This window comes from Oncorhynchus nerka, linkage group LG7 (assembly GCF_034236695.1).
Source record: "Oncorhynchus nerka isolate Pitt River linkage group LG7, Oner_Uvic_2.0, whole genome shotgun sequence".
NCBI lineage: Eukaryota > Metazoa > Chordata > Actinopteri > Salmoniformes > Salmonidae > Oncorhynchus > Oncorhynchus nerka.
Genome location: NC_088402.1, coordinates 20,332,123 through 20,620,480, shown reverse-complemented (window position 1 = coordinate 20,620,480; position 288,358 = coordinate 20,332,123). Strand labels below are relative to the sequence as shown.

The 288,358-nt window shown below is 44.7% G+C and overlaps 5 protein-coding genes and 1 long non-coding RNA gene across 11 annotated transcripts in view; 4 read left to right on the top strand and 2 right to left on the bottom strand.

Annotated features, from left to right (window-relative positions):
* Window positions 1–28,645: 28,645 nt before the first annotated feature.
* LOC115131316 (collagen alpha-2(I) chain) lies at window positions 28,646–54,231 on the top strand. Its single transcript, XM_065020308.1, has 50 exons — window positions 28,646–28,836; window positions 30,125–30,126; window positions 31,670–31,681; window positions 32,073–32,108; window positions 32,651–32,734; window positions 33,569–33,625; window positions 34,497–34,541; window positions 34,767–34,820; window positions 35,000–35,053; window positions 35,242–35,295; window positions 35,430–35,483; window positions 36,122–36,175; window positions 36,576–36,620; window positions 37,018–37,116; window positions 37,399–37,452; window positions 37,848–37,946; window positions 38,147–38,191; window positions 38,574–38,672; window positions 38,802–38,855; window positions 38,964–39,071; window positions 39,197–39,250; window positions 39,378–39,476; window positions 39,617–39,670; window positions 39,896–39,994; window positions 40,260–40,313; window positions 41,570–41,623; window positions 41,729–41,836; window positions 42,860–42,904; window positions 43,154–43,252; window positions 43,532–43,639; window positions 43,926–43,979; window positions 44,094–44,147; window positions 45,072–45,125; window positions 46,738–46,791; window positions 47,137–47,244; window positions 47,590–47,643; window positions 47,753–47,806; window positions 48,278–48,439; window positions 48,762–48,869; window positions 49,154–49,261; window positions 49,397–49,450; window positions 49,811–49,918; window positions 50,305–50,358; window positions 50,748–50,855; window positions 51,090–51,143; window positions 51,240–51,347; window positions 51,492–51,738; window positions 52,099–52,283; window positions 52,580–52,822; window positions 53,103–54,231. The coding sequence occupies exons 1-50, from the start codon at window positions 28,767–28,769 to the stop codon at window positions 53,247–53,249; spliced, it is 4,071 nt and encodes a 1,356-aa protein (XP_064876380.1). The 5' UTR covers window positions 28,646–28,766; the 3' UTR covers window positions 53,250–54,231.
* Window positions 54,232–65,004: 10,773 nt separating this feature from the next.
* On the top strand, window positions 65,005–84,775 carry LOC115131314 (N-acetylneuraminate 9-O-acetyltransferase-like). 2 transcript variants are annotated; one of them, XM_029662921.2, is made up of 19 exons: window positions 65,005–65,216; window positions 66,483–66,579; window positions 66,762–66,882; window positions 68,436–68,480; window positions 68,685–68,747; window positions 69,871–69,915; window positions 70,023–70,146; window positions 70,387–70,601; window positions 71,934–72,100; window positions 77,662–77,917; window positions 78,101–78,190; window positions 78,439–78,558; window positions 79,265–79,421; window positions 79,611–79,690; window positions 79,940–80,041; window positions 80,616–80,756; window positions 81,328–81,405; window positions 83,676–83,768; window positions 83,896–84,775. In XM_029662921.2, the coding sequence occupies exons 1-19, from the start codon at window positions 65,084–65,086 to the stop codon at window positions 84,169–84,171; spliced, it is 2,403 nt and encodes an 800-aa protein (XP_029518781.2). In that variant the 5' UTR covers window positions 65,005–65,083; the 3' UTR covers window positions 84,172–84,775. The 2 variants fall into 2 exon arrangements, with proteins under 2 accessions (XP_029518781.2, XP_029518782.1); XM_029662922.2 differs by lacking the exons at window positions 65,005–65,216; window positions 66,483–66,579; window positions 66,762–66,882; window positions 68,436–68,480; window positions 68,685–68,747 and adding an exon at window positions 68,819–69,770.
* Window positions 84,776–88,957: 4,182 nt separating this feature from the next.
* On the bottom strand, window positions 88,958–119,347 carry LOC115131315 (epsilon-sarcoglycan-like). 3 transcript variants are annotated; one of them, XM_029662926.2, is made up of 11 exons: window positions 119,176–119,341; window positions 108,398–108,520; window positions 107,977–108,134; window positions 103,885–103,957; window positions 100,553–100,751; window positions 96,805–96,967; window positions 96,136–96,350; window positions 95,556–95,582; window positions 94,260–94,445; window positions 91,001–91,044; window positions 88,958–89,809 (listed from the first exon to the last, which is right to left on the bottom strand). In XM_029662926.2, exons 1-11 carry the CDS (start codon window positions 119,210–119,212, stop codon window positions 89,793–89,795), a joined length of 1,242 nt encoding a protein of 413 aa, XP_029518786.2. In that variant the 5' UTR covers window positions 119,213–119,341; the 3' UTR covers window positions 88,958–89,792. The 3 variants fall into 3 exon arrangements, with proteins under 3 accessions (XP_029518786.2, XP_029518785.2, XP_064876379.1); XM_065020307.1 differs by lacking the exon at window positions 88,958–89,809 and adding an exon at window positions 89,830–90,230 and having other exon boundaries at window positions 119,176–119,345; XM_029662925.2 differs by lacking the exons at window positions 88,958–89,809; window positions 95,556–95,582 and adding an exon at window positions 89,828–90,230 and having other exon boundaries at window positions 119,176–119,347.
* Window positions 117,295–235,543, top strand: LOC115131313 (protein phosphatase 1, regulatory subunit 9A). Of its 3 annotated transcripts, XM_065020305.1 has the most exons (20): window positions 117,295–117,630; window positions 124,293–125,854; window positions 186,253–186,385; window positions 190,712–190,832; window positions 195,597–195,701; window positions 200,744–200,879; window positions 208,842–209,015; window positions 210,924–210,977; window positions 212,043–212,272; window positions 214,718–214,814; window positions 215,147–215,261; window positions 219,173–219,261; window positions 221,104–221,248; window positions 221,620–221,740; window positions 223,550–223,598; window positions 224,085–224,129; window positions 226,072–226,191; window positions 226,724–226,747; window positions 227,054–227,236; window positions 227,515–235,543. In XM_065020305.1, exons 2-20 carry the CDS (start codon window positions 124,442–124,444, stop codon window positions 227,725–227,727), a joined length of 3,567 nt encoding a protein of 1,188 aa, XP_064876377.1. In that variant the 5' UTR covers window positions 117,295–117,630; window positions 124,293–124,441; the 3' UTR covers window positions 227,728–235,543. The 3 variants fall into 3 exon arrangements, with proteins under 3 accessions (XP_064876377.1, XP_064876378.1, XP_029518780.1); XM_065020306.1 differs by lacking the exons at window positions 117,295–117,630; window positions 224,085–224,129 and adding an exon at window positions 122,206–122,390; XM_029662920.2 differs by lacking the exons at window positions 117,295–117,630; window positions 226,724–226,747 and adding an exon at window positions 122,206–122,390.
* An 11,139-nt stretch (window positions 235,544–246,682) lies between these two features.
* Window positions 246,683–253,096, top strand: LOC135572427 (uncharacterized). The gene is made up of 2 exons (XR_010464288.1): window positions 246,683–250,962; window positions 251,269–253,096. It is a non-coding gene; the product is annotated as an uncharacterized LOC135572427 (long non-coding RNA).
* Window positions 253,097–270,996: 17,900 nt separating this feature from the next.
* Window positions 270,997–288,358, bottom strand: part of LOC115131312 (pyruvate dehydrogenase (acetyl-transferring) kinase isozyme 2, mitochondrial-like) — a 23,925-nt gene continuing 6,563 nt past the window's right edge. Inside the window, exons 4-12 of the mRNA XM_029662913.2 lie at window positions 284,640–284,711; window positions 284,193–284,377; window positions 281,837–281,926; window positions 281,163–281,240; window positions 279,603–279,679; window positions 279,402–279,500; window positions 278,983–279,096; window positions 276,784–276,897; window positions 270,997–276,099 (exon numbers count right to left, since the gene is read on the bottom strand). Coding sequence (XP_029518773.1) covers window positions 275,956–276,099; window positions 276,784–276,897; window positions 278,983–279,096; window positions 279,402–279,500; window positions 279,603–279,679; window positions 281,163–281,240; window positions 281,837–281,926; window positions 284,193–284,377; window positions 284,640–284,711 — 973 coding nt within the window. The 3' untranslated portion in view covers window positions 270,997–275,955. The remainder of the gene's footprint in view (window positions 276,100–276,783; window positions 276,898–278,982; window positions 279,097–279,401; window positions 279,501–279,602; window positions 279,680–281,162; window positions 281,241–281,836; window positions 281,927–284,192; window positions 284,378–284,639; window positions 284,712–288,358) is intronic.

Genomic DNA, 288,358 nt, shown 5'->3' with positions numbered 1-288,358 from the left:
ACCTAAGCTATTGAGTGTGCCGATAAGAATGCGGTAATTGACAGAGTCGAAAGCCTTGGCCAGGTCGATGAAGACGGCTGCACAGTAATGTCTTTTATCGATGGCGGTTATGATATCGTTTAGTGCCTTGAGCGTGGCTGAGGTTCACCCATGACCAGCTCAGAAACCAGATTGCATAGCGGAGAAGGTACGGTGTGATTTGAAATGGTGGTCGATATGTTTGTTAACTTGGTTTTCAAAGACTTTAGAAAGGCAGGGCAGGATAGATATATGTTTGTAACAGTTTGGGTCGAGAGTATCTCCCCCTTTGAAGAGGGGGATGACCGCGGCTGCATTCCAATCTTTAGGGATCTCAGACGATATGAAAGAGAGGTTGAACAGGCTCGTAATAGGGGTTGCAACAATTGTGGCGGATAATTTTGGAAAGAGAGGGTCCAGATTGTCTAGCCCAGTTTATTTGTAGGGATCCAGGTTTTGCAGCTCTTTCAGAACATTGGCTATCTGGATTTGGGTGAAGGAGAAGCAGGGGGGTCTTTTGCTTATCGCGGGGGCTATTCGATGCTAATGCAGTATGCCACAGGATGTTTTTGTGCTGGTCAAGGGCAGTCAAGTCTGGAGGGAACCAAGGGCTATATCTGTTCTTAGTTCAGAACAGAACAGAGCATGACAGAACTCTGCAGACTATCTCTGCAGTTGATCATCACAAGGGGAAGGCAGAATAGGTGGTGCAGTATTGTTCATACGCTCAACAAAATCTGTAGCAACTTCATGTAAGATAGTGTTTCTTTATAATGCGTTCAGTATTATCTTTGCTATGGGCAAGAAGGTAGTAAAAAATCTGATAAAGCAACATCAACAATAGAGGATATGTCAATAAAAAGCCCCTTGGTTATAACAAGGTCCAGATTAGTGCTGTGGTTATGGGTGGGCCTAGTAACATGTTGGATAAAGTCCATAGAGCTCAAAAGAGTCCACTTCAGTGACCTTGGAGTCAGTCTCTTTGTCAACATGAATATTAAAATCCAACACAATGATTTTTGAATAGTTCAGATAAATCAGTAAAGAAAGTGTGGCAGCGCTTTGGTGGCCTATACAGGGTTATGGCCAGCACTGGTGGCTGACATTTTAACAGTGTAGCATGACGCTCAAAAGACCCAAAGTCGCCAAATGAAATGTCCTTACAGCTGAGAGCATCCCGCTATGAACTCACATATTTGACTAAATGTATTTATCTAAACTATCCCATCAAGCAAGGACGACTGTCCTGTTGTGCCACAGATCCCAAGCAAGGACATTTAAATGGTAAAAGAGACCAAAAGTTGCTGTACTTTTTATTTGGGGATTATTTATTTGGGGATGCTGTAATTAGCTCACCATTTGTTTCCTCTCAAACCCAAGAGGGGAGGGACTACAGGCCCCATATCTGATTGGCCCAATCCCATGTTATTTAGAAGGAAAAGCAGCAGCTCTCCTTCTCTTCTTCTCTTCCCACACATGCTATAAATGGATGGTACCCAAGCATGCCACGTGTTTCTGCCTTGAAACAAAGCACCGTATACTCTTATTAAGTGCAACAGAGTTTAGTCTTCAATCTGCACCTCAACCTATACAGTGCAGAGGGGGTAACAGACTCCGCTGCCAGTGCCTCATTCAATCTTTTTCCTCCCTCTGCTAGCCTTGGCCCTGTAGGTTGTTTTTCTCTGGAAGCCAAACTCTAACATTTGGACTGGCTCTCCAAAAGCGAAAGATTCAGACACGTTGAGCAGTAGGGAAAGAAGAAAGACAAAGGAAACGAAGAGAAGAGGATAGATGGTTATGATATTCAACTAGCATCTTTGAAAAAGTTAAATGCTATATTTATAGGGTGAGAACGAGACCAAGGAAATCAATGAGAGTGAGGATAGAGAAAGAGAGAGGGGGGGAGAGAGAGAGAGAAAGAGAGCGAGGGAGGGAGGGAGGGAGGGAGGGAGAAAAGAAAAGAAAAGAAAAAATAAAGAGAAAGAAAGAGTGTGTATGAGGCAAATGATAGCAGTAACCCTACATGCACCCACAGCTTCAACCCTCAACACAAACCCTCCTCTTCCATCTGGCTTACAGGCTGGAAAAAATGACAGAGCAGCAGAGCAGACACTGGTGGTAACTCCTCACAGACTTCACTTCAGAGACTCTTCAGAGACTCTGATACTCATAGACTACATACAGCAATCCTTAAACAGCATTAACAGCATAGTAAAACACTGAAATTGAAAAAGCATTACTACATTTTTTTTAATGCCCCACACAGTTTTTCTTCCAGCCCTATAGGTCAGGCCTCTTTTACATATCTAAACTCATATACACCTCCTTATACAAATAAACTGTGCATTACATCTTGACTTTTAAAAGGCATTGTTGACGCTTGAACGTGTTTTTAAACACTACAGTACATCGTTTTCTTTCTAGGCCTGAAGATTTTGTTTGAATGCCTCTACACTTCCTCTCCAGTCGGAGACAGAGAACAGAGACGTGAAGGATAAATAAAGAATCACATCCTTGACTGTGAAACCAAAACGTTCAGACGAACCTGCAGGCGTAAAGACAAACTGAGACAGACAGATGGGAGCTGAACTTCCTCCTCTATTGAAACAGATGCAGATACAACCACACATGCCAAGCTTGTCTTTGGGAACAGCACATTTTCAATGGAAGAAGATTATTGTATCAAAGAAATGGGGTCACAATTACAAAGTGATCCAGTGACTTCGCAGTGTATGAAAGCTAATGACTGAGGAGGACAACGTTTGAGATTACATGTGGACAGATTTGATCTGAGTCAAATATATCTTTTCCATACTCGGCTTAGGTAGGAGCTTTAGCTATGTACCCTGTGGGTCAGTTTCCTGGACAGAGATTACTCCTGGAATCTCCATTGAATGTGGTTTTTAGTCGAGGACTAGGATTCATCTCTGTCCAGGAAACTGCCCCTGTATGTTTACCAATCATTTGGTTATCACTATCTTGACACCAACATACCTGTGCAAGGCATTTCTCATAAAAAATATCAAACAGGTACAGTAGCTAAAAAAAAGCTAACAACAACTTGCTAACAACAGTAGCAATGCTAACAACAATACACTATTAGAAAAAGGGTTCCAAAAGGGTTCTTCGACTGTCCCCATAGGAGAACCCTTTTTGGTTACAGGTAGAACCTTTTGGGGTTCCATGGTACTACACAAGTCTGCACTGGATCTGTCTAAGTGATAACTTTATCACAAGCTCAGAGATGTTTAAAATCAGAGTGTCGTCAACAAGTGCCCTCACAGGTTTTATATAGCTAGCAGGTGAGGGTTTGATTATAAACTGGCAGAAGATGTTGGAGCTTCTAGTTTCAGCCCATAACCCTGAAATGGAGGGTCAGATGCATTCCAATTAGATGTGTTACGGATACAGTTATCCTGTGTGTGTGTGTATCCTGTGTGTGTTTCTTTTCTCTCCTTCTCCCCTCACAGGTGAAAACCATCACTCCCCAATCAGTCAACAATCAATCATCAATCAGAAGACACACCTCCTCCTATTTCCTACCCTATCACAGTTCCTTCCCCATGGTTTAAAAACCCCATCATTTGTTTGCTCTGGAGCAATCTCTAGCTCAATCTCTAGCTCAATCTCTCTGTAAATGCCATGTCTGTAGGTCTCTGTGTTTCACTCTCGCTTTGTGTCTTAACCTCTCTTTTGTTTAAACACCTCCATAGCACTTTGTCATCACCTGTGAGTATTGTTTTTGGTTATGGTGTTTGCTTGTTGCGTGGGAAAAGGGGGAAACCAAGACAAGTCGCCCATGGGCATACACTACCCGTAGGTTAACTTTGTTAAATACACTAGTTAGAACTGGGCGGACCACCCACTGTATTTTTGGTTAGTTAGTTAGCTGTTGTTAAAGTAGGCTAGTCTAGCTTAGGGGTGTTTTTGAATACTTATTGTTTCTTTCCTTGGGTCCAGCTCAGCCCCTTTTCCTGCTCCCCCCATTACCGTGTGTTTATAAATAAACCTAGAGTTTGACGGTAGATTTCTGTTGTCGTGGTTATTTCGTGCACATTTTTACTTTGTCACAATAATAATTTGCATGAGTTATGTTACGGGTCTCATTACCATCCCCCCTAGACTGTCGGGCCAAAAGGGATTCATAACATAAGTGGGGCCTCGTCCGGGATCTGTCATAACTGACACCCATGCCGCTCATGTAGATTGTTGTAGTGGTATAGTTCAGTGTTGAGCGTCATAACTGAAGTAGCATTAGTGTTTGCTATTTTCTTTGGCACTTGTGAAGTAGTGTAAAATGACTACTTTTGATTTGAGATCCTTTTTGGATAACCCTTCGTGGGAGGTTTTTGACAAATGTCGTAGAGCTGATTTAATGACCTTGGCTGACCATTATTCAGTATCGATTCCGCAGAGTTTAGTTAAGGCGGAGGTTAAACGGCTAGTATTAAATGTATTGTTGGAAGAGCAGGTGCTTGTGTTACCGCTGCCTGAGTCTACTACCCCTGTAGCGGATGTTGCTGCTCCTGTAAGCCCATTGGTGTCTGATAATGAGGGAGAGGCTAAAACACCAGCCACATTGTCCCGTTTTGATCCACTCTCCCCACTGTCAAATGGTGATGCCAGGAGGGATGTCCGTTTAGCACAGTTCCAACTGGAGGTCGAAGAGAGAGCCCAAATTAGGCAAGAGACTCTCCAGTTGGAGATGTGTAAAATACAGGCAGAAAAAGAACGAGAACAACGGCATTTGGAGATGTGTAAAATTGATGCAGACAGAGAACAAAGGCAGTTGGAGTTCAAAATGCGCCAGATGGAACTGGAGGCAGAGACAGCGAGGCTAGCCTCCGGTCCTACTGTGCCTGTTTGTGAGCCGTCCTCACCTACTGTGTCCTCAAACACGTTTGACATTAGTAGGCAGATTGCCTTAGTACCTTTGTTCAGAGAGTCAGAGGTTGACTCCTATTTTTGTGTATTTGAGCGTATAGCCGTAGCATTGAAATGGCCTGAAGAGGTATGGTGCCTATTACTTCAGTGTAAATTAACTGGTAAAGCCCAAGAGGTTTTGTCAGCGCTACCTCTGGAGGACAGTTTGAATTATGAAGTGGTCAAAGCTACTGTTCTTCGTGCCTATGAGCTTGTGCCTGAGGCATACCGACAGAGATTTAGGTCTCATAGAAAGTCTTCTAGTAAGACTTATGTGGAATTTGCTAGAGACAAGGGAAATCTGTTTGATAAATGGCATGCTGCTAGTAAGGTAACTGATTTCAACTCTCTCCGGGAGTTAATCTTGTTGGAAGAGTTTAAAAATTGCTTGCCCGAACGCATTGTAGTTTACCTAAACGAACAGAAAGTATCCTCCCTGGCAGAAGCGTCTGTGTTGGCAGACGAGTTTGTGTTGACGCACAAGAGTGTGTTTTTGGCTCAAACTGAGAGTAGAGTCACTGAGTTTCCTACCTTTAGCCCTAGTCGGCCAGCAGTAGTATATCAAGCACGCCAGAAGAATGAGCGTCCCTGTTTCTATTGTCATAAAGTAGGACATATGATTACATTTACATTACATTTAAGTCATTTAGCAGACGCTCTTATCCAGAGCGACTTACAAATTGGTGCTTTCACCTTATGACATCCAGTGGAACAGCCACTTTACAATAGTGCATCTAGGTCTTTTAAGGGGGGGGGGGGGGTGAGAAGGATTACTTTATCCTATCCTAGGTATTCCTTAAAGAGGTGGGGTTTCAGGTGTCTCCGGAAGGTGGTGATTGACTCCGCTGTCCTGGCGTCGTGAGTTAGTTTGTTCCACCATTGGGGGGACAGGGCAGCGAACAGTTTTGACTGGGCTGAGCGGGAACTGTACTTCCTCAGTGGTAGGGAGGCGAGCAGGCCAGAGGTGGATGAACGCAGTGCCCTTGTTTGGGTGTAGGGCCTGATCAGAGCCTGGAGGTACTGAGGTGCCGTTCCCCTCACATCTCCGTAGGCAAGCACCATGGTCTTGTAGGCGATGCGAGCTTCAACTGGAAGCCAGTGGAGAGAGCGGAGGAGCGGGGTGACGTGAGAGAACTTGGGAAGGTTGAACACCAGACAGGCTGCGGCGTTCTGGATGAGTTGTAGGGGTTTAATGGCACAGGCAGGGAGCCCAGCCAACAGCGAGTTGCAGTAATCCAGACGGGAGATGACAAGTGCCTGGATTAGGACCTGCGCCGCTTCCTGTGTGAGGCAGGGTCGTACTCTGCGGATGTTGTAGAGCATGAACCTACAGGAACGGGCCACCGCCTTGATGTTAGTTGAGAACGACAGGGTGTTGTCCAGGATCACGCCAAGGTTCTTAGCGCTCTGGGAGGAGGACACGATGGAGTTGTCAACCGTGATGGCGAGATCATGGAACGGGCAGTCCTTCCCCGGGAGGAAGAGCAGCTCCGTCTTGCCGAGGTTCAGCTTGAGGTGGTGATCCGTCATCCACACTGATATGTCTGCCAGACATGCAGAGATGCGATTCGCCACCTGGTCATCAGAGGGGGGAAAGGAGAAGATTAATTGTGTGTCGTCTGCATAGCAATGATAGGAGAGACCATGTGAGGTTATGACAGAGCCAAGTGACTTGGTGTATAGCGAGAATAGGAGAGGGCCTAGAACAGAGCCCTGGGGGACACCAGTGGTGAGAGCGCGTGGTGAGGAGACAGATTCTCGCCACGCCACCTGGTAGGAGCGACCTGTCAGGTAAGACGCAATCCAAGCATGGGCCGCGCCGGAGATGCCCAACTCGGAGAGGGTGGAGAGGAGGATCTGATGGTTCACAGTATCGAAGGCAGCTGATAGGTCTAGAAGGATGAGAGCAGAGGAGAGAGAGTTAGCTTTAGCAGTGCGGAGTGCCTCCGTGATACAGAGAAGAGCAGTCTCAGTTGAATGACTAGTCTTGAAACCTGACTGATTTGGATCAAGAAGGTCATTCTGAGAGAGATAGCGGGAGAGCTGGCCAAGGACGGCACGTTCAAGAGTTTTGGAGAGAAAAGAAAGAAGGGATACTGGTCTGTAGTTGTTGACATTGGAGGGATCGAGTGTAGGTTTTTTCAGAAGGGGTGCAACTCTCGCTCTCTTGAAGACGGGAGGGACGTAGCCAGCGGTCAGGGATGAGTTGATGAGCGAGGTGAGGTAAGGGAGAAGGTCACCGGAGATGGTCTGGAGAAGAGAGGAGGGGATAGGGTCAAGCGGGCAGGTTGTTGGGCGGCCGGCCGTCACAAGACGCGAGATGTCATCTGGAGAGAGAGGGGAGAAAGAGGTCAGAGCACAGGGTAGGGCAGTGTGAGCAGAACCAGCGGTGTCGTTTGACTTAGCAAACGAGGATCGGATGTCGTCGACCTTCTTTTCAAAATGGTTGACGAAGTCATCTGCAGAGAGGGAGGAGGGGGGGGGAGGATTCAAGATGGAGGAGAAGGTGGCAAAGAGCTTCCTAGGGTTAGAGGCAGATGCTTGGAATTTAGAGTGGTAGAAAGTGGCTTTAGCAGCAGAGACAGAAGAGGAAAATGTAGAGAGGAGGGAGTGAAAGGATGCCAGGTCCGCAGGGAGGCGAGTTTTCCTCCATTTCCGCTCGGCTGCCCGGAGCCCTGTTCTGTGAGCTCGCAATGAGTCGTCGAGCCACGGAGCGGGAGGGGAGGACCGAGCCGGCCTGGAGGATAGGGGACATAGAGAGTCAAAGGATGCAGAAAGGGAGGAGAGGAGGGTTGAGGAGGCAGAATCAGGAGATAGGTTGGAGAAGGTTTGAGCAGAGGGAAGAGATGATAGGATGGAAGAGGAGAGAGTAGCGGGGGAGAGAGAGCGAAGGTTGGGACGGCGCGATACCATCCGAGTAGGGGCCGTGTGGGAAGTGTTGGATGAGAGCGAGAGGGAAAAGGATACAAGGTAGTGGTCGGAGACTTGGAGGGGAGTTGCAATGAGGTTAGTGGAAGAACAGCATCTAGTAAAGATGAGGTCGAGCGTATTGCCTGCCTTGTGAGTAGGGGGAAGGTGAGAGGGTGAGGTCAAAAGAGGAGAGGAGTGGAAAGAAGGAGGCAGAGAGGAATGAGTCAAAGGTAGACGTGGGGAGGTTAAAGTCGCCCAGAACTGTGAGAGGTGAGCCGTCCTCAGGAAAGGAGCTTATCAAGGCATCAAGCTCATTGATGAACTCTCCGAGGAACCTGGAGGGCGATAAATGATAAGGATGTTAAGCTTGAAAGGGCTGGTAACTGTGACAGCATGGAATTCAAAGGAGGCGATAGACAGATGGGTAAGGGGAGAAAGAGAGAATGACCACTTGGGAGAGATGAGGATCCCGGTGCCACCACCCCGCTGACCAGAAGCTCTCGGGTGTGCGAGAACACGTGGGCAGACGAAGAGAGAGCAGTAGGAGTAGCAGTGTTGTCTGTGGTGATCCATGTTTCCGTCAGTGCCAAGAAGTCGAGGGACTGGAGAGAGGCATAGGCTGAGATGAACTCTGCCTTGTTGGCCGCAGATCGGCAGTTCCAGAGGCTACCGGAGACCTGGAACTCCACGTGGGTCGTGCGCGCTGGGACCACCAGATTAGGGTGGCCGCGGCCACGCGGTGTGGAGCGTTTGTATGGTCTGTGCAGAGAGGAGAGAACAGGGATAGACAGACACATAGTTGACAGGCTAGAGAAGAGGCTACGCTAATGCAGAGGAGATTGGAATGACAAGTGGACTACACGTCTCGAATGTTCAGAAAGTTAAGCTTACGTAGCAAGAATCTAATTGACTAAAATGATTAAAATGATACAGTACTGCTGAGGTAGGCTAGCTGCGTTGTTGACACTACCCTAATCAAGTCGTTCCGTTGAGTGTGAAGTTTCTACAATGCTGCTATTCGGGGCTAGCTGGCTAGCTAGCAGTGTTGGTTACGTTACGTTGCGTTAGGAGAACGACAATAGCTGGCTAGCTAACCTAGAAAATCGCTCTAGACTACACAATTATCTTTGAAACAAAGATGGCTATGTAGCTAGCTATGTAGCTAGCTACGATCAAACAAATCACACCGTTGGGACTGTAATGAAATGAAATGAAAATGTGATACTACCTGTGGAGCGAAGCGGAATGCGACCGGAATGCGAAAGTTCTATTCAGTAGACGTTGGCTGGCTGTTGGCTAGCTAGGAGTGTCTCCTACGTTAAGGACGACAAAATAGCTGGCTAGCTAACCTCGGTAAATTAAGATAATCACTCTAAGACTACACACTCTAAACTACACAATTATCTTGGTTACGAAGACAGCAAAGACAACTATGTAGCTAGCTAATACTACACTAATCAAGTCGTTCAGTTGAGTGTGATAGTTACTACAGTGCTACGGTAGCCGGTGAACGTATGCTAGCTGGCTAGCTGCTAGGCAGATAGGAGGACGACGAAATACGATAATAACGCAATTATCACTCTAAGACTCCACGCTCTAAACTACACAATTATCTTGGATACGAAGACAGCAAAGACAACTATGTAGCTAGCTAACACTACACTAATCAAGTCGTTCAGTTGAGTGTGATAGTTACTACAGTGCTACGGTAGACGGTGAACGTGTTGGGCAGATAGGAGGACGACGAAATACGATAATTACGCAATTATCTTTGATACAACGACGGCTATGTAGCTAGCTAAGAAGAAATTGCTAAGATTAGACAATCAGACCGTTGTACTATAATGAAATGTAATGAAAAAGTTATACAACCTGCAGACCGAAGGAGACCGAAGCGCGGATGCGACCGGCTCGCATCCGCGCTTCGGTTAATGATTGCTTAATGATTGCTTCCTGCTTAAACGCAAACAAGGGATGCCTCTTCGTGCCAAGCCACCAACAGGTGTTGCTCTAATTCGTACGGTTAAGAGGTCGGCAACAAAACAGGTGCCTCAGGGTAACTGTAGTTTGAAAGTCTCAATCCCCGACCGCAGTTATGAACCATTCATTTTCGAGGGGTTTGTGTCCCTAACGAATGACGAAGCGTCTCAACGACCTGTTAAAATCCTTAGAGATACTGGTGCGGCGCAGTCATTTATATTGTCAGATGTGTTGTCCTTATCTGACGATACATACTGTGGTTCCAGTGTGTTAGTGCAGGGTATTGAAATGGGTTTTGTCCCAGTGACATTGCACTTTGTGAAAGTACACTCTGAGTTAATCAGTGGAATATTCAGAGTGGGGGGTACGCCCTATGTTGCCAGTGAAAGGTGTGACCTTTATAATGGGTAACGATATTGCCGGAGGAAAGGTAGTACCCGTATTGGAAGTAATGGATAAAAGTGACCACTCTCTCTCTAATGAGCTGGCACAGAGTTATCCACATGTGTTCCCCGCTTGTGCTGTCACTCGTGCTCAGGCACTACAAGAGGGTGACGTGATAGATTTGTCGAACACTGTTCTGTTCAAAGAGGTTGATCAAGAAGATGGATTGTGTGATACCTCCGAGAAGCTGATCACCTCTGACAAACAGCCCAGGAAAGAATCAAAGAACGTTGAACTTATTGCTGATGCAATACAGTTACCAGTCACTCGTGAGCAGCTGATTGCTAACCAAAAGGTTGACAACAAGCTTGCTAAATTTTTTTCTAGTGTTGTCTCATTGGAAGATGTGAAGAAGAAGAACGTGGCTTACTTCATTGATGGTAATCTCCTCATGCGTAAATGGAAATCCCATGTTGACGCGGATGGAGATTGGAATGCTGTTTACCAAATAGTGATTCCTACAGCCTTTCGACAAAATGTGTTATCCCTTGCTCATGATCACCAGTGGTCTGGTCATTTAGGAATCACAAAAACTTATGATCGGAACCTTCGACATTTCTTTTGGCCGGGTTTAAAACAAGATGTGGCTCAGTTCTGTCGGACATGCCACACATGTCATATAACAGGAAAACCAAATCAGGTTATTCCTCCCGCTCCTCTTTGTCCCATACCTGTCATAGGTGAACCATTCGAGCATGTGGTGGTTGATTGTGTCGGACCGTTACCGAAGACAAAATCGGGTAACCAGTTTTTGTTAACGATAATGTGTATGGCTACAAGATACCCCGAGGCCATTCCTCTGAGAAGGATTACAGCCCCGGTAGTGAGTAAAGCCTTAATAAAATTCTTCACGACATTCGGGTTACCTAGGGTGGTACAAAGCGATCAAGGAACCAATTTCCTATCCAAGCTCTTCAGGCAGGTGTTAAAATCCTTGACAATTACGCACCGTGTGTCAAGCGCCTATCACCCAGAGTCTCAGGGTGCACTTGAAAGATGGCATCAGACACTGAAGTCTATGCTACGTAAATATTGTTTGGAATCTGAGAAAGATTGGGATGAGGGAGTTCCTCTAGTTTTGTTTGCTGCTCGTGAAACTGTGCAGGAGTCCCTAGGTTTCAGCCCGGCTGAACTGGTGTTTGGTCACACAGTGAGAGGACCAATGAAAGTCCTTAAAGAACAGTTCTTGTCCCAAGAGTTGTGTACCAGAGATGAGAATGTGTTGGACTACGTTAGTCGCTTTCGTGAGCGCCTACACCAAGCTTGTGCTCTCGCAAAGGAAGCTCTGTCTTCCTCACAGAGGAGCATGAAAAGACACTATGATAAAGAGGCTGTTTCTCGTCCACTACAGCCAGGTGACCAAGTACTGGTGTTATTACCTGTTCCAGGATCTTCACTGTCAGCTCGTTTCTCGGGTCCTTATTTAATTGAAAAGAAAATAAGTGAAACTGACTATGTGCTTCAAACTCCTGATAGACAACGCCAATCTCGTGTGTGTCACATTAACATGTTGAAAGCTTACCACACCCGACCCATCACACAGTTAGAGAGTTCAAAAACAGAGGAAGGTACTGCTGTCTCCTCTGCTACTACTGCTATGATAGTGGACTGTCATATTGATGATGTTGATGGCTTGGAGTTGCGCAATACTCAGCAGCAATGTGTTAGATTGCCCAACTCAGAAATGCTGCTGTCTATCCAATCCGGTCTCGTTCATTTAACGGATGGACAGGCCAATGATATTGTGAGGCTACTACACAGTTTTCCATGTCTCTTTAATGACGTTCCTACTCGCACAAACGTGTTGGAACATGACATTAATGTTGGAAATGCTACACCTATCAAGCAACACCCATATCGTATCAACGCTTCCAAGAGGAAGATAATGAGGGATGAGGTGAAATATTTGTTGGAGAATGACCTGGCTAAACCAAGTTCAAGCCCTTGGAGTTCTCCTTGCATTCTGGTTCCTAAACCTGATGGTACGTCCAGGTTATGTACGGATTATCGAAACGTAAATTCTGTCACAATGCCAGATTCGTTCCCGTTACCCCGACTGGACGACTGTATCGACACTATTGGTGCTGCTAAGTATGTAACCAAATTAGACCTCTTAAAAGGTTACTGGCAGGTTCCGTTAACTTCACGTGCTTCTGAGATTTCTGCCTTTGTGACCCCAGACAACTTCCTACAGTACTCAGTCATGGCTTTTGGGATGCGAAATGCACCAGCCACTTTCCAACGACTGGTTAACTCCGTATTAGCTGGCGTTCCTAATTGTAGTGCATACCTTGATGACCTAGTGATTTATTCGTCTGAGTGGTCAGATCATGTTGACTCTCTAAGGGTAGTATGTGAACAGTTGGCAGCTGCTTCTCTAACCCTGAACTTGGCAAAGTGCGAGTTTGGGAAGGCTACTGTTACCTATCTCGGTAAAGAGGTTGGCCATGGACAGGTGCGCCCTGTTGGTGCCAAGGTCTTGGCTATAACTGCATTCCCTGCACCTACCACCAGACGAGAGCTACGCCGCTTTTTAGGGATGGTTGGCTACTACCGTAGCTTCTGTAAAAATTTCTCTGCGGTAGTTGCTCCATTGACCGATTTGCTTAGTCCAGCTAGATCATTTGTGTGGTCCCCTGATTGTAAGAGAGCTTTTGAATCAGCGAAAGCACTCTTATGTAGTACACCTGTACTTGCTGCTCCAGATTTTGAACAACCGTTCAAACTTGAGGTAGATGCTAGTGCCAGAGGTGCTGGTGCTGTTCTACTGCAGCAGGACAAGAGTGGAGTGGATCATCCCGTTTGTTATTTTTCACGTAAATTTAATAAATGTCAAACAAACTATGCGACAATAGAACAAGAAGCTCTTGCTTTGTTGTTGGCTCTGCAATACTTTGAAGTATATATTGGTTCCAGTGCCCTACCCGTGATTGTATATACTGACCATAACCCCTTAGTTTTTCTCCACCGAATGTACAACCAGAACCAGCGCCTTATGCGTTGGGCGCTGATTGTACAAAATTATAATTTGGAGATCCGCCACAAAAAGGGTTCTGATAATGTGTTGGCAGATGCTTTGTCTCGTGTGTAATGATTGTTGTATGTTTTGGCAAGGTTGACTTTGTTATTGTTGTGAGTATTCATTGTAATACTGTGGTCGCAATCCTTAGGGTTGCTTCTTTAAGGGTGGGAGTGTTACGGATACAGTTATCCTGTGTGTGTGTGTATCCTGTGTGTGTTTCTTTTCTCTCCTTCTCCCCTCACAGGTGAAAACCATCACTCCCCAATCAGTCAACAATCAATCATCAATCAGAAGACACACCTCCTCCTATTTCCTACCCTATCACAGTTCCTTCCCCATGGTTTAAAAACCCCATCATTTGTTTGCTCTGGAGCAATCTCTAGCTCAATCTCTAGCTCAATCTCTCTGTAAATGCCATGTCTGTAAATGCCATGTCTGTAGGTCTCTGTGTTTCACTCTCGCTTTGTGTCTTAACCTCTCTTTTGTTTAAACACCTCCATAGCACTTTGTCATCACCTGTGAGTATTGTTTTTGGTTATGGTGTTTGCTTGTTGCGTGGGAAAAGGGGGAAACTAAGACAAGTCGCCCATGGGCATACACTACCCGTAGGTGAACTTTGTTAAATACACTAGTTAGAACTGGGCGGACCACCCACTGTATTTTTGGTTAGTTAGTTAGCTGTTGTTAAAGTAGGCTAGTCTAGCTTAGGGGTGTTTTTGAATACTTATTGTTTCTTTCCTTGGGTCCAGCTCAGCCCCGTTTCCTGCTCCCCCCATTACCGTGTGTTTATAAATAAACCTAGAGTTTGACGGTAGATTTCTGTTGTCGTGGTTATTTCGTGCACACTTTTACTTTGTCACAATAATAATTTGCATGAGTTATGTTACGGGTCTCATTACCATCCCCCCTAGACTGTCGGGCCAAAAGGGATTCGTAACAAGATGGTTAACTTAACCCAACTACACTCCATATGTCATAGTAATATAACAACAATTTGTCATACAATCAGTACAGACCTGGGTTTCCCAAAACACCTGTGCCTGTTCCAGAGTGAGTGGTACTACCAGGGGTCTTTCATATGTCTCATTCTTGAGAGGCCATTTTCTTTCCCCCATCTACGTCTGTAAAACTACTCACACAGAGAGAGAGAGGCCTGGAGGAGTCGTTTTCTTTCCCCCCATCTACGTCTGTAAAACTACTCACACAGAGAGAGAGAGGCCTGGAGGAGTCATTTTCTTTCCCCCCATCTACGTCTGTAAAACTACTCACACAGAGAGAGAGAGGCCTGGAGGAGTCGTTTTCTTTCCCCCCATCTACGTCTGTAAAACTACTCATACAGAGAGAGAGAGGCCTGGAGGAGTCGTTTTCTTTCCCCCCATCTACGTCTGTAAAACTACTCACACAGAGAGAGAGGCCTGGAGGAGTCGTTTTCTTTCCCCCCATCTACGTCTGTAAAACTACTCACACAGAGAGAGAGGCCTGGAAGAGTCATTTTCTTCCTGGGACGTAGGTGGATACAGCAGGAGGCTGGATCCTCACCCCTCGGGGAGGGATACACACAGACTGCAACAGGAAACCTGGGATTCTTAACATTAATAATAGTTTGAAAATATACATATAAGATAGATTGTGTTCAAACAAATCTATGTCTGAATTCCTTTAATTGGATAAATTGGTGAATTTGTGGTGATGTTGGATATCACTCTCAGCACTTTCAGATGGAGCTGGTGGAAAAGAAGTAGAATTCTCTCAACTGTGGTCTTTCCAGTCTAAGCCACAAATTATACTTGACTTTTCTATAATGTTTCCTTTGGTAGAATAGGAGTGAAGGGTGATGTTCTCCGGTCCATTCCAATGAAATCAGATCGCAACAGACAATAGAGTTTCTTCTCTGAGTCCATTAATTATGCATGCAACGTTTGACATGCTGTTGGACTGTGGGACAATTGATTAAATGACATCTGAGTGAAAAGGAAGAATTTACTCTAGATGGGATTGGTTGCTCAACCAAGAGAAAGAGAGAGAGAAAAAGAAAGAGGGGGAAATAGAGAGAGAGAGAGAGAGAGAGGCAGGAAGAAAGCACAAGATGAGGGAGTTTATTTTAGGGTCTCCACGAACCCTTCAGTTGTGAACAGGAAGTTACAGAAGGGTGACGGAACATGAGCTGATGCAGGGGTTTCTTGTTGTTGTTTTTTCTCATCTCTGACCTCCCCTCCATAACTCCTGACGGTGACCCATCCTCTCCAGCTGTTTACAGAGAAGAGAAGAGACCCTCTGTGGGGGTGGGGAGCAGATTTGGTGTGTTTGCGTGTGCATGCTTGCGTGTGTGTGAGTGTGTGTTGAGGAGTGAGAAAAGATTAGACTTTGAAAGGGGATGATCCTGAGACACCCCTCTGCTTTCTATTTTTTTCATGAAGGTACATTTTCACCATATTCCAACATTGTATGAAGTAAATATGGGACAGCAGGTAGCCTAGTGGTTAGAGCGCTGGGCCAGTAACAGGAAGGTTGCTAGACCGATTCCCTGAGCTGACAAGGTAAACATTTGGTGTCCTGCCCCTGAGCAAGGCAATTAAGCCACTGTTCCCAGAGTGGTGAAGACGTGGATTTCAATTATGGCAACTGAAATGTGTCTTCTGCATTTAACCCAACCCCTCTGAATCAGAGGTGCCTGTGCAGAAGATACATTCAGTTGGACAACTGACTAGATACCCCCCTTTCCCTAAAGGCTGAGTCTTTCCCTAAAGGGTCAGCAGCACTGCAGTTATAGTTGAAGTTGAGGAAAGGATATTATTGTGGTATGTGTCGCTGAGACGGCAACAACATTTTCCATATTGTAAAAAATAGAGGGGAAAACACTTCAACTCCATGAAAAGTGAGCCAATGAACAGACACACATTCCAGACACATGAAAAGAGAGCGGAGAAACCAAGGCAACCACTTAAAGGGGGAGGAGTTATCAAAGAGAATGAATATGAGGAGGCAAAGAGCAGGTTCTCAGATTCCCATCAACATTAATATTAATGATGATGCCATCTTTCCCTCTCATGATGTTTTGCGTACAGACGAAGAAGGCGGAGCCTGATGGCAACCTCCCTTCTACCTTTTATAAAAGACAGCACAGTTGCTGTGACACAACCAATGAGAACAGGCCCTTATGACTCATCCTAACCCCCTTAACAACCTCACCAGCTATCACTACCGCCCACATAATATTGGATCACAAATGGATGTAATTTAGCAAGTTTATGGAGTTCAATACAGTATTAGTCACTCATTTACAACCATCTACTTTACTCTACTCTTCTATGTCTATTGGGCTTATCTTTTCAGCTCTAGATTATTTTTCATAAAAGCTGGTTAGGGATAGAGCGCATTGTCTCTTCTCTCTCCTGTGTCTTCCAGCCCAGTTCAGACTGCCTTTCAGTCAATGTGTTTCTTGCCCCCTATTGCCAGTGAGAGAGTCCGTGATCCAAATGGCACCCTATGTAGTGCTATGGGTCCTGGTCAAAAGTAATGCACTACATAGTGAATAGGGTGCCATTTGAGACGCTTTCAGAGAGACGCTCCAGACAGCTGGACTCACTTAAATCTGTTCCTCATGTGTGCCGTAATATGGAAAAAATGTCAGCGTTCGACTTCTCTCACACGGCCTTGGCTTGACTTAACCCTTTCATGGTACTGCAGACACACACCTATTCCATACCGAGGCCTATGTACAGTAAGCATATCCTACTGTAACCTACATTCATTTGACCATCCATTATAAATTGACTCATGAACAGACTCCTAATATTCTCCGAATTGCCAGTATTCCTCCAATAATTATTTAATATCTTCCAGATGAAATAACTATATTCCATATCCAAATGTGATTTCCTCTCTGCCAGCTGGCTATATCATGCGTGTAGTAATTAATGGGAGACAACAACTGGTAGAATTGTTTGAGATTATTTTTAGTGTAGCCTATATGAAGGTAAAAGTAGCAATTTGTTTCAGGCAGCAACGTTTTACATCAACTTTTCTATGAACTTAAACTGTATCATTGACATGAACTTAAACTGCAACTTAAATGGTAAGCCAACAAGATCTCACGGTTTAACCAATTTGACATAGGATCCAGACGTTTTTTACATGGAAAACATAGATTACCCACCCTAGTCACACCCTGACCTAACCAAATAGAGAAATAAAATGATCTCTAAGGTCAGGGTGTGACAGTACCCCCCCCCCCCCCCCCAAAAGGTGCGGACTCCGGCCGCAAACCTGAACCTATGGGGGAGGGTCCGGGTGGGCATCTATCCTCGGTGGCGGCTCCGGTGCGGGACGCAGACCCCGCTCCGCTCGTGGCTCCGCCAACTTCGTGGTGCCTCTGGTGCAGGGATCGTCGCTGGAAGCTCCGGACCGTGAATCATCGCCGGAGGAATCGAACCGTGGATCGTCGCCGGGGACTCCGGACCGTAGATTGTCGCCGGGGACTCCGGACCGTAGATCGTCGCAGATGGATCCAGACTGAGAACCATCGCTGGAGGCTCCGGACTGGGAACTCTCACTGGAGGCTCCGGACAGGGCACCCTCACTGGAGGCTCTGTGCCATGGATCACCACTGTAGGCTCTGGGCCATGGATCATCACTAGAGGCTCCGGGCCATGGATCATCACTGGGCACCCTAACTGGAGGCTTTGTGCCATGGATCACCACTGTAGGCTCTGGGCCATGGATCATCACTAGAGGCTCCGGGCCATGGATCATCACTAGAGGCTCCGGGCCATGGATCACCACTGTAGGCTCCGCGCCATGGATCATCACTAGAGGCTCCGGGCCATGGATCATCATTAGAGGCTCCGCGCCATGGATCAGCACTGGACACCCTCACTGGAGGCTCTGTGCCATGGATCACCACTGTAGGCTCTGGGCCATAGATCATCACTAGAGGCTCCGGGCCATGGATCATCACTAGAGGCTCCGGGCCATGGATCATCATTAGAGGCCCCGGGCCGTGGATCATCACTGGAGGCTCCGGGCCATGGATCATCATTAGAGGCTCCGGACCGTGGATTAGCACTGGAGGCTCCGGGCCATGGATCATCACTGGAAGCTTCGTGCCATGGATCATCACTGTAGACTCCGGGCCATGGATCACCATTAGAGGCTCCGGGCCATGGATCATCATTAGAGGCTCCGCGCCATGGATCAGCACTGGACACCCTCACTGGAGGCTCTGTGCCATGGATCACCACTGTAGGCTCTGGGCCATAGATCATCACTAGAGGCTCCGGGCCATGGATCATCATTAGAGGCCCCGGGCCGTGGATCATCACTGGAGGCTCCGGGCCATGGATCATCATTAGAGGCTCCGCGCCATGGATCATCATTAGAGGCCCCGGGCCGTGGATCATCACTGGAGGCTCCGGGCCATGGATCATCATTAGAGGCTCCGGACCGTGGATTAGCACTGGAGGCTCCGGGCCATGGATCATCATTAGAGGCTCCGCGCCATGGATCAGCACTGGACACCCTCACTGGAGGCTCTGTGCCATGGATCACCACTGTAGGCTCTGGGCCATAGATCATCACTAGAGGCTCCGGGCCATGGATCATCATTAGAGGCCCAGGGCCGTGGATCATCACTGGACACCCTCACTAGAGGCTCTGTGCCATGGATCACCACTGTAGGCTCTGGGCCATAGATCATCACTAGAGGCTCCGGGCCATGGATCATCATTAGAGGCCCCGGGCCGTGGATCATCACTGGAGGCTCCGGGCCATGGATCATCATTAGAGGCTCCGCGCCATGGATCATCATTAGAGGCCCCGGGCCGTGGATCATCACTGGAGGCTCCGGGCCATGGATCATCATTAGAGGCTCCGGAGGAATCGAACCGTGGATCGTCGCCGGGGACTCCGGACCGTAGATTGTCGCCGGGGACTCCGGACCGTAGATCGTCGCAGATGGATCCAGACTGAGAACCATCGCTGGAGGCTCCGGACTGGGAACTCTCACTGGAGGCTCCGGACAGGGCACCCTCACTGGAGGCTCTGTGCCATGGATCACCACTGTAGGCTCTGGGCCATGGATCATCACTAGAGGCTCCGGGCCATGGATCATCACTGGGCACCCTAACTGGAGGCTTTGTGCCATGGATCACCACTGTAGGCTCTGGGCCATGGATCATCACTAGAGGCTCCGGGCCATGGATCATCACTAGAGGCTCCGGGCCATGGATCACCACTGTAGGCTCCGCGCCATGGATCATCACTAGAGGCTCCGGGCCATGGATCATCATTAGAGGCTCCGCGCCATGGATCAGCACTGGACACCCTCACTGGAGGCTCTGTGCCATGGATCACCACTGTAGGCTCTGGGCCATAGATCATCACTAGAGGCTCCGGGCCATGGATCATCACTAGAGGCTCCGGGCCATGGATCATCATTAGAGGCCCCGGGCCGTGGATCATCACTGGAGGCTCCGGGCCATGGATCATCATTAGAGGCTCCGGACCGTGGATTAGCACTGGAGGCTCCGGGCCATGGATCATCACTGGAAGCTTCGTGCCATGGATCATCACTGTAGACTCCGGGCCATGGATCACCATTAGAGGCTCCGGGCCATGGATCATCATTAGAGGCTCCGCGCCATGGATCAGCACTGGACACCCTCACTGGAGGCTCTGTGCCATGGATCACCACTGTAGGCTCTGGGCCATAGATCATCACTAGAGGCTCCGGGCCATGGATCATCATTAGAGGCCCCGGGCCGTGGATCATCACTGGAGGCTCCGGGCCATGGATCATCATTAGAGGCTCCGCGCCATGGATCATCATTAGAGGCCCCGGGCCGTGGATCATCACTGGAGGCTCCGGGCCATGGATCATCATTAGAGGCTCCGGACCGTGGATTAGCACTGGAGGCTCCGGGCCATGGATCATCATTAGAGGCCCCGGGCCGTGGATCATCACTGGACACCCTCACTAGAGGCTCTGTGCCATGGATCACCACTGTAGGCTCTGGGCCATAGATCATCACTAGAGGCTCCGGGCCATGGATCATCATTAGAGGCCCCGGGCCGTGGATCATCACTGGAGGCTCCGGGCCATGGATCATCATTAGAGGCTCCGCGCCATGGATCATCATTAGAGGCCCCGGGCCGTGGATCATCACTGGAGGCTCCGGGCCATGGATCATCATTAGAGGCTCCGGACCGTGGATTAGCACTGGAGGCTCCGGGCCATGGATCATCATTAGAGGCTCCGCGCCATGGATCAACACTGGACACCCTCACTGGAGGCTCTGTGCCATGGATCACCACTGTAGGCTCTGGGCCATAGATCATCACTAGAGGCTCCGGGCCATGGATCATCATTAGAGGCCCCGGGCCGTGGATCATCACTGGAGGCTCCGGGCCATGGATCATCATTAGAGGCTCCGCGCCATGGATCATCATTAGAGGCCCCGGGCCGTGGATCATCACTGGAGGCTCCGGGCCATGGATCATCATTAGAGGCCCCGGGCCGTGGATCATCACTGGAGGCTCCGGGCCATGGATCATCATTAGAGGCTCCGCGCCATGGATCATCATTAGAGGCCCCGGGCCGTGGATCATCACTGGAGGCTCCGGGCCATGGATCATCATTAGAGGCTCCGGACCGTGGATTAGCACTGGAGGCTCCGGGCCATGGATCATCATTAGAGGCTCCGCGCCATGGATCAGCACTGGACACCCTCACTGGAGGCTCTGTGCCATGGATCACCACTGTAGGCTCTGGGCCATAGATCATCACTAGAGGCTCCGGGCCATGGATCATCATTAGAGGCCCCGGGCCGTGGATCATCACTGGAGGCTCCGGGCCATGGATCATCATTAGAGGCTCCGCGCCATGGATCATCATTAGAGGCCCCAGGCCGTGGATCATCACTGGAGGCTCCGGGCCATGGATCATCATTAGAGGCTCCGGACCGTGGATTAGCACTGGAGGCTCCGGGCCATGGATCATCACTGGAAGCTTCGTGCCATGGATCATCACTGTAGGCTCCGGGCCATGGATCACCATTAGAGGCTCCGCGCCATGGATCATCATTAGAGGCTCCGGGCCGTGGATTAGCACTGGAGGCTCCGGGCCATGGATCATCACTGGAAGCTTCGTGCCATGGATCATCACTGTAGGCTCCGGGCCATGGATCACCATTAGAGGCTCCGGGCCATGGATCATCACTGGAGGCTACGTGCCATGGATCATCACTGGAGGCTTTGTGCGTGGAGCTGGCACAGGACGTACCAGGCTGGAGACACGCACTGGAGGCCGGGTACATGGAGCTGGCACAGGATATACTGGACCGTGGAGGCGCACTGGAGGTCTGGAGCATAGAGCTGGCAAAACACGTCCTGGACAAATGACCACCCTCGCACAGCAAGTGCGGGGAGCTAGCACAGGACGCACTGGGCTGTGAAGGCGCACTGGAGGCACAGTACGTATGGCCGGCGCAGAATATGCTGGGCCGTGAAGGTGCACTGGAGGTCTGGAGCGTAGAGTTGGCACAACGCGTCCTGGACAAAGGACCACCTTCGCACGGCAAGTGCGGGGAGCTGGCACAGAACGCACCGGGCTGTGGATGCGCACTGGAGACAGTGCGTATCACCGCAAAACATGGTGCCTGACCGGTCACACGCTCCCCACGGTGAGTACGGGGAGTTGGCTCTGGTTCAAACCCTGGCTCCACCAACCACCCCATGTCCCCCCCCCCATCCACAAAGCCCTAGCTAAACCAAAGCGTACTTGATGGTAATAGCGCTCAATGTTTCCCCTAGTGGCCGGTTTTGAAGGCATCTCCCAAAGTCCTCGAGACATAGAAGGTAGTCCAATTTCAAAGTGAATCTTGAGCAATCTGGCTGAGGCTATAAGTGAGACTGACATGCTAATTTATGTTTTTGTGTCACGCCCTGACCTTAGTTATCTTTGTTTTCTTTATTATTTTGGTTAGGTCAGGGTGTGACGAGGGTGGTATGTGTGATTTTGTCTTGTCTAGGGTTTTTGTACATCTATTGGGTTTTGGTATATCTAGGTAAATGTAGGTCTATGGTAGCCTGAATTGGTTCCCAATCAGAGGCAGCTGTTTATTGTTGTCTCTGATTGGGGATCCTATTTAGGTGCCATTTCCATTTATTTATTTTTTGTTATTGTCTATGTGTAATTGCATGTCAGCACTCGTGTTATAGCTTCACGTTCGTGGCGTTATTCTGTTAGTTTGTTTAGTGTTCTTCGTTTAATAAAGAAGAATGTATTCATATTACGCTGCGCCTTGGTCTCATCAATACGACGAACGTGACATTTTGACTTAGACATTCTCACATCCTGTAAGAATTTGGATTGATAAAATTGTAACATTCTATCTAGTGCGGGAACAATCCAAGCAAACTTTCCCCAACTACCCTTATATCCAAAGAGTATGTGAACTTCATGTCTGTGGATGCACAGCAAGACAATAGTAAGACTTTGAACCCTTGTAAAATCATTGACAGTCTTTGAACTTGAACTGAGACGCCCTTTTTGTATTTGTTCATGACCGCTAGACTTTTATAAATGTATCTCTTATTGGACAATCCCATTATGCGTTGCAGGTTTTCTCTCTGAAACCACAGACAGAGCTATCCACCAATTTGCCTGTTGCTCTGGACTCCAGTGACATTGTGTGGGGATATTTCTGTCACGTTTATTATGCCTTTGCTGACCAGACCATGAGTCATGTGGACTCAGAGGAAGATAACTATGTGTTAGGCAGAACCAAGGGTGGTTCCCAACTTTGATTTTCTTTCACGACACACACGTTCTCTCACTAAAATTCAACTCTCACAGACAGGGATAGGGATAGGGATAGTTAGCATTTTGTCGTTGGATCACCATTGGTTACCCTGGGTGGTATTTTGCCCAATCAAAAGTGAACGATTTTCTTTGACTGTGAGCTTCCGACAGCTGCAGGGATCTGAGAGCCCTTTTAACATTGGGGAGGAAAAACAACTGTGTTCTGAGCCTCCAACGGGACAATCAAGTGTTCCCAGTCCGCTCTCACCCATGTTTATGTATGTTGACTAATTTTTATACTCACAGGCCCTACCCCCACCTCATCCTACGGTAATAACTCCTCAATAACCCCAACCCCCCACCCACTTAGAAACAGCGCTCTGAAGCATTTTAGAGAAATATGTTCCACTGGAACAGCCTGCAGATGTGGTAGCCACAAGCAGCAGAGAGAGGGAGAGGGAGAAAGAGAGGGGAGAGAGGGGGAGGGAGAGAGAGAGAGAGAGAGAGAGAGAGAGAGAGAGAGAGAGGGGGGGAGAAAGAGAGGGGGAGGGAGAGGAGAGAGAGAGAGAGAGAGAGAGAGAGAGAGAGAGAGAGAGAGGGAGAGGGAGAGGGAGAAAGAGAGGGGGAGGGAGAGAGGAGAGAGAGAGAGAGAGAGAATTGGGGAGGTAGAAGAGGCCACTTATGGACTTAGAGTTGTATAATTTGAAGCGTATAAAGTAAATGAGCGCTCTTTAAAATGTGTGGCGTTTTTTTAAACTAGTTTTTAACCCTGGTTCCTTCCTTCCTGGTCTATGTTGGTAGAGCTGGGAACAGAATTCCAGTGGCCCCAGCATTCTGATATGCGCTCAGGCCTGTTGGTCTAAAGCGTTGAATTCTTTGACACACTGTTTGATGGTGCATGTGCCAGCAACCTCCTACAGTACAGTAGGTACGTTATCAGAGGACCTACCTTACTGAACGGATATCAAATGAATGAATATTGTACAGCTGATCATCTATTAATGACTTTTGGTCTATCTTGGGCAAAGGCAACAAATCATTTTTACAAAATGGTACAGTATAACTGATAATATAGTAGACTTAAGTACCTAAAGTTGCATCTTGTTGAAATGTCATGCATTCTACAGTGCATCCAAGTACTGCCAAAAAGGTGCTGCCAGAAGAAATAGAGGGTTCCATGATAAACCCTTTCCCCAGAGGGTTCTACATGGAACACAAAAGAGCTCCGCCTGGATCCAAAAAGGGTTCCATCTGGAACCAAAAAGGGTTCTCATATGGAACCTTTTGGAACTATTTTTTCTAAAAGTGTAGCCTGTCTTTAACACACCAGTTAAACTGTGTTTTTGTTACCTGTGGAAGGTAACAAGATACCCCACCCAGCCCCTCCCTTCCTATATGTCTGAGAGAGGAGCAGCTGAGCAGCGGAGAATGGTTCATGGGTTCATTAGGCATGCCTCCTTAGGGTGTGTCAATGAGTGTCAGCCCCAGTGCTTAGAGGAAGGAGTATACAGGGGATACCCCAGGCTAAATATTCACTCTAACAACACAGTCAGGTTCAGGAACTAAGAATCAGCTCTACTGGCAGTCTTAAATAGGCCCCCTGCAGGCATACATTGTGAGTATGTCTTATGTGTGTATGAAAACATATGAGTGTTTCTAAACACACTATTGTATCCATTGTCAAGCAGAATGTGCTTTAAAACAGATCATAGGTTGATGCCTTGTTTCCTTTTACTAATGAAAGTTTGAGGCTGCAGAAGAAATGTTCCTACCCAATTAACCAGGTTGTTTTCGTAGATGCATATCAACGAGTCCAATGTGTACCTTGAGTATAATATATTTTGTAGTCTTGGCATCCAAGCTACATCATCTAAAACTGATGAAAGTCATGTCTTATAAGATTTTCTCTAGCTTCTTTCTCGTGTCCCAGCTGGAAGGTGTACAAACACCACTGACTTGGAGGTATTCATCCATCCCATAATCCTCAGCGCCTGCTTCTGGATCTGTGGGAAATATGAGACACCGTGATAGGGGCCAGTGAGACGAGAATGCTAGCCAATCAGAACACAGAACATCTGGAATCTGACTACAGGCAGTTCTGGCAAGCCTGACACAGAGATAGAGGTTGGAGGCAACATTGGAAAAGAAAAAGAAACGTTTCAGCAAAACGGCCGACAGCAAGAATAATAGAATGAGGGAATTCTCTATGTTAACTTATAGTAGGAGAGAATGTGGAGTTTAGCCTGGAACTCTTTAGCTAATCAATCACATTAAAGTGATCAATTATGTGCTAATGAAAATCAGAGGGAGTTTTTCACCCATTCAAATGAAAGGGCAAAATCTATACTTTAAAATATATCATTTATACTGTGGACATTCAATTCCCATCTGTGACCAACATGTACCACACCCGGGAATTAAACCCAAGGTTTAGTTTTCATGGGTCAGAGAAATCTTCACATACTCCTCAAACACAGACTGGACATAGTTGAGTGATGACTGATTGTTGCATTAATGTTTGAAGGGAAACAGTTGGGAGTCCTGGGGAGATCTTCAACTGTGTGATAAACTCTCTGGCCCTTAGGATACCTCACATTCCACTGCTTTAGGCTGGACCAGACAGCCACTATCCACTATCCAATAGAGACCTGAATTCAAATTCTATTTCAAATCTCTAAAAAAAAAATCAGCGTTTGCTTTGGCTGCCTGGATGTGCCAGATGGGCGGGGTTGAATATTTTGGGACTATTCTATTGGTCCATTAAGCCAGGAAAGCCCAGATAAGGTATTTGAAATGATTTTAAATAGTATTTGAACACAAGTCTTATCCACTAGTCCTCTGAGAAAGACTTTTGCCTGAACAACTATCAAGACATGGTGACTCACTATTCGAATTTCACTATTGTTGAAAATGAATGTTAAGGTGCATTACCACCTATGGTGACTCATATACAGTACATTAGGTCTTGACTTAGTCCTTTATGAGCATCTCTTGATTCCACTACTGGATGTTGATTGTTGATGTTCAGACGGGTCAAACATTACACATAGATATCAACAGAACTCTTGTTCTAAGTACTACTCAAACGAGGAGTAATGTTTTTACACGTAGACCTGTAATTGTTGTCAACTGCGGTAGAGTCGTAACCACCATTGTTGTATGTGTCATAATGAAAAGATACTGGAGTCTTGCAGGCAGGGAGCATCTTTCATTTCATATTCATGGATGCAGGCTGGTCTCAAAGTAGTTCAAGATTTCCAGCGTCTCAGTCAGAGAACATGAGCCATGTTCAGCTGCAGTGCATTGGGCGTGCAGCCATCAACACATTTCATCCCAGCAGCACTCTCCCCTCCTCTCTCTGATCTCTCCTTTCACTCAGGGAGAGAGAGTTGAGTGTGGGTTGTCTGGCTATTCCAGTGATGACTAATTTTTTTCTGGCACTGCTCAGGGCGGAGAGGGGAGGCCAATGGAGGAGGCCCACGGAAAAAGAAGAGCAGCGCTTCGGGCATTTTGAGGCAGACTAGGCAACTTCACGAGCTAGATTAGGGCCCCAACACTCATACCCAGTTAATTTTCTCTGTTTTAAGACTGTTGGCATCATTACAGTGCATGGTCCACATCTTCCTATATTGTTAGCTCTGCCTGGGCTTACTAGGCATAGCACAGATATCAGAGGAGGTATTCCTAATTGAAAATAGGGCATCTTGTAAATTATATCTGCTTGGTTGAAAAAATAACTGTGTTCTTGTTTGACTTCTGGTTGAATAACGGTTTAACTGCATGAATCAATACATGAACACAATGAATAAACCAGCACATGAAAATACAAGTGGAATATTATCAGGTTGGATGTCATCAAGAGAGAGTCAGGATATGAGCCGACACTTGTAAAACATATAACTGCCAAACCGTTGGCAACTGTGGTTAGTTAGATCAAGTTAGAACATATGAGTATTTCTGATATGAGAATCTGTATAGATGTTACTGTAATCATTTTCCTCTCTGGTGAAGTTGAACACGACAGCCATACGAAGTATTCCCTCATTTCTCTAAGGGGACGTATGAAGTCGTATTGTAGGACTATGTGTCTTTGGAGTGTCTGTGATGTGTGATTCACTCTTCTTCTCCGAGAGAACAGTCTTTATAGCCTACTTTTGATTATTTCCAAACTACATTAAACTAAGTCTGTTTTACTTTACAGGGTATGCAGCTTCCATAAATGATATACATATATAGACTTTCACAACTTTGATGTGGAAAGGACATGTCGGTCTTTATAGTAACCACGTATTTACTATTCAATGTAAGATAATATCAACATCTTTAATGTGCTAAATCTTAAAGAGGCCAAGTGACTGTGAGAGGTACAGATAGCAATATTGAGGTAGTAATGTGACTACTGACATGTCTGGTCATGTGGCCATCTGAAATGAGATCCCTCTCACCTGCCCTTTGTATACTCCCATCTAAGCTGTCGACTACCTCCATTTCATTCCATAGCAATGCACAGGCTCTTCCTAAATACAGGGCTTAGTACCTTTTGAGAACCGGATCCACCAACACCTGTGTTATAATGTATTAATTCATTAACAGATGTGTTATAATTTATAGCAGCAAAACTCATATACTCTACTGTAATGAATGTTGCTTGGGGGGTGATCTGTCATTGAACATGGGATTTTATTCACTCAGATAGACATGTCAAATGTTTGGAAACTAAATGCTATTCATACATTTTCTTTTTGGATTAGATGAAATTGCTTTATTTTAGGTAGGAGTAATTTAGACCATTTAGGGAAGCTTTACCATGTTGTCAGGCAGGGAGAGGCCTGTGTGTGAAGTCAGTTAAATTATTGTGCAAACAGTAAATAGTGATTATAATAAACAAAACATAATTTAATTAAATAAAGTGAATTACAGACGGCTTTTGTGGAAAATAAGTCAAATATAAGCTAAATCCGCGGTAAAGTACAACTTGAAGTACAAACAGACCACTTCGACATGAAATGAGTTATAAAGAAAGAAACATCTCTTGCATCCTCTCCCTGTATGGCATTTGCTTCTTTAAATCCTATTGAAAGAGATGCAAGGCCCCGATGCCCATGCATTCCTGCGCGCACCCCACTGGACATATTACGCACCAGACCCGAACCGGGCAATGCACAAGGTGACAGTCGGATGCCCAACGCGCCCTCACTCAGCCGCGACGCACTGACTGAACTTCCCTTTCCCTCTCGACTACACGTCCAGTGAGATGAACCACCTTACAAGAAGTCTGAAAAAATGCAGGTCTTGCTCCTTTTAAAACGTCTACATTGTCCACGTCCTCAAGAATGGATCTAATTAAACCGTTGCACTCGTCATCATCGCCGAAGCATTGCCAACGTTTCTGAGGGAAGGCTGGAGATGAAGGACCACATGACTTATTGGGGCTGGGATGGGATGGGAGTCATAGGATTTCACTTCTCCTATTGGTCCGAGGGCTGACTCTTGACACGCAGACAAAGGAACCTCCTGCCATATAAATAGGACTGATTGGTCTTTATTATTCTAGCATCACGGCAGTAGGTTTCCAAGCTTGGAGTTATTCTAGTCACCACAACTGTATGCCTGCTTGAAGTAGTTAAAACAGGGCACAGCAGCACAAGGAGTCTGCATGTCTGCTTAGACATGCTCAGCTTTGTGGATAACCGGATTCTGTTGCTGCTTGCAGTAACTTCATTGCTAGCATCATGCCAATGTAAGTTTGATATCTGCTTTTTGTCTTTTACCGAGGATTTTTGGTCCCGTTTTAAGAGTTCGGGAGGACTCTTATGCTTGGGTTTTTATTTGGAACTTACTTGGAAATCAACCCGAGGACAGCTAAAAGTTCTTTTGAGGGCTTCCCTCTGGCTATCCCGTATAAAACCGATCGGATCCTGGTCATTTCGGTGGATTCTTCATTATTCTTCCGTGGATACAATTGTCAATTTGATTAGTCTCAGAGAGAGAGAGAGAGAAACGCCCTGATGAGAAAAAAAACAGCCTTGAAGGAAGTTGTTAATTTAGTGATTTTTTTTAATAGATTTTAGAACAGTGGAACTACCAACATTTAGACTACAAATGGAATTTATCTGTAAACTCCTAGTATTAAAAGTTTGGGGCGTTGTACATATTGTTTCAGGAGTCCAGGGAATGAACTTTTATTATAGGGAATTGAAAGGCCGCCCCCTAGTGGTCATATTGAATAGGATCCTTATTGGCATCAAGCCTCTTCGATTTATTTTCTATAGAAATACATACAGATCTTTACAAAAATATAGATTTTCGATCCCATAATTATTTATACATATTATTGAAGTGACTTAGTGCAATGTTATGGCTTATTTTCTGGGCATTGTGGAAGATAAGGTTTTGCATAGTTAGGGTTAGGGCTAGGGCTATTTAGTTTAAAAAAAAAGTTATTATCAGTATTATAAGAATATAATGCATTAGTTTCAAGCAATACATGACATTTGATTTATATTTACAAGTAATATAAATTGAAACAATATTTTCCATGATTATTTAATTTTTTGTGTCCAAAGGCGCCTCCTAGTGGTGAGGGCCTGACACCGTAGTATTTAAGAGGAGGTGCAATGCCACTCCATCATCAGCAGGGCAGGACCAAATGTAGAATAAATAACCAGTTGTTATGCCACATCAGATTGCGGACACCACTGAGGCTTAGTCATTTATACCAAATTGAACTCCTAAAAATTAAGGTATTGTAAAAAAAACAACTTCTCACTTGAGTTATAGTTGTGCATCCACACCTAAAAACACAATACTTTTTTCTGGTCTCTCCACCACAATGCCAAGTTGTTGTCCTTATGGGATGTGGCAGTACAGACCTGTGTTCACCTGACTGTTTTCTCGTTAGCTAGTGTTCGATTCACACTGAAATGAACAGTCAGTAGGATGTTGTGAACAATGCAGAAGATTCTAATGGTTTTTAGATACATTCCTGAGAGACAACTGCTGTTTAACTGTAGAAGCTAGTTTATTAGCAGTGTGTGTATTGAGCCAATGCTTACAGTACTATGGGCCCTAAAGAAAACTTCAGGCCTCCTGAAACCCAAATGTGTTGACTAACTGAATTAGCACATGTATGTGGCCAGCTTCGCTATCACTTTCACTTTTTGTTTATTTTGTCAGATAGGATTTTAGATGCATCTAATGTTAATCTTTATTCATACATTTTGATATAGGCTAATATCAGTTCCATTGCATTTCATTGATTAGATCCAGTTCTGTGTATATTATACAACCACAGAATTCATAACAGTAATTTGCTCTGAAGGAAAAGAAGAGGGCAACTTGAATTGAACAAATGGTTGGAACATAGAAAGTGGATAAAAATGTAGACTGCTACAAAAAAAACGATTGTACTTCAAATTTCAGTCATTTGTTTTTCTTAAAGTTATCATGTTCTAACTGAGTATCCCTTTTTCCCCTCTCCTCCTCTTCCTCCTCTCCTCCTCCTCCTCTTCCTCATTATTGCAACATCACAGCGGTTAGTACATGTGCATGATATTATCTATCAAGCAGCTTTTAGAAGATATTTTACCTTTTGCATCTTGTCTGTTCCAAATTCCAGCTGATATTCGGCGAAAAGATCCTTCTGTTGACAATTTGAGCGATCTCAACTATAGCGGACTGTTACAGTTTCATTTTAGACTACCCCTTTTTTATTCACTTTCTGCCAATGAATAGGTGAGGGTCCTATTGGTCAGGGCTAGTGTCAGTGAAAGTTAAAACCGCCCGTGCTGGTGCTGCTTTACCCATGGGACCACTGGGCACAAGATGTCCTTTAATAGGATCATGAAGAGGTTTGAAAGCTAAACATTGCAGATACATTCCAGGCCAGCACTTCTCTGAGACCTAGTGAATATGGATCTTGGGATCAGTTTATCCTTTTAAATCATAACAAAATACATTATGTGGACAGGGGGGACCTGATCCTAGATCAGCACTCCTACTATGATAACTTTATTTTAGACATTTTTTACAGTATGAAGGAAGTTTGGCCTGTTCAGAATTGCCTGGTATAGTTGAGATTGCTACAAATTGCTCACCTGGATATTGTATCTCAGAAGTTATATTGGCATTCTGATGTTTTAAAGGGGCAGTGGATCTATAAGGTGAATTGATTATGATAGATTAGGGTTGATTGATTGACTGATTGGCCTATCCACCTGCATAGCCTACTGTCATCCAACATCAATCTGGATTTGGCATTCAGCCAGTTAAACCAGCTCCATAGTGCTCTTTTAAACATCTCTCTGCAATTGTGAATAAGATAACATTAGATCTGTATGTGGTGTTATGTGTTTGATATTTGTTGTAGTTATCTGCACGAGCATGTGGCTTTATAATATACATGTATGCATGCAATAATGTTTTGACACTGGCAACTAATATGCTTTGTTGGCAAATAAGAGGGATGAAAAAAGCTATAGTAGATATAGCCTACACGTTGAATGACATAAGAAATGTGATGGAAAAGACTGAATAAATAAATCTTATATTTATTTATCTTATTTTCTATCCAGGGGGGACTCAAGGTGAGCAAACATGTTCTTATGTGTCATTTACTAGTATAGAAAAGTGTGGCATATCTGAACTTTGTGGCTCAGGGTCAAAGGTCAAAGATCAAATGTTGAGGCCTAGTCAGCATGCATTGTTGACTCATACAGTAAAGTTAATGTGTGGATATGCTTGTCCTTAAACCGTAAGGTCAAGTTTATGTACACATTACGTACACATACGTACACATTATGACACATATTGTGATACTACCTTCAAATGCTATAAATGTATCAACATTGATGCAATCATTCATTTGAGATTAGGGTCTATGACCTGCTCTGCTAGAGGCACTGATAAGCTTTTAAAACATATATTTCAGTCATCTGTCTTGTATGTTTGTCTGATTGAGATATTTTCCCACCATAGGGCCCAAGAGGAGCTAAGGGGCCTCGAGGTGACAGGGTAAGCAAATTAAACCCAGCTGTTTTGTGTGAACTTTAAAAATGCTTTGACATTTTCCTTGTTCAATAATTATTGTAATTTTCCATTGGTGTGTAGAGATTGTATGTTATGTGTCTGTAAGTCACTACACTTGTTTAGTTTCTGAGAGGGCTACCCCGTGTGGCCACACCCCTTGTTGTCATGACACAGAGATCTAGATCCTCGATGTTGACAACAATATTATTGGATGTATTTTTACCCAGCTATAATATGAACATATTAGCAATTACATATTATTTTATATGATTTTAAATAAATTATACATTATGTAAATCATAAAAATTGTGTAATAATTTAGCTTATGTAATATGTTTTCCCATTTCTCCATAGTGTAGGAGTATAGCACTTACAGTATGTCGCAGGACAGTGCAATCACACCAGAAAGCAAAACAGAAAACAAAACTGAAATAGAAAGTCATCAACAACAACAGAAATATGTATAGAATATAAAGTATTTTAGCTCAGACTTTCTTTAATAGTAAGTATTTCTTTCTGTCTGATAGGGTCCCCAAGGTCCTAATGGAAGAGATGGTAAAGATGGACTCCCCGGCGTTGCCGGCCCCCCTGGTCCCCCTGGACTTGGAGGAGTAAGTTCACATATATTATTATTTTTACCACAAATGTCCCTACTTTTCTCTAAATGACTGACAGTTCTGTTACTCTAAAAATGTCCCTACTGTTCTCTAAATGACTGACAGTTCTGTTACTCTGAAAATATCTGACAGATCTGTAACTGAAGATTACCCTCATTTTCTCACTACTACTTTTCTCTAAATGACTGACAGTTCTGTAACTCAAATGTCATCCATTTTTTCACTAGCTGTAATTTTTCCCTCAGAAGATGGCAGACATTTTTCACCCAACAACACCCATCTGCTCTGGTGTGTTTATCAGGCATGGCACTTGGTTCCTCTTTCAAATCAGCCATGTTAAGTGTTCAAAGTGTGCCTTACTCACTAGGGATGGGTTCAATTGGGTAGTCTTGACCCCATGACCTCATGCCCTGATGAACTCATACGCTGTTGACCTTTGACCCTGTGGCCTATGACCCTTTGACCCCACAATGACCCTGTGGCACAGTAAAACATAAACATAGCTGCCAGTGCTGTTGTTACATAGTTACTACCATGTTATTACACACGACATGGTGATTGTAGGTTCAGTGAGTTTATATTATGAGATTTTTTCGTTTTAGACCAAAAATAATTGTTCATTGTGGTTCATCATGCTTGACACTAAGGACTACTACTCATGTCTCAAGGCCCTCAACCGAACATCTGGGATTAACCAATGGAATTTATGACTACTATGCAATTATTATTTGTCACAATACATGTATATTATCATCATTACCTAGACATGGCTTTTATTCCTTGTTAATTTGTGTGCTAATGATTTGTGTTCCTTTTTTCTTTTGCCAGAACTTTGCTGCTCAGTTTGATGGAGGAAAGGGCAGTGACCCCGGACCTGGACCAATGGTGAGGCCCCAAATACAAGAGGGAGAGGGTGACCATGAATTAACCCCAAATTAAACCCTCACCCCTAACCCCTTGGCACTATCCTGTAGCCCCCACCTACAAGGCACCAGCCCCTGGCACTGTCCCTATTTAGCCCATAGGCATATTCCCTTGGCACTAGTCCTTGCCTAGCCCCTGGTCCCTAGGCACTTGTGTGGATCTGATAAGATGGATGTAAGCAAGTAATGTTGTGAAAATCCCACCTGGCCTATGAGAGGGCAAGGTAGATTTATAACCGTAAGGCTTCTACCTATTCCCAATCTTCTCAGTGCCTATGGGTCTATATTGGAATTCAGCCAGAAACAACATTGTGGAATAGATCATTGTAGATCATGCACTGTTATGCCACTGATCATAACCTCTTCATCGTCCTGCATGGAGCAGCTGCCAGAATATTACACCAAACTCTGGACATGATAGGTGCACTGCAGTTATTTCTTTATCTGTTGCTGTGACCCCTCTCATAGCTAAGTGTTTACCAATAGATACATAGATAGCTAAGTGTTTACCAATAGAATACTAATTGGGCAACCAATTACCCTTATATTCTCTTCGAATTGTATTCCCCTTCCTCCCAAATCTTTTAAGATTTCATTTCAGATAAGATCTCATACATTTCATTTCAGATAAGACCTTATACATTTCTCGATTTTTATAGGCATGCGTTCCCCGATTTTATGCAAACGTTTTTGGGTTGCCATATTTCCAATTGCATTCCCCCATACACATATTTATATGGAAATTGGATGTGCACTTTCATTGAAGAGTATTGAAATGATGTAGGTGCTTTTGTTTGATGTGATTTGAATGTGCTTTGTCTTTCTCTCCTCAGGGTTTAATGGGACCTAGAGGACCCAACGGACCTTCCGGATCCCCTGTAAGTAGTTCACTAATGTAATATGTCAAAGGACTCAATGTTGTCTTTCTCTCATATAAACTCAACACAAAGGCCAGAAGGTCTTCTTGACTAAGTGACCTGGTCAGACCACATGGTCAGGATGGAATGACTCCTGGTTCTGCTCCTTACACCTAACTGATATCATTGTTTTATTTCTGTCTCATTTGGACAAAATGGCTCACTGATGTGTCTTCCCATCAACAGGGACCCCAAGGATTCACAGGACATGCTGGAGAGCCTGGAGAGCCCGGACAGACTGTAAGATGAAACTCTAACCTAAACTGGCACACCTAATTTCATTAGTCAACTAATCATCAAGCCTTTTACTAATTGACACTACTGCACAGAAAGGCAATTTATAACTTAGAACCTAGAACTTAGAATGTGAAAGTGACCTTAACTCTGAACCCTGACCTGTGACCTCTCTCTCATCCAAGGGCTCCATTGGTGCTCGTGGACCCACTGGATCCGCTGGCAAACCTGGTGAGGATGTAAGTAAACAGTTAAAATCATCTGCATTATTTTGGTCTAACTTTTGAAATAATTAACTGTGGCACTACTTGCCTACTGGGGCGATAAGTGAATGTGGAAAATCTACAGACTACAAATGCTACAAATGCTTTCATGATAGTGGACCTACAGTATACACATCTAATGCAGCTTGTCTGTTCACTTGTAGGGTAACAACGGCAGACCTGGCAAGCCTGGTGACAGAGGTGGCCCCGGAACTCAGGTAAGGGCAATGTCCAGAGCTGACAGATTTGTTAACTAAATATACATTTGACACTAAATATGCATGAACCCACTAAGTGTTATCACTTAAAATATGCAGAGAAAGAGTTTCTAATCTCTTCTCTCCCTCTGTAGGGTGCTCGTGGATTCCCCGGAACTCCTGGACTTCCTGGAATGAAGGGACACAGAGTGAGTATTTACATAAATACATGCTAGGCCCTGCCACTCCTAATGTCTTCCCAACGCCTTCAGGTGAGTGCAATGCTCTGAAGGTTACAGATAGAGGTGACTTATATAGAGCTGATGTGATTCCCTATTCCACATGACAGAGAAGCGTGTCTATTCTACGTAATACATTTCTATCTGGATGTTCTGTAATATTGCACCTCACTGAATGTGACCCCGTCATGTTCTGAAAAGATGTATCCCACACATCTCCACCTGCTTCCTCTTGCACACATATCCCTCATTTCAAATGACACCCTATTCCCTATTTAGAGCACTACTTCTAACCTATGTGGCCCCAGTCAAGTGCACTATGAAGGGAATAGCTTGTGATATGAAGGTAAAACTGTGGTGATTATGGGAAGTTAGGAGGAGTTGTATCCCATGAAGCTGAGCGAAAATGCATCCCATATCAAATAGAATGCAAGAAGCAGAGATCTCATTATTTTGCATCAAACTCCCTCACCAGTTAATCAATATGCTCTGAATGATATGGGGGACAAAATATCATTTGTTATACATATTTTACAGTTTTAATTGATTTTAGACTATAATAGTTGTGTATTGTCTCAGGATGCTAACCTGTTCTCGTTGTGCTCCAGGGTTACAATGGTCTGGATGGACGCAAGGGAGAGTCTGGTACCGCTGGTGCTAAGGTAACGTTGCAGCCACACCTTCCTCCATCACTTTGTGGGCTAGTTTCCCAGACACAGATTAGGCCTAGTCCGGACCTAGGAAACGCTTTTTATTCCACATATAGGATTAATCTGGGTCCAGGAAACAGGCCCCGTAACACCTAAAAGTAAAGTGAGTTTCACATACAGTAGCACACGTTTAGTCTTGATCACTCTACGTTGATAGCAGTTACTCAAAGGTCAGTTCTTGTTTAACCACTAACATACATAGTACTACGTATTTTTTCTAAATCTCAGAGAATACATTTTTTTAGGACCCTCATGCTTACCAATCTATGTCCCAGAGTTCAAACTCATCGTAACTTTCTACCTCCTATGAGTGCCTGTCATCTGAATACGTGTTCTTCTGCTTCTCACATAGGGTGAGACAGGTGCCCATGGAGCTAACGGAACCCCCGGACCAGCTGTAAGTTCACACACGACCCTTGTCACCCTTGTCTTTTCCCTCGTATTGTTCCCTAGAGGGAAATGTCTGCATCAGCATGTTGTCAGGTGCCAGGCAAGGCAAATGTACATGTATCACTAATGAAACATGTCACCTGCAATGTACCTCACAATGATTCTTTACCATTTGTCACATTCAAAAGACATTCACATAGCTGATTGCAAAGGACACACACAGTGGAGATGAGGACATCAATTGTACAACCAGGAATACATATATACAACACATTCTCAGTACATACAGACACATTACAAAATCCCAGTGCACTTGTCCTTAACCATTCTCTCTCTCTCTCTCTCTCTCTCTCTCTCTCTCTCTCTCTCTCTCTCTCTCTCTCTCTCTCTTACCCTCCCCCCAGGGTTCTCGTGGTCTGAATGGTGAGAGAGGGCGTGCCGGCCCTGCTGGACCAGCTGGTGCCCGTGGTGCTGATGGAAGCACTGGACCCGCCGGCCCTGCTGTGAGTCCGGCTCCCCCTTTGACCCAATAACCTCTGACCCCTTAACCTAATGGATCACATACATGTGACCCCTCTGTTGTGTAATATAATGCCAGATAGAAGTCACTGTGCCTTTAGGCCCAAATCTGATCCCTCCCCTAATCATAACCTAAATCATTACAGGTGGAAATGCTAAAACTGAAGTTAAATCATCTGCTTCTAGGGGTAGCTTCATCTAACACCCTTTACTGTAACCCTTGACCTCTATTTAACTATGTCCTCTCTCTATTTCCTGTTTCACAGGGTCCTCTTGGAGCAGCTGGCCCCCCTGGTTTCCCTGGTGCCCCTGGCCCCAAGGTAAGTGTGATGTCATCATGGTCATCTCCAGAGCAGTTCTTCATTATCACAATCCTTAGTAATATCATCCTTGGAACATCACCTGTAGAATGTCATCTGTAGAATATCATAGACGTTATTAGTGTGGACACCAAGGAAGATTCACAGATTCACAGTTCTGGGAACTGTAAAGGCACATCTAAGAAGCTTTCTCCACACCCAAAACATCATAACTCTCTAATTGGTTATCACTATCCGGTAATCTGATTGGTTTACTGTAAAGGGGCCAATCACATTGACCAAACTACTGATTCCAAACATAGTATTCCCATGAGGATTTATATACCATAAAACATCTATACAACATCTATATAGCATCCTAAAACAGCCCACTGGATGGTGTGACTCCATTACAGGGAGAGATTGGAGGTGCTGGATCCAATGGCCCATCCGGACCTCAGGGAGGCAGAGGAGAGCCCGGTATCAATGGAGCTGTTGGCCCCGTCGGTCCCGTTGTAAGTATACACAGATACCAATAAACCACAACATTCTCACAGTGTGAAACATGTCGTATTGAAGGCTCTATCTTGTTTTCTGGTTCTCTTTTCCTGATGTACTGTATGTAGCGTCATTATTTTACATCATGGTTTCTTGTCGTCTTGGCACCTCCACACACTTGTCTGCAACACTCTCTTTCCTTCTCCTCTCCTTGTAGGGTAACCCTGGTAACAACGGTATCAACGGCGCCAAGGGAGCTGCTGTAAGTATTCTGGCCATAGTTGCATTGTGGGTAGACTAGATTGACAGTTCAATGGTAATTTAGGGCCAGACAAGGGTCAAGATGTAAAATCTTGTTCACTTGATCCTTGAACTTGTACAGAGATGAGTTATGAATGTAGCACAACAGCAAATATCACTCAAATAACATCAACAATGAATCACTTTAGCTTTGGAATTCATGATGTACAGAACTTATTTCAGTTGTTCCCACATTACATACATGTGATATTAGCCATAAGTAACTGTTATAGTGAAACCATTGGATGTTGGGTAATGTGATTAGGTAATGTTTATGCAGTAGGTCCTTCAGCTGTCTCCTTACTCATCATTTATTCCATTCTGTGTGTGTGTGTGTGTTCTAGGGTCTCCCCGGTGTTGCTGGAGCCCCTGGTTTCCCCGGCCCAAGAGGAGGTCCCGGCCCCCAGGGCCCCCAAGGATCCACTGGAGCTAGAGGCCTTGGTGTGAGTACCGCTGGACCTAAAAACCAATGCAACAACACTTCACTTTATTCACAGAACATTTACTTTATTCACACAATCGGTATGAATATTGAGTGATTTGATCATGTTTCTGTGTTTCTTTGAATGCAGGGTGACCCTGGACCCTCTGGACAAAAGGGAGATTCTGGTGCTAAGGGAGAGCCTGTGAGTATCCATACTACTGCTATTTAGCAGTATAGGTATGCTCTAGCATTATGTCAGTACATGGTGTGTGTTTGTGGCAGTCTCTAATGTCTCTGCTTTCTCCTTCAGGGTCACTCTGGTGTCCAGGGTGCCGCTGGTCCCGCTGGTGAGGAGGGCAAGAGAGGCTCAACTGGAGAGGCTGGTGCCACCGGGCCCGCTGGTCTGCGTGGAGCTAGAGTGAGTATATTATCCCAGACCCAGTTTACCAGACCCAGGCTAGGGAAATATTTTGTGGTGTGTTTGATATAAGTTGCAGATGAGTGGTTATGGTTGAATAATGTCTCTCTCTGTGTGTGTCGTAGGGAGGTGCTGGAACTCGTGGTCTGCCTGGTCTGGAGGGAAGAGGTGGTCCCATTGTAAGTTACCAAAAATATGATTTACCATGATGACAATTGTTCAAAGGCAGAAAAAAAACGGACTTTTACCTTTTAATTTAGTGACTGTTTTGTACTCATGGGTTGCTCTTCCTCCTCTCTCTGACAGGGTATGCCCGGAGCTCGTGGAGCCACCGGCCCTGGTGGTATCCGTGGAGCCCCTGGTGATGCCGGTCGTGCTGGCGAGTCTGGTCTGACTGGAGCCAGAGTAAGTGTCACACACACCTGTCAATCAAAATATTTGTATCAGATGTGTAATGGATTCTCTGATTGTCTAATCTCTGGACCAAATATAACATGTGTTCTCTAGCTGTGATGCTGAATGACTAAAGTTCTGTCTGTTTATAGGGCCTCCCTGGAAACTCTGGACAGGGTGGACCCCCAGGCAAAGAAGGCCCATCTGTAAGTGATCAAACACGTCATCTCCAATATTGATCCTTTCAAATGCTCTACATCATTTTTAAAAAAGTATACAATAAAACTGGTGCCATGGCAATGGATTGGTTTAAAGCACTTACATTGTGTTGGTGGTACGGTTACCCACCCCATCCACCACCAATGTTAACACCCACCTGGTGGTGGTGTGTCATATCTGATCCCTGTTGTTTTGTGTGTTTCCTCTTCCAGGGTGCTGCTGGTCTGGATGGCCGCACTGGTCCCCCTGGCCCAACTGGACCCAGAGGCCAGCCCGGTAACATCGGATTCCCCGGCCCCAAGGGACCTGGAGTAAGTAGAAACTGGAAGTAGAACCAGCAAGTAAAACCAGGAAGGAGATCTGCTAGAGGATGACTTGATAGCATGAGATTGGACCGTGAGAGAGACAGCTAGGGTCTTGTTGCACTTCGCTATGGACAGATTATGATCTAAAGAGTAAAAAAGAAGTGATATTGAAGGATAAAATAAGAGTTGTACTTATCTTGATGATGGTCTGTACATCAACATGATGTTCATCTGACATTTCCATGCTCTCTTCTTCCCTTTCACCCTCCAGGGTGAGGCTGGCAAGGGTGGTGATAAGGGACCTACTGGTGCAACTGGTCTGAGAGTAAGTACCCCCGCATCCGACAACATTCATTACATTATCAACTCTCTACTGGTCTGAGAGTAAATACCCCCGCATCCGACAACATTCATTACATTATCAACTCTCTACTGGTCTGAGAGTAAGTACCCCCGCATCAGACAACATTCATTACATTATCAACTCTCTACTGGTCTGAGAGTAAGTACCCCCGCATCAGACAACATTCATTACATTATCAACTCTCTACTGGTCTGAGAGTAAATACCCCCGCATCAGACAACATTCATTACATTATCAACTCTCTACTGGTCTGAGAGTAAATACCCCCGCATCAGACAACATTCATTACATTATCAACTCTCTACTGGTCTGAGAGTAAGTACCCCGCATCAGACAACATTCATTACATTATCAACTCTCTACTGGTCTGAGAGTAAATACCCCGCATCCGACAACATTCATTACATTATCAACTCTCTACTGGTCTGAGAGTAAGTACCCCCGCATCAGACAACATTCATTACATTATCAACTCTCTACTGGTCTGAGAGTAAGTACCCCCGCATCAGACAACATTCATTACATTATCAACTCTCTACTGGTCTGAGAGTAAATACCCCCGCATCAGACAACATTCATTACATTATCAACTCTCTACTGGTCTGAGAGTAAGTACCCCCGCATCCGACAACATTCATTACATTATCAACTCTCTACTGGTCTGAGAGTAAGTACCCCCGCATCAGACAACATTCATTACATTATCAACTCTCTACTGGTCTGAGAGTAAGTACCCCCGCATCCGACAACATTCATTACATTATCAACTCTCTACTGGTCTGAGAGTAAATACCCCCGCATCCGACAACATTCATTACATTATCAACTCTCTACTGGTCTGAGAGTAAATACCCCCGCATCAGACAACATTCATTACATTATCAACTCTCTACTGGTCTGAGAGTAAGTACCCCCGCATCCGACAACATTCATTACATGATCAACTCTCTACTGTAAAAGGGAATTAATTTACTATTATGGTAGATATCTCTCAAATGTGCGGTTGGTAACGCTGAGTATCCTAAATCTGTGACCTCGTAGGACTGACAGGACGCTAGCCAAACAGTCCAAACAAATGTATTACTTACTCTAGATTTATCGTCAGTCATTACAATAGAGTTGTGTTTCCTCAAATCATGAGTTCCAGGATAAACTCTGACCAAACTATCATGGATCATTGATCATTCACCTACCTCTCTCTCCCTGTCTCTGCTTAGGGCGGCCCCGGTGCTGATGGCAACAATGGAGCTCCCGGCCCAGCTGGAGTCGTTGTAAGTAGTCTGCACTATTTAATTTAAATACACACATGTAATAACTAGAATCTTATCTTACAGTGAACTGTATTTGATTGAACTTGATGCCATCCTCTTCTACAGGGTAACGCTGGTGAGAAGGGAGAGCAGGGGCCCTCTGGTGCACCAGGTTTCCAGGGTATACCCGGCTCTGCTGGACCTGCCGGTGAGGCAGGCAAAGCTGGCAACCAAGTGAGTAACCAAACCTAAAAACCTGTAACACAAACCCAGTGTACATCCACAAACCTTGACCTGTAACACAAACCCAGTATACATCCACAAAACTAGAACCTTGATCTGTAACACAAACCCATTATACATCCAGAAACCCAGTGTACATCCACAAACCTAGAACCTTGATCTGTAACACAAACCCAGTATACATCCACAAACCTAGAACCTTGATCTGTAACACAAACCATGTGTACATCCACAAACCTAGAACCTTGACCTGTAAACACAAACCCATTATACATCCAGAAACCCAGTGTACATCAACAAACCTAGAACCTTGACCTGTAACACAAACCCAGTGTACATCCACAAACCTAGAACCTTGAACTGTAACACAAACCCAGTGTACATCAACAAACCTAGAACCTTGACCTGTAACACAAACCCAGTGTACATCCACAAACCTAGAACCTTGACCTGTAACACAAACCATGTGTACATCCACAAACCTAGAACCTTGATCTGTAACACAAACCATGTGTACATCCACAAACCTAGAACCTTGACCTGTAACACAAACCCATTATACATCCACAAACCCAGTGTACATCAACAAACCTAGAACCTTGACCTGTAACACAAACCCAGTGTACATCCACAAACCTAGAACCTTGAACTGTAACACAAACCCAGTGTACATCCACAAACCTAGAACCTTGACCTGTAACACAAACCCAGTGTACATCCACAAACCTAGAACCTTGACCTGTAACACAAACCCAGTGTACATCCACAAACCTTGACCTGTAACACAAACCCAGTGTACATCCATAAAGCCATAACAAACCAACATCCACAAATGCATATATATATTTCCACAATCACTAACAGCAAAATATGTTTTTGTTTATAGAAATGTTACCTCTTACTGTTTATTTCAGTATATTTTATTTTAATAGTATTCTCACTATGTAATATTTTGCACTGACAAAGCATTGTTTTGTAATATTTTTAACTAACAAAGCATTCATCTCTCAACAGGGTATGCCCGGCGACCAGGGACTCCCAGGACCCGCTGGTGTCAAGGTATATCCACTCGTGAATCCCTCTCACAGAACATTAAGTATGATCTTCTAACAGCTGGTCAACCAAACACATGTTTCTGTTCACCCATTTACCTGTACTCTTAAGTAGGACGAAGGCCCTATATAGGCCTTAACTAGACCCTATTTTTACAATTCACATCCACACACTTGTAATGTGTACACACTGTGGTGTGCCCATGACAGAGCCCTGGAGCTGACTGTTGCCCTCTCTCTCTATGTCTGTACCTAGGGAGAGCGTGGAAACTCTGGTCCTGCTGGTTCTGCCGGATCTCAGGGAGCCATCGGTGCTCGTGGACCTGCTGGAACTCCTGGCCCCGATGGTGGCAAGGTGAGCACAGCTCTATGAAGGGCTTAGTAAACAAGGCCCAGAGTTTGTCCTGTTCACCTGGTCAGATCATGTGGTCTGGAAATCCTCCTGGCCCTACAGTCGGTATAAACTAAATATATGAACGATAGATCTGATAGTACTGGTGTATTCTGTATGAGAAATAGACCACTGTTCTTTTAAGCACTGTAGTCAGATGAAGCTCCTAACCACTCACGAGCTTGCTCCATGAGTTGGATAGCTTATAGGTGGAACCATTCTTCACCAATGTCTCTGTTTCAGGGAGAGCCTGGTTCTGTCGGCATTGTTGGTGCCGCCGGACACCAAGGACCCGGTGGTATGCCCGGTGAGCGCGGTGCTGGTGGTACTCCCGGACCCAAGGGTGAGAAGGTAAGTCCCCCCAGAACATGCCGCCTGCAAACATATAAAAGAGTTACATTTCACAAGAAAAACAGAAATCATGTGAAAAGTTGCATAAAAGCTATAATTGATGTCAATTATAATTTCTGATATGCTGATGTGAAATGCAATGCTTGATAAAGTTGTCCTACAGTACAAACACTGGGAGAATTTGAAATACTGATTTTATCTGATAGACCTAGACTAAAAACAACTGTATATAATGGCTATTTTAAAGGAGTGACTGTAACATGTCTTTTCCCCCTTTCCAATCTAGGGTGAGGGCGGACACAGAGGACTTGAGGGTAACATGGGAAGAGACGGCGCCCGTGTAAGTTCCTCTCTCATCTAATGTGGTCACTTTCACAATGAAAACAACATCCAATTCATTGTTATTCTGTCTCTATTGGGTTTTAGTCTGACTTTACCTTGTGTCTCTTTCTAGGGTGCCGCCGGACCAAGTGGACCCCCTGGACCTTCCGGTGCTAATGGTGAAAAGGTAAACAGCCTGAATATCGGCTCCTTTAACTTCAACACCTGAAAGGATATCTAAGGATGAAGGAAATACGTTGGTTCAGATGATGAGAAATATTGTGGGGCTCACTTAGGGAAGATTTGTCAACGATTGTGCATTTCCAAGACATCCAAGATGGAGTAGGCCTAATGTTCACTGACCTTCAGAGGTGCAATGATGTCCATGGCCATTTCAAGACTCTTTGGCTTGACCTTCAGAGGAGCAATGATGTCCATGGCCATTTCAAGACTCTTTGGCTTGACCTTCAGAGGAGCAATGATGTCAATGGCCATTTCACTCTTTGGCTCTCCACAAGTGATCAAGATATAGACTGGACCATATTGTCGAGTGTGGTCATTCTGAATATTTGGACAACAACAAATGCCTGTCTACTCCAAACCAAAGAGAAGGACTATGAGCACACCACCTGCCACAGCTTGTGAAGCTAGAATCTCAACCTCGCCATCTGCTGGGCAGTTTGCAGTTGCACACTGCTGAGGTCACAACAGCTGATGTCATCTCCAAAGGATGGAAACCAGGGTCATGTTCAGGAGGGTACACCATACCGCTCACCCATATTTTTTTTTTACATTTTGCATCGTAGCATTTCTAATTGGACAATCACCACCCTGTTTCAAAACGTTTTCGCTGGACATGAACCTGGCAGAAAGCACACTGCCTGGACACCTGCTCCATTATACATGATCATACTTCAAACTCATCTACCAGCATATGGCAGTTGATGATGGTAGTCATAGTAACAACTATTTTGCCATTTTTTGGAAACAATTAGTCAATACACTTAAATACTGGATATTCTGTGGAACTTGAAGGTCTAGGGTTGACTGATCAAAGTTATACAGACTGGATTGATTCAGCCCACACATTCTCATCTTTGCTCTCTTTCAGGGTGAGTCTGGCTCCTTCGGCCCTGCCGGACCTGCTGGTCTTCGTGGACCCAGTGTAAGTACCCACAAACACTTATATAACACATTATAACACATCTATAACACATTATAACACGTCTGCTCATCAACCCTCATCAAAGGAATTAAGGACTAACATGATCTAATATTCAGAATATCTACCCAATATAGACGCTATATCAGTCAACACTATCATGTTGTTAGGTTCTAAACAAACAGAGTAAAAACTCAAACAGACGACTAGAAAAATCTCATACCAAGCTCATTCAACCCACTGGGTGCTTCAGCAATAAACACAACATACAAGTCACACAAGCATATTTATGCCTTCTGACTAGGCGGAGTCACCTCCTAGTATGTCTAAGATAAACAATCTGTCTCTGTTGCTAGGCAGGAACTCAGCCTGTTCCTCTTACTGCTGTTGTCATAGCCGTGTGTGTGTGTGTGTGTGTGTGTGTGTGTGTGTGTGTGTGTGTGTGTGTGTGTGTGTGTGTGTGTGTGTGTGTGTGTGTGTGTGTGTGTGTGTGTGTGTGTGTGTGTGATAGGACTGTAGTTAGGTGGGCTTCGGGGAGGGCCCCTTTGGCCCCCCTCCCAGAGGTTTCTTCTCTCCAACTGTTGCCCTTATCTCGAGTTGAGTTCCACATCCTAGTTCTACAGGAACTGGCCTGCCTTTATCAGGAACTGAGACTAGACTTTTGCTCTTTACCTCCTTCTGTAGAAATATTAATTTTCAGCAATAAAATGTTTGAACAGACAGAAACTTTCTGTACTGCCCCTTGTCTGACACAGTCACTTTCTGTACTGCCCCTTGTCTGACACAGTAACTTTCTGTACTGCCCCTTGTCTGACACAGTAACTTTCTGTACTGCCCCTTGTCTCACACAGTAACTTTCTGTACTGCCCCTTGTCTCACACAGTAACTTTCTGTACTGCCCCTTGTCTCACACAGTAACTTTCTGTACTGCCCCTTGTCTGACACAGTAACTTTCTGTACTGCCCCTTGTCTGACACAGTAACTTTCTGTACTGCCCCTTGTCTGACACAGTAACTTTCTGTACTGCCCCTTGTCTCACACAGTAACTTTCTGTACTGCCCCTTGTCTGACACAGTAACTTTCTGTACTGCCCCTTGTCTCACACAGTAACTTTCTGTACTGCCCCTTGTCTCACACAGTAACTTTCTGTACTGCCCCTTGTCTGACACAGTAACTTTCTGTACTGCCCCTTGTCTCACACAGTAACTTTCTGTACTGCCCCTTGTCTCACACAGTAACTTTCTGTACTGCCCCTTGTCTGACACGGTAACTTTCTGTACTGCCCCTTGTCTGACACAGTAACTTTCTGTACTGCCCCTTGTCTCACACAGTAACTTTCTGTACACAGAGTTTCTATTCACCCTTCATTGACCCCAACATATACATTTATTATAGATGTAAAGTAATCAATAAATTCTAGTATGGCGACAGGAATAAGTATATTTCAAGATAGAATCCAACAATGTCATGTTATATCAGTGTCTTGTTGATGCTTGATTATCTGTCTGGATGGTTAGATGGATGGATGGTTGGATGGATGTGTAGATCTCTACTGTACATGGATGGGCTCCTCTGACCGTTTGCCTCTGTGTTCCGTGTTCCTGCTCTGATTTAGGGAGAGCGTGGAGAGGGTGGACCTGCTGGGCCTCCCGGCTTCGCCGGACCCCCTGTAAGTACTCATTCGGTTGATACCCTGAAACCACACACAAACACGTCACATACATGTATGCATCAAAATATAGTGATGTTCTTTAACATGGAGACATACACGCAAACTCACTCCTTCACTGACCGATGCATGGAAACACACACACGCAAACACACACACTAATTCACTGTCTGACAGACTAATACACACACATACACAAACTAACTCTCAGTGTCAGACTCATACACACGCATACACAAACTTGTGTGCACACACCTTTACACACATATACACACACTACCTTGTGTTTCTGCAGCCTTTGTTCTGTGGGCTCTGTTCTGACCCATGTCTGTGCATCCCATGCAGGGTTCTGATGGTCAGTCTGGCCCTAGAGGAGAGAAGGGACCCGCTGGTGGAAAGGGAGATGTCGGCCCTGCCGGCCCTGCTGGACCTTCTGGCCAATCTGGACCTTCTGTAAGTCACTTACTTAGTTGGCCCTCTTAATTCCAGTGTGCGACACACAGCCCATTCTTACCACCTACTTCAATGGGAATCCACTGAATCATTCACACAGACAATTATATGCAGTACATGGTCCTGTTTGGCTTAGGTGGTAAAGTATGGTGCTTGCACTGCCAGGGTTGTGGGTTTGATCCCGGGGCCACCAATATGTAAAATGTATGCAGGCATGACTAAGTCGCTTTGGATAAAAGCCTCTGCTAAGTCACAAATGTTATTATTACAAGATGTACATCCTCATTGGGAATGATATCCTCTACTTGTGAAGATGATGCAAACTGACTTCCTGTGCTTGTCTAGGGTGCTAGCGGACCCGCTGGTCCTCCTGGTGGTCGTGGTGATGCTGGACCTTCTGTAAGTACTGTCACTGATATCACACACAACGACACCCCATATCTCTGTGACCTTGGCTGCTTTCTAACCTTTCTAACCTTTGACCTTTGTGTATGGTCTTTCTCTTCAGGGTCTGACCGGTTTCCCTGGTGCTGCCGGTAGAGTTGGAGGCCCCGGTCCCGCTGTAAGTGCGGCAGTAGTGTTAACACACACACACGGAGGTGCCATTTTGTACAGATGTAGGATCTTAATTTGATCACCCTGTTGCAAGATAACTTTTACACATTTAAAACGTGTGGTGTGTTTGAGGTTTAAAAAGGCTTCTTAAGTTTGTAATTTAGACTTTGACATTCCCTTACAAAGAAATGATCAACCTCTACAAAAATGTGCATTCATAATAATCCACATTTCCTATTGCTGCAGGTTTATTTTCTTGCTATAGCAAATTGGCTAGAATTAAGAGCCTACATCTGTACTTAGAAGCAATATCATGCTGTCTAGACATCATGTAGTTATTCAAACCCCTTGTGTTCATATTTCACTCATGTCAGTCTCTTATCAGTGATAACATCCTGGCTGATTCTGAACAAACATACACAGATACTCCTCCCACTTTTTATTCTCAACAACCACCTGTCCTCTTCCCTACACACAGGGTATTTCTGGGCCCCCTGGCTCCGCCGGTCCCGCTGGCAAGGATGGCCCTCGTGGTCTCCGTGGTGATCCTGGCCCCGGTGGACCTCAGGGAGAGCAGGGAGTTGTTGGACCCGCTGGTATCGCTGGAGACAAGGGACCCAGTGGAGAGAGCGGTCCTCCCGTAAGTCATCATAACTCCCATTGAGGCCTCTCAGTAAGCTTCTCCTCAATAAAGGATTTATGCTGTGGCTTTCACTAGCCTGTTTCCAGAGCTGTTTGTGCTGTTTTGCCATAGGACCATAGGAGTTGGCAAAACAGCACAGAACCATTCTGGGACCAGGCTAGCTTTTCATTAGGTCTCAAAGCGTTTTACATTGTTTGGGCTGCATAACAAAACACCCCCATTCACCACTAATGGCGATGACGGGGGAAAGTGATTGTATTTCTTTCTCTGTTCTCTGCTTTTCTCCACTCTCACCTCCTGACCTCCTGTCCCTGTTCAGGGTGCTCCTGGTACCGCTGGACCCCAAGGTGTGCTCGGACCCTCTGGCTTCGTTGGTCTGCCTGGTTCCCGTGGTGACAAGGGTCTTCCTGGCGGTCCTGGTGCTGTGGTGAGAACATCACACCTTCTGTTTCAAAACATTATTCAAACTGCCCTAGCAGACAAATTCGGCCACAGAACAAACAAGAGGGCTCTATAAAAATAGCAATTTGTCATTTTATGGGAGTGATTATGATAAAATGGGGCAAATTACAGTTCTATTCCAGACAGGTGGAGCCCAGACAACCAGATTTGTTTGCGCTGCGATCCATTGAGTTATGGATACAGTACATAGTTACTTACTATGGTATGTGTTTGTACTGTGTTGACCCTGTGATAATCTGTGCCATTCAGGGTGAGCCTGGTAGACTTGGACCTGCTGGTGCCTCTGGACCCCGTGGTCCCTCTGGTAACATTGGCATGCCCGGTATGACTGGTACTCAGGGAGAAGCTGGACGTGAGGTAAGGTTTGATTGTTTGATGTGTTAAACAAGTACTCAGAGCTTGTATTCTAAATACATGGCCCAAATCCTACATTTTAGTTCACCCACAGTTCCCATGGCAACACAATTAACATGCTATTGTGTCACCCCACAGGGTAACTCTGGCAACGATGGACCTCCCGGTCGTCCCGGAGCTGCTGGCTTCAAGGTACACTCTCTGTCAGTTATGCTGTAGGGTGAAGTTGCCCCTAGACGCTAATCTGGGGTCCGTTTAGCATTTTCCCCTCTAATGGTTAAGGTTACGATTGGTAGAGGGGAAACTGATCCTAGATTGCTACCTTGGGAAAACTTCACCCCGGAGTGTAATTTATACCTCACAGTACTGAAGGCACTGGTCACCTGAGGTGAATTCAGGACTAAATCCATCTTGTAGTGGAGTGGAAATGTTCCCTTGGGCTTCCATTTTACAAACTTCATCTCAGGAACATGTTAAGTTCATATGAATACCAGTTAAAACTATAATGTCTTGAACTTTCAACTTTGAATCTTTAACTTTGCCCCCTTGCAGGGTGACCGTGGTGAGCCTGGTTCTCCTGGAGCCCTTGGAAGCTCTGGTCAACCTGGACCCAACGGACCCGCTGGCTCCGCTGGCAGACCTGGAAACCGTGGAGAGTCTGTAAGTGCCCCCCCCCCCCCCCCTACCCGAATTGGACCCCCTGAACAGGGTTGACGAAGGGCAAGTTTACCTGGTTTCTAGAAGGAGGACGGTGGAGTCCATGTTAGCAATGTCATGGTGTTACAGTATTTCCCATGAGAGGCTCCTTCTTCACATACCCATATAAGCCCTGTAACTATTACCCAGGTCATTACTGGAAATGAGAATGTGTTCTCAGTCAACTTACCTGGTAAAATTAGGGTTAAATAAATACTACAATAATTATAGAAAAAAAGCATTCACATGAAACAGAAACATCACTTCTACTCTACACAGAAGAATGGTTCCTGTGGTTCTATCTCTAGCATGCTGATGTGGATATATCTTCTCCCTCTCTGCCTCTATAGGGCCCCACTGGAAATGGTGGTCCCGTCGGTGCTGCTGGTGCCCGTGGTGCCCCCGTGAGTACCCTGTCTAACCTCATCTTGACTCGGACTGCTGAATTAGAACTCCACTAATCATTTCAACTATCTTAGTGCATCACCGTAGCCTAGTTGTGCCTATACTGTAGACTATACTGTAGCCATAGCCTAGTTGTGCCTATACTGTAAGACTATACTGTAGCCATAGCCTAGTTGTGCCTATACTGTAAGACTATACTATAGCCTAGTTGTGCCTATACTGTAAGACTATACTATAGCCTAGTTGTGCCTATACTTTAGACTATACTGTAGCCATAGCCTAGTTGTGCCTATACTGTAGACTATACTGTAGCCATAGCCTAGTTGTGCCTATACTAAATGTGAAATAACACACCTGTGTTATGGTTCTGTGTCTCTTTGTGTTGTAGGGCCCTGCTGGTCCCCGTGGAGAGAAGGGTGGCGCTGGAGAGAAGGGAGACAGAGGCATGAAGGGTCTGCGTGGACATGGTGGTCTCCAGGGAATGCCCGGACCTAATGTAAGTCATCGTGACTGCTGTGACCATCCATTCTCCATCCATCAAGATCAATTCAATATGATCTAATCTCATATCCTTAAATATCCCATCCCATATGCCCAAGTTTGTATTGGCTTCACCATTTCATTTATAGACGCCTTATAGCCACTTCACGTAAATATCTGAATCATTTGCAGTACGACAATGTTCTTATGCTGTAGCTACTCCTGAGCTAACCGTATCTCTCCCCTACAGGGACCATCTGGTGAGACTGGCTCTGCTGGTATCACTGGACCTGCTGGACCCAGAGTAAGTAACTATTACTATCCACATCAAACACTTCCTCCATTGTATCTTCTTCCAACTAGACAGATACATGTATTTGACACCTCTCCTTGTCTCTAGGGTCCCGCCGGACCCCATGGTCCCCCTGGTAAGGATGGTAGAGCTGGAGGTCATGGTGCTATCGGACCTGTTGGACACCGTGGTTCCCCTGGACATCTTGGACCTGCTGTGAGTATATCTAATACTCACATAACTGCCTCAGTCAGCCAGTCAGCCAAATGCCACAGAATTGGTGACAAAGGGGAATGATTGTTTACGGTGTGAAGGCAGACACTAGTTGTTAACATAGCAACTCTCTTCTCTCGCCCACAGGGTCCACCCGGCTCTCCTGGTCTTCCCGGACCCGCAGGTCCCGCTGGTGGTGGATATGACCAGTCTGGTGGATACGATGAGTACAGAGCCGACCAGCCCTCTCTCAGGGCCAAGGACTACGAGGTGGACGCCACCATCAAGTCCCTGAACTCCCAGATCGAGAACTTGCTCACCCCCGAGGGCTCCAAGAAGAACCCCGCCCGTACCTGCAGAGACATCCGACTCAGCCACCCCGAATGGAGCAGCGGTGAGTTGGTAGCACAAACATCGGTCTTTCTCTTCAATGATAGTTTGACTCGCCGAGTTGCCACAGAACCCTCACACTCTCTTTGTAAACTCTTAACCACTAAAATCTGTAATTCATTCTAGTCTCAACACAGACTAACTTTCCATATCTTTATCTATCACCATGCATGTCACTATCAATACTCTCCTTGAGCGATCAAACCCATACAATAGACAGTATCATGTTGAATAGTAATAATAACCTGAAACTCAAAACACAAACAACACCTAAACACAGCAAAACCCCAGTGAAGTATTACTACTAGAAATAATAACATTATCAATGATAATCAATGTCATTCTTTCTTGTACTCTCCTGCAGGTTTCTACTGGATCGACCCCAACCAGGGCTGCATCGCTGACGCCATCAAGGCCTACTGCGACTTCTCCACCGGACACACCTGCATCCACCCTCACCCCGAGAGCATCGCCCGCAAGAACTGGTACAGGAGCTCTGAGAACAAGAAGCACGTCTGGTTCGGCGAGACCATTAACGGTGGTACTGAGGTGAGCGGACTGAACCTGCACTGATTCTAATGACAAGAGCAGACAGTTTGAACATCTGAGAGGAAGATAAATTGATTTGATTGGTACACCAGTTTGATTCTAGGCATATTTTAGTAGTATTGTATAGACCCATGTTATTGGCTTACATTCATCTCCAGCACCATAAACCTGATTGCATTGGTTTCATTTGAAAGAGATCATTAGATCTCTGATTCTTCACCCAGGTTTTTCTCTAAATGCTTGATACTGCACCTTGACAGTGGTCCTGTCTTAACTCCTCCTATGTTGTTTCTCAGTTTGCTTACAACGACGAGACCCTGAGCCCTCAGAGCATGGCCACACAACTGGCCTTCATGCGTCTCCTGGCCAACCAGGCTACCCAGAACATCACATACCACTGCAAGAACAGCGTGGCGTACATGGACGGAGAGAACGGCAACCTGAAGAAGGCTGTGCTCCTGCAGGGTTCCAACGACGTGGAGCTGAGGGCCGAGGGCAACAGCCGCTTCACTTTCAACGTTCTGGAGGATGGCTGCACTGTAAGTCCCCTTTCTTTTACACTGTAATGTCTGGAACAATAGCTTTGTTCATTCTCTCTGTGTTCACTCCCACAAGTAGATACAGTGCATGGTAGAAGGGTGAACTCAGGCTCAGGGTAGTTTTCTGTAACTTCCTGGTTAGTGAAAGAGTTAGGAACCTGACTCTTTATTTAAAGTATCATAGGTTTCTACTGTAGGGTGTTATTGTACGTTTTCAAGATATGATATACTGAGTGCACTATTCTGATACATGGTTTCTCTTTTTGTCCTACCTCTGCAGAGACACACTGGCCAATGGAGCAAGACAGTCATTGAATACAGAACAAATAAACCATCTCGCCTGCCCATCCTCGACATTGCACCTTTGGACATTGGTGAAGCTGATCAAGAGTTTGGTTTGGACATTGGCCCAGTCTGTTTCAAATAAATAGACTCATGATAAATTAAAAAAAGGGAGAAAGAACGAAAAAAAGAATCTCTGCCCTTCTTTGTGTGTTTTTTTTTTATACTGAATGCTCATTTCCTCTGCACATCCACTTGCTTAAGCTGGGCTCTATCGGAGAGAACCAATGGACTGAACGGAGCGTTGTGCAATGCAGATTAATACAGCAGCCCAAAGAGACGCGGGAAAACACCATGTTGTGGAACATGTCAACATTTTGTAAAAAATCTAATAAGTGTAATAAAAACGCTGAAAGTATGCATCACTTTGTGGTCTTTGTATATCTTCCAAAGAGGAGGTTTAAAACCACAATTTTTTTTTTTTATAAAAAAAAAAAGGTTGAAGCTACCTCATGCCTGTGTTTTAGAAAATTCTATTGAGAAGCTGTCTGATCCACAACGTAGATGTTACGAACTCTACGGCTTCAAGCTCTGTCCTGTATCAAAGGTGCTGAATTACTTGAAGCAGAGATCTATGGTGCTAAACATGCAGCTGTGGAAAAGCAGGAAACCACTCATTCTCACTGTGTTACTTTGTATTGACTTTGATGAGTCTTGCACAGGTCCCCCTGATAAACCCCATTTTAAGCAGGTGGAATTTTCCTAAATCTGGTCTGATGTTTGTCTGGTTTTGACTTTGTTTCTGGTTTTTTAAATATTTTTTTTTTTTGTCTTGGAAGTTTTCTTTTCTTTTTTGTTCAGACATTTTACTCCTTCAATTCCCCCTATCAATGCAGTGTTCATGCTGACAGCACATTATTTTATCCATTTTTAATGGATTTTAGGCGGCCTCTCTCTCTCAAAACCACAAAGTTTATTGTACCTATTTTGTATATGTGAGATGTTTAAATAAAGTGTGAAAGTTCTGAAATAAAGCATGTCCAATGTTCCAAAACGACACCATTCAATGACTAAAGTGCTTTCATGTTTTACGATGATGATATTATTAAATGAGGTTGGAGTTGAAAGATTGTTTTGTGTTTTTGGTGATATATAGAACTTAACTCTTCCTTCCACATCATCTTCACGACCAAGAGGAGAATACAAAGACCCTGCCAGTATGCAAGTAGCTTCTTTAATCATCATTATGTATTTTCTATCAGTAAACCAAACACCTTTTTTCAATAGATTAAGAATCAAATAGCCCAACAAGTACATGAAAACATGTCTGTTTACAAATGTAGCGTTCACCACAGCTAACACAGGCCAACAGTATGCTACAACATCCACCATAGCTAACACAGGCCTACAGTAGGCTACAACATCCACCATAGCTAAAACAGGCCTACAGTAGGCTACAACATCCACCACAGCTAACACAGGCCTACAGTAGGCTACAACATCCACCATAGCTAAAACAGGCCTACAGTAGGCTACAACATCCACCATAGCTAACACAGGCCTACAGTAGGCTACAACATCCACCATAGCTAAAACAGGCCTACAGTAGGCTACAACATTCACCACAGCTAACACAGGCCTACAGTAGGCTACAACATCCACCATAGCTAACACAGGCCTATGGTAGGCTACAACATCCACCATAGCTAAAACAGGCCTATAGTAGGCTACAACATTCACCATAGCTAAAACAGGCCTACATTCGGCTACAACATCCACCATAGCTAAAACAGGCCTACAGTAGGCTACAACATCCACCATAGCTAACACAGGCCTACATTAGGCTACAACATCCAACATAGCTAACAAGGCCTACAGTAGGCTACAACATCCACCACAGCTAACACAGGCCTACAGTATGCTACAACATCCACCATAGCTAACACAGGCCTACAGTAGGCTACAACATCCACCATAGCTAACACAGGCCTACAGTAGGCTACAACATCCACCACAGCTAAAACAGGCCTACAGTAGGCTACAACATTCAGCACAGCTAACACAGGCCTACAGTAGGCTACAACATCCACCATAGCTAACACAGGCCTATGGTAGGCTACAACATCCACCATAGCTAAAACAGGCCTATAGTAGGCTACAACATTCACCATAGCAAAAACAGGCCTACATTCGGCTACAACATCCACCACAACTAACACAGGCCTACAGTAGGCTACAACATCCACCATAGCTAACACAGGCCTACAGTACTGTAGACCACAACATCCACCACTCTTAATACAGGCCTACAGTAGGCTACAACATCCATCACAACTAACATAGGCCTACAGTAGGCTACAGCATCCACCATAGCTAACACAGGCCTACAGTAGGCCACAACAAACACAGGCCTACATTAGGCCACAACATCCACCACAGCTAACACAGGTCTACAGTAGACTACAACATCCACCACAGCTAACAAAGGCCTACAGTAGGCTAAAACATCCACCACAGCTAACAAAGGCCTACAGTAGGCTAAAACATCCACCACATCTAACAAAGACCTGCAGTAGGTGAAAACATCCACCACAGCTAACGCAGGCCTAAAACATCCACCACATCTAACAAAGACCTGCAGTAGGTGAAAACATCCACCACAGCTAACGCAGGCCTAAAACATCCACCACAGCTAACACAGGCCTAAAACATCCACCACAGCTAACAGTAATATGGTTACAATGAACTCAACTATGGATTGCCATTGGATAATGATGATTATGTCATGGTTCCACCTGTCACCAGAGGGCGGCAGAGACCGTCCTAGAGACATTAACGACACTCAGGTGAATGCTGTTTTCTCATGATTTCCCTGTTAAAAGAGGTGTGTTTTCTGTAGTCCTTTGCAGAAGCTTGAATTGTTTACTGTGTGTGGTTGTTTCTTGAGTGAGTTTTTGAGATGTGGGGTTTGTTGTTTTTCAAGTGTACTGTGATTGTGTGGCTACCGTTTCTCATTAAAGTATTACATTTATCCTTAACCACTAATTTCCTCGTCTGGTCTCTTCTCTGTACCTGGGTCCAACCTCACCACATCACAGACAAATTAAAATGTATGTGCTTTGCTCACCTCACTAGAGTAGGGAATTGATCATGCTTGGTCATGTTAATCCTTGTAAGAACAATTTTCTATAAATTTGTCAAAAATGTGTGCTTATGCTGCACTGTCTGGCGTGAGCAGGGCAGTGAGTGAAATGAGTGTCTTTTGGAGTCTGTTCCGCCTATTGTTATTAATGTGACTATCTTGCATACACTCAGAAAAAAAGTGTTCTTTGGCTGTCCCCATAGCAGAGCACTTTTTGGATCCAGGTAGAATACTTTTTGGGTTCAGGTAGAACCATTTTGGGTTCTATGTTGAACCCTCTGTGGAAAGGGTTCTACATGGAACCCAAAAGGGCTATACCTGTGTTGTGTCTTTGGCTATGCCGGATTAAGTGATATGACATGTTATTCTATAAAATAATTTCTCTGTAATTAATATTACCTGATTAAGCTAATCATGTAAATGTAATTAACTAGAAAGTTGGGGCACCACGAAATAATGTTTATAGAGCTGTTATCTTCCGAATAAACTCTTAAAGACCTGGTAATCTTTTACATCAATAGCAGTCAATATTTAATCGTCGCCTTATTCAGTCTCATCTGAAAGTTGTAAATTCTTGGTTATCTTGACGAACCCTGGCTAACAAGTTGAATCAGCAATACAAAATTTGGTTTAATTATTTATTTACTAAATACCTAAATAATCACACAGAATTACATCTACACAGTATGGATCATACATTGATTACAAATTATGTCATAAAGGAAAACGTCCCTAGCGGACTGAACAGATATGACGGCTGGTTACACAAAGAAAGGGGGTTGAGTTTTGAATGAAAGAGCGGGAAGATTGAGTAACAAAGGGAGAAGCTATGCTATCGGGCCGTAAGGCAGCTACTCTATCGTAAACACAGAATCTTATGCATTCTAAATAACCGGCCATTTGGAAAAGGAAAATGCAATAAATATTTACTCTGAGCTGCGCTTCGATTGGTTGGTCGTAGATGGAAGGCCGGTTTTTCCTTTGAAGAATGTCTGGTGGTAGAACGGATACTTGGTAGTACCGTCGTCGTGTGGTGGGTCAGATACTCTGTCCATCCTCTCCTAGCCCACGTCTACAGATGCTGCTCTAACGCAACAGCTAGGAGGTATCACTTCTTTAGTGAATAAGAGTTCAAAGTTCATACCAAGTTGCCATACTTTAAGCTCATGCTATATTCTGGCTGGAATCATCGAAATTCATCCAATTTAAGGGACCTTCCCAACAATGCAGAGAGAAAGAAAATAGAGAAATAATAGAAAAGTAGTAACACGTAATAATAGATACACAATGAGTAACGATAAATTGGCTATATACACGGGGTACCATTACTGAGTTGATATGCAGGGGTACGAGCTGATTGAGGTAGATATGTACATATAACTTGGAATAAAGTGACAGATAGTAAACAGTATATGATGAGTCAAAGTTAGTGCAAAAAGGGTCAACGCAGTTAGTACAGGTAGCTATTTGGTGAACTATTTAACAAACTATTTTGCAGTGTTATGGCTTGGGGGTAGAAGCTGTTCAGGGTCCTGTTGGTTCCAGACTTGGTGTATCGGTACCGCTTGCCGTGGGGTAGCAGAGAGAATAGTCTATGACTTGGTATATTGATCCTGGATGGCAGGGAGATCGGCCCCAGACGTACTGGGCCATATGCATTACCCTCTGTAGCGCATTGCAGTTGGATACCAAAGCAGTTTCCATACCAAGCGGTGATACAGCTAGTCAAGATGCTCTAAATGGTGCATCTGTAGAACTTCTTGAGGATCTGAGGGCCCATGCAGAATCTTTTCAGACTCCTGAAGGGGAACAGGTGTTGTCGTGCCCTCTTCACGACTATGTTGGTGTGTTTGGACCATGATAGGTCCTTAGTGATGTGGACACCGATGAACTTGAAGCTCTCGACCCACTCCACTACAGCCTCGTCGATGTGAATGGGGGCGTGCTCAGCCCTCTGTTTCCTGTAGTCCACAATCAGCTCCTTTGTCTTGCTGACGTTGAGGGATAGGTGCACCCGAGTGGCGCAGCTGTCTAAGGCACTGCATCTCAGTGCACGAGGTCCCTGGTTTGAATCCAGGCTGTATCACATCCGGCCGTGATTGGGAGTCCCATAGGGGCGGCAGGTAGCCTAGTGGTTAGAGTGTTGGACTTGTAACCGAAAGGTTGCAAGATCAAATCTCCGAGCTGACAAGGTAAAAATATGTCGTTCTGCCCCTGAACAAGGCAGTTAACCCACTGTTCCTAGGCCATCATTGAAAATAAGAATTTGTTCTTAACTGACTTGCCTAGTTAAATAAAATAAAATAGGGCACTGCATAATTGGGCCGGAGTTGGCCGTCATTGTAAATAAGAATTTGTTCTTAACGGACTTGCCTAGTTAATAAAGGTTATATAAACAAATACATGTGGTTGTTGTCCTGGTGCCACACTGCCAGGTTTCTGATCTCCTCCCTATAGGCTGCCTCATTGTCATCTGTGATCAGGCCTACCACCGTCATGTCATCAGCAAACTTAATGATGGTGTTTTAGTCCTGCGTGGCCACTTAGTTGTTGGTGAACAGGGTCCTTAGATTAGTGATGAGCTTGGAGGGCACTATGGTGTTGAACAGCAATCTCACATAGGTGTTACTTTTATCCAGGTGGGAAATGGCAGTGTGGAGTGCAATAGAGATTGCGTCATCTGTGGATCTGTTTGGGCAGTATGCAAATTGGAGTAGGTCTAGGGTTTCTGGGATAATGGTGTTGATGTGAGCCATGACCAGCCTTTCAAAGCATTTCATGGCTACAGACGTGAGTGCTACGGGTCGGTAGTCATTTAGGCAGGTTATCTTAGTGTTCTTGGGCACAGGGCCGAAGGTGGTCTGCTTGAAACATGTTGGTATTAAAGACTCAGTGGCACTTAGATGGGACAGATTGAAAATGTCTGGGAAGACACTTGAAAGTTGGTGTGCGCATGCTCGGTGTACATGTCCTGGTAATCCGTCTGGCCCTGCGGCCTTGTGAATGTTGACCTGTTTAAAGGTCTTACTCACATCGGCTATGGAGAGCGTGATCACAGTGTTACTTGCCTCGAAGCAAGCATAGAAGTAATTTAGCTTGTCTGGTAGGCTCGTGTCACTAGGCAGCTTGCGACTGTGCTTCCCTTTGTAGTCTGTAACAGTTTGCAAGCCATGCCACATCTGACGAGTATCAGAGCTGGTGTAGTAAGATTCAATCTCAGACCTGTATTTACGCTTGACCTGTTTGATGGTTCGTCGGAGGGCATTGCCGGATTTCTTAGAAGTGTCCAGATTAGTGTCCTGCTCCTTGAAAGCGGCAGCTCTAGCCTTTAGCTCGGTGTAGATGTTGCCTGTAAGCCGGTGACTGAGGTGGTATACTCCTCAATGCCATTGGATGAATCCCGGAACATATTCCAGTCTGTGCTTGCAAAACAGTCCTATAGCTTAGCATCTGCTTCATCTGACCACTTTTTAGTTTTTGCTTGTAAACAGAAATCAGGAGGATAGAGTTATGGTCAGATTTTCCAAATGGTGGGCGAGGGAGAGCTTTGTACACGTCTCTGTGTGTGGAGTAAAGGGTGGTCTAGAGTTTTACTCCCTCTTGTTGCAAATGTGACATGCTGGTAGAAATTAGGTAACAAAGATTTAAGTTTGCCTGCGTTAAAGTCTCCGGCCACTAGGAGTGCCTCTTCTGGATGAGCATTTTGTTGAGTGCGATCTAAGTGCCAGTGTCGGTTTGTGGTGGTAAATAGACGGCTATGAAAAATATAGATGAAAACAATATTTTTTGTAGCCATCTATTTGCCACCATGATAAGGGAATTTTGTAAGGTAATGACTAAATAATTCCACCCTGAAACGTAATTATTAGATTATGTAACACGTATAAGAATAATTAGACTAATGTAATTATTAGACTATGTAAAATGTATTAAGAATAATTAGACTAAAGTCCAATAAGGTTTGGTCGAGACAAGTAAGGGAGAGAAATGTGTGTGTGTGACTAAGAAAACACAGAGGACAATTAAACTATACATGACTTGACCTGGTTGGAACTTTGAAAAACTTCCGACAGGAAAGAGACACTGTCAAGGTCCCTCTAATCTCGGGAGGGGGGGAACGGTATGGAACTGCCAGCTTGGTAGTGATATACGAGGAATGTGAACTGTGGGGAAAGATACATCCCACCTACTGTTTGTGTGTCTGTGTGTGTGTAATCCCCCTACTGTTTGTGTGTGTGTGTGTGTGTATGTGTGTGTGTGTGTGTGTGTGTGTGTGTGTGTGTGTGTGTGTGTGTGTGTGTGTGTGTGAAGCTGAGTCTTTGCCTAAATATTATTAAACCCAGGGTCTTACAAACCTCGGGGATTGGTCAAAGCTTAAATAATTGTTCAGTTATCATCATTGGGATTGAAAATTCTCGTGACACACCACAAACCGAAGCTGGCAGTAAGACCGCACTCAACGAGCTATATAAGCAATCAAGAATAAGCAATCAAGAAAATGCCACTGTATTAAACTAAGCATAGGTGATTTGATGATGTTGAAATGTGTAAATTGAAATGGTGCTGGAATAATGAAGGCATAATACTGCTTTCTCTTTGACTTGTGATATCTCTCCGTGGTTCTAAATCAATGGTTGTTTGGTAGTCTGAAAACGTTGGAAACATGAACTTGCTTGGCCATGCTGTAGGGACATGCCCCCCCCACACACACATTCTGAAATTGCATTTTTGTCCCTCCAAGTTTTGTCATTGGAATGTGATACAAAACGAGCCAACGTGTGCTTTAAGACCATGTGGACGTCTCCGAGCAGTCGGGTAGGCTGTTTGAAGTGTTTAAAAAACACTTTTAAAACATAAGTTGCGCCCCTGCATGTAACTGTTTATTATACTTTGTGGACTTCACTGGACAGATGTGGCTCTCCTGTTTTATGATGAAAAAAAGGTGTGGTTGAATGTATTTTGCCACTGTGTCTTCTTATTGTCTCGACCTTTGGCCCATATATTATTGTGGCAAGGCATAAGAACTAACAGGTTATAGAGCAAACAATGCAATTATCACAACACATAGGTTGCCATATGGCTTTTTCCCCCTGGTTTTGGATTCCCCAGTGATTTTTCTGATGATATAGGCTAAATCAAGTGTTATCAAGTGTTGATCAAATGTTATGCTGCTGTGGCAGTACTGTTGATATTTAAACTAGGTAGCTACCTACACACACTCTACCGGTGACCGCATCTCTCAAGCCATTCAGGTTTGGATACCAGGCGCATGCAATCTCTGTGCAGGGCAGACTGGGAAACAGGCGCAACCGGGCCGTGCAAGCTCTGTAGGCGCAACCAACAGACGGGCGCAACCAACGGATGGGGTGGTGAACTTGATGATGATGTCATGACAACTTGCGGGCTCTGAACAATGACCAAAATGTATAACAAAAATATATTGTGGAGGGGCGGGAGGGATTATACCTTCGCCCAAGATGGCCCTTTAAATACTGGAAGAGCAAATGGGCATGTTCTCAAATAGGTAGAGCCCGATCTGTGCACCACAGGAGGTTGGTGGCACCCGGGCTCGTCGTAATAGATGAAGAGACTGCTTATCTGCCACTGCTCTTCTCTTTCCATCACCAGGAAATTCCTATTACATTACACTACAACACCCACAACACCTGTGAACCTAGAACAACTTGTCAAAAGAGCCATGAAACAATACAGAGGACCCAGCAACACACAGAGGCAGAGCAGTTGAAAGGTCAAACTACATGTATATTCCAGGGTGATTAGTGTGCATTCGTTGGTTATGAACATGAATCAGCTGGGAAAAAAAGAGCTGTGAAGCACATACTCAGTCATACATACAGCACCATTAGTAGGCCTACAATAGAGGATGGAAGTGATTGTATATAATATTTTAACAAAACTGCAAGTGCTATGCTGTTGTGCTTATTTGTTGTAAAAAGTAAAATATGTGTGCACAAATGTAAAGCAAATCACCTAACCCTAATGTGGAGGAGTTAAGGGAAAAATCCACTCAAAAAATCTATTTAGGAATTGTTTTCATTAGTCCACTGTTGATACAGTCCCAAAATGTTTTATATGTCAGCAGTCAAGTTTTCAGGATATAGTATTTTCAAGAAGCAATGTGTCACTTACCACATCAACATGATGGTGTGTTCTTTTTATAAAAAATAAACACAATATCACTTACAGTTTTGTTAATATAATATATACAATCATTTATTTGGGAAAGGAGTAAAAAAATGGCCAATTCTTCACACATAGGTCACTAAACCTAATTAATTGAATGAAATGCAGCAGAGTGCTCAATTGGCCTGCAGGCCGTCTGATCCAGACAATAGCACTAGACCAAGTTGCCCCACAAGTTTGACGGGAGTATTGATTAGGCCTACCATCTCAGTGTATAACACAGGAGAAGCATTCAAGTTAAGTCACCCTCAAATGACTGTCCCTTTTTAGCAGCACTTGTTCTTCGGAAGGTAATCGGTAGACAGTTCTTATTAAATCGGTATCGCTTACATCACTGAGCAGTGCACTAGAATCATGATGACGTCATTGATCTTCAGGTCGTAGCTCTAGCAAGAGGCCCGTGTTTCTGACTTACAATTCCGAGTTGGATGACCGTTCAAAACGTATTTCCCTGCTGGAGCTCGTTTTTCCGGAATTCCCAGTTGTCTTGAACTCACTGAAGTCAAGTTTTTTGCAGTTCCGAGTTAACCGTAGTCTTGAGCGAGGCACAAATCATGCTTCATTGACAGCATGGCCCATGTTGAATGTTTATCATTTTAAACTTGGGAAAGACACACTTAATCCCAGATTTGGGACCACACAGCCACTCCACTGAATAGCAGTTTGGAGATTGCTTTGCAATGCTTGCAGTTAGCCACTCTCACTGGTTCTTTCCAAACCACTCATTGTTGAATTTGCGATTTCCAACTTGTGTAATGTTTATGTTCTGTTCATCGATTACAGCTCAGCATTTAACACCATAGTACCCTCCAAACTCGTCATTAAGCTCGAGACCCTGGGTCTCGACCCCGCCCTGTGCAACTGGGTCCTGGACTTCCTGACGGGCCGCCCCCTTCACTTCGCTGATCCTCAACACTGGGGCCCCACAAGGGTGCATGCTCAGCCCCCTCCTGTACTCTCACTCAACGTCAACAAAATGAAGGAGATGATCGTGGACTTCAGGAAACAGCAGAGGGTGCACCCCCCCTATCTACATCAACAGGACCGCAGTGGAGAAGGTGGAAAGCTTCAAGTTCCTTGGCGTACACATCACTGACAAACTGAAATGGACCACCCACACAGACAGTGTGGTGAAGAAGGCGCAACAGAGCCTCTTCAACCTCAGGAGGCTAAAGAAATGTGTCTTGTCACCTGAAACCCTCACAAATTTTTACAGATGCACAATCGGGCTGTATCACGGCAAGACAGTGGTGCGGTCTGCCCAACACATTACCGGGGGCAAACTACCTGCCCTCCAGGACACCTACAGCACCCGATGTCACAGGGAGACCAAAAAGATTATCAAGGACATCAACCACCCGAGCCACTGCCTGTTCACCCGCTATCATCCAGAAGGCAAGGTCAGTACAGGTGCATCAAAGCTGGGACAGAGAGACTGAAAAACAGCTTCTATCTCAAGGCCATCAGACTGTTAAACAGCCATCACTAGCACATTAGAGGCTGCTGCCAATAGGCATAGACTAGGAATCACTAGCCACTTTAAGGAAAGGAACACTAGTCACTTTAATAATGTTTACGTATCTGGCATTACTCCTCTCATATGTTTCTACTGTATTCTATACTATTCTACAGTATCTTAGTCACTTAATAATGTTTACATATCTTGCATTACTCATTTCATATGTATATACTGTATTCTATACTATTCTACAGTATCTTAGTCACTTAATGTTTACATATCTGGCATTACTCATGTCATGTGTATATACTGTTTTCTAGACTAATCTATGGTATCTCATTCACTTAATAATGCTTACATATCTTGCATTACTCATCTCATATGTATATACTGTTTTTCTATACTATTCTACTGTATCTTAGTCTGTTCTGCTCTGACATCGCTCGTCCATATTTAATTAATTCCTACTTAGATTTGTGTGTATTGGGTATATGTTGTGTAATTTGTTAGATATTACTGCACTGTCAAGGCTAGAAGCACAAGAATTTCACTACACCCCCAATTTGATTTGATCTTCATTGCAGCCAAGTGCTTTATGTGTCTTTCTGATCATTGTACCCTCAGTTGATATCAGTCTTTCAGATCATTGTACCCTCAGTTGATATCAAAAAGCCATGGCAATCCAGAAAGTCGATCACCACAATTTCTGTAGTTCCAGGAACGAAATGATTTTAAAATGTAACAAGGCAAGTCAGTTAAGAACAAATACTTATTTACGATGGCCTAACCCGGACGACGCTGGGACAATTGTGCGCCACCCTATCCCTCTTGCGCTGAGATGCAGTGCCTTAGACCGCTGCAGCACTCTGGAGCCCCTGATGACAACACAATGAATACAATTCAAACAACTGATACGATTTTGCAGGATACGTTTTCAGGATCCTTTAATTGCACTGTTGATTTATTTAAATCATGTTTGCATTGACGATGGAAGGTGAAAAGCAGATGCAGGTGTCTGGATCAACCGCAGGTTTAGTACAGCGTCGGAAATCGCGCACCGGCTATGCCCCATACAACAGTGCCAGACAGCGGATGCGTAAACGCGCGGGTGTACTCAGCCCCCGACCACCCCGCTGTATCCTATTTGTCTACTTGTTGTCATGGAGGAGCCAAGATGGCGGTCCTGGCCTATAGCCTAGGCAAACGGGAAATAAATCAGTATTTTTGCATTAAAAATGCTAAATTATTATCTCTCGCTGCCGTCATCCTACTCACCGTGTTTCACACAGTTTCTCGGTATTATGGAGGTAAGCGACTGGGTTAAATATGTTTGTTAGATAGCCAGGTAACGTTACGTTAGCTAACAGACACTTGACTCAACTGTGTTTGGGGAACTTGTAGCTAGCTAACGATAGCTTCCCTCATTGCTCGCTGTCAGGGCGTTTACTAACACCATCTTACTAGTTACAACAATATGGTATTTGCAAATTGAGAAAACATAATAATAAAACCGCAATGACTTCGCTACAGCCAAGCAATTGCAAGGAAGCATGAATACACTTGCAGGAGCCTGAATTAACTACCTAACGTTAGCTACATCGTTTTAGCACAGATAGAACAATGATATATAACATATTTGGTGCATAGCTGTGATGCATTTAACCAAGAGACAGTCAAGCACAACGTGTAAAGTATCCTAGTGGCATCGTCGCGAGTTAACCCATGTTTAATTACATCATTGTAGTAGCTAGCTAGTAACGTTAAGCTCTTACTGGCAAACTAGCCTACTGTATTAGCTGATTGCAACTAGCTTGTTAGTGAATATGTCTCTTATCTGTCATCAACCTAAGCAAACGTTAGTTAACTGGTCAGTTAACGTTAGCTAATGAGTTAACGTAAGTAACCTACTGCGCATGCGCATAACTAGCTAACGCTTGCTAGTTACTATAGAGCGTAATTTTTTATTTTTACGTGAAGCTCAAATTTGACATTACTGTTGATTTGATAGTAGGGATAATAAAGCCATAGCTGTCTGTGGCTAACTGTGTAATCTAATGTATGTCTTATGATTTTCAAGTATGCACATACAGCCACAGACGAGGCAGGAGCCTAGCTGGCCATTTATAAATGATTGTTTGTATCTGGCAGGCAAGCGCTCGCCTCCGGGATGATGGCTTGCATACAGTGATCTTTGTTTATGGAAGGCATAGGACACAGTGGGCTCTCTGTGTGTACACTGAGAACAGCTGCTGCTGTTGTCTGGCTGGTGTTGACATTGACTGCTCTTGACGCCTTCTCTTGTCACCCCACATCTTTTGCTCGTTTGCATTGATTAATTGCCAGATGGTTCTATTCAATTAGAACACAAGTGAACGTCATGAGATGTGTGTGCTTTAGTGGAAAATGTTGATGGCTTAATTTGTACTGCAGGCTGCAATGGTGTCTTGGCTGAACCTTGCATTGCGCACACTGCTGCATTTGTAGTGTTGAAAACCGTGTAGAGGCAGCAGGTTTCATTGTGTGTGTTTTTTTTGTTATGGCTTACTGGAATGTTCTCTCGGTCTTCCCCTCAGGCGGAGACACATGTGAGTGGTTGCTGTCCAGTGGTCGGTTCTTAGGAGAAAACGTATGGCAGCCCTATGGCTGTATGATGCACAAATATAAAAGCATGTGAGTCACACCAATGGGGGGAATGTATGTATGTGGTGTGTGTGTGTGTGTGTGTGTGTGTAAAATGTGTTACATACTTTTGAGAGCATTTTAACCAAGCCCAAAACTACACAATTATCAAATTGTTTGTCAGTTGTTGTTACTATGTGCGAGTGAGTCATTAGTTGTTGTTTTTTCCACAGTGAAGCAAAGACTTGCCTTGCTGAGAAAAGGGTGGCCTTCATTGGCGATTCCAGAATACGGCAGCTATTTTATTCATACATACAAATAATCGATCCTACACAAAAAGAGAATGGAAGAAAGGTAAGCTAAATCCCCCTGGCATAAAGCACACACAAACCTGAATCTCTGAGCTTATGGCTGAATCTTAACTTGAGATCTTTGCCCTTAAGTGACTCTCAAAGCTCCCATTGACATCAATGCAGAATTCTTCAAAAGTCAGTTAAGTCAGGATTCACCTCTTAAGTGTGTAACTAATTACTCCTGGAGATTATTCTGGATAAGAGCGTATGCTGAATATGCTCAAGTGTGTGTGTGTGTATATATATATACACACACACACACACACACACAGTGGGGCAAAAAAGTATTTAGTCAGCCACCAATTGTGCAAGTTCTCCCACTTAAAAAGATGAGGCCTGTAATTTTCATCATAGGTACACTTCAACTATGACAGACAAAATTAATTTTTTTCTCCAGAAAATCACATTGTAGGATTTTTAATGAATTTATTTGCAAATTATGGTGGAAAATAAGTATTTGGTCATTAACAAAAGTTTATCTCAATACTTTGTTATATACCCTTTGTTGGCAATGACAGAGGTCAAACGTTTTCTGTAAGTCTTCACAAGGTTTTCATACGCTGTTGCGTATGCGTATTCTTTCCTTTACGGATCAGTCGTCCTGGTCCCTTTGCAGAAAAACAGCCCCAAAGCATGATGTTTCCAACCCCCTGGCTTCACAGTAGGTTTGGTGTTCTTTGGATGCAACTCAGCATTCTTTGTCCTCCAACCACGACGAGTTGAGTTTTTACCAAAAAGTTATATTTTGGTTTCAACTGACCATATGACATTCTCCCAATCTTCTTCTGGATCATCCAAATGCTCTCTAGCAAACTTCAGACGGGCCTGGACATGTACTGGCTTAAGCAGGGGGACTGCAGGATTTGAGTCCCTGGCTGCGTAGTGTGTTACTGATGGTAGGCTTTGTTACTTTGGTCCCAGCTCTCTGCAGGTCATTCACTAGGTCAACCCGTGTGGTTCTGGAATTTTTGCTCACCGTTCTTGTGATCATTTTGACCCCACGGGGTGAGATCTTGCGTGGAGTCCCAGATCGAGGGAGATTATCAGTGGTCTTGTATGTCTTCCATTTCCTAATAATTGCTCCCACAGTTGATTTCTTCAAACCAAGCTGCTTACCTAATGCAGATTCAGTCTTCCCAGCCTGGTGCAGGTCTACAATTTTGTTTCTGGTGTCCTTTGACAGCTCTTTGGTCTTGGCCATAGTGGAGTTTGGAGTGTGACTGTTTGAGGTTGTGGACAGGTGTCTTTTATACTGATAACAAGTTCAAACAGGTGCCATTAATACAGGTAAAGAGTGGAGGACAGAGGAGCCTCTTAAAGATGAAGTGTACCTATGATGAAAATTACAGGCCTCTCATCTTTTTAATTGGGAGAACTTGCACAATTGGTGGCTGACTAAATAGTTTTTTCCCCCACTGTATATATATGATCTTTAGCCATGGTATTCCTAAAATAAGATGGGTAGTTGCTGCACTCAGTCAATGTTCTAATCTTGAGTAGAGAAATAGAGGGACAGTGGCTGTTTTATCCCCTGTTGTGATGTCTGTCCACCAGCACGAGAACATTCCCTTCGAAGATAGGAGCTCTTCAGTCAATGTGGTGAGCTATTTGTGTATCTCTCTCTCTCTTCACATCTCCTCTGTCTCAGTCAACAATAACAATGTCAAAGCCCAACAATTCCTTTTTTTAATTTGGCGATGTAGATTCACCTCCCAATTATTTTTTTTCTTCCTTCAAGGCAAACAGCATGTTTATTTTGGGGATTGTCCTGATAAGATCGATTGTTTCCTGTTTTGTTGTTAGGACTTCCTGTGGTATGCAGAGGTGAATAACTCTCTGAAGGAGCGCTTGATGTCATGGACAGAGGTAAAGGCAAGCACATGTACTGTACTGTGCCTTGCAAAAGTATTTTTTCCTATTTTGTTGCATTACAACCTGTAATTCAAATAGATTTTATTTAGATTTCATTTAATGGACATACACAAAATAGTAAATATTAGTGAAGTGAAATGAAAACATTTATTTGATGAAACATTTTATGGGGGGGGAAGTGGTGCGTGCATATGTATTCACCCCCTTTGCTATGAAGTCCCTAAATAAGATCTGGTGCAACCAATTACCTTCAGAGGTCACATAATTAGTTAAAGTCTACCTGTGTGCAATCTAAGTGTCACATGATCTCAGTATACAGTTTAAGTCAGAAGTTTACATACACCTTAGCCAAATACATTTAAACTCAGTTTTTCACAATTCCTGACATTTAATCCTAGTAAAAATTCCCTGTCTTAGGTTAGTTAGGATCAACACTTCATTTTAAGAATGTGAAATGTCAGAATAATAGAGAGAATGTTTTGTCACATTCACAGTGGGTCAGAAGTTTACATTCACTCAATTACTATTTGGTAGCATTGCCTTTAAATTGTTTAACTTGGGTCAAACATTTCGGGTAGCCTTCCACAAGCTTCCCAGAATAAGTTGGGTGAATTTTGGCCCATTCCTCCTGACAGAGCTGGTGTAACCAAGTCAGGTTTGTAGGCTTCCTTGCTCGCATACACTTTTTCAGTTCTGCCCTCACATTTTCTATAGGCTTGAGGTCAGGGCTTTGTGATGGCCACTCCAATACCTTGACTTTGTTGTCCTTAAGCCATTTGGAAGTATGCTTAGGGTCATTGTCCATTTGGAAGATCCATTTGCGACCAAGCTTTAACTTCTTGAGAAGGTAAGACTTGAAATACATCCACAGGTACACCTCTTGAGATGTTGCTTCAATATATCCACATAATTTTCCTACCTCATAATGCAATCTATTGTGCACCAGCCCCCCGGCAGCAAAGTACCCCCACAGGAACCCCTGGAAGAGCCCTCAGCATTAGGCTATTTCTGTTGCCCGTAAGCAGACGATACATAGCAACAGTTTACTGCGATTTTAAAGATCATTCCAAAATAGTAACATGGCATGATTTAATATGACTTCTTGACTGTGTTTCAGGATCCTTCTGTAAAACCAGATGTTGTCATCATCGGAGCTGCCACTGTTAGTGAAATATGCTCATTCTCAACTCTGTTTACCACATATTTATCACATTTCCTCCTGCATAGTTTAGATGGATTTCATCATAGAGATTTCAATCTTTCCCATAGTGGTCCATCAAGTTGCGTAGTGGCAGCAGTGAGGCGCTGCAGCAGTACAGGGCCAACCTCACAGCCATCTCCTTGCCTCTGGAACAACTGGCTGAGGATGGGGAGGTCTACTGGGTTTTACAGGGTTAGTGCTTTACTGTTCATCTACCAGTCAATCAAAAGGAGACATGTTGATGAGTGCTTTGAAAATGAGGAATTTATATTAATGAAGCATTTCTCTCTCTCCCCTCCGCTCCATCTTTCTTTATTTTCTCTCTTCTTCCATCTCTTTCCAATCTCACTGTCCTCCTCTCCCTCCATCGCTCTCTTTCAACCCCCCCCCTCTCTCATGCCCCCTCTCACTCCCTTTCTCTCTCTCCTCCAGACCCTGTCCATGAGGAAGTTCTGAGTGATAACAGGAAGATGATTACTAACGAACAGTTGGAGCTGTACAACGAGGCGGCGCTCGGCACTCTGAACAGCAACAAGAAGAACGCCAAGGCCAGAGTCAGGTTCTTGGGCGCCTCGCGCCAGGCTGCCATGGAAACCATTGCCCAATCAGCTGATGGCCTGCACCTGCCCGAGAACACCCGGAACGTGGTAGGCTTTTAGGTGGTCTGTCTGGCCTGGCACCTCTACCTGCATCTGTATGATCAAATAACAGCTGGTTTAAGACTAAAATAGAAACAAAAATGAAATATGTATGGTTTGAAACAGTTTAGTGCTGAAAAACCGTCCGGCTTTATGACTCTTAACCAGCAATGTGTCAAATTACACTGTCCATCCTGTATACCTTGACAGCTTCTATGTTCATCTGCATTTGCCTAGTTAGTAGATTGGTGTGCTCCCCTTTATAGAAACAGAGTCTTTGAGGACAGGGTTCAAAGTACAAACAGAAATCAAATCCAATTTTATTTGTCACCAGCGTCGAATTCAACCGGTGTAGACCTTACAGTGAAATGCCCTAACCAAGAGTGTAATTTTGAAGTAGAAAAAATAGGTATTAGATGAACAATAGATAAGTAAGGAAATAAAATATATATACAGTAATGAGGCTGTATACAGGCACCGGTTAGACGGGCTAATTGAGCTAGTATGTACATGTAGGTGTGGTTGAAGTGACTATGCATATATGGTTAACAGAGAGTAGCAGTAGCGTAAAAGAGGACAGTAAATTAATACTGCACAAAAAGTGGTTGTTTTCCATGTTATTTGATCAATGTAGTTTTTTTTATTTGGTGTGGTAGTTTTGTCTATGACCATAACTTTGCACACAATGCAGATAGTCCGGGTTGCCAATGTGCGGGTGCACCAGAGTTAGTCGGGCTAATTGAGGTAGTATGTACATGAAAGAATAGTTCAAGTGACTGCGTATATGATAAACAGAGAATAGCAGCAGTGTAAAAGAGGCGTTGGACACACAATGCAAATAGTCCGGGTAAAAGCTGTTGAAGCCTTTTGGTCCTAGACTTGGCACTCCGGTACCGCTTGCCATGTGGTAGTAGAGAGAACAGTCTATGACAGGGGTGGCTGGGGTCTTTGACACCTCCAGGTGAAGAGGTCCTGGATGGCAGGCAGCAGCTTAGCCCCAGTGATGTACTGGGCCGTACGTATAAGGTTACATACCTTAAGACTGCGGTAACCTGCGAGTCTGTTACAGCACGAGCCGCGCATGGCTCATTCTAACCTGCCCTGGGTATGAAGTTTCCCAAAGGTACAGGTCTAGGACCAGCTTCTCCTCCCCATAATCCTAACCGTTAGTGGGGAAAACGCAAAACTGACACAAGATCCATGTCTAAGGGCAACTTCACCCTATACCTGATAACCCTGTCACAGTAAACCTAACCTTTACCCTTAATCCGGAGCCAGGACAAGGCTTGCACTGTGCTGGAGTCTGGCGCTCTATAATAATGTCCCTCTACCCTCCACCAGGGTGCCATGATCCTGATGAACGCTGTGTGCAACAAGGTCCTGCGGCCCATCCACGGCTCCTGCTGCCAGGCCCTGCCGGCCCCCAGCCTCCTCCAGAAACTGACGGCCTGTGTCTTCCTGGGCTCAACACTGGTATTCCTGGTGCTTCATGCTCTGGGCCACAACAGGTACACGCTCCCTTGTGGGTCATGGGTTCTATTCCCGCTGGGGCCACATATACTGAAATATATACACCTTGACTATTTTGTGTTGTTCAGATCCAGGGCTCTAAATTAAAACATTTCACTGGTGCTCCCAACGTAAACAATGTTAGGAGCACCCCATGAAATGTAGTAGCACCAGAAAGTGTTTTTATTGATTGAGGTGCAGCTTACATTGAGCCTATATGAATTCTAGCTGCTTTTGAAGCACATATTGTGCCCTAGAAAATATGGAACACTGTAAACACATGAGTTTATTATAACTCAATTGTTGATACGAATCCCTGTCATTAAAATTAAAGTAATTTGTAGAATATTAGGTTTCTACATTGTGTAAAAGCACTATTTTCCGATTGAGATGCATTACATTCAAATTTGTTCACTGTCTCTTTAAAAAAAACGTCAGGTTTGTGATCGGGATGCACCGATATGACATTTTTGGCTTATACCGATATCCAATATTTGACTTGCCAAAAACAACAGATACAGATAGCGATATTTAAAAATGTATCAGCCTTTTAAGCATTCTAGTACAGCTAAATAGTTGAAACAAGGTGTCAAATGTTAATTTGTTCAGTTAGGAATAGATTGTTTAATAACTTGTAAATGAGAAAAATGACAAATCCATGAATGTATTTAATCGCACAACAGTTATTCATGACACAATTATTTTAGCTGCCCCGTATTACAAAGATGGTTAAGTTGTTGGTGGCTCTTCTTACTATCCAATATTTACTGTGTGGACAAACTTAAAAAATAAAATTAAATATTGGTGGAAACTAAAATGCAGTTAATCAATTGCTTGATAAAAGTACTGTCTCTAGGCTGTCATAGTACAACGGTTTGATTTGTCTAATCTTAGCAATTAGACTAGCTAGCTAGGCTAGCTACATAGCCGTCTTTGTATCATAGATAATTGCGTAATTATCGTATTTCGTCGTCCTAACGCAGTCTACACCACCCTGCAGCTAGCTAGCTAGCTAACGTCTACCGTTAGCTAGTCCACCGTCTACCGATTAGCAGCACAACTTACACTCAACTGAACGACTTGATTAGTGTAGTGTTAGCTAGCTACATAGTTGTCTTTGCTGTCTTCGTATCCAAGATAATTGTGTAGTTTAGAGTGTGTAGTTTTAGAGTGATTATCTTAATTTACCGAGGTTAGCTAGCCAGCTATTCGTCGTCCTTAACGTAACAGAACTTCCGCACTCAACAATCCGGTCGCATTTCGCTTCGCTCCACAGGTAGTATCACATTTTTCATTTCATTACAGTACAACGGCTTGATTTGTTTGATCGTAGCTAGCTACATAGCTAGCTACATAGCCGTCTTTGTATCAAAGATAATTGTGTTGTCTTGAGCGATTTCCTAGGTTAGCTAGCCAGCTATTGTCGTTCTTTTAACGCAACGTAACGTAAATCAACACTGCTAGCTAGCCAGCTAGCCCCGAATAGCAGCACAGTAGAAACCATTACACTCAACGGAACGACTTGATTAGTGTAGTGTCAACAACGCAGACACTGCCAGCTAGCCTACATAGTCAACAACGCAGCCTCTGCCAGCTAGCCTACTTCAGCAGTACTGTATCATTTTAATAATTTTAGTCAATAAGATTCTTGCTACGTAAGCTTAACTTTCTGAACACTCGAGACGTGTAGTCCACTTGTCATTCCAATCTCCTTTGCATTAGCGTAGCCTCTTGTGTAGCCTGTCAACTATGTGTCTGTCTATCCCTGTTCTCTCCTCTCTGCACAGACCATACAAACGCTCCACACCGCGTGGCCGCGGCCACCCTAATCTGGTGGTCCCAGCGCGCACGACCCACGTGGAGTTCCAGGTCTCCGGTAGCCTCTGGAACTGCCGATCTGCGGCCAACAAGGCAGAGTTCATCTCAGCCTATGCCTCCCTCCAGTCCCTCGACTTCTTGGCACTGACGGAAACATGGATCACCACAGACAACACTGCTAATCCTACTGCTCTCTTTCGTCTGCCCACGTGTTCTCGCACACCCCGAGAGCTTCTGGTCAGCGGGGTGGTGGCACCGGGATCCTCATCTCTCCCAAGTGGTCATTCTCTTTTCTCCCCTTACCCATCTGTCTATCGCCTCCTTTGAATTCCATGCTGTCACAGTTACCAGCCCTTTCAAGCTTAACATCCTTATCATTTATCGCCCTCCAGGTTCCCTCGGAGAGTTCATCAATGAGCTTGATGCCTTGATAAGCTCCTTTCCTGAGGACGGCTCACCTCTCACAGTTCTGGGCGACTTTAACCTCCCCACGTCTACCTTTGACTCATTCCTCTCTGCCTCCTTCTTTCCACTCCTCTCCTCTTTTGACCTCACCCTCTCACCTTCCCCCTACTCACAAGGCAGGAAATACGCTCGACCTCATCTTTACTAGATGCTGTTCTTCCACTAACCTCATTGCAACTCCCTCCAAGTCTCCGACCACTACCTTGTATCCTTCTCCCTCTCGCTCTCATCCAACACTTCCCACACTGCCCCTACTGGATGGTATCGCGCCGTCCCAACCTTCGCTCTCTCTCCCCCGCTACTCTCTCCTCTTCCATCCTATCATCTCTTCCCTCTGCTCAAACCTTCTCCAACCTATCTCCTGATTCTGCCTCCTCAACCCTCCTCTCCTCCCTTTCTGCATCCTTTGACTCTCTATGTCCCCTATCCTCCAGGCCGGCTCGGTCCTCCCCTCCCGCTCCGTGGCTCAACGACTCATTGCGAGCTCACAGAACAGGGCTCTTTCTACCACTCTAAATTCCAAGCATCTGCCTCTAACCCTAGGAAGCTCTTTGCAACCTTCTCCTCCCTCCTGAATCCTCCTCCCCCTCCCCCTCCTCCTCTCTGCAGATGACTTCGTCAACCATTTTGAAAAGAAGGTCGACGACATCCGATCCTCGTTTGCTAAGTCAAACGACACCGCTGGTTCTGCTCACACTGCCCTACCCTGTGCTCTGACCTCTTTCTCCCCCTCTCTCCAGATGAAATCTCGCGTCTTGTGACGGCCGGCCGCCCAACAACCTGCCCGCTTGACCCTATCCCCTCCTCTCTTCTCCAGACCATTTCCGGAGACCTTCTCCCTTACCTCACCTCGCTCATCAACTCATCCCTGACCGCTGGCTACGTCCCTTCCGTCTTCAAGAGAGCGAGAGTTGCACCCCTTCTGAAAAAACCTACACTCGATCCCTCCGATGTCAACAACTACAGACCAGTATCCCTTCTTTCTTTTCTCTCCAAAACTCTTGAACGTGCCGTCCTTGGCCAGCTCTCCCGCTATCTCTCTCAGAATGACCTTCTTGATCCAAATCAGTCAGGTTTCAAGACTAGTCATTCAACTGAGACTGCTCTTCTCTGTATCACGGAGGCGCTCCGCACTGCTAAAGCTAACTCTCTCTCCTCTGCTCTCATCCTTCTAGACCTATCGGCTGCCTTCGATACTGTGAACCATCAGATCCTCCTCTCCACCCTCTCCGAGTTGGGCATCTCCGGCGCGGCCCACGCTGGGATTGCGTCCTACCTGACAGGTCGCTCCTACCAGGTGGCGTGGCGAGAATCCGTCTCCACACCACGTGCTCTCACCACTGGTGTCCCCCAGGGCTCTGTTCTAGGCCCTCTCCTATTCTCGCTATACACCAAGTCACTTGGCTCTGTCATAACCTCACATGGTCTCTCCTATCATTGCTATGCAGACGACACACAATTAATCTTCTCCTTTCCCCCTTCTGATGATCAGGTGGCGAATCGCATCTCTGCATGTCTGGCAGACATATCAGTGTGGATGACTGATCACCACCTCAAGCTGAACCTCGGCAAGATGGAGCTGCTCTTCCTCCCGGGGAAGGACTGCCCGTTCCATGATCTCGCCATCACGGTTGACAACTCCATTGTGTCCTCCTCCCAGAGCGCTAAGAACCTTGGCGTGATCCTGGACAACACCCTGTCGTTCTCAACTAACATCAAGGCGGTGGCTCGTTCCTGTAGGTTCATGCTCTACAACATCCGCAGAGTATGACCCTGCCTCACACAGGAAGCGGCGCAGGTCCTAATCCAGGCACTCATCATCTCCCGTCTGGATTACTGCAACTCGCTGTTGGCTGGGCTCCCTGCCTGTGCCATTAAACCCCTACAACTCATCCAGAACGCCGCAGCCCGTCTGGTGTTCAACCTTCCCAAGTTCTCTCACGTCACCCCGCTCCTCCGCTCTCTCCACTGGCTTCCAGTTGAAGCTCGCATCCGCTACAAGACCATGGTGCTTGCCTACGGAGCTGTGAGGGGAACGGCACCTCAGTACCTCCAGGCTCTGATCAGGCCCTACACCCAAACAAGGGCACTGCGTTCATCCACCTCTGGCCTGCTCGCCTCCCTACCACTGAGGAAGTACAGTTCCCGCTCAGCCCAGTCAAAACTGTTCGCTGCTCTGGCCCCCCAATGGTGGAACAAACTCCCTCACGACGCCAGGACAGCGGAGTCAATCACCACCTTCCGGAGACACCTGAAACCCCACCTCTTTAAGGAATACCTAGGATAGGATAAAGTAATCCCTCTCACCCCCCCTTAAAAGATTTAGACGCACTACTGTTCCACTGGATGTCATAAGGTGAATGCACCAATTTGTAAGTCGCTCTGGATAAGAGCGTCTGCTAAATGACTTAAATGTAAATGTAAATGTCATAAACTGCTATAACTTTTCAAATGTGCTTCACTGACTTGACTAGCAAATGCGAAATTTACAACACATCTCATCTTTATTTAGGAAATTGTTATTTTTTACAAAAGAACAAAACTGCTTTGTTTTAAATTCAATAAAAATCTTGACCTATTATACCAGCCATGAATGAACAACAGAAAAGCCATTGGGCTTAGTCAATTTTTCCAGTGCCTTTAGATGGCTGGGTTACAATATGACTGCCCATTTACAATTTTAACATTTGGGGGAGGTTTTTCTTCGCAAAGAGGACCTGCTCAGCTTTGTCACGAGAGTCTGTTTCTTTTTTCGCCTACAATGTGTGAAGCTGCACTGAAAAAGCGCTCACTGTCCACACTAGTACAGGGAGAACCAAGATACTTGCGCACAGCTTTAGCTAGGGTGGGGAAACGGTGCTTGTTACTTCTCCAGTATCGAAGTGCATCTTCATTCCTGGGAATATTAGGTTCTGTCAGGTATCCTAGGATCTGCAAATAATGGGAAAGGGGGGGTTAGTACATTTAATACACCATATTGCATTATTCTTGCATTCCAAAGGATGATTAGGCATAGATCAACATTGGCAAATGTTGGCTGATGTAGTAACAGAAAATGAAAATACAACGCATCTCTCTCACAGAGACACACACACTGACCAAAAAGTTATTTTGTTGGCATTTACGTATGTCCCCATTACTAGTAAAACATAGTCAAAACCTATTTCTTTCACTTACTTGCTGCCGCGCCGTTTCGTTGTTAATTTGTTGAGTCGTTTCATTCTCACAAAGGATTTCATCATACATGTCATGCAGTGACGTTTAAACATATTAACAGGCACTGGAAGTCCCGGCCCACTCCCCCCGACGTGGAGAGTGGCGAGGAGAAGCCGGCCACGGCGGCGTCGCCTCTCAGCCACAAGGCTCCGTTCCAGGCCATGTGTAAGATGGGCCTCATCATGGCTTACTTCTACCTGTGTGACCGGGCCGACGTCTTCATGAAGGAGCAGAAGTTCTACACCCACTCCACCTTCTTCATCCCCCTCATCTATATGTTTGTCCTGGGAATCTTCTACAGCGAGAACAGCAAGGAGGTGAGACGGTTTGGGATGGAATGTTTAAGGGAGTTGGAAAAAGTGGTATGTTTAGGAGCTTAGGCCTACATGAATTCAGAGATGTTTCTGTTTTAAATATGTTGTCGTTGACTGCTAAACTCAATCGTCCATGTGTGACCTGATAGAAGGCTCTATCTCAGTGATGTTCTATTTCCCACTCAGACCAAGCTGCTGAACAGAGAGCAGACCGACGAGTGGAAGGGCTGGATGCAGCTGGTCATCCTCATCTACCACATATCTGGAGCCAGCGCTGTGAGTTTTACCATTACCTTTGATTTATATTGATGTGTTAACTGTCGCTATGAATATAAACTCATTGACCACATGTATAATTGCATTAGAAAGCATTTACAGCCTCCCAGGTGGCGCAGTGGTCTAGGGCACTGCATCGCAGCGCTAGCTGTGACCATGTAACCTATTTAATTATTTTTTTATTTTTTTACTGCGATGTGTGATCAAGTGAAGGGGGGTGTGTTTTAAAAGTCAATCTTCCTTCCCAGTTCATCCCGGTGTACATGCATGTTCGGGTCCTGGTGGCAGCATACCTCTTCCAGACAGGATATGGACACTTCTCCTTCTTCTGGCTCAAAGGGGACTTTGGACTCTACAGAGTGTGCCAGGTAACTAATAGGTTTTATTAGAGTTAATAAAATGTTACTGTGATACTGATTTGAACTGCTTAGACCTAAGGGACTAAATGTAACGTAAAATACACAACTGCTGACATGTCATTGTTTCTATGGCACCACATTTTTTTAATCAAAAAACAAAACATGGATAGTTAGCAACAACTGTATTGATCACATATGTAGAGGTATTGATAAGGAACCCCTTGATAAGAGGGATCGGTATGGTCTGGCCCAAGCTTACTTCACACAGGTTGTACTTTGGTTATGCTGCAGTATCAAGTTCCTTATCTCAAGTCACCCTCTGTGTGTCATTGTTAAAAGCAATGTCTGTTCCACCATGCCAAACTATTTCTATTTCATTTACATAAATATCATTATTTTTTAAGCACGTTCCATGTCTGTTCTTTTAGAATGCTTTGTTAAAAGTGAGAATGGCCATTTCCTGTTTCCTGTATCTGTATCTCCGGGGTGAAGATTCCCCTAGGTACAGAACAAGGATTAGCTTCCCTTCCCCCAATCCTAACCTTTACCATTAGTGGGGGAAATTATTGGACCAGGTCTCTTGGAAAAGAGATATTATCTCAATGAGGAAAAAACCTGTATAAATAAAGGTAAAATAAATAATAAAAAATAAATGCAAAACTTACCACAGATCAGCGTTTAGGTGCAACTTCACCGTATTCCTGTCTGTTTCCAGGTCCTATTCCGTCTCAACTTCCTGGTCATAGTTTTGTGTCTGGTGATGGATCGGCCGTACCAGTTCTACTACTTTGTGCCTCTGGTCACTTTCTGGTTCGTCATAATCTACGCCACCATGGCCATGTGGCCCCAGATACTGCAGAAGAAAGCCAATGGTCCGTATGGGTCAGCCATTGTACTGGACAAGTAGTGGTAGAAGTTAAGATAGTAAATAAACCAGTGTTTTAAAAGCTAAGAAATGCTTTGATTTTAAAAGTGATTAATTCAGAAGTGATTCATACTAGTGTTGAATTGTGAAGAACTTCTGTCCAGCAGTGAGTGTTTAGTCATTTGTCTTTTTACAGGTAGTGGGATGTGGCACATTGGAATTCTAGTGAAGCTGCTTGGGCTACTCCTGTTCATCTGCTTCTTTGCGTATTCACAGGTGTGTTCATCATCCGGTTTATTCACTCATTTAGAGCCTTTAACTCTCTTGATATTTTGAATGGAACTAAAAAGTTCTCAACTGGTATGGGTCAATGTTTAAGACCAATGGCTGTATTCATAAAGCGTCTCAGAGCAGGAATAGTTATCTAGGATCAGGGCCCCCATGTCCATGTAATCTTACCTTATTTTATCTAAAAGGCTAAACTGATCCTAAATCAGAGGATGTTTAACTGTCTATCTCTTCCAGGGGTTGTTTGAGAACATTTTCTCAGTCTGGCCCGTCTCCAAGCTCTTTGAGCTGAACGGAAGCATTCACGAGTGGTGGTTTAGGTGGAAGCTGGATCGATTTGTAAGTAGATATTTGAACATGTTTTTACACCCTTTATTAAGTGGCTCTCTCCTATCAGATTTTCTTGATAAGGTATCAAAATATCACAGTATCACATCTCTTTAGGAAGTTGCACCAATAACTTGTCAAATGTTTTTTTATTGTCACATACACCTGATAGGTGCAGTGAAATGTGTTTTGTAGGGTCAGCCATAGTAGTACATTTCAACTTGGTGTTGCTGGTATTAGAACCAGCAAACTTTCGGTTACTGGCCCAACACTCTAACCGCTAAGCTAACTGCCGCCCTAGAGGAATCTGTTGGTCGATGTTTAATGTTGGTGATCTAGATGGTTCTATTGGTTGGTCAGTGTGAGTAAGTGGTACTGTGTGGTTCAGTCGGTAGAGCAGGGTGCTTGTAACATCAAGAGTGTGGGTTTGATTCCCACTGGAGACACCCATACAAAAATGAATACACACACTACTAAGTTGTTTAGCATAAAATAATCTGTGAAATGGCATTTTTTATTGTTATTATTATATATATTTGTATCTGAATGTGTGTGTTTTGACTTTGTGTGTGTGTGTGTCGTTCAGGCCATTATCCACGGGATGCTGTTTGCCTTTGTCTACCTGTTGCTGCAGAAGTGCCAGGTCCTCTCTGAGGGGAAAGGAGAGTCTCTCTTCTCCACAACAATCTCCAACATCCTACTCCTCATCTCTGTGGTCTCATTCATGGTAAGAAGACCATTTTTGATGTATTTATTTAACCATTACTAATACTACACTCTAAAACCATATTCTAGTATTGACTTTATTAGTCCGTCAATCTCCAAACCATTGTGCTTGTCAGCAGTCCAGTTTTGAAGAGTAAAAAACTGTCATGATGATGTGTTTTTGTAGTATTCATTTTAATCAGTCAGGTGAGTGTATTGAGCACCTATTCTCATAAAGTTAACCTCATCATTTATTTTTTATTTGTGAACATTCACACTCTGAGGTCAATGCAAATCTCAGATGGAAGATGTCCCTTCTATCCCTTTCTGGTGCGCATTGTGCTCCTTGTTACTAACCTTAGCTTTTACCTCCTTGAACAACACTTTCCTAACCTATCCTTGAACAACACTTTCCTAACCTCTCCTTGAACAATACTTTCCTAACCTCTCCTTGTACATTGATCCTTGAACAACACTTTCCTAACCTCTCCTTGTACATTGTGATCCGTGAACAACACTTTCCTAACCTCTCCTTGTACATTGTGATCCGTGAACAACACTTTCCTAACCTCTCCTTGTTTCATCTGTTCCAGACCTACTCCATATGGGCCAGCAGCTGTAAAAACAAGACCGAGTGCAACGAGATGCATCCCTACATCTCAGGGCTCCAGGTAAATAGAGCATGAAGTCAGGCCTTGCTTACTGTTGGTCTCGCAGACAAAGCCATGCTCACAGTAGTTTTCCCATACACATATTTAAGTTTTGTTACTTGTCAGGCAGTTACCCCGAAGCTAAGGAGTTAGTGAACATCTTTAAACAGTTAATGCACACCTTCTACCTTTAAACAGTACGGAACGTACTGTAGTTGACACAGACATGGATTTCATTATTTTATAAATTCTTAGCCCTTCTCTGAAGACCCATTGTTCCCCACTGTGTTTGGGTTAGTAATCATTTGTAGAGGGGCTATATTTCCCCCCAGCATGCATTTATTCACTATTCTGAATGTCTAAAGAATCCAGATGTTGTTCTGAAATATGAACACAGAAATAATGAACATTTTCAACTCTTATGGTGGTGATTTGACAAAATTACAATCATGGTCTTGAATTGGACTTGCATTCTTCTGGTCTCGGTCTTGACTCGGGTCTCCCTCCCGGACTTGATTTGCTCTGGTATTGGGCTTGTTTCGGTCTCTCTTTAAGTGGTCTCGAACACAACACTGTGATATAAACTCAGCAAAAAAAGAAATGTCAGTTTATCAGGACCCTGTCTTTCAACGATAATTAGTAAAAATCTTAATAACTTCACAGATCTTCATTGTAAAGGGTTTAAACACTGTTTCCCATGAACCATAAACAATGAATGAACATGCACCTGTGGCACAATCGCTAAGACACCAACAGCTTACAGACGGTAAGCAAATAAGGTCACAGTAATGAAAACTTAGGACTCTAAAGAGGCCTTTCTACCGACTCTGAAAAACACCAAAAGAAAGATGCCCAGGGTCCCTGCTCATTTGTGTGAACGTGCCTTAGGCATGCTGCAAGGAGGTACGAGGACTGCAGATGTGGCCAGGGCAATAAAATAGATGGACACCTGATCATCCTCGCAGTGGCACACCACGTGTAACAACACCTGCACAGGATCGGTACATCCGAACATCACACCTGCAGGACAAGTACAGGATGGCAACAACAACTGCCGAGTTACACCAGGAACGCACAATCCCTCCATCAGTGCTCAGACTGTCCGTAATAGGCTGAGAGAGGCTGGACTGAGGACTTGTAGGCCTGTTGTAAAGGCAGATCCTCACCAGACATCACCGGCAATAACGTCGCCTATGGGCACAAACCCATCGTCGCTGGACCAGACAGGACTGGCAAAAAGTGCTCTTCACTGGCGAGTCGCGGTTTTGTCTCAGCAGGGGTGATGTTCAGATTTGCGTTTACTGTCGAAGGAATGAGCGTTACACCGAGGCCTGTACTCTGGAGCGGGATCGATTTCGAGGTGGAGGGTTCATGGTCTGAGGCGGTGTGTCACAGCATCATCAGACTGAGCTTGTTGTCATTGCAGGCAATCTCAACACTGTGCACTACAGGGAAGACATCCTCCTCCCTCATGTGGTACCCTTCCTGCAGGCTCATCCTGACATGACCCTCCAGCATGACAATGCCACCAGCCATACTGCTCGTTCTGTGCATGATTTCCTGCAAGACAGGAATGTCAGTGTTCGGCCATGGCTAGCGAAGAGCCCGGATCTCAATCCCATTGAGCACGTCTAGGATCTGTTCGATCGGAGGGTGAGGGCTTGGGCCATTCCCCCCCAGAAATGTCCGGGAACTTGCAGGTGCCTTGGTGGAAGAGTGGGGTAACATCTCACAGCAAGAAGAGGCTAATCTGGTGCAGTCCATGAGGAGGAGATGCACTACAGTACTTAATGCAGCTGGTGGCCACACCAGATACAGACTGTTACTTTTGATTTTGACCCCCCTTTGTTCAGGGACACATTATTCCATTTCTGTTAGTCACATGTCTGTGGAACTTGTTTGTTTTTTTGTCTCAGTTGTTGAATCTTATGTTCTTGCAAATATTTACACATGTTAAGTTTGCTGAAAATAAACTCAGTTGACAGTGAGAGGATTTTTTTTTTTTTGCTGAGTTTACGATACATAGCCCAAAATGACGATGGAATTAGTTGCCTTCTATAACAGGAGGGGTGTAGTTTACTGTAGCTCAGCCAAAGAATAATAAAGAACATGCTTTGCTGTTCCCAAATGAAACAGTGAGCCGACATTCTCTTGTTTCTATGTATTGGATCGTCTTTTTGGTCCAGCCCCTGTTAGCATTGGCATGTGCTTAACCCCCCACCCCCCCACCCTTAATACAGTTGGTCCATGCCATGCACTGACTGTCTGGAATGTCTTTCTCCTCCTCTCAGATCCTAGCCTTCATCCTAATCAGAAACATTCCCGGATACGCCCGCTCTCTATACAGCTCATTCTTCGCATGGTTCGGGAAGATCTCCCTAGAGGTAAGATGGATGCCACTTGCAGGGATGCTGCACTCACTGTTCATCAGCAGAATCTCTGTATGATACTTGTAAATTTCATTTATTGCATCGTACTCCCTCCCTTTCCCTCTCTCTTTCCGACCCCCAGCTGTTCATCTGCCAGTACCACATCTGGCTGGCGGCGGACACCAAGGGCATCCTGGTGCTGATCCCAGGCAACCCCTCGCTCAACATAATTCTCAGCACCTTCATCTTTGTGTGTGTGGCCCATGAGATCTCCCTGATCACCAACGACCTGGCCCAGGTGGTCATCCCCAAGGACGGGGCCGCCCTGCTCAAGAGGCTGCTGGCTGCCGGGGTCTTCACCCTGGGTCTACTTCTGATGTCCAAGAGCGCTGAAGGGAACCAGGGAGAAGGCCACTGAGATGAGGGGAGGGGGTACCACTGTGGGGGAGAGGTAGACCGATTTCTAGACTAATAAGAGTGACTGACTGGTTAGTCTTCCATGACCCCAGGGTCGTATTCATTTGCCACCAAACTGAAGAAAATTGACTGATAGATGTGTTCCATTGCAAACCTTTTAAAACCTTTTGCTACGGTTTGCATCAATGAATACGACAGAGTTGAACAGGCCAAGTCAAGGATATGGCACTGCTGTCTGTCTCTGACTGCTCTGCTCTGAGTACTGGGGTGAAAGTCATACACTGAAGAGGACGAGGTCCCAACTTGGGCCCACACATCACTGAACAGCACATTAATAAGGTACTGACTCCATACTATAGACGTTTACAATGGAAGAAGGGTGAGGTGGGGGTGGAGGATCGGGGGTAATGGTGGGTTTGATGATGTGTGGATTTTTTTAACGAATTGTTCCCCAGATGACTCCCTATGCAGTGTACTAGCTTTGACTGGGCTCTGGTCTAAAGTAGTGCACTATATAGAGAAGGGTGCCATTTGGGATGCAGGTAGAAACAAATAAAGTTTGCCTTGTGCTGAAAAGTGAGGTCAGCAGTCACCTAGCTCTGAAATCTGTTTTATGCACATTATTTAATTATTTAAATGAAGCTTCTATTTTATACAGGGTTATTTTTGTTGTTGCTTTTGTTTTTCCATTTGTTGTGTATGTGCCCATGACTGCTGTTTGTTTGTGAATGAAGTATTGCCTAGATATTTTCTGTTTATTTTGTCACCACCTCAGACCACAGCCAGGCCATGGAGAAGATGCAGTAATGAATTTTCATTGCAGAATCCTGTTGCATTCTGGGTCTGACACGAGCCTATCCTATCGGGGTGAACAACCACTGGTGTGTGTGTGTGCATCCGTTTGCGCAGGTTCAGTTTCACCAATTTCTACTAGTATGTTAAATGAGAAGTGTGGATGTTGTTTCTGTGTTAGTCATCTTAAAGCAGGCTTCTCAGAGCTACAATAGAACAGGCACTGCTTTGTAAATACATCTAACATACCGTGGCAGGACATCTGTCAAAGCATACTTACCACTATAACGAAGCCACTGCTAATGAGTGGAAGGATGATATGCACCTGACTTAATGCCTTCGTTCTACTCCCTACAGTTTTCTCTTCAGTTGCCACACGGCATCAGTGCCAAGTTTGCATTGAAATCTGATGCGTCGTGATCAAGGTTGGAACTTAAGGATTTTGGGCAGTGGCTTGCTGGGCTAGTAGACTGTAATTTCTACTATCCCGGTTGGTATTCTGTGCTATATTGTAAAACACCTAATTTCACTCGCCGCCGGGCTAGTTAAGCACATTTTCTACTAGCCCAGTCTGAAAAGTGCTAACATCGGGGCTAGCTTAATTTCCATCCTTGGTCATGATACTTCATGATGTATTTTAAAAAGGGGGGTTGAATGGGAATTATTGCTAAAAAATAAAAAGCGGTACTTCATGTTGAGCCTGTCATTTACCTACAGATGGACAATATACACCAACCGTTAAGCCTTCTTTCAGCCAACGAGTCAAACCCATGTTCTTTGTGTGTATTTTCAAATTCTGCCATGTAAGGTTTTTACAAGGGAAGGTTATTTAATTTTAAATGGCATAGTAAAACTAAGATTTTTGTATATCGGCTACTTCATCCATTTTGTACCTCACCTTGGCGGTAGCCTAAATACAACGGCCAAAATTGTATGGATTTAAGGAAACACTGAATCGCTTCATATCCAGTTGTTGAATCATTTAGATACCACTTTGATCCAGTGGTTATAGTGCCCATTATTTAACACCCTTCACAATGTGTAAATCACCTGCTTAAAGCTGGATGTTAAGGCAACTTAGCAGATATTGTAAGTGTACATTAAGAAGACTGCAAATTAGTTAGTTATTTTAGTTTAATCGCATATTAATTTTATCTGTATATTTTCTGTGCCGTGGAAAGGTTAACTGAATGGGGTGTACACTGTAGAATTATTACAGGTTGATGTCGCTTCTCAATTAAATTAATTCAATACCATAGATTGGTCTGACAGGTCTTGGCACTATTCAGAAGTCTGTATCCCAAATGGCACCCTATTCCGTATGTAATGCAAACCTCTTAAACCTGAGCCCATAGAGCTCTGATCAAAAGTAGTACACTTTGCAGGGAATAGGGTACCATTTGTTTGTTACGATTTGCTTGAAAGTCAAAACATTACATTTTGAAAATTGGATTGATCAAGGAGATTGACGAAATTGCACCGACTGTAAATGGACGGCAATTGTTCTGAATTTGGTTGTCAGGAAAATGGTTATCTTACAGTATGTTATTCACAATTTTAGATATTTCTGTTTAAATTAGTTTTGGTCAAATTAAAAGAAGCAACAACTATATATACCCAGAGAAGTTTTATGTAAATTATTTTGTGACGTCTTAAAAATGTGAAATGTACCCATTTTATTTATAAATGCCTTTATTCTGTTGTACATTGTCAATAATACATACCTTCATAAAAATATTGTCTGACTTCTTTGTCCCTTCCTTGTCAACACCGTGAGGTTAATCACTAGGCTTAATCTGTGTCCGGGAAGCCGGCCCCGAATGTTTCGTTTTTGGTCTTTATGTTAACACTACTAAAATTGCCCTCGGGTGGACACCAGCAAGAAAGTGGAAGCGAGGCAGACTAAAAACGCCATGGCAGCGGTGGCAGAGCTGGAAGAGATGGGTCTCTCTTAGAACGGGGCAGTGGTGGCAGAGCTGGAAGAGACGGGTCTCTCTTAGAACGGGACAGTGGTGGCTGAGCTGGAAGAGATGGGTCTCTCTTAGAGCGGGATAGTGGTGGCTGAGCTGGAAGAGACGGGTCTCTCTTAGAACGGGACAGTGGTGGCTGAGCTGGAAGAGATGGGTCTCTCTTAGAGCGGGACAGTGGTGGCTGAGCTGGAAGAGACGGGTCTCTCTTAGAACGGGACAGTGGTGGCTGAGCTGGAAGAGATGGGTCTCTCTTAGAGCGGGATAGTGGTGGCTGAGCTGGAAGAGACGGGTCTCTCTTAGAAAGGGATAGTGGTGGCTGAGCTGGAAGAGACGGGTCTCTCTTAGAACGGGATAGTGATGGCTGAGCTGGAAAAGACGGGTCTCTCATAGAACGGGACAGTGGTGGCTGAGCTGGAAAAGATGGGTCTCTCTTAGAATGGGATAGTGGTGGCTGAGCTGGAAGAGATGGGTCTCTCTTAGAATGGGACAGTGGTGGCTGAGCTGGAAGAGACGGGTCTCTCTTAGAACGGGATAGTGGTGGCTGAGCTGGAAAAGATGGGTCTCTCTTAGAACGGGATAGTGGTGGCTGAGCTGGAAAAGACGGGTCTCTCAGAGAACAGGACAGTGGTGGCTGAGCTGGAAGAGACGGGTCTCTCTTAGAACGGGACAGTGGTGGCTGAGCTGGAAGAGATGGGTCTCTCTTAGAACGGGACAGTGGTGGCTGAGCTGGATGAGACGGGTCTCTCTTAGAACGGGACAGTGGTGGCTGAGCTGGAAAAGACGGGTCTCTCTTAGAACGGGACAGTGGTGGCTGAGCTGGAAGAGATGGGTCTCTCTTAGAGCGGGATAGTGGTGGCTGAGCTGGAAGAGACGGGTCTCTCTTAGAACGGGACAGTGGTGGCTGAGCTGGAAGAGATGGGTCTCTCTTAGAGCGGGACAGTGGTGGCTGAGCTGGAAGAGACGGGTCTCTCTTAGAACGGGACAGTGGTGGCTGAGCTGGAAGAGATGGGTCTCTCTTAGAGCGGGATAGTGGTGGCTGAGCTGGAAGAGACGGGTCTCTCTTAGAAAGGGATAGTGGTGGCTGAGCTGGAAGAGACGGGTCTCTCTTAGCTGGAAGTGGTGGCTGAGCTGGAAAAGATGGGTCTCTCTTAGAATGGGATAGTGGTGGCTGAGCTGGAAAAGATGGGTCTCTCTTAGAATGGGACAGTGGTGGCTGAGCTGGAAGAGACGGGTCTCTCTTAGAACGGGATAGTGGTGGCTGAGCTGGAAAAGATGGGTCTCTCTTAGAACGGGATAGTGGTGGCTGAGCTGGAAAAGACAGTGGTGGCTGAGCTGGAAAAGATGGGTCTCTCTTAGAATGGGACAGTGGTGGCTGAGCTGGAAGAGATGGGTCTCTCTTAGAATGGGACAGTGGTGGCTGAGCTGGAAGAGACGGGTCTCTCTTAGAACGGGACAGTGGTGGCTGAGCTGGAAGGGAGTGGTGGCTGAGCTGGAAGAGACGGGTCTCTCTTAGAACGGGACAGTGGTGGCTGAGCTGGAAGAGACTGGTCTCTCTTAGAACGGGACAGTGGTGGCTGAGCTGGAAGAGATGGGTCTCTCTTAGAATGGGATAGTGGTGGCTGAGCTGGAAGAGATGGGCCTCTCTTAGAGCGGGATAGTGGTGGCTGAGCTGGGTCTCTCTTAGAACGGGACAGTGGTGGCTGAGCTGGAAAAGACGGGTCTCTCATAGAACGGGACAGTGGTGGCTGAGCTGGGTCTCTCTTAGAACGGGATAGTGGTGGCTGAGCTGGAAAAGACGGGTCTCTCATAGAACAGGACAGTGATGGCTGAGCTGGAAGACGGGTCTCTCATAGAACAGGACACAAGCTGTGGCGAAAGACAGGCTCCAGTGTCTTATGTCCGACCCGGGACTAAGAGTATTAAGGAAGTACCTAATTCATACAACAAGCTGGAGAACGATGAAGAGACAGTGGGTCCTCCTGGCCTGCCACAGGCCTGGTTCTACAATTGACACCAAACAGCAAATTTAAATAAAATGTATTTTTACTGTTATGTGATAGAAAATGAACAGTTACACATACATGGTCAGACATTAAACATAAAAGCATCTCTGTCTCTTCATCTAAAGAGTACAAGGCCAGTAAAAATACAGATATATCGTTAATGGCATATCATTTCTAGAACAAAATATAAATATTTTAATATTTATTATTAAGCTTGAATACACACATTCATAAACTCATCAACATGTATAGTTGACTACTGATAAATGCAACTGCTTGGCATTGTGGTGAAAGTGTGCATAAAAATATGTATCGTAAAGTAGGGTTAAGTGCCTTATTCACGGGCACATCAACAGATTTTTCACCTTGACAGCTCAGGTATTTGACCCAGCAACCTTTCGGTTACTGGTCCCAACTCTCTAACTGATAGACTACCTGCTGCCCCAAAGAGCATATAGTGCAAGATCTGAAGTGTAATTGTTTTTTCAGGCCCAATCAATTGGTCATCTTTTTAACCAATACTACGTGCACGTATCAGGAGTCTACTGTACTCTGCAACACTCACTCACATATATAAGTGCACACGGAAAGACAATAGCGTCGAGTATGAAAGCACTGCTTGGGCATGCAGATTGGCACAGATGTAGTATTTGTTCCAAATGGCATCCTATTCCCTACATAGTGCACTACTCTATGGGCCCTGGTCAGAAGTGTGCACTATATAGGAAATAGTGTGCTATTTGGGACTTAAACATAGAAACACTTGGCTAAAAAGGATAGAGACAGACACACAGCAGCTCCAGCACTGGGGTTTTTTCTCTCGTCACAAATTCACTGCTTCAGCCACTTTCCTCTCCTCAGGAATACCATTTACCTAGAATGGAGAATAAAATACATGAATCAATATATTGCATAATATAATGTATTGGTATATAAGAGAAATATAGACTGTTTACAGGTTCTGAGAGGGAATATTGTAACTGCATGGGAATATGGTCACTATATTGTAACTGTGGAAAGATGAGGGCACTCAACCTACTTGAGTCGAGGTGCAACCCAAAAATGTGATCATTGAATGAAGGCCAGAACGCATAATAGTTGTTTAAGTAAAATAATATGATTTGAATGCTGAGCGAGCGTAGCACCTTCTCCTTTTCAACTAGTCTACTACTGTTATATTAAGTGCAAAATAAAATATTCTCTCCTATAGTTGAGAGATTCCTTTAAACAAAACCATACCAGTATACTTGCCTCCAGTCTCCGAAATGTCGACATACAATAATTCTCTCTATCTCCTTTGTTAGCAGTAAAAAGAACAACAGAGCAGTGATTTACACAGAGTAGTGATTAAGACAGAGCAGTGGTTTAGACAGAGTAGCTAGTTAGAGATGTTAGACAGAGCAGTGATTTAGACAGAGCAGTGGTTTAGACAGAGCAGTTAGACAGAGCAGTGGTTTAGACAGAGCAGTGATTTTAAAAGAACAGATATTTAGACAGAACAGTGATTTAGATAGAGCAGTAAGACAGAGCAGTGATTTAGAAAGAACATATATTTAGACAGAGTAGTGGTTTAGACAGTGTAGCTAGTTAGACAGAGCAGTTAGACAGAGCAGTGATTTAGACAGAGTAGCTAGTTAGACAGAGCAGTTGTTTAGACAGAAGTGGTTTAGAAAGAGCAGTTATTTAGACAGCAGTGGTTTAGACAGAGTTGTTAGTTAGACAGAGCAATTATTTAGACAGAGCAGTTAGACAGAGCAGTTAAGAGGGCCCTCTTGTAGTTCATTGACATGCACACAAGCGGGAGCCATATTTTAGTTAGACACAGTAACTACAGAACAGTAGGTGGGTGGAAGAATGTATTTGATTGAGGTGAATAAAAAGGAAAAATCAGGAAAGAAAACTATTGCAGTCAACATTAACTATGTTATCAGAATTGAGCCTCCATGTTATTTAATCTAAAATGTGATTAGGTTAGATGATTGAGGATGACCATGATTACTGTATACATTTTCATTGGTCCATGAGATAATAGACCAATCGTACTAAAGCAGAACTCAATACTAACCTGATGGCTGTTGCTGTGGTATCTGAATCTGGTTCTGCAGGTTTCTGAAATTAGAGGTCAACAGATTATAAGGACATTTGCGCCAAGTCTAGGACCAAAAGGCTCCTTAACAGCTTCTACCCCCAAGCCATAAGACAGCTGAACAACTAGTCAAATGGCCACTGGACTATTTACATTGACCCCCCCTCAATTGTTTTTACTTTAGGTTATTTGGTAAATATTTTCTTAACTCTTCTTGAACTGCACTGTTGGTTAAGTGCTTGTATGTAAGTAAGCATTTCACGGTAAGGTCTACAGTCGTGGCCAAAAGTTTTGAGAATGACACATATTAATTTTCACAAAGTTTGCTGTTTCAGTGTCTAGATATTTTTGTCAGATGTTACTATGGAATACTGAAGTATAATTACAAGCATTTCATAAGTGGCAAAGGCTTTTATTGACAATTACATCCTGACTGATGGCAGCCCATTCTTGCATAATCAATGCTTGGAGTTTGTCAGAATTTGTGGGTTTTTGTTTGTCCACCCGCCTCTTGAGGATTGACCACAAGTTCTCAATGGGATTAAGGTCTGGGGAGTTTTCTGGCCATGGATCCAAAATATTGATGTTTTGTTCCCCAAGCCACTTAGTTATCACTTTTGCTTTATGGCAAGGTGCTCCATCATGCTGGAAAAGGCATTGTTCGTCACCAAACTGTTCCTGGATGGTTGGGAGAAGTTGCTCTCTGAGAATGTGATGGTACCATTATTTATTCATGGCTGTGTTCTTAGGCAAAATTGTGAGTGAGCCCACTCCCTTGGCTGAGAAACAACCCCACACATGAGTGGTCTCAGGATGCTTTACTGTTGGCATGACACAGTCCTCTGATGGTAGCACTCACCTTGTCTTCTCTGGACAAGCTTTTTTCCGGATGCCCAAACAATCGGAAAGGGGATTCATCAGAGAAAATTACTTTACCCCAGTCCTCAGCAGTCCAATCCCTGTACCTTTTTGCAGAATATCAGTCTGTCCCTGATGTTTTTCCTGGAGAGAAGTGGCTTCTTTGCTGCTCTTCTTGACACCAGGCCATCCTCCAAAAGTCTTCGCCTCACACCTGCCTGCTGCCATTCCTGAGCAAGCTCTGTACTGTTGGTGTCCCGATCCCGCAGCTGAATCAATTTTAGGAGACGGTCCTGGTGCTTGCTGGACTTTGTTGGGCGCCCAGAAGCCTTCTTCACAACATTTGAACCACTCTCCTTGAAGTTCTTGATGATCCGATAAATGGTTGATTTAGGTGCAATCTTACTGGCAGCAATATCCTTGCCTGTGAAGCCCTTTTTGTGAAAAGCAATATGATGGCACGTGTATGATGGCACGTGTTTCTGGCAGGTAACCATGGTTGACAGAGGAAGAACAATGATTCCAAGCACCACCCTCCTTTTGAAGCTTCCAGTCTGTTATTCGAACTCAATCAGCATGACAGAGTGATCTCCAGCCTTGTCCTCGTCAACACTCACACCTGTGTTAACGAGATAATCACTGACATGTTGTCAGCTGGTCCTTTTGTGGCAGGACTGAAATGCAGTGGAAATGTTTTCGGGGGATTCAGTTCATTTGCATGGTAAAGAGGGACTTTGCAATTAATTGCAATTCTTCTGATCACTCTTCATAATATTCTGGAGTATATGCAAATTGCCATCATACAAACTGAGGCAGCAGACTTTGTGAAAATTAATATTTGTGTCATTCTCAAAACTTTGGCCACAACTGTACACCTGTTGTATTCAGCGCATGTGACAAATAAAGTTTGATTTGATTTGTATAGCTTGTATAGAATGTGCGTTCCATAATTATCACAGGAAAGCATTTTTACTTGAAACTATTAACAGGACCCATTTGCTCTGGTTTTCCTGAGCCATGCCGTATTAGAAATCATATGACAGATTTAGCGTTTAGAGTTTAAACCAGTTTTACTTGGAGCGCTTCGACAAAAGTCTCACTCTGCTGGTTGTAAACATGTAGCTCAATACATACTGTATTAGAACAACATTGTGAATGCATGTGTGTGTGCGCACGTGTATTGTTTGTGTGTGTGTGTGTGTGTGTGTGAGAGAGAGAGAGAGAGAGAGGTGCAGAGGAAATATAGTGTGTGTATCTGTCCTTGTATGTGAGTATTTCTACATGTTTCCCTGCATGTGTGTGCTTGGACACCCCAGCCACTCAGTGTGTTTGGACACCCCAGCCACTCGGTGTGTTTGGACACCCCAGCCACTCGGTGTGTTGGGACACCCCAGCCACTCGGTGTGTTGGGACACCCCAGCCACTCGGTGTGTTGGGACACCCCAGCCACTCGGTGTGTTTGGACACCCCAGCCACTCGGTGTGTTTGGACACCCCAGCCACTCGGTGTGCTTGGACACCCCAGCCACTCTGTGTGCTTGGACACCCCAGCCACTCTGTGTGCTTGGACACCCCAGCCACTCGGTGTGTTTGGACACACCAGCCACTCGGTGTGTTTGGACACCCCAGCCACTCTGTGTGTTTGGACACCCCAGCCACTCTGTGTGTTTGGACACCCCAGCCACTCGGTGTGTTTGGACACCCCAGCCACTCGGTGTGTTTGGACACCCCAGCCACTCGGTGTGTTTGGACACCCCAGCCACTCTGTGTGTTTGGACACCCCAGCCACTCTGTGTGTTGGGACACCCCAGCCACTCGGTGTGTTTGGACACCCCAGCCACTCGGTGTGTTTGGACACCCCAGCCACTCTGTGTGTTTGGACGGACACCCCAGCCACTCGGTGTGTTTGGACACCCCAGCCACTTTGTTTGACACCCCAGCCACTCGGTGTGTTTGGACGGACACCCCAGCCACTCGGTGTGTTTGGACACCCCAGCCACTCGATGTGTTTGGACACCCCAGCCACTCGGTGTGTTTGGACACCCCAGCCACTCTGTGTGTTTGGACGGACACCCCAGCCACTCTGTGTGTTTGGACGGACACCCCACCCACTCGGTGTGTTTGGACACCCCAGCCACTCTGTGTGTTTGGACGGACACCCCAGCCACTCGGTGTGTTTGGACACCCCAGCCACTCTGTGTGTTTGGACGGACACCCCAGCCACTCGGTGTGCTTGGACACCCCAGCCACTCTGTGTGTTTGGACGGACACCCCAGCCACTCGGTGTGCTTGGACACCCCAGCCACTCTGTGTGTTTGGACGGACACCCCAGCCACTCTGTGTGTTTGGACGGACACCCCAGCCACTCAGCTAGGACTCACGTCTGTGTCTGCATCAGGGGCATGCTTGTTGTCTCGTAGTTGTCTGGGTGTATGGGGGGCACCACCTCTCCACTTTGGCTGAAGACAGGCAGGGTGGAGAGGGGCCAGGAGATCTCCCTGTTCTTAGACATGCTCCGCAGCTCCTTGGTCGACTTCTGGATGGAGCTGTGATGCACTAACTGGATACTGAGGAGAGAAGAGACGGACAGAAAATAAATCAATCATATTTAAATAATACAGAAATAGATCTTAAGTCTTAAAGTGGTACTTTGGCAGTCAGATGTAGTCATGGATACCATTTGTATGTCTTTGTGTCCATATTTGAAGGAAGTCAGAGGTAGTTTGTTAATGCAATGACTGGAAGTCTATGGGTATCTGATAGCATTCAGTAGGCACCCATATACTTCCAGTCTTTGTGCTAACACTAATTAGCGTTGGCTTGCAAAACTACCTCTAACTATGAGACACAGAGACATACAAATGGTATCCATGAGTTCATCTGACCCAGGGGAAGTAGATATCCGGACTCATTGTATCCCTTGTTGTATCCTTAACATCGCAGTCAACACGCACACTCTAGTGTACTGTACACACATGCATTAAGGTATATATTATATAGGAAATATTTTGTAGACCAACAGCATAAAGAGTGTTTCTCTTTGACAGGAGGGAACTGTTTTGTTGTTACTATTGGTTATTTGGCTGCTGAGTCTAATGGAGTTTGTTTGAGAGTGTCTCCACTCCCTCTCATGCTGTCATACTCACTCTCTTTTCTCCCCCCTCTCTCTGTTTCTCTCTCCCCCTCTCCCGATCTCTGTCTCTCTCCCTTCCCCCTTCTCTCTCCACCCTCCCTATCTCTCTCCTCCTCTCTCCCCCTTTCCCCCTGTCTCTGTGTCTCTCCCACTCTCTGTCTCTGCCTCCCTCACCTCCTCTCTGTCTCTGTAAACAACACTGGTCTGATATTTCTCTGCTTCAGGTACAGAACTATATAAGTTCTCCTTAACCACAGATGTAGGATAAGATTACTGTATCTCCCAATCCTCCCCCATTAGAGGTGGTGAATCATTATCTGGCCCTGGATCAGTTAAGGTCTACTTCCATTCTAACACCTCCCTGCAGCTTTGAGCAGCTCGTTGGATGACGGGATGTAAAACACACAGATGACAGTATGAATGGACACGAGGATGTCACCATGGCGATTTGAAAGCAAAAGGGCAAATTATTTGAAGGGGGGATCCAAACTAAGAGGAACCAAAACTCAAAATGTAAAAAACACAGGAGAGAATTAACACTTACTCTGGTGTTTGCATGTTTCTTTTATCCCTAGAAACAAAACAAAATGAATGAATTAAATACTAATATTAATAGTTAAAAGACATTCACACAGACGCGAATGGAGAGCACGTGATGTTGGATGGATGGATGGATGAATGGTGCGGGCGAAGGAACAAACAGTACTTCATGGACACACTGAGTGGTGGGTGGAGGGACACAGTCTCTCTCAGCCTGGAAATGAGGGTTGGAGGAGCAATATAATGGTTGATTGACCATCAATGTCATAATGATTATGCTAATAACCATCAAGATGAATATGAGAAATCAAAGCTGAGACAGAACAGTGTAACGTATGGAGAACATACATCGACCATAAGACTGGATGGTCATTGACAAGCTGTGCTTCCAGAATATTAAACCTCTTGACGTCCATCTAGTGACTAAGTAGCACAACTAAACATCCCTTAACTGACTGGGCCTGTGACACTGCACTCAGAGTAATCAGTCTATCCCTCGGGATCTGAGAACCCCTACGTGACAACTAGAAAGAAAAGTGTCTGTGTGTGTCTGTTTCTGTCAGAAGTGAAAGCAGCACACTTACACCCCTTCCCGCCGGCAGCACATGGAGTAACCCAGGACGCTGAAGAGGACCATGGCCATGGCCGAGGGCACCGCCAACGTGATGAGGAAGTCGGCAAAGAAGTCCCTGCTCTTCAGAGACTCTGGCGGGGGGTTGTACCCCCCGATGTCAGGCAGGACCCCCGTCCCTGGGTCCGGACGATTACTGTGGATCATGATCATCTTGGTGATGTCCACCTGGAGAAGACAGAGGTTCAATCAGCACTTCATTTACTATAGATATTAGGGTGGTAAATTCTGGTCATTTCCCCAAAATTGAGACTTTTTCCAGAAATCCCAGTTTGAGGATTCCCATTTTCTTCTTATTCCCTCCAGATTTCAGCCAAATACATGTTCAAATATACCTAAATGTAATTTTTCTTATTGCGAATGTGGAATGGCTTGTCCAAATACATGATGCTACTGTCAATGTAAAAAAGCACATAGCTTGTGAACAACAATCAACAACACCTCAGAATCTCTGATCTATAAAAATGTGTGTGTGTGTGTTTGTCCGTTTGGCATAGTTTTGTGTGGGTTTGTGTGTGTGTGCATATGACTCTACAAAAACACACTACAATTTTTGAAAGGCATGGTCAGAGAACAGGTCAAGAGGTCACACCATGGTTCCAGGGTCCTGTCCAGTCCTCACCAGATTGATCTTACACCAGTCGATGTCGAACTGGGCTCTGAACTTCTTGTCACAGCTGATGACAGGCTCCATCTCCTGGCTGCAGCGGAGCTGGTTCTGGGAGTTCTCCACCTCCCTCAGGCAGGAAGAGAACTGCACATCAGCTCCCACCATCACATACACACTGGAGAGGGAGGCAGTGACTTAGACACGGTCTTATAATACAGGTGGCTGGTGGCCCCTTAATTGAGGAGGACGGGTTCATTTTAATGGCTGGAACGGAATAAATTCAATGGTACCAAGCAAATCAAGAATGTGGTTTCCAGGTGTTTGATAACATTCCATTGACTCCATTCCAGGTATTATTATAAGCCGTCCTATCCTCAGCAGCCTCCTGTGGTTTACAGGTATAATGACAGACAGACAGTTAGTGGTATATCTGATAATACAGGTAGAATGACAGACAGACAGATAGTGGTATATCTGATAATACAGGTATAATGATAGACAGTGGTATATCTGATAATACAGGTATAATGACAGACAGACAGACAGTGGTATATCTGATAATACAGGTAGAATGACAGACAGACAGACAGTGGTATATCTGATAATACAGGTATAATGACAGACAGATAGACAGTGGTATATCTGATAATACAGGTAGAATGACAGACAGACAGACAGTGGTATATCTGATAATACAGGTATAATGATAGACAGTGGTATATCTGATAATACAGGTATAATGACAGACAGACAGTGGTATATCTGATAATACAGGTATAATGATAGACAGTGATATATCTGATAATACAGGTATAATTACAGACAGACAGTGGTATATCTGATAATACAGGTATAATGATAGACAGTGGTATATCTGATAATACAGGTATAATGACAGATAGACAGTGGTATATCTGATAATACAGGTATAATGACAGACAGACAGTGGTATATCTGATAATACAGGTATAATGATAGACAGTGGTATATCTGATAATACAGGTATAATGACAGACAGACAGTGGTATATCTGATAATACAGGTATAATTACAGACAGACAGTTAGTGTTACATCTGATAATACAGGTATAATGATAGACAGACAGTGGTATATCTGATAATACAGGTATAATGACAGACAGACAGTGGTATATCTGATAATACAGGTATAATGACAGACAGACAGTGGTATATCTGATAATACAGGTATAATGACATGGTATATCTGATAATACAGGTAGAATGATAGACAGTGGTATATCTGATAATACAGGTATAATGACAGACAGACAGTGGTATATCTGATAATACAGGTATAATGACAGACAGACAGACAGACAGACAGACAGTGGTATATCTGATAATACAGGTATAATGATAGACAGACAGTGGTATATCTGATAATACAGGTATAATGACAGACAGACAGTGGTATATCTGATAATACAGGTATAATGACATACAGACAGTGGTATATCTGATAATACAGGTATAATGACAGACAGACAGACCTGATAATACAGGTATAATGACAGACAGACAGTGGTATATCTGATAATACAGGTATAATTACAGACAGACAGTGGTATATCTGATAATACAGGTAGAATGACAGACAGACAGACAGTGGTATATCTGATAATACAGGTATAATGATAGACAGTGGTATATCTGATAATACAGGTATAATGACAGACAGACAGTGGTATATCTGATAATACAGGTAAAATGACAGACAGACAGTGGTATATCTGATAATACAGGTATAATGATAGACAGACAGACAGACAGTGGTATATCTGATAATACAGGTATAATGACATACAGACAGTGGTATATCTGATAATACAGGTATAATGACATACAGACAGTGGTATATCTGATAATACAGGTAAAATGACAGACAGTTAGTATTACATCTGATAATACAGGTATAATGATAGACAGACAGACAGACAGTGGTATATCTGATAATAAAGGTATAATGATAGACAGACAGTGGTATATCTGATAATACAGGTATAATGACAGACAGACAGTGGTATATCCGATAATACAGGTATAATGACAGACAGACAGACAGACAGACAGACAGACAGACAGTGGTATATCTGATAATACAGGTATAATGACAGACACACAGTGGTATATCTGATAATACAGGTATACTGACAGACAGACAGTGGTATATCTGATAATACAGGTATAATGACAAACAGACAGTTAGTGGTATATCTGATAATACAGGTAAAAAATGACAGACAGTTAGTGGTATATCTGATAATATTGTTATGACTAGGTGAATCTTAAGGCCAAGATGTAGATGTACAGTGCATGCACACTCACATGTGCACACACGTGCAGTCACACACACACTGGGGAGGAAGGATTTTAACACCTTAATCTACACACAAACACGCAAGCGCATTAGAGGTAGATGAGAGGACGATTTAACAGCTAGGTTACACAGTCATATCTTGCTAACCATTCACATACACTTTCACAATCCCACTATGAACCACATAGTGTTTTCCCCCTCCTGTCTCAGTCAGCATGGAGAGCTTCCTGATATTGTACTGTCAGGGAATCTTAGTCCTTCTATGGGGCTCTCATCTACCTTTATCTTCCCAAATGGGGGCCATGCATGTTACAATGTATGAACAACATGACAATTCATGTGGGGATTCATTCTCTCTGACTGCTACAAACAGCCTGCCAGTGTCTCTCTGAGGCTGTAATGTCTAACACACTCAGTGTGTTGATCTGGATCGCTCCCTCTGTCTCCCTCTTCCTCTCTCTCTCTCTGCCTCTCTGCCTTTCACCCTCCCTCTTTCACTCTCTCTCTTCGCCTCTCACTCTCCCTCCTTCACTCTCCCTCTCCCTCTCTGCCTCTCCCTCTCTCCTCTCTCTCTCACACACACTCTCTGCATTCCAATTAAAGGAAACCTCAGCAGGATGCGACAGTGAGACAGGCTGTAAAGTGAGAAGAAAGGATGGGAGTTTTTACATTAAGGTCATGCATTGCATAAGCATATTTAAGTGCATGTTTGTGTTGCAACTGATGCACAAAATCTTATGAAGGTGCTTATTCAAAATACAAGACTGTAGACAAGGCATTCTAAAGCTGCTATAGTACTTTCTGAGGATGAATATTTAGGTAACAAACCATCCTGTTATGTCTTACATCTACCAGGCAATATTTAAATTCATCATCAACCTCTCTCTTGTTTCTATAAGGGCTGAAGATAATGTAATTGAAGTCATCATCTGCTTTCAACTGAAGATACTTGAATGAATCATCCTCTACCAACTGAAGATATTTGAATGAATCATCCTCTATCAACTGAAGATACTTGAATGAATCATCCTCTACCAACTGAAGATATTTGAATGAATCATCCTCTATCAACTGAAGATACTTGAATGAATCATCCTCTACAACTGAAGATACTTGAATGAATCATCCTCTATCAACTGAAGATGCTTGAATTCATCATCCTCTTTCAACTAAAGATACTTGAATTCATCAATTCATCAAACTATGTATCAAACTGCTCTGGTCCTGTAAGGGCTGCAGAGGGTGACCCTGTCCCTCACCCCTCTGAGGTTGTTGATGGGCAGGAGAACTGTCCAGGGCTGAGGTGATGTTGATATGTAAATGTATCCTCATACTCGGTTAAACCATGTTTTGAACTGTGCTAAAGAGGGTCACTCTCACCCATAGAGAGATGTGTTTCTAATTCTATTTCTATGCCCTCACCCCTCTTTGAGGTTGTTTATGGGCAGGGGAACACGTCCGCCCCTGTCCAGGGCTGAGGTGATGTTGACGGCGTTGAGGCGTTCGGGCTGCCACACGTTCTTCACTGCCCCTAGGAAGTCTCCCAGAACCTCGCTTGCCAACATCTCCTCCACATTCATGTTCTTTATGTAGAACTCTGCCTGGTACGGCAGTGGGTACTCTGAGAGAGGGAGGGCGAGAAGGAGGGAGTAAGGGAGCGAGGGACGGAGGGAGACAGAGAGAGCGAGGGAGAGAGGGGAAGAGAGAGATTACAGATACAGAATCTGTTCATTTTCAAATGTGTGTTTATTAAATTACACAGATGTGAGTACCGCATTATAAGGTGTTAACTTGATTTAGAAATTGTCGGTTTGGTTGAGTGTGTTGTGTTGCCCTTTTAGGGGATGTCATTGTGGATATGTGAATGATATTCAGCCACTCTTGAAAGAAATTGAAATAGGAGCTTTTGGGCCTTTTAGTCTTTATCAGGAATTTAGGACTGTGGCGGTCATGAAATGTTGTCAGCTGGTGATTGTCAAGCAAATAACTGCCGGTCTCACGGTAATTGACCCTTAACTAACATAAACACATTTAGCATTTACTGGCTTCCACGCATAGCCTACAAGCCACTGATACAGACCTCTGCATTTTAAAATGTCTAATAAATCCATGTAATATAGCCTACGCCATCACAATAAATCCATTATTTATTTTAGACAGGTCTAAAGAAACATGATATAAAGAAAATGCAGTCTATTTCAGAAGAAAATAATTGCATACTTTGAGTTGTCTTTACTCTGATGTAGTCCCATGTAGCTCAGTTGGTAGAGCATGGCGGTTGCAATGCCGGGGTTGTGGGTTCAATTCCCACAGATGACCAATATCATTTTCTTTTTTAAATGTATGCACTCGCTCTGGATAGGAGTGTTTACTAAAATGTAGATGTTAGACCCTGATATAGCTGTAGACTACACAAGTTAATTTAGCAGACAACATTTGCCTAGAATTCCATGGAATTAATTTATAGTATGAAGAATACAATTGAACAGAGCTGAATAAAATAGAAAGAATATTTTCTCCAAATGATTTGAGTGTCACATGTGACTATTCTGTAGGTCCTCCTATATGCTTCATTTAGGGTTATTTATGCAACTTTAGTTGTGATACAAACGTTGGACTGTATGTTTTGATGTTTAATACATTCCAAGGCTGCATGATGCAACTCTAATGATGATTTGAAAACAGTTGCATGAAAGGCATGAGCTCTTCTTTGTTTCTTGTGCAGGCTTCACACACTTAAGGACTCAAATTTCCCAGTGGCATCCCCTTTCTGTGGCCACAATGCCCCCTAAAATAATCCATGCCTTTTGAGGCCAGTAGACGTTGTGCACTTTGGCTGAATATAATAATTATAATTCCCTTATCCCGGCTGCATGCCCCCGAAGCACTCACATGGCTCTCTCAGAAATCTAAGTTCTTATTAACCAATGTCCGTCGCGTGATTGGGTCCTTCTCACAGGCTACAAGTGAAGACAGACATATCGGGGACGTGTGCGTCCTTATCGAATTCCGAGGTGCATATTGAAGATGTTGGAAGAACTGTCCACGTTTACTTTTCGTCAGCCAACAAGATGAGTAAGCCTAACGAACAGCAAAAGCTCGAGCCTATGTCAATCTACTATCCCCCATAGTACAAACGTTTACCTATTCTATTCTGTGCAAGAAATAAATATTCCAAACATAGTCTGGGACAGTTGTGGGATGCGATAGATCCCAAATTAATACAACCACGAGCATAAAAAACCTCCGGTTAAAATCAATTAGGTTGACGCAACAGGTCAGAACGTTTAGCTTAAAATGTTGCTAAACTATTAGGCTATTTCCTCACATTATAAGCGCAGCAATGCACACACGGCAGCAGGCCATAAGCACAAATGTTCCAAAATGCAATCAATTAGCAGGAAAACACCATTCTCAAAGTGACCGCAAATCTGATTATGCATGTAATGCTTTTATTAAAAAGGTGCATTTTTATGGTGAAAATGATCTTCACCAAACTTGAAACTCGCGTGCTGCTTATGTATACCAGTTAGGCTTTACACTCGTTGTAAAGCAGATTAATGTGCTTAATTTTAAGATTTTTTTGGGTTGTGATACAAACCTTATCAAAACATATAGGCCTATTGGCTAGGCTACATGAGGTGTGCAACTATGGTAGCCTAGGCGGCAGGTAGCCTAGTGGTTAGAGCGTTGGACCAGTAACCGAAAGGTTTCTGTATTGAATCCCTGAGCTGACAAGGTAAAAATCTGTTCTGCTCCTGAGCAAGGCAGTTAACCCTCTGTCTGCCGAAGACGTGGATGTCGATTATGGCAGCCCCCATCAACTCCCTGATTCAGAGAGGTCGGGTTAAATGCGGAAGACACATTTCAGTTGAATGCATTCAGTTGTACAACTGACTAGGTATCCCCCTTTCCCTATGATGTGAAAAAGTTGTAAAAAAAAAGGCATGCGATATTTCTTGCCTTACTGCACACAAGCTGGGCATCATTCACAAGTGATGAATTAATATTGTCACCCATCAGACTATTCTTGATTTAATCTTGTCTTAACATATATTAAATAGTATATGTTTGAAATTTGTTTTGATTTAGAATGGACTGTTATCATGCACCAGTCTCGGAACAAGGACAGGGGAAAAAAATACATGTTATCTATGCACTTAAATAGGGAATGGAGGACATTCATGCCAGCCAGGTAGGCTATACTGCTGTTGTAAAGAGAAGCAACGTGCTTAATGTTAGGAAAGTTGAGAAATACATATAGTTGATCTAGCCTAAATCTAGGCTCCTCCTCTTTTTAATAGAGGCCATCGATTGGATTTGATTTGATCGAAACTCTGTTTTTTGTCACGCAATTGCATAGCCTATAGAAATTTTACACAACATGAACTCATGGCTCTAATGAAGTGTTTGATTCGATTTTTGATTATATTTGCATCGATGTCAGAGTGATTAGAGGGACAATAGAGTGCTAAGTACCAGGCAGTTAGCAAGTTTGGTAGGCTACTAATGACCATCAGCGGCATCAGAGCTTGGAGAAGCCTGATTACTGTGACTAAACGGTCACGTGGAATTTGACTGCCATCATAACTCGTGACCGCCGGTGTGGCAGTAATGCGGTCACCGTTAACAACCCTAATCAGGATTCATGGGGGTGTCATCATTGAAGGTGAGCCTTTAGATTTCAATAAAGAACATCCTGCTTAATAATCTCCTCACTAAGCCTGTCCTTTCTCTCTCTCTCTCTTTCTTACCTTCTGTGGACATGATGTTTATGACCAAGTTGTGCCGGGCCGTTTCGAAAGTGCGTCTGTTATAGGCAATAATCTGGAACACATAAGGGGAAAAGTTTAAGCCCAGATCAGTGCAGCTTACGCCCCAGGCTGAGGCTCGCTGGCGAGGTCTGAGCCAGATGCAAACATATACCATAGTAGAAGGTTCAGAGGAAAGCGGGACTTGGGGTACTGCCATCCTATAGGAACATTCCTACAAGGAACATAAAGCATTTGGGAATATGCTACAGTAGGTTAGGTACAGATAAGCCTGAAACACATAATGGTCGAAGCCTGCCTGTACCTTACAGACTAGACATGTCTAAAACCCTAGGAAAAAGCTATATCACAACCATATGACAGGTACTATGAGAAAAAAACACATTGTTCTACCTGCTGGACTATCTACTGTAAATAATAACTAACCACTACTATGATTATTACAGGTTGTGCCGAAATACAGTACCAGTCAGAAGTTTGGACACACCTACTCATTCCAGGGTTTTTCTTTATTTTTACTATTTTCTACATTGTAGAATAATAGTGAAGACATCAAAACTATGAAATAACACATATAGAATCATGTAGTAACCAAAAAGTTTTAAACAAATCTAAATAAACTGAAACTTTTCAGGACCCTGTCTTTCAAAGATAATTTGTAAAAATCCAAATTACTTCACCTATCTTCATTGTAAAGGGTTTAAACACTGTTTCCCATGCTTGTTCCCATACTTGTTCAATGAACCATAAACAATTAATGAACATGCACCTGTGGTCGTTAAGACACTAACAGCTTACAGACAGATGGCAGGCAATTAAGGGCACAGTTATGAAGACGTAGGACACTAAAGAGGCATTTCTACTGACTCTGAAAAACACCAAAAGAAAGATGCCCAGGGTCCCTGCTCATCTGTGTGAAGGTACCTTAGGCATGCTGTAAGGAGGCATGAGGACTGCAGATGTGGCCAGGGCAATAAATTGCAATGTCCGTACTGTGAGATGCCTAAGACAGCGCTACAGGGAGACAGGACGGACAGCTGATCGTTCTCGCAGTGGCAGACCACGTGTAACAACACCTGCACAGGATCGGTACATCTGAACATCACACCTGCGGGACAGGTACAGGATGGCGGCAACAACAACTGCCCGAGTTACACCAGGAACGCACAATCCCTCCATCAGTGCTCAGACTGTCCGTAATAGGCTGAGAGAGGCTGGACTGTGAGGGCTTGTAAGCCTGTTGTAAGGCAGGTCCTCACCAGAAATCACCGGCAACAACGTCGCCTATGGGCACAAACCCACTGTCACTGGACCAGACACAGGACTGGCAAAAAGTGCTCTTCACTGGCGAGTCGCGGTTTTGTCTCACCAGGGGTGATGGTCGGATTCGCGTTTATCGTCAAAGGAATGAGCGTTACAGCGAGGCCTGTACTCTGGAGCGGGATCAATTTGGAGGTGAAGGGTCCGTCATGGTCTGGGGTGGTATCTCACAGCATCATTCGACTGAGCTTGTTGACATTGCAGGCAATCTTAACGCTGTGCGTTACAGGAAAGACATCCTCCTCCCTCATGTGGTACCCTTCCTGCAGGCTCATCCTGACATGACCCTCCAACATGACAATGCCACCAGCCATACTGCTCGCTCTGTGCATGACTTCCTACAAGATAGGAATGTCAGTGTTCTGCCATGGTCAACGAAGAGCCCGGATCTAAATCCAATTGAGCACATCAGGGGCCTGTTGGATCGGAGGGTGAGGGCTAGGGCCATTCCCCCCAGAAATGTCTGGGAATTTCCAGGTGCCTTGGTGGAAGAGTGGGATAACATCTCACAGCAATAACTGGCAAATCTGCTGCAGTCCAAGAGGCGGAGATGTACTGCAGTACTTAATGCAGCTGGTCGCCACACCAGATACTGACGGTTACTTTTGATTTTGAACCCCCCCTTTGTTCAAGGACACATTATTCAATTTCTGTTAGTCACATGTCTGTGGAACTTGTTCAGTTTATGTCTCAGTTGTTGAATCTTGTCATGTTCATACAAATATTGACACATTTTAAGTTTGCTGAAAATAAACACAGTTGACAGAGAGAGGACGTTTCTTTGTTTGCTAAGTTTATATTCTATATTTGATTCTCCAAAGTAGCCACCCTTTGCCTTGATGACAGCTTTGCGCACTCTTGGCATCATTACAACACTGTATATAGACATATTATTTGAAATGTCTTTATTCTTTTGGAATTTTTGACATTTTTGTAAGTGTAATGTTTACTGTACATTTTTTGTTGTTTATTTCACTTTTGTTTATTATCTATTTCACTCTCTTTGGCAATGTAAACATACAGTTGAAGTCGGAAGTTTACATACATCTTAGCCAAATACATTTAAACTCAGTTTTCACAATTCCTGACATTTAATCCTAGTAAAAATTCCCTGTATTAGGTCAGTTAGGACCACCACTTTATTTTAAGAATGTGAAATGTCAGAATAATAGTAGAGAGAATGATTTATATGAGCTTTTATTTATTTCATCAAATTCCCAGTGGGTCAGAAGTTTACATACACTCAATTAGTATTTGGTAGCAATGCCTTTAAAAGGTTTAACTTGGGTCAAACGTTTCGGGTAGCCTTCCACAAGCTTCCACAATAAGTTGGGTGAATTTTGGCCCATTCCTGACAGAGCTGGTGTAATTGAGTCAGGTTTGTAGGCCTCCTTGCTCGCACACGCTTTTTCAGGTCTGCCCAAAAATGTTCGATAGAATTGAGGTCAGGGCTTTGTGATGGCCACTTCAATACATTGACTTTGTTGTCCTTAAGCCATTTTGCCACAACTTTGGAAGTATGCTTGGGGTCATTGTCCATTTGGAAGACCCATTTGTGACCAAGCTTTAACTTCCCGACTGATGTCTTGAGATGTTGCTTCAATATATCCTTATCATTTTCCTTCTTTATGATGCCATCTATTTTGTGAAGTGCACCAGTCCCTCTTGCATCAAAGCACCCCCACAACATGATGCTGCCACCCCCATGCTTCACGGTTGGGATGGTGTTCTTTAGTTTGCAAGCCTCCCCCTTTTCCCTCCAAACATAACGATGGTCATTATGGCAAAACATTTCTATTTTTGTTTCCTCAGACCAGAGGACATTTCTCCAAAAAGTACAATCTTCGTCCCCATGTGCAGTTGCAAACCGTAGTCTGGCTTTTTTATGGCGGTTTTGGAGCAGTGGCTTCTTCCAAGTTATTTATTTGTTTTACTGTGGTGATAGATACTTTTGTACCTGTTGCATCCAGCATCTTCACAAGGTCCTTTGCTGTTGTTCTGGGATTGATTTGCACTTTTCACACCAAAGTACTTTCATCTCTAGGAGACAGAGCACGTCTCCTTCCTGAGTGGTATGACGGCTGCGTGGTCCCATGGTGTATTGTTTGTACAGATGAAGGCATTTGGAAATTTCTCCCACATCACGCCTTGACCTTAGAAAGCCTGTTGATTTCTCTATTTGGTTAGGTCTGGGTGTGATTTGGGTGGGCATTCTAGTTTTCTATTTCTTTGTTGGCCGGGTAGGGTTCCCAATCAGAGGCAGCTGTCTATCGTTGTCTCTGATTGGGAATCATATTTAGGTAGCCTGTTTTCCACCCTAGTTTGTGGGATTTTGTCTTTGTATAGTTGCTGGTTAGCACTACAGAGCTTTAAAGTCGTTTATATTTTGTTTTTTTTGGGTGTTAATTTAATGAAGTACGATGAACACTTTCCACGCTGCGCTTTGGTCTCACTCATTCAACGACGGACGTAACAATTATAAGTGAAATAATCTGTAAACAGTTGTTGGAAAAACTGATTGTGTCATCCACAAAGTAGATGTCCTAACTGACTTGCCAAAACTATAGTTTGTTAACAAGAAATTTGTGGAGTGGTTTTAAAAAACAAGTTTTAATGACTTCCACCTAAGTCTATGTAAACTTCCGACTTCAACTGTATGTTTCCCATTACAGCCCCTTCAATTGAATTGGAATTGAGAGAGAGCTCTGCAGACAATATACTCCAGCTGCATTAGCAGTAAATGGAGCCACACACCTCTATGATGGTGGCCTTGCCCACGTGTTCGGCAGTGGGGGATCCGTAGAGCACCCCATCACTGTGGGAGGTTCTCTGGATGTAACGCAGCCAGCCTGGCCGGTCTGGGTAGCCCATCAGGTTGGTGTTGAAGGTGATGGGGTCGTTGCTGGAATCCCCTGTATGGACAGACGTTGGTACATGTACAATAAACGCACCCAGCCTAGTAGTTAGTCAACTAGACCCTGATAGTGTGAGATGTAAATGCTACTCTGACACTGACATTTATGCATATACTGTATTGTAGCTTAGCTAAATATATGTTATTACCGAATAGATGAGTATTTATTATTAGTATTAATAATAAATAGGTACTAGTAGTAATAGTAAAATGAGTCATCTGGTTATTATTGAATTGAGTGATCCAATGAGGAACACAGACCAGGTTTGGGATAGGGGGGAAACTCTCCTTTGAAGTGCTCTCTCTCCAGGACGTGGACAAACAGCACACCTGCAGACGGGTAGACGTTCCGGTCGGCGTGCAACGTCGACAGGATGGTGACCACTGTAGCACAGAGAGAGAGGACACCGAGGTAATTAGCTGGGGGTCCTGTGTGTGGGGGAGGCAATGCGTGTGTGTCTTCATCATTACAGCCCCTACCAACGGCATTCAGGAGGGAGAAAATGTCCCTTTCCAAGGTGAAAATCTCCATCATGTGTACATTGTTCAAGTTCTTTGTTTCTGGCCATATTGAGCCTGTAATCGAACCCACAAATGCTGATGCTCCAGATACTCAACTAGTCTAAAGAAGGTCAGTTTTATTGGTTCTTTAATCATAACAACAGTTTTCAGCTGTGCTAACATAATTGCAAAAGGGTTGTCTCATGATCAATTAGCCTTTTAAAATGATTAACTTGGATTAGCTAACACAACGTGTCATTGGAACACAGGAGTGATGGTTGCTGATAATGGGCCTCTGTACGCCTATGTAGATATGCCATTAAAAATCAGCCATTTCCCTCTACAATAGTAATTTACAACATTAACAATGTATACACTATATTTCTGATCAATTTGATGTTATTTTAATGGACAAAAAAAGTTTTCTTTCAAAAACAAGGAAATGTCTAAGTGACCCCAAACCTTTGAACGGTAGTGTATGAGCTTAGTTCAACTGTCATACGCCATCAGAACCCACATTTTTGTCAACAATGTACATGATTAAAAGTATAATCTTAATGTAATGGATGGTCAGTCCTTTCATCCATACCTCTGTCTATTCATTTATGTTTCACCAGCCCCATTCCTCAGCCTTTTTGTTGTTTCAACCCGATTCCCACTTTAATTGATCTAGAAATCTATTTGGAGGCTGCTGGCTAAATTGGGAGAGCTGGTACATACGTTTTGTTTCCTTGCCAAACAAGGCCAGTAGTATATAGCCAGAGAAGTTTAAGCTATTCAGTCTGGTCTTTGATATAGGCCGAGCCTAGTGGTGATGAGTGCAGGAACAGTCAGCCAGGCACCCAGGCTACAGTTGACTTGTCAGTAGTTATTAAAGGCCTATGATATCAGGAACCAGAGAGTCAGAGGGCCAGAGCAGTGAATGGTTGTCAACGGCAGTAGGGAGCTGCAGTACTGGTACTCAGTCAGCCTCTTAAAGATACAGTCTGGGATTCCAACAACCAAACAGTCGCCCCGCCCTGCCTCTTATTTTGGTAAACAGCTGTCGGATGGGGGTTCTGAAAGGGTAAGACAGTTTTGCTCAGCTCATTTATAAGTTAATGAATAATGAATGGCTATATATAATGTTTTTTTTTTTTTTAAATGATCCCAATCCCAGACTGTTCTGGAACCTAGCGTACCTTCTTCTCTGTCTCATACTCCCTGACTCCATTATACCACAACCTACTGTTTAGACCCTCTCCACTTAGAACACAAACACACATATTCTTTATTCAGGAAGTGTTGCAGAGGCAAATGGAAGCTCTTAAGATGGTTTATGCAAGATAGAGCTAGAGGTGTTGTGTGCCATTACTCTCTTTATCCCCCTCCTCTCTCCTCCCCCTCTTCTTCTCTGGTTTGACAGTGTTTCTCTTTCTCTACCTCTTCTACCTCCCCCTCCTGTTCTCTGGTTTGACAGTGTTTCTCTTTCTCTACCTCTTCTACCTCCCCCTCCTCCCCCTCTTCTTCTCTGGTTTGACAGTGTTTCTCTTTCTCTACCTCTTCTACCTCTCCCTCCTCCCCCTCTTCTTCTCTGGTTTGACAGAGCGTTTCTCTTTCTCTCTTTTTCCCCTCCCTCCTCCAGTGGAGCTATGTCTTTTATCACTATGGGAAAGGGAGTGCGCTGGGAAGGGAGGGAGGGGGTAGAACTGCAGTACAGTGTGTGTGTGTGTGTGCATGTGTGTGCGTGTGTGTGTCAAAGAGAGAGACAGCTCCACTGTTCATGACTGCAGACAAATAACTTAAATTCCATTATCAGGAAATGAAGCCCGGAAGAGATTAACATATACTACATGACCAAAGGTATGTGGACACCTGCTTGTCAAACATCTCATTCCAAAATCATTAATATGGATTTGGTCCCTCACTTTGCTGCTATAACAGCCTTCACTCTTCTGAAGGCTTTCCACTAGATGTTGGAACATTGCTGCGGGGACTTGCTTACATTCAGCCACAAGAGCGTTAGTGAGGTCGGGCGCTGATGTTGGGCGATTAGACCTGGCTCGCAGTCAACGTTCCAATTCAATTCAAATCAAATCAAATTTTATTTGTCACATACACATGGTTAGCTGATGTTAATGCGAGTGCAGCGAAATGCTTGTGCTTCTAGTTCTGACAATGCAGTAATAAACCAAAGAGTAATCTAACCTAACAATTCCACAATAACTACCTTATACACACAAGTGTAAAGGGATGAAGAATATGTACATAAAAATATATGAATGAGTGATGGTACAGAACAGCATAGGCAAGATGCAGTAGATGGTATAGAGTACAGTATATACATACGAGATGAGTAATGTAGGGTATGTAAACATTACATTAAGTGACATTGTTTAAAGTGGCTAGTGATACATTTTTCCATACATTTTTCCATTATTAAAGTGGCTGGAGTTGAGTCAGTATGTTGGCAGCAGCCACTCAATCTTAGTGGTGGCTGTTTAACAGTCTGATGGCCTTGAGATAGAAGCTGTTTTTCAGTCTCTCGGTCCCTGCTTTGATGCACCTGTACTGACCTCGCCTTCTGGATGATAGCGGGGTGTACAGGCAGTGGCTCAGGTGGTTGTTGTCCTTGATGATCTTTATGGCCTTCCTGTGACATCGGGTGGTGTAGGTGTCCTGGAGGGCAGGTAGTTTGCCCCCGGTGATGCGTTGTGCAGACCTCACTACCCTCTGGAGAGCCTTGAGGTTGTGGGCGGAACAGTTGCCATACCAGGCGGTGATACAGCCCGACAGGATGCTCTTGATTGTGCATCTGTAAAAGTTTGTGAGTGCTATTGGTGACAAGCCGAATTTCTTCAGCCTCCTGAGGTTGCTTTGCCATGGAAACCCATTTCATGACACTCCTAACGAACAGTTATAGTGCTGACGTTGCTTTCAGAGGCAGTTTGGAACTTGGTAGAGAGTGTTGCAACCGAGGACAGATGATTTTTACGCGCTTCAGCACTTGCTTGACGGTCCAATTCTGTGAGCTTGTGTGGCCTACAACTTTGTGGCTGAGCCGTTGTTGCTCCTAGACGTTTCCACTTCACAATAACAGCACTTATAGTTGCCCGGGGAAGCTCTAGCAGGTAAGAAATTTGACGAACTGACTTGTTGGAAAGGTGGAATCCTATGATGGTGCCATGTTGAAAGTCACCGAGCTCTTCAGTGCAGGCCATTCTGCTGCCAATGTTTGTCTATGGAGATTGCATGGCTGTGTGCTCAATTTTATATACTGTACCTGTCAGCAACGGGTATGGCTGAAATAGCCTAATCCACTAATTTGTAGGGGTGTCCACATTAGAGGTCGACCGATTATGATTTTTCAACGGCGATACCGATACCGATTATTGGAGGACCAAAAAAAGCAAAAGAAGCCGTTTTTTTTAATGTATTTGTAATACTGACAATTACAGCAATACTGAATGAACACTTATTTTAACTTAATATAGTACATTAATACAAATCAATTTAACCTCAAATAAATAATTAAACTTGTTCAATTTGGTTTAAATAATGCAAAAACAAAGTGTTGGAGAAGAAAGTAAAAGTGCAATGTGCCATGTAAAAAGCTAACGTTTCAGTTCCTTGCTCAGAACATGAGAACATATGAAAGTTGGTGATTCCTTTTAACATGAGACTTCAATATTCCAAGGTAAGAGGTTTTAGGTTATAGTTAATATAGTATTTATAGGACTATTTCTCTCTATACCATTTGTATTTCATATACCTTTGACTATTGGATGTTCTTATAGGCACTTTAGTATTGCCAGTGTAACAGTATAGCTTCTGTCCCTCTCCTCCCCCCTACCTGGGCTTGAACCAGGAACACATCGACAACAACCACCCTTGAAGCAGTGTTACCCATGCAGAGCAAGGGGAACAACCACTCCAAGTCTCAGAGCGAGTGACGTTTGAAACGCTATTAGCGCGCACCCCGCTAATTAGCTAGCCATTTCACATCGGTTACACCAGCCTAATCTTGGGAGTTTATATACTTGAAGTCATAAACAGCGCAATGCTTGAAGCACAGCGAAGAGCTGCTGGCAAAACGCACGAAAGTGCTGTTTGAATGAATGCTTACGAGCCTGCTGCTGCCTTATATCGCTCAGTCAGACTGCTCTATCAAATATCAAATTATAGACTTAATTAGAACATAATAACACACAGAAATACAAGCCTTTAGTCATTAATATGGTTGAATCCAGAAACTATCATTTCGAAAACAAAACGGTTATTATTTCAGTGAAATACGGAACCGTTCGGTATTTCATCTAACGGGTGGCATCCCTAAATCTAAATATTCCTGTTACATTGTACAACCTTCAATGTTATGTCATAATTACGTAAAATTCTGGAAAATTAGTTCGCAATGAGCCAGGCGGCCCAAACTGTTGCATATACCCTGACTCTGCGTGCAATGAACGCAAGAGAAGTGACACAATTTCACCTGGTTAATATTGCCTGCTAACCTGGATTTATTTTAGCGAAATATGCAGGTTTAAAAATATATACTTCTGGGTATTGATTATAAGAAAGGCATTGGTGTTTATGGTTAGGTAAAGTCGTGCAACGATTGTGCTTTTTTCGCAAATTAGCTTTTGTTAAATCATCCCCCTGCGTTGCATCGATTATATGCAACGCAGGACACGCTAGATAACTACACATGGTTGATGATATTACTAGGTTAATTAACTAGTGATTATGATTGATTGATTGATTTTTTATAAAATAAGTTTAATGCTAGCTAGCAACTTACCTTGGCTTCTACTGCATTTGTGTAACAGGCAGGCTCCTCGTGGAGTGCAATGAGAGGCAGGTGGTTAGAGAGTTGGACTAGTTAACCGTAAGGTTGCAAGAATCCTGGAGCTGACAAGGTAAAAATCTGTCGTTCTGCCCCTGAACAAGGCAGTTAAACCACCATTCCTAGGCCGTCATTGAAAATAAGAATGTGTTCTTAACTGACTTGCCTAGTTAAATAAAGGTGTAAAAAATAAAAAAATAAAAAATGGTTTAAAAAAAATCAGTGTCCAAAAATACTGATTTCCGATTGTTATGAAAACTTGAAATCGGCCCTAATTAATCGGCCATTCCGATTAATCGGTCGGCCTCTAGTCCACATACTTATGTAAATTTAGTGTAGGTCCCTACTCCCTACTGGAAAACATGTTACCATCATCATCTTCCTTCTTCATCATCGTTATGACATACTGGGAGATTTGGGCCGCTTTCCCGGACACAGATTAGGCCTAGTCCTAATTGGACTAAAAATCACTTTCAATGGAGAATGAACATACTTTCTAGTCCAGTACTAGACTTAATCTGAGTCTGGGAAACTGGAGAAAAATAAACACAAGAGTCCACATAAAGGGTTAAACCACTCTGGGACAGAAGAGATTACAGACAGCACAGTCAGATTACGCTAGCCTACGTCCTATCCAGTACACAGAGTTGTCTGAAGCCCATTCAAAATCAGACTGTGAACAAATGTCTCAATGGACTTTGACTACTTTAACCAAACAGATCTAGGATCCCCATCTGAATCAAAACACTAAACATTAAAGTGTCCCAGATATCCTTTGTCCCCGGGGACCTGGTCACAGAAAAAGGCGGTCAATGATCTAAGCGGTTGTATAGATGTGAAATAATCACACGCTTGGGATCAGTGGACTGTGACGAAGACATAGAAATAGAACCAGCCCAGCAACCGCTAACCTGCCCGGCAACCACTACTGCACATTGAGCTATGATCTAGGCTACTCCTGTAGTTGGCTGAATGTTCCAATACACCAGTACACCATAAAACTAATGTTGCATCCCAAATGGCACCATATTCCTTACATAGTGCGCTGTCCCTATGGGCCCTGGTCAACAGTAGTTCATTATATAGGGTATAGGGTGACATTTTGGGAAGCAGCCCAGGTCTGTCAGTGACCCTCTCTTAAATCACACTTAAGTATATTATCCTATTAGGCGTCACAATACAAACCCCATGGTGGTCACAGCCGCAGCCAAGGTCAAGCATCGACCCATCCTTTCAGAGATGGTTGATGCGGTTTAATTAACACACATTGCCCACAGACGTGTCAGCCCATAGAATGAGACTTACTAGAATGGAAATCCCCATTCAAGTCAACATTCCAAATTCAATTTCTATGTGTCAGCCCAGATGGCCTTTCCCAGGTTGCCGTCAGTTTGTTTCTTAGAGGCTCCAAGAGGGCTGCATCCTAACTTGCACCCTATTCCCTACATAATGCAATACACTCGTAGAAAAAAAGGTGGTATCTAGAACCTAAAAGGGTTCTTAGCTGTCCCCATAGAAGAACCATTTTGGTTCCATGTAGACCTGGAACCCAAAAGGATTCTACTTTGGGAACAGCCAAAGAACCATTTTGGAACCCTTTTTTCTGAGAGAATACTTTTGACCAGAGCCACATGTGCCCTGGTAAAATGTAGTGCAGTAGCCTATACTGGTAATAGGGTGGCATTTGAAACGCATTTGAGAGACTCCAGCCAAAGAAAGCAGATATAATTTGCTAATTTAATGACAGGCCGTGCTAATAGCATCAGATCTGCTTACACCTGCATCTGTGGGCACAGCAAGGCCTTCTGGAGATGATGAACCAACAGCCTACTCTAATACATCACCCATTAATGGTTAATGCTAAACTCCCTAACCACGAGATAATCCCGCGGGAGCCATCACACGCACACAGATACAGTGCCTTGCGAAAGTATTCGGCCCCATTGAACTTTGCGATCTTTTGCCACATTTCAGGCTTCAAACATAAAGATATAAAACTGTATTTTTTTGTGAAGAATCAACAACAAGTGGGACACAATCATGAAGTGGAAAGACATTTATTGGATATTTCAAACTTTTTTAACAAATCAAAAACGGAAAAATTGGGCGTGCAAAATTATTCAGCCCCCTTAAGTTAATACTTTGTAGCGCCACCTTTTGCTGCGATTACAGCTGTAAGTCACTTGGGGTATGTCTCTATCAGTTTTGCACATCGAGAGACTGAAATTTTTTCCCATTCCTCCTTGCAAAACAGCTTGAGCTCAGTGAGGTTGGATGGAGAGCATTTGTGAATAGCAGTTTTCAGTTCTTTCCACAGATTCTCGATTGGATTCAGGTCTGGACTTTGACTTGGCCATTCTAACACCTGGATATGTTTATTTTTGAACCATTCCATTGTAGATTTTGCTTTATGTTTTGGATCATTGTCTTGTTGGAAGACAAATCTTCGTCCCAGTCTCAGGTCTTTTGCAGACTCCATCAGGTTTTCTTCCAGAATGGTCCTGTATTTGGCTCCATCCATCTTCCCATCAATTTTAACCATCTTCCCTGTCCCTGCTGAAGAAAAGCAGGCCCAAACCATGATGCTGCCACCACCATGTTTGACAGTGGGGATGGTGTGTTCAGGGTGATGAGCTGTGTTGCTTTTACGCCAAACATAACGTTTTGCATTGTTGCCAAAAAGTTCAATTTTGGTTTCATCTGACCAGAGCACCTTCTTCCACATGTTTGGTGTGTCTCCCAGGTGGCTTGTGGCAAACTTTAAACGACACTTTTTATGGATATCTTTAAGAAATGGCTTTCTTCTTGCCACTCTTCCATAAATGCCAGATTTGTGCAATATACGACTGATTGTTGTCCTATGGACAGAGTGTCCCACCTCAGCTGTAGATCTCTGCAGTTCATCCAAAGTGATCATGGGCCTCTTGGCTGCATCTCTGATCAGTCTTCTCCTTGTATGAGCTGAAAGTTTAGAGGGACGGCCAGGTCTTGGTAGATTTGCAGTGGTCTGATACTCCTTCCATTTCAATATTATCGCTTGCACAGTGCTCCTTGGGATGTTTAAAGCTTGGGAAATATTTTTGTATCCAAATCCGGCTTTAAACTTCTTCACAACAGTATCTCGGACCTGCCTGGTGTGTTCCTTGTTCTTCATGATGCTCTCTGCGCTTTTAACGGACCTCTGAGACTATCACAGTGCAGGTGCATTTATACGGAGACTTGATTACACACAGGTGGATTGTATTTATCATCATTAGCCATTTAGGTCAACATTGGATCATTCAGAGATCCTCACTGAACTTCTGGAGAGAGTTTGCTGTACTGAAAGTAAAGGGGCTGAATAATTTTGCACGCCCAATTTTTCAGTTTTTGATTTGTTAAAAAAGTTTGAAATATCCAATAAATGTCGTTCCACTTCATGATTGTGTCCCACTTGTTGTTGATTCTTCACAAAAAAATACAGTTTTATATCTTTATGTTTGAAGCCTGAAATGTGGCAAAAGGTCGCAAAGTTCAAGGGGGCCGAATACTTTCGCAAGGCACTGTACAAACATACTAACACACACACACACACACTCACATGCATATAGGCTAGTGTACACACACACAAAACACACACACACCTTGCCATGTTCCCTTGCTGCAGATCACTAACAGAATGGATAACCCTTCTTTTATGCATTTATGGACCAACCCGACCTTGGGCACACAGCAGCCTCAGCCAAAAATAGTCTTTATTAATGTCATTGGCCACACATAGAAAAAAGAGCTTGTCTCCTGAAAGGCTGGCTAGGCAGCAAGGGGATGTCCTCTGTCCTGTTATTCTTTCCAATCAGCAGTGTAAGGTGGAGGAAGGTGGATCAGTCTGTAATTTCCGGTCAGGGGGAATGCATGTGCATTTAGTTCTCATTAAAACTACACAGACTTATGGGAGCACTATTAGATTTGATCTAGCCTTTGGTCTCTCTCTCTAGACTGGAGTGATCCTACATGGAAGTGAAACTGTGCTCTGTGCCTGCCTATATAGGCAGTGATCCTACCTGGAAGTGAAACTGTGCTCTGTGTCTGCCTCTATAGGCCGTGGTCGCTAGCAGGGGAGGACCACAGCAAACTCAGACGTCCCTACTGTACCTAACCTGAACTTGGAGCACAACCATTCTGGACTAAGGTAACAATGAGCATATTTTTTCGTTCCAGGGAATGGAGTCTTTTGGAGAAGTTAAGAAAGAAAAAGTAGGCTGTTGTCTGGGATTTTCAAAATGTTATTATTTTCTTGGTCTCTCGATAGGCGGGCTCTATAGGTTGACAATATCGTTGCATTAAAAAATCAGTGAGCATTAACATTTTAACTATCAACTGAAAGTCTCTTAACAATACAAAGGTTATAGTAGTTAGGTAACCAAGCAAAGGCTAATTTACAGTAAACTCGACTTTACAGTAAACTTGAATTTACAGCCTCTCTAAATAATACAGTTATGGCTAGTCAGGATTAGACTGTGACTCAAGAAATCGAAAACAACCGAAGAGAACAGATTACAAACAAAGCATAAGAGGTTACACCACAGTCTGTTACATTCAAGACAAATGTGTCCATTAATGGGGAACTATTTGAGCATATCTTCATGTTATGATGAGCGGCTGGGCTCAGTGGGGAGTCACAAGATATGCACCACTGCACATGCCCACTCACCGTCTTGAGGGCAGTTCTCTGCTTCAAACCCAGATTATCCTGTAGTTGGCTATTTCTTCCAATCACATCATAATAATGTGTGACACGAGAGACAAGCACAATGAAAACTTAATAGGCCAACAAACACAAACAAAAGTAATATTTTAAACCTTTTCTCAAACTGATTAGAATATGTTTGCAAAACAGTTACTATTCACATTAAATTAAATATTATAATTTGAATTCAAACACTGAATGCCTCCCTCTAATGTCTAGCACATCTAGCTAGATACGATGCACAATTCATCAATTCCCAACGTTGCAGCTGTGATGAAATAATATTCACGTGGTGAGGAAAGATGTTTTCACACGTGATTACTATAGTATTCAATGTGGCTTTTGTAGCCTAGGCTACATATAGCAGACTAAACTCCCCTCCTGGCTACATGTCATGCAAAAATATGAGAAATGCATATGAGAAATATATGAGAAATGCATATGAGAAATATATGAGAAATGCATATGAGAAATATATGAGAAATGCAAGATGAAGAGTAACATCTTCTCATGAATTGCAGGACTGATGACATACTGTAGCATAGACGTACTAGGTGTAATAATATTGGTAGTTTATTATACATGTCTAACACCTGGGCTAAATAAGGTGATACGTTGTGTCAGTGAAACAGACTGTTGGAGGAACATGCTAACCAACAACACATCCTTGGAGGAATAGCAACATTGTTGCAAAATAACGTTAATGGTAAAATAGTTATATTGTAGCTACTAATAACTAACAATACCATATCCTAAATAGCTCGTTTGTTATCTAGATAAATACAAGTAGATTTAAACGACAAGGCACCTTTTTCCCTGAATAACTTGATAGGAAGCTAACGTTAGCTATTTGTTCCATGACAGTGTGAAGAAATGACCAGCCCACCAACCACATAGCTGTACCATGCTAGCTTGCTACTAGCTAACATTCATAACATGAAAAGGCGTGCATATGTCTCAATATTTCCATTTTAAATCTATACATACCCATATAAATCCATACAGGAACAACCGTTATGTCCATTTTTCATTGGAGTCGGGTGAATTTTACATGGAAAAATATGTTTTTCTCATCGCTAGTGGTTTGACAGCCATAACAAGCATCCCTGAAATTCCAGCCTCCGCCTCCTCCTTCCCGAGTGCTTTCATTGGTTGGAACATCTGGCGCAGAAACTGGAAAATAAAATGGGCAGTCAAACGATAATCTATAGCAAATTATGCAAATCAGTGGGGCAACTCCTATCATAAAAATGGGAATGATGCAATTTCATCTAAATTAAAAAGCATCACAATTTCAATTTACATAAACGTTCTGTCCGTCTGTGTTTCTGACTGTCTGTCTCTCTCTCTCTTTCTCTCACTCACTCTCACTCACTCACTCACTCACTCCCTCCCCCCTCTCTCTCCCTCTCTCAATTCAATTTCAATTTAAGGGGCATGGGAAACATATGTTATTGGCATGGGAAACATATGTTTACATTGTCAACCAAGTGAAATGGATAATAAACAAAAGTGAAATAAACAATCAAAAATAACATTAAACATTACACTCTCAAAAGTTCAAAAATAATAAAGATATTTCAAGTGTCATATTATGTCTATATACAAATAGTTAAAGTACAAAAAGGAAAATAAATAAACATATATTTCGGTTCTATTTATAATGGTTTTTGTTCTTCACTGGTGGCCCTTTTCTTGTGGCAACAGGTCACAAATCTTGCTGCTGTGATTTCACATTGTGGTTTTTCAGCCAATAGATATGGAAGTTTATCAAAATTTGATTTGTTTTCGAATTCTTTGTGGGTCTGTGTAATCTGAGGGAAATATGTGTCTCTAATAGGGTCACACATTTAGCAGGAGGTTAGGAAGTGTAGCTCAGTTTCCACCTAATTTTGTGTGCAGTGGACAAAAAAATAGGTGGAAACTGAGCTGCACTTCCTAACTGCCTCCCTCGCTCTGTGCCTTGCTTCTAAAATGATGTAGATGTGATATTGACCCTGCGTGACCAACACAACCCCTCCATCCCTACCACCCCTCCTTGCAATGTGTAAGTCCAGCTGTAAAGAGGGCAGTGAGATGTCTGAGAAGTCTATTAAAATCTGTTCTCCCCCTGTGGTGAACCAGAGCAGACAGATGGCCATGCTCAGCCCCTCAGCCCCCTTTCCTCTTTGGGCTATTCAGCTCAGACAAGGGTCCTGAAGAACGAAGAAAGGGTCAGTCACTCTTAAAGGCCCAGTACAGTTAAAATTAATGTTTTTCTGTGTTTTGGATCATATTGTGAAACAGCTGATGAAACTAATCAGTGTTAAGTCTGAAAATATTTGATCAGTGTTATTTACTGGTTGAAAATCCAATCTACACAGGACCGTCTAATTAGCAGGTTTGCATGGGCGGGGGTTTCGGCTATCCATGGTGACATCATCATGCAGTAAATGAGTTAATAGTCAAATAAAAAACGTAGTTCCAAACCTTTCTACCAATGACAGAACGTTTTCAGCCCCCCCCCCCCCCCCCCCCCACTCAGATCACTCTCAGACAGTCCAACAAAATTATTTTTTGCCCATTTTAATGGAAATCTATTACAGTAAGGTACTTAATTGTTACCCAGAAATTTGATATTGATATAAAAACAGCTGCGTTGGGCCTTTAAGTCTCCATCTTGCTCCCTTGGAGTTTATTATGCTGGGCACAGATACTGGTAATGCTTTTTCCACCACAAGTCTTTAGAAAGGTTCTGTTCCGGCATATATGATCAACGAGTGTGATCAACGATACGGTAGTATATTAAATGTGTAGAGATTTTTTATAATGATTTTGATTGGGTGCATTCAATGCACTGTGAAGAATAGTATAGCATCTCCTGTTCTCTGCAGTTCCCGGATGTTTTTCTTTCTCAATTTACAATAAAAAAAATTAGGTTGCTTAGCAACATGTAGAGATTTGAGGTGCTAGTAATTGTGGGTGGAGATGGTGAGTGTATTTCATAATATAGCCTATATACTGTAGTCTATATGGGGATTCCCATTCATTGGCCAGTTGAGGACTAAACACTGTAGTCAGTGGGGGAAACCATGTTGGTCAATACAAGCCTTCTAGAATTCTGCTGTATTAGCACATGCCTTTACTCTGCCCGGGATCTCATGTTCTAAACAGACAAGCCTTTGATCCAGGTGATCATCATGCCAATGTGAAATCTATTTATCTCATAATGAACTGCATTAAACCTGATCCTCTCCCCTTTCTTCATTGCATCCCCAATATGATCATGTCAAGTGAATAGTGTACTAAATACAAAATATGACTATAATAATACCACAGTGAGAACTTGTTGTGATAGTGAAGTGTCCATGATGTTGATGTTAGTAAAACGGCATCCCCACATTAAAAAAGGAATAATGAGCCCCTTTCAGATCCCAAAGATCCCTAGGTTCTTAATCACATGGCCCAGTCAGCTGCATATGCTATAAGCTGGCTCCTTTGACGCAATACTTTTATTCTAATATAATGTGTTCTTAGATTCATATGGTGTGTGGTGGTACATGTAACCCATTAGGTACTGTAAATGGTAGGATAAGTAAGTTTAACCTAACACTAACCCTAACCTTAACCACACTGCTAACCTTAAGCCTAACCCTAACCTTAAATGAAGACCAAAAAGCACACTTTTGTTTTCATAAATGTTTATGATCAAGTCCATTTAGACTTTGTGGCTGTGGTAACTAGTGACAACCATAGTAAAGCCAGTGAAGTTATTTGTGGTGGTATTTTTGCCAGACTGCACTTTACTGGACCGAACCATTACTGCGATAAGGTTAAACACCTGCCACATGTGTATGCCATTTGCAAAACATCATATTTCCTAAATCTAAAATGTGTTTTTGTTACTAGTTGATTAAGATATATAAGATGTTTTCACATCCAGTTGCGCACCCTTCATTGAGATGGAATATTTAATAGCGTCGGCTCCCACATTGTGCACACGGCAGCATCACCCATTGCCTGCAATGGCGTTGTTTAGCGGTGTGTAGACCACGGCTTGTGTGTCAAAGTGTCAATAGGGCGACATAATACTGGACTATCGACGGGCTTGAATGGAAATGTCGTATTGGAGGGGATTTATAACGATAGCAGAGTATTTCATGTGAATTTTTACTGGACTATTTTATGTCACGGTCATTCATCACATGAATCAATGAACGAACGTAAGTCACTCTTTTGTTTTGTGCTTTGTGATCATCGAGAGTAGCCTGGTGGAAACACTTAACTTCTGCTTTTTCTATACATGATAAACAACACTATGCAGTAGCCCTATCGTTTTCCTTTACACGGGCTACTGAAATTAAATAATGTATTATAATATATAGAGTTCAAGTGGAGCTGACAACCATGCCTGTGTGGGTGATGCGCGCCTATCTGTTCGACGTAGGATAAAGCTCGAGCGGGCGGAAACAATGTTACACGTTCGAGTTTTATCTTCTGCATCTAGAAGTTTACCATTTATGTCCGACGTTAATAAAATGGCTGGGCGGATAGGTTACTGCTTTCCGAAAAAGATTCTAGCACGTTTATCTTGTTTATCATAGCAGCAACGGGTGCATTTGCAGAACGTTGCAATTTAGCATTTTTGTTGACCAGCTGATGATGAAAACATTTTGTCAAATTTATCCGATATCTTTTCACTTTTAAAAATGTATCTTTGTTCTCGTGTATCCTAGTGTTTTCCACCTGATACCCTACGTAGCCCATGTGGGATTTTTTTTATTAGCAAATGTGAATTTCACAAACAGGGTGGTATGATGAAATTCCATTAATATAATAGTAATAACACATACAAACACATTTGAAATAAGGGCATTTTATATTGAAATGAAAATTGCGTTGTCCATACTAAATTATATAAACATTATGACAAATGGAATGCACAGTGTATTTGGATCGTTTTTATCAATTGATTATATCACAGTTATGTGTGTGGTGTGTAAACAACTCCCCCTTGCACCCTTTCCCAAAAACCGCCCGTCTAGCCTGCATTTTTCTGCCTGCCTGTCTTTATGAGCTGAACTGTCCTTCAGTCCTCGACTTAATCGAGATGATCATGCAGAATGCCTCGGGCCGGGGCGGTGGGGAGACAGTAAACTACATGGTCAGACCTCAGGTTTAGGATAGGCTTCTATCCTACACGGAAAATATTAACATTAGCTACATAATGGAGAGAAGGCATGTCTCTATCACACAAACATTGAATTTATGTTACAAGATGCTATAGTTCACATTTGTTCAAGATGTTTCATGTTTAGTTGAGTCTCTATCTTCAGATGGCCCACACATGATTTCAATCACCCATATTGATCAGTGCTTGTTTTAGCTTACACGTGAGGAAGTGAGTATTGATTAGATAAATGGGTCAACTCACTGCTTTCTAAACAGAGGCATCATTACCATCAGAATGTGTTTTAGTATTGATCGGGTATAAATCCATACAGTTGAATATCGGGATATTCTTTTTCACAATATTTCGTATTGTATCGTTTTGACAATATTGCAATATTTTTTGGGGCACTAGTAAAACTCCAGTACTTTTCCTTCATAGATTGTTCTCCATCTTCTTTTTAAATAGGGAGCCAATTTGTTTTCAGCACTTTTATTTCCATGACTGATCAAAAAGAGTTTTCTCATGGCTCTCTCTTGTTCCTCTGCAGCAGACATATGGTGAGCAATATGTTTGGACTACGGAATCGCAATAAAATCACAGTATTGAATCACAATACATATAGAATCGTGATAATCTCAATACTTATCGTATTGGCACCTAAGTATCACGATAATAACGTATTGTAAGGTCCCTGGCAATTCCCAGCCCTAGCTTTTAGAGGGCAAATATAATTTATATTCAGTGCATTTCTTGTGCTAAGAGCTTTTAACAGATAGAGCATTGTCTATGATTAAGTTGATTACGTTAATTCATGCTAGGAATTAATGGTGTTTATCAAATGTTCTAATGCTTGATTGCAATTTATCTTCACCTCATATTGTAGTGTAAAGCATAATTATGACAGTTTGGTTGGTATCTCTTTATCTAACAGGCATCGCCTTTTCTCTCCCAGGTGTCCATGGCCCCTAATGAAGTGTGAAATCAAATCACAGTGATAATCACACAGGCAGGAAACTCGCTGGATACTACAGTAGTATATGTGAGATGAAGGCCCAGCGATGCTGCTGAGATCCCCTCCGCCTCCTCATCTCTGACGCCATCATGCTGAAGACGGAGGCCTCAGGGGAGAGGAGCAATCTCCGGAGCGCCTCTCCCCACCGCAACGCCTACAGGACAGAGTTCCAGGCCCTAAAGAAGGCCTTCGACCAGCCAACCCGGCAGGACAGCAAGGAGCCCCAGCTCAAGGACACTGAGCGGGTCACCCAGCGCCGGGGACGACAGTATGGTGCCCACGTTAGCCGCATCAAGGACATGTTCATGCAGATGCAGGGCACAGAGAGCTCCAGTACTTCCACCAGGCGGGAAGACCCGTCGCCTCAGAAGATGACCAAGCCCACCAACTTCATCAACAAGGTTGATGGCTCAGTCATCAAGCTCACGCAGCACCCTATAGCGGACCGAACCAGCGCAGGGTCAAAGGTCGTAGAGGCCAGGAAGCTGTTTGAGCAGCAGTCACGTGATGCGTCCCAATCGCCTGTCTACTCCTATGGCCGGGAGAAGAGGGGTTCCCATGAGCACCTGGATGACTGGCGAGGGTCGCGCTCCAACAGGGGCAGCACAGACTCCCTGGACTCACAGTGTTCCAGGACGGAAGCCCAGTCGCCCACCGTGAGCCAGCTGAGCGCTGTGTTTGAGAACGTCGACCACCAGGGAGGGGGAGGAGGGGGCCCATTCCGGCGAGGACGGGCACTCTACTCCCCTGATAACTTCCACCGGCACGGCGACCTCAGCGAAGATGACTCGCGCCAATCCCCGGTGCGTGGTGGAGGGTACAGGAGCCGCGTGGGGGGCAAACTTCCCATGTCCTCATCCTCAGAAGACCTCCTCAGCCCTAGCCCGCTGTCGGAGACGGTGGAGCTAAAACCCTTCCTGCATGAGGAGGAGCCCCAGGAGAGAGAGGAGACAGCAGGGGAGTTAGGACAGAGGGACAGAGAGAGACATCCCGTAAGGGCCACCACCAACGGAGGGGAAGTGAACGGATCGTATGAGGAGAAGCAGGCGGAGGAAACCGACACCTCCAGAGAGACGTCGGGAGTCTGCACAGACTCAAGGCCCACAAATGATGCCACCGTCGGGGACAAGACTTCCGAGGACACCTATGATACCCCAGCTACCCCAGCCCAGGATGAAGCCCAGGATGAGGCAGAAGCCCGTGGGGAGGAGGTGGAGGTGGAGAATGCCTCCTCCAGGCCCAGGGTCTTTCCAGAGGACCAGGCAGAAGAGCCCAATGAGGAATACAGTGGGAACGAGAGGGTGATTTTTAACGCGGACGGAGACGCTTGCTACCAGGGATGGGGGGAGAGCTGTACTGACCCTGAGGATGACCTTTACGGTGATGATGACGTCATCTATGACCCTGGGAATGATCTTACTGAGATCCCTGGTCTACCAGAGGAAGAGAAGGAGGATATCCCTCCGAAGAGGAAACTACGATTCAGCACCAAACCCATGATGGTAAGTCTGTTTTTTCATGTTGTGGCCTTTGACCTCATCAGTGTTGGATAATATTTCTGGGTGTAAGTTGCTGGGTCAGTTTCATATTTCCCCCACTAATGCTTAAGGTTAGGATTGATGGAAGAAAATGTGACCCTAGATCTGTTAACATTTAATGTTTTTCGGGTCATATAATTATGATGAGATAATCTGAGTTTAGCCGACTCCCTTCATGTCCCAAAATACCATTTATAATACCATTAGTCAGGTGATACCATCAGTCAGGTGATACCATTTGTCAGGTAATACCATTAGTCAGGTGATACCATTAGTCAGGTGATACCATCAGTCAGGGGATACCATTAGTCAGGTGATACCATTAGTCAGGTGATACCATCAGTCAGGTGATACCATTAGTCAGGTGATACCATCAGTCAGGTGATACCATCAGTCAGGTGATACCATTAGTCAAGTGATACCATTAGTCAGGTGATACCATTAGTCAGGTGATACCATTAGTCAAGTGATACCATTAGTCAGGTGATACCATTAGTCAGGTGATACCATCAGTCAGGTGATACCATTAGTCAAGTGATACCATTTGTCAGGTGATACCATTAGTCAGGTGATACCATCAGTCAGGTGATACCATTAGTCAGGTGATACCATTAGTCAGGTGATACCATCAGTCAGGGGATACCATTAGTCAGGTGATACCATTAGTCAGGTGATACCATCAGTCAGGTGATACCATTTGTCAGGTGATACCATTAGTCAGGTGATACCATCAGTCAGGTGATACCATTAGTCAAGTGATACCATTAGTCAGGTGATACCATCAGTCAGGTGATACCATTTGTCAGGTGATACCATTAGTCAAGTGATACCATTAGTCAGGTGATACTATTAGTCAAGTGATACCATTAGTCAGGTGATACCATCAGTCAGGTGATACCATTTGTCAGGTGATACCATTTGTCAGGTGATACCATTAGTCAGGTGATACCATCAGTCAGGTGATAGCATTAGTCAAGTGATACCATTTGTCAGGTGATACCATTAGTCAGGTGATACCATCAGTCAGGTGATACCATTAGTCAGGTGATACCATTAGTCAGGTGATACCATCAGTCAGGGGATACCATTAGTCAGGTGATACCATTAGTCAGGTGATACCATCAGTCAGGTGATACCATTAGTCAGGTGATACCATTAGTCAGGTGATACTATTAGTCGTGATACCATCAGTCAGGTGATACCATTAGTCAGGTGATACCATCAGTCAGGTGATACCATTAGTCAGGTGATACCATCAGTCAGGTGATACCATCAGTCAGGTGATACCATTAGTCAAGTGATACCATCAGTCAGGTGATACCATTAGTCGGGTGATACCATTAGTCAGGTGATACTATTAGTCAAGTGATACCATCAGTCAGGTGATACCATTAGTCAGGTGATACTATTAGTCAAGTGATACCATCAGTCAGGTGATACCATTAGTCAGGTGATACCATTAGTCAAGTGATACCATTAGTCAGGTGATATCATTAGTCAGGTGATACCATCAGTCAGGTGATACCATTAGTTAGGTAATACCATTCGTCAGGTGATACCATTAGTCAGGTAACTTGTATTTGGAGATTTGAAAATAGAACACTCCTCAACCTACAGCACCAATGGTAGCTATGCCTCTCTGATGAAGAAGATGATGATGATGATGAGCAGTAGAGCGTAACAGCCATAAACTTATTTAACTATCTAGACAAAGCCTGGGGGTCTGGTAGCAATGTGGTATTCGGGGTCACACTGCTGCCTTCTGGGTAATGTGTGCATGAAAAGCTAACCGTATATTCGTCATCATTCTGGCTCAGCGGCCAGTCGGTCTTCACACCGGTAGAGACCTTGATGTGTTTTAACCTCCATTCCATGAGTCTGTCAGTCAGTTCATCAATGTTCTTGGTATTATTCACTAGCCACAAAACGGAAGCAAAGTGGCTGAAGTGGGCAGGGGCTACCTGAACTTGTTTTGGTTTAAGTTGTAAATGTTTTGCTACGGTGTGAACTAATGAATATGACCCAGGTCTCCAAGTGGGAAATGGTGTGGATTGATTGGGTAACATTGTGAGCTGTGCATTAGTTGTGTGTATCCTGAGTCATGTTAAGTACATTTCTCAGAATATGAAACAGGACAAGGAATTATGTTGATGTAGATTTTTAGAATATGTTTGCATCACATTTATCCATAGCAGGACAGATGAATTCAGCAAATGTATTCTGAATATATAAAACTCTTTATGTTATTACAGTTCTTTTTTCAAAGGATTACATCCAGTTTATAATGGGTGCGTCTCGATTCAAATTCCTCCAGTTGGTTTATTTCCTTGTTCTTGAAGATCTGTTAACTCTCTGGGAAACAATGACTTCTCTGTCTGTGTTATTGCTACTGATATGAACAATAACACTGATCAAGAACTGTGTGTGTGTGAGAGAAGGGAGTGTGTGTTGTGTGTTAGTGTGTGTGCGTGTGCGCGTGCTAGTGTGTGTGTGTGAAGGGAGTGTCTATCAAGATCAGAGGCTAGCTAAGACAAACATTCCACAGGTTTGGGATAGATCCTATTAACATGCTGTAACGGAGTAGAACAATTACCCCAGTTATATGTGATGTTGGACCGCTAATCTTCCTCACACACTTACACACACACACACACACACAGGAGCAGCCGGAACACACACTCATGGAGGCACATAAACGCACACACCAGCACACACACATATATACACACGTGTGTGCTGTGGCCTTTCCCTTACCGAAGAGGATAGGATCAGCGAGGTATACTTTTTCGTACAGTATGAAGTATATCATATTCTCTGAATACCATTATCAGATCACATCCCCACGCTACGCAAAAATGTTATTCTCAGATAAGCCAGCTGATTGTAAAAGTGATTCTGTATATAGGTCTGCCAGCCGTGCTGCCCAATGTATTATAATGATGCAAATAAACCATAACCAGCCATCACAATATGTAACAGTGACTGCTTTTAAAACATGAATATTGGGTTAAGAGTTCAACCATTTCATCCCACTGCTCCTATTAATATACAATATAAGAACTCAAAACATTTCCAAAGAGGTTATTGTTCCAAGACAGTCTGTGTTTGTGCATGTGTGTGATACGATAATAGAAAATACAAAAACTACACATTGTGGACCATTCAAATTGAGTTTTGAGACTCTAAAATCAATCATGGTCAAACGTGTGTGTGTGTGTGTGTGTGTGTGTGAGTTGAAATGTTAAGCAGCTCCAGACATCTGTTCTCCCAGAGAAGGTATTACCTCTTGCTCTTTAATCATATATAATATTAAACCGAGGCAGTGTTTCTTTCTCCCTCTCTCTCTCCCCTCCTTCTCTATCTCCCCTCTCCTCTCTCTCTCTCTCTCTCCCCTCTCCTCTCTCTCTCCCCTCTCCTCTCTCTCTCCCCTCTCCTTCTCTATCTCCCCTCTCCTCTCTCTCTCCCCCTCTCCTTCTCTATCTCCCCTCTCCTCTCTATCTCCCTCTCCTTCTCTATCTCTCTCCCTTCTCTATCTCCCTCTCTTCTCTCTCTCCCCTCTCCTTCTCTATCTCCCCTCTCCTTCTCTATCTCTCTCCCTTCTCTATCTCCCTCTCCTCTCTCTCTCCCCTCTCCTCTCTCTCTCCCCTCCTTCTCTATCTCCCCTCTCCTTCTCTATCTCTCTCCCTTCTCTATCTCCCCTCTCCTCTCTCTCTCCCCTCTCCTTCTCTATCTCCCCTCTCCTTCTCTATCTCTCTCCCTTCTCTCTCTTCCCTCTCCTCTCCTCTCTCTCTCCCCTCTCCTTCTCTATCTCCTCTCTCCTTCTCTATCTCTCTCCCTTCTCTCTCTTCCCTCTCCTCTCTCTCTCCCCTCTCCTTCTCTATCTCCCCTCTCCTTCTCTATCTCTCTCCCTTCTCTCTCTTCCCTCTCCTCTCCTCTCTCTCTCCCCTCTCCTTCTCTATCTCCTCTCTCCTTCTCTATCTCTCTCCCTTCTCTCTCTTCCCTCTCCTCTCTCTCTCCCCTCTCCTTCTCTATCTCCCCTCTCCTTCTCTATCTCTCTCCCTTCTCTCTCTTCCCTCCTCTCTCTCTCCCCTCTCATTCTCTATCTCCCCTCTCCTTCTCTCTCTCTCCCTTCTTTCTCTTCCCTCTCCTCTCTCTCTCCCCTCTCCTTCTCTATCTCCCCTCTCTTTCTCTATCTCTCTCCCTTCTCTATCTCCCCTCTCCTTCTCTATCTCTCTCCCTTCTCTCTCTTCCCTCTCCTCTCCTCTCTCTCTCCCCTCTCCTTCTCTATTTCCTCTCTCCTTCTCTATCTCTCTCCCTTCTCTCTCTTCCCTCTCCTCTCTCTCTCTCCCCTCTCCTTCTCTATCTCCCCTCTCCTTCTCTATCTCTCTCCCTTCTCTATCTCCCCTCTCCTCTCTCTCTCCCCTCTCCTCTCTCTCTCCCCTCTCCTTCTCTATCTCCCCTCTCCTTCTCTATCTCTCTCCCTTCTCTATCTCCCCTCTCCTCTCTCTCTCCCCTCTCCTTCTCTATCTCCCCTCTCTTCTCTCTCTCCCCTCTCCTTCTCTATCTCCCTCTCCTTCTCTATCTCTCTCCCTTCTCTCTCTTCCCTCTCCTCTCTCTCTCTCCCCTCTCCTTCTCTATCTCCCTCTCCTTCTCTATCTCTCTCCCTTCTCTATCTCCCCTCTCCTCTCTCTCTCCCCTCTCCTCTCTCTCTCCCCTCTCCTTCTCTATCTCCCCTCTCCTTCTCTATCTCTCTCCCTTCTCTATCTCCCCTCTCCTCTCTCTCTCCCCCTCTCCTTCTCTATCTCCCTCTCCTTCTCTATCTCTCTCCCTTCTCTCTCTTCCCTCTCCTCTCCTCTCTCTCTCCCCTCTCCTTCTCTATCTCCTCTCTCCTTCTCTATCTCTCTCCCTTCTCTCTCTTCCCTCTCCTCTCTCTCTCCCCTCTCCTTCTCTATCTCCCCTCTCCTTCTCTATCTCTCTCCCTTCTCTCTCTTCCCTCTCCTCTCCTCTCTCTCTCCCCTCTCCTTCTCTATTTCCTCTCTCCTTCTCTATCTCTCTCCCTTCTCTCTCTTCCCTCTCCTCTCTCTCTCCCCTCTCCTTCTCTATCTCCCTCTCCTTCTCTATCTCTCTCCCTTCTCTCTCTTCCCTCCTCTCTCTCTCCCTCTCATTCTCTATCTCCCCTCTCCTTCTCTCTCTCTCCCTTCTTTCTCTTCCCTCTCCTCTCTCTCTCCCCTCTCCTTCTCTATCTCCCCTCTCTTTCTCTATCTCTCTCCCTTCTCTATCTCCCCTCTCCTTCTCTATCTCTCTCCCTTCTCTCTCTTCCCTCTCCTCTCTCTCTCTCTCTCTCCCCTCTCCTTCTCTATTTCCTCTCTCCTTCTCTATCTCTCTCCCTTCTCTCTCTTCCCTCTCCTCTCTCTCTCCCCTCTCCTTCTCTATCTCCCCTCTCCTTCTCGATCTCTCTCCCTTCTCTCTCTTCCCTCCTCTCTCTCTCCCCTCTCCTTCTTTATCTCCCCTCTCCTTCTCTATCTCTCTCCCCTCTCTCTCTCCCATCTCCTTTTCTCTCTCTCCCACAGCAAACAAACAGTGTTCTGTCTTTTGTTCCGGCTCATGAAAGAGACCGAGATATTTCTCCCTGAGCTTGGCCCTTCACTGGGGCTGACCACGCAGGAGACCCGCTTGACCCCGAGGCAGGCAAACTTACAATGAAGAACATTGAAAAGAATAGATGTAGTCAGTTAATCTTACTTAAAAAATATATGTAATATGTCTTGGTGCCTCTCAAAGTGGATAAAATGATCTTGACATCCCGTTTCTAAACCTTAAAGGGACAATCTGCAGTTGCTACATACATTTTTGGAGTTATAAATTAATTATATTTACCTATTGATTATTGAAGAATTTAACTTGTGAATAACTCATGAGTTTAAAGTACTACTTGATATTGGTATTTTGTTAGGATCCCCATTAACTGTTGCGAAAGCAGCAGCTATTCTTCCTGGGGTCCACACAAAACATATCATACCACATCAGAACCCAAAATGTTTACTCCAATGTTTGTAAACAAAGTAAATGTAAACACGCACTATATAGACTATAAACATGGTTAAAACTATAATCTTGATATAATGGATGGTCAGTTCTTTCATTCACTCTCAGTCCTTTTCATGTCTATTCATTTGAGAGTGGTTACATTTCTCGTGCTCCAGTCCTCAGCTCTTCTGTTGTTTCAACCTCGGATTCCTGCTTTAATAGATCGGAGAATCTATTTGGAGGCTGCTGGTGGCTTGGGGAAAACTGGTACATAAGCTTGTGGCGGCTGGCGATATAAAAACACACTTTGTTTATTCCTTTCTGCATTGATGCACACAGATGCAGAAATATCTATTTATGCCGATATACGTCTCTATACAAACAGAATGCTTGTTTATCTAACTGATTTTTATTGTATATATCTAGGCACCAGATGATCTCCATACACCCATTTATCTGTCACTGTGTGGAGGGACATTGCTCGGCTCGTCTGAGGCAGAGCCAGCCTCTTCTCATGGAGGGTCTGGGTCTGACACATAGGACATCAGTCTTACTGGTCATTGGAGCCACTCAGCTTATCCTTGGCATCATGGCCTCCTCAGCCAGTCATTGGTTGCATCCAAAAAGGCAGCCTTTTGCCTACTTAGTGCACTACTTATGACCAGGGCCCATTTGGGCTGTAAAGAGAATAGGGTGCCATTTAGGGCGCATACATGGCCAGGCTACGTCACATCTCAAGACTCTGCTGTGTTGGTGTGTTACTGTGCAGCTCCCTCTGTAGCCTCCAGGTTCTACAGTCACAGTTCATATCATATAGGATTAGAATGGTCAATCCAGAACATGATAAATGGGATGCTTTAGGATTCTTTGATCTATATAGCTCACCCTTAATCCACATTGAATCATTCTGGGGAATAGCAGAATACTTACACAGAGAACTACAGTAATGTGTGCCTTTGCACCAAGGACTTTTCAACATTAGTAACTAACTGTCTGTTCTAATTGAATGGTAATTTGCTCTTGTTCAGGATACTGGTAATCCAAACAAGGGCCTCTACCACCTCTTTCTGAGATTCTCTCCCTGTCACTGTCCCCTCTCCTCTTTATTGCCTTTAGTAAATACTGGCTCTTGTGACAGCTTCCTTGCCTGAGAACTAGAAACCTATGTGAGCTCTCCAAGCTATCACAGAGGCTTTAGCTCAATGGGCTACCACAGTCATGTGGTCTGAAGGAGACTCTGGTTCAAACCCAGTGGGTCACACCTACTGTTGTGCGGGACCTATAGCCCCTCGCTTTCTCTGATTCCTTCCCTATCTTCCTCCACTTGAATGGTGTTTATAGCAGCTGTAATGAAATGTTTGTGTCTTAATATGGAAAAGTTGTTTTTGCCTCAGCTGTGACATCTTGATTTCCTAATGGAATGAAGCACATGTGAAGGACTGACTGGTAGGCAGAGGCACTAGTGAATGAACATTGAAGTGATTGTGTAATTGTATCCTCTCTGTGCTGCACTTACATCAAACAGGCTAGCGTTTAGTCCGTTAGGGTTTCTGCTCACCGTTTAGCCCACTGTACTCAATCAGTTACATGCTGAGTAGTGAAGAATGTAGCTCTGAAGAACCAAAGGCATATTGAATCAATGTGGAGAGGAGTAGGTCTATTCTGAGAGGGGCTGAATTTATTGAACAGTCAGCATTACGGAGAAAGTATGGACAGTTTGTTGTACTCTACCTTTGTTTTCATTTGACTCTGATAAAGGGTTGGGATTGTCTAGTTCAGGGTGTTAGTGTGCATTCCTCTACAAATGCCCCTATCTATCTTTCTACATGAAATAACATCATCATCTGAAAATGTGAGCTCTCCAAGCTATTTAAAAAACATTTAAAAAACGAAAACCCTTTTTATGGTAGTCTTGGTCCATCGCTGCAACTCCCATATGGACTCAGGAGAGGTGAAGGTCAAGAGCTGTGCATCCTCCATAACACAACCAAGCCGCACTGCCCACATAACCCGGAAGGTATTTTTTAAATAGCTTGGAGAGCTCACATTTTCAGATGATGATGTTATTTCATGTAGAAAGATCTCTAGATAGGGCGATGCATTTGTGTTCCAGAGGAAACACCTCTATCTGTTTGTATACCAATGCAGACTATCAAAGGTAGTCTGTTAATTGTCAGCATGCATTGCACCATAGGGGCTAAAGAGCCCGCTGATATTCAGTGGGACAGGAGTTTTTGTTCTACAGTTGAGAGGTTGTTTTCCCTTCTAAATATTCAGTTTGATGGCACAGGAACATCCCTCTCATCCCCACCCTCCCTCTGCTGAACAAATCCTCCCCTAACCTGGATGATGCTGGGCCATTTGTGGGTCTCCCAGGAACAGACCGCTGCGACAGAGCCTGGACTCGAACCAGGATCTCTAGTGGCACAGCTAGCGCTGCGATGCAGTGCCTTAGACCACTGTTCCACTCGGGAGGCCCCTTCACTTTAGCCTCCTAACAGGATTAGGTCCTCTAGCCTGGCTACAGATCTGTTTGTACTTGAGCCAACAATGCAGACTATCAAAGGTAGTCAGAGGATTAATTGTCTAAAGCACATCTGGACAAGGCTATAGCATAGGGGCATAGGGGCTGTAAAGAGCCTCCGGAAGAGGCTGATATTCAGTGGGACAGAGAGACTGAGGATTTTGTTCGTATACAGTTGAGAGGTTGTTTTCCCTTCTAAATATTCAGAGAGAATTTGGTGCTATTCTTGTGTGAACAAAACCATCAAACACAGGTCTATGACAATGTCTGTGCTCTGTAATGAGACCCATCCCCAAATGAGACCGACTCCCTCTGACTGAACTCAGTGAATCTGTGTTGGGCTGTAAATGAGACCGACCATGTAATCTGTCAGACTGAACAATCTGTAATCTGTGTTGGGCTGTAAATGAGACCGACCATGTAATCTGTGTTGGGCTGTAATGAGACCGATCATGTAATCTGTGTTGGGCTGTAATGAGACTGAACATGTAATCTGTGTTGTGCTGTAATGAGACTGAACATGTAATCAGTGATGGGCTGTAATGAGACCGATCATGTAATCTGTGTTGTGCTGTAATGAGACTGAACATGTAATCTGTGTTGGTCTGCAATGAGGCTGAATTTGTAATATGTGTTGGGCTGTAATGTAATCTGTATTCTTCCACATTTTGTTACGTTACAGCCTTATTTTACAATCGATTAAATTAAAAAATGATCCTCAGCAATCGACAAACAATAGCCCTTAATGACAAAGCAAAAACAGATTTTTTGAAATTTGAGAAAATGTATCAAATATTTTAAACAGAAAGACCTTATTTGAATAACTATTCAGACCCTTTGCTATGAGACTCGAAATGGAGCTCAGATGCATCCTGTTTCCATTGATCGTCCTTGAGATGTTTCTACAACTTGACTGGAGTCCACCTGTGGTAAATTAAATTGATTGGACATGATTTGTAAAGGCACACACCTGTCTATATAAGGTCCCACAGTTGACAGTGCATGTCAGAGCAAAAACCAAGCCATGAGATCGAAGGAATTTTCCGTAGAGCGCCGAGACAGGATTGTGTCGATGCACAGATCTGGTGAAGGGTACCAATTTTTTTTCAGCATTGAAGGTGAACACGGTGGTCTCCATCATTCTTAAATGGAAGAAGCTTGGAACCACCAAACTGAGCAATCGGGGGAGAAGGGCCTTGGTCAGGGAGGTGACCAAGAACCCGATGGTCACTTTGATAGAGCTCTAGAGTTCCTCTGTGGAGATGGGAGAACCTTCCAGAAAGGTCCAACTCTGAAGCACAACACCAATCAGGCCTTTATGGTAGAGTGGCCAGACGGAAGGCACTCCTCAGTAAAAGGCACATGACAGCCCGCTTGGAGTTTGTCAAAATGCACCTAAAGACTCAGACCATGAGAAACAAGATTACATTTACATACATTTAAGTCATTTAGCAGACGCTCTTATCCAGAGCGACTTACAGATTCTCTGGTATGATGAAACCAAGATTGAACTCTTGGCCTGAATGCCAAGCGTCACGTCTGGAGGAAACCTGGCACCATCCCTACGGTGAAGCATGGTGTTGGCAGAATCTTGGGGATGTTGGGAATGTTTTTCAGTGGCAAGGACTGGGAGACTAGCCAGGATCGAGGCAAAGATGAACGGGTCAAAGTACAGAGAGATCCTTGATGAAAACCTGTTCCAGAGCGCTCAGGACCTCAGACTGGGACGAAGGTTCACCTTCCAACAGAAAAACAACCCTAAGCACACAGTCAAGACAACGCAAGAGTGGCTTCAGGACAAGTCTCTGATTTTCCTTGAGTGGCCCAGCCAGAGCCCAGACTTAAACCTGATTGATCATCTCTGGAGAGACCTGAAAATAGCTGTGCAGCAACGCTCCCCATCCAACCTGACAGAGCTTGAGAGGATCTCAGAGAGGAATGGGAGAAACTCCCCAAATACAGGTGTGCCAAGCTTTTAGCGTCATACCCAAGAAGACTTGAGGCTGTAATCACTGCCAAAGGTGCTTCAACAAAGTACTGAGTAAAGGGTCTGAACACTTAAGTAAATGTTTTCTTTTTAATAAATTAGTGGACATTTCTGAGGTATTGTGTGTAGATTGATGAGGGGGAAAAAATCAATTGAATAAGTTTTAGAATAAGGCTGTAACCTAACAAAATGAGGAAAAAGTCAAGGGGTCTGAATACTTTCCGACTGCACTGTTTATCCCTCTGTGTGTATTATTCATGATGTGGTGTTTTTGTTTGCTTGTTTCGGTGACACCCAACCCTCTGGGGTTACATTTGTAATAATCCAGGAAACCTGAGCCGAGGCCTGTGGTTATGGAGGCCTCCTGCCCAGTCCGTCGTCAGTTGTTGGTCGATGATGTGTAGAGAGGTCCGTGTCAGTCGCCTCTCGTCCCCTCCTGTGACTTCACTGTCCTCTCACAGAGGCAGAGCGCGTCATATTGTCCCGATGCCCTGTTCTTACAGAACACCAGAAGAACATCCCAAATTGCACCCTATTCCCTAGTGCACTACGTAGTGCTGTTTTGGACTGAACATAGGAGGCCTCTTAACAGTGATACAGTGTTCAGTGTTGTGCAGAGCCACCCAGCCAAGAGTGTTACTGCCATCTCACTCCGTGCTCTCGCCCGTTGTGGGTCAGACACTAATGCATCAGAGATTCTCTGAGGCCAACACGTGGAAAGTTAAAAACACATACAATACAGTATGTTGCACTGTATACAATGTTCAAGTGAGCTACTGTCATCAACCGAGTGAAAGGAATGATGGAATGGTTGAAATTCTCTATGACAGTTTCCATGATATTGTCAGTGTAGCTCACAATCTATCAGGCAACCAACCCAGTCATTCTAAGTCATTCTAACTAGCCTAATGAATAACATGGGATTTGAGAGGGCGTATGGATTGAAGAGACACATTATAGTAGTTAGTGCCTTAACAACCATGGTGCTTTTGTTAGCATGGAGAATGTATGCCCCTCCTGCCCACACATTGAATGCGTTCCAAATGGCACTCTATTCCCTATATTGAGCCCTATGGGCCCTGGTCAAAAGTAGTGCACTACACTACAAAGGGAATAGGGTGCCATTTGGGACGTTACCATTGTATGTGAAGGAGGCGAATGCATGACATGAAGGAGACAATTATTGACTTCCCATTCAGGGTTTGTCATTCTTTCTTGGGCAGATAAGCTGCCAACAGGGTCAGCGATTTGGTTCATGTCAAGTAACAAGCCAAGCAAGGAAAAGTAACCTGGATGGATTTATAGGCCTGTATGCAAACATTTCTGGATGGGTTGTCTTTATAGAAATGTCTACCGCTGTGCTTGTCAAGCTGGAGATCTGTTGTTGTGCGTCCCAAATGGCACCCTATTCATGATGTAGTGTACTACTTTTGACCAGGGCCCATAGTTCTGACTCATCACATTCTCTCTCCACAACAACATGCTCTTTTCACCGAGGCCAATGTTACTCTGCTCTGCTCTGCCTGCAGGTTTTGGAAAAGACTGAGGAGGAAACATCTCCCTTCTCTTTCTCTCTTCCTTAGTTTCTCTCTCTCTCTCTCCATTCTCTGTTTCTCTCTAACCCCCTTCTCTCTCTCTCTCTCGCTCTCTCTCACTCTCTCTCTCTAATGATGTAGGCCATCATTGTAAATAAGAATTTGCTCTTAACTGACTTGCCTTGTTAAAAAAGGTTAAATAAAAAATGAAAATAAATAAAATAACCCATCTTCTCTCTCTCTCTCTCTCTCTCTCTCTCTCTCTCTCTATCAAATCAAAGGACTTTATTGGCATGGGAAACATATGTTTACATTGCCAAAGCAAGTGAAATAGATATAAACAAAAGTGAAATAAACAATACCAAATTAACAGAAAACATTACACTCACATATGTTCCAATGGAATAGACAAGAAACTAAATCTAAATAAACAAGGGAAATATTAGTAAACATTAAACTTACAAAGGTTTTAAAAGAATATTGACATTTCAAATGTACAGTGTTGTATCAATGTGCAAATAGTTGGAGTATGATCAGATCAGTGTGATCTGTGGAAAACGTGTGTCTCTAATGTGGTCATACATTTGGCAGGAAGTTAGGAAGTGTAGCTTAGTTTCCACCTCATTTTGTGAGAAGTGTCCATATACTGTAGCCTGTAATCTCTTGAGAGCCAGGTCTGCCTACGGTGGCCTCTCTCAATGGAAAGGCTATGTTCACTGAGTCTGTACATACAGTAGTCAAGGATTTTCTTAATTTAGGGTCAGTCATAGTGGTCAGGTATTCTGCCACTGTGTACTCTCTGTTTAGGGGCAAATAGCATTCTAATTTGCTCTGTTTTCTGGTTGATTCTTTCCACTGTGTTTTTGCTTTCTCATATTTTGGTTGGGTCTAATTGTGTTGCTATCCTGGGGCTCTGTGGGGTTTGTTTGTAAAAACCAGCTGGCTGAAGGGACTCTTCTCTTGGTTCGTCTCTCTCTAGGTGAGGGCTTTGTGGTAGAATGTGTGGGCATTGCTTCCTTTTAGGTGGTTGTAGAATTGAACTACTCCTTTCTGGATTTTGATAACTAGTGGGTACATTTCTAAGTATACACTGCATGCATTGTTAGGGGTTTTGCATGGTTCACAAAGTATATTTTTGCAGAATTTTGCATGCAGTCTTCATTTGGTGTTTGTTCCATTTTGTGAATTTTTTTTGGTGAGTGGACACCAGACCTCACAACCATGGAGGGCAATGGGCTCTATGACTGATTCAAGTATTTTGAGCCAGATCCTAATTAGGATGTTGAGTTCAATGTTCCTTTTGATGGCATAGAAGACCCTTCTTGCCTTGTCTCTTAGATCGTTCACAGCCTTGTGGCTGTTACCTGTGGTGTTGATGTTTAGGCCGAGGTAGGTATTCTTTGTGTGCTCTAGGGCCACAGTGTCCTGGCTGACTGGCGGATCCTGGCAGACTGGCGGCTCTGGCGGCTCCTTGCAGACTGGCGGCTCCTTGCAGACTGGCGGCTCCTTGCAGACTGGCGGATCTGGCGGCTCTTTGCAGACTGGCGGGCGGCTCCTTGCAGACTGGCGGCTCAGACTGGCGGCTCTGGCGGATCCTGGCTGAATGGCGGCTCTGGCGGATCCTGGCTGAATGGCGGCTCTGGCGGATTCTGGCTGACTGGCGGCTCTGGCGGATCCTGGCTTACTGGCGGCTCTGGAGGATCCTGGCTGACTGGCGGCTCTGGCGGATCCTGGCGGCTCCTTGCAGACTGGCGGCTCTGGCGGCTCCTTGCAGACTGGCGGGAGACTCTAGCAGCTCTGGACAGGCGGGAGACTCTAGCAGCTCTGGACAGGCGGGAGACTCTAGCAGCTCTGGACAGGCGGGAGACTCTAGCAGCTCTGGACAGGTGAGGCGCACTGTAGGCCTGGTGCGTGGTGCCGGCACTGGTGGTACTGGGCCGAGGACACGCAACTCAGGACTAGTGCGGGGAGGAGAAACAGGGAGTACTGGGCTCTGGACATGCACCGGAGGACTGGTGCGTGTAGGTGGCACTGGACGTGCAGGGCCAGGGAGGTGCACAGGAGGCCTGGTGCGTGAGGCTGGCACAGTCTTCACCATACGACTAGCACGCACCTCAGGACGAGTATGGAGAGCTGACCCAGGTGCCATCAAATCCCCTACACGCTCCGTCGGGCGAATGCCGTGCCTCATGCACCAACACAGCACCTCCCTCATAACTCTCTCTCCTCCAATTTCCCCATTAACTCCTTCACGGTCTCTGCTTCGCTCACCTCCAACACCGGCTCTGGTTCCATCCTTGGCTCCTCACGGTAAACAGGGGGTGGTGAAAGTTTTGGGGCTGCCTCTCGGGCTTCCTACCGCGCCGCCGTGCTCGTTTCGCCAACTCCATTCTCCTGTAACCCTCCTCGTACTGCTCCAGCGAATCCCAGGCGGGCTCCGGCACTCTCCCTGGGTCGACCGCCCACCTGTCTATCTCTTCCCAAGTTGTATAGTCCAGATTCTGCTCCCATGTCCAGAAATCCTGACATCGCTGCCTCTCCTGCCCGTTACCATGCTGCTTGGTCCTGTTGAGGTGGGTGGTTCTGTAACGGTTTTCTTCCTGGGAAGGAGAGGAGGACCAAAATGCAGCGTAGTTCGTGTTCAACATATTTAATAAAATACTATAATGTGAACACTACACAAATACAAAATAACAAAGGTGGCAAAACCCGAAACAGTCCTATCTGGTGCAGAGAACACAAAGACAGGAAACAACCACCCACAAAGTACCCACAGAATATGGCTGCCTAAATATGGTTCCCAATCAGAGACAACGATAGACAAGTGCCTCTAATTGAGAACCAATCTAGGCAACCATAGACCTAGAAATTACCTAGAAATGAAACAGCCCCATAAACATACAAAAAACCCTAGACCAGACAAAACATATAAATCCCCCATGTCACACCCTGACATAACCAAAATGATAAAGAAAACAAAGATAGCTAAGGCCAGGGAGTGACAGTTTGTTTGTCAATAAGGGTGTGCAGGGTGTATACATGGTCTGTTGGACGGTATTTTGGTAAGAAGCCAATTTGACATGTGCTCAGGGCATTGTTTTCACAGAGGAAATGTGGGAGTCTGCTGTTGATGATACTGCAGAGGATTTTTCAGAGATTGTGCTGACTCATATGACTCTGTATTGGTTTCAAGTGGATTGGGGTGATCAGGCCTTGGTTCCAAATATTAGGAAGATGCCAGAGCTGAAGATGATGCTGAAGAGTTTAAAAATAGCCTATTTGTGGTCTGTGAATTTTATAATTTTGTTTAGAAAAACATCAACACCACAGGCCTTTTTGGGTTGGGGGGGTTTGTATTTTGTAATTGGAGAATCCAGTGGGTTCTGGTAGGCTTTAATAGTTGATTCTAAGTTTAGTATATGATCATGGGTTTTTGCTCTTGGTTCTTTGTTAAATGGTCGAAAAGGTTGGAGAAGTGGTTTATCTGATTTTATGAATTCTTCAATCACAATGAGCTGTTTTCTGTCACGCTGTTCCTTCTTTTTTCTTAGTGTATTTCTGTATTGTTTTAGTGTTTCACCTACTGTAGGAGTTCCCTCGAAACCTACCACGAGACATGGTGTGATGAAGGAAACATACAGGAACTCAAATCCTTCTGTTCACCTGATTTAGAATTCCTCACAATCAAATGTAGACCGCATTATCTTCCAAGAGAATTCTCTTCGATTATAATCACAGCCGTATATATCCCCCCCCAAGCAGACACATCGATGGCTCTGAACGAACTTTATTTAACTCTTTGCAAACTGGAAACCATTTATCCGGAGGCTGCATTCATTGTAGCTGGGGATTTTAACAAAGCTAATCTGAAAACAAGACTCCCTAAATTTTATCAGCATATCGATTGCGCAACCAGGGGTGGTAAAACCTTGGATCATTGTTACTCTAACTTCCGCGACGCATATAAGGCCCTGCCCCGCCCCCCTTTCGGAAAAGCTGACCACGACTCCATTTTGTTGATCCCTGCCTACAGGCAGAAACTTAAACAAGAGGCTCCCACGCTGAGGTCTGTCCAACGCTGGTCAGACCAAGCTGACTCCACACTCCAAGACTGCTTCCATCACGTGGACTGGGACATGTTTCGTATTGCGTCAGATAAAAATATTGACGAATACGCTGATTCGGTGTGCGAGTTCATTAGAACGTGCGTTGAAGATGTCGTTCCCATAGCAACGATAAAAACATTTCCTAACCAGAAACCGTGGATTGATGGCAGCATTCGCGTGAAACTGAAAGCGCGAACCACTGCTTTTAATCAGGGCAAGGTGTCTGGCAACATGACCGAATACAAACAGTGCAGCTATTCCCTCCGCAAGGCTATTAAACAAGCTAAGCGTCAGTACAGAGACAAAGTAGAATCTCAATTCAACGGCTCAGACACAAGAGGCATGTGGCAGGGTCTACAGTCAATCACGGACTACAAGAAGAAACCCAGCCCAGTCACGGACCAGGATGTCTTGCTCCCAGGCAGACTAAATAACTTTTTGCCCGCTTTGAGGACAATACAGTGCCACTGACACGGCCTGCAACGAAAACATGCGGTCTCTCCTTCACTGCAGCCGAGGTGAGTAAGACATTTAAACGTGTTAACCCTCGCAAGGCTGCAGGCCCAGACGGCATCCCCAGCCGCGCCCTCAGAGCATGCGCAGACCAGCTGGCCGGTGTGTTTACGGACATATTCAATCAATCCCTATACCAGTCTGCTGTTCCCACATGCTTCAAGAGGGCCACCATTGTTCCTGTTCCCAAGAAAGCTAAGGTAACTGAGCTAAACGACTACCGCCCCGTAGCACTCACTTCCGTCATCATGAAGTGCTTTGAGAGACTAGTCAAGGACCATATCACCTCCACCCTACCTGACACCCTAGACCCTCTCCAATTTGCTTACCGCCCAAATAGGTCCACAGACGATGCAATCTCAACCACACTGCACACTGCCCTAACCCACCTGGACAAGAGGTATACCTATGTGAGAATGCTGTTCATCGACTACAGCTCGGCATTCAACACCATAGTACCCTCCAAGCTCGTCATCAAGCTCGAGACCCTGGGTCTCGACCCCGCCCTGTTCAACTGGGTACTGGACTTCCTGACGGGCCGCCCCCAGGTGGTGAGGGTAGGCAACAACATCTCCTCCCCGCTGATCCTCAACACGGGGCCCCACAGGGTGCGTTCTGAGCCCTCTCCTGTACTCCCTGTTCACCCACGACTGCGTGGCCACGCACGCCTCCAACTCAATCATCAAGTTTGCGGACGACACAACAGTGGTAGGCTTGATTACCAACAACGACGAGACGGCCTACAGGGAGGAGGTGAGGGCCCTCGGAGTGTGGTGTCAGGAAAATAACCTCACACTCAACGTCAACAAAACTAAGGAGATGATTGTGGACTTCAGGAAACAGCAGAGGGAACACCCCCCTATCCACATCGATGGAACAGTAGTGGAGAGGGTAGCAAGTTTTAAGTTCCTCGGCATACACATCACAGACAAACTGAATTGGTCCACTCACACTGACAGCGTCGTGAAGAAGGCGCAGCAGCGCCTCTTCAACGTCAGGAGGCTGAAGAAATTCGGCTTGTCACCAAAAGCACTCACAAACTTCTACAGATGCACAATCGAGAGCATCCTGGCGGGCTATATCACCGCCTGGTACGGCAACTGCTCCGCCCTCAACCGTAAGGCTCTCCAGAGGGTAGTGAGGTCTGCACAACGCATCACCGGGGGCAAACTACCTGCCCTCCAGGACACCTACACCACCCGATGTTACAGGAAGGCCATAAAGATCATCAAGGACATCAACCACCCGAACCACTGCCTGTTCACCCCGCTATCATCCAGAAGGCGAGGTCAGTACAGGTGCATCAAAGCTGGGACCGAGAGACTGAAAAACAGCTTCTATCTCAAGGCCATCAGACTGTTAAACAGCCACCACTAACATTGAGTGGCTGCTGCCAACACACTGTCATTGACACTGACCCAACTCCAGCCACTTTAATAATGGGAATTGATGGGAAATGATGTAAATATATCACTAGCCACTTTAAACAATGCTACCTTATATAATGTTACTTACCCTACATTATTCATCTCATATGCATACGTATATACTGTACTCTACATCATCGACTGCATCCTTATGTAATACATGTATCACTAGCCACTTTAACTATGCCACTTTGTTTACTTTGTCTACATACTCATCTCATATGTATATACTGTACTCGATACCATCTACTGTATGCTGCTCTGTACCATCACTCATTCATATATCCTTATGTACATATTCTTTATCCCCTTACACTGTGTATAAGACAGTAGTTTTGGAATTGTTAGTTAGATTACTTGTTGGTTATCACTGCATTGTCGGAACTAGAAGCACAAGCATTTCGCTACACTCGCATTAACATCTGCTAACCATGTGTATGTGACAAATAAAATTTGATTTGATTTGATTTGCTTGACTATGTACAGTTGAAGTTGGAAATTTACATACACCTTAGCCAAATACATTTAATACAGTTTTTCACAACTCCTGACACTTAATCCTAGTAAAAATTCCCTTTCTTAGGTCAGTTAGGATCACCACGTTATTTTAAGAATGTGAAATGTCAGAATAATAGTAGAGAGAATTATTTATTTCAGCTTTGAGATGTTGCTTCAATATATCCTTATCATTTTCCTGCCTCATGAAGCCATCTATTTTGTGAAGTGCACCAGTCCCTCCTGTAGCAAAGCACCCCCACAACATGATGCTGCCACCCCCGTGCTTCACGGTCGGGATGGTGTTCTTCGGCTTGCAAGCCTCCCCCTTTTTCCTCCAAACATAATGATGGTCGTTATGACCATACAGTTCTATTTTTATTTCATCAGACCAGAGGACATTTCTCCAAAAAGTACGATCTTTGTCCCCATGTGCAGTTGCAAACCGTAGTCTGGCTTTTTTTATGGCAGTTTTGGAGCAGTGGCTTCTTCCTTGCTGAGCGGCCTTTCAGGTTATAAGTCGATATAGGACTCGTTTTACTGTGGATACTTTACTGTGGATACTTTTGTACCTGTTTCCTCCAGCATCTTCACAACGTTCTTTGCTGTTGTTCTGGGATTGATTTGCACTTTTTGCACCAAAGTACGTTCATCTCTAGGAGACAGAACACGTCTCCTTCCTGAGCGGTATGATGGCTGCGTGGTCCCATGGTGTTTATACTTGCGTACTATTGTTTGTACAGATGAACGTGGTGCTTTCAGGCATTTGGAAATTGCTTCCAAGGATGAACCAGACTTGATGAGGTCTGCAATTTTTTTTCTAAGGTCTTGGATGATTACTTTTGATTTTCCCATGATGTCAAGCAGAGAGGCACTGAGTTTGAAGGTAGGCCTTGAAATACATCCACAGGTACACCTGCAATTGACTCAAATTATGTCAATTAGCCTATCAGAAGCTTCTAAAGCCTTGACATAATTTTCTGGAATTTTCCAAGCTGTTTAAAGGCATAGTCAACTTAGTGTATGTAAAACTTCTGATCCACTGGAATTGTGATATAGTGAATTATAAGTGAAATAATCTGTCTGTAAACAATTGTTGGAAAAATTACTTGTGTCATGCACAAAGTAGATGTCCTAACCGACTTGCCAAAACTATGGTTTGTTAACCAGACATTTGTGGAGTGGTTGAAAAACTAGTTTTAATGACTCCAACCTAAGTGTATGTAAACTTCCGACTTCAACTGTACATACCCAGCGTGCGACAGAGCTGCAGGAGTTGCGACCTGTTTTTGTTGGTTATGTTGTCGTAGTTGTGCCTAGGGGGGGCATATGTGGGAGGGAATGCTGTCACCTCCAGGTAGGTGTTTGGCCCCCTGTGTGCTGAGGGCGTCAGGTTCTTGTCCAGTTCTGGCATTTAGATCATCCCAGAATAGTACATGCCCCTCGGCCTGGAAATGATTGCTCTCCCCCTCTAGGATGGAGAAGCTGTTTTCATTAAAGTACTGTATGGGGATTCTAGTGGGGGTATATACAGTAGGTAGACCACAGGAGGACATGTTTCTCTGTTGAGATCATTTCCTTTTGAATTTCTAGCCAAATGTAAAATGTTCCTGTTTTGATTAATTTAATAGATTGAATTAGGTCTACTTTATACCAAATTAGCATACCCCCTGAGTCCCTTCCCTGTTTCACACCTGGTAGTTTGGTGGATGGGGCTACCAGGCCTCTGTAACCTTGAGGGCAACCAGTGGGCCCATCACCTCTATACCATGTTTCTTGTAGGATGACAACGTCTGTATTTATTTTGTGAAGTACAGGTTCCTGCTCTTTAGGCCAAAGGCAGATGACCACAGGCCTCAGGATGAGATGGTGAAGGCTTGGTGTTCTATAAAGGGTCCAGTGTTGTTAGTGGTGTTGTTTGGTCTCAGACCAGTAAGTGTGAGTGGTGCCTGCTGAGCTTCTGGTACCTTCCATTGGCTTGGGCTAGTGTGGGGGTTTGGCATGTTTTCCTGCTCACGGCCTGGGCTTATGTGTAACTTTCATGTTGAGGCCCTTTTTGCAGGAGTTGGGAGCATAGGGTGGGCAGGAGGGGCAAATGTCAGATCTGAGAGGGCCTATATGGGATGTGGGCATGGTTGGTTTGGGGGAGGTATTGATTGGTGGGGGTGTGGATGGGGATGTGGCTGGTGGTGCTGTGGTCTGGGTTTACAGTAGGTCCTCTAGGTGTAGGTCTGTGGGGGGGGTCTGGTGGTGTTGTGGTCTGGATATACAGTAGGTCCTCTAGGTGTAGGTCTGTGTGGGGGGGGGGTCTGGTGGTGTTGTGGTCTGGATATACAGTAGGTCCTCTAGGTGTAGGTCTGGGGGGTCTGGTGGTGTTGTGGTCTGGATATACAGTAGGTCCTGTAGGTGTAGGTCTGGGGGGTCTGGTGGTGTTGTGGTCTGGATATACAGTAGGTCCTCTAGGTGTAGGTCTGGGGGGGGTCTGGTGGTGTTGTGGTCTGGATGTACAGTATGTCCTCTAGGTGTAGGTCTGGGGGGTCTGGTGGTGTTGTGGTCTGGATATACAGTAGGCCCTCTAGGTGTAGGTCTGGGGGATCTGGTGCTGCTGTGGTCTGGATGTACAGTATGTTCTCTAGGTGTAGGTCTGGGGGATCTGGTGGTGCTGTGGTCTGGATGTACAGTATGTTCTCTAGGTGTAGGTCTGGGGGGGATCTGGTGGTGCTGTGGTCTGGATGTACAGTATGTTCTCTAGGTGTAGGTCTGGGGGGGATCTGGTGGTGCTGTGGTCTGGATATACAGTAGGTCCTCTAGGTGTAGGTCTGGGGGTCTGGTGGTGTTGTGGTCTGGATGTACAGTATGTTCTCTAGGTGTAGGTCTGGGGGATCTGGTGGTGCTGTGGTCTGGATATACAGTAGGTTCTCTAGGTGTAGGTCTGGGGGATCTGGTGGTGCTGTGGTCTGGATGTACAGTATGTTCTCTAGGTGTAGGTCTGGGGGGGGTGGTCTGGTGGTGTTGTGGTCTGGATGTACAGTATGTTCTCTAGGTGTAGGTCTGGGGGAATTGGTGGTGCTGTGGTCTGGATATACAGTAGGTCCTCTAGGTGTAGGTCTGGGGGGTCTGGTGGTGTTGTGGTCTGGATGTACAGTATGTTCTCTAGGTGTAGGTCTGGTGTTGTGGTCTGGTGGTGTTGTGGTCTGGATGTACAGTATGTTCTCTAGGTGTAGGTCTGGGGGGTCTGGTGGTGTTGTGGTCTGGATGTACAGTAGGTCCTCTAGGTGTAGGTCTGGGGGGGATCTGGTGGTGCTGTGGTCTGGATGTACAGTATGTTCTCTAGGTGTAGGTCTGGGGGGATCTGGTGGTGTTGTGGTCTGGATGTACAGTATGTTCTCTAGGTGTAGTTCTGGGGGATCTGGTGGTGCTGTGGTCTGGATATACAGTAGGTCCTCTAGGTGTAGGTCTGGGGGTCTGGTGGTGTTGTGGTCTGGATGTACAGTATGTTCTCTAGGTGTAGGTCTGGGGGATCTGGTGGTGCTGTGGTCTGGATGTACAGTATGTTCTCTAGGTGTAGGTCTTCGGGGGGTCTGGTGGTGCTGTGGTCTGGATATACAGTAGGTCCTCTAGGTGTAGGTCTGGGGGTCTGGTGGTGTTGTGGTCTGGATGTACAGTATGTTCTCTAGGTGTAGGTCTGGGGGGGGTCTGGTGGTGTTGTGGTCTGGATGTACAGTATGTTCTCTAGGTGTAGGTCTGGGGGGGTCTGGTGGTGTTGTGGTCTGGATATACAGTATGTTCTCTAGGTGTAGGTCTGGGGGATCTGGTAGTGCTGTGGTCTGGATGTACAGTAGGTCCTCTAGGTGTAGGTCTGGGGGATCTGGTGGTGTTGTGGTCTGGATGTACAGTATGTTCTCTAGGTGTAGGTCTGGGGGGATCTGGTGGTGTTGTGGTCTGGATGTACATTATGTTCTCTAGGTGTAGGTCTGGGGGATCTGGTGGTGCTGTGGTCTGGATATACAGTAGGTCCTCTAGGTGTAGGTCTGGGGGTCTGGTGGTGTTGTGGTCTGGATGTACAGTATGTTCTCTAGGTGTAGGTCTGGGGGATCTGGTGGTGCTGTGGTCTGGATGTACAGTATGTTCTCTAGGTGTAGGTCTGGGGGATATGGTGGTGCTGTGGTCTGGATGTACAGTAGGTCCTCTAGGTGTAGGTCTGGGGGATCTGGTGGTGCTGTAGTCTGGATGTACAGTATGTTCTCTAGGTGTAGGTCTGGGGGGGGTCTGGTGGTGTTGTGGTCTGGATGTACAGTAGGTCCTCTAGGTGTAGGTCTGGGGGGGGGATCTGGTGGTGTTGTGGTCTGGATGTACAGTATGTTCTCTAGGTGTAGGTCTGGGGGATCTGGTGGTGTTGTGGTCTGGATGTACAGTATGTTCTCTAGGTGTAGTTCTGGGAGGGATCTGGTGGTGCTGTGGTCTGGATATACAGTAGGTCCTCTAGGTGTAGGTCTGGGGGTCTGGTGGTGTTGTGGTCTGGATGTACAGTATGTTCTCTAGGTGTAGGTCTGGGGGATCTGGTGGTGCTGTGGTCTGGATGTACAGTATGTTCTCTAGGTGTAGGTCTTGGTGGGGGGGATCTGGTGGTGCTGTGGTCTGGATATACAGTAGGTCCTCTAGGTGTAGGTCTGGGGGGGTCTGGTGGTGTTGTGGTCTGGATGTACAGTATGTTCTCTAGGTGTAGGTCTGGGGGTCTGGTGGTGTTGTGGTCTGGATGTACAGTATGTTCTCTAGGTGTAGGTCTGGGGGGGTCTGGTGGTGTTGTGGTCTGGATATACAGTAGGTCCTCTAGGTGTAGGTCTGGGGGGGGGGTCTGGTGGTGTTGTGGTCTGGATATACAGTAGGCCCTCTAGGTGTAGGTCTGGGGGATCTGGTGGTGCTGTGGTCTGGATGTACAGTATGTTCTCTAGGTGTAGGTCTGGGGGTATCTGGTGGTGCTGTGGTCTGGATGTACAGTATGTTCTCTAGGTGTAGGTCTGGGGGATCTGGTGGTGCTGTGGTCTGGATGTACAGTATGTTCTCTAGGTGTAGGTCTGGGGGATCTGGTGGTGCTGTGGTCTGGATATACAGTAGGTCCTCTAGGTGTAGGTCTGGGGGTCTGGTGGTGTTGTGGTCTGGATGTACAGTATGTTCTCTAGGTGTAGGTCTGGGGGATCTGGTGGTGCTGTGGTCTGGATATACAGTAGGTCCTCTAGGTGTAGGTCTGGGGGTCTGGTGGTGTTGTGGTCTGGATGTACAGTATGTTCTCTAGGTGTAGGTCTGGGGGGTCTGGTGGTGTTGTGGTCTGGATGTACAGTATGTTCTCTAGGTGTAGGTCTGGGGGGTCTGGTGGTGTTGTGGTCTGGATATACAGTATGTTCTCTAGGTGTAGGTCTGGGGGGGATCTGGTAGTGCTGTGGTCTGGATGTACAGTAGGTCCTCTAGGTGTAGGTCTGGGGGGATCTGGTGGTGTTGTGGTCTGGATGTACATTATGTTCTCTAGGTGTAGGTCTGGGGGGGATCTGGTGGTGTTGTGGTCTGGATGTACAGTATGTTCTCAAGGTGTAGGTCTGGGGGGATCTGGTGGTGCTGTGGTCTGGATATACAGTAGGTCCTCTAGGTTTAGGTCTGGGGGGTCTGGTGGTGTTGTGGTCTGGATGTACAGTATGTTCTCTAGGTGTAGGTCTGGGGGATCTGCTGGTGCTGTGGTCTGGATGTACAGTATGTTCTCTAGGTGTAGGTCTGGGGGATATGGTGGTGCTGTGGTCTGGATGTACAGTAGGTCCTCTAGGTGTAGGTCTGGGGGATCTGGTGGTGCTGTGGTCTGGATGTACAGTATGTTCTCTAGGTGTAGGTCTGGGGGGTCTGGTGGTGTTGTGGTCTGGATATACAGTAGGCCCTCTATGTGTAGGTCTGGGGGATCTGCTGGTGCTGTGGTCTGGATGTACAGTATGTTCTCTAGGTGTAGGTCTGGGGGGATATGGTGGTGCTGTGGTCTGGATGTACAGTATGTTCTCTAGGTGTAAGTCTGGGGGATCTGGTGGTGCTGTGGTCTGGATGTACAGTATGTTCTCTAGGTGTAGGTCTGGGGGTGGTCTGGTGGTGTTGTGGTGTGGATGTACAGTATGTTCTCTAGGTGTAGGTCTGGGGGGATCTGGTGGTGCTGTGGTCTGGATATACAGTAGGTCCTCTAGGTGTAGGTCTGGGGGTCTGGTGGTGTTGTGGTCTGGATGTACAGTATGTTCTCTAGGTGTAGGTCTGGGGGGGTCTGGTGGTGTTGTGGTCTGGATGTACAGTATGTTCTCTAGGTGTAGGTCTGGGGGTCTGGTGGTGTTGTGGTCTGGATATACAGTATGTTCTCTAGGTGTAGGTCTGGGGGATCTGGTGGTGCTGTGGTCTGGATGTACAGTAGGTCCTCTAGGTGTAGGTCTGGGGGATCTGGTGGTGTTGTGGTCTGGATGTACAGTATGTTCTCTAGGTGTAGGTCTGGGGGGATCTGGTGGTGTTGTGGTCTGGATGTACAGTATGTTCTCTAGGTGTAGTTCTGGGGGGATCTGGTGGTGCTGTGGTCTGGATATACAGTAGGTCCTCTAGGTGTAGGTCTGGGGGATCTGGTGGTGCTGTGGTCTGGATGTACAGTATGTTCTCTAGGTGTAGGTCTGGGGGATATGGTGGTGCTGTGGTCTGGATGTACAGTAGGTCCTCTAGGTGTAGGTCTGGGGGATCTGGTGGTGCTGTGGTCTGGATGTACAGTATGTTCTCTAGGTGTAGGTCTGGGGGCGGGGGTCTGGTGGTGTTGTGGTCTGGATATACAGTAGGCCCTCTATGTGTAGGTCTGGGGGATCTGCTGGTGCTGTGGTCTGGATGTACAGTATGTTCTCTAGGTGTAGGTCTGGGGGATATGGTGGTGCTGTGGTCTGGATGTACAGTATGTTCTCTAGGTGTAGGTCTGGGGGATCTGGTGGTGCTGTGGTCTGGATGTACAGTATGTTCTCTAGGTGTAGGTCTGGGGGGTGGTCTGGTGGTGTTGTGGTGTGGATGTACAGTATGTTCTCTAGGTGTAGGTCTGGGGGGATCTGGTGGTGCTGTGGTCTGGATATACAGTAGGTCCTCTAGGTGTAGGTCTGGGGGTCTGGTGGTGTTGTGGTCTGGATGTACAGTATGTTCTCTAGGTGTAGGTCTGGGGGTCTGGTGGTGTTGTGGTCTGGATCTACAGTATGTTCTCTAGGTGTAGGTCTGGGGGGTCTGGTGGTGTTGTGGTCTGGATGTACAGTAGGTCCTCTAGGTGTAGGTCTGGGGGATCTGGTGGTGTTGTGGTCTGGATGTACAGTATGTTCTCTAGGTGTAGGTCTGGGGGGATCTGGTGGTGTTGTGGTCTGGATGTACAGTATGTTCTCTAGGTGTAGTTCTGGGGGGATCTGGTGGTGCTGTGGTCTGGATATACAGTAGGTCCTCTAGGTGTAGGTCTGGGGGTCTGGTGGTGTTGTGGTCTGGATGTACAGTATGTTCTCTAGGTGTAGGTCTGGGGGATCTGGTGGTGCTGTGGTCTGGATGTACAGTATGTTCTCTAGGTGTAGGTCTGGGGGATCTGGTGGTGCTGTGGTCTGGATGTACAGTAGGTCCTCTAGGTGTAGATCTGGGGGATCTGGTGTTGCTGTGGTCTGGATGTACAGTATGTTTTCTAGGTGTAGGTCTGGGGGATCTGGTGGTGCTGTGGTCTGGATGTACAGTATGTTCTCTAGGTGTAGGTCTGGGGGTCTGGTGGTGTTGTGGTCTGGATATACAGTAGGCCCTCTAGGTGTAGGTCTGGGGGATCTGGTGGTGCTGTGGTCTGGATGTACAGTATGTTCTCTAGGTGTAGGTCTGGGGGGATATGGTGGTGCTGTGGTCTGGATGTACAGTATGTTCTCTAGGTGTAGGTCTGGGGGGTCTGGTGGTGTTGTGGTCTGGATGTACAGTATGTTCTCTAGGTGTAGGTCTGGGGGGTCTGGTGGTGTTGTGGTCTGGATGTACAGTATGTTCTCTAGGTGTAGGTCTGGGGGGATCTGGTGGTGCTGTGGTCTGGATGTACAGTATGTTCTCTAGGTGTAGGTCTGGGGGATCTGGTGGTGCTGTGGTCTGGATGTACAGTATGTTCTCTAGGTGTAGGTTTGGGGGGGTTTGGTGGTGGTGTTGTGGTCTGGATGTACAGTATGTTCTCTAGGTGTAGGTCTGGGGGTCTGGTGGTGTTGTGGTCTGGATGTACAGTATGTTCTCTAGGTGTAGGTCTGGGGGGGATCTGGTGGTGCTGTGGTCTGGATGTACAGTATGTTCTCTAGGTGTAGGTCTGGGGGGGGTATGGTGGTGTTGTTGTCTGGATGTACAGTATGTTCTCTAGGTGTAGGTCTGGGGGATCTGGTGGTGTTGTGGTCTGGATGTACAGTATGTCCTCTAGGTGTAGGTCTGGGGGTGGTCTGGTGGTGTTGTGGTCTGGATGTACAGTAGGTCCTCTAGGTGTAGGTCTGGGGGATCTGGTGGTGTTGTGGTCTGGATGTACAGTATGTTCTCTAGGTGTAGGTCTGGGGGATCTGGTGGTGTTGTGGTCTGGATGTACAGTATGTTCTCTAGGTGTAGGTCTGGGGGGGGTATCTGGTGGTGTTGTGGTCTGGATGTACAGTATGTTCTCTAGGTGTAGGTCTGGGGGGATCTGGTGGTGTTGTGGTCTGGATGTATAGTATGTTATCTAGGTGTAGGTTTGGGGGGGATCTGGTGGTGCTGTGGTCTGGATGTACAGTATGTTCTCTAGGTGTAGGTCTGGGGGGTCTGGTGGTGCTGTGGTCTGGATGTACAGTATGTTCTCTAGGTGTAGGTCTGGGGGATCTGGTGGTGCTGTGGTCTGGATGTACAGTATGTTCTCTAGGTGTAGGTCTGGGGGGTCTGGTGGTGTTGTGGTCTGGATGTACAGTATGTTCTCTAGGTGTAGGTCTGGGGGGTCTGGTGGTGCTGTGGTCTGGATGTACAGTATGTTCTCTAGGTGTAGGTCTGGGGGGGTCTGGTGGTGTTGTGGTCTGGATGTACAGTATGTTCTCTAGGTGTAGGTCTGGGGGGATCTGGTGGTGCTGTGGTCTGGATGTACAGTATGTTCTCTAGGTGTAGGTCTGGGGGATCTGGTGGTGCTGTGGTCTGGATGTACAGTATGTTCTCTAGGTGTAGGTCTGGGGGGTGGTCTGGTGGTGTTGTGGTCTGGATGTACAGTATGTTCTCTAGGTGTAGGTCTGGGGGAATTGGTGGTGCTGTGGTCTGGATATACAGTAGGTCCTCTAGGTGTAGGTCTGGGGGTCTGGTGGTGTTGTGGTCTGGATGTACAGTATGTTCTCTAGGTGTAGGTCTGGGGGTCTGGTGGTGTTGTGGTCTGGATGTACAGTATGTTCTCTAGGTGTAGGTCTGGGGGTCTGGTGGTGTTGTGGTCTGGATGTACAGTATGTTCTCTAGGTGTAGGTCTGGGGGGGTCTGGTGGTGTTGTGGTTAGGATATACAGTAGGTCCTCTAGGTGTAGGTCTGGGGGTCTGGTGGTGTTGTGGTCTGGATATACAGTAGGCCATCTAGGTGTAGGTCTGGGGGATCTGGTGGTGCTGTGGTCTGGATGTACAGTATGTTCTCTAGGTGTAGGTCTGGGGGATCTGGTGGTGCTGTGGTCTGGATGTACAGTATGTTCTCTAGGTGTAGGTCTGGGGGATATGGTGGTGTTGTGGTCTGGATGTACAGTATGTTCTCTAGGTGTAGGTCTGGGGGATCTGGTGGTGTTGTGGTCTGGATGTATAGTATGTTCTCTAGGTGTAGGTCTGGGGGATCTGGTGGTGTTGTGGTCTGGATGTACAGTATGTTCTCTAGGTGTAGGTCTGGGGGATCTGGTGGTGTTGTGGTCTGGATGTACAGTATGTTCTTTAGGTGTAGGTCTGGGGGATCTGGTGGTGCTGTGGTCTGGATGTACAGTATGTTCTCTAGGTGTAGGTCTGGGGGTCTGGTGGTGCTGTGGTCTGGATGTACAGTATGTTCTTTAGGTGTAGGTCTGGGGGGGATCTGGTGGTGCTGTGGTCTGGATGTACAGTATGTTCTCTAGGTGTAGGTCTGGGGGGTCTGGTGGTGCTGTGGTCTGGATGTACAGTATGTTCTCTAGGTGTAGGTCTGGGGGATCTGGTGGTGCTGTGGTCTGGATGTACAGTATGTTCTCTAGGTGTAGGTCTGGGGGGTCTGGTGGTGTTGTGGTCTGGATGTACAGTATGTTCTCTAGGTGTAGGTCTGGGGGTCTGGTGGTGCTGTGGTCTGGATGTACAGTATGTTCTCTAGGTGTAGGTCTGGGGGTCTGGTGGTGTTGTGGTCTGGATGTACAGTATGTTCTCTAGGTGTAGGTCTGGGGGATCTGGTGGTGCTGTGGTCTGGATGTACAGTATGTTCTCTAGGTGTAGGTCTGGGGGGATCTGGTGGTGCTGTGGTCTGGATGTACAGTATGTTCTCTAGGTGTAGGTCTGGGGGGTGGTCTGGTGGTGTTGTGGTCTGGATGTACAGTATGTTCTCTAGGTGTAGGTCTGGGGGAATTGGTGGTGCTGTGGTCTGGATATACAGTAGGTCCTCTAGGTGTAGGTCTGGGGGGTCTGGTGGTGTTGTGGTCTGGATGTACAGTATGTTCTCTAGGTGTAGGTCTGGGGGATCTGGTGGTGCTGTGGTCTGGATGTACAGTATGTTCTCTAGGTGTAGGTCTTCGGGGGATCTGGTGGTGCTGTGGTCTGGATATACAGTAGGTCCTCTAGGTGTAGGCCTGGGGGTCTGGTGGTGTTGTGGTCTGGATGTACAGTATGTTCTCTAGGTGTAGGTCTGGGGGGTCTGGTGGTGTTGTGGTCTGGATGTACAGTATGTTCTCTAGGTGTAGGTCTGGGGGGGTCTGGTGGTGTTGTGGTCTGGATGTACAGTAGGTCCTCTAGGTGTAGGTCTGGGGGGGATCTGGTGGTGTTGTGGTCTGGATGTACAGTATGTTCTCTAGGTGTAGGTCTGGGGGATCTGGTGGTGCTGTGGTCTGGATGTACAGTATGTTCTCTAGGTGTAGGTCTGGGGGATCTGGTGGTGCTGTGGTATGGATGTACAGTATGTTCTCTAGGTGTAGGTCTGGGGGGATCTGGTGGTGCTGTGGTCTGGATATACAGTAGGTCCTCTAGGTGTAGGTCTGGGGGGGATCTGGTGGTGCTGTGGTCTGGATATACAGTATGTTCTCTAGGTGTAGGTCTGGGGGGGATCTGGTGGTGCTGTGGTCTGGATGTACAGTATGTTCTCTAGGTGTAGGTCTGGGGGGTCTGGTGGTGTTGTGGTCTGGATATACAGTAGGCCCTCTAGGTGTAGGTCTGGGGGATCTGGTGGTGCTGTGGTCTGGATGTACAGTATGTTCTCTAGGTGTAGGTCTGGGGGGATATGGTGGTGCTGTGGTCTGGATGTACAGTATGTTCTCTAGGTGTAGGTCTGGGGGTCTGGTGGTGTTGTGGTCTGGATGTACAGTATGTTCTCTAGGTGTAACATTTAACATTTAACATTTAAGTCATTTAGCAGACGCTCTTATCCAGAGCGACTTACAAATTGGTGCATTCACCTTATGACCTCCAGTGGAACAGTAGTGCATCTAAATCTTTTCAGGGGGAGGGGGGGTGAGAGGGATTACTTTATCCTATCCTAGGTATTCCTTAAAGAGGTGGGGTTTCAGGTGTCTCCGGAAGGTGGTGATTGACTCCGCTGTCCTGGCGTCGTGAGGGAGTTTGTTCCACCATTGGGGGGCCAGAGCAGCGAACAGTTTTGACTGGGCTGAGCGGGAACTGTACTTCCTCAGTGGTAGGGAGGCGAGCAGGCCAGAGGTGGATGAACGCAGTGCCCTTGTTTGGGTGTAGGGCCTGATCAGAGCCTGGAGGTACTGAGGTGCCGTTCCCCTCACAGCTCCGTAGGCAAGCACCATGGTCTTGTAGCGGATGCGAGCTTCAACTGGAAGCCAGTGGAGGGAGCGGAGGAGCGGGGTGACGTGAGAGAACTTGGGAAGGTTGAACACCAGACGGGCTGCGGCGTTCTGGATGAGTTGTAGGGGTTTAATGGCACAGGCAGGGAGCCCAGCCAACAGCGAGTTGCAGTAATCCAGACGGGAGATGACAAGTGCCTGGATTAGGACCTGCGCCGCTTCCTGTGTGAGGCAGGGTCGTACTCTGCGGATGTTGTAGAGCATGAACCTGGAACGGGCCACCGCCTTGATGTTAGTTGAGAACGACAGGGTGTTGTCCAGGATCACGCCAAGGTTCTTAGCGCTCTGGGAGGAGGACACAATGGAGTTGTCAACCGTGATGGCGAGATCATGGAACGGGCAGTCCTTCCCGGGAGGAAGAGCAGCTCCGTCTTGCCGAGGTTCAGCTTGAGGTGGTGATCCGTCATCCACACGGATATGTCTGCCAGACATGCAGAGATGCGATTCGCCACCTGGTCATCAGAAGGGGAAAGGAGAAGATTAATTGTGTGTCTGCATAGCAATGATAGGAGAGACCATGTGAGGTTATGACAGAGCCAAGTGACTTGGTGTATAGCGAGAATAGGAGAGGGCCTAGAACAGAGCCCTGGGGACACCAGTGGTGAGAGCACGTGGTGTGGAGACGGATTCTCGCCACGCCACCTGGTAGGAGCGACCTGTCAGGTAGGACGCAATCCAAGCGTGGGCGCCGGAGATGCCCAACTCGGAGAGGGTGGAGAGGAGGATCTGATGGTTCACAGTATCGAAGGCAGCCGATAGGTCTAGAAGGATGAGAGCAGAGGAGAGAGAGTTAGCTTTAGCAGTGCGGAGCGCCTCCGTGATACAGAGAAGAGCAGTCTCAGTTGAATGACTAGTCTTGAAACCTGACTGATTTGGATCAAGAAGGTCATTCTGAGAAAGATAGCGGGAGAGCTGGCCAAGGACGGCACGTTCAAGAGTTTTGGAGAGAAAAGAAAGAAGGGATACTGGTCTGTAGTTGTTGACATCGGAGGGATCGAGTGTAGGTTTTTTCAGAAGGGGTGCAACTCTCGCTCTCTTGAAGACGGAAGGGACGTAGCCAGCGGTCAGGGATGAGTTGATGAGCGAGGTGAGGTAAGGGAGGAGGTCTCCGGAAATGGTCTGGAGAAGAGAGGAGGGGATAGGGTCAAGCGGGCAGGTTGTAGGGCGGCCGGCCGTCACAAGACGCGGATTTCATCTGGAGAGAGAGGGGAGAAAGAGGTCAGAGCACAGGGTAGGGCAGTGTGAGCAGAACCAGCGGTGTCGTTTGACTTAGCAAACGAGGATCGGATGTCGTAGGTCTGGGGGTCTGGTGGTGTTGTGGTCTGGATGTACAGTATGTTCTCTAGGTGTAGGTCTGGGGGATCTGGTGCTGTGGTCTGGATGTACAGTATGTTCTCTAGGTGTAGGTCTGGGGGGGATCTGGTGGTGCTGTGGTCTGGATGTACAGTATGTTCTCTAGGTGTAGGTGTGGGGGGGGTTTGGTGGTGGTGGTGTTGTGGTCTGGATGTACAGTATGTTCTCTAGGTGTAGGTCTGGGGGGTCTGGTGGTGTTGTGGTCTGGATGTACAGTATGTTCTCTAGGTGTAGGTCTGGGGGGTCTGGTGGTGCTGTGGTCTGGATGTACAGTATGTTCTCTAGGTGTAGGTCTGGGGGGGGTATGGTGGTGTTGTTGTCTGGATGTACAGTATGTTCTCTAGGTGTAGGTCTGGGGGGATCTGGTGGTGTTGTGGTCTGGATGTACAGTATGTTCTCTAGGTGTAGGTCTGGGGGTGGTCTGGTGGTGTTGTGGTCTGGATGTACAGTAGGTCCTCTAGGTGTAGGTCTGGGGGATCTGGTGGTGTTGTGGTCTGGATGTACAGTATGTTCTCTAGGTGTAGGTCTGGGGGATCTGGTGGTGTTGTGGTCTGGATGTACAGTATGTTCTCTAGGTGTAGGTCTGGGGGTATCTGGTGGTGTTGTGGTCTGGATGTACAGTATGTTCTCTAGGTGTAGGTCTGGGGGGGGGGGATCTGGTGGTGTTGTGGTCTGGATGTATAGTATGTTATCTAGGTGTAGGTCTGGGGGGGGATCTGGTGGTGCTGTGGTCTGGATGTACAGTATGTTCTCTAGGTGTAGGTCTGGGGGATCTGGTGGTGCTGTGGTCTGGATGTACAGTATGTTCTCTAGGTGTAGGTCTGGGGGGGATCTGGTGGTGCTGTGGTCTGGTTGTACAGTATGTTCTCTAGGTGTAGGTCTGGGGGTCTGGTGGTGTTGTGGTCTGGATGTACAGTATGTTCTCTAGGTGTAGGTCTGGGGGTCTGGTGGTGCTGTGGTCTGGATGTACAGTATGTTCTCTAGGTGTAGGTCTGGGGGGTCTGGTGGTGTTGTGGTCTGGATGTACAGTATGTTCTCTAGGTGTAGGTCTGGGGGGATCTGGTGGTGCTGTGGTCTGGATGTACAGTATGTTCTCTAGGTGTAGGTCTGGGGGGATCTGGTGGTGCTGTGGTCTGGATGTACAGTATGTTCTCTAGGTGTAGGTCTGGGGGGTGGTCTGGTGGTGTTGTGGTCTGGATGTACAGTATGTTCTCTAGGTGTAGGTCTGGGGGAATTGGTGGTGCTGTGGTCTGGATATACAGTAGGTCCTCTAGGTGTAGGTCTGGGGGTCTGGTGGTGTTGTGGTCTGGATGTACAGTATGTTCTCTAGGTGTAGGTCTGGGGGGTCTGGTGGTGTTGTGGTCTGGATGTACAGTATGTTCTCTAGGTGTAGGTCTGGGGGGGGTCTGGTGGTGTTGTGGTCTGGATGTACAGTATGTTCTCTAGGTGTAGGTCTGGGGGGGGTCTGGTGGTGTTGTGGTCTGGATATACAGTAGGTCCTCTAGGTGTAGGTCTGGGGGGTCTGGTGGTGTTGTGGTCTGGATATACAGTAGGCCATCTAGGTGTAGGTCTGGGGGATCTGGTGGTGCTGTGGTCTGGATGTACAGTATGTTCTCTAGGTGTAGGTCTGGGGGGTCTGGTGGTGTTGTGGTCTGGATGTACAGTATGTTCTCTAGGTGTAGGTCTGGGGGGATCTGGTGGTGCTGTGGTCTGGATGTACAGTATGTTCTCTAGGTGTAGGTCTGGGGGTATGGTGGTGTTGTTGTCTGGATGTACAGTATGTTCTCTAGGTGTAGGTCTGGGGGATCTGGTGGTGTTGTGGTCTGGATGTACAGTATGTTCTCTAGGTGTAGGTCTGGGGGTGGTCTGGTGGTGTTGTGGTCTGGATGTACAGTAGGTCCTCTAGGTGTAGGTCTGGGGGATCTGGTGGTGTTGTGGTCTGGATGTACAGTATGTTCTCTAGGTGTAGGTCTGGGGGATCTGGTGGTGTTGTGGTCTGGATGTACAGTATGTTCTCTAGGTGTAGGTCTGGGGGTATCTGGTGGTGTTGTGGTCTGGATGTACAGTATGTTCTCTAGGTGTAGGTCTGGGGGGGATCTGGTGGTGTTGTGGTCTGGATGTATAGTATGTTATCTAGGTGTAGGTCTGGGGGATCTGGTGGTGCTGTGGTCTGGATGTACAGTATGTTCTCTAGGTGTAGGTCTGGGGGGTCTGGTGGTGCTGTGGTCTGGATGTACAGTATGTTCTCTAGGTGTAGGTCTGGGGGATCTGGTGGTGCTGTGGTCTGGTTGTACAGTATGTTCTCTAGGTGTAGGTCTGGGGGTCTGGTGGTGTTGTGGTCTGGATGTACAGTATGTTCTCTAGGTGTAGGTCTGGGGGTCTGGTGGTGCTGTGGTCTGGATGTACAGTATGTTCTCTAGGTGTAGGTCTGGGGGGGTCTGGTGGTGTTGTGGTCTGGATGTACAGTATGTTCTCTAGGTGTAGGTCTGGGGGATCTGGTGGTGCTGTGGTCTGGATGTACAGTATGTTCTCTAGGTGTAGGTCTGGGGGATCTGGTGGTGCTGTGGTCTGGATGTACAGTATGTTCTCTAGGTGTAGGTCTGGGGGGTGGTCTGGTGGTGTTGTGGTCTGGATGTACAGTATGTTCTCTAGGTGTAGGTCTGGGGGAATTGGTGGTGCTGTGGTCTGGATATACAGTAGGTCCTCTAGGTGTAGGTCTGGGGGTCTGGTGGTGTTGTGGTCTGGATGTACAGTATGTTCTCTAGGTGTAGGTCTGGGGGGTCTGGTGGTGTTGTGGTCTGGATGTACAGTATGTTCTCTAGGTGTAGGTCTGGGGGTCTGGTGGTGTTGTGGTCTGGATGTACAGTATGTTCTCTAGGTGTAGGTCTGGGGGGTCTGGTGGTGTTGTGGTCTGGATATACAGTAGGTCCTCTAGGTGTAGGTCTGGGGGGGTCTGGTGGTGTTGTGGTCTGGATATACAGTAGGCCATCTAGGTGTAGGTCTGGGGGATCTGGTGGTGCTGTGGTCTGGATGTACAGTATGTTCTCTAGGTGTAGGTCTGGGGGATCTGGTGGTGCTGTGGTCTGGATGTACAGTATGTTCTCTAGGTGTAGGTCTGGGGGATATGGTGGTGTTGTGGTCTGGATGTACAGTATGTTCTCTAGGTGTAGGTCTGGGGGGGATCTGGTGGTGTTGTGGTCTGGATGTATAGTATGTTCTCTAGGTGTAGGTCTGGGGGATCTGGTGGTGTTGTGGTCTGGATGTACAGTATGTTCTCTAGGTGTAGGTCTGGGGGGATCTGGTGGTGTTGTGGTCTGGATGTACAGTATGTTCTTTAGGTGTAGGTCTGGGGGATCTGGTGGTGCTGTGGTCTGGATGTACAGTATGTTCTCTAGGTGTAGGTCTGGGGGTCTGGTGGTGCTGTGGTCTGGATGTACAGTATGTTCTTTAGGTGTAGGTCTGGGGGGATCTGGTGGTGCTGTGGTCTGGATGTACAGTATGTTCTCTAGGTGTAGGTCTGGGGGTCTGGTGGTGCTGTGGTCTGGATGTACAGTATGTTCTCTAGGTGTAGGTCTGGGGGATCTGGTGGTGCTGTGGTCTGGATGTACAGTATGTTCTCTAGGTGTAGGTCTGGGGGTCTGGTGGTGTTGTGGTCTGGATGTACAGTATGTTCTCTAGGTGTAGGTCTGGGGGGGTCTGGTGGTGCTGTGGTCTGGATGTACAGTATGTTCTCTAGGTGTAGGTCTGGGGGTCTGGTGGTGTTGTGGTCTGGATGTACAGTATGTTCTCTAGGTGTAGGTCTGGGGGATCTGGTGGTGCTGTGGTCTGGATGTACAGTATGTTCTCTAGGTGTAGGTCTGGGGGATCTGGTGGTGCTGTGGTCTGGATGTACAGTATGTTCTCTAGGTGTAGGTCTGGGGGTGGTCTGGTGGTGTTGTGGTCTGGATGTACAGTATGTTCTCTAGGTGTAGGTCTGGGGGGAATTGGTGGTGCTGTGGTCTGGATATACAGTAGGTCCTCTAGGTGTAGGTCTGGGGGTCTGGTGGTGTTGTGGTCTGGATGTACAGTATGTTCTCTAGGTGTAGGTCTGGGGGGATCTGGTGGTGCTGTGGTCTGGATGTACAGTATGTTCTCTAGGTGTAGGTCTTCGGGGGGGATCTGGTGGTGCTGTGGTCTGGATATACAGTAGGTCCTCTAGGTGTAGGCCTGGGGGGTCTGGTGGTGTTGTGGTCTGGATGTACAGTATGTTCTCTAGGTGTAGGTCTGGGGGGGTCTGGTGGTGTTGTGGTCTGGATGTACAGTATGTTCTCTAGGTGTAGGTCTGGGGGGTCTGGTGGTGTTGTGGTCTGGATGTACAGTAGGTCCTCTAGGTGTAGGTCTGGGGGGGGGGTCTGGTGGTGTTGTGGTCTGGATGTACAGTATGTTCTCTAGGTGTAGGTCTGGGGGATCTGGTGGTGCTGTGGTCTGGATGTACAGTATGTTCTCTAGGTGTAGGTCTGGGGGATCTGGTGGTGCTGTGGTATGGATGTACAGTATGTTCTCTAGGTGTAGGTCTGGGGGATCTGGTGGTGCTGTGGTCTGGATATACAGTAGGTCCTCTAGGTGTAGGTCTGGGGGATCTGGTGGTGCTGTGGTCTGGATATACAGTATGTTCTCTAGGTGTAGGTCTGGGGGAGGTGTGGTGGTGTTGTGGTCTGGATGTACAGTATGTTCTCTAGGTGTACGTCTGGGGGGGGATCTGGTGGTGCTGTGGTCTGGATATACAGTAGGTCCTCTAGGTGTAGGTCTGGGGTGGGATCTGGTGGTGCTGTGGTCTGGATATACAGTAGGTCCTCTAGGTGTAGGTCTGGGGGGGGTCTGGTGGTGTTGTGGTCTGGATGTACAGTATGTTCTCTAGGTGTAGGTCTGGGGGCGGTCTGGTGGTGCTGTGGTCTGGATGTACAGTAGGTCCTCTAGGTGTAGGTCTGGGGGGGATCTGGTGGTGCTGTGGTCTGGATGTACTGTAGGTCTTCTAGGTGTAGGTCTGGGGGGGTCTGGGAGAGTGTCTCACTGGTCTGGGCGGGGTGTCCATTGATCTGTTGCTCCTGTGTCAGGTGTTTGGGCTGCGGTTGAGGGCGATGTCCTTTAGGTTATTGGAGACGGTGGGCACTGCTGCCTTGTATAGGTGGATCTGGTTGTAAAGGCTGATCAAGTCCAGGGGGGAGTGGTGGGCCAGGTTGACATTTGGTTTTGAGGCACAGTCGCAAGAAATACCTGCTTTTACCCGCTGTATGGTGACAATAACTACTTGTGATGTGGCCACTAGAGGTCGACCGATTAATCGGAATGGCCAATTAATTAGGGCCGATTTCAAGTCTTCATAACTTTCGGAAATCTGTATTTTTGGGCGCCGATTTGCCGATATATATATTTTTTTACAGCTTTATTTAATCTTTATTTAACTAGGCAAGTCAGTTAAGGACACATTCTTATTTTCAATGACGGCCTATGAACGGTGGGTTAACTGCCTCATTCAGGGGCAGAAAGACAGATTTTCACCTTGTCAGCTCGGGGGATGCAATCTTGCAACCTTACAGTTGACTAGTCCAACGCAATAACGACCTGCCTCTCTCTCGTTGCACTCCACAAGGAGACTGCCTGTTACGCAAATGCAGTAAGCCAAGGTAAGTTGCTAGCTAGCATTAAACTTACCTTATAAAAAACAATCAATCATAATCACTAGGTTATCATGGTTGATGATATTACTAGAAATTACTAGAAATTATCTAGCTTGTCCTGTTTTGCATATAATCTGACTGAGCATACAAGCATACAAGTATCTAATTATCTGACTGAGCGGTGGTAGGCAGAAGCAGGCTCGTGAACATTCATTCAAACAGCACTTTAGTGCGTTTTGCCAGCAGCTCTTCGTTGTGCGTCAAGCATTGTGCTGTTTATGACTTCAAACCTATCAACTCCCGAGATGAGGCTGGTGTGACTGAAGTGAAATGGCTGGCTAGTTAGCGTGTGCTAATAGCGTTTCAAACTTCACCCACTCTGAGCCTTGGGGTGGTTGTTTCCCTTGCTCTGCATGGGTAACGCTGCTTCGATGTGGTGGCTGTTGTCGTTGTGTTGCTGGTTCGAGCCCAGGGAGGAGCGAGGAGAGGGACGGAAGCTATACTGTTACACTGGCAAACCTAAAGTGCCTATAAGAACATCAAATAGTCAAAGGTTAATGAAATACAAATGGTATAGAGGGAAATAGTCCTATAATAACTACAACCTAAAACTTCTTACCTGGGAATATTGAAGACTCATGTTAAAAGGAACCACGAGCTTTCATATGTTCTCATGTTCTGAGCAAGGAACTGAAACGTTAGCTTTCTTACATAGCACATATTGCACTTTTACGTTCTTCTCCAACACTTTTTGTTTTTGCATTATTTAAACCAAATTGAACATGTTTCATTATCTACTTGAGGCTAAATAGATTTTATTGATGTATTATATTAAGTTAAAATAAGTGTTAATTCAGTATTGTTGTAATTGTTATTATTACAAATACATTTTTTATTTTATTTTTTAATCGTCCGATTAATCGGTATCGACTTTTTTGGTCCTCCAATAATCGGTATCGGTATCGGCGTTGAAAAATCATAATCGGTCGACCTCTAGTGGCCACCCTTTGAGTGCTGTGACCACCCTTTCCTGCTGTGCTCTCAGGTCGTTTGTGCCTACAGCGGGGCAAAAAAAGTATTTAGTCAGCCACCAATTGTGCAAGTTCTCCCACTTAAAAAGATGAGAGAGGCCTGTAATTTTCATCATAGGTACACTTCAACTATGACAGACGAAATGAGAAAAAAAATCCAGAAAATCACATTGTAGGATTTTTAATTAATTAATTTGCAAATTATGGTGGAAAATAAGTATTTGGTCAATAACAAAAGTTTATCTCAATACTTTGTTACATAGTCTTTGTTGGCAATGACAGAGGTCAAATGTTTTCTGTAAGTCTTCACAAGGTTTTCACACACTGTTGCTGGTATTTTGGCCCATTCCTCCATGCAGATCTCCTCTAGAGCAGTGATGTTTTGGGGCTGTTGCTGGGCAACACGGACTTTCAACTCCCTCCAAAGATTTTCTATGGGGTTGAGATCTGGAGACTGGCTAGGCCAGTTTTTTGTTATTTCTGGACCTTTTTTGGAATATCAATATATTTGTTTTTTTTAGGTTAACGGTCAGAGCCCAGGTCTGACAGAACTTGTGAAGATGATCTAGGTGCTGCTGTAACCCATATTTAGTGGGAGACAATAGCACCAGGTCATCTGCGTACAGCAGACACTTGATTTCAGTGTCGTGTAGGGTGATACCAGGTGCTGCCGAGTCTTCTAATGTTTTTGTCAATTCATTAATGTAAATGTTAAATAGTGTTGGACTTATTGGCCAGCCCTGTTTCACTCCCCATCCCTGAGAGAAGTAGTCTGTTTGCTTGTTGCCAATTTTAAACGCACATTTGTTTTTAGTGTACATTGATTTAATAAAATCATATGTTTTCCCTCCAATACCACTTTCTATTCATTTATAAAAAAAACTTTGTGCCAAATTGAATCAAATGCTTTCTTGAAATCTACAAAACACGAGGAGATTTTGCCTTTGTTTTTGGTTTACTTGTTTATCAATTAGAGTGTGGAGGGTGTAAATGTGGTCTGTTGTACGATAATGTTTTAGAAATCCAATCTGGCTTCTGCTCAGGACGTTGTGTCGTCGTCAAGGAAATGATGTAGTCTGCTATTTATAATACTGCAGAGAATTTTCCCCAAGTTGCTGTTAACGCAAAATCCTCTGTAATTATTTGGGTCAAATTTGTCTCCATTTTTATAGATTGGTGTGATCAATCCCTGGTTCCAAATATTGGGGAAAATACCTGTAGTGAGGATAATGTTGAAGAGTTTGAGTATAGCCAATTTGAATTTGTGGCCTGTATATTTGATCATTTCATTTAAAATACCATCAGCACCACAGGCCTTTTTGGGTTGGAGAGTGCATAGTTTTTCCAATAATTCTTCTTCTGTAATTGGGGTATCCACAGTATTCTGATTCAAGGATTTGTCATTTGTCTTGTATATCTTTTTGTTCTGGGCTCTTTGTTATATTGCTGTAGAGGTTTGCAAAGTGATTTCTCCATTTTGGATAGCCAATTCCTCATGATGAGGTTTGTTTAATTTATTCCAATTCTCCCAGAAGTGGTTTGATTCTATGGATTCTTTAATTCCAAACAGCTGATTTCTAATGTGCTGTTCCTTTTTTGTTCTTAGGGTGTGTTTGTATTGCTTCAGTGTTTCCCCATATTGAAGGCCTATATTTTTGTTGTCTGGTTCTCTGTGTTTTTGATTAGATATATTTCTCAATTACTTTCTTAGATTTTTGCAATCATTATCAAACCATTTTTCATTATCTGTTATTTCTGGTTTGCTCTTATGCTTCTTTAAATTAGCCTAGGAGGCTAATTTGTCAAATATAAAGTTATAGGCCTGTTTTGTACCATGTAATTTATTGGGCCGTGATGCTTAATGGTTGGGTTCTGCTCTTCTCAGATGCACTGTGATTTTACTGTGGTCTGAGAGAGGTGTTAGTGGGCTGACTGTGAAGGCTCTGAGAAACTCTGGGTTTAGGTCGGTGAGGAAGTAGTCTACAGTGCTGCTGCCAAGGGATGAGCTGTAGGTGTACCTACCAAAAGAGTCCACTCTCAGCCTACCATTGACTATGTACAGACCCAGTGTTCGACAGAGCTTCACGAGCTGTTCTCCGTTTTTGTTTTTCACTTTGTCATAGTTGTTTCTGTGGGGGTATGTGGGGAGGGAAAGGTTGTTGCTTCCTGGTAGGTGTTTATCCCCATGACTGTTAATAGTGTCTTGTTCTTCTGCTGTTCTACAATTCAGGTCTCCACAGACCAGTACGTTGCCTTGGGCCTGAAAGTGACTAATTTCCCCCTCTAGCATGGAGAAACTCTCGGCATTGAAGTAGGGTGACTGTGAGGGGGGAATGTATGTGGAGGAAATGGAGAAACTCTCTTCATTGAAGTAGGGTGACTCTGAGGGGGGAATGTATGTGGAGGAAATGGAGAAACTCTCTTCATTGAAGTAGGGTGACTCTGAGGGGGGAATGTATGTGGAGGAAATGGAGAAACTCTCTTCATTGAAGTAGGGTGACTCTGAGGGGGGAATGTATGTGGCACAGAGGAAGACGTTTTTATCTGTCAAGACAGTCTCCTTGTTGATTTTTAACCATGTAAAGAATTCTCCTGTTTTGATGAATTCGATTGAATGAATTAGTTCAGATTTATGCCATATTAGCATTCCCCCTGAGTCTCTGCCCTGTGTGATTCATTTTAATTTAGTGGATGGTATGATTATCTCCCTATAACCTTTTTATTTAATTTTTTTATTTCACCTTTATTAAACCAGGTAGGCTAGTTGAGAACAAGTTCTCATTTACAACTGCGACCTGGCCAAGATAAAGCATAGCAGTGTGAACAGACAACAACACAAAGTTACACATGGAGTAAACAATAAACAAGTCAATAACACAGTAGAAAAAAGAAAAAAAAGAGTCTATATACATTGTGTGCAAAAGGCATGAGGAGGTAGGTGAATAATTACAATTTTGCAGATTAACACTGGAGTGATAAATGATCAAATGGTCATGTGCAGGTGGAGATACTGGTGTGCAAAAGAGCAGAAAAGTAAATAAATAAAAACAGTATGGGGATGAGGTAGGTAAATTGGGTGGGATATTTACCGATGGACTATGTACAGCTGCAGCGATCGGTTAGCTGCTCAGATAGCAGATGTTTAAAGTTGGTGAGGGAGATAAAAGTCTCCAACTTCAGCGATTTTTGCAATTCGTTCCAGTCACAGGCAGCAGAGAACTGGAAGGAAAGGCGGCCAAATGAGGTGTTGGCTTTAGGGATGGTCAGTGAGATACACCTGCTGGAGCGCGTGCTATGGGTGGGTGTTGCCATCGTGACCAGTGAACTGAGATAAGGCGGAGCTTTACCTAGCATGGACTTGTAGATGGAGCCAGTGGGTCTGAAGTGAAGGAGGCTTTGTTGCGGAATAGAAAGCCGACACTAGATTTGATTTTAGATTGGAGATGTTTGATATGAGTCTGGAAGGAGAGTTTACAGTCTAGCCAGACACCTAGGTACTTATAGATGTCCACATATCCTAGGTCGGAACCATCCAGGGTGGTGATGCTAATCGGGCGTGCGGGTGCAGGCAGCGAACGGTTGAAAAGCATGCATTTGGTTTTACTAGCGTTTAAGAGCAGTTGGAGGCCACGGAAGGAGTATTGTATGGCATTGAAGCTCGTTTGGAGGTTAGATAGCACAGTGTCCAAGGAAGGGCCAGAAGTATACAGAATGGTGTCATCTGCGTAGAGGTGGATCAGGGAATCGCCGCAGCAAGAGCAACATCATTGATATATACAGAGAAAAGAGTCGGCCCGAGAATTGAACCCTGTGGCACCCCAATAGAAACTGCCAGAGGACCGGACAACATGCCCTCCGATTTGACACACTGAACTCTGTCTGCAAAGTAGTTGGTGAACCAGGCAAGGCAGTCATTAGAAAAACCGAGGCTACTGAGTCTGCCGATAAGAATATGGTGATTGACAGAGTCGAAAGCCTTGGCCAGGTCGATGAAGACGGCTGCACAGTACTGTCTTTTATCAACCTCGTGGACAGCCAGTGGAAACACTGCACCATGTTTCGTGTAGTACTACAATATCAACATCATCAATTTCTTTCAGGAAGTCGGGGTTTCTGCTCTTTAGTCCAAAAGCAGAGGACTTCAACCCTTGTAAATTCCAACATGCAAAGTAAAAAGATTTCATCACTTTTTTTTTCTTTCTTTACCTTCAAAATGAGACAAACACTCACAATCCAACAATAACTATTAAAATAGGATTTTTCAATTAAAGTAAACTCTTATTATGCAAATGTGATTTGTTTATCATTTAAGATTTTTGTCATGCCACTTGGGTGGGTGTAATGTGAGGATGGTGGCGTTCTTGTGCTCATCTTACCAGGACCCTCGGCCTATCACATGTGAGCATAGTAGACTCAGCATTTGTTTAATGTCACTCATTTGGTTGGTGGGGGCTGGGCCAGTTGCTCCTCTCACAGCCTGTGCGTAGCTCTGCCTGCTGGGCTGTGGCTCCTCCAAGTGTGGGTCTGCGGTGGGGGGCAGGGGGTGGGAGGCCTCGTCTGGGTGGCTCTGAAGCTGGGCTGGGGTGGTCTGTGCTGCGCTGGCTGTGGTGGGCATTGAGGTTGGTGGTGCTGTGGTCGTGGCTGGGGGTTCCAGGGTGCTGGTCCGGGGTGTTGTCTTGGTGATCTTGGCGGGGTGGAGATTGCTCCGCTGTTCCTGTGTGGAGAGGTCGGACTGCGGTTTAAAGCGACGTCCTTGAGAGTCTTGGCAAGGATGGGGACTGGGGCTCTGTGGGGTGTGTTTGTGTTTGTGAACAGAGCCCCAGGACCAGCTTGCTTAGTTAAGGGACTCTTCTCCAGGTTCATCTCTCTGTAGGTGATGGCTTTGTTATGGAAGGTTTGGGAATCGCTTCCTTTTAGGTGGTTGTAGAATTTAACGGCTCTTTTCTGGATTTTGATAATTAGTGGGTATCAGCCTAATTCTGCTCTGCATGTATTATTTGGTGTTCTACGTTGTACACTGAGGATATTTTTGCAGAATTCTGCATGCATAGTCTCAATTTGGTGTTTGTCTCAATTTGGTGTTTGTCCCATTTTGTGAAGTCTTGGTTGGTCAGCAGACCCCAGACCTCACAACCATAAAGGCAATGGGCTCTATGACCGATTCAAGTATTTTTAGCTAGATCCTAATTGGTATGTTGAAATGTATGTTCCTTTTGATGGCATGCCCTTCCTTGCCTTGTCTCTCAGATCGTTCACAGCTTTGTGGAAGTTACCTGTGGCGCTGATGTTTAGGACAAGGTATGTATAGTTTTTTGTGTGCTCTAGGGCAACAGTGTCTAGATGGAATTTGTATTTGTGGTCCTGGCGACTGGACCTTTTTTGGAACACCATTATTTTGGTCTTACTGAGATTTACTGTCAGGGCCCAGGTCTGACAGAATCTGTGCAGAAGATCTAGGTGCTGCTGTAGGCCCTCCTTGGTTGGTGACAGAAGCACCAGATCATCAGCAAACAGTAGACATTTGACTTCGGATTCTAGTAGGGTGAGGCCGGGTACTGCCAACTTTTCTAGTGCCCGCGCCAATTCTCTCTCTCTCAGACACGTATAGTTACTGTTTGTAATGCAGTGTCCCCTGAGCCGCCCTCCTTCTCATCACTAGTCAGCAGTAGTGGTGGTGGTGCTGTGTGTGTGTGTTAGTTGTGGTCTGTGAATGTGTTAGTTGTGGTGTGTGCAGTGCTGGTGGTGTGTGTGTGTGTGTGTGTGTGTGTGTGTGTGTGTGTGTGTGTGTGTGTGTGTGTGTGTGTGTGTGTGGTGTGTGTGGTGTGTGTGCATAGCCACAGGTAGCTGTAATGGAGCTAATGTGCTGAGCTGAACTTGTCTCTGCAGTGTTACTACACAACAGAACAGACAGGGACATGGTGCGTTGCGTTGCCACGGCTAATCTGCTACTGCAAGGCCTTCTGGGTGTGTGCCGTGGCCCTCTCCTCTCTCTTGGGAGACTGGTCTGGGGCTCTGTCCCAAATGGCACCCTATTCCCTTTATAGTGCACTACGTTTGACCCATAAGGCTTTGGCCAAAAGTAGTGGACTATAAAGGGAATAGGGGGCCATTTGGGACATAACCTCAGTCTGGTCTGGGTCTAACCTGGGTCTGGTCTGGATCTGGTCTGGGTCTAACCTGAGTCTGGTCTGGATCTGGTCTTGTTCTAACCTGGGTCTGGTCTGGTCTGGGTCGAACCTGGGTCTGGTCTGGGTCGAATCTGGGTCTGGTCTGGGTCTAACCTGGGTCTGGTCTGGATCTGGTCTTGTTCTAACCTGGGTCTGGTCTGGTCTGGGTCTAACCTGGGTCCGGTCTGGGTCTAACCTGGGTCTGGTCTGGGTCTGGCCTGGTTCTAACCTGGGACTGGTCTGGTCTGGGTCTAACCTGGGTCTGCTCTGGATCTAGTCTTGGTCTAACCTGGGTCTGGTCTGGGTCTAACCTGGCAGGATCCACCCATCTTCTGGCTGGGTGGCTAGTTGGCACTGTGTGGTCTGGCCGGGCTGCGAGCGCCATGCAATGCCATCTTGGGAAACGACTCAAATGGCCCCAGAGCGAACAGAACAGAACCCCTCCCCTCCTCCCTCTCTCCCTCTTCCATCTGATAGCCCATCCTTCCTTCTTTCCCTCCTCCTTTTCATCCCTCCCTTGCTGCTTAGCGCCCCCCAGGCTAATCCCTCGACTGTGCCCTGGAGAAAAGGCAGTCTGACACAATTTGACTAAGAGGCTGTCGGCCTGGTCCCCTGTAGATGAATACTGAGCAGGCAAGACTCCAACACCCAATCTCTGTCTCTCTCTCTCTCTCTCTCCTCTCTCTCTCTCTCTCTCTCTCTCTCTCTCAGACCTGGGTCTGGTCTGGATCTGGTCTGGGTCTAACCTGAGTCTGGTCTGGATCTGGTCTTGTTCTAACCTGGGTCTGGTCTGGGTCTCTCTCTCTCTCTCTCTCTCTCTCTCTCTCTCTCTCTGTTACTGGAATGAGATGAGAAGTGGACGGTGAATAGTGGGATCAAATCACATGCGCTGAATACAACAGGTTTACAGTGAAATGCTGACTTACGAGCCCCTAACCGACAGTGCAGTTTCAAAAAATACGGATAAGAATAAGAGATAAAAGTAACAAGTAATTAAAGAGCAGCAGTAAAATAACAATAGAGAGACTATATACAGCGGGGTACCGATACTGAGTCAATGTGCTGGGGCACCGGTTAGTTGAGGTAGTATGTACATGTAGGTAGAGTTATTAAAGTGACTAGCGATAGATGAAAACAGAGAGTAGCAGTGGTGTAAAGAGGGGGGGGCACGGCAAATAGTCTGGGTAGCCATTTGACTAGATGTTCAGGAGTCTTATGGCTTAGAAGCCTCTTGGCCTTAGACTTGGTCGCTCCGGTACCGCTTGCCGTGCGGAAGCAGAGAGAACAGTCTATGACTAGGGTGGCTGGAGTCATTGGCAAATTTTAGGGCCTTCCTCTGACACCACCTGGTATAGAGGTCCTGGATGGCAGGAAGCTTGGCCTCAGTGATGTACTGGGGCCAGTGATGTACTGGGGTGTGTGTGTGTGTGTGTGTGTGTGTGTGTGTGTGTGTGTGTGTGTGTGTGTGTGTGTGTGTGTGTGTGTGTGTGTGTGTGTGTGTGTGTGTGTGTGTGTGTGTGTGTGTGTCGTTCAGCCACGACTCCGTGAAGCATAAGATGTTACAGTTTTTAATGTCCTGTTGGTAGGTAGTTTAATCTTCCGCGTAACTCTGCGATGTTATTGTCCAAAGATTGCACGTTTGCAACTAGAATGGAGGCAAGGTGGGGTTTATTCGATCGTCTACGACTTCCCGGCCTCTCTTTTTCCGCCTCTTCTTCAACCAGATCACGGGGATTGGGGCCTGTTCCCGAGGAAGCAGTGTATCCTTCGCGTCGGGCTCATCAGAGTCGTGAAAGGGAAAAAAGGATTCTGCCAGTCTGTGGTGAGTAATCGCAGTCCTGATGTCTAGAAGTTATTTTCAGTCATAAGAGACGGTAGCGGCAACATTATGTACAAAATAATTTAAAAAACTAGTTACAAAAAATGCAAATAAACAAACAAAAAAACACAATTGGCTGGGGGCACGTAAAACGTCTGCCATCTTCTCCGGCGCCATCTTAAATCAGAGGCGAGAGGAAGATGGGGAGATTGTGATGGGAGGTGTTATTTGTCCTACAAGCCCCATCGCTATCCAGTAGAGTAACATAATTCCTCCTTAAACACACACATAGGTAAATACACACACATCTGCATACACTCACACACCAGTAGAAGAAGTGAGCTGGGATATGAGAATCATAAAGAGATGGAGGTTCCATGAGCAGCAGATGAAATGTAATTTCCAATATGAAAAGCCATCCTCCAACAACCCTGGACTTTCATGTAGAACAGAACAGCACTGTGAACTTACATCCCAACAGCAGCAGTAGTAACAGCTATAGGTCTGCAATAGGACGTCTGCAAGAGGACGTGGCCTTAAACATCCCATTTTGATTCCTCTCTACACTCTTAGAAAAAAAGGTGTTATCTAGAACCTTAAAGGTTCTTCGGCTGTCCCCATAGGAGAACCCTTTGAAGAACCCTTTATGGTTGCAGGTAGAACCCTTTTTGTTTCAGGTAGAACCCTTTTGGGTTCCATGAAGAACCATTTCTACAGAGGGTTCTACCTGGAGCCAAAAAGGGTTCTACCTGGAACCAAAAAAGGCTCTCCTATGGGAACAGCGGAAGAGAAACTTTTGGAATCCCTTTTTTCTAAGAGTGTACACTATTACAGAATACAGGCTAGCTTTATCTGGGGTAAAGGAAGGCTGGTTTATGAGGGAAACAAACAAAAGTGCTGTGCTGCATTGTGTTGTGTGGGGTGTCGCCTGACAGCTTTGTTGACTGGAGGATCCTGTGTTTGGATGAGAGATGGATAGCAGTGAGAGAGTGGAGGAAGAGGAAGCCGGACTGATAGAGCAAGAGAAGATGAAGAGAGAAACAATGAGAAAGGGAGCCATGCTGTTTCTGTTTTCCATCAACACACACACACACACACACACACACACACACACACACACACACACACACACACACACACACACACACACACACACACACACACACACACACACACACACACACACACACACACACACACTTACTCACACACACACACACACACACACACACACACACACACACACACACACACACAATTAGCTCTGAGAGGCTTGTCTTGTAGTGAAGGAGTAGTGAAAGTGTCTGAGTTTTTGTACAGATCTAATGATAGAGTACATAACTATACTTGTACCTGTTTGTCGCTCTTAAGTGTGATCATTATTTCCCCATAGGTCCTTTTCAAATAAAGCAGCATGGGTTGTCCTTGAAAGTGTGTGGGTCAGGGCAGACACCTGTGTTACGACCAGGACATAGACTTAGAAGTGATTACAGTGTTATTACGTAGAAAAAATATATACTTTACAGTATGTAGGTCTTTTATAGGGGTTGACCAAGGGGCAGAGAGAGAGAACATCAACTCTCTGTCCTTGTCTTGTGTTAATATTGTTCTTTATGTAGCTGTTGTTTTTAACAACTGTTTCATGTAGAGTACCAGTCAAACGTTTAGACACACCTACTCATTCAAGGGTTTTTCTTCATTTGATTCTATTTTCTACATTGTACAATAATAGTGAAGACGTCAAAACTATGAAATAACACATGGAATCATGTAGTAACCAAAAAAGTGTTAAACAAATCAAAATATATTTTATATGAGATTCTTCAAATTAGCCACCCTTTGCCTTGATGACAGCCTTGCATACTCTTGGTATTCTCTCAACCAGCTTCATGAGGTAGTTACCTGGAATGCATTTCAATTAACAGGTGTGCCTTGTTAAGTTCATTTGTGGAATTTCTTTCCTTCTTAATGCGTTAAGAATCCATTTTGAAAATATATATTTTGATTTGTTTAATACTTTTTGTGTTACTACATGATTCCATATGTCTTATTTCATAGTTTTGATGCGTCCAAAATTTTGACTTGTACTGTAGGTATTTTCCCTGTAAAGATGGATGAATACAGCTGTAGAGCTGAAGAGTTTGTAGACAGCAGGTACGCTGAAGGGCGGGCACCAGACACCAGACACCAGATATCAGACACCAGGCACCAGACATCAGACACCAGACACCAGGCACCAGACGCTTCTCTACCACTGTAGTGCTCCCCTTTGGAAATTCCTCCACATGTGCGTGCGTGCGCACACACACACACACACAAAGCTCCTCTCTCTCTCCTTGCCACTTTCACCGCTCTTGTGCTTTCTGCTGTCTCTCTCTGCCTGCCCATTCCTTTCTCTCTTTAGCTCCATCCATTTCTCTTTCTATGGTATATTATATATCTCTCTGGTCTGCCTTAGCCTAGGTCCCATGGACATAGTGCCTCTACTGTATGGTATCTTATTGTGCTAATTATCATGGACCTGTCAAAGCTTTGTCAAACACACAGCAAGCTGAGCAGGAGTTTATTAGGCTGAAAACAACAGGACACATTCAGGTTTGGCCATGTTTCATATCCCAATGATACACTGCTGTGCTCTGGCCTGGCCTCTGTCAAGGTTAAACAACACACTCACTCACAGTCTCTCTCTCTGTGTCTCTCTCTCTGTCTCTGTCTCTCTGTCTCTCTCTCACTCTCTGTCTCTCTCTCTCTCTCTCACTCTCTGTCTCTCCTCTCAATCTCACTACATTTATCACTCTCTAGCTCTTTTGCTTCCAACTCCTCTCCTTTTGATCTCTTTCTCTATTTCTCTCCCTCTCTCCTTCTCCCTCTCGGTTCCTGCTCTCTCCCTCTTTGTTCCCCCCTCCTCTTCTGCCTCTAGTTATGTTGATGTTTTTCCATCCTCTCTTTTCCCACCTGTCCTTTCCCACTCCCTCTCTCTCCCTCCCTCTATCCATCCTTCTCACTCCCTATCCCTCCCTTCTACCGTGCCCTAGTCAGGTTGATGTGTCAATACAGAGGGTGACTGTGGAGAGGCGTTGTTACTGCCAGTCAGCTGTCCTGGCGTCTGACCAGTGGCGTGACCGTACACTTTAATAATGCAAGGCTGTCGATCACTCTAAATGATTGATGATGGAGAGGTCTCAGTGATAACACACACCGCAGAACACAACACAACACTACTCATAGTATCACTCAACTTTTTCTCTCTCTCATGATTTCATCCTCTTTTAAACGCTTTCCGCTCCACTCTCTCTTTGGTTTGATATCATCTTGCCAGAGAACTGTTGTGTGTAATGCACTGTAATATAGTCTACTGGACACACATCCAAACATGGCATAGGAGCTGGATAAGAAAGGTATACAGATGTGTCTCACTCTTGTCTCTCTATCTCTGTGTGGTGTCATTCTGCCAGTCAACCTTTGTGTGGTTGTGTTTATTGGTCTAAAACGATGGAAAGAGTAGCCTATATTTGCACTGGCAGGCCTGATAAACGACGACGATGACACTGCCTATAGGGAGGAGGTCAAAGACCTGGCAGTGTGGTGCCAGAACAGCAACTTCTCCCTCAACGTCAGCAAGACAAAAGAGCTGATCGTGGACTACAGGAAACGGAGTAGCCAAGCACGCCCCCATTCAGATCGACGAGGCTGTAGTAGAGCTGGTCGAAAGCTCCAAGTTCCTCGGTGTCCACATCACTAAGGATCTATCATGGTCCACACACACCAACACAGTCGTGAAAAAGGCACGACAATGCCTCTTCCCCTTCAGGAGGCTGAAAAGATTTGGCATGGGCCCTCAGATCCTCAAGAACTTCTACAGCTGCACCATTAAGGGAATCTTGACTGGCTGCATCATCGCTTGATGTGGCAACTGCTTGGCATCCGACCAAAAGGCGCTACAGAGGGTAGTGCGCACGGCCCAGTACATCACTGGGGCTGAGCTCCCTGCCATCCAGGACTTCTATAGCAGGCGGTGTCAGAGGAATACCCCAAAAATTACTCCAGCCACCCAAGTCACAGACTGTTCTCTCTGCTACAGCACTGCAAGCAGTACCGATGCACCAAGTCTGGAACCAACAGGACCCTGAACAGCTTCTACCCCCAAGCCATAAGACTGATAAATAGTTTGTTAAATAGTTAATCAAACAGCTTCCCGTACTCTCTGCATTGACCCTTTTTTCCTGTTTTGACTCATCACATACGCTGTTGCTACTGTTTATTATCTATCCTGTTGCCTAGTCACTTTGTTCCTAGTAATATGTACATATCTACCTCATTACCTCGTACCCCTGCACATCGACTCGGTACAGGTACCTCGTGTATATAGCCAAGTTATTACCTCGTACCCCAGCACATCGACTCGGTACAGGTACCTCGTGTATATAGCCAAGTTATTGTTTGTCATTGTGCATTATTACATGTTTTACTTTTCTTCTTCTATTATTTATCTATTTTCTCTCTGCAATGTTGAGAAGGGCTTGTAGGTAGGCATTTCACTGTTATTCTCAACTAGGGCTGTGGCAGTCATGACATTTTGTCAGCTGGTGATTATCAAGCGGATAACTGCCAAGCAAATAACTGCCGGTCTCACAGTAATTGAACTTTAATTAGCATAAACACGTTTAGCATCTCCTTGCTTCCACGCATAGCGAACAAGCCACTGATGAAGACCTTTGGAGCATCTATATTTTTACATGTCTAATAAATCCGTTTCATACAGCCTACACCATCACAATAAATATGTTATTTATTCTAGACAGGTCTAAAGAAACATGATATAAAGAAAATGTATTTCAGAAGAACATAATAGCATACTCTGAGTTGTCCTTATGTTAGGCCCAGATATGGCAATGACATATTGCTGTGGGCTACACTAGTTCACTTAACAGACAAGATTTGCTTAGAATTCTGTGGCATTATATTTTATTATTTTTATAGTATGAAGAAAATTGAACATAGCTTAATGCTTAATAAAATAGAAATGATATTTTATCCAAACGATTTCAAAGGAAGTGTGCACATGTGGCTATTCTGTGGCTATATGTGGCTATATGTTTTGATGTTCAATACATTCTAAGGCTGCATGATTGGACTCTAAAGAGGATTTGAAAAAAAAAAAGTAGCAAGCTGCATACACTTCATCAGTCTCTCATTCACAATTTGACAAGCAATTGATAATATTCTCTCCAGGCCTCGAATTTCCCGGCGACATCCCCCTTGTGTGGCCGTAATACCCCCTAAAAAATCCATGCCGTTTGTAGCCAAAGTGACTGTTGTGCCCTTGGGCTGAATATAATAGGCTAATTATAATTCCCTTCTCCCGGCTGACGTGCTCCAAAGCACCTCTCACTCACATGGCTCTCTCAGATGTAGCCAATGCTCATCACATGATTGGGTCCTTCTCACAGGCATTTCAGCTAAGTAGGCTACAAGTGAATGAAGACGGACACATTGGGGATGCAACTGCACGCATCCCTGTGATGGAATTCCCAGGCGCATATTAAAGATGTTAGAACTGTCCACATTCAGCCTACTTTACTTCAGCCAACAGCACAACTCTAGCATATGTCAATCTACTATGTCCTATAGTACTCTGGGACTGTTGTGGGATGCGATAGATCCGAAATTAATACAAAAACATTTTAAAGCAATGAGGCTGAACGTTTAGCCTGTAATGTTGATAAACTATTCGGGAATTTCTTGACATTATACATTATAGCACAGCAATGCGCACATGGCCGTAGGCTATAAGCGCGAATGTTCCAAAATGCAATCAATTAGCGGGGATACAGTGTTCTTGAAAGTGACGGCAAATGTGATTATGCATGTATGGTGCTTTTTTATGGTGAAAATGATCTTCCCTAAACTTTAAACTTACTCACAGTCTATGTTTGCCATTTAGGCTCTACACCAGTTGTTAAGCAGATTAATGTGCTTAATTTTAACCTCTACAGGATCGAGTGTTTCCCGCGGGATGGTTGAGCTAAAGTAGGCTAATGTGATTGGCATGAGATTGTAAGTAACAAGAAAATAGACAAGAAAACATGCTATAGTTTGAGGAGAGTGCACAGTTATGAACTTGAAAATGTATTAATAAACCAATTAGGCACATTTGGGCAGTCTTGATACAACCTTTTGAACAGAAATGCAATGGTTCATTGGATCAGTCAAAAACTTTGCACATTTATCTTTTGTATTTAATTTTTATTTCACCTTTATTTAACCAGGTAGACAAGTTGAGAACAAGTTCTCATTTACAACTGCGACCTGGCCAAGATAAAGCAAAGCAGTTCGACACATATAACAACACAGAGTTACACATGGAGTAAAACAAAAAACGTTAAAAAACATACAGTCAATAATACAGTAGAAAAATAAGTCTATATACAATGTGAGCAAATGAGGTGAGATAAGGGAGGTAAAGGCAATAAATAGACCATGGTGGCAAAGTGAATACAATATAGCAATTAAAACATTTGGAATGGTAGATTTGACAGTAGATGAGTGTGCAAAGTAGAAATACTGGGGTGCAAAGGAGCTAAATAAATAAATAAATACAGTAGGGGAAGTGTTTACGTCCATCGTTGAATGAGTGAGACCAAAGCGCAGCGTGGAAAGTGTTCATGATAATTTAATTATGAAACACAGACAAAACATAAACAAACCTAAAGTTCTGCAGGGCTAGACAGCTACTGTGCAAAAACAAGAACCCACAAACTCAGGTGGAAAACAGGCTGCCTAAGTATGATTCCCAATCAGAGACAACGATAGACAGCTGCCTCTGATTGGGAACCAACAAAGAAACAGAAAACTAGAATGCCCACCCAAATCACACCCTGACTGAACCAAATAGAGAAATTAACAGGCTCTCTAAGGTCAGGGCGTGACAGGAAGAGGTAGTTGTTTGGGCTATTTATAGATGGGCTATGTACAGGTGCAGTGATCTGTGACATACACTATATCACATACATTATTATATTATATTATATATTATTACATTATATTATTATATTATTATATCACATACACCGCTGCCATCTAGTGACCAAAATATAAATTGCGCCTGGGCTGGAATAATACATTATGGCCTTTCTCTTGCATTTCAAACATGATGGTACAAAAAAATGCATGTTTTTTTCTTTGCATTATCTTTTGTGGGCGGCAGAGTAGCCTAGTAGTTAGAGCGTTGGACGAGTAACCGAAAGGTTGCAAGATCGAATCCCAGAACTGACAAGGTACAAATCTGAGTTCTGCCCCTGAACAAGGCAGTTGTTCCTAGGCCGTCATTGAAAATAAGAATTTGTTCTTAACTGACTTGCCTAGTAAAATAATTATATATTTTTTAACCAGATTTAATGTGTTATATTCTCCTACGTTAATTTAACATTTCCCAAAAACTTCAAAGTGTTTCCTTCCAAATGGTATCAAGAATATGCATATCCTTTCTTCAGGTCCTGAACTACAGGCAGTTAGATTTGGGTATGTCATTTTAGGCGAAAATTGAAATGAAGGGGCAGATCATTACTTAAGAAGTTATTTTGCCAGTTTAGTGATACAAACCGTATCAAAACAATTAAGCCTATGGGCTAGGCTACAGCAGCTAATGGGGATCCATAATAAATACAAATACAAATAAATACTTGAGTTGCGCGACTATGATTGGAAAAATAAGGTATGTGCTGTTTCTTGCCTTAATGCACAAGCTGGGCATCATTCACAAGTGATAGGCTGTCACCCATCAGACTATTCTTAGTTTAATGTTGTCTTAACATATACTAAATAATATATGTGTGATATTAGTTTTTATTTAGAATGGACCATTATCATGCACCTGTCTTGAAACAGGGAGATACATCAAATCAAATAAAATCAAATGTATTTATATAGCCCTTCGTACATCAGCTGATATCTCAAAGTGCTGTACAGAAACCCAGCCTAAAACCCCAAACAGCAAACAATGCAGGTGTAAAAGCACTTAAATAGCGAATGGAGGACGCTTTTCCCATGGTTCATTTTCATGCCAGCCAGGTAGACTATACTCTTGTTATAAAATGAAGCAATGTGCTTAATTTGAGGAAAGTTGATAAATAAATATAGTAGATCTAGCCTGTAGAAAGCTGATGGGATCCTCCTCTTTTTAATAGAGGCCATCAAAACTCTGTTTTCTTACACAATCGCATGATCTCATGGGCACTAATGAAGTGATTATATTTTCAATTAAATTTTCTTTGATGTCAGAGTGATTAGAAGGACAATAGAGTGCTAAGTACCAGGCATTTAGCAAGTTTGGTAGGCTGCTAATGACCATCAGCAGCATCAGAGCTTGGAGAAGCCTAATTACTGTGACTAAACATTGGACAGGAGCTGTCGATGCAGTCATCATGTTTGTTTGCGTACTGGGAGCAGCAGAGAATGTGTGGACATTACTCTTACTTTAGTCTGTCTTAAACTATTTCCTATTTGGTGAGCTGACCACGTATGTATTGTTATGGCCTGTCATGCTCATAGACTATATCTTAGACTTTATCATACTCATAGACCATATCATACTCATAGACTATATCATAGACTATATCATACTCATAGACTATATCATAGACTATATCATACGCATAGACTATATCATACTCATAGACTATATCATAGATTATATCATACTAATAGAGTACATCATACTCATAGACTATATCATAGACTATATCATACTCATAGACTATATCATACTCATAGACTATATCATAGACTATATCATACTTGTAGACTATATCATACTCATAAACTATATCATAGACTATATCATACTCATAAACTATATCATAGACTATATCATACTCATAGACTATATCATACTCATAGAATATTTCATACTAGTAGACTAGACTATATCATACTCATAGACTATATCATAGACTATATCATACTCATAGACTATATCATAGACTATATCATACTCATAGACTATTTCATACTAGTAGACTATATCATATACTATATCATACTCATAAACTATATCATAGACTATATCATACTCATAGACTATATCATAGACTATATCATACTTGTAGACTATATCATACTCATAAACTATATCATAGACTAGATCATGCTCATAGGCTATATCATATATATAATCCAAGAAAAATCTCAAACCCGAGATGCAAAAACTTCCAAATGCAATTTCCCAATAAGGAAGTTTCCCTACCTAAATAATGCAAAAGTTACACGTTAACTTCATTCATGAAGAGAGAGAATACAGGAGACAGTCATATAAGAAAGCAGGCAGCGGACCTTTTTGTGGTGCTGAAATGTAAAGCTGCAGCCACAGTGCAATCAATAGGAGGTGAACAGTGCCTGGTGCTGAAAATATAGCTAACTTGTTATGCAAGTGTTGCACAGCAACAGATGGAGAAAACCTATACCAGTCGAGTAATTCATTTCAACAATAATCTTCATTTTAATTTGACTTTACAAATAACAAGAGGGCTTTATTGGAGTCTTATTTTTCAGAGCCTAGGCCTATATAAAATAACTTAACTGGCTGAGGTAGGCTATGAGGCTTAACAGCATCTTTTACAATAAAAAATATTTGTCCTAATATAAGTGTGATACTTCCATATAGGCCACTAAGTGACTTACTCAATGGGAAAGTTGCATTTCCCCTCAGACACGATCTTGTGGATGTCGCGTGAGATGGATGTGATTTTGAATGCACAGGCTGTCCTCAATTGACTTATGTAAAAAGCCAGTTGCTGTCATCAATCTATACTGCTTTCATTGAGGAAAATGCGGACTCGCAGGTGTAAGTCGATCCAAACATTGTTAGTACATGAAATGCAAGATTCTTTATTGTGCTGTATTTCTCTGAGCATGCCACCCAAAACGCACACAAGGACTCGGCAGTCCTGAGTACATCCCTGAGATGACTCCATGTCTGGAATTCAATCAGCTCAGTATGAATTATGGCTTCATCCAGTGAGGGTATTGTTTTCTTAGCGAGGGAGGAGACTTCTCCACCTGGGCAGACTGTGAAAGGTTTACATACAAACACAATGGTATCCTTGTGCGTGCTGTAGTCTTCAAATCTGGTGGAGAAGTTGTCTGGCCCCTCTGTCTGTCGTTTTTCAGTGTGCTGAAGTGGCATGTCCAAATCGGGACAACTCAAGCTTCCTAGTGAAGGCCTTTTTCCACCATGTCCACGACTGTTTTCCCTCTTCCTTGTAACTGCAGATTTAACCCATTTAAGTGACAGAAGCTGTGTGTGTAGCTTGCAGTTAACGCCTCTGTCTGGGGCGGGAAGGCCACTTTTAAAGTTCCATGCTTAGATTCATGACGTCTGAGATTAAATTATTTGCAAACAGCAAAATTTTTTATTGCAAATAAGACACACTGGCTTGGCATTGGCAAACGATGGTAAGATGAACACATCTCTCTGTACATTCATGATTGATTTTCATTATCCACCTTTCTTTTTGATACTTTTTGAGAGCAACATTTTGTCTTGTTATCAAGCTAATTATTCTTTGGGGTGGATGGTAGCCTAGTGGTTAGCGCGGTGGACTAGTAACTGAAAGGTTACAAGTTCAAATCCCCGAGTTGACAAGGTAAAAAAAAACTGTATTTCTTCCCCTGAACAAGGCAGTTAACCTAGGTTGTCATTGAAAATAAGAATATTTTCTTAATTGACTTGCCTAGTTAAATAACAATTCTGAACAAATGTTGAAAACAATAGTATAGGCTACATATACCTGTTTTTCCCCATCAATCAATGCAGAGAGAAATAGAAAAAAAAAGTAATTGAATGTAGATGTTGATTTTATGAGTGTATTCAGATCGAATTTATTATGTTATTGTCACTGAGTTTATTATGTACTAATCTGATGTGTTAAAATGTTACATTTTAGTGTAGGCCAATTAATTGGGCTAACATTATACTCTAATTATGTTCTGGCCCGCCGACTATTAGTTCAGATTTTTTTGGCCTAAGGCTAAACCTAGTTGACGAACCCTGTCATAGACTATATCATACTCATAGACTATATCATACTCATAGACTACATCATATTCATAGACTATATCATAGAATATATCATACTCATAGACTATATCATAGACCTCATGATACTCATAGACTATATCATAGACCTCATCATACTCATAGACTATATCATACTCATAGAACATATCATAGACCATATCATACTCATAGACTATATCATACTCATAGACTATATCATAGACTATATCATACTCATAGAATATATCATAGACCATATCATACTCATAGACTATATCATACTCATAGACTATATCATAGACTATATCATACTCATAGACTATATCATTGACTATATCATACTCAGACTATATCATACTCATAGACTACATCATACTCATAGACTGTATCCCACAGGGAATATGTTTTTGTGAGACAGACAGACATACTATCACGTTTCAGGAATGACCCAGATGCAGACAGTGTCAAAGAAACAAAAGTTTAATTCTAAAACAGAGTCGGGCGAAATGACAGGTCAAAGGGAGGCAGGGGTCAATAATCCAGAGAGGGTGTAAAGGGTCCAGAACGGCAGTCTCAGGGTCAGGGCAGGCAGGGGTCAATAACCCAGAGAGGGTGTAAAGGGTCCAGAACGGCAGTCTCAGGGTCAGGGCAGGCAGGGGTCAATAATCCAGAGAGGTGGGTCAGGGTATAGAACGGCAGGCTCAGGGTCAGGGCAGGCAGGGGTGGGTGGGTGGGTCAGGGTATAGAATGGCAGGCAGTCTCAGGGTCAGGGCAGGCAGGGGTCAATAATCCAGTGAGGTGGGTCAGGGTATAGAACGGCAGGCTCAGGGTCAGGGCAGGCAGAATGGTCAAAACCGGGAAGGACTAGAAAACAGGAGCAAGAAACCGGCAGGATCAGGGGAACAAATGCTGGTAGGTTTCACAAACAAAACATACTGGCAACAGACAAACAGAGAACACGTGTGTAAATACACAGGGGATAATGGGGAAGATGGGCGGCACCTGGACGGGGGTAGAGACAAGCACAAAGACAGGTGAAACAGATCAGGGTGTGACACAGACAGCATCTTTCTGTTATTGTAGCTTTCTGTTAATGGCTGTCTTCATCAGCCACTTCTGTTCTGTTCTGATGAATGTGTTCTTCACAGATGAGATATTCTGGAATATTAATCATGACATATTATCATTAATCATGACGCGTTGTCATTCTCCTGATGTTGCTTATTATGGAGAGTCGAAGACTGACACAGAGACACAGACTCGGCTGAATCTGCTAAATCTGACATGTCTTGTCACTGCTTGTCTGCAAACAAATGACAACAATCAGCACACAACACCTGTAACCTGTTCTGCAGAAGCCGGGCCACTTGGATGAAGCCAGGTGTGTGTTCAGTTAGAAATGCGTTATGTAGAACAGATATGACTGTCGTGTTGAATAGGGGATCCTGTGAGGCTATTTCCACTGTTCCTTTCACCTTACTGGTTAACCCTACTGAATACACCATGCCAGGTGTTTGTTAGTTTGTCACCAGGATGGGTGTTGGCAGTGCAGAGCCCAGAGTAGGAATGCTGACCTAGGATCATTTTAGCCTTTTAGATAATAATGAATAAGATTACATAGGCGGGCACTCCTACTCTGAGAAGCTGTGTGGGCCTAGGTGTGTGTTTGTCACCCGGCTGGGTGTTGGCGGTTCAGAACTGAGCTGACACAGAGACCTTGTATCAGTCTGGGATGTGGTCCGTGGTCAGTGACAGGAGTGCGTGCATCAGCCCCTTCACACCAGAGTGAGCAACAGAATCTCTCAGGCTGAAGGGGAGTGGAAGTGACTGGTAACGTTACAGAAGATGACCATCACTATGCCCACGCTCAAGGACGAAAACTCTGCCCCCTTTCTCCTCTGTCTCTATGGACCTTGTCTCTATGGACCTCATACTCCTCCAGGGTGATGATGTGTTAGTGCTAATGTAATATATCATATATATAATAATAGTAGAATTAAGCAATAAGGCCCTAGGGGGCGTGGTATATGGCCAATATACCACTGCTATGCACTGTTTCACTGCACGACGCAACGCGGAGTGCCTGGATACAGCCCTTAGCCGTGGTATATTGGCCATATACCACAAACCCCTGAGGTACATTATTGCTATCATAAACTGGTTACCAATGTAATAGGAAGAGTAGGAAGAATAAAAATAAATGTTTTGTCATACTCGTGGTATACGGTCTGATATACCACGGCTGTCAGCCAATCAGCATTCAACGCTCGAACATGCCGGTTTCTAATAACATATATGACATTAAAGTAGATACACCAGTAGTTATGTAGCCTATACTCCTAAACTCCGTGGTACAACACGGCCAGGCATCAGTATACTGAACTGCACATATCCACCAAAGTTCTTCACTGGACTGGATGACAATATCATCTTTATTAACATATTTCAAACACTTGTAGTACCACTCATCTAAAGACATGTGGTCTTGCACAATATACTTATACTACTGTATATGTCTTGTTACCAACTACAAAATATGATTCCCCCAAACATAGCTTGTGTAAAAAGTGTAAACTCAGTGTGGTAGCTAACAAGTGTGTTTCTATGTGTCTGCAGGTGTTCAACACCTACTGTAACGAGGACTATGACAGGAGGAATGAGGAGGTGGACCCGGTGGCCTCGTCAGCAGAGTACGAGCTGGAGAAGAGGGTGGAGAAACTGGAGCTGTTCCCTGTAGAGCTGGAGAAAGGTACATAGACCTGGGGCCGATCCCAAATAACCATATCCTCTAAGCACTATCTCTTCACTCCCTACCCCCTACACACTTCATGTACAGTGCTTTCAGAAAGTATTCACACCCCTTGACTTTATTCACAGTTTGTTCAGTTACAGCCTGAATTTAAAATGGATGAAATGTAGATTTTTTTTGTCACTGGCCAACACACAACACCCCGTCATGTCAAAGTGGAATTGTTTTAGGCATTTTTACCAAGTAATACAAAATTAAAAGCTAAAATGTCTTCAGTCAATAAGTATTCAACCCCTTTGTTATGGTAAGCCTAAATAAGTTCAGGAGTGGAAATGTGCTTGACAAGTCACATAATAAGTTGCATGGACTTATTCTGTGTGCAATAATAGTGTTTAACATGATGTTTTAATGGCTACCTCATCTCTGTACCCCACACATATAATTATCTGTAATGTCCCTCAATCGAGCAGGGAATTTGAAGCACAGATTCAACTACAAAGACCAGGGAGGTTTTCCGATGCCTAGTAACGAAGGACACCGATTGGTCGATGGGCCAAAATAAAAAAGCAGACAGCGGCTGTGATAGGAGAAAACTGACGATGGATCAACAACATTGTAGTTACTCCAAAATACCAACCTAAATGACAGAGTGAAAAGAAGGAAGCCTGTACATAAATTGTTTTCTCCAAAACATGCATCCTGTTTGCAATAAGGCACTGAAGTAAAACTGCAAAAGATTTGGCAAAGAAATTAACTTCATGGCCTGAATACAAAGCGTTATGTTTGGAGCAAATCCAACTCTTCACTAATTACCTCTCTTCATATTTTCAAGCATGGTGGTGGCTGCATCATCTTATGGGTATGCTTGTCATCAGCAAGGACTAGGGAGTTTTTAAGGATAAAAATTAATGGAATAGAGCTAAGCACAGGCAAAATCCTAGAGGAAAACCTGGTTCAGTCTGCTTTCCACCAGACACTGAGAGACAAATTCACTTTTCAGCAAAAAACACAAGGCCAAATCTACACTGGAGTTGCTTACCAAGATGACATTCCTAAGTGGCCTAGTTACAGTTTTGACTTAAATCAGCTTAAAAATGTATGTCAAGGCATGAAAATGACAGTCTGGCAATGATCAACAACCAATTTGAAGAATTTTGTACAATCCAGGTGTGCAAAGCTCTTAGCAACTTACCCACAACTGTTACCACTTCCAGAGGTGATTCTAACATGTACTGATTCAGGGTGTTGAATACTTATCAAATAAAGATCTATATTTGTTTTCATATTTTTATTGCACTTTAAAATACAATTAAATTCAAATCACATTGTATTTGTCACATGCGCCGAATACAACAGGTGTAGTATACCTTACTGTGAAATGCTTACTTACAAGCCCTTAACCAACAATGCCGTTTTAAGAAAAATAAGAGTTAAGAAAAATATTTATTAAATGAACTAAAGTACAAAATTAAAGAGCAACAATAAAATAACAATAATGAGGCTATATACAGGGGGTAGAGGTACCGAGTTAATGTGCTGGGGGTACAGGTTAGTCGAGGTCATTTATACATGTACATGTAGGTAGGGGTAAAGTGATTATGCATAGATAATAGATAATAAACAGCGAGTAGCTGTCAATGCAAATAGTCAGAGTATCCATTTGATTAATTGTTCATCAGTCTTATAGCTTGGGGGTAGAAGCTGTTAATTGTTGGTGACAGGGGGCAGTATTTTCACGTCCGGGTGAAGTGCATGCCCAAATGCAACTGCCTGCTACTCACCCCCAGAATATAAGATATGCATATTATTAGTAGATGTGGATAGAAAACACTCTGAGGTTTCTAAAACTGTTTGAATCATGTCTGTGAGTATAACAGAACTTACCTAGCAGGCGAAACCCCGAGGACAAACCATTCCGATCTTTTTATTTTGAGGTCACTCTCTTTTCAATGGGGTTTCATTGGGAATCCAGATTTCTAAGGTACCTTCTTGCAGTTCCTACCGCTTCCACTGGATGTCAATAGTCTTTAGAAATTGGTTGATGTTTTTCCTTTGTGTTATGAAGAAGTAGCACTGTTCAGAACGAGGGTAACTTGTGTATTGTTAGATAGAGGCGCGTGACCAGAAAGCTAGCTGCAGTTTGTTTTCCTGCTGTATTGAACACAGATCATTCTGTCTTCAATTTATCGATTATTTACGTTAATTACAAAAGTACAAAAGTAGTTTGAAATGTTTTGGCAAAGTTTACTGGTAACTTTTGAGATATTTTGTAGTCATGTTGCGCAAGTTGGAACCGGTGTTTTTCTGGATCAAACGCACCAAATAAATTGACATTTTGGATATATATAGACGGAATTAATCAAACAAAAGGACCATTTGTGATGTCTATGGGACATATTGGAGTGCCCACAAAAGAAGCTCGTCAAAGGTAAGGCATTAATTATATTTTTATTTCTGCGGTTTGTGTCGCGCCTGCAGGGTTGAAATATGCTTCTCTCTCTTTGTTTACTGGGGTGCTGTCCTGAGATAATAGCATCTTTTGCTTTTGCCGAAAAGCCTTTTTGAAATCTGACATGTTGGCTGGATTCACAACAAGTGTAGCTTTAATTTGCTATCTTGCATGTGTGATTTAATGAAAGTTTGATTTTTATAGTAATTTATTTGAATTTGGCGGTCTGCATTTTCCCTGGCTTTTGGGACGCTAGCATCCCACATATCCCAGAGAGGTTAAGGAGCCTTTTGGACCTAGATTTGGCGCTCCGGTACCGCTTGCTGTGCGGTAGCAGAGAGAACAGTCTATGACTACCAGTCAGGATGCTCTCGATGTCGCAGCTGTAGAACTTTTTGAGGATCCTGGAACTCAAGCTAAATCTTTTCAGTCTCCTGGGGGGGAATAGGCATTGTTGTGCCCTCTTCACGACTGTCTTGGTGTGTTTGAACCATGATAGTTTGTTGGTGATGTGGACACCAAGGAACTTGAAGCTCTCAACTTGCTCCACTACAGCCCCGTCGATGAGAATGGGGGTGTGCTCGGCCCTCCTTTTCCTGTAGTCCATGATCATCTCCTTTGTCTTGATCACATTGAGATAAAGGTTGTTGTCCTGGCACCACACTTCCAGGTCTCTGACCTCCTCCCTATAGGCTGTGTCATTGTTGTCGGTGATCAGGCCTACCATCGTTGTGTCGTCGGCAAACTTAATGATGGAGTTGGAGTCATGCTTGGCCGTGCAGTCATGAAGTAACAGGGAGTACAGGAGGGGACTAAGCATGCACCCCTGAGGGGCCCCCGTGTTGAGGACTAGCATGGCAGATGTGTGGTTGAAAATGTCAGTGAAAACACTTGCCAGTTGGTCACCGCATGCTTGGAGTACATGTCCTGGTAATCCATCTGTCCCTGCAGCCTTGTGAAGGTAGACCTGTTTAAAGGTCGTACCTACATCGGCTACGGTGAGTGTGATCACACAGTCGTCCGGGAACAGCTTGTGCTCTCATGCACGCTTCAGTGTTGCTTGCCTCGAAGCGCGCATGGAAGTCATTTAGCTCGTCTGGTAGGCTCGCGTCACTGGGCAGCTCGCGGCTGTGCTTCCCTTTGTAGTCCGTAATAGTTTGCAAGCCCTGCCACATCTGACGAGCGTCGAAGCCGGTGAAGTAGGATTCAATCTTAATCCTGTAGTTACGATTTGCCTGTTTAATGATTCGTCTGAGGGCATAGCGGGATTTCTTATAAGCATCCGGGTTAGAGTCCTGCTCCTTGAAAGCGGCAGCTCTACCCTTTAGCTCAGTGCGGAGCTTGCCTGTAATCCATGTCTTCTGTTTGGGGTATGTACGCACGGTCACTGTGGGGACAACGTCATTGATGCAGTTATTGATGAAGCTGGGGACGGATATGGTATACTTCTCAATGCCATCGGATGAGTCCCGGAACATAGTCCAGTCTATGCTAGCAATACTGTCCTGTAGCTTAGCATCTGCGTCATCTGACCACTTCCGCATTGAGCGAGTCACTGGTGCTTCCTGATTTAGTTTTTGCTTGTAAGCAGGAATCAGGAGGATAGAATTATGGTCAGATTTGCCAAATGGAGGATGAGGGAGAGCTTTGTACATGTCTCTGTGTCTGGATTAAAGGTGGTCTAGAGTTTTTATTCCTCTTTTTGCACATGTAAATAGATATCTATCTATCCATCCCTCGCCTCCTACCCACAGTCAGAGGGCTGACATTAAGGATGGTTTTGACTGAAACACACACACAGGGCACGCCCCCCCCCCCCTCTCTCTATGACACAAACACACTTGCCATTGTATAACCCCTGTCTCCTCTCTGCCCAGATGACGATGGCCTTGGTATCAGTATCATAGGAATGGGAGTGGGTGCTGACGCCGGTCTGGAGAAACTTGGCATCTTCGTCAAGACTGTCATTGAGGGCGGGGCAGCTGAGAGAGATGACAGGTAAGAGCTCTCTGCTTCCTAAGAAGGTGCCAATTCAATCTCTGTACACACACACACACACACACACACACACACACTAGTCCTCATGGCCCAGAGAGATTTAGCAGCAGGGGTCTGGGATTACAGTGAGGAGGGAGGCACGGACGGAAATTTAAGCAACAGCTCTGGGATGTTATCACACTCTGCAGCTGCAGGAAACAGTGTGTGCATGTGTGTGCGTGGGTGGGTGCGTGGGTTAGTGTGCACGCATAATATAATATAACATAATATACTCCACGGGCATATCAGAGTTACAGGGATCTCTGCTAGTGTTAAAGTTATGGCCCGTTTTATAAAGAGAAACTGGGATAGTAGACAATGTAACCAATCACAGAGCTCCTCTTACTTGTAACATTGCACATCCTGCAAGTCACCAGCAGAGGGCGACCATTTTCAATCCATTTTCACATTCTATCTGTTGGTAAGGCTTAAAAATTGGATCATAACTCTAAAAGTAGCAGAGATCCCAATCTGGAAATTTCATATGCACATAAACTATATTATGTTAAACAATGTATTTAAAAAAATAAATAAAAATATTCATGTTTATATTTATTTTTAAACTAATATTAAACAAAATGATCAAAATACTACTCATATTACAGAGCAAGCGGTAAAGCGTCATATGACACCAATGTTTGCTTTGTAGCATCTACAGATGAAACATTATGGAGTCTTAAAGGAGGACTGGGTAAGGCCAAAATGTCCTAAATATGCCAACTTTGACCAATTACTTCTCAACTATGCTTTTAGATACACATGTCAAATATGTCCACAATCCTTCCTCCAAATGACTATTCTATGGATTACATTTCGTGAAAATCCCCCAAATCATGTTCTTTTTTATCTGGGTTTCGTGAGGAATCACTCAACACAGAGATCAGGTTTCATAGTCACACATACACGGACGCATGCAGACACAGGGAGAGAGAGGAACCCCCTCTGCATCATCTTCCACTGAGCCTCTCAGTCTCACCCCACACGCCGCTTAAATCTGAGGGTTAATCGGAAAGTGGTCTTGGTGAGAGATTTAATGTGAGACAGAGAGACCTGTGTGTGTGTGTCAAATCAAATCAATAAATCAAATCAAATTGTATTTGTCACGTACATTGTAAACAACAGGTGTAGACTAACAGTGAAATGCTTACTTACGGGGCCCTTCCTAACAATGCAGAGAGAAATAACATGTAATAGTAAAAGTAATAATGAATACACAATGAGTAACGAAAACATGGCTATATACACAGGGTACCAGTACTGATTCGATGTGCTGGGGTATGAGGAAATGAGGTAGATATGTACATATAACTTGAAATAAATTGACTAGGCAACAGGATAAATAATAAACAGTAACAGCAGCGTATGTGTTGAGTCAAAAGGTTTATGCGAAAAGGGTCAATGCAGACAGTACGGGTAGCTATTGGTTAACTATTTAACTATTTTACTTCTACCCCCAACTATGGCTTGGTGGTAGAAGCTGTTCAGGGTCCTGTTGGTTCCAGACTTGGGGCATTGGTACCGCTTACCATGCGGTAGCAGAGAGAACAGTCTATGACTTGGGTGGCTGGCTACCGCTGGGTATAGTAGTCCTGGATGGCACTACCCTCTATAGTGCCTTGCAGTGGGATGCCAAGCAGTTGTCATACCAAGCAGTGATACAGCCAGTCAAGATGTTCTCAATGGTGTAGCTGTATATCTTTTTGAGGATCTGAGGCCCCATGCCAAATCTTTTCAGCCTCCTAGGGGGAAGAGGCATTGCTTGGATTGGGTCCAGGGTGTCAGGGATGGAGTTGATGTGAGCCATGATCAGCCTTTCAAAGCATTTAATGGCTACAGATATGAGTGCTATGGAGCGATAGTCATTTTGACAGGTGACCTTGGCTTTCTTGGGCACAGGGACTATGGTGGTCTGCTTAAAACATGTAGGTATTACAGACTGGGTCAGGGAGAGAAATATCAGTGAAGACACTTGCCAGCTGGTCAGTGTGTGCGCTGAGTACACATCCTGGTAATCCGTCTGGCCCTGCGGCCTTGTGAATGTTAACCTGTTTAAAGGTCTTCCTCATACCGGCTGCAGAGAGAGTGATCACACAGTCATCCAGAACAGCTGGTGCTCTCATGCATGGTTTTGTGTTGCTTGCCTTGAAGCAAGCATAGAAGTGATTTAGCTCGTCTGGTAGGTGTATGTGTGTGTGTGTGCTTGCGTGCGTGCATGCGTGCACGGTGCTTAATAGTCTGGTCTCGCTCTGACAGGAGGGCCCTGCTTCGGCCTACAGAGGTCTGTCTGGGGAGCCAATGTCTTCTCTGCTGGGGTCAAAGTCAGGATCAATTCCATTTAAATTCAGTCAATTCAGAAAAGTAAACTTATTTATGACTGAATTGAAATGGAATTGACCACAACCGTGTCCGGGCTTTGATGATTACTGTTGTCCTAGGCCCTGTATGAAAGAAAAGCCCTTAATAGTGTCATATGCAACCACTCAATGTTACGTGAAGTGGTTGACAGTGTTGCAATGCTGATGGTTAGTCTGTCTGTCTGTGTTAGGTGGTTTGTATTCTGTCTGTCTGTCTTAAGTGGTTTGCATTCAGTCTGGCTGTCCCGACACCATACAGTATGTCAGTAATCATATCTGTGTTTGTCCACTGAGTTGTGGATGTGATGCCACAGTGATTCAGACTGTAAACTGCTGTTGTGTCAAACCTAACACTGTCTGACCTGTTTTAAGGGTACGTTTAAATTCTCAGAATAGCTTGGACATCCACTGTATTGATGCTTTGTTACATGGGTATTATAATGTTATTGCGACCATAGACGATCTATGAATAGAAAAGTGGGACTTAGGGAAAAACATGCCCTGTACTTTCACGCTAATGTTATCTAAATTAATTATTATATTTGAATTGTTAAATCAAAATGGAATTTTAATAGGCAGCCTATTCATTATTGTTTTGTTAAAGAACTGTCACCACAACAGCCTTGTCACAGGCTGTGGCTACGTCCCAAATGGCACAGTGTTCTCTATGGGCCCTGGTCAAATGTAGTGCACTAAATAGGGAATAGTGTGCCATTTGGGGATACAAACATTCTGATAACCTTGTTTCCTCTGTTGACCAAATTGGCGTTGGCTCACAAGCCCTGGGCGCTATCAAGCAGCGATAGCTACACATCCTGTCATGTCCAAGCTAACCCCACAGTGTGAATGTAATGCTTTCTGTCTGTTCGGCAATAGTGCTGCTCCACTCTTGTAATGGAGAATGGTTGCCTCAAGACACGTCTAGCTGTACTATATTCAGTAGTTTGATAATTAGCTATTGCACCATTTTGTACCACTGAACACTCAGCTCACATCATGTGATAATACATTTTCAAAAGCAGATTATGATATCTGACTTCGATTAGATATTTTCTAAGCATCCCTTACTCAACATTGACTTTTTTTGTATCACTCTGCAAAGCACCACATCAGTGCATAGTCTACTACTGCACAGTGGATCATTTTATATATGTATATCCACTACCGTTCAAAAGTTTGGGGTCACTTAGGAATGTCCTTGTTTTTGAAAGAAAAGCTATTTTTTTGTCCATTGAAATAACATCAAATTGATCAAAAATACAGTATAAACATTGCTAATGTTGTAAATGACTATTATATCTGGAAACGGCCGATTTGTTATGGAATATCTACATAGGCGCACAGAGGCCCATTATCATCAATCATCATTCCTGTGTTCCAATGGCACGTTGTGTTTGCTAATCCAAGTTTATCATTTTTAAAGGCAAATTGATCATTAGAAAACCCTTTTTGCAATTATGTTAGCACAGCTGAAAACTGTTGTTCTGATTAAAGAAGCAATAAAAGTGGCCTTCTTTAGACTAGTTGAGTGTCTGGAGCATCAGCATCTGTGGGTTCGATTACAGGATCAAAATGGCCAGAAGAAAATCACTTTCTTCTGAAACTTGTCAGTCTATTCTTGTTCTGAGAACTGAAGGCTATTCCACGTGAGAAATTACCCAAGAAACTGAAGTTCTTGTACAGTGCCATGTACTACTCCCTTCACAGAACAGTACAAACTGGCCCTTACCAGAATAGAAAGAGGAGTGGGAGGCCCGGATGCCTAACTGAGCAAGAAGACAAGTACATTAGAGTGTCTTTTGTCCCATTCCCCCTGACAGAGCTGGTGTAACTGAGTCAGGTTTTGTCGGCCTCCGTGTTCACACACACTTTTTCAGTTCTGTCCACAAATTGTCTATAGGAATGAGGTCAGGGCTTTGTGATGGCCAAATTTGGAAGTATGCTTGGGATCATTGTCAATTTGGAAGACCCATTTGCGACCAAGCTTTAATTTCCTGACTGATGTCTTGAGATGTTGCTTCAATATAACCACATACTTTTCCTTCCTCATGGTGCCATTTATTTTATGAAGTGTACCAGTCCCTCCTGCAGCAAAGCACCCCAACAACGTGATGCTGCCACCCCCGTGCTTCACAGTTGGGATAGTGTTCTTCGGCTTGTTTTCATATACATTTTTCTCTCCGTAGAACATAACGGATAGAGAGAGAATGACAAGTAGTTGGCCTGATTCAAACCGATGCCGCAGACATGTGTACCAGAGGCTACGGCTTTACCACTAGACCAGCCAAGCCACAGCTCAGTAGATCCTACAGTAACCTGTATCTCTTACCTGTGTGTGACCTTTCTGTGACCTCAGTATGTTGTGTCGTAGGATCAAGGTGAACGACCAGATCGTGGAGGTGGACGGCACCAGTCTGGTGGGGGTGACACAGAGCTTCGCTGCCTCCGTCCTGAGGAACACCCAGGGAGTGGTTAGGTAAGATCAACTGCCACATGCGTAACATTTTATTTTCATTTATTTATACAGATGAGTCCACGGTACCATAAAGTGGCATAAACCACAGCCGTCATGGGCATCAGCCATGGTCTGTTTAGTTAAAACGGCATTGTTAAGGGGGATAACTCAATGTGTACTGCTACACTTTATGTAGTAGTCTGCCAGATAGTCAACCTTTCTGCACATGAGAAATAATGCATGGGTCGTCCTTTTGCGTGGATTTGATATCTTAAGTAGAGATTGTGTACCGATATTGAATAAAAGCCTCTTCTATTAAATGAAGTTCCCTTTAATACAGACCACGTGGAGAAATCAATAAATCCGATTTTTAATATGAATAAAGGCTTGCTAAAGTGTCTTTAAACTTAACCCAATTTACTGTTAATGTTTTCAAAGTGCAGACCACCAAAACCGCTACACGAACACACAACATAGCCTGCATTTGAAAACGGTTTTGGCAGACCCCCATTCATGCATTCATTAGCATAATATCAATAGTGTGGAAATGTATCATTGTAAGAGAGTAGCAGTGGACAGCAGGCCTCCGCTCTACAAAGCAGAACAGTCAATATAGGAGCACAGCATGGAAGAGACACAGACATGGTCAGAGGAGAAGCCGTATCTACTTACTGGTGTGATTGGTGCTCAGGGGATGAGGGCTGGAGAGGAAGGACATGTCAAACTTTATTGCAGCATATTGTTCCCATGAACACATGGCTGTTTGATGAGCAAATATTGATTGAAGTATGGACAGCAGCAGCAAAGAGATTTGGCTAGCTATAAGAGAACGTGATATTAAACACTGCCATTTCTCTGCTGTTCTTTCCTCTTCTCTTCTATCCTCTCCTCTCTATCGCTCCTTTTTCATTCACTTTCTTCTTCCTCCTGTCCCCCCCTCTCTCTCTCTATCCTACCTGGGTTTGATCACCCTGTGCCCCAGATTTGCCATTTCAACTCAATTTAACCCTGACTGACAACGTCATCCAGGTCTCTGAAACCACACAAGTGCAAGTTCACTGGTCCCCCAGCATAAGGCTAAAAAAATAAAGCGTATCTTTGCCACCAAATTTACAGTTGAAGTCAGAAGTTTACATACACCTTAGCCAAATACATTTAAACTCTGTTTTTCACAATTCCCTGACATTTAATCCTAGTAAAAATTCCCGGTCAGTTAGGATCACCACTTTATTTTAAGAATATGAAATGTCAGAATAATAGTAAAGAGAATGATTTATTTCAGCTTTTATTTCTTTCATCACATTCCCAGTGGGTCAGAAGTTTACATACACTCAATTAGTATTTGGTAGCATTGCCTTTAAATTGTTTAACTTGGGTCAAACATTTTGGGTAGCCTTCCACAAGCTTCCCACAATAAGTTGGGTGAATTTTGTCCCATTCCACCTGACAGAGCTGGTGTAACCAAGTCAGGTTTGTAGGCCTCCTTGCTCGCACACACTTTTTCAGTTCTGCTCACAAATTTTCTATGGGATTGAGGTCAGGGCTTTGTGATGGCCACTCCAATACCTTGACTTTGTTGTCCTTAAGGTATTTTCCCACAACTTTGGAAGTATGCTTGGGATCATTGTCCATTTGGAAGACCCATTTGCGACCAAGCTTTAACTGATATCTTGAGATGTTGCTTCAGTATAACCACATAATTTTAATTCCTCATGATGCCATTTATTTTATGAAGTGTACCAGTCCCTCCTGCAGCAAAGCACCCCCACAACATGATGCTACCACCCCCGGGCTTCACATTTGGGATAGTGTTCTTCGACTTGCAAGCCTCCTCCTTTTTCCTCCAAACATAACAGGCACCGTGGTATGCGATGGAGCGCACAGTGTCCCCAGTACGCGTGCTTAGCCCGGTGCGGTACATTGCATTGTTGATGTCCTAACCGACTTGCCAAAACTATAGTTTGTTAACAAGAAATTTGTGGAGTGGTTGAAAAACAAGTTTTGATGACTCCAACCTAAGTGTATGTAAACTTCCGACTTCAACTGTATAAACCAGATATTAAAAGACAGCACAATTAAACAACATCCCACGTGGTTGACTGAGTGAGGGCATATCTGTTGTGAGGCAATGTAATGCGGACATCCCTGACATCCCTAACCCCAGTGCCCTGTGTGTCCCAAATGGCACCTTATTCTCTATATAGTGCACTACCTTTGATCAGAGCCCTATGTGCCCTTGTCAAATAAGTACATTATATAGCAGGGTTTCCCAAACTCGGTCCTCGGGACCGTCAGGGGTGCACGTTTTCATTTTTTGCCCTTACACTACACAGCTGATTAAAATATTAAACTAATCATCAAGCTTTGATCATTTGAATCAGCTGTGTAGTGTTAGGCCAAAAAACTAAACATGCACCGAGGACCGAGATTGGGAAACGCTGCTATATAGGGAATAGGGTGCCATTTGGGACTCAGACCCAGTATGTCTGTCAGCATACTGTAGCAGCTCCTAATGGACAAGACATGTCGGTATTATGGCTGTTCTTCCCAGAAGCAGGGTAGCCCCCCCCCCCTGCATGTTGCTTTGCCGGGAAAGAGGAAACTGTTTCCAGGTCAGCTGCTAGATGGAGAGATGGAGGAGCACGCTCCTTGATTCTGATTTCTCTCAGTTGTTAATTCAGATGTAGATCAAAGTTAACTCTGGAATGTAGCCAGCCTAGCTCTGTAATCAGCATGCCCACTCCAGGTGATTGGAGACACAGTCAAATATGCTCTCCCACTGAGATAGAGGGATCCATCTTGGAGTAAACGAGAGAGAAACCAGAAAAATATACTGTATACTGGGTATTTAAAAAAAGACATATATATTTAACCTTTATTTAATTAGACAAGTCAGTTAAGAACAAATTAGAGGGAACATGGGGGAAGAAAGCCTGCCCCTCTCTTTCTCTCTCTCTCTCTCTCTTTCTCTCTCTCTCTTTCTCTCTCTCGCTATCTCTCTCTCTCTCTCTCTCGCTATATCTCTCTCTCTCGCTATCTCTCTCTCGCTATATTTCTCTCTCTCCATTTCTCTCTCTCTCTCTCTCGCTATATCTCTCTCTCCATTTCTCTCTCTCCATTTCTCTCTCTCGCTATATCTCTCTCTCTCTCTCCATTTCTCTCTCTCTCTTTGTTTCTCTCTCTCTGTTTCACCCTTTATCAAATTCAAATGGCTTTATTGGCATGGAAAGTGTTACCGCATACATTGCCAAAGGAAACATATATTGTAGACCCATGATGACGCAGATAGATATTAATAGGAAAAATAATACTACTCAATGAGTAACAATTAACAGGACACTACAATTAAAAATATATATATATATTTTTCACCTTTATTTTACCAGGTAGGCCAGTTGAGAACAAGTTCTCATTTACAATTGCGACCTGGTCAAGATAAAGCAAAGCAGTGCGACAAAAACAACAACACAGAGTTACACATGGAATAAACAAACATAGTCAATAACACAATAGAGAAATATATATACAGTGTGTGCAAATGAAGTAAGGAGGTAAGGCAATAAATAGACCATATTGACGAAGTAATTACAATTTAGCAAATGAACACTGGAGTGATAGATGTGCAGATGAGGATGTGCAAGTAGAACTACTGGTGTGCAAAAGTACAGAAAAAAGCAAAAACAAATACAGGATGAGGTAGGTAGTTGGTTGGGTGGGCTATTTACAGATGGGCTGTGTACAGCTGCAGCGATCGGTAAGCTGCTCTGACAGCCGATGCTTAAAGTTAGTGAGGGAGATATGTCTCCAACATCAGTGATTTTTACAATTCGTTCCAGTCATTGGCAGCAAAGAACTGAAAAGAAAGGTGGCCAAAGAGGTGTTGGCTTTGGGGATGACCAGTGAAATATACCTGCTGGAGCCCGTGCTACGGGTGGGTGTTGTTATCGTCACCAGTGAGCTGAGATAAGGCAGAGCTATACCTAGCAAAGACTTATAGATGACCTGGAGCCAGAGGGTTTGGCGACGAATATGTAGCGAGGACCAGCCAACGAGAGCATACAGGTCTCAGTGGTGGGTAGGATATAGGGCTTTGGTGACAAAACGGATGGCACTGTAATAGACTGCATCCAATTTCTGAGTAGAGTGTTGGAGGCTATTTTCTAAATGACATCGCCGAAGTCAAGGATCGGTAGGATAGTCAGTTTTACGAGGGTATGTTTGGCAGCTTGAGTGAAGGAGGCTTTGTTGTGAACTAGGAAGCCGATTATAGATTACATTTCAGATTGGAGATGCTTAATAAGACATGAATGAAGTCCGTTATTGTAAATAAGAATTTGTTCTTAACTGACTTGCCTAGTTAAATAAAGGTTAAATAAATAAAATAAATGCTCGAAATAGACAATAATGAAATGGTGAGAAGACAGTTAGAAATGGTATTGTTCTGGTTGTTTGTTCTCTCTATCTCTCTCTCCCCCTTTCTTTCTCTCTCTCCCTCTCCGTCTCCCCCTTTCTTTCTCTCTCTCCCTCTCCGTCTTTCCCTTTCTTTCTCTCTCTCCCTCTCTCTCTATCCGTCTATCAACATGGAACTCCTTGGCTCTGTAGGGTAGGGTGTGAGAGAACGGCTGGTACAGCTGTAGCCCAGAGTCTGTGCCAATGTGCCTGTGCCAGTGCCCGATGTGCACATTCCAACCTGGACGGCTGCATGCCATTGTCACGTTATTGTGTTAGCGCTGAAAGCCCCATCCCCCTCCCTCTCCCCTCCACTCCCCTATAATCAGATCCTGCTATTGAGTCCCTGCGAATCACACAGACTGCCTGTTACAGCCTCAATCACACAAACAAATAAACATACATAGTGGAAAATGGCACCTTTTCTAGTCCACAAATTAAAAGGAGGAAGTTCTGTCATGTTTTAGTTCAGCTGAAAATATCTCAGGAAAAAGTATATTGAAGTGAAGCCCTAATTCATCATTGAACCAACATGCACAGTGGTTCAAAGCATATTGTAAAGTCACCCCTTGAGTGAAATGCAACTGATTGGCTGTGTTGCTGTCCGTTTCCAGGTTTGTGATTGGTCGAGAGCGTCCGGGTCAGGTGAGCGAGGTGGCTGCTCTGATCCAACAGACTCTGGAGCAGGAGAGGAGACAGAGAGAGTTGCTGGAGCAGCAGTATGCCCAGTATGACGCTGATGACGATGAGGTGGGTAGTCTACTGTCCCGCTGTCTCACCCTCCTACTGATACACCTATAAGTGTGGCCAATCAAATCCTATACAATTTTATTAACTCATTCATAGGAGCTAGTAACCTACAACAACGTCTAACTTACCGACCCACTTGTACTCTCCTCTACTTATCAGGTATTCACAAAGTATCTCAGAGTGCCTTTTCGATTATAATGAATATACAGTATATGGACAGGGGGGACCTGATCCTAGATCAGATAATTGCGTTGTTTTCTCTATAACCTGTTAGTTCTTGTGCCTTGTGACCATAATATATAGGCCAAAGGTCGAGAAAATAAGAAGAATAAATTCAGCCACATCTTTGTTTCATCACAAAACCGGAGAGCAACATCTGTTCGGTGAAGTCCACAAAGCATTTAGCATGTAACAAGCAGTTACATTACCTACAGCATGGTCAAGCAAGTTAACATTATTGATTTAGAACCACAGAGAGTTACTGCAAGTCACAAGGAAAACAGTAGCTGCCTCCACTATTCCAGCACCATTTCAACTTCTAATCACCTCTGCTTAGTCTAATACAGTGACAACTAAAAGATTCCAAAAACAATTTAGTCCAGATAAGCTAAATATCTGGCCATAGTTCAGATTTCTGTGTGTGTGTGTGTGTGTCTATGCGTGCATAAGTATAAAAAAACATGTTGACTCACCTTTCTTGTAGAGAAATACCAATGCCATCCTCCTCTCTTTCATATTGCTGAAACGGTCATTTTTGTTGTCTTATTTATTTATTTATTTTTTTGTGTGAATTTGACCCCTTTTTCTCCCCAATTTCGTGGTATCCAATTGTTTTAGTAGCTACTATCTTGTCTCATCGCTACAACTCCCGTACAGGCTCGGGAGAGACGAAGGTTGAAAGTCATGCGTCCTCCGATACAGAACCCAACCAAGCCGCACTGCTTCTTAACACAGCGCCATCCAACCCGGAAGCCAACCGCACCAATGTGTCGGAGGAAACACCGTGCACCTGGCAACCTTGGTTAGCGCGCACTGCGCCCAGCCCGCCACAGGAGTCACTGGTTCGCGATGAGACAAGGATTTCCCTACCGGCCAAGCCCTCCCTAACCCGGACGACGCTAGGCCAATTGCGCATCGCCCCACGGACCTCCCGGTCGCGGCCGGTTACGACAGAGCCTGGGCGCGAACCCAGAGTCTCTGGTGGCACAGCTGGCGCTGCAGTACAGCGCCCTTAACCACTGTGCCACCCGGGAGGCCTTTGTTGTCCTAGTTTTTGTTGCACGCTAGCCTAACTTCCTTTCATGGGCAATGATTAGCCAGCTAGTTACCATTAGCCTACTACATATAGCTTCCATCCTCTAAGGCCAGAGGCATAATGTATGAATTCATGGTCGGATCAGAATCACAGTTATAATCATTGTACGGAAAATGAAGTAAAACCAGTCCAAATCAAAATATCTGTCCATGCCTAATTTAGGAAAGGGACAATTTTAGCTAGCTAGCCACCGGAGGACAACAACACAACGCGATGCAGCAATTCAAGTTTTTTCTGTCAAATGACATTTGGCTTGATGTGATGTGATTGGTGTGAAGCCATATCCAAACTGGCTTGACACTTTTTTTTGGTGCGTCAGGACCATTCACAGTTGAGCTCACTCAGTTTAGCTCAATGCTGAATGGCTATTATTCTTTTTACAACATTTTATCAAGGAAGTACAATTGCTCGCTGGCTTCCCTTGCATTCAATTATACGTGTGGCAGCAATATCATCCTCTTTTTGGCTAGACAGCATCAGATAAATGGTTTACACATGCAGAGACACAGGGACGCTGCTTCGCTCACTCAGATGCTTTCTCCAGTCAGATACATTCAGCCTCTTGTGAATTGAAGGAAAATTATGAAACACAGAGAAACGAAAGATATGTTTTTGTATGTTTTTGTATTTTATTATTTTATTGGTACATTTTTGGGGGAAGCCTGGCTTCCCGTGGCATCCATGAGTACACGGCACTGAGATCAACACTCCTACTCTGAAAAGCTTTATACATACAGCCCAGATATGTTTCACCATACTAACGACAGACCTGTGTGGTCACACTGCACTCCAATCTTCTACAACAGGTCAATCTTGGTCATGAGTTGTGGTTGTGGTAGTCATTATGTCATGTCAAATCAGGCGTTGCTAAACATAGTTCAAGAATAATGTGGCTGTTCACTTAAAAAAAAGCCTCTAGGGCTGTTTTCCTGTGTTTGAGGGACTGCCAACATGTTTTCCTGGCTGTGTTTGTTCTAGCACACACTAAAGCCCATTACCATACACTCATCATTAGTGGGTCAGGAGGCTGGAGGACAATAAAGCCAACATTTCCATAATGGTAGCGCGTTGCCATGGCTGCGAGGCTGAGGGTCTATATTTAAGCCCCATTTAGAGGCGGAGGTGGGAGACGCCGGGTTAATCACCATGTATCTAAGTGGAGTGATGCACATCCTATAGGCTCAGGTCTGGTGATATATGTATGAAATATGTATGGTAATATACTGTATATGTATGGTAATATACTGTATATGTCTGATATATGTATGGTAATATACTGTATATGTCTGATATATGTATGGTAATATACTGTATATGTCTGATATATGTATGGTAATATACTGTATATGTATGGTAATATACTGTATATGTCTGATATATGTATGGTAATATACTGTATATGTCTGATATATGTATGGTAATATACTGTATATGTCTGATATATGTATGGTAATATACTGTATATATCTGATATATGTATGGTAATATACTGTATATGTCTGATATATGTATGGTAATATACTGTATATGTATGGTAATATACTGTATATGTCTGATATATGTATGGTAATATACTGTATATGTCTGATATATGTATGGTAATATACTGTATATGTCTGATATATGTATGGTAATATACTGTATATGTCTGATATATGTATGGTAATATACTGTATATGTCTGATATATGTATGGTAATATACTGTATATGTCTGATATATGTATGTAACCCCGCCATCCAGCACATCATGATTAGATAGATAGAAAATCAGAGAGGAATTTAGAATGGCATTTGGCAGTGTTGTGAAGTAGTATCACGTTTCAGGTGAGACCCAGGTGCAGACAACATCGAATTAACAACAGTTTATTAATCCAACAGGGGCAGACAAAAGACAAGTCAAGGCAGACAGGGGTCAGTAATCCTGATAGGTGATGCAAAGGTACAGGACGGCAGGCAGGCTCGGGGTCAGGGTAGGCAGAGGTCAGTAATCCTGATAGGTGGGGCAAAGGTACAGGACGGCAGGCAGGCTCGGGGTCAGGGTAGGCAGAGGTCAGTAATCCTGATAGGTGATGCAAAGGTACAGAACGGCAGGCAGGCTCGGGGTCAGGGTACGCAGAGGTCAGTAATCCAGATAGGTGGGGCAAAGGTACAGGACGGCAGGCAGGCTCGGGGTCAGGGTAGGCAGAGGTCAGTAATCCAGATAGGTGAGGCAAAGGTACAGGACGGCAGGCAGGCTCGGGGTCAGGGTACGCAGAGGTCAGTAATCCTGATAGGTGGGGCAAAGGTACAGAACGGCAGGCAGGCTCGGGATCAGGGTAGGCAGAGGTCAGTAATCCTGATAGGTGGGGCAAAGGTACAGGACGGCAGGCAGGCTCGGGGTCAGGGTAGGCAGAGGTCAGTAATCCTGATAGGTGATGCAAAGGTACAGGACGGCAGGCAGGCTCGGGGTCAGGGTAGGCAGAGGTCAGTAATCCTGATAGGTGGGGCAAAGGTACAGGACGGCAGGCAGGCTCGGGGTCAGGGTAGGCAGAGGTCAGTAATCCTGATAGGTGGGGCAAAGGTACAGGACGGCAGGCAGGCTTGGGGTCAGAGTAGGCAGAGGTCAGTAATCCTGATAGGTGGGGCAAAGGTACAGGATGGCAGGCAGGCTCGGGGTCAGGGTAGGCAGAGGTCAGTAATCCTGATAGGTGGGGCAAAGGTACAGGACGGCAGGCAGGCTCGGGGTCAGGGTAGGCAGAGGTCAGTAATCCTGATAGGTGGGGCAAAGGTACAGGACGGCAGGCAGGCAGGCAGAAAAGGTCAAAACCGGGAAACTAGAAAACAGGAACAATCGCGTGACATGAATAGAGGTAAAACCTTTTGACGAAACAAAACGAACTGGCAACAGACAAACAGAGAACACAGGTATAAATACACAGGGGATAATGGGGAATATGGGCGACACCTGGAGGGGCGAGGAGACAATCACAAAGACAGGTGAAACAGATCAGGGTGTGACAAGTAGGTTATTGGTGTGTGTGTGTGTGTGTCAGACCTGGGATAGCTATAGTTTTAACGATGCTTTGTGTAAAGCATGGGTTGGAACAAAAACATTTCCCAATCGTTTCGTTCTGAACAGAACCAGTATGTTCTGCGTTCTGTTCCACTGTTCCGAGCAGCAAAATAAAGTTATGGTTCCAACAACGAAATGGTTATTTTCTGTTCCTTTTTAAACCTCTGAAATCGATATCATACTCAATGGGTGACATGTCTGGTATGTATGCAGGCCATGGAAGAACTGGGACATTTTCAGCTTCCAGGAATTGTGTACAGATCCTTGCGATCCATGCTGAAACATGAGGTGATGGCGGCAGATGAATGGCACGACAATGGACCTCAGGATCTTGTCACTGTATCTCTGTGCATTTATACTGCCTTAGATAAAATTCAATTATGTTCGTTGTCTATAGCTTATGCCTGCCCTTACCATAGCCCCACCCCCACGGGCATTCTGTTCACAACGTTGACATCAGCAAACCGCTCAGCCACACGACACCATACACGGGGTCTGCGGTTGTGATGCCAGTTGGATGTACTGCCTAATTCTCTAAAATGACATTGGAGGCGGCTTATGAGAAATTAACATTAAATTCTCTGGCAACAGCTCTGGTGGACCTTCCTGCAGTCAGCATGCCAATTGCATGCTCCTTCAAAACTTGAGACTGTAAGGATCGATGCTGGAGATGAGAAGCAAGTACAGTGAGTGAACATTTACTGGAAAGCGGACATCAAACCAAAACAAGAACATTGTCTGGACAGGGGGAACAAATTGACATAAGGACAATAATGCTGACACAGGGCACCAACTGAGGAACATACAGATATAGAAGGGCAATCAACAAAGTAATGGAGTCTAGGTGATTCCAATATTGCGCAGCTGCGCGTAATGATGGTGACAGGTGTGCATAATGAAGGGCAGCCTGGCGCCCTCGAGCGCCAGAGAGGGGGAACGGGAGCAGACATGACAGCATCCCCCTCTAGGGGCGCCACCCAGCTTCCCACCTGGGCGAGCCTGACAGGCCGGCTGAGGCGTAGGAGCCTGATGAACCGGCTGAGGCGTAGGAGCCTGATGAACCGGCTGAGGCGTAGGAGCCTGATGAACCGGCTGAGGGGTGGGAGCCTGACGAACCGGCTGAGGGGTGGGAGCCTGACGATCCGGCTGAGGCGTGGAAGCCTGATAGGCCGGGTGAAGCATTATGTGGGGTGGGCATCTGCCGAGCCAACCGGGGCAAGAAGACCTCTCAAGCCAGCTAAGGTGTGGAAGCCGACGGGCTAGCTGAGGCACCCCTGGTTCCATCGGCGATGGCACCCAGACCCGACGTCACCAACCAAAACAAAAACAAAAAACTCCCTGATGCTTCCTTTAGTGGTGTCAGCATTCTATAAGGCTCGACCCTGAAGACCAGAAGCAAGTACAGGGAGTGAACATTAATGGAAAATGGCCATCAAACCAAAACAAGAGCAGTGTCTGGACAGGGGGAACAAAACGACATAAGGACAATAATGCTGACACGGGGAACCAACTGAGGAACAGACAGATATAGAAGGGCAATCAACAAAGTAATGGAGTCCAGGTAAGTCCAATATTGGGCAGATGCGTGTAATGAAGGTGACAGGTGTGCGTAATGAAGGGCAGCCTGGTGCCCTCGAGCGCCAGAGAGGGGGAGTGGAAGCAGGCGTGACAGAGCCTTTTATTGTCCTCAGCATGAGGTGCACATATGTAATGATCATGCTGTTTAACCAGCTTCTTGATATGCCACACCTGTCAGGTGGATGGATCTGGGATTTTTTATTTCAGCTCGTGAAACATGGGACCAACACTTTATATGTTGCGTTTATATTTTTGTTCAGGGTATTCTTCAAGGAGAACAAATAATTACTTTGAAGGTGGTTACAACTATTTGAATACAGATCCCCAAAAAGTAAAACGTTTTTAAACTATTTGAATGTTGCTATTGTAATAAATCACAAAGTTACTACAACTTGATGTTGTCACGCCGTCGTAGGGAGGAGACCAAGGTGCAGCATGGTATGCTGACATTCTCTTTACTATAAGAATGAACAAACTAACATAAAAACAACAAACCGAACCGTGACGCTATATAAACAAGTGCTGACAGGCAACTAACACATAGACAAGAACCCACCAAACCAAAAGGGAAAATGGCAACCTAAATAGGATCATCACTATTATACTGTGTGCTGTCAGACTGTAAGACTTAATGGCACCCTATCTCCTATATAGTGCACTACTTTCGACGAGAGAGAGAGAGACCTCCACCCCACATGGAAAACACACAGGGTTAAATCTCTGACTGGTCAGCCCTGAGTAAGTCAGCTAGGCTTTAGATGTCTGTCCAGATCGTCAGCCATGTAAACACACACACACACTATAAATGCACTATAGCAGATATGTGTTGAGAGCAGCAGGAGAGAAATCTTCTGCTGTACCATGACAAAGCAAGCACCAGATGTTTCTAATAATGTGTGTCTATGTTTGTTTGCTCGCCATCTCTGTAAGCTCCAGCACCAGTGTTTCTGAGGTGTCAATCACACAGTGTGATTCTGGCAGGAGGACCAGAGAGAGGATGCCAGGATGGGTCATTCGATCCTGGGTAGAGCAGGCCCTGGGTCTGCTTGGCTCTCCCTGCCTGGCTCTCTGCAACCAGATCTGAGGCTGCTGCAGGCTGCAGCAGAGCGGAACTCCTCTTTATAAGCATGTCTGTCTGGGTCACTTTAGTGAGGCTGTAGGGAAGAGAAGCACATAGAGTATCCTGCTGTGGCTGTGTTCTAGACCACACATACTGCACAATCATCCCTCTTCCTTACTTACCCCCCTTAACCCTAACTCTGACCCTCTCCTCATCCCCATCCCTCAATCATCCCCCTTCCTCACCTTACCTCATCCCCCAGCTGTACCTACACCCCCCTAACCCTGACCCTCTCCTCAACCCCCATCCCTCAATCATCCCTCTTCCTCACCTTATCCCCCAGCTTTACCTACCCCCCCCCCAACCTTGAGCCTCTCCTCAACTCCCCATCCCTCAATCATCCCTGTCCCTCTCACTTTGACAGGACCCCTGTCATCCTGTAACCAGACCGGACAACTGGTCTCTCGCTCACTCTCGCTAAGTCTCTTTCTCTCTCTCTCCTTTCCTCATAATAACACAGCCACCTCTCTAATTAGTTATGCAAAAACATCAGTTATGAACTTAACCATCCTCTCAGTGCTGTTGAGTTTTGGAGGCATTATTGTGAGCTTACAGAGCCTCTGCCTTCCCCCTCCATCCTGAGAAAGAGCGCTGAATTTACAGCCTTGGCTGAGAGAAAGCTTACACTGGTGTACTTGTTGTCCTCACTGTAAAAAATATTCATCGTTTTCATTATCAAATGCAACATTGGAGTGGCAGGCAGCGCTTCTTAAAATAGGAAGGGATAACTCAATGAAAGTTAGACCAAGTCAGAACAACGAAAGAGAAGAGGAAAACAGTAAACGAGCTTTAGATACATAACACTGTGTGTTCCCAGTGACATGTACGACTAGTTATGGAATGTGTTCTCATTTCTCATGTTGTGTGTGTGTGTGTGTGTCTGTGTGTGTCCTCAGACTGGGGAGTACGCCACTGATGAGGAGGAGGAGGCGGGGCCGGCCGCAGACGGTGGGGGGGAAGAGGAAGGTGACGGGGAGAAGAGCATCGAGGTGTTCGATTTGCCAGAAACAGATAACATCATTTCCCCCTCAGAGTTGGACGCTACCAAACTCTACCAGACATTCAGAGAGGTCACTCGAACACCCCTTTCATTTGTCTGTTGTATTTATTCTATTCTTCTGTCTATTTCATTAGTCTAAGTATTCCAGCACTCTAAAAAATACAGAAGATCCAACAAAAACGTCTTGTGTATTTTCCTCACACTAATATCACTAATACTGTGGCCCGGAACTTTGTTAAACAACTCTTTCTCCTTCCTGGTTGCAACAAAGTCAAAGAGTAACAAATGACTGAAATGTAGTTTTTGGCCGTTACTGTCTTCTAGAGCCCATTTTCCTTTTTAAAGGACCCAACCTGCTAGTAATATTGATTGAAACGCCTCACTAGCACTGCTGGCACTAGAACATTTTGTCCCTCACTCCACACTTGTGTGACACATTTAACAAATTGCCTGAGCTGCACGGCGGTGTTCTGGATATTGAGTGAGAAATCATGTAATCTCTACTGTCCCAAGACCTCTACTCTCTCTCACTGGGACTCTCTCTCTCTCTCTCTTCACTTTCCTCAACTGCCTCTCTTTCTTCACTTCTCTCTTACTATAGCAGATATGTCGTTCCTATATCCCTTTCACTTTCTGTCAATCACTCTCCACGTTTATCTCTCTGCCTACTGACTCTCCCTCTATTTTGGACCTTTCTCTCTCTCCCTCTATTTTGGACCTTTCTCTCTCTCCCTCTCTACTTTGGACCATTCTCTCTCTCCCTCTCTACTTTGTACCTTTCTCTCTCTCCCTCTCTACTTTGGACCTTTCTCTCTCTCCCTCTCTACTTTGGACCTTTCTCTCTCTCCCTCTCTACTTTGGACCTTTCTCTCTCCCTCTCTACTTTGGACCTTTCTCTCTCCCTCTCTACTTTGGACCTTTCTCTCTCCCTCTCTCCCTCTCTACTTTGTACCTTTCTCTCTCTCCCTCTCTACTTTAGACCTTTCTCTCTCCCTCTCTACTTTAGACCTTTCTCTCTCTCCCTCTCTACTTTGTACCTTTCTCTCTCTCCCTCTCTACTTTAGACCTTTCTCTCTCCCTCTCTACTTTAGACCTTTCTCTCTCTCCCTCTCTCCCGCTCTACTTTGTACCTTTCTCTCTCTCCCTCTCTACTTTGGACCTTTCTCTCTCTCCCTCTCTACTTTGTACATTTCTCTCTCTCCCTCTCTACTTTGTACCTTTCTCTCTCTCCCTCTCTACTTTGTACCTTTCTCTATCTCCCTCTCTCACTCTACTTTGTACCTTTCTCTCTCTCCCTCTCTACTTTGTACCTTTCTCTCTCTCCCTCTCTCCCTCTCTACTTTGTACCTTTCTCTCTCTCCCTCTCTACTTTGTACCTTTCTCTCTCTCCCTCTCTACTTTGGACCTTTCTCTCTCTCCCTCTACTTTGTACCTTTCTCTCTCCCTCTCTACTTTGTACCTTTCTCTCTCCCTCTCTACTTTGTACCTTTCTCTCTCTCCCTCTCTACTTTGTACCTTTCTCTCTCTCCCTCTCTACTTTGGACCTTTCTCTCTCTCCCTCTCTACTTTGTACCTTCTCTCTCTCCCGCTCTCCCTCTCTACTTTGTACCTTTCTCTCTCCCTCTCTACTTTGTACCTTTCTCTCTCTCCCTCTCTACTTTGGGCCTTTCTCTCTCTCCCTCTCTACTTTGGACCTTTCTCTCTCTCCCTCTCTGCTTTGGACCTTTCTCTCTCTCCCTCTCTACTTTGGACCTTTCTCTCTCTCCCTCTCTACTTTGGACCTTTCTCTCTCTCCTTCTTGGTCTCCTGTTCTGTGAGTCTCTCCCTGTCAGTGGTAGAGAGTGGTGCTGTCATGCATGGGCTGGGCTGTGTGGCTCTTCTCAGTGGTTGTGTGTGTGCACGAGGCTAGCCCAGAACAGAGGCTGCGCAGCCAAGGGTTTGATCATCAGATAGACCTCTTCCCTTTCTACTCCCTCAGCTGCAGATCAAGCACACTGTCACTGAGGCAGAGATACAGAAGCTCAAAAACAAGGTAAGAAATGTCCCCTGCTGTCATCTCTAAGATGAATGGTATAAAAGGCAAATTAAGTGCAATATACGCATGAGAAATATACATATGTTTGGAAACAGGACGTCATTGGACAGTGCAGGGTATAATAGTTTCTATTTTAAGGTATTAATGAATAGTTAAGGCAATTGCATGTATATTTGATCAGTTTAGCTTCACTGCAGAGTTGCCTCTTGCAGTTTCATGTCAAAGGTGTCTGGGCAGTGAGAGAGCCAGTGGTTAAGTGAGAGTGACATGCAAGCAGGCACAGCTTTCTAAAAGTTTCTTCTTCATCCTCCCTCTGCATCCTCACGAGGACAGCTTAGCTCAAACTGCAGGAAATGATTTAGAGATATTAACTGTATTCAATGAGTGGATTTAGTGAAATTGAAAGATAAGCTTGTTGGTGTAATACTCTGAGCATGAGCTGCTCTGGTGGTCCTTGGGAGAGGGTTGCCCTGAGGAGTAGAAGGATTTAATACAATAACAATGTTTAGAAGGAGGTCACACCAATAAACTAAGCTCAACGAAGGGCTTGTCAGGACATGGTCTGTTAGTTTCTCTCCGTTGTGAAGTCTGGATTAGCCTTAAGTCAAGTATATTATGGTGCTATGTGTTTTGTGTTATGTGTTTAACCCATAGCACAGTCTCTTTTTTAGTGTTGACTATCATACTGTGCCTGCGTTTCCATGGCAAAAAGACAAACACAAAGCAGACTCAAGTCTTTGTTTCTTTAAAACCTATTTTTGTCAAATATTGTGTGCTATAGCTTGAAACATGAACAAATGTTTCTTCCAACATTAGGACTATCTTCATGTTTTGTTTGCTTTGCTTAGTTGCTTCCTCGTATCAAAGTACTGGTATCGTGACAACACGTAATACCATAGTGTGTCTAGTCAGTCAGCTGGCTTGTACATTACAGTATTTGGAAATCTGTCAATACTGTATTTGTGTTCCACTGTTTGTTTTTAATGATGTACCTAGTGGTGGGTGTGGGCCGTGTTGGTGTGTGAGTGTAATACCATGCTTATCTGTGCTTGTCTATCCCAGCTTGCTGTGGTGGAGAGGGAGAAGGCACGCTGGGAGAAGGAGAAGAGCCAGCTGAAGGCCAGCATGGAGGAGAACAAGGAGAGGATGCTGAAGCTGGAGAGTTACTGGATCGAGGCCCAGACCCTGTGCCACACGGTCAACGAGCACCTGAAGGAGGCCCAGTGCCAATACACCACCCTAGAGAAGAAGTACAACAAGGCCAAGAAACTCATCAAGGACTTCCAGCAGAAGTGAGTCAAAGTCTGGTACCAAACTGGTCTAAATTAGACAATACACTGGTTCAATATACTGTAACATTCTTAGCCTTGGTAAGGCTGTTATGTTACGAACCCAGGTTCTATCCCCTATTCGGGAGTTACTCATCCCCAGACGTGTTGCTCTGGTCTAGTCTGTACCTAGCCACACACTCCAGACGTGTTGCTCTGGTCTAGTCTGTACCTAGACACACACTCTAGACGTGTTGCTCTGGTCTAGTCAGTACCTAGCCACACACTCCAGACGTGTTGCTCTGGTCTAGTCTGTACCTAGACACACACTCCAGACGTGTTGCTCTGGTCTAGTCTGTACCTAGCCACACACTCCAGACATGTTGCTCTGGTCTAGTCTGTACCTAGACACACACTCCAGACGTGTTGCTCTGGTCTAGTCTGTACCTAGACACACACTCCAGACGTGTTGCTCTGGTCTAGTCAGTACCTAGACACACACTCCAGACGTGTTGCTCTGGTCTAGTCAGTACCTAGACACACACTCCAGACGTGTTGCTCTGGTCTAGTCAGTACCTAGACACACACTCCAGACGTGTTGCTCTGGTCTAGTCAGTACCTAGCCACACACTCCAGACGTGTTGCTCTGGTCTGGTCTGTACCTAGACACACACTCCAGACGTGTTGCTCTGGTCTGGTCTGTACCTAGACACACACTCCAGACGTGTTGCTCTGGTCTAGTCAGTACCTAGACACACACTCCAGACGTGTTGCTCTGGTCTAGTCAGTACCTAGACACACACTCCAGACGTGTTGCTCTGGTCTAGTCAGTACCTAGCCACACACTCCAGACGTGTTGCTCTGGTCTGGTCTGTACCTAGCCACACACTCCAGACGTGTTGCTCTGGTCTAGTCAGTACCTAGACACACACTCCAGACGTGTTGCTCTGGTCTAGTCAGTACCTAGACACACACTCCAGACGTGTTGCTCTGGTCTAGTCAGTACCTAGACACACACTCCAGACGTGTTGCTCTGGTCTGGTCTGTACCTAGACACACACTCCAGACGTGTTGCTCTGGTCTAGTCAGTACCTAGACACACACTCCAGACGTGTTGCTCTGGTCTAGTCAGTACCTAGACACACACTCCAGACGTGTTGCTCTGGTCTAGTCTGTACCTAGCCACACACTCCAGATGTGTTGCTCTGGTCTGGTCAGTAACTAGCCACTCAGATGTGTCCATGTCATCTGTTGCTATGAGTGTTAAACTGGTTGTTTACGACTGAAAACATGAAAATGTATTACTACATTATTCAGACTACTTTGGTTCATATGGACATGTCAAACCTTATTAATGTAGCTTTGTTTTTTAATTCAAGTCCAAGTTTAGAGGCCATTTCAAATTGTCGCTTATTTTAGGTAATACACTCAGTATATGTTATTCAAACCCTGTTATTTTCCTATAGTATGTTTATCAAACAAATTCCACCCATTAGTCTGGAGGACATTTTAACCAAGTGGCACTCAGTTGAAGGATTGCTTTAGAGAGAGAGAGCTGTGTTGACTTCCTTCCTGTGCAGCTCTCCTCCACACCGCAGCCTCTTTCTCAGCAGTGACTTGATCTCTATGGTCATTCTCATCAGAACCTCTTTGTCCCTCTCCGCTCTGAATGCCTTTAATTGCCCTTGGTGTGTGTGTGTGTGTGTGTGTGTGTGTGTGTGTGTGTGTGTGTGTGTGTGTGTGTGCGAGGGAGCCTTGCGTCCTTCAGCCCTGCTGAAGAGAGAGGCAGGTCTGTGTCTGACTGTCTCTCTGAGTTAAGTTCACTGAGCTCCTATTCTCCCTGGGATACTCTCCTTTTACCATCTCACACACACACACTGTCCCCAACCACCTAACACTCTGTCTGTGTCCTCACCCCTCTGAGAGGAGCTGTCCCCAACCACCTAACACTGTCCCTGTCCTCACCCCTCTGAGAGGAGCTGTCACCAACCACCTAACACTCTGTCCCTGTCCTCAACCCTCTGAGAGGAGCTGTCCCCAACCACCTAACACTGTCCCTGTCCTCACCCCTCTGAGAGGAGCTGTCCCCAACCACCTAACACTCTGTCCCTGTCCTCAACCCTCTGAGAGGAGCTGTCCCCAACCATCCAACCACCTAACACTCTGTCCCTGTCCTCACCCCTGTCAGAGGGCCACCAACATACCCTTCTAACCCCACCCCTGTCAGAGGGCCACCAACACACCCTTCTAACCCCACCCCTGTCAGCGGGCCACCAACACACCCTTCTAACCCCACCCCTGTCAGAGGGCCACCAACACACCCTTCTAACCCCACCCCTGTCAGAGGGCCACCAACACACCCTTCTAACCCCACCCCTGTCAGAGGGCCACCAACACACCCTTCTAACCACACCCCTGTCAGAGGGCCACCAACACACCCTTCTAACCCCACCCCTCTGTTTCTTCCAGAGAGGTGGAGTTTGTCCAGAAGGAGGAAGCGGAGAGGAAGAGGCTGGAGGATACAGAGAAGGTCCACCTGGAGGAGATTCAGGGACTGCAAGTCAGGGTAACTATACTTTCTCTGTATATTCCCTCTCCCATTTTCTCAATGCTGCTGATTATACCCATTCCTTTTTAGGTGAGAATTCAGCACATACTTGCCACAGTACATGGCTTTGATGTACATGTATACGCTTACAATGCTGACTGTGTACAGTGCAAAGCTGTCTAAGTACAAGATAAATCCCTTATGTAATTACCCCAGTTCAACATTAGTCCACTGCCTTGATTAGACATTTCCCCTGCTGGTACATGATGTTGCCAGTGGAGGGAGCCACTGGACAGCCACACTGCATGGGTCGCTAAGCCTGAAACTAATTTGAAATGGTTTCTACGCAGATTGCAGCCCTGGAGTCTGAGCTGATGCAACTGATGAAACAAAATGGCATCCAGATGAACAACAACAACAACAGCGCCCAACAGCAGAGTCCTGGGATGGCCGGCCCTGCAAGAGGTGAGTCTCAGGGAGATGGAGAGATCCAGAAATACAGTGGTCATAGTCTAGTCTAGCTCCCTCCCTAGGCAGTAATACCTACAATGTGGAAATAGAATACACATTACTGGTTATGCTCAGATGATTGACCCTGAATTTAGCAGACGTTCTTATCCAGAGCAACTTACAGGAGCAATTAGGGTTAAGTACCTTGCTCAAGGGCACATTGACAGACTTGTCATCTAGTCGGCTTGGGGATTCAATCCAGCAACCTTTCAGTTACTGGCCCAATGCTCTTAACCGCTCATCCCCCACTTCTCACTTCTCTTCCCTATGGGCCCTGGTCAAAAGTAGTGCACTATATATGGATAGGGGACCATTTGGGATTAACCTTCTCTGTAGATGATGCATTGTTTAAGCTTGTACTGTGAGAAAGATTCAGTACATTGTTTCCCTCACGCGCCAGTTTGTAGTCCTAAAACACAGAAACAAGTTACCTCTGGTTCGTTCAGCCATCCCTATAGGGAAATGAATGAGGAAATAATGCGGTTCTGGGATAAACGCTGAAAATAAGGTCAGAGGTTAACACATGCTTAGGAGATTTTAATTATTTTGTTCTGTGAGATAATATCAGTCAGTTAACATGACCTTTAAAGAGTCATTAAATGACCTTTTTATTATTACTCAAATTCTTCAAAATTCACAAAGTGACATTAGCTAATGAAGGTTATCTCATAGAACAAAACATATAAGATCTCCTAAGCCTGTGTTCCCCACAGACCTTATTTTCGCTGTTTATCCAAAACGCCATTAATTTTCCTCATAGGCTTTGTCCAATGAACCATGGCGGAGTTAGTGATGACAAAAAGACGCCATTACTATTTCTCTCTATTGCCAATGAAACAAGGACAGCTTGTCCCCCCCATCACCGTATCCCTGTCTTAGCTATAAGTCTCTATCAGGGTATTTCAATACAGGGCAATGGAGGCTGTAGAGAGAAATGACACATCCTTAGGAGGGGTTGATGTGTCAGTGTCACTCAAACCCTGAGATACACCCTACATCTGTCCTATCAGCTCCTTTCCTATTTCCTTTGCCCTCAAACTCTTATTAGGGACATGGAGGGGCAAACAAGGACTGTGTCTCACTCCAAATGGCATCCGATTGGCTCTGGTCAAAAGTAGTGCACTATGTAGGGATTCGGGAATAGGGTGTCATTTGGGAAGCGGCTTGTATTAATGCATACTGTCATCACTAGCTCTAAGACTAACCGTACCCAAAGGCTTGAGATGTGTCCTTGTATTAATGCATACTGTCATCACTAGCTCTAAGACTAACAGTACCCAAAGGCTTGAGATGTGTCCTTGTATTAATGCATACTGTCATCACTAGCTCTAAGACTAACCGTACCCAAAGGCTTGAGATGTGTCCTTGTATTAATGCATACAGTCATCACTAGCTCTAAGACTAACCGTACCCAAAGCCTTGAGATGTGTCCTTGTATTAATGCATACTGTCATCACTAGCTCTAAGACTAACAGTACCCAAAGCCTTGAGATGTGTCCTTGTATTAATGCATACTGTCATCACTAGCTCTAAGACTAACCGTACCCAAAGGCTTGAGATGTGTCCTTGTATTAATGCATACTGTCATCACTAGCTCTAACCCAAACTTGAGATGTGTCCTTGTATTAATGCATACTGTCATCACTAGCTCTTAGACTAACCGTACCCAAAGGCTTGAGATGTGTCCTTGTATTAATGCATACTGTCATCACTAGCTCTAAGACTAACCGCGTACCCAAAGGCTTGAGATGTGTCCTTGTATTAATGCATACTGTCATCACTAGCCTAAAGGCTTGAGATGTGACCTTGTATTAATGCATACTGTGCATCACTAGCATCAAAGCTAGATGTGTCTCTTAATGATACTAACTAGCTCTAAGACCCAAAGGGCTTGAGATGTGTCCTTGTATTAATGCATACTGTCATCACTAGCTCTAAGACTAACAGACCCAAAGGCTGAGATGTGTCCTTGTATTAATGCATACTGTCATCACTAGCTCTAAGACTAACCAAACCCAAAGGCTTGAGATGTGTCCTTGTATTAATGCATACTGTCATCACTAGCTCTAAGACTAACAGTACCCAAAGGCTTGAGATGTGTCCTTGTATTAATGCATACTGTCATCACTAGCTCTAAGACTAACAGTACCCAAAGGCTTGAGATGTGTCCTTGTATTAATGCATACTGTCATCACTAGCTCTAAGACTAACTAGCTCTAAGACTAACCAAAGGCTTGAGATGTGTCCTTGTATTAATGCATACTGTCATCACTAGCTCTAAGACTAACCATACCCAAAGATGTGTCCTTGTATTAATGCATACTGTCATCACTAGCTCTAAGACTAACAGTACCCAAAGGCTTGAGATGTGTCCTTGTATTAATGCATACTGTCATCACTAGCTCTAAGACTAACAGTACCCAAAGGCTTGAGATGTGTCCTTGTATTAATGCATACTGTCATCACTAGCTCTAAGACTAACAGTCAAAGGCTTGAGATGCCTTGTATTAATGCATACTGTCATCACTAGCTCTGAGACTAACAGTACCCAAAGCCTTGAGATGTGTCCTTGTATTAATGCATACTGTCATCACTAGCTCTAAGACTAACAGTACCCAAATGCTTGAGATGTGTCCTTGTATTAATGCATACTGTCATCACTAGCTCTAAGACTAACCGTACCCAAAGCCTTGAGATGTGTCCTTGTATTAATGCACACTGTCATCACTAGCTCTAAGACTAACCGTACCCAAAGGCTTGAGATGTGTCCTTGTATTAATGCATACTGTCATCACTAGCTCTAAGACTAACAGTACCCAAAGGCTTGAGATGTGTCCTTGTATTAATGCTTCTCTTTTGCAAATCCCTCTTATTCTTTTTTTCGCCCACCGTGCATTACCTCTGAATGCACTTTGAACTTTGACCTTGTACTCCAATGCCACTTCAGTAAACAAACAAACAGTAAACCATTGCAAACTAAATTTGTCCTTCAGACGTAAACACATGGTTTGGGTCCCAAATAACACCCTACTTCCTATTTAGTGCACTATGTAGGAAATAGGATTGCATTTGGGATCCATACTATCACTGGCCTTTTTTTCTGGGCTCCTCTGGCTTCTTCCAGTCCATTATAATGGATGCAGTGACCCTTGATCTGCCATCTCCGGGATCCATAAAAGACCTGATGAGGGGACAGTGGGCAGTCTTCGAATACTGATCCAGATCTGGAGAGACTGAATGAGGCAGTTGATTAAGCAATATCAGGGAGCGAGAGAGAGGGAGGGAGGTAGAGCGAGGCGGAGGCAGGGGGAGAGAGGCGGAGGGAGGGAAAGAGAGAGGGAGGGAGGAGAGCGAGAGGGAGGGGTGGGAGGGAAGGAAAGGGAGGAGGGAGAGAAAGAGGGGTGGAGGGAGGGACCCTTCTGTGATTAGGCCTGTTCTGTGAATAGTGGTGTGTGATTTGATTTGGATGTTTGTGTGTGTACTTACATACCGTTCATACAGTCCTGTAAATCTGTCTATAGTGAAGTAAGTAGCCTTGGCTTGTGGGAGCAGGAGCCTATCTCCTGTTTCTGTAGCGTGAGGCAGCTTGATGTACAAGGACATCCCCTAGAGAGGACGCTAGTCTAAGGAGATTGATTGGGGGTAAAGGCCTGCGATAGATCTACACATGTATGGTACCTAATGACCAACAGCCTCTCTTTTATCACAGATTTCATCTATACAGTATGTTCATGTAATTCTATAGCAAGAGGTCCTTTGTTAGCCTGTTCCCAGATCTGTTTGTACTATAATGTCAACTCCTTGTCATGCCAAAAATGATAGCACAAACAGATCTGAGATCAGTGTTGTGTTGTGTGTTTTTCCAGAGCTGAGTGAGGTGGTTCCCCACGCTGGAAGTAGACAGAGACTCTCCAGAGGACTACTACAGGACAGCATCAGCTCTACAGAGGAAGAGGTTAGAATGGACACTCACACACGCACACACAGCACCAGTTCTGTTGACTCACACCATTTTAATACATACAACAGACTTTAGTCTCATTGATGATATCATCCGTCTGCTATAATCACTACCGGATGTTGAATCAACATTACTCATTGAAAATGAATTGAACTGTTTTCATACTTCTATGATTTATTGAAGTTAATCAGTGTGAGTGTGTGTGGTTAGGCCTATCTGTCCTCTGCCCTTATATAATTAAGCAATAAGGCACGAGGAGGTGTGGTATATGGCCAATATACTACGGCTAAGGGCTGTTCTTGCGGAGTGCCTGGATACAGCCATTAGCCGTGGTATATATATCTGCTAAATGACTTAAATGTAAATATAAATATATATATATACCACAAACCCCTGAGGAGCTTCATTGCTATTATAAACTGGTTACCAACGTAATTAGAGCAGTAAAAATAAATGTTTTGTCGGTCTGATATACCACGGCTGTCAGCCAATCAGCATTCAGGGTTCGGATCACCCAGTTTATAAAAGCCTTTATGTAATATATTCATTTGTGGCTACGAGTCTGTGCCCTGCGACACACCTATTTAATCCTGAGTGGTGTCAAAGCCTCTTCTCCTTCCTTACTGAGTGAATTGCTGGTCAAGTCTCTTTTGGAAAACACTCTTTCCCAGGTACTCAGCAATAATATTGAGCAGGGCTTTGCCCCAAATGCCACCCTGTTGACCAGGGCCCTTTTGACCGGGGCCCCTAGGACTCTACACTATACAGGAAATAGGGTGCCATTTGGGACGCAGACTCCGACTACAGTATATAGGCTTAGAAAAGCAGGAAGACAGACAGTCACCAGCGACTACACTGAGGACAGACAGTCACCAGCCACTATACTGAAGACAGACAGTCAACAGCCACTATACAGAGGACAGACATTCACCAGACACTATACTGAAGACAAACAGTCACCAGCCACTATACTGAAGACAAACAGTCACCAGCCACTATACTGAAGACAAACAGTCACCAGCCACTATACTGAAGACAAACAGTCACCAGCCACTATACAGAGTACAGACAGTCACCAGCCACTATACAGAGTACAGACAGTCACCAGCCACTATACTGAAGACAGACAGTCACCAGCCACTATACTGATGACAAACAGTCACCAGCCACTATACTGAAGACAAACAGTCACCAGACACTATACTGAAGACAAACAGTCACCAGCCACTATACAGAGGACAGACATTCACCAGCCACTATACTGAAGACAGACAGTCACCAGCCACTATACTGAAGACAAACAGTCACCAGCCACTATACTGAAGACAAACAGTCACCAGCCACTATACTGAAGACAGACAGTCATCAGCCACTATATTGAAGACAGACAGTCACCAGCCACTATACACAAGACAAACAGTCACCAACCACTATACCGAAGACAAACAGTCAACAGCCACTATACTGAAGACAAACAGTCACCAGCTACTATACTGAAGACAGACAGTCACCAGCCACTATATTGAAGACAGACAGTCACCAGCCACTATACTGAAGACAGACAGTCACCAGCCACTATACTGAAGACAGACAGTCACCAGCTACCAGACAGACAGTCTTCAGTATAGTCCTCAGATTTTTGATAGCATTGTTAAAGTAAATCTCTCTTTCTCTCTGTTCATCTTTCTGTCTTTCTTTCTCTCTCCTTCTATCTTTCCCCTTCTTTATTGATCCCTCCCTCCCTCCTTCTCCTTTCCCCTCTCTCTGCATCTCCTCTCTCTCTCTCTCTGCCTCCCCTTCTTCTCACTCTGTCTCTCTGTCTCTCTCTCTCTCCAGGCATCAGAGGGCCCTGGCAATACTTGTTCATCCATGCGGAGTGCAGCCTCCAGTACTGTGGATGAATGCAGAGCCTCCAGGGCCCCTGGCAGTGCTGAGGGCTCCCCCAGACACACCCTCCTCCAGAAGGCAGCAGACAACACCGGTCAGTGTAGAACCACATCATAAACCATTATACTTAGTGTTACCCACAACAATAAAGGATAGGTAACTCATATTTGAGTATTTTGTTCATTAGACCCGTGTTAATATAATCCCCCCAAAATGGTACATGCCTTAGGTCCAGTTTTCAAGAAAGAGCGCTTTCAGTACAGAGCAAAAACTGTAATGATAATGATAAAAACTGTAAATGTAATGATGATGTGGGCAGCATCTTACGAATATGAATGCAGAACATACATTGTCTTCAAAGATGACTTCAGAGAAAGTCACGTCCTTGATCACAATGTAGTGATGTTAATACTTGTTGCTGGAGGTTTGCATCTATTTCTTGAACCTTTCTGATGATGTGTGCAGGGTCTCAGTCTCCTGTGGTGTCCAGCCCCTCTCTCAGCCTGGACGAGAAGATCACCAGGAGTGGTCTGGACCCACTGACACAGGGCAAAGGGAAGGACCCCAGAAGCTCACCAGGAAACAGGTACTAACCACCTCTCTGCCACTGTGTTCCTCTGGCTACGGGGTGAAATTTCCCCTATGTACAGATCTGTGTGTGTCTGTGTCTGCACTCTTTGAAAAAAAGGTGATATCTAGAACATAAAAGGGTTCTTTGGCTGTCCCCATAGGAGAACACTTTGAAGAACCCTTTTTGGTTTGCGGTAGAACACTTTTGAGTTCCATGTAGAACCGTTTCCACAGAGGGTTCTACATGAAAGCCAAAAGAGTTCTACCTGGAACCACAAAGGGTTCTGTTATGGGGTGTTCATCTACATTTTACTGGTGTGATTCTCTCTGGGGGTACAGGGTTTTACTGGTGTGATTCTCTGGAGGTTCAGGGGATTTACTGGTGTGATTCTCTCTGGGGGTTCAGGGGTTTTACTGGTGTGATTCTCTCTGGGGGTTCAGGGGTTTTACTGGTGTGATTCTCTCTGGGGGTACAGGGTTTTACTGGTGTGATTCTCTCTGGGGGTTCAGGGGTTTTACTGGTGTGATTCTCTCTGAGGGTACAGGGTTTTACTGGTGTGATTCTCTCTGGGGGTTCAGGGGTTTTACTGGTGTGATTTTCTCTGGAGGTACAGGGTTTAACTGGTGTGATTCTCTCTGGAGGTTCAGGGGTTTTTCCTGGTGTGATTCTCTCTGGAGGTTCAGCGGTTTTACTGGTGTGATTCTCTCTGGGGGGTCAGGGGTTTTACTGGTGTGATTCTCTCTGGGGGTACAGGGTTTTACTGGTGTGATTCTCTCTGGAGGTTCAGGGGTTTTTCCTGGTGTGATTCTCTCTGGAGGTTCAGCGGTTTTACTGGTGTGATTCTCTCTGGGGGGTCCGGGGTTTTACTGGTGTGATTCTCTCTGGGGGTACAATGTTTTACTGGTGTGATTCTCTCTGGAGGTACAGGGTTTTACTGGTGTGATTCTCTCTGGAGGTACAGGGTTTTACTGGTGTGATTCTCTCTGGGGGTACAAGGTTTTACTGGTGTGATTCTCTCTGGGGGTACAAGGTTTTACTGGTGTAATTCTCTCTGGGGGTTCAGGGGTTTTACTGGTGTGATTCTCTCTGGAGGTTTAGGGGTTTTACTGGTGTGATTCTCTCTGAGGGTACAAGGTTTTACTGGTGTGATTCTCTCTGGAGGTTTAGGGGTTTTACTGGTGTGATTCTCTCTGAGGGTACAGGGGTTTTACTGGTGTGATTCTCTCTGGAGGTTTAGGGGTTTTACTGGTGTGATTCTCTCTGGGGGTACAAGGTTTTACTGGTGTGATTCTCTCTGGGGGTTCAGGGGTTTTACTGGTGTGATTCTCTCTGGAGGTTTAGGGGTTTTACTGGTGTGATTCTCTCTGAGGGTACAAGGTTTTACTGGTGTGATTCTCTCTGGAGGTTTAGGGGTTTTACTAGTGTGATTCTCTCTGAGGGTACAGGGGTTTTACTGGTGTGATTCTCTCTGGAGGTTTAGGGGTTTTACTGGTGTGATTCTCTCTGGAGGTTTAGGGGTTTTACTGGTGTGATTCTCTCTGGAGGTTTAGGGGTTTTACTGGTGTGATTCTCTCTGGAGGTTTAGGGGTTTTACTGGTGTGATTCTCTCTGGAGGTTTAGGGGTTTTACTGGTGTGATTCTCTCTGGAGGTTTAGGGGTTTTACTGGTGTGATTCTCTCTGGGGTTTCAGGGGTTTAGTAACTCTGGCACTCTGTTTGTAGTTGTTTGTCCCAGTCTGCTGTTCCCAACCTATTTTCACACTGTTTTTGTATCTCAAATGTTTGATCTGTGTTTTCTCTACTAACCCATGTCTCTTTTCCCTAGTTCTACAGAGCCCTCTGCTGAGAATAGCCCAGAGAAGCTCAAGGCCAAGGTATGTGTGTGAAGAGAAACCCAAACTGTGTGTCTGTAGTGGTACTAGACTAGCCAGGTCCCATGATGTACGTACAGTAACTCTTCTGTCGTTGTGTAGATGATAGGCTGATAGGCTGATGTTTGGCTTCAGCACAGACACTATGGTTACCAGGCTAGTACTGGACCATGTGAGTTTAAACTATTGACATTGATTAAATACTGTAGACTCTGGTTGTGTCCAAAATTGCACCCTCTCCCCTACATAGTGCCCTGGTCAAACGTAGTGTACTATGTAGGGGAGAGGGTGCTATTTGGGAAACCAACATTGATTCAAACCTCTGGGGCACGGTGATCAGAAACAGGGCATCTACATGATAATATGTATTGACAGTGCTCACTGATGTGTTCTAATGCATATAATACCTAAAGGCTATTTATTGTGTTGCATATTGTTTGTTCACGTTGCATTGATTTAACCTGTGTCTGGTTTTGATGCGTTTAACAGAAATCTCTTACTTGGCCCCACTTCTTCTCCTATTCATATGACTTGGTATTGTATTTATTCTTGTTTGCTCCAATCATACCCAATCAAACAGAATACGAACAAGTACTGTACATAGCAGGGCATGACACGGTCTAATTAGCATATTCATATTGTACTTCATCAAAGTTCATTTCAGTAATTTACACAAATATAGAGGCATGTTGGATTAGACTGAAGTTAATTAAATCAAATGGAAATCTGAACAGTAATGAATCATTCATAATTTCTTCAAAGAATGTGAATCAGTCTTTATTTTGTTATTTTCATTTCAGAGGTTGGGTTTTTGCGTAACAGCATTTCTCTTTCAATCACTGGCTGTTTGATTTGTCCATAGTAATGGGGAAATCACTTCAATATAATACCACATTTTTTGCATAGTATCTAGTCTTTCATCCTTGATACATAACCTTAAGGCAGAGATCGGCAACAGTCGGCCCGTGGGCCAAAACCGGCCCGCAAGTGATTTTGTTTTGCCCCCCAAAGTTTATAGTAAAATAAATACTTTAAAATCAGCTGGAATTCAGCTTAAAATGTGGTTAATTTAGGAAATCTGTTCCCAAGTATTCACACAAATAAAAGAAGAAACGCAATTGTGTCTCAATGTAATCAAGGTATGAAATGATTGTTATTTTTGAAATACAATCTCTTTCTAGGCTTAGTTGTGGTCAATTTGTAGTGTACAAATTGTTGTAATTATTTCCTGGCCATCCCCACCAACAAAAGTCATCCCGGGGCTGAATCTAGCTGCCTACCGCTCCCCTAAGGTGAGGTTCAAGTGATGTATCTCTCTCTCTCTTCTCACAAACCTCAAGGCTGCACAACAGGGAATCACTAATGGATGGTGTGCATCTGGCTCAAGCTTTTCACCCAAAAAAAGCAGCTAGTTACCGAGCTCAGTGGATCCAATCTGGCCACAGACAAGAGAATCAGACAGACTTACAGTACCTCAAATCACAAGGAGGGTTATGTTTGTGCAGACATCTAATGAAGGCTAACGCTGACACCATGTTGACTAAGGAAAGCCCACCTTGGGCGGTAGGTAGGTAGGTCTGGCCAGCTGTAAGCTTCAGAGATTAAGATGCCCCCAGTCTGTCTGCCAGACAGAGTTTATTATTGTTATCACTGGGGACAGGGAGAACTACTGAGGTCTCGCAGGTAAACACACACATAAACACACATGCATGCGCACATGCCTGTTCGTCACACACACACACACAAAATACTCATTCACAGACCGACATATGCGCATACACACACACTCACCCACACTCTCTCTCACACACACTGCTGAGGGAAGATGACTCAGTTCAGCTACAGATCCCCAAACAACAACTCAAACCACAGTAAAATTGCTTAATTATGCAGTATAATATCAAAGTTATATTTCATTACGTCACATCATTGAATAAAACAATATGTCTCTGAATTAGCGATAAGTCCACAGAATATGTATGTAACAGTCCGTCCTGTCTAGTCCATCTATTCATTTTGTAATCAGCAGCAAATTACATCAACAATGGCATTTAGTTGCTTTGGATTAAAAACATCACAAAACAAAAATGAATTTCTGTGTGTTGAGAGGGGAATACAATATGTGAGATGGGCTCCCGAGTGGTGCAGCGGTCTAAGGCACTGCATCTCAATGCTAGAGGCGTCACTACAGACTTTGGTTCGATTCCAGGCTGTATCACAACCGGACGTGAATGGGAGTCCCATAGGGCGGCGCCCAGGTTTGGCCGGGGTAGGCCGTCATTGTAAATAAGAATTTGTTGTTAACTGACTTGCCTCGTTAAATAAAGGTAAAAACAAAAAGTCTGGGCATGAAATGGCACACAAACTTTTGACCAGGGCCCATAGGGCACTAAATAGGGCATAGGATGCCATTTTGGATGTAAACAATGTTTTGACTAAGGACTAATAGACTTCTGCATGGTGTTGTTCTCCATAGGTTCCTGTGGTGAAGGATGATCTGAGTGTCAGCAGTAGCAGCTCAGTGGAGGTCAGTGGTCTGCTGACTGAAGCCAAGATGTCCAGTCGCTCACACACACTGGTGCTCTCCTCAGACGAGGTGAGAAACAAAGATTTGATCTCACATCAACCCAGTATCAACAAGCAGTAGTTATTGAACTAGATTTGAAGTGCCTATATTTCACCACATAGTGCTCCTGCCATGCCAAGTGTCCGGACTGTGTAACAACGGTGTTCGAATGACCTGTTTCCTGTTTAATTCCTTACAACTTATATTCAATTCAACTAACTTTGATGTAAACAACGGTAAGTTCACTATTCAGCCATTTTGTATCTTGTATGTACCCTGTAGCAGGGTCTCCCAAACTCTGTCCTGGGCCCCCTGGGTGCATGTTTTGTTTCTTTCCTAGCTCTACACAGCTGATTCAAATAATCAAAGCTTGATGATGAGTTGGTCATTTGAATCAGCTGTGTAGTGCTAGGACAAAAACCAAAACATGCACCCAGGGGGCCCAGGACAGAGTTTGGCAGACCCTGCACTGTAGGCCTGTAAAGGGCACCATTGCGTGCTACTGTGTTTTTGTATTGACTGGCCTCTCCTGTCCCGTTGTCCCCCGTGCTGCCATGTTCAGAGTCTGGATATGATAGATGAGGAGGTAGGATCTGGCTCTGAACGGCTAAAAGGAAATGTGTTTACATCACACGCCTCCATCCATCAATAATTCTCATATTGTTTTAACATACCGGTAGATACTCCAAAACCTTGGGACTACATGTTTCTTATGTGATGTTCAGTCTTCAGCATGCTGTCAACACCTATTCTAAACATTTAGAAACTATTCATTTGAAATCACCCATCACTATGTGTTCGCTCTCGTCACTTCATGTGGAGAGAGAAATAATGGTTTAAGAAAGCTTGGATCTCTGTATACCTCCAACCGTGTGTGTGTGTGTGTATCTAGATCCTAGATGGGGGCCAGTGCCCCAAGCAGCACCAGTGGCAGAACCTCATTGTGACAGAGTGGACCTCCCAGCAGGTGTCCCGCTGGCTCATGGGACTAAACCTGGATCAGTACATCCCAGATTTCATGGCCAAGAACGTAGACGGAGACCAGCTACTGCAGCTGGACAGTACTGAGCTCAAGGTAAAGATCTGAAACCTGTGTTAATGTGCATATCCAGCTGTGTTAGTTACTTTGGGATTCAATCTGAGGTGCGCTATAGAGCACCACACTATACAGTTGACCCTGAAGCTTTGGGCCAAAGATATTAACTGTAAAAAAACAGGCTAAAATTGTTACAGCTTGTGATGTATTTTATTAGACCCTAGCTGCTGCGTTCAATTCCCTGCATGTGCATCTCTTCACTCACATCCCCCCCCCGATCTCTGACCCTTGCCCTGTGTGTGTGTGTTGGTGTACAGACCCTTGGCGTTGCTTCCTCCCAGGACCGGGCTCTGATCAAGAAGAAGGCAAAGGACCTCAAGGTCCTGATGGAGAAGGCTCGGAGGAACAGGGAGAAACTGGACAAACAGCGAGAGAAGCTCCGTAAGAAAGAGCTGGAGCAGCAACAGAAACAGGCCCACAAACCCAGCAGCAAGGGCCTCTCCGAGACAGCAGAAGGCACAGCAAAGTAACCCACGGCTTTAAGACCTACCTCTCCTTGTCTGTCTACCAACAACCACTACAAAGTAGTATCTCCAGGGATAGAAACAGTCACCAGAACCACTGAGCTAAAATACCAGATGTATTATGTGATATGTCAATTGATATAACCAGAGATACTTTTAAGGAGGAGATGGGGCAACTCCAGTGGAATCGTATTAATGCTCATTGTGTACGTTGCCCATGTGTCGTCAATGGGCCCGCGGTGCATTCTCGGGGCGATTCTGGGACAAGGAGAGCTCAATTGGGTGCTGGGTCAAAAACCCAACATTACAAATCTTTTCCCGAGATGTGAGATAATTAACTTGTTCTGTGTAATATCGTATAGCTTTGGAATCGTGACATGACCTACTTTTGAGAAAGATAGGCAGGTTTCTCGATTCATACCCTGACTTTGAGAATTGCGTGACGATTTGCTTAGCAACAGCGTGATGCAGCATGACAACGTGAATGCGATTGGTTAACAGTCTGCTGTTATACGTTCCTCCATTCATAGCCCAATGCGATTCCCATCTCCTCCTTTCTGTAATATCTCTAGTATAACACCTAACAGGGCTTGAGTTCAGGCTGTGGAGTTCAGTGCACTACTATTGGAGGCTGTAGCGCTGGAGGCCGTCACGCTACTGTACCACCGAACAAATACCAAAATAACCAGACAGTTGGATAGTAAAGATGCTGCCCACCCACCTGCCTACCTTTCATCTCATTGTACATCCTCGTAGTGCAGTATTTCCCAAACTCAGTCCTACGGATCCCACGGTGTGCACGTTTTGTTTTTTTGCCCTAACACTACACAGCTGATTCCAATGATCAAAGCTTGATGATTAGTTGAAACCAAAACGTGCACCCCTTGGGGTCCTGAGGACCATGTTTTGGAAACCCTGTCATAGTGTTTCCAAACCTCCACCTCCATTACATATTATTTATTTTGCTGTAATTCAGGTTTATTTATTCATTCGGAAAACAGAAACCCCCAAATATATCAGCTTCACACCCGTCTGTGTTCCTCCTCTTTTTATGATGTCTTATATAAAACACCTTTAGACATCATGACAATGTACATATATGATCATATAGAGAAGTCTAATGTGCCATTTTTTATCAAATGAACATGTGTATTCTGTGCAGATAGATCGATGGATTTATGGAATCTGAATCTTCCCATCATAGTTCTGATGAAGCACATATTCTACAAATGACCTGTGTTGGGGATAATGAATGCAATACCCAGATCTCACCACTAGGTGGGGCAACCAACACCTAGATCTCACCGCTAGGGGTCAGGGCTGTGTGGTGGATGATGGGGCAATTCCCAGATCGTACCACTTGGTGGGGCAATACCTAGATCTCAACACTAGGGGTCAGGGCTGTGTGGTGGATGGTGGGGGCAATACCCAGATTTAACCACTAGGTGGGGCAATACCTAGATCTCACCATTAGGGGTCAGGTCTGTGTAGTGGATGGTGGGGCAATATCCAGATCTCACCACTCTAGGGGTCAGGCCTGCTCCTTGACTCCTACTACTTGAGAATGATGGCAACACTGGAGCTACTCAAGAGGAACTGAAGTCTATTGAATAGACAAGTTTTACTGGAATAAGAACCAAGTTTGTGGGAGGAAAAAGTATTTATACTCCTTACTGGAACTACAATGGAGATCTCAACACTGGAATTCCAACTACTGTATGAACTAAACTCTTTAGTTTGCTAACAGTAAACTGGCCTCTGCATCGCATTAGAGCACTTCACACTATGAATGACTAAGGACTTAGTGAGTGGACTGATTCCTCTTAGTGTGAAGTGAATAGTTCCATGAATTTGTAACATACCAGACCCTGCTCCAAAAACAGGACGATGACATTTCAAAGAGAACATAGTTTCATCAACCTGTTTTCAACCTCTTTCTGATACTCTCTAAATCGGGTTCTCAAAGTGGGGTTGCGGAGGTACAGTAAGGTTTAAGAGGACAGATCTAAAATATATACAGTACCTGTCAAAAGTTTGGACACACCTACTCATTCGAGGATTTTTCTTTATTTTTACTATTTTCTACATTGTAGAATAATAGTGAAGACATCAAAACTATGAAATAACACATATGGAATCATAACCAAAAAAGTGTCCAAATATATATATCCAAATATATTTTATATTCTAAAAAAGTAGCCACCCTTTGCCTTGATGACAGCTTTGCAAACTCAACCAGCTTCACCTGGAATGCTTTTCCAACAGTCTTGAAGGAGTTCCCACATATGCTGAGCACTTGTCTTGAAGGAGTTCCCACATATGCTGAGCACCAGTTCCATCATAACGCTTGATGGTTTTTGCGACTGCACTTGTAAGAAACTTTTTCTTCTTCTTGACATTTTCCTCATTGACTGACCTTCATGTCTTAAAGTAATGATGGACTGTCGTTTGTCTTTGCTTATTTTAGCTGTTCTTGCCATAATATGGACTTGGTCTTTTACCAAATAGGGCTATATTCTGTATACCCCCCTACAAATGTCCCAAAACAACTGATTGGCTTAAACGCATGAAGGAAAGAAATTCCACAAATGATCTTTTAACAAGGCACACCTGTTAATTGAAATGCATTCTAGGTGACTACCTCGTGAAGCTGTTTGAGAGAATGCCAAGAGTGTGCGAAGCTGTTATTAATTAAGGCGAAGGGTGGCTACTTTGAAGAATCTCAAATATAACATATATTTTGATTTGTTTAACACTTTTTTAACTCATGGGCATGTGAGGCTCACAGGGATATTGGTATCCACAGTACTCTACCAATGATACATTTTTCAACTCATTACTATTCCCCCAAACTGTTTTATTTAAAACCTAAATGCACTGTAATTGAAGCTTTAAAACGGCTAAGTTTTCTCTCTGACTCATGGCAAATTGTGTAGACTTGCAGGATATTCGTTTTAAAGTTGCAAAAAATATATATATCGCTGCCTCATGGCAAAATGTGTAGAATTGCAGGAAATTAGCTTGAAAACTGCAAAAAAATCTCTCAGATGAGAAGAGGGGGGCCTTTGAAATGTTATTTCCCATGGTGCTTTCAAGACAACTGGGAACAAAGGTCAAATCGTGACGTCATTGATCTTCAGATCGGAAAGTCAGAGCTCTAGGAGGCCCGAGTTTTTTTCAGAGTTTCCAGATGTCTTGAACGCACTGAAGTCTGAGGTCGGAGATTTCAGAGTACAGAGATTCTGAGCTCCCAGTTGTCTTGAATGCAGCATTTGTTCATCCAGCCGTGGAGACTACTGCAGATGTCTCTGATGAATTTGCTAACACAAAAGGGGTCCCCGACCCCAAAAAGTATGAGAACCCCTACTCTAAATAACTAAAGTAAAACCCACCCGCTGCCTAGATTTTCGCAACCCTACCAGCTTCTACCCGATTGTCTCAAAGCTGGCAAATAATATGGCCATATCTTTTCAGGTGATTCTGTTTGTGTTTTATGCCCTGCGGTTACGAAATGGCCCGTTTTCCATGATTGGAAAATGTATCCCACTACCTGTGTACACTGAAACATGAGAAGAAAGATACAGAATCTGAAAGAGAGGATTACATTTGTGTGCAGGTTCATCATTGACTCAGTTTCGCCACAGTACATACACAATTACTGAGATTACAAACGTTCCACTAGAACAGATACATACACGCAATACAGTCCAACCGTTTTGGATTTCATATTTCTGTTTCACAGATACCTTTACATCAGTTTTATTTAAAGGACATTAACATACAGTACCAGTCAGTTTGGACACACCAACTCATTCCAGGGTTTTTCTTTATTTTTACTATTTTCTACATTGTAGAATAATAGTGAAGATATCAGAACTATGAAATAACACATATGGAATCATGTAGTAACCAAAAAAGTGTTAAACAAATCTAAATATAAAAGTAGCCACCCTTTGCCTTGATGAAAGCTTTGCGCACTGTTGGCATTCTCTCAACCAGCTTCATGAGCAATGCTTTTCCAACAGTCTTGAAGGAGTTCCTACATATGCTGAGGACTTGTTGGCTGCTTTCCCTTCACTCTGCAGTCCAACTCATCCAAAACCATCTCAATTGGGTTGATATCAGGTGATTGTGGAGGCCAGGTCATCTTATGCAGCACTCAATCACTGTCCTTGGTCAAATAGCCCTTACACAGCCTGGAGGTGTGTTGGGTCGTTGTCCTGTTGAAAAACAAATGATAGTCCTACTCAGCGCAAACCAGATGGTATAGCGTATCGCTGCAGAATGCTGTGGTAGCCATGCTGGTTAATTGTTCCTTGAATTGACTGTGAAGGCCTGATTGTTTCCTCTGAAGAGTTGATGTTGAGATGTGTCTGTTACTTGAACTCTGTGAATCATTTATTTTGGCTGCAATCTGAGGTGCACTTAACTCTAATTAACTTATTCTCTGCAGCAGAGGTAACTCTGGGTCTTACTTTTCTGTGGCGGTCCTCATGAGAGCCAGTTTCATCATAGCGCTTGATGTTTTTTGCGACTGCACTTGAAGAAACTTTCAAAGTTCTTTACATTCTCCGCATTGACTGACCTTCATGTCTTAAAGTAATGATGAACTGTCGTTTCTCTTTGCTTAATTTATCTGTTCTTGCAATAATATGGACATGGTCTTTTTCCCCAAATAGGGCTATATTCTGAATGCCACCCCTACCTTGTCACAACACAACTGATTGGCTCAAACACACTCCAAATGTACTTTTAACAAGGCACAACTGTTAATTGAAATGCATTCCAGGTGACTACACCATGAAGCGTGTGCAAAGCTGTCATCAAGGCAAAGGGTGGCTACTTTGAAGGATCTCAAATATAAAATATATTTTGATTTGTCTAACACCTTTTTGGTTACTACATGATTCCATATGTGTTATGTCAAAGTTTGGATGTCTTCAATATTATTCTACAATGTAGAAATTAGTAAAAAGAAAAACCCTGGAATGAGTAGGTGTGTCCAAACTTCGACTGATACTGTTGTAATTATATTTTATGCAATATGTGTTTTGAATATATTTTAAACTCATTTGAGTCATTATGTTCCATTATCTTACCCAGGAATCATCATTTGTTCATGTTTACATACATTGTATAGCCATTGAAATGTCTCCATGATGGTGATGCTGCTGTTGTAATGGAGTAATGTGGGGTAGGTGCAACATAAGACAAAAAAATGACAAAGCCTTGAGTGAGAGGACTAACTGGTGTCTCCAAGTGGACACACACCTCTCTGAAGTGTTCACAGTTCCTAAGTCATTCCAATGCACTTTTATGACTCAAAGAGTCTTCAACTATAAGGTAGGGCGTTCAGCCACTCTGCCCAGAAAACGTGCTTTGGTGATGAAATGTCACTTCCTTATGTTACATAATACATTTGTACCAAGACAAATATGATTATTCATGTTCTGAATCTTTCAGTGGGGTCTTTCTCTAACATATCAAAGAAGTTGGATTTCATAACCTAATACATCTGTCAATAAACACCGAGCTCTGTTGACACAGCGGTGCAGGTTTCTCATAACAACTTTTTAGGATTTTACATTTTGTGGTTGTCTTCGTCAAAGTTGTTTCTGCGGGTTGCAAAAAATTAAATTGGCGTGACACGAACTGAATTAAATGTCAAATAAAAAGCTTGATGTATCCTCGGCGCTCCGTTGACATTTCAAAGATATACGATTGTTTTTTAGAGAAATCTACTAAGACCAAGAATTAATATGAAAAGTCTATAATAAAATATGAAAATACTACATGTTATGTCTCAAAATCGATATCCATCTTACTTCTATATTGTTTTATGTCCCGTGGTTTCGAGAAGAAAGATGAGTTCAAGGGGAAAGTGACCTTGTCAAGTAGACAGTAGCCTTCATTTTTGCACAGAATCCAGCCGAGCTGATGTGATGCAATTTTCCAGATTTTGTCAAACGTTTTTTCTCTGGCCTCCATTGATTGAGTCACTGCAATTCTGGACATCCTACATGGGTAAAAACTCCCAATAACTTCTTAGATGATTATCTATACATTTACACATTATATATCCATTGTTCAAAATATGCCTTTTTAATTGGACACCCTATATAACGTTCTTTGTTTTGCTCTCCTACCTGTGCTAGAGGAACTAGAGCAAGCACATTTGTTTCGTTTGGAACATATTCCTGCAACCGGCCCTCGCAGAATTACTGTTTACGCAATCCAAAAACGGTCCATAAATCGCAATCTGGGTCAAGTGGGCATAATTTGAAAGCCTGTTCTATTGCCAGCATGACTAGCTAAATTATGAAATGCGACATTACAGTGTTAGGCTTTTACAATGCAATTCAGGGACACAGATCAGCATTTTGGTGCACATAGAAATGGGTCGTGTGCATTCAGGTGCCTGTGCTGCGGTACATTTACTTCACAACAGACAAACATAGGTTCATTCTGTTCAGAACAACCCAGGGTATAACGCCATGTCATCTTGTAACCGTACATCAAACATAATGATCATAAACATTGACACTGTATCTGACATTAGTTTTATGATATGGAAATGTGAAGTGCACATTTTGGACTCTGGTGTTTGGCTTGCTTGTTTGACATCAAGGCAGTATTTATAATCCTCAATGTCTCATCTTTCAGAATACATAGAGTTCTCTTAATTTACAGCGTTTCCCTCTCTCGGACAACAAAAACGTTGCCCAATTAGCTGCAGGGTCGGGGCACGAGTTAGGACGCCTGTCAGTCAAAACCCATACAGAGCTGTGAAGTGTAGAGCCGGAGGTCTGACATCATGTATAGCATGTTACTGTACAACCACTGCGTTCCAATTTAGGCATTTATCAGCGCCCAAATCTGCCATTTTCAACCCATATGAGGGTTAAAAGTATAGTTCACTCTCACCAAAAAATACATAATCATCATCACGTTTTTTTCTCTTTACTGAAAGTGCTTAACTTGACTGCTGAGTGAACTATCCTTTTAAAGGCAAGTGTGTTGTGTGTTGGTGGATGGGATAAGAGCCAGAAATATGATACCTCCATGCAATGCCACTTAGATCACACTGGTATTAATGTTTATATTGTATTATTTATTATTTTATGTTAAAAACAAAGCATCTTGTATATCGTTTATAATAACTTATGCAACATTAGTGTATTAACGCATCATTATAATATCAAGTAATTGTATGATTACCCTTTTGCCAAAAAGTTCTAAAACAAATGTTCATAAAATGTTGTAAAAAGGAAAATGATGATCATCAAATCGAGTGATTACCAATGATTGAAGTTTGTATATTAACCTGATTTTAAATTGCATAACCTGAGCAAATCTCCCTCCTCTTCCATTGTTATTGTAGTTGCGGCATCCTTTCTCTCAATCTAGTCCAGTACTACTCTTATAACAGAGCGTCTGGGCTTATGACGAAACACTACTCCAACCTATTCCCAACGCTCACCTGCCCAGTCTACCGTTGGACAGCACTCTATGACTTTTGTATGTACAGTAAAAGTTGAAAGCAATATGCTGTATTAACCCTGAAGAAGCCTTGTTTTCTACTGCGTCAGTGTGCAGCTTGTGTACAGTTTGTGTGGGGCTGAGGGGGTGTTGATCTGTCCGTGAGAATGTTCTGAGAGATAATCATGACTGCTAGGCTAGCTGCATTAGTTCACAAAAAAAGGCTGTGCTTCTTTTTCCCCTCTTTTTTTCTAATTTTCTTTGCTCTCCCTCTTTTGCATTTTGAAAAGTTGAATGGGCAGCTATCTGTCACACTGAATAAAATGGAACAGAGTCACTGTCATTGTTCTATCTTTTTCCAGTTCCTCTTTTTTACTGTGTTTAAACAACATGTTGAAGGTAAAGCTTTTACATTTTTTCTCATGTCTCTTCCTAGCTCTGGTCCAGGGCGATAGTGCACGTTCCTCTAGTCTAGTACACTCGGAGGCAACTCGTCGTTGTTGTCATAGCGTGATGGACCAGAGCTAGTCCTGTAGCTGTATGAAGAACCCCAGGATGTCTGTGTAAGCCTACTACGATGCACCATTTATGACATCATCAGAAGGTGCCTCCATGCCTTGGTGAGGGCAGTAGTAACACCAGGAGAAGAGAAGGGACAGTGAGGAGCTGCTGACCCACAGACGGCAGACTGTTAGGAGGATCAAGGCCGGTTCTTGGAGGCCCTACAACAAAGTGGAGGTCCTGGAGATACTCTACACTGCTGCTGGAGGTGGAGGACAAACACATGGTCCTGGCCTCATACAAGCAAGGCAGGGTTGTGGTTGTGCTAGCTTATGGTTGTCCTAGTCAGTTTTGATTCCAGACTAGGTTGTGCATGGTAGGAGTATGCAGGAACTAAGGTAAAGGCATGGTTGTGATCAAATTCACGCATGGTAAAGGTGTATCCTACTGACACTGTTGACTGACTAATGTAGGCCTCCATGTGTGGTTGGTTGGGGATTTGATAGATCACACATATCAGCTTGTAAATAGTAGGGGCATTGTGTTAACTCTAGCACAGGAGGCTGGTCGCACCTCATTGGGGAGAACGGGCTCTGGTAATGACTGGTGGTGTTCAGGTGTTTGATGCCTTTCCATTTGCTCCATTCCGGCCCTCATTCTTTTATTATTTCACCTTTATTTAACCAGGTAGGCCAGCTGAGAACATGTTGTCATTTACAACTGCGGCCTGGCCAAGATAAAGGCCATCCTCCCCTCAGCAGCCTTCTGTGAACTCTATACACACCTAGTGAACAGTCTCCAACTGCTACATCTGATACTCAGGGCATTGGTAGCAGCTTTGTGGCTACCTTGTTCTTTGCATTTGTTTAGATAGGGTGTGGTGGGTTATTTAACTGTCAACAGTGCTTACACAGGCAGAGAGGAGTACTGTAGGATACCACCCACTGGAGGGTGTGGTGGGTTATTTAACTGTCAACAGTGCTTACACAGGCAGAGAGGAGTACTGTAGGATACCACCCACTGGAGGGCGCTAGACCTCCATCAGACCCACTTAGAGTACTGAGTAGGATGCTTTTACAGAGATATAAACTGTGAACAGGGAGAGTTTATAGAGTTGGAAAGGGATGTAAAGATGAATGACTTATTGTTGTCATTCTCCTCGTGCATGCAGGTATATTCACTCCTGCGCTTTGTGCCACCTTATATAACAATGTAATGGAACATACAGTTGAAGTCGGAAGTTTATATGCACCTTAGCCAAATACATTTAAACTCAGGTTGTCACAATTCCTGACATTTAATCCTAGTAAAAATTCCCTGTATTAGGTCAGTTAGGACCACCACTTTATTTTAATAATGTGAAATGTCAGAATAATAGTAGACAGAATGATTTATTTCAGCTTTTATTTATTTCATCACATTCCCATTGGATCAGAAGTTTACATACACTCAATTAGTATTTGGTAGCAATGCCTTTAAATTGTTGAACTTGGGTCAAATGTTTCAGGAATTCCTTCCACAAGCTTCCCACAATAAATTGGGTGAATTTTGTCCCATTCCTCTTGACAGAGCTGGTGTAACTGAGTCAGGTTTGTAGGCCTCCTTGCACACACACGCTTTTTCAGTTTTGCCCACACATTTTCTATAGGATTGAGGTCAGGGCTTTGTGATGGCCACTCCAATACCTTGGCTTTGTTGTCCTTAAGCCATTTTGCCACAACTTTGGAAGTATGCTTGAGGTCATTGTCCATTTGCGACCAAGACTGATGTCTTGAGATGTTGCTTTAATATATCCACATTTTGTGAATTGTACCATTTTGTGAATTGTACGTTCATCTCTAGGAGACAGAACACGTCTCCTTCCTGAGTGGTATGACGGCTGCGTGGTCCCATTGTGTTTATACTTGTGTACTATTGTTTATGCAGATGAATGTTGTACCTTCATGCGTTTGGAAATTGCTCCCAAGAATGAACCAGACTTGTGGAGGTCTACAATTTTCCTTCTGAGGTTTTGGCTGATTCTTTTGATTTTCCCATGATGTCAAGCAAAGAGGCACTGAGTTTGAAGGTAGGCCTTGAAATACATCCACAGGTACACCTCCAATTGACTCAAATGATGTCAATTAGCCTATCAGAAGCTTCTAAAGCCATGACATCCTTTTCTGGAATTTTCCAAGTTGTTTAAAGGCACAGTCAACTTAGTGTATGTAGACTTCTGACCCACTGGAATTGTGATACAGTGAATTATAAGTGAAATAATCTGTCTGTAAACAATTGTTGGAAAAATTACTTGTGTCATGCACAACGTAGATGTCCTAACCTACTTACCAAAACTATAGTTTGTTAACAAGAAATTTGTGGAGTGGTTGAAAAACGAGTTTTAATGACTCCAACCTAAGTGTATGTAAACTTCCGACTTCAATTGTACATACCCCTGCTATTAGGCAGTGTAAATGAATGTGCAAGAGACATTCAGACACTCTGCTGGAGTGTTCATTAGTGATGGCCTTTCCCTGTGTGATGTACAACTCACTGGAGAAAGCCCTGGTGCTTCTGCAATAACAGGAAGGATTAACAGGAAGCCCAATGGGAAGACCCAGCTTCACGTGGCCCGTATGGTCGCTCACTGCCACTGTGTGGCCCTGTAATTGAGGGTCAACAGCCTGTCTCTGAGTGGACACACACCACTACTGTACTGTCCCACTGGGCACACACTGGTTGAATCAATGTTGTTTCCACGTCATTTCAATGAAATGATGTTGAACCAACATGGAATAGAATGAAGCATATTAGTGTTCAGTGAAGGTCAAATCGTGTTATGTTCAGGTTGCCATGTCTCTGTGCTTGTGTGTGTGTATACTGTGTATAAGACAGTAGTTTTGGAATTGTTAGTTAGATTACTTGTTGGTTATCACTGCATTGTCGGAACTAGAAGCACAAGCATTTCGCTACACTCGCATTAACATCTGCTAACCATGTGTATGTGACAAATAAAATTTGATTTGATTTGATCTTTGGATAATGCAAAATCAGATGATTATGAAGGCATTTTCTACTTCCCTGCCTGCCTGCCTCCCTGCCTCCAGGGGTCAATGTGAACAAGCCCAGAGCAAAGACGGGGGCACACTTTTACACATGGCAACGCGCCTGGGTATCCCTGAGTTGGTGGTTCTCTACATTTCCCACGGGGCCCAGGTGGACGCGGTCAACTCCCTCCAGGAGATTCCCCTGATCACTGCAGCCTTCTGGGCCCTGGACTGTCCACCACCAGGTCTGTGGAACCTGGACAGTCCTACTGTGAGGACCGCCACCTGGTTTGTGGAACCTGGACAGTCCTACTGTGAGGTCCACCACCTGGTCTGTGGAACCTGGACAATCCTACTGTGAGGACCGCCACCTGGTCTGTGGAACCTGGACAGACCTACTGTGAGGACCGCCACCTGGTCTGTGGATCCTGGACAGACCTACTGTGAGGACCGCCACCTGGTCTGTGGAACCTGGACAGACCTACTGTCAGGACCGCCACCTGGTATGTGGAACCTGGACAGTCCTACTGTGAGGACCACCACCTGGTCTGTGGAACCTGGACAGACCTACTGTGAGGACCGCCACCTGGTATGTGGAACCTGGACAGACCTACTGTGAGGACCGCCACCTGGTCTGTGGAACCTGGACAGACCTACTGTGAGGACCGCCACCTGGTCTGTGGAACCTGGACAGTCCTCCTGTGAGGACCGCCACCTGGTCTGTGGAACCCGGACAGTCCTACTGTGAGGACCGCCACCTGGTCTGTGGAACCTGAACAGACCTCCTGTGAGGACCGCCACCTGGTCTGTGGAACCTGGACAGACCTACTGTGAGGACCGCCACCGGGTCTGTGGAACCTGGACAGTCCTGTGAGGACCGCCACCTGGTCTGTGGAACCTGGACAGTCCTACTGTGAGGACCGCCACCTGGTCTGTGGAACCTGGACAGTCCTACTGCGAGGACCGCCACCTGGTCTGTGGAACCTGGACAGTCCTACTGTGAGGACCGCCACCTGGTCTGTGGAACCTGGACAGTCCTACTGTGAGGACCGCCACCTGGTCTGTGGAACCTGGACAGTCCTACTGTGAGGACCGCCACCTGGTCTATGGAACCTGGACAGTCCTACTGTGAGGACCGCCACCTGGTCTGCCACGTGCTGCTGGATCATGGAGCAGGTGAAAGGGAATTGGGTGTTCTGACCAGGTCACCCCTGACGGATGAGGTTTGGGAGCGCATCAAGCGTCTGAGTCCTGATCCAGTATCAGATCTCCACTGTCCTTGTTACCTTATTGATTGTGATCTTAAAGGCAAAAGCAGCACTACACTCGGAGATGCTTGACACATACGGCCCCTCATATGAGGCTTGGATTCATATGATTGTTCACCCAGTTGAATATGATCTGATTGAAAGGTTGAAATTGCAGGATGGTTCACCTTGTCGGATGCATTGTCATTAGGATGCAAATTGCTTTGTTTTGCTGTGTCTCATCTAAGGTTGCAAAGGTAGGGTATTACTGGAAACTCGAAGTTAACCAGTAAACTACCAGAATTTTGGTAATTTTTTATATTTTTTATTCTATAAAATGACATCTAGTGGCAGGCATGCCATGAGTGTCCCAGTGCTGTGTAAATCAGGACAAGCACATCAAACCACCAACCAGTGGAAATCATCCATTCCTGAAGCCTTCTACAAGGTAACCCACAAAATACAGTATCAAATCCTTATTGTCGGATTATACAGTATTAAACCAATCGAAATTATGCTAACTTTGTTGTACACAAATCAGGCACCATGTATCAGGACCCGTCTGAGATAAAACATTTTTTAAAGGATTCAAGATGATATCATCACTCTCGAAGGGATTATGCACTGACATTCATTTATCCTCCATATTATAACGAATTGGAACACGGATCCGCGACTGTTACGCCAAGAGATCCGAACATTTTAACGAGATCGCTATGTTGGGTTAAGGTCGCTACAATATGTAGCCTAGCGGTTAGCCTGGTGTGCTCCTTCTTCAGTCTATTGTATTGATCTCAGTAGCATACCACTGCCTTGCAGTCGAGGTTAGCACTGGGTAAAACACACTAACTGGATATCCTGATCTTAGACTGGTGAGTCTATTGTGATAATGACATATGAGGGCGTTGGTCTTCTTTGGCCCCACATGGTGGATTGTCTCAGTCTGACAGCTTGATTAATGTATGTCACAGTCTGACAGCAGAAGCCTCAACAGAGCCTCTCCACTGCCATAGCCCTCACCAGAGCCTCTTCACTACCATAGCCCTCACCAGAGCCTCTCCACTGCCATAGCCCTCACCAGAGCCTCTCTACTACCATAGCCCTCACCAGAGCCTCTTCACTACCATAGCCCACACCAGAGCCTCTACACTACCATAGCCCTCACCAGAGCCTCTCCACTGCCATAGCCCTCACCAGAGCCTCTTCACTACCATAGCCCTCACCAGAGCCTCTACACTACCATAGCCCTCACCAGAGCCTCCCCACTGCCATAGCCCTCACCAGAGCCTCTCCACTGCCATAGCACTCACCAGAGCCTCTCCACTACCATAACCCTCACCAGAGCCTCCCCACTGCCATAGCACTCACCAGAGCCTCTCCACTACCATAGCCCTGACCAGAGCCTCTCCACTACCATAACCCTCACCAGAGCCTCTCCACTACCATAACCCTCACCAGAGCCTCTACACTACCATAGCCCTCACCAGAGCCTCTCCACTACCACAGCCCTCACCAGAGCCTCTCCACTACCACAGCCCTCACCAGAGCCTCTACACTACCATAGCCCTCACCAGAGCCTCCCCACTACCATAGCCCACACCAGAGCCTCTAACCTACCATAGCCCTCACCAGAGCCTCCACACTACCATAGCCCTGACTAGAGCCTCTACACTACCATAGCCCTGACAAGAGCCTCTATACTACCATAGCCCTGACCAGAGCCTCTACACTATCATAGCCTCTACACTACCATAGCCCTGACCATAGCCTTTCCACTACCATAGCCCTGACAAGAGCCTCTATACTACCATAGCCCTGACCAGAGCCTCTCCACTACCATATCCCTCACCAGAGCCTCTCCACTACCATAGCCCACACCAGAGCCTCTACACTACCATAGCCTCTACACTACCGTAGCCCTCACCAGAGCCTCCACACTACCATAGCCCTGACTAGAGCCTCTCCACTACCATAGCCCTGTCCAGAGCCTCTCCACTACCATAGCCCGGACAATAGCCTCTATACTACCATAGCCCTCACCAGAGCCTCTCCACTACCATAGCCCTCACCAGAGCCTCCACCACCATAGCCCTCACCAGAGCCTCTCCACTACCATAGCCCTCACCAGAGCCTCTACACTGCCGTAGCTCTCACCAGAGCCTCTACACTACCGTAGCCCTGACAAGAGCCTCTATACTACCATAGCCCTCACCAGAGCCTCTCCACTACCATAGCCCTGACCAGAGCCTCTCCACTACCACAGCCCTCACCAGAGCCTCTCCACTACCACAGCCCTCACCAGAGCCTCTACACTACCATAGCCCTCACCAGAGCCTCCCCACTACCATAGCCCACACCAGAGCCTCTAACCTACCATAGCCCTCACCAGAGCCTCCACACTACCATAGCCCTGACTAGAGCCTCTACACTACCATAGCCCTGACAAGAGCCTCTATACTACCATAGCCCTGACCAGAGCCTCTACACTACCATAGCCTCTACACTACCATAGCCTCTCCACTACCATAGCCCTGACCAGAGCCTCTCCACTACCATAGCCCTGACCAGAGCCTCTCCACTACCATAGGGGAAATAGACTGGGTGGATTCTGTACTTCCCCAAAGCAACTATCAGTGATGTGTGTACTGTGCTTGTGTGTGTGTTTAAAATGATATACTCCCCCTCAGCAACAGTCACTGAATATGCAGGTCGGTGTGTGTGTGGCAAAGGAGGCTGGTGGGAGGAGCTATAGGAAGACTGGCTCATTGTAATGGTTGGAATTTAATCAAATGAATAGTATTAATGGATGTCTCAGTCTGACAACTGGATTAATGGATGTCTCAGTCTGACAACTGGATTAATGGATGTCTCAGTCTGACAGCTGGATGAATGGATGTCTCAGTCTGACAGCTGGATGAATGGATGTCTCAGTCTGACAGCTGGATGAATGGATGTCTCAGTCTGACAGCTGGATGAATGGATGTCTCAGTCTGACAGCTGGATGAATGGATGTCTCAGTCTGACAGCTGGATGAATGGATGTCTCAGTCTGACAGCTGGATGAATGGATGTCTCAGTCTGACAGCTGGATGAATGGATGTCTCAGTCTGACAGCTGGATGAATGGATGTCTCAGTCTGACAGCTGGATGAATGGATGTCTCAGTCTGACAGCTGGATTCATGGATGTCTCAGTCTGACAGCTGGATTAATGGATGTCTCAGTCTGACAGCTGGATTAATGGATGTCTCAGTCTGACAGCTGGATTAATGGATGTCTCAGTCTGACAACTGGATTAATGGATGTCTGTTAGAGGAAATTATAGTTTAGATGATTAATTATGTATACATTATTGATTAGAACCATTTATTCTAATACTATTATGTTATGGTATGAAAAGTAAAAGTTATTGGTTAAGCTGTTACTGAAAATGTAAGCAGAATGAATTAATTGTCTGGGCCTCTTGGGAAGGTTAATGGAGGAGCGAGGCTATGGCTTGTCAGAAAGATAAGAAATGTCTGGGAGAGTTTCCAGACCTAACACTAACAATAGGCTCTTGTGAGAATCGGAGAGAGGGGGGATAAACTGATGATGTCATGTTCAGTTTATAACCTGTGGAAAAATGTGTATGCTTCAGTACTCTCTGGAATTAAATGCTCTTTACCTGGCTTTTAAGACTGGTCTTGATCTACTTCATGCATAATTAATGAACTTACACCTCATTAATGAATAGAAACGAGTGCGAAATTGGTTTTGGCAATTAAAACAAAGGAATTTAGAATTCCTCTATCAATTTGGTCCTTCGAGCCGGATTTTAAAACCTCTCCCTGTTATCTGAAGGTAATAAGCTGGAAATCGTGCACGGAAGAGTTTTTGACTCGTTTTACTAAAGACCTGACCTCTGAATTGAGGTTCAAATTAAAACAGGCCTGCGTATTATCACGGAGGACAGGAAGGGTGACTAGATACAACGAACAGTGCTTTTCCCAGCCGGCAGCAGGTAAAGTAGATTTTAATTCTCGAATTTGGGAGGGATTATTTAGGATATTTATTGATTAAAATGTTATGAAGGAGTTGAATTTGATCAATAATAGGTGCTTGAATATTCCGAACAAATAAAATGGGTTTCTACCGGGGGTATTAACCAGGATATCGATAAAATGGAAGCAGGTCTGAAATTGACCTGAGGTAAGGTGCGCTACCATCAAATAAACTAGAGCTTAATAAAGCCTGGTTTTGCAAGCCAAGGATTATTAAGGAGTGATATAGTACGCATTGGAGAATTAGGACGCTTGTTCCGTACAAATAGGATGGCCAATAATTCAATAAACATACCTAAATAAAGTTTTTACCTAATAGTCTATCTGTATATGGGAAGCTGACTGTGGAAAGTAGCAGATAGATATGTTAAAACAGGTGAGGATAAATTAGGCTTGGTGAGAAGGCAGGGTAATTCTAGGCGAACAGAATAAATGAACCTGTACAATGCTGAAAGAAATTAATATCAAATGATAAGTGATTAGTCTAGAGTAGTGAGATTTGAGACATTTTACGTTGAAAGTCCCAAAAGGAATATCCTATGGGTGAAATGGGATGTCCGAAAAGAAAGTCTTCTATAGACGTGGTTCACAGGAGAGGTCAACTTAGTCTAGAGAAGTGAGATTCAAGACATTTAACGTTGAAAGTCCCAAAAGGAATATCCTACGGGTGAAATGTGATGTCCGATCAAAAGTCTTCTATGGACGCGGTTCACAGGATGGAAAAGACATACTGATTATTTTTAAAGGAACACACACATAGGCAGACAGAATAGTAACTAGAAGTAACTAAGTAACGGTAAATTACAAATTTATAGAACTGCACGCACATAGAATTTAAAATTATATAGAAGGGCATAGATAAGTGTTTAAAGACCATAGCTACTAGTAACGGTAAGGATTAAGAATGGGGAGAAATGCCTCGAAAGAAGCCCCAGAACTGACGGGAGATCGAGCGATGTATGTATGGGGGGTCTTTCCCGGTTTTTAGTAGTCAGTGTTCTTGATAGTGAAAAGTGATCGTGTGGGTGAGTTAAATGTCAGATTGAACAAAGTATCCAGCGGAGAGACAGAACAAGTGACCCCATAGATATATAGATCTTGGTAATAGACACTGCAGGTTGGTGGTCTTTATTTAGATTATGGGGAACAATTGAGTTGCTTTTCCGTTGGTCATTTTCAATCAACTCTACAGATTAAGCTATATTTGGGGCGATATTTTAGTTCAAAGTCCTATAAGAACAGTGATCGCTGTATACGGGTGAAAACTAGTATCAGATTGAACGACGAGTGGACGGAGACTCTTGAGACTCGGTCTATTTGTCTTCGGTCAACCCTACAAGTAGGCTGATTTGGAGCGACAATCTTAGCAAAAGTCCTAAAGGAACAGTAATGTATTGTATACGGGTGAGACTTAATGTCAGACTTTAGTAGATGAGGATTCCAATAAAAGAGATATTAACCATAAAGTGTTAAATATTGGAATTACTAGGCGTAAGTAAATAAGGATTCCAATAAAGAGAAATTAACATAAAGGGTTGAAGATTGGAATTATTAGGAGGGGCAGGAATTTATTATAATGGGTAGTAAACCCTTCTAAACTGCTTTCTGCAGAGACGGAAGATTACCGTTATATGAAACAAAAAGATAGAAGGAATGTAGATTTCTGTCCTAAATGGGAAAAAAATATATGATTTTGACGGCCGTCTAAATGTAGAAAAGCTAGAATCCCTTATAAAACAGATACATAAGGAATGTGATAATAATGTGAAAAAGCAGAATAAACAGGGGTTATACACAGCCGGAGTTTGGCTTTCGGAAGCAAAAAAGAGAAAGAGACGCGCAGAAAACGAGAATTCTAACTGAGGGAAAACTTTGGGCGTTTAAATTTGGGCTATTTTCTGTTGTCTAGATGTCGGAGTAACAATTACAGATAACTGTAAAAATGGGTATATTTGCGGAGAGTCTCGGTCAAATTCAGAGCGCTGGTAGTATAGTGGCGAGAGCAACAGTCTCACCAACGGTAATCCACGGTTCGGTTCCCGGCCGAGGCGTTTTAACTAAAATGGATTTTTAGATCGTAATTGACCTATTTGCATGTTTTGCCTGAAAAATACGGTCGCCAGTGTTTGCAAAAGATATAACTGAACGGATATTATGTGTTCTAGATAGAATTGATAAAAGAAGTCATTAAAAATAACGGCGAGACAATTTCGATGTAAAACGCTATTTCGCCCAAAATGATCTGGTGGAATAATGTATTGAGATGGGAGTCGTAATTAAATAGATGTATCATAGAAGAGAGAGAGTTACCTAAAGTTAAATGGAGGGGATAACGGAGAGATACAATACAATTCCAGCCTGCCTGGACGTTATGGCTAATTATGAATCAATTGACATGAGAAGTTTAACACAAAAACATGGTACGTTTAATGTTAGGGTATAGTAAATTGAGAAGTTCGGTTGGGTTTACTCTGATGATTAGAATTTAAAACTGAACTCAATCTGAATAGGGAATATATATTTTACAAAGGCGGGCAGATTTGTGTCTATAGCCAAGCAACGGAATTGCTAGACACTCAATGGGGCTATATAGTGCAACGCTTTGGACTATAAATTAGGTAAGAATAGTTTAATCGTAAGAAGTTGTGATTGTTTTTCTGATTATTGATTTTTGATTTTTGGTTAAGGTAACGCCAGTGAATTTGAACAAAAAGTAACGTATTCTAAAAACGATCTGTTTTCCGTTCTCATTGTGGGTAACAAATGAAAAGTATTATCTTAAACGGACAGTGCACGGTAATCACAGTGGTTTGAGTGTATGACAGTGGAAAAAATATTGTGGGACGACAATTCGAAGATAGAAAAATAAGTTACATGATACCTCAAGGGATTTAAAACAAACGATGTGAGGGGATTATCATAATTATTAGGTTTTGTTTTTGTAGTAAACGTTTGGGTTAAGGGGATTTCCACGTTCCCAGAGACAAGGCATTTTTAAGGCGTGCACTCACTAATGCTAGTCTGAGTTTGTAATTAGACAAGTGAATAACGTATTGGGAATAGAGTTGTAATTAAAATACTAAGTCAAAGACGAGACAGGTATTTTGAGCAAAATGGATTCTAAATGATAACAAAGAGACAATTATGATTTATGCCCATCGAAAAGCTTTTATAAAATTGGCGAATTTAGAGATGTTGGTTGGGGTGGTAAATTATAATTCAGGATTTGAACAGATGTGATAAATTAGGTTTGGTTAATCGAACAAGAATTATTTACAATTCATTTGAAGTCGCTACGAATTGGCAGGTTGAGCGCTTGATGATGACGTCACTAGCGAGACACTTTTGTCACCAGGGACTGGGGATAACGGAGCAAAATGTATGGCTGTTAGTGTGTGTATCGGGGTTTCGAGTAACTCTTAAGAATTTGATATAAAAATGGTTTGGTTATTTGTTTACTGGTTATGGTCAATTTTAGGGGTTGATTAAACTTGAACAGTATGTTCTGGCGGTTTTAGATAGAACTCTTTGTTCCGGAACGGATGAGAGTTACCCAAAATAAGTAAATTAAAGGAGCCATGAGAGAATGCGAATGCATATTTATTAAATATCGGGGATTAAATTACGGATTCCTTACACTGTGAAATGTACGACATTTGCGGCAGAGAGAAAAAGTAATGCATTGGATAATAATGTTATCGGGTTAATTGTATCTAAAGGTAGCATGGTCATTTAAGTAAACATATCCGTAGACGATGTTTAAAACTTATGATTAATGATTTGAGTCAAAGGGGAATTATCATTAGGTTTTAGTTATAGTTCACTTATTGAGTTTCTGATTCGAGGTAGCATTAGTGAATGATAGTTAGGTGTGTGGTGTCTCACTTTTAGAGGCCTCCTGGGATTATAATTTTGGGGAGAGTGGGGGAGAGAGCAGCTTTAAACGACCAAATTGAAAAAGGTCTGCAAATTATATATATATAAAACAACTGTTAGAACGATTTGTTTTAGTGCAAGGAGATTTTAAAGAGGCACGCTCACAGATGGAACCTTATGAGATGTTTTTTTTATGGGTTTGAATTATACAGGTGACTATTTCTATTGTAAGGATAAAGGGATCTTTATGTCTAATATGGTATGGCCTTTTGACCTTATCATGACTGGCTTCTGAGGTCTGATCAGCCTCAGGGGAGAGTCATTTGTATAATGAATGGGGTCATATTGAGTTACTAGTTTTAAGGTAAATTCATTAGAAATGAAGCAGTTTTGGTTGAGGGCTTAGAATTACTGTTTGAGCCACAAATGAGAAAGGGGTTCAGGATTCCGTCTTATAACATGAGCTGTGAAGTTTTTTGAATGGGCTATTAGGGAGTTGGTATTGTAACAGAGAGAAAGTCATATTCATCATTGAGAATAAATAGGGGAAGATAACATATTTTGAGCCAACAGGGCAGGGAAGAAATTGAGGTATGTTTGTTTGGTTTTAACACCCGTGTACAGGAGTGTCAAAAGAGGGGGGACATTACCTGTGTAATGGGGGAGGGTGTCCATATGGGGATTACATGATAACCAACTTGGGACAGTTCTGGGATTGTAGAAGAGGATATCCTTATAGCATAGGGAATCCCACAAAGGTGGATAGGTTTTCCATGATATGGGGGAAACCTGGGAGCACTGTTGAACTTTGTAAAGGTGATGAAATCCTACTAACCATCAAAACTATTAAGCTCTCTGATGCAGGCACTTACACCCCCGGACTACAAAGGACCGGGACAGACACGGTGGGTGTGTTTTCTATTAAGGTACTGCCAAAACCAGAGGTCCCAGACGAACCAGGGTCAGACACACTCCTCTACCACCCCTGGACCGAACCTGCCACCACTGTGTTAAAAATCTCATTCAGGTAATTAATGTTAGACTATTCAGCTATTGATCAATTAGGCACGGAGACTGGTTTTGATGGTAGGGACAATTTGTGGCTGTCTTATACAGAATAGACTTGCTTAGGATATGCTTCTTGCTAGTCAGGGGGGCGCCTGCAAGATGTTCGGTGAACAATGTTGCACGTATATTCCTAATAACACCAGTCCAGATGGTAGTATATCTAAGGGCCTTAATGGGCTTGATGCACTATCTGCTGAGATGAGGACCATCGCGGGGGTGGAGGAGTCTGACTGTTCAAATGAGTTGGGAGCCTGGTTAGGTAAGTACACTGGTATGGTGGGTACTGGATTTCTGACCCTAATTCTTGTATTATTTGTTATTGATGTGATGTGCAGCTTGCATCATACCGTGTTTTAAGAAGTCTGTTACAGATGTGGTGAAGGCTTCAGGCATGATGCCTTTGCTTGATGCTCCAGTTGGAGAGGCTGAGGTGAAGCATACTTTCAGGGGAGGATAAGACTGACTGAGGATGACCCATGTATGTTTGTTCTCCCTGTCGTGAAGGGTGGCATGGTGCCCACCTGGTGTTGGATAAGAATAGCTGAGAGGACCAGATGGGTTATAAGAATGCTTTGTTCTGCTTTACTCTGTTTTCCAGGACCAAAGTTTTATTCCACACTTTGCAACACATTAAATCCATGTTATTGTCAGATAGAATACTGAGGGTCCCCAAGGAGAGGGCTTGTTAGTGTAGGAAGGATTTTTAATATGGTTAGCATTTATTAGATTATAAGTTTTTAAATAGTATTATATTTAACAGGAATATAGGACATCTATGATGAGTTAGGATTATTGTTAGGATTAAGATAGATTGATTAAGGACTTTAGAGAAAAGCCGCTCATAGACATGTTCTTTCTAAAAGAAAATCCATGAGTTTAGAAAGACAAACAGTGAGGCATGTAGTTCAAATTTGGGAATGTGAAAAACAGCCACGGGCAGGCAGAAGAGCCCTCCCCCGCACTGCAGAGACCTTGACGGTTGGAGAGCAGAGAAGTTTAGAAGGGGAGCCAGGAAGAGCAAAGATAACATAGTGTGTAGATACTAAGTGGAGACAAAAGCGAGAATTGGAGTCATTGTGTAAGAATAAGGCAAGGTTGTTACCTGGGCAGAGCCAGGTAACAAAAGGGGGATGGGTAAATAGTGTTCTGGAATAGGATGTGACCTACGCGATAATTAACTAATACGATTTTTTTGGCTAATAAACAGAACGAATAAGAAACTGTTTTATTAGCCAAACCCGTATGTCAAAAGTTTTATGCCCAGCAGGAGAACTACAGAAGGAGGTGGCACACGAGATTCAACCAGGAGACTGGATCTGGGTCCGATCACTAAAGAAAAAAAACTGGAAGCAGCCTCGGTGGGAGGGACCATTCCAAGTACTACTGGTGACTGCCTTCGCTGTGAGATTAGCCGAAAGAGCTACCTGGGTGCATATCACACATTGTAAGAGGGTAAGTCACCCTAGCACTGTCGGACAATCACAGGAGTAGGAGAGGAACCGTGACCCATATGGAACGGGGGTCAAACTCCTTCTGAAGATTCCCTATACCCGACCTTTCCCCAGCTGTGAGCGTTCATAGAAGTGAAGTGATGGCTTGGCCTCTGGCTGTTGATATGTTCTCGGGGAGAGGGTGGGGCTTCATGTGTGCACTGACCATCCTGAGCTGTTTTATTGTGGGGGCCATATTCCTGATTCACCATGATCCCCCGGAGAGTGCCAAAGAGGATAATTTGACTCATGTGCTAGAGGAGGGAAATGGGATGTTACCAAAGATTCTCAAAAGGTCACTGAAACAAAATAGTAAGGAAGTGAGGGTGGAATTGGGCAAGGATCTCTCAGTAGAATTTTGTGTAGACCAATTGGGGTCATTCACTCCTTGGCAGTCTAGAACCATGGGACTCTATGGGAAGTATTTGTGTAAATCACCGTGTAAGTCGTGGAGCCAGGTCATAGCTCACACTGAAAGGGATGGCTACGTAAACCCATACACTCAATTTGGGACCAGGTGGAGTTTAGTAAGGGTTGGCGTTTTGGACTGTGTTCCCGAGCAGAGGAAGTATTGTATAAAGGTGCGAATTAACATTAAGGCGGTCAATACTCAGGACCTCGGGTTATGGTATGTGGGCTTCGACCAGTTTTCAACTGATACTATGGTACCGTTCCAGGTGGCAGAAGTTAGAGTCGATAAGGAGAATATGATTGGCCGAAGTTCAACCAATCCCTCTAACACAACGGCTATTCCTAGTGTAATCATCCAGGGTAAAGGACCAGTACGAATAGTCAGACCAAAGACCTTAAAGAAGTTATAGAGGTGGAGACTGGGTTTGGGGAGTCCAACTTATGGTTGGAATGGATTCAATATATGGCCAGATCAGTGGCTAAAGAAGAATGTTATGCCTGTGCGAACGCTAAACCCCAGTTAACAACTATCCCTTTCCCACTGAACGGAATTAATTCCCCTAAGGGAATGGCATGTATGGTAAAGCTGTTCATGAAAGCAGGAATGCCAGATAATGACAGTTGTATAGATTTGCACTATTTATATCCCCAGGAACCAAGTTAGTACAGAGAATATGACCACTGACGAGACCATGTCTGAATTGACAGGCTGGTTGAACTCTGGGGATTTCAATAAAATAAAATGGGCCAGTGTCGCCATCTGGTGGTTGTGCGGGGGAATGAGTTTGTGGTCAGTATTGCCGACTGATTGGACTGGTTAGGAATGCCTTTTACACTCATACAACACCAAGACATGAAGTTAGCCAAAACGAGAGAGAAGAGATGCTCCATCTGGGGCTTTTGACGACAGAGTATATATTGATAACATTGGGGTTCCACGAGGTGTGCCGGATGAGTTCAAGGCAAGAAATCAGATACTAACAGGATTAGAGTCAAGCATTTTCTGGTGATCTACTCTCAAAAAGAATGCAGACTGGATTAATTATAGTTACCAGAAGTGTTATTAAAGGTTTTGTAGAACAGACTGAAGCAACCAGCTGGAAGACCTGACAGAATAGAATTGCATTAGATAAAAGGAGGAAGTGGGCGTGGTAATCAGGACCATGTCTTACATCCCAGGTAGCACAGCTCCGGACGAATCAGTGCCCGAAGCCTCAGCTGTTTTGACCACCCTGGCTCACGGGTTGGCAGAAACTCTGGGGTGGATACTTCTCTGAACTAAATTGGGTTGACAGTATTTATGGAAAAATGTGATGTTTTGGGCTGTATCCACCTGCATGACTGTTTTAATTTTATGCGGCTGTTGTCTAATTCCCTGTGTGCGAGGCCTTGTTTCCAGGACTCTGGAGAGATCAATGACACTACAGATGGTGCGTTATGGGCCGATTCCAGGTTCTGACCTGTGGAGGACTGAAGGCATGTCTACCGAGGAAGTGGACGAATCTGGATCTGTCATTTGTGGGGAATTTATGTTTGTTGAGGCTAGTGTTGAGATGAAGGGGAATTAGATTGTAATTTGTTTCCATGATTAAAAACTGTTTTTTTAATGAAGGTCGTGACGAAAATCCGGAAGGAAGAGTTATGATTCTGATGTAGGTTTAAAAACAGTTGGAGTTAAGGTTAGATTTGATTAATGAAATGTGAAGAGTTGGATAAACATTTATAATTGATTTGTTGATTATGTGTCTATTCATATGATAATCTGATAAACCTCTATAAAAAGGTTAGTTAAGTTCGTTTATACTTTCATTTTTTATGATTAAATAAAACTAGATGTAGAATTGAATGTATAATATTTGATCAAAGGGAGGATTGTTAGAGGAAATTATAGTTTAGATGATTAATTATGTATACATTATTGATTAGAACCATTTATTCTAATACTATTATGTTATGGTATGAAAAGTAAAAGTTATTGGTTAAGCTGTTACTGAAAATGTAAGCAGAATGAATTAATTGTCTGGGCCTCTTGGGAAGTTAACGGAGAAGCGAGGCTATGGCTTGTCAGAAAGATAAGAAATGTCTGGGAGAGTTTCCAGACCTAACACTAACAATAGGCTCTTGTGAGAATCGGAGAGAGGGGGGATAAACTGATGATGTCATGTTCAGTTTATAACCTGTGGAAAAATGTGTATGCTTCAGTACTCTCTGGAATTAAACGCTCTTTACCTGGCTTTTAAGACTGGTCTCGATCTACTTCATGCATAATTAATGAACTTACACCTCATTAATGAATAGAAACGAGTGCGAAATTGGTTTTGGCAATTAAAACAAAGGAATTTAGAATTCCTCTATCAATGTCTCAGTCTGACAGTTGACACTTTCAGACATTAATACTGGATGTCCTGGCCTATGATCTCACCTGTTATTGTGACAGCAAGGATTCACTGCAGCTTCAGACTCTCCCTCCTTCCCTCTCTCCCTCTCTCCTTCTCTCCCTCCTTCCCTCCCTGGGTAACCATGACTCACCACTGCAGTTTCTTTTAAGAGGTTTGGATTTCACCCAGCAACTAGCACATGCTCTTATCAAAAGGACAACTACTTGGCAGTTCAATCAACAAGACATTTCTGTGTGTTTCCACTTGATTGTGAAGTGTTGCACAGACATCATCACAGGAACTTGCTATCTTTAGTTCTAAGAATACTCTGATAATGACTGCGTTATCTAAGATTGTTTTATTTAGTATTATTTTTGTATCTAATTTAGGCTACTGCAATCTGTGTTTACATTTCCCCATAGATAGACAGTAGAACATTTTGGTGGGAATGTATGAGTCCTTGAGTCCTGTCAGTCACGGTAAGAGAGTGAAATTAGCATAAATGTGCAGTAGCCTAGAGCATGCACTACATACGCTGCCTTCAGAAAGTATCCACAAAGATACAGGCGTCCTTCCTAACTCAGTTGCTGGAGAGGAAGGAAACCGCTCAGGGATTTCACCATGAGGGCAATGGTGACTTTAGAACAGTTTAATGGCTGTGATAGGAGAAAACTGAGGATGGATCAACAACATTGTATATATAGTTACTCCACAATACCAACCTAAATAAAAAGAAGGAAGCCTGTACAGAATACCAATATTCCAAATATTCCAAAACTTGCATCCTGTTTGTAATAAGGCACTGATGTAAAACTGCTAGAAATATGTCCTGAATACAAAGCGTTATGTTTGGAGCAAATCCAACACAACACATCAGTGAGCATGGTGATGGCTGCATCATGTTATGGATATGCTTGTCATTGGCAAGGGAGTTTTTCTAGGATAAAAATAAATGGAATAGAGCTAAGCACAGGCAAAATACTAGAGGAAAGCCTGGATCAGTCTGCTTTCCAACAGATACTGGGAGACAAATGTACCTTTCAACAGAACAATAACCTAAAACACAAAGCCAAATATACACTGGAGTTGCTTACCAAGACGACATTGAATGTTCCTGAGGGGCCTAGTTAGTTTTGACTTAAATCGGCTTGAACATCTATGGCAAGACATGAACATTTCTGTCTAGCAATGATCAACAACCAACTTGACAGAGCTTGAAGAACTTAAAAAGAATAATGTGCAAATAGTGTAGAATCCAGGTGTGCACAGCTCCTAGAGACTTACCTAGAATGACACACAGCTGTAATCCCTGCCAAAGGGGATTCTAATTGACTCAGAGGTGTGAATATTTGAGACTATTTTGAATATTTTTCACTCAGAGGTGTGAATATTTACAGTACCAGTTTGGACACACCTACTCATTCAAGGATTTTTATTTATTTGTACTATTTTCTAGTGTGCAAAGCCGTCAAGGCAAAGAGTGGCTACTTTGAAGGATCTCAAATATAAAATATATTTAGATTTGTTTAACACTTTTTTGGTGACTACATGATTCCATATGTGTTATTTCATAGTTTTGATGTCTTCACTATTATTCTACAATGTAGAAAATAGTACAAATAAAGAAAAGCCTTTGAATGAGTAGGTGTGTCCAAACTTTTGACTGGAAGTGACTGTGTTTTAATGTTGTCTAGGGGTGGCACTTAACTGTGTCTAAAGGTCCTCTAGGGTGGGTACTAGACTGTGTTTAACGGTCCTCTAGTTGCAGGGTGGGTATGAGACTGTGTTTAAAGGTACTCTAGGGTGGGCACTAGACTGTGTTTAAAAGGTCCTCTAGGGTGGGTACTAGACTGTGTTTAAAGGTGCTTTAGTTGTAGGGTGGGTACTAGACTGTGTTTAAAGGTCCTCTAGTTGTAGGGTGGGTACTAGACTGTGTCTAAAGGTCCTCTAGGGTGGGTACTAGACTGTGTCTAGTTGTAGGGTGGGTTCTAGACTGTGTCCAAAGGTGCTCTAGTTGTAGGGTGGGCACTAGATTGTCTAAAGGTCCTCTAGGGTGGGTACTAGACTCTGTTTAAAGGTCCTCTAGTTGTAGGGTGGGTACTAGACTGTGGTTAAAGGTCCTCTAGTTGTAGGGTGGGTACTAGACTGTGTTTAAAGGTCCTCTAGGGTGGGCACTAGACTGTGTTTAAAGGTACTCCAGGGTGGGCACTAGACTGTGTTTAAAAGGTCCTCTAGGATGGGCACTAGACTGTGTTTAAAGGTGCTCTAGTTGTAGGGTGGGTACTAGACTGGGCAGGGTGCCCCATATCCCATCGTCTATTTTAAAGCTTATTGGGCATTTGACATCTGACTTCTCCCTGTGGACCACTGCCCTCACAAAAACTATAGAAGTTACTAAAAGGGCTTATCAAGAAAAACGTACTCCTCCTGCCTCAAATTTTTAGTCCTTTTGTATGTTTTTGTTGGTGAGCCCTTTTGTTGAATTTCTGTCATTGTTGTAGAGCACCCCTCCCCCTGGTGGTTAAGTTCAGGATTGGGGTAGGATAATATGATCCTGGATCTGTGGTTCTCTATGAGGAGCTTCTATCTCAAGTATTCATCAGTTGGGTGTTCTAGTTACGTACTGTTATATCTTATAGGACATGATGTCTTTCTGATGGAGTAATTGCAGGGGATTGAACTGTAATTGTCTTGTCGCATGTGAGTTTGGAGTGTCTCGTAGCTAGCTACCGTTCTCCACCCACCCACGCACACACACAAACACGAACGCGCGCACACACACATGCGCACACACATGCGCACACGCACTCGCGCACACACACACATACGCACACACACACACGCGCGCACACATGCACGCACGCACACAAACATATCCGGTTCTTTCCCACCCCCTGTGTCATCTGGGAGTAATGATTCTCCCAGGCCTGCCGCCCATATTTCCACTCGTTATCATCAGGCACTGAAACAGAGAACAATACCCATGAACAGACTACCAGTCTTCACCACTACCAGTCCTCACCCCTACCAGTCCTCACCACTACCATAGCCCTCACCACTACCATAGCCCTCACCACTACCATAGCCTCACAGTCCTCACCACTACCATAGCCCTCACCACTACATTAGTCCTCACCACTACCATAGTCCTCACCACTACCATAGCCCTCACCACTACCATAGCCCTCACCACTACCATAGCCCTCACCACTACCATAGCCCTCACCACTACCATAGCCCTCACCACTACCATAGTCCCTCACCACTACCATAGTCCTCACCACTACCATAGCCCTCACCACTACCATAGTCCTCACCACTACCATAGTCCTCACCACTACCATAGCCCTCACCACTATCATAGCCCTCACCACTATCATAGTCCTCACCACTACATTAGCCCTCACCACTACCATAGTCCTCACCACTACCATAGCCCTCACCACTACATTAGTCATCACCATAGCCCTCACCACTACCATAGCCCTCACCACTACCATAGCCCTCACCACTACCATAGCCCTCACCACTACCAGTCCTCACCACTACCATAGTCCTCACCACTACCATAGCCCTCACCACTACCAAAGCCCTCACCACTACCATAGCCCTCACCACTACCATAGTCCTTACCACTACCAGTCCTCACCACTACCAGTCCTCACCACTACATTAGCCCTCACCACTACCATAGTCCTCACCACTACCATAGCCCTCACCACTACCATAGCCCTCACCACTACCATAGCCCTCACCACTACCATAGTCCTCACCACTACCATAGCCCTCACCACTACCATAGCCCTCACCACTACCATAGTCCTCACCACTACCATAGCCCTCACCACTACCATAGTCCTCACCACTACATTAGTCCTCACCACTACCATAGCCCTCACCACTACCATAGCCCTCACCATAGCCCTCACCACTACCATAGCCCTCACCACTACCATAGTCCTCACCACTACATTAGTCCTCACCACTACATTAGTCCTCACCACTACCATAGCCCTCACCACTACCATAGCCCTCACCACTACCATAGCCCTCACCACTACCATAGCCCTCACCACTACCATAGTCCTCACCACTACATTAGTCCTCACCACTACATTAGTCCTCACCACTACATTAGCCCTCACCACTACCATAGCCCTCACCACTACATTAGCCCTCACCACTACCAAAGTCCTCACCACTACCATAGTCCTCACCATAGCCCTCACCACTACCATAGCCCTCACCATAGCCCTCACCACTACCATAGCCCTCACCACTACCATAGCCCTCACCACTACCATAGCCCTCACCACTACATTAGCCCTCACCACTACATTAGCCCTCACCACTACCATAGTCCTCACCACTACATTAGTCCTCACCACTACCATAGCCCTCACCACTACCATAGCCCTCACCACTACATTAGCCCTCACCACTACATTAGCCCTCACCACTACATTAGCCTCACCACTACCATAGTCCTCACCACTACCATAGCCTCACCACTACCATAGCCCTCACCACTACCATAGCCCTCACCACTACCATAGCCCTCTACCACCTACCACTACCAGTCCTCACCACTACCATTAGCCCTCACCACTACCATAGCCCTCACCACTACCATAGCCCTCACCACTACCATAGCCCTCACCACTATCATAGCCCTCACCACTACCATAGCCCTCACCACTACCATAGCCCTCACCACTACCATAGCCCTCACCACTACCATAGCCCTCACCACTACCATAGCCCTCACCACTACCATAGCCTCACCACTACATAGCCCTCACCACTACCATAGCCCTCACCACTACCATAGCCACTATCATCACCACTACCATAGCCCTCACCACTACCATAGCCCTCACCACTACCATAGCCTCACCACTACCATAGTCCTCACCACTACCATACCAGTCCTCACCACTACCATAGCCCACTCCCTCACCACTACCATAGCCCTCACCACTACCATAGCCCTCACCACTACCATAGCCCTCACCACTACCATAGTCCTCACCACTACATTAGTCCTCACCACTACCATAGTCCTCACCACTACCATAGCCTCACCACTACATTAGTCCACTACCATAGCCCTCACCACTACCATAGCCCTCACCACTACCATAGTCCTCACCACTACCATAGTCCTCACCACTACATTAGTCCCTCACCACTACCATTAGCCCTCACCACTACCATAGCCCTCACCACTACCATAGCCCTCACCACTACCATAGCCCTCACCACTACCATAGCCCTCACCACTACCATTAGCCCTCACCACTACCATTAGCCCTCACCACTACCATAGTCCTCACCACTACATTAGTCCTCACCACTACCATAGCCCTCACCACTACCATAGCCCTCACCACTACATTAGTCCTCACCACTACATACCATAGCCCTCACCACTACCATAGCCCTCACCACTACCATAGCCCTCACCACTACCATAGCCTCACCACTACCATAGCCCTCACCACTACTAGCCCTCACCACTACCATAGCCCTCACCACTACATTAGCCCTCACCACTACCATAGCCCTCACCACTAGCCCTCACCACTACCATAGCCCTCACCACTACCATAGCCCTAGTCCTCACCACTACCATAGTCCTCACCATAGCCCTCACCACTACCATAGCCATAGTCCTCACCACTACATAGCCCTCACCACTACCATAGCCCTCACCACTACCATAGCCTCACCACTACCATTAGCCCTCACCACTACCATAGCCCTCACCACTACATTAGTCTCACCATAGCCCTCACCACTACCATAGCCCTCACCACTAGCCCTCACCACTACCATAGCCCTCACCACTACCACCAGCCCTCACCACTACCATAGCCCTCACCACTACCATAGCCCTCACCACTACCACTACCATAGTCCTCACCACTACCATAGTCCTCACCACTACCATAGCCCTCACCACTACCATACCATAGTCCTCACCACTACATAGCCCTCACCACTACCATAGCCCTCACCACTACCATAGTCCTCACCACTACCATAGCCCTCACCACTACCATAGTCCTCACCACTACCATAGCCCTCACCACTACCATAGTCCTCACCACTACATTAGTCCTCACCACTACCATAGTCCTCACCACTACCATAGCCCTCACCACTACCATAGCCCTCACCACTACCATAGCCCTCACCACTACCATAGTCCTCACCACATTAGTCCTCACCACTACCTCATAGTCCTCACCACTACATTAGCCCTCACCACTACCATAGCCCTCACCACTACATAGCCCTCACCACTACCATAGCCCTCACCACTACCATAGTCCTCACCACTACCATAGCCCTCACCACTACCATAGCCCTCACCACTACCATAGCCCTCACCACTACCATAGCCCTCACCACTACTACCATAGCCCACCACTCCATACCATAGTCCTCACCACTACATAGTCCTCACCACTACCATAGCCCTCACCACTACATTAGCCCTCACCACTACCATAGCCCTCACCACTACCATAGCCCTCACCACTCACCATAGCCCTCACCACTACCATAGTCCTCACCACTACCATAGCCCTCACCCCCTCACCACTACCATAGCCCTCACCACTACCATAGTCCTCACCACTACCATAGCCTCACCACTCACCACTACCATAGCCCTCACCACCACTACCATAGCCCTCACCACTACCATAGCCCTCACCACTACCATAGCCCTCCACCACCACTACCAGTCCTCACCACTACCATAGCCCTCACCACTACCATAGCCCTCACCACTACCATAGTCCTCACCACTACCATAGCCCTCACCACTACCATAGCCCTCACCACTACCATAGTCCTCACCACTACCATAGTCCTCACCACTACCATAGCCCTCACCACTACCATAGCCCTCACCACTACATTAGTCCTCACCACTACCATAGCCCTCACCACTATCATAGCCCTCACCACTATCATAGCCCTCACCACTACCATAGCCCTCACCACTACTACCATAGCACCATAGTCCTCACCACTCACCTCACTACTACATTAGTCCTCACCACTACCATAGCCCTCACCACTACCATAGCCCTCACCACTACCATAGCCCTCACCACTACCATAGCCTCACCACTACCATAGTCCTCACCACTACATAGCCCTCACCACTACCATAGCCCTCACCACTACCACCACTAGCCCTCACCACTACCATAGCCCTCACCACTACATAGCCCTCACCACTACCATAGCCCTCACCACTACCATAGTCCTCACCACTACCATAGTCCTCACCACTACCATAGCCCTCACCACTACCATAGCCCTCACCACTACCATAGCCCTCACCACTACCATAGCCCTCACCACTACCATTAGCCTCACCACTACCATAGTCCTCACCACTACCATAGCCCTCACCACTACCATAGCCCTCACCACTACCCTAGCCCTCACCACTACATTAGTCCTCACCACTACCATAGCCCTCACCACTACCATAGTCCTCACCACCACTACCATAGCCCCACTCACCACTAGCCACCACTAGCATAGCCTCACCACTACCATAGTCCTCACCACTACCACCACTAGTCCTCACCACTACATAGTCCTCACCACTCATAGCCCTCACCACTACATTAGTCCTCACCACTACATTAGTCCTCACCACTACCATAGCCCTCACCACTACCATAGCCCTCACCACTACCATAGCCCTCACCACTACATTAGCCCTCACCACTACCACCACTACCATAGTCCTCACCACTACATTAGTCCTCACCACTACATTAGTCCTCACCACTACATTAGCCCTCACCACTACCATAGCCCTCACCACTACATTAGCCCTCACCACTACCATAGTCCTCACCACTACCATAGTCCCATAGCCCTCACCTACCATAGCCCTCACCACTACCATAGCCCTCACCACTACCATAGCCCTCACCACTACCATAGCCCTCACCACTACCATAGCCCTCACCACTACATTAGCCCTCACCACTACCATAGTCCTCACCACTACATTAGTCCTCACCACTACCATAGCCCTCACCACTACCATAGCCCTCACCACTACATAGCCCTCACCACTACATTAGCCCTCACCACTACATTAGCCCTCACCACTACCATAGTCCTCACCACTACCATAGTCCTCACCACTACCATAGCCCTCACTATAGCCCTCACCACTACCATAGCCCTCACCACTACCATAGTCCTCACCACTACCATAGCCCTCACCACTACCATAGCCCTCACCACTACCATAGCCCTCACCACTACCATAGTCCCACTCACCACTCACCACTACCTCACCACTACCATAGCCCTCCCACTACACCACTACTACATAGCCCTCACCACCACTACCATAGCCCCACTCACCATAGCCCTACCATAGCCCTCACCACTACATTAGTCCTCACCACTACCATAGTCCTCACCACTACCATAGTCCTCACCACTACATTCACCACTACCATAGCCCTCACCACTACCATAGCCCTCACCACTACCATTAGCCCTCACCACTACATTAGTCCTCACCACTACATAGCCCTCACCACTAGCCCTCACCACTACCATAGCCTCACCACTACCATAGCCCTCACCACTACCATAGCCCTCACCACTACATAGCCCTCACCACTACATTAGCCTCACCACTACATTAGCCCTCACCACTACCATAGTCCTCACCACTACATTAGCTACCAGTCCTCAGTCCTCACCACTACCACTAGCCCTCACCACTACCATAGCCCTCACCACTACATAGCCCTCACCACTACATTAGCCCTCACCACTACCATAGCCCTCACCACTACCATAGCCCTCACCACTACCATAGCCCTCACCACTACCATAGCCCTCACCACTACCATTAGTCCTCACCACTACCATAGTCCCTCACCACTACCATAGCCCTCACCACTACCATAGCCCTCACCACTACCATAGCCCTCACCACTACCATAGCCCTCACCACTACACTACCATAGTCTCACCACTACCATCACCACTACCAGTCCTCACCACTACCATAGCCCTCACCACTACCATAGCCCTCACCACTACCATAGCCCTTCACCACTACCATAGCCTCACCTCACCACTACCATAGCCCTCACCACTACCATAGTCCTCACCACTACATAGTCCCTCACCACTACCATAGCCCTCACCACTACATCACCACTAGTCCTCACCACTACCATAGCCCTCACCACTACCATAGCCCTCACCACTACCATAGCCCTCACCACTACCACCATAGCCCTCACCACTACCATAGCCCTCACCACTACCATAGCCCTCACCACTAGCCCTCACCGCTACATTAGTCCTCACCACTACATTAGTCCTCACCACTACATTAGTCCTCACCACTACCATAGACCTCACCACTACCATAGACCTCACCACTACCATAGCCCTCACCACTATCATAGCCCTCACCACTATCATAGCCCTCACCACTATCATAGCCCTCACCACTAGCCCTCACCACTATCACCACTATCATAGCCCTCACCACTATCATAGCCCTCACCACTACCATAGCCCTCACCACTATCATAGCCCTCACCGCTACATTAGTCCTCACCACTACATTAGTCCTCACCACTACCATAGCCCTCACCACTACCATAGCCCTCACCACTACCTTATCCCTCACCACTACCATAGCCCTCACCACTACCATAGCCCTCACTACTACCATAGTCTTCACCACTACCATAGCCCTCACCACTACCAGTCCTCACCACTACCATAGCCCTCACCACTTCCAAAGCCCTCACCACTACCATAGTCCTTACCACTACCAGTCCTCACCACTACCAGTCCTCACCACTACCATAGCCCTCACCACTATCATAGTCCTCACCACTACCATAGTCCTCACCACTACCATAGTCCTCACTACCATTAGCCCTCACCACTACATAGCCCTCACCACTACCATAGCCTCATAGTCCTCACCACTACCATAGCCCTCACCACTACCATAGCCCTCACCACTACCATAGCCCTCACCACTACCATAGCCCTCACCACTACCATAGCCCTCACCACTACCATAGTCCTCACCACTACCATAGTCCTCACCACTACATTAGTCCTCACCACTACATTAGTCCTCCTCACCACTACCATAGCCCTCACCACTACCATAGCCCTCACCACTACCATTAGCCCTCACCACTACCATAGTCCTCACCACTACCATAGTCCTCACCATAGCACCACTACCATAGCCCTCACCACTAGCCCTCACCACTACCATAGCCCTCACCACTACCATAGCCCTCACCACCTCACCATAGCCCTCACCACTACATTAGCCTCACCACTACATTAGCCCTCACCACTACCATAGTCCTCACCACTACATTAGTCCTCACCACTACCATAGTCCTCACCACTACCATAGCCCTCACCACTACCATAGCCCTCACCACTACATAGCCCTCACCACTACATAGTCCTCACCACTACCATAGTCCTCACCACTACCATAGCCCTCACTATAGCCCTCACCACTACCATAGCCCTCACCACTACCATAGCCCTCACCACTACCATAGCCCTCACCACTACCATAGCCCTCACCACTACCATAGCCCTCACCACTACCATAGCCCTCACCACTACCATAGCCCTCACCACTACCATAGCCTCACCACTACCAGTCCTCACCACTACCAGTCCTCACCACTACCATAGCCCTCACCACTACCATAGCCCTCACCACTACCATAGCCCTCACCACTACCATAGCCTCAGTCCTCACCACTACCATAGCCCTCACCACTACCATAGTCCTCACCACTACCACTACCATAGCCCTCACCACTACCATAGCCCTCACCACTACCATAGCCCTCACCACTACCATAGCCCTCACCACTACCATAGTCCCTCACCACTACCACTACCATAGCCTCACCACTACCATAGCCCTCACCACTATCATAGCCTCACCACTACCATAGCCCTCACCACTAGCATAGCCCTCACCGCTACATTAGTCCTCACCACTACCATTAGTCCTCACCACTACCATAGCCCTCACCACTACCATAGCCCTCACCACTACCATAGTCCTCACCACTACCATAGCCTCACAGTCCTCACCACTACCATAGCCCTCACCATAGCCCTCACCACTACATTAGTCCTCACCACTACCATAGCCCTCACCACTACCATAGCCCTCACCACTACCATAGCCCTCACCACTACCATAGCCCTCACCACTACCATAGCCCTCACCACTACCATAGTCTTCACCACTACCATAGCCCTCACCACTTCCAAAGCCCTCACCACTACCATAGTCCTTACCACTACCAGTCCTCACCACTACCAGTCCTCACCACTACCATAGTCCCTCACCACTACCATAGCCCTCACCACTACCATAGCCCTCACCACTACCATAGCCCTCACCACTACCATAGCACCTCACCACTACCACTAGCCCTCACCACTACATTAGCCCTCACCACTACCATAGCCCTCACCACTACCATAGCCCTCACTACTAGCCCTCCTCACCACTACCATAGCCCTCACCACTACCATAGCCCTCACCACTACATAGTCCTACCACTACCAGTCCTCACCACTACTACATAGCCCTCACCACTACCATAGCCCTCACCACTACATAGCCCTCACCACTCATTAGCCCTCACCTCACCACTACATAGCCCTCACCACTACCATAGCCTCACCACTACCACTACCATAGCCCTCACCACTACCATAGCCCTCACCACTACCATAGCCTCACCACTACCATAGTCTCACCACTACCATAGCCCTCACCATAGCCTCACCACTACCATAGTCCTCACCACTACCATAGTCCTTACCACTACCAGTCCTCACCACTACCAGTCCTCACCACTACCATAGCCCTCACCACTATCATAGTCCTCACCACTACATTAGCCCTCACCACTACCATAGTCCTCACCACTACATTAGCCCTCACCACTACCATAGTCCTCACCACTACATTAGTCCTCACCACTACCATAGCCCTCACCACTACCATAGCCCTCACCACTAGCCCTCACCACTACCATAGCCCTCACCACTACCATAGTCCTCACCATAGCCCTCACCGCTACCATAGCCCTCACCGCTACCATAGCCCTCACCGCTACCATAGCCCTCACCGCTACCATAGTCCTCACCACTACCATAGCCCTCACCACTACCATAGCCCTCACCACTACCATAGCCCTCACCACTACCATAGTCTTCACCACTACCATAGCCCTCACCACTACCAGTCCTCACCACTACCATAGCCCTCACCACTACCATAGCCCTCACCACTACCATAGCCCTCACCACTACCATAGCCCTCACCACTACCACTCACCAGCCTCACCACTACCATTAGCCCTCACCACTACCATAGTCCCTCACCACTACCATAGCCCTCACCACTACCATAGCCCTCACCACTACCATAGTCCCTCACCATAGTCCTCACCATACCCCTCACCACTACCATAGCCCTCACCACTACCATAGCCCTCACCACCACTACCATAGCCCTCACCACTACCATAGTCCTCACCAGTCCCTCACCACTACCATAGCCCTCACCACTACCATAGTCCTCACCACTACCATAGCCCTCACCACTACATAGCCTCACCACTACCATAGCCCTCACCACTACCATAGTCCTCACCACTACCATAGCCCTCACCACTACCATAGCCCTCACCACTACATAGTCCTCACCACTACCATAGCCCTCACCACTACCATAGCCCTCACCACTACCACCACTACCATAGCCCTCACCACTACCATAGCCCTCACCACTACCATAGTCCTCACCACTACCATAGCCCTACATAGTCCTCACCACTACATAGCCCACCACTACCATCACCACTACCATAGTCCTCACCACTACCATAGCCCTCACCACTACCATAGCCCTCACCACTACCATAGCCCTCACCACTACCATAGCCCTCACCACTACCATAGTCCTCACCACTACCATAGCCCTCACCACTACCATAGCCCTCACCACTAGTCCTCACCACTACCATAGCCTCACCACTACCATAGTCCTCACCACTACCATTAGCCCTCACCACTACCATAGCCCTCACCACTACCATAGCCCTCACCACTACCATAGCCCTCACCACTACCATAGCCCTCACCACTACCATAGCCCTCACCACTACCATAGCCCTACCATTAGTCCTACCACTACCATAGCCCTCACCACTACATAGCCCCTCACCACTACCATAGCCCTCACCACTACCATAGCCCTCACCACCACTACCATAGTCCTCACCACTACCATAGCCCCCACACCACTACCATAGCCCTCACCACTACCATAGCCCTCACCACTACCATAGCCCTACACCACCACTACCATAGCCTCACCACTACCATAGTCCTCACCACTACCCTCACCACTACATAGTCCTCACCACTACCATAGTCCCCACCATAGCCTCTCCTCACCACTACTCCCACTCACCACTACCAGTCCTCACCACTACCAGTCCTCACCACTACCATAGCCCTCACCACTATCATAGTCCTCACCACTACATTAGCCCTCACCACTACCATAGTCCTCACCACTACCATAGCCCTCACCACTACCATAGCCCTCACCACTACCATAGTCCTCACCACTACATTAGTCCTCACCACTACCATAGTCCTCACCACTACCATAGCCCTCACCACTACCATAGCCCTCACCACTACCATAGCCCTCACCACTACCATAGCCCTCACCACTACCATAGCCCTCACCACTACATTAGCCCTCACCACTACATTAGCCCTCACCACTACCATAGTCCTCACCACTACCATAGCCCTCACCACTACATTAGCCCTCACCACTACCATAGCCCTCACCACTACCATAGCCCTCACCACTACCATAGCCCTCACCACTACATTAGCCCTCACCACTACATTAGCCCTCACCACTACATTAGCCCTCACCACTACATTAGCCCTCACCACTACATTAGTCCTCACCACTACATTAGTCCTCACCACTACATTAGTCCTCACCACTACCATAGCCCTCACCACTACCATAGCCCTCACCACTACATTAGCCCTCACCACTACCATAGTCTTCACCACTACCATAGCCCTCACTATAGCCCTCACCACTACCATAGCCCTCACCACTACCATAGCCCTCACCATAGCCCTCACCACTATCATAGTCCTCACCACTACCATAGCCCTCACCACTACATTAGCCCTCACCACTACCATAGTCCTCACCACTACCATAGCCCTCACCACTACCATAGCCCTCACCACTACCATAGTCCTCACCACTACCATAGTCCTCACCACTACATTAGTCCTCACCACTACCATAGCCCTCACCATAGCCCTCACCACTACCATAGCCCTCATCACTACCATAGCCCTCACCACTACCATAGCCCTCACCACTACCATAGCCCTCACCACTACCAAAGCCCTCACCACTACCAAAGCCCTCACCACTACCATAGTCCTTACCACTACCAGTCCTCACCACTACCAGTCCTCACCACTACCATAGCCCTCACCACTATCATAGTCCTCACCACTACATTAGCCCTCACCACTACCATAGTCCTCACCACTACCATAGTCCTCACCACTACATTAGCCCTCACCACTACATTAGCCCTCACCACTACATTAGCCCTCACCACTACCATAGTCTTCACCACTACCATAGCCCTCACTATAGCCCTCACCACTACCATAGCCCTCACCATAGCCCTCACCACTACCATAGCCCTCACCACTACATTAGCCCTCACCACTACCATAGTCCTCACCACTACCATAGCCCTCACCACTACCATAGCCCTCACCACTACCATAGTCCTCACCACTACCATAGTCCTCACCACTACATTAGTCCTCACCACTACCATAGCCCTCACCACTACCATAGCCCTCACCACTACCATAGCCCTCACCACTACCATAGTCCTCACCACTACCATAGCCCTCACCACTACCATAGCCCTCACCATAGTCCTCACCACTACCATAGTCCTCACCACTACATTAGTCCTCACCACTACATTAGTCCTCACCACTACATTAGTCCTCACCACTACCATAGCCCTCACCACTACCATAGCCCTCACCACTACCATAGCCCTCACCACTACCATAGTCCTCACCACTACCATAGCCCTCACCACTACCATAGACCTCATTTTTATGTTCAAACACTCCCTCCATCTTATGCCAATATCAGTTATTTTTAAGTCTTGTTCCAATAGTCAGTTGGATAGGCTTTCTCCAAGGTGGTCTATATCCTACATATCATAGGAATATATTTTTCTGACTCAAATGGCATTCCCTTGACGTTGCTCTGATGTCCAAAAGCTTTGAGGTCAAAATGTTATGATATAAAACTGTTAAGGTGCCTATATTTAAAATTCAAAAGGCACTTGCACATCTGAGCTATCTATCTTTGTTGCAGGTGCATGGTAACAGTTGAATAACATGAGAAAAATGTGAAACCTACTGCTTATTAAGCTTTACATATTGGCCTCAATACCTTCATCAGAGCTTTTGTGAGTGTTTATAATTTACACCCTTATGTAGACATCGCATTGAACGGATGTGGGTGAACTAGCAAGAGCCGTGATACTAGCAACAGCAGTGATACAGTACTAGCAAGAGCAGTGATACTAGCAACAGCAGTGATACAGTACTAGCAAGAGCCGTGATACTAGCAACAGCAGTGATACTATCAACAGCAGTGATACAGTACTAGCAAGATCCGTGATACTATCAAGAGCAGTGATACTATCAAGAGCAGTGATACTATCAAGAGCAGTGATACTATCAAGAGCAGTGATACAGTACTAGCAAGAGCAGTGATACTATCAAGATCTGTGATACTAGCAAGAGCAGTGATACAGTACTAGCAAGAGCAGTGATACTATCAAGAGCAGTGATACAGTACTAGCAAGAGCAGTGATACTATCAAGATCTGTGATACTAGCAAGAGCAGTGATACAGTACTAGCAAGATCTGTGATACTATCAAGAGCAGTGATACTATCAAGAGCAGTGATACTATCAAGAGCAGTGATACAGTACTAGCAAGAGCAGTGATACTATCAAGATCTGTGATACTAGCAAGAGCAGTGATACAGTACTAGCAAGAGCAGTGATACTATCAAGAGCAGTGATACAGTACTAGCAAGAGCAGTGATACTATCAAGATCCATGATACTAGCAAGAGCAGTGATACAGTACTAGCAAGAGCAGTGATACTATCAAGATCCGTGATACTAGCAAGAGCAGTGATGCTATCAAGAGCAGTGATACTATCAAGAGCAGTGTGCGGGTCTCTGCTCATTTGCGTGAATGTGCCTTAGGCATGCTGCAAGGAGGCGTGAGGACTGCAGATGTGGCCAGGGCAATAAATTGCAATGTCCGTACTGTGAGACGCCTAAGACAGCACTACAGGGAGACAGGACGGACAGCTGATCGTCCTCGCAGTGGCAGACCACATGTAACAACACCTGCACAGGATCGGTACATCCGAACATCACATCTGCAGGACAGGTACAGGATGGCAACAACTGCCCGAGTTACACCAGGAACGCACAATCCCTCCATCAGTGCTCAGACTCTCCGCAACAGGCTGAGAGAGGCTGGAATGATGGCTTGTAGTAGGCCTGTTGTAAGGCAGGTCCTCACCAGACATCACCGGCAACAACATCGACTATGGGCACAAACCCACCGTCGCTGGACCAGACAGGACTGTCAAAAAGTGCTCTTCACTGACGAGTCGCGGTTTTGTCTCACCAGGGGTGATGGTCGGATTCGCATTTATCGTCGAAGGAATGAGCGTTACACCGAGGCCTGTACTCTGGAGTGGGATTGATTTGGAGGTGGAGGGTCCGTCATGGTCTGGGGTGGTGTGTCACAGCATCATCGGACTGAGCTTATCATTTTAGGCAATCTCAACACTGAGGGTTACAGGGAAGACATCCTCCTCCCTCATGTGGTACCCTTCCTGCAGGCTCATCCTGACATGACCCTCCAGCATGACAATGCCAACAGCCATACTGCTTGTTCTGTGCATGATTTCCTGCAAGACAGGAATGTCAGTGTTCTGCCATGGACAGGAAAGAGCCCTGAGCACGCCCCCCCCCCAGAAATGTCCGGGAACTTGCAGGTGCCTTGGTGGAAGAGTGGGTAACATCTCACGGCAAGAACTAGCAAATCTGGTGTAGTCCATGAGGAGGAGATGCACATGTACTTAATGCAGCTGTTACTTTTGATCCCCCCCCCCCCCCCATTTGTTCAGGGACACATTATTCCATTTTTGTTAGTCACATGTCTGTGGAACTTGTTCGGTTTATGTCTCAGTTGTTGAATCTTATGTACAAATATTTATACAAGTTTTCTGAAAATAAACGCAGTTGACAGTGAGAGGATGTTTCCTGATTGCACTCTGAAATGTAAGCAAAAGGTTTGTGTGTGTTGTCAACACACTCAGACACACATGGGAAGCGGGTAGCCTGGCAGTACAGTACTGGAGAGGCCTTTAGGATGCAGGCTTGGTCAGGGTACCAGAGGTCAAGTTCACTACTGACTGTCAGTAAGAGGAGACAGGGTCAGTTACAGAACTGTCAGAACAGGGGTTAGTCCAATAATAACAAGTGAAAGTGTTTTAAATGTGTTTTATTATGCTGTGTTCAGTGATGGTAGTTGTGACAGTTGGTAGATCTTATCAGTTATTCACATGGTAAACTTGACTGTACTGTCACAAACTGAATCAGAGGGGAAGGTTCTAACAAATCGGCCTTGACAACATGATAGGATCAAATAATAGCGATGAGGGAAAACATTGATCATCAACCCTTAAAAATCAGGTCCTTTTTTAATGAAAAACTCATCTAGAAAACACATGTATACAGGAGTGAATCAATACTGTAGTTAGTAGATAGAAATTGTTGTTACCATAATCACTTTCTGACTGAAGCTGAAGCACTTGCAAAGGCTTCTAAACGGAAGCACTGCAGGCACATACAGCTCATTCAGAAAGTATTCATACCCCTTGACTTATTCCACATTATGTTGTTACAGGCTGAATTGAAAATGAATCAAAATATGTTTCTCATTCATCTACACACAATACCCCATAATGATGAAGTAAAAACATGTTTTTATACATTTTTGGAAATTTATTGAAAATGAAATATAGAAATATCAAATTTACACCCCTTTGCACACACTCCAAATTGAGCTCAGGTGCATCCAAATGTCCTTCATCATCCTTGAGATGTCACTACAACTTGATTGGAGTCCACCTGTGGCCAATCCATTTGTTTGGACATGATTTAGAAAGAAACACACATGTCTATAGAAGTCCCACAGTTGACAGGGCATGTCAGAGCAGAAACTATACCATGAAGTCCAAGGAACTGTACGATCACTGAGATTGTTTTTAGGCATACAGTAAGCTCAAAGTATTGAGATAATTAAATATTTGTGGTTTTGGCTCTGTACTCCAGCACTTTGGATTTGAAATGATACAATGACTATGGAGGTTAAAGTGCCGACTGTAATTTGAGGGTATTTTCATCCATAGGGTGAACCGTTTAGAAATTACAGCACTTTTTGTACATGTTCCCCCAATTCCAGGGGACCAAAAGTATTGGGACAAATTCACTTGTGTATTAAATAGTCAAAAGTTTAGTATTTGGTCCCATATTCCAAGCATGCACAAATATCATACCCCCAACACATGCTAACCTTTCACCATTACAATATCAGGGGAGGTAAAACATGTTAGGATGTTTAGAAACATATTCTATTCTTATTTAAAATAAAAGTGACTCCAAAATGACACAATACATTTACCATTATTTTCCAATGGGCACAAGATAATCAAACAACTAAAACAAATAGCAAATGCCTCCAGCCTGTTTGTAGAGCTTGATGTAGTCATCGCATGCTATAAATATGGGACGGTTCACCATATGTAGATCAAAATACCTTCAAATTAAACCTGACAGTCTGCACAGAGCCAAAACAACTAAATGAAGCTCACTGTATATCTGGTGAAGGGTATAAAACTATTTCTAGAGTGTTGAAAGTTTCCAAGAGCCCAGTGGTCTCCATCATTGGGAAATAGTTCCATATTTTCTTCCATCTAGACTAGAGCTGACCAAACTGATCAACTGGGCAAGAAGGACCTTGGTCAGACAGTACTTCAGAGTTCAATGGCTGTGATGGGCGACCCTGCCACCAGGACAACAGTCTCTACAGCACTTCACCAAGCTGGGCTTTATGGGAGAGTGGCCAGACGGAAGCCACTCCTGAGAAAAAGGCATACGACAGCACATGAAAGACAGGTCATAAGGCTGAAGTGGTCCGATGAGACACATTTATTATTTGGCCTGAATGCAAAGTGCTATGTGTAAAAGAAAACCATCCCTATTGTGAAGCATGGTGGTGGCAGCATCATGCTATGGGGGATGCTTTTCAGTGGCAGGGACTGGGAGACTTAAGGATATACAGGGAACAATGAATGGAGCCAAATACAGTCAAATCATTAAGAACCTGCTTCAGAGTGCAAACAACAGACTGGGGCGAAGATTTACGTATCAACAGGACAACGACCTCAAGCATACAGCCAAAGCAACGATGCAATGGCTTCAGAACAAGAATGTGAAAGTCCTTGAGTGGGCCAGCCAAAGCCCAGACTTGAATCCTATTGAAAATCTTTGGAAAGACTTGAAGATTTCTGTTCACCGCCTTTCCCCGTCTAACTTAACAGTTTGAGAAAATCTGTAAGGAAGAATGGGAGAAAATCCCCAATTCCAGATGTGCAAAGCTTATACAGACATACCCAAGATGACTCAAAGCTTATACAGACATACCCAAGACGACTCAAAGCTTATACAGACATACCCAAGACGACTCAAAGCTGACACAGACATACCCAAGACGACTCAAAGCTTATACAGACATACCCAAGATGACTCAAAGCTTATACAGACATACCCAAGATGACTCAAAGCTTATACAGACATACCCAAGACGACTCAAAGCTTATACAGACATACCCAAGACGACTCAAAGCTTATACAGACATACCCAAGATGACTCAAAGCTTATACAGACATACCCAAGATGACTCAAAGCTTATACAGACATACCCAAGATGACTCAAAGCTGAAATTGCCGCCAAATGTGCTTCTACAATGTATTGAAACATGGGTGTGAATACCTATGTAAATGAGATTTTCCTGTATTTCAATTTAAATACATTTGCTAAACTTTCTACAAACATGTTTTCACTGTTATCAAGGGGTATTGTGTGTAGATGGGTGAGATGTTTTATTTATTTAATACATTTTGAATGCAGGCTGTAACTCAACAAAATGTGGAATACGTCAAGGGGTATGAATACTTTCTGAAGGCACTGGCAGAGGGACAAAAGGCAGAGTGAGAACTACATAAAGAGCTGCATTTTATTGAACAACCTAAAGATGCTTAAAATAAGCAGATAACCACTATTGTTATTCAGTTAGAATTCAATTAGACTGAAATCCTGACATTAGATGGTTGCCCATAACCCAAATAATGTATATTGGTAAATCATCTATTCACGGCAACAATAATAAATTATGTGCAATAATCTCAAATTAGGACTCCGCCCACCGTGTGAGGTCCAATCAGCAACTTCCATTGATAGATAGCTCCTCCCAGGTCGGTTTAATATGACATCACAGCACTTACGGTGATACTTTGAAAAATATGAAATGCCTTCAACATCCCGAGATCGTGTGATTTAAAACCATACATGTTAAAAACCAGAAAGAGAGAAATAAAAGTTGGCACTTCAGTGTTAGGCTCAAACTATTTTTGTTTTGTTTCAATGCACATACAAATATTGACTAGTTACAAATACTTAGCTGTTATTGGATTAAATGTTAGTAAGTGTACATAGTCTTTTATGTGATTTCTTATTGCTAAGGAGTGTAATAATAGTGACTATTTAGTGTATACCAGGAAATGAAATGTTGTAATGACTGCCCAAGTTAACACATCAAAGAATACCCACACTGGGCACCAGTCAAACATTTGATTCAACTCAGTCTTACTGTGTCCCTAATCACAGAAATGTGATAATACTCCCATTTTGCTCTCTGGCACACAACGTTATTCAATAAATACTTCATGTATAAAAGACCTATCCGGCCTCTAAAATGCAATTGTTTTAGTCATTGAAAAATATAACAGAATGATAGAAAATGTATCTCAATATTCACATAACTTCTACTTAAACTCAGTTGGACTTGGTTTAGAGTAAATGTACTAGATACCTCAATGTCTTCAATATCTATTTTCTGTCTTCATAGGAAACCTTGAATGAATGACCTTTGTTTGAGCTCTTGTCTTATTCAACAAGTGAGGGTGGAACAAAAAAAATTAGTCACCAAGATTTACAGTTGATCCTACTAAATTCCCTTTAGGCCGCAAAAAACATTGGAGATAAACGTCTGTTAAACTTCCGAGATTGACAAATATTTGTAAGCAGTAAAAAACAAAAAGGTGAAATGCTCAGAGTTGAAACTATATGGAGTCTACATAGTATGTTGAAAATAACATTTGTTGACCACTATGTACCCATAGAACATCCTGTAGTAGAAGGGTAACCAGAGAAAACCCATCGACTGACAGCATGGCCTTGACATGTCTCTGACTGACACACTATATCTATCTGCGTCCATGGAGCTCAGTGTTCTAGCTGCATACTGTAGCCGTAAGTGAAGAGTTTAGAGAACACTAGATACAAAATCTAAAATGTAGTATCACAGACAATACTACTGTGATAGTGCAGCTTTTTATTTATTTAACCTTTATTTAACTTGGCAAGTCAGTTAAGAACAAATTCTTATTTTCAATAACTGCCTGTTCAGGGGCAGAACGACTGATTTGTACCTTGTCAGCTCGGGGATATGAACTTTCAACCTTTCGATTACTAGTCCAACGCTCTAACCACTAGGCTACCCTGCCGCTTATCTCACTGTATAACCAAATTCAGGCATTTGATAAATTAAATGATCAGTTGTAAACTAAAATACACCTTTTAAACAAAATGCTAGTTTTTTTTACACTGCTTCAGTGTCATAATGTTAAAATAAGTGAGTGAAATGAATACCTGAAACGTGTGGCTAAATGAAACCAAAAGGTGAGATGTGATTGTGAGTAGTTCATGGCCCTGTTTCTGACTGTAACATTCACAAAGTCACTTATTGAATATAGATCCTGGTATTGAATAGAGATCCTGGTATTGAATAGAAATCTTGGTATTGAATAGAGATCCTGGTATTGAATAGAAATCTTGGTTTTGAATAGAGATCCTGGTTTTGAATAGAGATCCTGGTATTGCCATTGAAACGCCTCCAACCTGAATGTGTTTTTCCACTTCAAGTGCTGGATGAGAATCTCCATTGCACACACACACACACAGTACAACTGGGTACCTTCTGTCAGTTTCTGATTATGAATCATCATTCCATTCCTCCTTTCAGTCATCCTCCTCTTCTTCTTTCTTTCCTCCTGCTCCTCTCCTCTTCATGTTATCTGAGCTCTCTCTCTCCGTCTGTTTGGTTAACTTCTCCTCTCATACTTCCCCAGCTTCTTGGGATCCTTGCTGGGCATGCACCAGTCATCTGCCTCATTGCTTGTCTGGTAATGCCTTATGGCTGACTGGTTGTAAACAGGAAGTCTTTCCACAGACTCTGAGGACAAGGCCTGTTAATGGAGCACAGAGTGGAGTGGTAGGTTATATAAGTACAAGGCCTGTTACTGGAGCACCGAGTAGAGTGGTAGGTTAGGTTATATAAGTACAAGGCCTGGTAATGGAGCACAGAGTGGAGTGGTATGTTAGGTTATACAAGTACAAGGCCTGGTAATGGAGCACAGAGTGGAGTGGTATGTTAGGTTATACAAGTACAAGGCCTGGTAATGGAGCACAGAGTGAAGTGGTATGTTAGGTTATATAAGTACAAGGCCTGGTAATGGAGCACAGAGTGGAGTGGTATGTTAGGTTATACATGTACAAGGCATGTTAATGGAGCACAGAGTGAAGTGGTAGGTTAGGTTATATAAGTACAAAGCCTGGTAAAGGAGCACAGAGTGGAGTGGTAAGTTAGATGATGAGGATATGGCTCTATCACAAGCTGGTCACATGAGGAGTCTTCCATCATGACCCACATTCAGATGCATCAGATGGAAGTTATTTAAGCGGGTAATGGATTTACATGAGCATTGGGTACTAGGTAATAGGACAGAGTGAGCTTACATTATAACTCTGTGAGCCATACTGTTGCACGTGAACCAATATTGAAAATGAACCTACATACTTCAAAAACACCATCATTGTTTAGATGTAGAACAAGACAACAAGTTAATAAATTCCATGCGTAGAAGTGTTACCTTCAGGTAGATGACAGCTGACGTCCCATATCCCTCCATGGAGTAGAGCTGCAGGTCTCCCTGGAAGTACTTGGCATAGAGACGGGAGATGGGAAGACCATAGCCAAAACCAGCCTACAGAGAACCAGAGCCAGGGACACAAAGAGTTAAACTCACTCTGAACAATCACAGTACAGTAGTAGACAAGAACTCAGTTACACTTTTAACTCAGGGCAATGAATGAACAGTCCAGTCCAGTTTGTAATTCTGATTATTTACAACCGTGTTCACTACTGTTGGCTCACAGATGACATTTTAGTCAGTATAGACTTGGTTGCGGTTTACATTTTAGCTGAGATAAAATAAACAGCAGGCGCTTGATTCAATTGAAAAATAAATGTCTCTCTAACATGTGACCAAACTGCCAAAGTCATAGGCTTAAATCAAGTTATACAGACTATTAAACTACACTGCCAGTAGTTTAGGTTCATTGTATACATTGTATACAGTGCATTGGGAAAGTATTCAGACCCCTTCCCATTTTGTTACGTTACAGCCTTATTCTAAAATTGATTAAATAAATAAATGTACTCATCAATCTACACACAATAATAATGACAAAGCGAAAACAGGTTTTTTGAAATAAAAAACATAAATACCTTATTTACATAAGTATTCAGACCCTTTGCTATGAGACTCGAAATTGAGCTCCGGTGCATCCTGTTTCCATTGATCATCCTTGAGATGTTTCTACAACTTGATTGGAGTTCACCTGTGGTAAATTCAATTGATTGGAAAGGCAAACACCTGTCTGTCTATATAAGGTCCCATAGTTGAAAGTGCATGTCAGAGCAAAAAGGAAGCAATGAGATCAAAGGAATTGTCCGTAGAGCTCCGAGACAGGATTGTGTTGAGGCACAAATCTGGGGAAGAGTACCAAAACATTTCTGCTGGATTGAAGGTCCGCAAGAACACAGTGGCCTCTATCATTCTTAAATGGAAGAAGTTTAGAACCACCAAGACTCTTCCTAGAGCTAGCCGCCCGGCCAAACTGAGCAATCAGGGAGGTGACCAAGAACCTGATAGTCACTCTGACAGAGCTCCAGAGTTCCTCTGTGGAGATGGGAGAACCTTCCAGAAATACAACCAGCTCTGCAGCACTCCAACAATCAGGCCTTTATGGTAGTTGCCATACGGAAGCCACTCCTCAGTAAAAGGTACATGACAGCCTGCTTGGAGTTTTCCAAAAGCAACCTCAGACCATGAGAAGCAAGATTTTCTGGTCTGATGAAACCAAGATTGAACTCTTTGGCCTGAATACCAAGTGTCACATCTGGAGGAAATTTGGCACCATCCCTACGGTGAAGCATGGTGGTGGCAACATCATGTTTGGAGATATTTCTCAGCAACAGGGACACTAGTCAGGATCAAGAGAAAGATGAACGAAGTAAAGTAGAGAGAGATCCTTGATGAAAACCTGCTCCACAGCGCTCAGGACATCAGACTGACGCGAAGACAATGTAGGATCTGTTTCGGGACAAGTCTCTGAATGTCATTGAGTGGCCTGAAAATAGCTGTGCAGCGATACTCCCCATCCAACCTGGCAGAGCATGAGAGGATCTGCAGAGAAGAATGGGAGAAAATCCCCAAATACAGGTGTGCTAAGCTCATAGCGCCATACCCAAGAAGACTCGAGGCTGTAATCGCTGCCAAAGGTGGTTCAACAAAGGACTGAGTAAAGGGTCTGGAGTGGTAGGTTAGGTTATATGACTGTGTGTATGTGTATTCCATGTGTAGCACTGTGTTGTTGTTTGTGTCGCACTGCTTTGCTTCATCTTGGCCAGGTCGCAGTTGTAAATGAGAAGTTTACAACTGTTCACAATTGTTTACAATTGTTCTCAACTAACTTTAAATAAAGGTTAAATAACAAATACATTAAAAAATGCCTGTTGATGGACCACAGAGTGGAGTGGTAAGTTAGATGATGAGGATATGGCTCTATCACAAGCTGGTCACATGATGAGTCTTCCCACATTCAGATGCATCAGATGGATGTTATTTAAGTGGGTATTATGTGTAGATTGATGACGGAAAAAAATATTTAATACATTTTAGAATAAGCCTGTAACGTAACAAAATGTGGAAAAAGTCAAGCTCTGAATACTTTCCGAATGCACTATTCAACTATATAGTTTAAATGGCACCAGGACAGGGTGTTACCAGTGGTGCATTGCGGCTGTTGTCAATATCGACGGGACTGGGGGCGGTGGAGTACATGTAACTGAACAAACGCTCTATCTTCCTCAGGGGAACTCCGCCTCCTCGATCTGATATCTAGAAACAACAACAACAACGTTACAGATCTGATCCACTCTCGGTTCTAGCCGATCTTCCTGTTGTCTCCCCAAATATCATATTAGGACCTAGGAGGAAATCTATAGTAATACTGTACGTACTCATAGACAAATATACACATTCAACTGTACACACTAGGCGTCTATGTCCCATGTTATTATTTCCAACCTGCATGTGTGGAAGGATGTTGGATGTGCATGCACAACCTTTTGTATGCTGGGAATGTAATGTGTCATGTCTCATTGTGATGGTGGACGGTTAATACTCTCTGAGCCTTTGTTTACCTTGATTGTTAGGTCCTCACTGCCCAGGGAGACTCGGACTTTGACCGGCGGGAGATGCAGGGCCATTTCATGAGTCTCCACTGTTGCTCTCATGGCGTTCTGGAAACAAAACAACCATTGCTTGAGAAAATGACAAAGTAATATGAATCAAATTGAGGTCATATAAATAAAAGTGACATAATAAGGACATGTTTGGTGTACCTTGAAGAGCTCAAACAGCATGTGGTAGAGATGGGAAGGAACATAGACAATACGAAGAGGCTGGTCAGGACCTTTGGCTGAGGAACACTGAGCATTACTCCAAATGACTCCAAACATGACTTAGACTTATTGAAAATGTATAACATACACAACTGAGAATAGAAGTTACTAGAAACCAAAAGCAACTTTCACATCTTATTGCAAATGCATAACATGCACAACTCAACTCAATAACCACTATCAAATTCAGAATTTACTCTTCTGCCAACCTAATCTCGTTACCAGCCACTTCTGATAGCCAGGGCCCAGTTTTTTAAAAGTTATAGTCTATATCGGATAGGATTCAATGCATATAAATATAATGGGAGTCCCCATTCAAGTCAACAATTTGTTCCCTCTATTCATTATATTTTTATGCATTGAATCCTATTCGATAGGGGAAATCCAGACAGATGACTTGGAAAAACTGGGCCCTGGGGACAAGGCTACGACCAACCAAGCCCATGAACAGACATTGTTTTCCTTTTTTATGGCTCATTTAACATGGTGACTATTAAATAGCTGAATTTGGGTGAACTGAGGTTTATTATTAAGAGTTGGACTTGGACGCTTCCCTGAGAGAAATCTGCCCGGCGACAAGACTGAGCATGTAGCAAGGGTCTTGTTGCTGTTCTGTTCCACTGCTGCTGACTGGAGACAGATAAACTGGTGGGGATTGATTTGGTGCACATTGACCAAAGGAAAGCTATGATGAATCATTCATTCTAATGTGACTGTTCAACACCCCAATGTAATGTATTAGATGTAGGTGATGCTATTTTATGGCTGGGATGTATGTTTGAGCACCAAATGACATCTGGATTTGATCTAGTTTAGGCAAAGATGATTATTTGTCATGGTTAGACTTTTGAAGTGGTGCTATTGGCTATTATCCTGTTCATGCGACACATAACCTACACAGGGGCGATACACAGGTATACATTCAATACTTATTGACTTCTATGTAACAGACATGTATGAATGAATGGTTCTCTGTAGACATGGCTGCCTGTGGTTCAAATTCTTTAGCAGACTCTCTTATCCAGAGCAATTTACAGGAGCAATTAGGGTTAAGTGCCTTGCTCAAGAGCACATCAACAGATTTTTCACCTAGTTGGCTTGGGGATACGTACCAGCGACCTTTGGGTTACTGGGCCGACGCTCTTAACTGCTAGGCTACCAACCCCCACTTGCTTCCCAAATGTGACTATTTTGGAAATAGGAGAACTAGAAACAGCTTCAAGATTCTCTGGACATTCTCCTTTCGATTGGCACAATACAACACGTGACTGCATAATGTTGTATCAAAAGATTTCAAATACTTTGTGCATTTGATTGAGCCCTTCAGCAGTGCCAGCTGGGCTGGTTTATACTTCTGGGACTATTCTATTGGATCAATTGAGCCAGGCAAGCTCAACCAAGAGCAGCTACTACAGCTCAATCAAGAGCAGCTAAAGTATTTGAAGGGAAACAAATACGACCTGAACCAAGGTCTGTAACCCTGTATAGAATGCGATTTACCGTTGACTTGTGTGAGGTCAATCTCTGGCGAGGTCAGGTAGTACTGTTCACAGAGCATCTTGGAGCTATCAAAGGCATCTGGGAACAGACAGACAAAACAAGACTAGGACTGTAGTACACTGACATTCAATCTAGTTACCATAACAACTAAATGTAATAACCGTTACAAAAGTAGAATAATAAACTAAACAAAATGACATGTAGCAACAGGGACAGGTGGAGAACCATCTGTCTCTGTATCCATTTAAAAATTATTATGTTTACACACATCTTCTACTGTGTTTAAAATTACAGGAGAATTTATATTCTGTGCAAGGTGAAAAGGTTGCCTGGCTACCAATCCACATCCCTCTGGCCCAACGCCACGCCCACTAACGTTTTCCTCTCCAAGAGGAGTCTGGATTCTCCCTCCTTTGCAGCTTCTTCTTCAAACCGTTCTGATTGGTCACAGAAACTGATGGGTTGGGCCAGAGCCGGCCTACACTAATCGTGAATTATGTTATTTTGATGTCAGCTCAAACGACTTCTAGGATGACATGTTCAGACATGTTCACAACCACCTACTGTAGCAGTGAGAAAGATGGTGAGATTACTCCTGTAAATCAAGCTTGTTATCTAGGGACTAAGTATAGTGTGTGTTTGTGTGGCATGTTGTAGCTGATGAGGGACAGCACCTTTTACCACCTCCGTCACGTCGCAGTCAGGGTCGATGGTGCCAATGTGCTTGGGATGGGCGGGGTTGACGCTTCCATCAAAGATGAGAGCTGAATAGATACATGAAACTCATGTGGTAATAACCACACCTGGATGCCAATTCAAAAACACGTCACAATGGTACTTTTGAGTATGGTATACAGTGCATTCGGAAAGTTTTCAGACCCCTTCACATTTTCCACATTTTGTTAGGTTACAGACTTATTCTAAAATTGCATAAAATATATATATATATATATTTTTTTTTAAATCTAAATAAATACCCCATAATGACAAAGCGAAAACAAATGCATTGCATAAGTGTCATGGTTTCAGAGAGGTGTTTTCTGTTCCCTTTTGTTAGCTCATGGATTTAGTTTCTTGTATGTCTCCCCCGTGTAGATTGAGTACTAGTGTTTATTGTTTTAGTTTTTGAGTTTCCTGTATTGTTCTGTTTATTTTTTCCAAGTAAAGTCTACGTTTTCTCAGATCGACGTTTCCTGGTTTGGTTCATTCTCTGTTCTTGGGTTCATTACCACGTTACAATAAGTATTGAGACCCTTTGCTATGAGACTCGAAATTGAGCTCAGGTGCATCCTGTTTCCATTGATCATCATTGAGATGTTTCTACAACTTGATTGGAGTCCACCTGTGCTAAATTCAATTGATGTGACATGATTTGGAAAGACAGACACAGTTGAAGTCGAAGGAATTGTCCGTATGGCTCCGAAACAGGATTGTGCCGAGGCACAGATCTGGGGAAGGGTACCAAAAATTGTATACAGCATTAAGGTCCCCAAGAACACAGTGGCCTCTATCATTCTTAAATGGAAGAAGTTTGAAACCACCAAGACTCTTCCTAGAGCTAGCCAAACTAAGCAATCACGGGAGAAGGGCCTTGTTCAGGGAGGTGACCAAGAACCCGATGGTCACCCTGACAGAGCTCCAGACTTCTTCTGTGGAGATGGGAGAATCTTCCAGAAGGACAACCATCTCTGCAACACACTACCAATCAGGTCTTTAAGGTAGAGTGGCCAGATGGAATCCACTCCTCGCTGAAAGGCACGACAGCCCGCTTGGAATTTGCCAAAAGGACTCGCAGACCGTGAGAAACAAGATTCTCTGGTCTGATGAAACTAATATTGAACTCTTTGGCCTGAATGCCAAGCGTCACATCTGGAGGAAACCTGGCACCATCCCTAAGGTGAGGCATGGTGGTGGCAGCATCATGCTGTGGGGATGTTTTTCAGCAGCAGGGACTGGGAGACTAGTCAAGATCGAGGAAAAGATGAACAGAGCAACATAGGGAAAGATACTTGATGAAAACCTGCTCCAGAGCGCTCAGGATCCAAGACAACAACCCTAAGCACACAGCCAAGTCAACGCAGGATTGGCTTCGGGACAAGTATCTTAATGTCTTTGAGTGGCCCAGCCAGAGCCCGGACTTGAACCTGATTGAACATCTCTGGAGAGACCTGAAAATAGCTGTGCAGTGATGGTCCCCATCCAACCTGACAGAGGATCTGCAGAGAAGAATGGGAGAAACTCCCCAAATACAGGTGTGCCAGGAAGACTCGAGGCTGTAATCGCTGAGTAAAGGGTCTGAATAATTAAGTAAATGTGATATTTCATTATTACATTTTTTATTTATTTCTAAAAACCTGTTTTTGCTTTGGCATTATGTGGTATTGTGTGTAGATTTACGAGGGGAAAAAAACAATTTAACCTATTTTAGAATAAGGCTGTAGCGTAAAAGGGTCTGAATACTTTACGAATGCACTGTATATTAATATATTATTATAGTAGTATGGTATACACTGAGTGTACAAAACATTACACCTGCTCTTTCCATGACTAAGACTGATCAGGTGAAAGCTATGATCCCTTATTGATTTCACTTGATAAATCCACTTCAATCAGTATAGATGAAGGGGAGGAGACAGGTTAAAGGAGGACTCTTAAGCCTTGAGACAATTGAGACATGGATTGCATATGTGTGCCATTCAGAGGATGAATGGGCAAGACAAAAGATTTAAGTGCCTTTGAATGGGGTATGCCTGGCGCACCGGTTTGAGTGTGTCAAGAACATCAACACTGCTGGGTTTTTCACACTCAAGAGTTTCCCGTGTGTATCAAGATAATCCACCACCCAAAGGACATCCAGCCAATTTGACATATTGGAGTCAGCATCCCTGTGGAAGGCTTTCAACACCTTATAGAGTCCATACCTCAGCTAATTGAGGCTGTTCTGAGGGAAAAGGGGGGGTACAACTCAATATTAGGGAGATGTTCCAAATGCTTGGTACCCTCAGTGTATATTTAGTATTGTATACTGACAGTGCTGGTTCATGATCATGCGTGTGGAGATGCGGCTCATGTAGAAGCGATCCAAGAAGTACTGGACGTTCTGATTGGTCACAGGGTCGGAGCCAAAGGCATCCTTGTACTCCACCACTCCCTGTGCCATGGTGGTAACCACGTTGTTGTGGCGGTTCCTGATGTTCACCAGCGTCTCAGTGAACCTGAGGGGAGACAGGACAGGAAAGGGGTTTTAATGCTGGGTCTTAGGTTCACAACTCGGCACATTCCAACATGCTACCATGAAAGGAACCTAAGATACGTAGCTGGGTGGATAGATGTCAAACTTCATTCATTCATCATCCAGCCATCTATCTTTCCTTTCCTGAATGAACTATGACTCAGGTATCTAATGAGACGTGCTAAACAGTAGCAAGACAAGGCTACTACCTATCTGCTGGATGTGACTGTGTGTAATTGACTTACTTCTTCAGGATATTTTTATCATCGGGCTCTTTCTCCAGGAAGCCCACTATCTCCATCAGACTTGTTGCATACCTGTATGAATACAACACAGAAGACTGGTTAGTTTACACAGGGAAACACTAATACATCAGGCTTTATAGGGCATTCATACAGCGTATTCTTAAAGCAGCCTCCAGTATCTATGCAATAGTCTATGTGCTGGGGGGCTAGGGTCAGTCTGTTATATCTGGGGTAATTCTCCTTTCTTACCTGGTGACCTGTGTGAATTTATGTATGCTCCCTCTATCTCCCTCTTCCTCCCCTCTGGAGGACCTGAGCCCTAGGACCATGCCTCAGGACTACCTGGCCTGATGACTCCTGGCTGTCCCCAGTCCACCTGGTCATGCTGCTGCTCCAGTTTCAACTGTCCTGCCTGTGGCTATGGAACCCTGACCTGTTCACCGGACGTGCTACCTTGTCCCAGACCTGCTGTTTTCAACTCTCTCTCTACCGCACCTGCTGTCACGACCTCTGAATGTTTGGCTATGAAAAGCCAAATGACATTTATTCCTGAGGTGCTGACCTGTTGCACCCTCTACAAGTGATTATTATTTGACGCTACTGGTCATCTATGAACGTTTGTACATCTTGAAGAACAATCTGGCCTTAATGGCCATGTACTCTTGTAATCTCCACCCAGCACAGTCAGAAGAGGACTGACCACCCCTCAGTTCCTCTCTAGGTTTCTTCCTAAGTTTCTGCCTTTCTATGGAGTTTTTCCTAGCCACCGTGCTTCTACATCTGCATTGCTTGCTGTTTGGGGTTTAAGGATGGGTTTCTGTATAAGCACTTTGTGACATCTGATGTAAAAAGGGCTTTATAAATACATTTGATTTGATAGAGCATTCATTAAGCATTTATAAGAAATGTGCTTGGAAGTGTAGCAAGACATTTTCTTATGAATGAATGATTTCTGAAGTATCTACAAGCATAATAAAGGTTATATTAATGCTTCATTAAACTTTTCAAATTTCTTTCAAAGTGGGAACAAAATAAAGGTCTTCATTGAATTCTGCCCTGAGAATGTGGCCAATAGAAGCCAAAAACCAGGGCACTTCTTTCCTTCAGCTAATCACTTTGGACTGTTCCATTCCTCGTTGACTCCTGGCGTTCCACTGTTGGAAATCTCAGAATTCTATTTGGGAACGGCCTCTGACTCTCTTGTAGTGACCATGGAAACCACGGGGTGTGTTTATACATGCTATAATAACTAGGGCTACTTGTGACTGGAGATAGGGTGCCATTTGGGACACGCAGACTAGGCCTATTCCCTATATAGTGCACTACTTTTGACAAGAGCCATATGGGCCCTGGTAAAAAAGAAATAAGTAGTGCACTAAATAGGGAATAGGGTACCATTTGGGCCACCAATGTAAAAACATTCCTTACAATTTTCATCCTCTCAAAATCTGAATATTCTCTATGTACAGCAAACCCTAAATAGTTCTGACTGTAATGGCGTTCTTCGAAAGAGAGTCGGACCGAAATGCAGCGTGGTGGTTACTCATGTCTTTAATGAATGAAATAGCGATACATGAAATAACTGAAGAAATACAAAACAACAAACGGAACGTGAAACCTAATTACAGCCTATCTGGTGAAACTACACAGAGACAGGAACAATCACCCACGAAATAAAGTGAAACCCAGGCTACCTAAATACGGTTCCCAATCCGAGACAACGAGAATCACCTGACTCTGATTGAGAACCGCCTCAGGCAGCCAAGCCTATACTAGACACACCTCTAATCAATCGCAATCCCAAATCCTATAAAACCCCAATACGAAACACAACACATAAACCCATGTCACACCCTGGCCTGACCAAATATATAACGAAAACACAAAACACTATGACCAATGCGTGACAGAACCCCCACCCTAAGGTGCGGACTCCCGGACGCACCTCAAAACCATAGGGAGGGTCCGGGTGGGCGTCTGTCCATGGTGGCGGCTCCGGCTCGGGACGTGGACCCCACTTCATTAATGTCCTAGTTCCTCCCCTTCGCGTCCTGGGATAATCCACCCTCGCCGCCGACCATGGCCTAATAGTCCTCACCCAGAACCCCACAGAACTGAGGGGCATCTCGGGACTGAGGGACAGCTCGGGACTGAGGGGCAGCTCGGGACCGAGGGGCAGCTCGGGACCGAGGGGCAGCTCGGGACTGAGGGGCAGCTCGGGACTGAGGGGCAGCCCAGTACTGAGAGGAAGCTCAGGTAGGTAGTAGGCTCCGGTAGATCCTGGCTGGCTGGCGGATCTGGAAGATTCAGGCTGACTAGCAGATCTGGAAGATTCTGGTTGACTGGCAGATCTGGTAGAATCTGGTTGACTGGCAGATCTAGAAGATCATGGCTGACTGGCAGATCTAGCTGTTCTATGCAGACTGGCAGATCTGGAAGAGACTGGTTGACTGGCAGATCTGGAAGAGACTGGTTGACTGGCAGATCTGGAAGAATCTGGTTGACTGGCAGATCTAGAAGATCATGGCTGACTGGCGGATCTAGCTGCTCTATGCAGACTGACAGCTCTGGCTGCTTCATGCAGACTGACAGCACTGACTGCTCCATGCAGGCTGACAGCACCCTGCAGACTGGCAGCTCCTTACAGACTACAGCTCCTTGCAGACTGGCAGCTCTGGCTGCTTCATGCAGACTGACAGCACCTTGCAGACTGACAGCTCCCTGCAGACTGGCAGCTCAGGCTGCGCTAAACAGGCAGGAGGCTCCGGCAGCGCTGTAGAGGAGGAAGGCTCTGGAAGCGCTGAACAGGCGGGAGACTCCGGCAGCGCTGTAGAGGAGGAAGGCTCTGGAAGCGCTGAATAGGCGGGAGACTCTGGCAGCGCAGGAGAGGAGAAAGGCTCTGGAAGCGCTGAACAGGCGGGAGACTCCGGCAGCGCAGGAGAGGAGACATGCTCCGACAGCGCTGTAGAGGAGGGAGACTCCGACAGCGCAGGAGAGGCGAGGCGCACTGTAGACCTGATGCGTGGTGCTGGCACTGGTGATACTGGAGCGAGGACACGCACAGGAAGCCTGGTGCGGGGAGCTGCTACCGGAGGACTGGTGTGTGGAGGTGGCTCTGGATAGACCGGACCGTGCAGGCGCACTGGAGCTCTTGAGCACCGAGCCTGCCCAAGCTTCCCTGGCTCGATGCCCACTCTAGCCCGGCCAATACGAAGGGCTGGTATGAACCGCACCGGGCTATGCACCCGCACTGGAAACACCGTGCGCTCCATAGCATAACACGGTGTCTGCCCGGTCTCTCTAGCCCACCGGTAAGCACAGGGAGTTTGCGCAGGTCTCCTACCTGGCATAGCCATACTCCCTGTAAGCCCCCCCCAATAATTTTTTGGGTTGCTTTTCGGGCTTCCTTGCCAACCGTGTTCCCTCGTATCGTCGGCTCCTATCTCCTCCTGCCTCTGCTTCCTCCTTGGGGCGGCGATATTCACCAGGCTGAGCCCAGGGTCCTCTTCCATCTAATATCATCTCCCAAGACCAGAAGTCCTTATATCGCTGCTCCTCACGATTAACAGGGAGAGTAGGCTCAGGTCTGACTCCTGACTCTGCTACTCTCTCCCTGAGCCCTCCTCCAATAAATAATCGGGGGTGACTTTCGGTTTTCGCTCTGCGCCGCCGTGTCTTTCTTTTCGACTCCATTCGTCTATAGCCCTCTTCGCACTGTT

Bases quoted from the DNA above. Each gene is read 5' to 3' on its own strand.
- LOC115131316 (XM_065020308.1), top strand. From the start codon at position 28,767: ATGCTCAGCTTTGTGGATAACCGGATTCTGTTGCTGCTTGCAGTAACT. The intron at 36,621-37,017 runs GTAAGTTCACAC...CCCTCCCCCCAG, and splicing joins ACGGAACCCCCGGACCAGCT to GGTTCTCGTGGTCTGAATGG. The intron at 39,251-39,377 runs GTAAGTTACCAA...TCTCTCTGACAG, and splicing joins AGGGAAGAGGTGGTCCCATT to GGTATGCCCGGAGCTCGTGG.
- LOC115131314 (XM_029662921.2), top strand. From the start codon at position 65,084: ATGGCGGTCCTGGCCTATAGCCTAGGCAAACGGGAAATAAATCAGTAT. The intron at 65,217-66,482 runs GTAAGCGACTGG...TCTTCCCCTCAG, and splicing joins AGTTTCTCGGTATTATGGAG to GCGGAGACACATGTGAGTGG. The intron at 81,406-83,675 runs GTAAATAGAGCA...TCCTCCTCTCAG, and splicing joins CCTACATCTCAGGGCTCCAG to ATCCTAGCCTTCATCCTAAT.
- LOC115131315 (XM_065020307.1), bottom strand. From the start codon at position 119,212: ATGGACATAACGGTTGTTCCTGTATGGATTTATATGG. The intron at 108,521-119,175 runs GTATGTATAGAT...TCTGTGCTACAG, and splicing joins TCCTGTATGGATTTATATGG to TGGTCACCATCCTGTCGACG. The intron at 103,958-107,976 runs GTGTGTGGCTCC...TATGTGTTCCAG, and splicing joins GCAAGGCCACCATCATAGAG to ATTATTGCCTATAACAGACG.
- LOC115131313 (XM_065020305.1), top strand. From the start codon at position 124,442: ATGCTGAAGACGGAGGCCTCAGGGGAGAGGAGCAATCTCCGGAGCGCC. The intron at 221,741-223,549 runs GTACTAACCACC...TCTTTTCCCTAG, and splicing joins AGAAGCTCACCAGGAAACAG to TTCTACAGAGCCCTCTGCTG. The intron at 226,192-226,723 runs GTGAGAAACAAA...TGCCATGTTCAG, and splicing joins TGGTGCTCTCCTCAGACGAG to AGTCTGGATATGATAGATGA.